The 238,669-nt window shown below is 34.1% G+C and overlaps 3 protein-coding genes across 4 annotated transcripts; 2 read left to right on the top strand and 1 right to left on the bottom strand.

Annotated features, from left to right (window-relative positions):
* Positions 1 to 46,880: 46,880 nt before the first annotated feature.
* LOC126972481 (low affinity immunoglobulin epsilon Fc receptor-like) lies at positions 46,881 to 160,577 on the bottom strand. Of its 2 annotated transcripts, XM_050819279.1 has the most exons (6): positions 160,319 to 160,577; positions 105,971 to 106,300; positions 90,970 to 91,029; positions 61,377 to 61,477; positions 51,609 to 51,717; positions 46,881 to 48,958 (listed from the first exon to the last, which is right to left on the bottom strand). In XM_050819279.1, the coding sequence occupies exons 1-6, from the start codon at positions 160,413 to 160,415 to the stop codon at positions 48,708 to 48,710; spliced, it is 948 nt and encodes a 315-aa protein (XP_050675236.1). In that variant the 5' UTR covers positions 160,416 to 160,577; the 3' UTR covers positions 46,881 to 48,707. The 2 variants fall into 2 exon arrangements, with proteins under 2 accessions (XP_050675236.1, XP_050675237.1); XM_050819280.1 differs by lacking the exon at positions 90,970 to 91,029 and having other exon boundaries at positions 160,319 to 160,572.
* LOC126972468 (uncharacterized) lies at positions 116,253 to 117,531 on the top strand. Its single transcript, XM_050819261.1, has one exon. The coding sequence runs from the start codon at positions 116,277 to 116,279 to the stop codon at positions 117,510 to 117,512; it is 1,236 nt and encodes a 411-aa protein (XP_050675218.1). The 5' UTR covers positions 116,253 to 116,276; the 3' UTR covers positions 117,513 to 117,531.
* A 33,254-nt stretch (positions 160,578 to 193,831) lies between the features above and the next one.
* LOC126972475 (regulation of nuclear pre-mRNA domain-containing protein 1B) lies at positions 193,832 to 205,289 on the top strand. The gene is made up of 6 exons (XM_050819271.1): positions 193,832 to 194,204; positions 194,386 to 194,622; positions 195,325 to 195,545; positions 197,586 to 197,694; positions 199,326 to 199,501; positions 202,248 to 205,289. Exons 1-6 carry the CDS (start codon positions 194,054 to 194,056, stop codon positions 202,392 to 202,394), a joined length of 1,041 nt encoding a protein of 346 aa, XP_050675228.1. The 5' UTR covers positions 193,832 to 194,053; the 3' UTR covers positions 202,395 to 205,289.
* Positions 205,290 to 238,669: the final 33,380 nt, after the last annotated feature.

The raw sequence follows: 238,669 nt of genomic DNA, 5'->3' as shown, positions 1-238,669 counted from the left end.
TCAAGTTCAAAGACGCTGGTCGTTTGTCGGATAGAACACAAGCGATGTTGCCTGTTCGCTTCTCGCGGTGACTTCAAACGTGTCGGACCGTCCTAAAGTAAAAGAACGCGGACGGGCTTAGGGTAGGGCGCAACCTATCGATAAATAGCTTCTTTTAAAGGAAATATACGCTTACTAAATTACTTAAACTTAAATACTTAGTGTATCTAATGAAATGAAATGAAAATGAATTTATTTAAATTATTATTTTTTTGTTTAAGTAGTAAACAGATAATAATTATAAACAAAGGAGAAATAAACAATAACGTTTTTTAATGTCTTACATGTTATGTAATACAAAGCAATCTAATTTTTAAAAACCGTATCAACTTACCCGTTGTTACTCAGGTTTTATTAAACGTACTAGCGTACAGGAAACCTGATGTTAATTAATCACCGCCGCCCTCATTCTCTTACAACACCTAAGGAATCACAGGAGCATTGCCGGGCTTTTAGATAGGTGTACAAGCTGATTTTAAAGATATCTATGTCAAGGAAGAAAGTTCTTTGAAAAAGGCACTGTAAAAAAACGCCTGACATCCTGATGGTGGAAATGATATCATAATTTGTGGCGAGTCGTGCGAAAGTGGAATTCGGCGGCAGGAATCAGGTCAAGCAGTTGTTCGGAAACTCCCAGCAACGCCAAATGATCTAGCCATTCACAGAGCACTGGATCCCCGACAATTCGAGCAGCTATGCGTTGCACGCGGGCATTAGGTTCTAGCTGATACTGGGGTGCGTCCGACCAGAGGTGACAACAATACAGGCAGTATCTGGTGTTCCTGCGCTTTTGGAGTGCGCTAGAATCTAGGTCAGCTTGAAGTATTACCGTGATCTATTAATGACCGCTAGCTTCATTGAAGCTAATTTGGCTTCCTTGACACCTTCCAGATGACCTGTAGACATGACCGGACGTGGTCTTCATAATCTACTCGCAGCCAGAGAGTACACCCTACCCTTGAAATTGCCGAAACGTTGACAGCAGATATCCTCCACAATAAACACACCTACCCATATTATTATTCTTTCATTATTCTTAAATAGCGAAATAAAGCTATGCCACTATGGTATAAGAGGATCTGCACTCGATCTTCTGATCTCATATTTAAATTATAGGATTCAGAGGGTCGAGGTGAATGGCAGGAGATCTCCTGGGACTCCTCTCGGTATGGGAGTACCACAAGGGTCTATTCTTGGACCCTTCCTCTTCCTAATTTATATAAATGATCTACCTAACCTCGTAGAAAAAAAACACAAGGTGGTATTGTTTGCGGATGACACTTCACTTATATTCAAAGTGAAACGAAGCCAAGTTTTGTATGATGAAGTAAACAATGCTCTATCTGACATCGTGTACTGGTTTAGCGCCAATAACTTATTGTTAAATAATCATAAAACCAAACATATTAAATTCACCGCGCCAAATGTCAAAAATGTAGATGCGAATATTTTATTAAATGGAGAGGTGGTAAAACCAGTGGAATCTGCTATATTTCTTGGCATTACTATTGATTCCAAATTGCAGTGGGGCCCCCATATTGAAGGATTGGCGAATAGGCTTAGTTCTGCAGCATATGCGGTTAAGAAAATCAGACGGTTAACTGACATAGATACGGCGAGATTAGTATACTTTAGTTATTTTCATAGTATTATGTCCTATGGTATATTGTTATGGGGCAGTGCGGCCGATATTAATACTATCTTTGTGCTGCAGAAGAGGGCTATGCGCGCGATTTATAACCTAGGTCCTAAAGAATCATTAGGAGAAAAATTTAATAAAAAGAAATAAACATTTTGACTGTTGCTTCTCAATACATTTTCGATAATGTTTTATATGTTCATAAGCACATTAAGGAATTTTCTAGAAACTGTGACATTCATAATGTTAACACGAGGAACAAACATAAACTTGTTATGCCTACTACTCGGTTGGGTCGAGTTAGTAAGTCTTTTGTTGGGCGATGTATATGCTTCTACAAAATGATCCCAGAAAATGTAAAAAACAAATGTGTTACGAAATTTAAAAGAATTGTTAAAAAACGTTTGTGTGGGAAAGGTTATTATAGCATAAACGATTTTCTTAATAACACCACGGACTGGGAATAAAGCGAACACCCTCAGGCTCTTTAATTATAAATGTTTATTGTACGATATTACATTGTAATCCATATTTTATATTAAAAAAAAAGCCCGCTGAGTTTCTTGCGCCCATTCTTCTCTGGTCTGAGGCAGTCTCTTTTGAATGAAGGGTAGATTTTGAATAAAAATATTTGAATTTGAAATCGTAAAAAATACTTGCTAGAAGTTCATTAAATTTATAATTTGTTAAAATTATAATAACGTTCGAATAACACAAAAATAGTTGTATCCTATCCTTGGGTAGGTATTTCGTAATGGATGCTAAATAAAGGTAAAAAAGTATCGATAAACTATAATTGTGAGGTGAGGTGACTATTAAAGACTTATTTTTTTCGTTATTTGAATGTTTCACTTCAGTCATCACTAATCAGTGACCAGTGTATTGCGAGTCTTCTGGGCAAATTGATTATGTGTTTGCCTTTCGAAGGAATCAAGCTGAAATGGACACTACTACTGTATGTGTATGTGTGTACATGTGTAAATTGTGTTTTTAAGTTTGTTAATCGTTATTGCTTTTACGGTAAATTTGACATTTAGTTTTTCTTTGACGTTTGCGCACACGGGTGAGTTATTTTGAATATAAAACAAAGTGCACAATATTGAATTTACAGTTCAGTTCAGTTATACCGAAATAAAAAAGTGTTCGTAAGAATGAACATAGAGAATTTTTATTTCGTCGCAAATAATCAAACAAATCAAAGGTGAAGCCGACGATCCAGAGGTCAATGAACGTCGTCTGTACAGTACTCCTGATTCTTATTATATTTATTTTGTTTGAAAAAATCCCTTTTTCAATTTAAAGTTTTAAATTAAATAATTAATTTTGCGATAGTTCTGTAGACTAGTATTACTTATATTTTTATTTATTTCATAGGTATACAGACCATACTGTATATTCTTATTATATTTTGGGTCTGCACGCTTCTGGTTTGATACAATTACGTTTCCAATTACGGATGAAAATGGAAATGCTATTTTGAAAAGGTCATTGGCAATTTTACTCTCTACATACATACAGCATACCTATCGCTTAAAGTTGAAATGATACTTATACCAGTGGGAGGTTCATTTGCACAGGAAGCCGGCTAGATTATGGGTACCACAACGGCGCCTACTTCTGCAGTGAAGCAGTAATGTGTAAACATTACTGTGTTTCAGTCTGAAGGGCGCCGTAGCTAGTGAAATTACTATTAGTGTAATGGTATTGTAATGTATTAATTACCATCAACTGAACGTCCTGCTCGTCTCGTCCCTTATTTTCATAAAAAAAAGTATATTCTCTGCTTATAAGTATTATATAAACGCTAAAATTTTTGTTTGGTCGCTGTTATATTTATGTAAAACTATAATAAGAAATATTATTTATGTATTATTTAACATTATACTTCGATTTTTTATTTTTGTTTGAAGTGATAACCCTCACTTCTGGGATTAATAACACAAATTAAATTTGAAAACAAAACTTATGAACTATGCGGGACTCGAACCCGCGACCTCTCGCGTTCCGTGCGAGCGTTCTTTCCACTGAGCCAACCGATCGAGTGACGTTTTCTTAATAAATCTTGTATGTCTTGTTCAACAAGATAATTATACCTAGTAAGTATCTATCCCAACTCTGTGTCAGTCTAGCGAAACTCTAAGAAAAAGCGGTTCACTCGATTGTATGAAAAGATTTTAGTTGTATCATTCACATTACGCTACGTAGCAACTCCTCCAGTTCGAACATTTGGTCGTTTATAATGAATTAAGTATACAATTAAAATTTGCATTAATAGATATTCATTATCGTTCAAATTTCACTTAACAAAGAGACTTTTGTACAATCGAATTAATCAAACCGGAGTGAGCTCGCAGACTTTCGCAGACTTTGAAAGACAAAGTATAGGCACACCGTACATTGTAAAACCTTTCCGTTTGTCAATAAAAAATAACGTTAGAGTTTTAAAGTAATAATAAAAAATCAAATTTAAGTTCTAATCAAGGTAACTAAAACTATTTGTTGCCACTACAGCAGTTTGGAGTTGATGGTAGGTAATACTTACTATGAAAATGAAAATATGTATTTATAAAGATAAATCCAGAAGTAAGAGTGTTCAAGCAAGGAACTCTTTAGGCTTAGATCATTTATGCGTCTAGAATCTAAATAGACGGTCATTGTCTATTGAGCTGTGAACACTTGCTTAAAAAATAGCGGAGAACACTTAGCCTCTATTTTCAGTAAGGTACGTAAACTAAAGTAATGAACCTGGCCTGTTCTTAAGGGTTGCCTAACAGCAAAAGGCTCTATCTAGACGTATTAATTATCTGAACCTTCAGGCTTGAATGAAAGCAAGCAAAATTCAATATCAATTAGTGATATACTGCAGAAAAATAATGATTATTATACGGGTTGGTATACAGGGTGTTACACGTTAAGTGTGGCCAGGTGATTAATGTGTAATTATTACAGATAAAAAATAAGTTGTATCGACAGTATTACGTTATCAATAAAGTGATATCAATAAATTTTCAAAATCAAACGAGAATTATCCCATATTTTAATATTAAACACTCCCATACATTTACTATGAGATTAGGAGAAAGGTCATTGTAATGTCACTTCGAACAGATGTTCGTTCATAATTTAAGCAGATGCTTAGTAGATACAAAGTTATTATTCAATTAAAAGATAGTTTTATTTCCTCGTTTCGGTTTTAATATCAGTACTAAGCTACGAAAACCTTTTAAAATAGGGAAACTAAAATCTCATTTTATTGATTAGGTAATATACAAACTTTCAATAGTTATTTGATTCTACTAACTATTACAGAATAGTTACAGAATGATCGTCTGGTCACACTTAACTATTACACCCTGTATTTATTTCGCTATATCTGTGTATTTTCCACGGAACCAGAAAGAGGCTTCAATGATGAGTTTCATAACGAGCGGAAGAGGACTCGAGGGCCGGAAAATACAAAGTTCAATTCCATATCCATTCCCCTCTAAATGAAATTCCATTTAATGAATTGCTTTTTACAGCTCTTTAATAAATATTATGTTCATATTTATAAGGCACACTGATTTTGTTCTTTTAAGTTTAACTTTTCTTTAAATTTTTATAAGGGTTGTCAACCATTCTCTGAATTAGATTATTGTACAACGGTGCTAATGTTAGTTATCTGTACGGATCCGCGCGTCAACGACATCTGAATGACAAGCTCGCACTCAATATTGTTCAACTAAATATAAAGTATTTCTACTACTATTATAACAGTTATTTATTATCTATTAACTGATGTTTTAAGTTGTCAACTCAACCAAACGTCAGAATTGTGCGGAATACGCATCCCAAAACAATCGACGTTCGATCTTATTACCTTACTTCGTCACAATCGGAATTGAACCGCCAATTTTGTTACAAGTATTCGTCTTGTAACAAAATTGGCGGTTCAAATATAAAACTTTTTGACATTAGGTCGATGCCATCCCATTCTCGTTTTGTTACGATAATAGGGCTACTGATTAATTTAGGCGTATTTTATAATTGACAGCTGACCCGACAGACGCTGTTCTGTCAATAGAAAAAATATATAATGTAAGAATTCTGGAATAATGTAGTCCAAGGCCATCGGAAATTTGTTATCTTATTTAATTAGTTAAAAATGAAATAAAAATGTATTTCTGAATGATCATACCTTCAACTACCGTTCTTTGTTTGTAGTAGGCAAGACGATGTGGGGGGTGGCGTGTCGTATAGCATCAAACAATTACATATATGGTGTAAAAGTGTACAATATCTAACTTATTAACATAAAATGTTATGTATCAATATAGTATTTCTATAAACCACTTTTACATAACCGCTTTATGATTACCAATTTTTTAAGTATTAAGATGGATATAGTACTTATGTCCTGAAACCTTCCGAGAACTATGCTCTCCAATGGTGAAAACAGTTAAAAAATCGGTGCGATTTAGAGTTTACCGCGAACAGGCAGACAGACGGACTGACGGGACGGCGGACTTTCTTTTATAATATTATGTAGTGATATCGATATGTAGTGATATATATATATACATTTAATAGGATAAGGATTAATACAGAGTTGTGAATAATATGGTTTGATTATTGTCGTCACTTCTATCAACTTTTAAAATCTAAGAAAGTAGTTATAGTAGCATAACTACAGTGGTTGGACATATGGTATCACGGACATATTTGTAGATTTTGATACGTTATATAATACTCCAGAACTTTTTTTTGTTCTATCAATGGTTTCTAATCGAAACTGAACCGCCAATTTTGTTACAAGAATACGAAATTTATCTTTTTCACATAAAGTCGCTTCGATCCCATTCTCACATATATAACAAATACACCACAACCTCTCATTGATAAAGCAACAACTGCAATATTATACTATTTATTACCTGAAAAATACAAAATAAGGCATTTGAGTTTTTAGTAGTCCCTAGTTCAACATCAACCTGCACCTTCAATGCAGATTATATTAAGAAGTGTGTGACGGCTGAAACCCAATAGACCAGGGTGAAGTCCATTTCTTACATAAACAGACTTTTGGCTCATTCCAGACGTGCGCATTTATATTACATATAAATTACCATCTCAGAGATTAATAATATATTTTAAAACGCAGCCACAATCAGCACGTAGGAACCGCACAAAAACGGCTCCATTTATTAAGTATAAGATCAAATAATGTCAAATATGTCGGGATTAAAAGCAACGTGTTTCAATATTTGTTTTGTAAAGAAACAAACGATTGTCAAGTGCCTTCCCGCAGTTGTACTTGTTGTAAAGAGCGCTGCGGCAGAAATAATTACACCCAGGTCATTTTAAATATTTACTTTAACTTTGAATATGATTGAAGGTTTTAAATTTACGAGTGTGACACTGTATTGTACAGGATGCTTCCTGAATGTATCTATACTATTATTATTAAGAGATAAAGTTTGTGAGTTGTAGGGGTTAATCTCAGGATCTACAGAACCGATTTTCAAAATTCTGTTACCAATAGAGAGCCACACTCTTTGTGAGTCTCGTAGACTATAATATATTAACGCAAGTCAGAGAAAAAACGTTCGAATGAAAACGGTTCTAGAATGCTGCTGATATATTACTGTTTGGTATATCCATATTAGTGAGCGTTCCACGTTCCATCATTACACTGTGGACGAAGGTGTATCAATGTGGATGAAGTTGCGGTTTACGTGGAAGAAAGTTCCTTTAAATACGATCTGTAGCCGGACACCAGACATCCACATGGTGGGGATGATATCAGATGGCGCGATATCAATTTTGAAGTAAAACTTATTTAGGCGCGACTCAGAATTTTTGTACTGAGCGTTACTTCCGTCAGATATAAAATCTATTGAAACACTTTTCTAACCGTTATATACCTCAATGGTTTTAAAATGGTTTAAAAATTATTTAAAGTAAATATCGGTCAGCACTCACCAACATGATTTATGGCGAAGCGTGACACGACTGACAGAAGGCCGTTGGGAAGATGTGGTATTCGTAGGTCCCCCACAAGAAGTACCGATGATCTGGTCAAGATCGCCGATAGGTTGGATGAGGGCAGCGTAGGGCCCATCGTCGTGGAGGTCTTTGGGGAGGCCTTTGTCCAGCAGTGGACGTCTTCTGGCTGACATGATGTCACGCGATTCCGAACACACCAGACTATCCAATCACACCCGTTACCTCAAGACTTAGATGAAATGCCTGTACTCCGGTACCCACACCCCACAAACATGAATCAGCAGATGTTATGCTTTTGTCATTATTTTATGTCAGTATTGTGTATGATAAAAATATAAAGTTTATTCTGCTATGTTTTGCTCTGTGAAAATGAGAAAGCCATCGGATCCAAAATTCCAGTGAAAATAAAGTCCTTTGAGATCACTACGACACAGCAGTATGTTAATATTTTGTAGGATACATTCATTGATATATGAAGATTAAGATGGAGCATTCTAGAGCTTTTTTCTTTGCGATTTATAACGTGAAATTCTTGTTAGGTTATATTATAGAATAGAACATTGTAATATATTTATAAGTATTTAATGTGATTTAATCGCATATTTCACACTGTTTGTTGCTCGACATTAATATTTATTTATTTGGGCTTACCAACTAGATAGTTATATAATTTAACATGTAAGTACGAATAAGATTACAATTATATATTTAACACGTATTTATATATACAAATGATTTAAGTTTTCCTTAGTGTTAATTCCGCCAATATTTGTCCTTAAAACAATTCCACACGTGTTTCGCCTCTACACGAGGCATCCTCAGGACGTGTTGTCTCGCCAAAATCTGGCACGAGACTGACATTAACACTAAGGAAAACTTAAATCATTTGTATAATTATGGATTTCCGCAAAGTAACACCTAATTCAATAAATTTTCGTATTTATATATATATATTAAAAACGAATGCTGTTATCAATTTAGGAAAATACAATTAATTAACTACTAATTACCTATTTATTATTATATATCTATTATTTATAAAAATAAAGACTGATTTTATAATCCATAGTATGATCTAAATTATTACATTCGAGAATTTACATTACATTTTCGACAATTATAACGAACGCCTCAGACCTGCGAAGAATGGGTGCAACAAACTCAGCGGGCTTTTTTTTTTCATCAAAAAATATGTTTACAAAGTAATATTGTACAATTAAACTTATTATTTAATAGCCTGAGGGCGGTCGCTCCATTCCCAATCTGTGGTATCTATAACAAAGTCATTTATGTTATAGTAACCTTTACCACATAATGTGGCACATAAAATGTTAGCAATACCTTCAATTAGTCAATTTAGGTTCTTGGTTAATTATTGAAAGATATTTAATAATTATATTAGTATTCTAAGAAGATATAAGACAGAAGCGCCCCCATTTAAGAGCCAACTTATATTTGATACGTTGAAGCTCCGTCTAAACATTTACCAAAGGTTCCTGTCACCACATACCCGGCACCTCGACCTAAAAACGACATCGGAAGTGTGCTCATGTGCATAATGTGCATGTACTAAATGTGACAATATGCTGACTAGTGAGGGATTAAAACAACCTCTTTACACGTTCCCTTTTACGTTCAGAGACTTTTTCCCGCATAACAGATAAATACATACCTTTATTAGTACATGTACGGTTTTGTATGATAATTAAATGATAAACTGATGGAATAAAATATGTATAATGAACTAAGAAGCAGATTAATGTTTGATATGTTTATAGTTTGATTGATACGCGGCGAATCACTTAAGTACGATACATCACGCGGAGCGCTGTTATGCAGCTACTGAATGTTACAAATATGTATTAGGGGTAAGTATGAAATTGCCGATTTGTACTGAAAAATTGATATTATTTTTTTTTATTTAACAAATTTATTTAATCATAATAACTACCATTATTATCTATACATTGCTGCCATCTAATAGGAAGGTCATTTATGCAAATATCGCAAAGATAGAACTGTGATGATCTAGATTCGACAAACTGTGTGCCAAAAGCAATTTGTACTGCCTCCTAAGAAGAAAACTTGTACAATTTTGCAAAGAACGGCTGTTCAGTTGAAATTACCGTACCATGTGGGGTCTCATACGAATGCACTTCATTGGCACAAGCTTAAACAGATTTTTAATTATTTTTATGAATTATAGTTTTTGACTTATGACCAAAATTAAAAAAAAAAAAACATTTTTTTTGTAATCTGTCTGCCTTATTGTATTCATTTTTTCAATCGCGTACTGACACATTGCGAGTTTGTCGTGTAACGCCATATTTGATTGCCATACATACAGAGGCCCGGGTTCGAATCCCGGTAGGTGCAAGCATTTATATGATGAATATGGATGTTTGTTTCCGAGGCATGTATGATTAAATGTATTTATGTATGTTTATATGAATTTATGTATGTTTAAGTAAGTATATTGTATTAAATATATCATTGTCTTGTAACCCATAACACAGGCTATAAATGCTTAACTTGGGGCAAGATAATTTGTGTAAAAAGTGTGTCAATATTATATTATATCAATATTATATTATACATGATACAGCTACCAAGTGAATAATTTGCATATTGTCATTTCGGTATGAAGCTCGTTATCTTTTAAAGCTTCTCTCAGTATCTTTTTCAGCCATTTGTAATTCTTCTTTCTACTTCTTTCCGTACACGTAGTTACAGGTGGTAGGGTAATTTTTTTATTACTTAATTTTCTTAAATTAATTTTCTCTTCTGTGAAATCTTAGTATTGCGTATCAAGTTTAATTTAAATAATAAATTAATAATTGGATGTAAAACTGAGTAGGTCTTTGGATAGTTTAAAATTGCAATTACCCTTGAGCAAATTCTTCTTACACTTTTCGCATAGTAAGACCGGCCATCCGTGGCTAGTTCGGCCACATATTATGAAGTATTTTTCTCATCTGTAGTCTGGCTAACAAACTAGTCTCATAGTAGGACATTAGGGACACAGTATATAAATATACAACACTCCATGCCACAATAGGCAGTATTGATTGTTTGCTATATGTTGTGTTTATTATCTGGCAAATAAGCATTCAGTATCCCGTTCCCGCTCACCTCTGTTGCATTTTCTGTCTATGAAAATTAGGGACGAGACGCTTAGGACGTTCAACTAATGGGGGGGGGGGGGGGTTCAACGTTCAAATAAACTAACTCAGGATTCTTGAAAACCCCAAATTTCTGAACGGCACTACAATTGCGCTCGTCAGATTGAGACATAAGATATTAAGTCTCATTTTTCCAGTAACTTTACTAGCTACGGCGCCCTTCACACCGAAACAGAGTAATACTTACACATTACTGCAAAGGAGCCTTCCACTGATAGACATAATTCATTTAAAAGAATATCAAAGTTTTAGAAGTGATATAGCTACCTATGGGGGCAAACCGCTTCGTTACATAACGCGATAATTCCGTCAGAAAAAAAATTAAGTTAAAGAATTTTTAACCGTTGAAATGAAATGAAATGAAATGATTTATTTGTATGAATCGTGGTAACATAGTTGTTAACAATTAATTGGTGTACAGCACAATTCGCCAATATATCGGCATACAAATATTTGATTGTCAATATTGGAATATCATATTTAATCTATACTTATACGTTCTTAATACACATTACATAGCTTTAATTCAATGAGATATTATAAAATAAACATTAGTTTGTAGGTACCTCTCAAAAATTACATTTGAATACTATTATTTTTGGCTAAAGAATTCTTTTAAACTATAAAAGCATTTATCTATTAGCCATAATTTTAATTTTTTATGCATTAATGTTTTAGGCATCTCTCTAATATTCTTTGGAAGGTGGTTAAATACCCTAATACACATAACATTTGCGTTATTTTGATGAAGCGCTGTTCTACAGTATGGCATCAGAAGGCGAGTTGGATCTCTTAATCCTAATATGGTATAGTCCTTTGCTGGTTTAAAAAGTTCACCATGTTTTTTAATGAACATACAAATTTCTAATATATATAGACCAGTAAGCGTTAACAGACGGTGCTTTTTGAATAATGGTCTACACGATTCTAGAGGACTGACATTGCATAAAGCTCTTATACATTTTTTTTGTGCCAGAAAAACATTTGAAATATTAGTGGAGTTTCCCCATAGTATTAACCCGTACCTTAAAACTGACGCAATATAACCGTGGTATGCAGTAAGTGCAGCATTAAAGGATACAGTTTGTCTGAGCCTTCTTAAAGCGAAAACGAACTTATTTATTTTGCCTGCCACTGTATCACATTGAGCTTTCCAGTTACAATTGCAATCTAATATAATGCCTAAAAATTTTATTGTGTTTCTTTCTTTAATCGTTAGGTCACTGTGTGTTATATTTAGAGATTTATGTATTGTTTTATAATTAGAAAATTGTATATATTTAGTTTTTGTCATATTAGCGAATAAATTATTCTCATTAAACCATGTCAATATAGTTTCTAAATTTTTATTAATAGTCATATTATAATTATTTATCGCTTTATGCTCGTCAGGAATAATTATGTATATGTCATCTGCAAATAATACACAGTTATAGTCAACCACATCGGGTAAATCATTCAAATAAATTAAAAACAGTAAGGGTCCCATAAGACTTCCTTGAGGAACTCCAAATTTACTAATTAAATAGGGTGGCTTGTATGTAGACATCTCCAGTTTCTCATTTATGTTATTTATTTCTACAATTTGTTGTCTATCGGCTAAATAACTTTCAATCCATTTTAGAGCAGGGCCTCTTATACCATATTTTTCACATTTATATATTAAGATATGATGATCAACAAAATCGAATGCTTTTGACATATAAAAAAAGGTATATATTACAGGTACTTTCTTGTTAATACATGTAGTTATTTCTTCTATTAAGTAATAAGCAGCCAAAGTAGTTGATTTGTTAGCTTGAAATCCAGTTTGTTCTTTTTTTATAATATTATGTTTATTTAGAAAATGCATTATTCTTACATACATTGCTTTTTCCATTATCTTTGAGAAAATAGATATAAGAGTAATTGGCCGATAATTATTGATATCGGTTTTAGTACCCTTTTTGAGTAAAGGCTTAATAACAGATAACTTTAAGCTTTCTGGAAAGACACCCTGTGAAAAGGATATATTAATTAAGTAAGTCAAAATATGAGAGATATTGTGCTTGCAGTGTTTGAGTATATGTGTAGATATGGAATCATAACCTGTTGCCTTTGTATTTTTAAGAGAATTTATTATCTTTATTACTTCGTTTTCGGAACATGGAGAGAGAAATATACTATTATTGATTGCATTTATTTTGTATTTATATTGATTATTCCAATTATGATTACAATTTTTAGTCAAATCAATAAAGGAATTATTAAATGTTTTTGCAATGTCTGATGGATTTGTTATATCAACGTCGTTATAATGAATTAGGTCAATACAATTTTTAGCTATCATATTATTATGACTACCTTTTTTCTTTATTATATCCCATGTAGCTTTAGTTTTATTTTTTGAGTTTTGTATATATTGATTATTTAGGTGTCTCTTAGAGCAGTCAATACAAGACCGTAATATTTTGCTATATTTTTTCAACTTTATCTTACTTTCATGAGACTTTGATTTGTAGTGATTAAATCTCAACTGTCTTTTCTTAATACAAGCTACCTTAATACCTTTTGATATCCATTTATTATTGCCAACATAATTGGACATTTTCTTATTATATATGGGAAAGCAAAGATCGTATAACAGGCAGAAAAAGTCATGAAAATTTTTGAAGGCTGTATTGGCATTTGACTCATTTAATACATCGATCCAATTTAGAGATTGTAAGTACATATTAAATTTATGTATATTCTCTTGACAATAATCCCTAATTATTTTTTTTAATGGCTTTTAAATGGTTTTAAAAAAATATTTCGAGCAATATGAAACTGTTTATTAAATCTTCAAGTGTATTGGTTTATTTATTACTTTTGTAATTAATATTATTTATATATAAGTTTTCAGAAATTTTCTTACAACTACAATAACAATATACATATAATTTAAGTAACTACCTAAGCTTTTGTCAAGTTAAATAATTTCAATATTAAATAGTTCAACTTAGATGAGTTTAAGTTATCACTTCTGTCGGGCGTCCCCAGATGTACACGTTTTTTTTTCAATCAAATTAAACCTCAATATTTTCCAAAATGGTTGTTAATGGCACGGACGAGTAAAAAAATAACGACTACGCGCCATGATATTAGCAAGTGAAGCACCTTTATGCTAGTGTGTGTGCGGTTACGGGGGATACTACTTACACAATTTTTTCTCCCTTAAATAATCATATATGGCCGCAAATACTTTTAAAGTATAGTTTTTACACTTTTTCACGCCACATGACGGCATTTTTTAAATTTTTTATTGCGACGAAAACTGATCTGTCACAGACCTTCACACCGAAACAGAGTAATACTTACACATTACTGCAAAGGAGCCTTCCACTGATAGACATAATTCATTTAAAAGAATATCAAAGTTTTAGAAGTGATATAGCTACCTATGGGGGCAAACCGCTTCGTTACATAACGCGATAATTCCGTCAGAAAAAAAATTAAGATAAAGAATTTGTAACCGTTGAAATGAAATGAAATGAAATGATTTATTTGTATGAATCGTGGTAACATAGTTGTTAACAATTAATTGGTGTACAGCACAATTCGCCAATATATCGGCATACAAATATTTGATTGTCAATATTGGAATATCATATTTAATTTATACTTATACGTTCTTAATACACATTACATAGCTTTAATTCAATGAGATATTATAAAATAAACATTAGTTTGTAGGTACCTCTCAAAAATTACATTTGAATACTATTATTTTTGGCTAAAGAATTCTTTTAAACTATAAAAGCATTTATCTATTAGCCATAATTTTAATTTTTTATGCATTAATGTTTTAGGCATCTCTCTAATATTCTTTGGAAGGTGGTTAAATACCCTAATACACATAACATTTGCGTTATTTTGATGAAGCGCTGTTCTACAGTATGGCATCAGAAGGCGAGTTGGATCTCTTAATCCTAATATGGAATAGTCCTTTGCTGGTTTAAAAAGTTCACCATGTTTTTTAATGAACATACAAATTTCTAATATATATAGACCAGTAAGCGTTAACAGACGGTGCTTTTTGAATAATGGTCTACACGATTCTAGAGGACTGACATTGCATAAAGCTCTTATACATTTTTTTTGTGCCAGAAAAACATTTGAAATATTAGTGGAGTTTCCCCATAGTATTAACCCGTACCTTAAAACTGACGCAATATAACCGTGGTATGCAGTAAGTGCAGCATTAAAGGATACAGTTTGTCTGAGCCTTCTTAAAGCGAAAACGAACTTATTTATTTTGCCTGCCACTGTATCACATTGAGCTTTCCAGTTACAATTGCAATCTAATATAATGCCTAAAAATTTTATTGTGTTTCTTTCTTTAATCGTTAGGTCACTGTGTGTTATATTTAGAGATTTATGTATTGTTTTATAATTAGAAAATTGTATATATTTAGTTTTTGTCATATTAGCGAATAAATTATTCTCATTAAACCATGTCAATATAGTTTCTAAATTTTTATTAATAGTCATATTATAATTATTTATCGCTTTATGCTCGTCAGGAATAATTATGTATATGTCATCTGCAAATAATACACAGTTATAGTCAACCACATCGGGTAAATCATTCAAATAAATTAAAAACAGTAAGGGTCCCATAAGACTTCCTTGAGGAACTCCAAATTTACTAATTAAATAGGGTGGCTTGTATGTAGACATCTCCAGTTTCTCATTTATGTTATTTATTTCTACAATTTGTTGTCTATCGGCTAAATAACTTTCAATCCATTTTAGAGCAGGGCCTCTTATACCATATTTTTCACATTTATATATTAAGATATGATGATCAACAAAATCGAATGCTTTTGACATATAAAAAAAGGTATATATTACAGGTACTTTCTTGTTAATACATGTAGTTATTTCTTCTATTAAGTAATAAGCAGCCAAAGTAGTTGATTTGTTAGCTTGAAATCCAGTTTGTTCTTTTTTTATAATATTATGTTTATTTAGAAAATGCATTATTCTTACATACATTGCTTTTTCCATTATCTTTGAGAAAATAGATATAAGAGTAATTGGCCGATAATTATTGATATCGGTTTTAGTACCCTTTTTGAGTAAAGGCTTAATAACAGATAACTTTAAGCTTTCTGGAAAGACACCCTGTGAAAAGGATATATTAATTAAGTAAGTCAAAATATGAGAGATATTGTGCTTGCAGTGTTTGAGTATATGTGTAGATATGGAATCATAACCTGTTGCCTTTGTATTTTTAAGAGAATTTATTATCTTTATTACTTCGTTTTCGGAACATGGAGAGAGAAATATACTATTATTGATTGCATTTATTTTGTATTTATATTGATTATTCCAATTATGATTACAATTTTTAGTCAAATCAATAAAGGAATTATTAAATGTTTTTGCAATGTCTGATGGATTTGTTATATCAACGTCGTTATAATGAATTAGGTCAATACAATTTTTAGCTATCATATTATTATGACTACCTTTTTTCTTTATTATATCCCATGTAGCTTTAGTTTTATTTTTTGAGTTTTGTATATATTGATTATTTAGGTGTCTCTTAGAGCAGTCAATACAAGACCGTAATATTTTGCTATATTTTTTTAACTTTATCTTACTTTCATGAGACTTTGATTTGTAGTGATTAAATCTCAACTGTCTTTTCTTAATACAAGCTACCTTAATACCTTTTGATATCCATTTATTATTGCCAACATAATTGGACATTTTCTTATTATATATGGGAAAGCAAAGATCGTATAACAGGCAGAAAAAGTCATGAAAATTTTTGAAGGCTGTATTGGCATTTGACTCATTCAATACATCGATCCAATTTAGAGATTGTAAGTACATATTAAATTTATGTATATTCTCTTGACAATAATCCCTAATTATTTTTTTTAATGGCTTTTAAATGGTTTTAAAAAAATATTTCGAGCAATATGAAACTGTTTATTAAATCTTCAAGTGTATTGGTTTATTTATTACTTTTGTAATTAATATTATTTATATATAAGTTTTCAGAAATTTTCTTACAACTACAATAACAATATACATATAATTTAAGTAACTACCTAAGCTTTTGTCAAGTTAAATAATTTCAATATTAAATAGTTCAACTTAGATGAGTTTAAGTTATCACTTCTGTCGGGCGTCCCCAGATGTACACGTTTTTTTTTCAATCAAATTAAACCTCAATATTTTCCAAAATGGTTGTTAATGGCACGGACGAGTAAAAAAATAACGACTACGCGCCATGATATTAGCAAGTGAAGCACCTTTATGCTAGTGTGTGTGCGGTTACGGGGGATACTACTTACACAATTTTTTCTCCCTTAAATAATCATATATGGCCGCAAATACTTTTAAAGTATAGTTTTTACACTTTTTCACGCCACATGACGGCATTTTTTAAATTTTTTATTGCGACGAAAACTGATCTGTCACAGACCTTCACACCGAAACAGAGTAATACTTACACATTACTGCAAAGGAGCCTTCCACTGATAGACATAATTCATTTAAAAGAATATCAAAGTTTTAGAAGTGATATAGCTACCTATGGGGGCAAACCGCTTCGTTACATAACGCGATAATTCCGTCAGAAAAAAAATTAAGATAAAGAATTTGTAACCGTTGAAATGAAATGAAATGAAATGATTTATTTGTATGAATCGTGGTAACATAGTTGTTAACAATTAATTGGTGTACAGCACAATTCGCCAATATATCGGCATACAAATATTTGATTGTCAATATTGGAATATCATATTTAATTTATACTTATACGTTCTTAATACACATTACATAGCTTTAATTCAATGAGATATTATAAAATAAACATTAGTTTGTAGGTACCTCTCAAAAATTACATTTGAATACTATTATTTTTGGCTAAAGAATTCTTTTAAACTATAAAAGCATTTATCTATTAGCCATAATTTTAATTTTTTATGCATTAATGTTTTAGGCATCTCTCTAATATTCTTTGGAAGGTGGTTAAATACCCTAATACACATAACATTTGCGTTATTTTGATGAAGCGCTGTTCTACAGTATGGCATCAGAAGGCGAGTTGGATCTCTTAATCCTAATATGGAATAGTCCTTTGCTGGTTTAAAAAGTTCACCATGTTTTTTAATGAACATACAAATTTCTAATATATATAGACCAGTAAGCGTTAACAGACGGTGCTTTTTGAATAATGGTCTACACGATTCTAGAGGACTGACATTGCATAAAGCTCTTATACATTTTTTTTGTGCCAGAAAAACATTTGAAATATTAGTGGAGTTTCCCCATAGTATTAACCCGTACCTTAAAACTGACGCAATATAACCGTGGTATGCAGTAAGTGCAGCATTAAAGGATACAGTTTGTCTGAGCCTTCTTAAAGCGAAAACGAACTTATTTATTTTGCCTGCCACTGTATCACATTGAGCTTTCCAGTTACAATTGCAATCTAATATAATGCCTAAAAATTTTATTGTGTTTCTTTCTTTAATCGTTAGGTCACTGTGTGTTATATTTAGAGATTTATGTATTGTTTTATAATTAGAAAATTGTATATATTTAGTTTTTGTCATATTAGCGAATAAATTATTCTCATTAAACCATGTCAATATAGTTTCTAAATTTTTATTAATAGTCATATTATAATTATTTATCGCTTTATGCTCGTCAGGAATAATTATGTATATGTCATCTGCAAATAATACACAGTTATAGTCAACCACATCGGGTAAATCATTCAAATAAATTAAAAACAGTAAGGGTCCCATAAGACTTCCTTGAGGAACTCCAAATTTACTAATTAAATAGGGTGGCTTGTATGTAGACATCTCCAGTTTCTCATTTATGTTATTTATTTCTACAATTTGTTGTCTATCGGCTAAATAACTTTCAATCCATTTTAGAGCAGGGCCTCTTATACCATATTTTTCACATTTATATATTAAGATATGATGATCAACAAAATCGAATGCTTTTGACATATAAAAAAAGGTATATATTACAGGTACTTTCTTGTTAATACATGTAGTTATTTCTTCTATTAAGTAATAAGCAGCCAAAGTAGTTGATTTGTTAGCTTGAAATCCAGTTTGTTCTTTTTTTATAATATTATGTTTATTTAGAAAATGCATTATTCTTACATACATTGCTTTTTCCATTATCTTTGAGAAAATAGATATAAGAGTAATTGGCCGATAATTATTGATATCGGTTTTAGTACCCTTTTTGAGTAAAGGCTTAATAACAGATAACTTTAAGCTTTCTGGAAAGACACCCTGTGAAAAGGATATATTAATTAAGTAAGTCAAAATATGAGAGATATTGTGCTTGCAGTGTTTGAGTATATGTGTAGATATGGAATCATAACCTGTTGCCTTTGTATTTTTAAGAGAATTTATTATCTTTATTACTTCGTTTTCGGAACATGGAGAGAGAAATATACTATTATTGATTGCATTTATTTTGTATTTATATTGATTATTCCAATTATGATTACAATTTTTAGTCAAATCAATAAAGGAATTATTAAATGTTTTTGCAATGTCTGATGGATTTGTTATATCAACGTCGTTATAATGAATTAGGTCAATACAATTTTTAGCTATCATATTATTATGACTACCTTTTTTCTTTATTATATCCCATGTAGCTTTAGTTTTATTTTTTGAGTTTTGTATATATTGATTATTTAGGTGTCTCTTAGAGCAGTCAATACAAGACCGTAATATTTTGCTATATTTTTTTAACTTTATCTTACTTTCATGAGACTTTGATTTGTAGTGATTAAATCTCAACTGTCTTTTCTTAATACAAGCTACCTTAATACCTTTTGATATCCATTTATTATTGCCAACATAATTGGACATTTTCTTATTATATATGGGAAAGCAAAGATCGTATAACAGGCAGAAAAAGTCATGAAAATTTTTGAAGGCTGTATTGGCATTTGACTCATTCAATACATCGATCCAATTTAGAGATTGTAAGTACATATTAAATTTATGTATATTCTCTTGACAATAATCCCTAATTATTTTTTTTAATGGCTTTTAAATGGTTTTAAAAAAATATTTCGAGCAATATGAAACTGTTTATTAAATCTTCAAGTGTATTGGTTTATTTATTACTTTTGTAATTAATATTATTTATATATAAGTTTTCAGAAATTTTCTTACAACTACAATAACAATATACATATAATTTAAGTAACTACCTAAGCTTTTGTCAAGTTAAATAATTTCAATATTAAATAGTTCAACTTAGATGAGTTTAAGTTATCACTTCTGTCGGGCGTCCCCAGATGTACACGTTTTTTTTTCAATCAAATTAAACCTCAATATTTTCCAAAATGGTTGTTAATGGCACGGACGAGTAAAAAAATAACGACTACGCGCCATGATATTAGCAAGTGAAGCACCTTTATGCTAGTGTGTGTGCGGTTACGGGGGATACTACTTACACAATTTTTTCTCCCTTAAATAATCATATATGGCCGCAAATACTTTTAAAGTATAGTTTTTACACTTTTTCACGCCACATGACGGCATTTTTTAAATTTTTTATTGCGACGAAAACTGATCTGTCACAGACCTTCACACCGAAACAGAGTAATACTTACACATTACTGCAAAGGAGCCTTCCACTGATAGACATAATTCATTTAAAAGAATATCAAAGTTTTAGAAGTGATATAGCTACCTATGGGGGCAAACCGCTTCGTTACATAACGCGATAATTCCGTCAGAAAAAAAATTAAGATAAAGAATTTGTAACCGTTGAAATGAAATGAAATGAAATGATTTATTTGTATGAATCGTGGTAACATAGTTGTTAACAATTAATTGGTGTACAGCACAATTCGCCAATATATCGGCATACAAATATTTGATTGTCAATATTGGAATATCATATTTAATTTATACTTATACGTTCTTAATACACATTACATAGCTTTAATTCAATGAGATATTATAAAATAAACATTAGTTTGTAGGTACCTCTCAAAAATTACATTTGAATACTATTATTTTTGGCTAAAGAATTCTTTTAAACTATAAAAGCATTTATCTATTAGCCATAATTTTAATTTTTTATGCATTAATGTTTTAGGCATCTCTCTAATATTCTTTGGAAGGTGGTTAAATACCCTAATACACATAACATTTGCGTTATTTTGATGAAGCGCTGTTCTACAGTATGGCATCAGAAGGCGAGTTGGATCTCTTAATCCTAATATGGAATAGTCCTTTGCTGGTTTAAAAAGTTCACCATGTTTTTTAATGAACATACAAATTTCTAATATATATAGACCAGTAAGCGTTAACAGACGGTGCTTTTTGAATAATGGTCTACACGATTCTAGAGGACTGACATTGCATAAAGCTCTTATACATTTTTTTTGTGCCAGAAAAACATTTGAAATATTAGTGGAGTTTCCCCATAGTATTAACCCGTACCTTAAAACTGACGCAATATAACCGTGGTATGCAGTAAGTGCAGCATTAAAGGATACAGTTTGTCTGAGCCTTCTTAAAGCGAAAACGAACTTATTTATTTTGCCTGCCACTGTATCACATTGAGCTTTCCAGTTACAATTGCAATCTAATATAATGCCTAAAAATTTTATTGTGTTTCTTTCTTTGATCGTTAGGTCACTGTGTGTTATATTTAGAGATTTATGTATTGTTTTATAATTAGAAAATTGTATATATTTAGTTTTTGTCATATTAGCGAATAAATTATTCTCATTAAACCATGTCAATATAGTTTCTAAATTTTTATTAATAGTCATATTATAATTATTTATCGCTTTATGCTCGTCAGGAATAATTATGTATATGTCATCTGCAAATAATACACAGTTATAGTCAACCACATCGGGTAAATCATTCAAATAAATTAAAAACAGTAAGGGTCCCATAAGACTTCCTTGAGGAACTCCAAATTTACTAATTAAATAGGGTGGCTTGTATGTAGACATCTCCAGTTTCTCATTTATGTTATTTATTTCTACAATTTGTTGTCTATCGGCTAAATAACTTTCAATCCATTTTAGAGCAGGGCCTCTTATACCATATTTTTCACATTTATATATTAAGATATGATGATCAACAAAATCGAATGCTTTTGACATATAAAAAAAGGTATATATTACAGGTACTTTCTTGTTAATACATGTAGTTATTTCTTCTATTAAGTAATAAGCAGCCAAAGTAGTTGATTTGTTAGCTTGAAATCCAGTTTGTTCTTTTTTTATAATATTATGTTTATTTAGAAAATGCATTATTCTTACATACATTGCTTTTTCCATTATCTTTGAGAAAATAGATATAAGAGTAATTGGCCGATAATTATTGATATCGGTTTTAGTACCCTTTTTGAGTAAAGGCTTAATAACAGATAACTTTAAGCTTTCTGGAAAGACACCCTGTGAAAAGGATATATTAATTAAGTAAGTCAAAATATGAGAGATATTGTGCTTGCAGTGTTTGAGTATATGTGTAGATATGGAATCATAACCTGTTGCCTTTGTATTTTTAAGAGAATTTATTATCTTTATTACTTCGTTTTCGGAACATGGAGAGAGAAATATACTATTATTGATTGCATTTATTTTGTATTTATATTGATTATTCCAATTATGATTACAATTTTTAGTCAAATCAATAAAGGAATTATTAAATGTTTTTGCAATGTCTGATGGATTTGTTATATCAACGTCGTTATAATGAATTAGGTCAATACAATTTTTAGCTATCATATTATTATGACTACCTTTTTTCTTTATTATATCCCATGTAGCTTTAGTTTTATTTTTTGAGTTTTGTATATATTGATTATTTAGGTGTCTCTTAGAGCAGTCAATACAAGACCGTAATATTTTGCTATATTTTTTTAACTTTATCTTACTTTCATGAGACTTTGATTTGTAGTGATTAAATCTCAACTGTCTTTTCTTAATACAAGCTACCTTAATACCTTTTGATATCCATTTATTATTGCCAACATAATTGGACATTTTCTTATTATATATGGGAAAGCAAAGATCGTATAACAGGCAGAAAAAGTCATGAAAATTTTTGAAGGCTGTATTGGCATTTGACTCATTCAATACATCGATCCAATTTAGAGATTGTAAGTACATATTAAATTTATGTATATTCTCTTGACAATAATCCCTAATTATTTTTTTTAATGGCTTTTAAATGGTTTTAAAAAAATATTTCGAGCAATATGAAACTGTTTATTAAATCTTCAAGTGTATTGGTTTATTTATTACTTTTGTAATTAATATTATTTATATATAAGTTTTCAGAAATTTTCTTACAACTACAATAACAATATACATATAATTTAAGTAACTACCTAAGCTTTTGTCAAGTTAAATAATTTCAATATTAAATAGTTCAACTTAGATGAGTTTAAGTTATCACTTCTGTCGGGCGTCCCCAGATGTACACGTTTTTTTTTCAATCAAATTAAACCTCAATATTTTCCAAAATGGTTGTTAATGGCACGGACGAGTAAAAAAATAACGACTACGCGCCATGATATTAGCAAGTGAAGCACCTTTATGCTAGTGTGTGTGCGGTTACGGGGGATACTACTTACACAATTTTTTCTCCCTTAAATAATCATATATGGCCGCAAATACTTTTAAAGTATAGTTTTTACACTTTTTCACGCCACATGACGGCATTTTTTAAATATTTTATTGCGACGAAAACTGATCTGTCACAGACCTTCACACCGAAACAGAGTAATACTTACACATTACTGCAAAGGAGCCTTCCACTGATAGACATAATTCATTTAAAAGAATATCAAAGTTTTAGAAGTGATATAGCTACCTATGGGGGCAAACCGCTTCGTTACATAACGCGATAATTCCGTCAGAAAAAAAATTAAGATAAAGAATTTGTAACCGTTGAAATGAAATGAAATGAAATGATTTATTTGTATGAATCGTGGTAACATAGTTGTTAACAATTAATTGGTGTACAGCACAATTCGCCAATATATCGGCATACAAATATTTGATTGTCAATATTGGAATATCATATTTAATTTATACTTATACGTTCTTAATACACATTACATAGCTTTAATTCAATGAGATATTATAAAATAAACATTAGTTTGTAGGTACCTCTCAAAAATTACATTTGAATACTATTATTTTTGGCTAAAGAATTCTTTTAAACTATAAAAGCATTTATCTATTAGCCATAATTTTAATTTTTTATGCATTAATGTTTTAGGCATCTCTCTAATATTCTTTGGAAGGTGGTTAAATACCCTAATACACATAACATTTGCGTTATTTTGATGAAGCGCTGTTCTACAGTATGGCATCAGAAGGCGAGTTGGATCTCTTAATCCTAATATGGTATAGTCCTTTGCTGGTTTAAAAAGTTCACCATGTTTTTTAATGAACATACAAATTTCTAATATATATAGACCAGTAAGCGTTAACAGACGGTGCTTTTTGAATAATGGTCTACACGATTCTAGAGGACTGACATTGCATAAAGCTCTTATACATTTTTTTTTGTGCCAGAAAAACATTTGAAATATTAGTGGAGTTTCCCCATAGTATTAACCCGTACCTTAAAACTGACGCAATATAACCGTGGTATACAGTAAGTGCAGCATTAAAGGATACAGTTTGTCTGAGCCTTCTTAAAGCGAAAACGAACTTATTTATTTTGCCTGCCCAGTGGCAGGAAAGCTCAATGTGATACAGTTATCACATTGAGCTTTTCAGTTACAATTGCAATCTAATATAATGCCTAAAAATTTTATTGTGTTTCTTTCTTTAATCGTTAGGTCACTGTGTATTATATTTAGAGATTTATGTATTGTTTTATAATTAGAAAATTGTATATATTTAGTTTTTGTCATATTAGCGAATAAATTATTCTCGTTAAACCATGTCAATATAGTTTCTAAATTTTTATTAATAGTCATATTATAATTATTTATCGCTTTATGCTCGTCAGGAATAATTATGTATATGTCATCTGCAAATAATACACAGTTATAGTCAACCACATCGGGTAAATCATTCAAATAAATTAAAAACAGTAAGGGTCCCATAAGACTTCCTTGAGGAACTCCAAATTTACTAATTAAATAGGGTGGCTTGTATGTAGACATCTCCAGTTTCTCATTTATGTTATTTATTTCTACAATTTGTTGTCTATCGGCTAAATAACTTTCAATCCATTTTAGAGCAGGGCCTCTTATACCATATTTTTCACATTTATATATTAAGATATGATGATCAACAAAATCGAATGCTTTTGACATATAAAAAAAGGTATATATTACAGGTACTTTCTTGTTAATACATGTAGTTATTTCTTCTATTAAGTAATAAGCAGCCAAAGTAGTTGATTTGTTAGCTTGAAATCCAGTTTGTTCTTTTTTTATAATATTATGTTTATTTAGAAAATGCATTATTCTTACATACATTGCTTTTTCCATTATCTTTGAGAAAATAGATATAAGAGTAATTGGCCGATAATTATTGATATCGGTTTTAGTACCCTTTTTGAGTAAAGGCTTAATAACAGATAACTTTAAGCTTTCTGGAAAGACACCCTGTGAAAAGGATATATTAATTATGTAAGTCAAAATATGAGAGATATTGTGCTTGCAGTGTTTGAGTATATGTGTAGATATGGAATCATAACCTGTTGCCTTTGTATTTTTAAGAGAATTTATTATCTTTATTACTTCGTTTTCGGAACATGGAGAGAGAAATATACTATTATTGATTGCATTTATTTTGTATTTATATTGATTATTCCAATTATGATTACAATTTTTAGTCAAATCAATAAAGGAATTATTAAATGTTTTTGCAATGTCTGATGGATTTGTTATATCAACGTCGTTATAATGAATTAGGTCAATACAATTTTTAGCTATCATATTATTATGACTACCTTTTTTCTTTATTATATCCCATGTAGCTTTAGTTTTATTTTTTGAGTTTTGTATATATTGATTATTTAGGTGTCTCTTAGAGCAGTCAATACAAGACCGTAATATTTTGCTATATTTTTTCAACTTTATCTTACTTTCATGAGACTTTGATTTGTAGTGATTAAATCTCAACTGTCTTTTCTTAATACAAGCTACCTTAATACCTTTTGATATCCATTTATTATTGCCAACATAATTGGACATTTTCTTATTATATATGGGAAAGCAAAGATCGTATAACAGGCAGAAAAAGTCATGAAAATTTTTGAAGGCTGTATTGGCATTTGACTCATTTAATACATCGATCCAATTTAGAGATTGTAAGTACATATTAAATTTATGTATATTCTCTTGACAATAATCCCTAATTATTTTTTTTAATGGCTTTTAAATGGTTTTAAAAAAATATTTCGAGCAATATGAAACTGTTTATTAAATCTTCAAGTGTATTGGTTTATTTATTACTTTTGTAATTAATATTATTTATATATAAGTTTTCAGAAATTTTCTTACAACTACAATAACAATATACATATAATTTAAGTAACTACCTAAGCTTTTGTCAAGTTAAATAATTTCAATATTAAATAGTTCAACTTAGATGAGTTTAAGTTATCACTTCTGTCGGGCGTCCCCAGATGTACACGTTTTTTTTTCAATCAAATTAAACCTCAATATTTTCCAAAATGGTTGTTAATGGCACGGACGAGTAAAAAAATAACGACTACGCGCCATGATATTAGCAAGTGAAGCACCTTTATGCTAGTGTGTGTGCGGTTACGGGGGATACTACTTACACAATTTTTTCTCCCTTAAATAATCATATATGGCCGCAAATACTTTTAAAGTATAGTTTTTACACTTTTTCACGCCACATGACGGCATTTTTTAAATTTTTTATTGCGACGAAAACTGATCTGTCACAGACCTTCACACCGAAACAGAGTAATACTTACACATTACTGCAAAGGAGCCTTCCACTGATAGACATAATTCATTTAAAAGAATATCAAAGTTTTAGAAGTGATATAGCTACCTATGGGGGCAAACCGCTTCGTTACATAACGCGATAATTCCGTCAGAAAAAAAATTAAGATAAAGAATTTTTAACCGTTGAAATGAAATGAAATGAAATGATTTATTTGTATGAATCGTGGTAACATAGTTGTTAACAATTAATTGGTGTACAGCACAATTCGCCAATATATCGGCATACAAATATTTGATTGTCAATATTGGAATATCATATTTAATTTATACTTATACGTTCTTAATACACATTACATAGCTTTAATTCAATGAGATATTATAAAATAAACATTAGTTTGTAGGTACCTCTCAAAAATTACATTTGAATACTATTATTTTTGGCTAAAGAATTCTTTTAAACTATAAAAGCATTTATCTATTAGCCATAATTTTAATTTTTTATGCATTAATGTTTTAGGCATCTCTCTAATATTCTTTGGAAGGTGGTTAAATACCCTAATACACATAACATTTGCGTTATTTTGATGAAGCGCTGTTCTACAGTATGGCATCAGAAGGCGAGTTGGATCTCTTAATCCTAATATGGAATAGTCCTTTGCTGGTTTAAAAAGTTCACCATGTTTTTTAATGAACATACAAATTTCTAATATATATAGACCAGTAAGCGTTAACAGACGGTGCTTTTTGAATAATGGTCTACACGATTCTAGAGGACTGACATTGCATAAAGCTCTTATACATTTTTTTTTGTGCCAGAAAAACATTTGAAATATTAGTGGAGTTTCCCCATAGTATTAACCCGTACCTTAAAACTGACGCAATATAAACGTGGTATACAGTAAGTGCAGCATTAAAGGATACAGTTTGTCTGAGCCTTCTTAAAGCGAAAACGAACTTATTTATTTTGCCTGCCACTGTATCACATTGAGCTTTTCAGTTACAATTGCAATCTAATATAATGCCTAAAAATTTTATTGTGTTTCTTTCTTTAATCGTTAGGTCACTGTGTATTATATTTAGAGATTTATGTATTGTTTTATAATTAGAAAATTGTATATATTTAGTTTTTGTCATATTAGCGAATAAATTATTCTGGTTAAACCATGTCAATATAGTTTCTAAATTTTTATTAATAGTCATATTATAATTATTTATCGCTTTATGCTCGTCAGGAATAATTATGTATATGTCATCTGCAAATAATACACAGTTATAGTCAACCACATCGGGTAAATCATTCAAATAAATTAAAAACAGTAAGGGTCCCATAAGACTTCCTTGAGGAACTCCAAATTTACTAATTAAATAGGGTGGCTTGTATGTAGACATCTCCAGTTTCTCATTTATGTTATTTATTTCTACAATTTGTTGTCTATCGGCTAAATAACTTTCAATCCATTTTAGAGCAGGGCCTCTTATACCATATTTTTCACATTTATATATTAAGATATGATGATCAACAAAATCGAATGCTTTTGACATATAAAAAAAGGTATATATTACAGGTACTTTCTTGTTAATACATGTAGTTATTTCTTCTATTAAGTAATAAGCAGCCAAAGTAGTTGATTTGTTAGCTTGAAATCCAGTTTGTTCTTTTTTTATAATATTATGTTTATTTAGAAAATGCATTATTCTTACATACATTGCTTTTTCCATTATCTTTGAGAAAATAGATATAAGAGTAATTGGCCGATAATTATTGATATCGGTTTTAGTACCCTTTTTGAGTAAAGGCTTAATAACAGATAACTTTAAGCTTTCTGGAAAGACACCCTGTGAAAAGGATATATTAATTAAGTAAGTCAAAATATGAGAGATATTGTGCTTGCAGTGTTTGAGTATATGTGTAGATATGGAATCATAACCTGTTGCCTTTGTATTTTTAAGAGAATTTATTATCTTTATTACTTCGTTTTCGGAACATGGAGAGAGAAATATACTATTATTGATTGCATTTATTTTGTATTTATATTGATTATTCCAATTATGATTACAATTTTTAGTCAAATCAATAAAGGAATTATTAAATGTTTTTGCAATGTCTGATGGATTTGTTATATCAACGTCGTTATAATGAATTAGGTCAATACAATTTTTAGCTATCATATTATTATGACTACCTTTTTTCTTTATTATATCCCATGTAGCTTTAGTTTTATTTTTTGAGTTTTGTATATATTGATTATTTAGGTGTCTCTTAGAGCAGTCAATACAAGACCGTAATATTTTGCTATATTTTTTTAACTTTATCTTACTTTCATGAGACTTTGATTTGTAGTGATTAAATCTCAACTGTCTTTTCTTAATACAAGCTACCTTAATACCTTTTGATATCCATTTATTATTGCCAACATAATTGGACATTTTCTTATTATATATGGGAAAGCAAAGATCGTATAACAGGCAGAAAAAGTCATGAAAATTTTTGAAGGCTGTATTGGCATTTGACTCATTCAATACATCGATCCAATTTAGAGATTGTAAGTACATATTAAATTTATGTATATTCTCTTGACAATAATCCCTAATTATTTTTTTTAATGGCTTTTAAATGGTTTTAAAAAAATATTTCGAGCAATATGAAACTGTTTATTAAATCTTCAAGTGTATTGGTTTATTTATTACTTTTGTAATTAATATTATTTATATATAAGTTTTCAGAAATTTTCTTACAACTACAATAACAATATACATATAATTTAAGTAACTACCTAAGCTTTTGTCAAGTTAAATAATTTCAATATTAAATAGTTCAACTTAGATGAGTTTAAGTTATCACTTCTGTCGGGCGTCCCCAGATGTACACGTTTTTTTTTCAATCAAATTAAACCTCAATATTTTCCAAAATGGTTGTTAATGGCACGGACGAGTAAAAAAATAACGACTACGCGCCATGATATTAGCAAGTGAAGCACCTTTATGCTAGTGTGTGTGCGGTTACGGGGGATACTACTTACACAATTTTTTCTCCCTTAAATAATCATATATGGCCGCAAATACTTTTAAAGTATAGTTTTTACACTTTTTCACGCCACATGACGGCATTTTTTAAATTTTTTATTGCGACGAAAACTGATCTGTCACAGACCTTCACACCGAAACAGAGTAATACTTACACATTACTGCAAAGGAGCCTTCCACTGATAGACATAATTCATTTAAAAGAATATCAAAGTTTTAGAAGTGATATAGCTACCTATGGGGGCAAACCGCTTCGTTACATAACGCGATAATTCCGTCAGAAAAAAAATTAAGATAAAGAATTTTTAACCGTTGAAATGAAATGAAATGAAATGATTTATTTGTATGAATCGTGGTAACATAGTTGTTAACAATTAATTGGTGTACAGCACAATTCGCCAATATATCGGCATACAAATATTTGATTGTCAATATTGGAATATCATATTTAATTTATACTTATACGTTCTTAATACACATTACATAGCTTTAATTCAATGAGATATTATAAAATAAACATTAGTTTGTAGGTACCTCTCAAAAATTACATTTGAATACTATTATTTTTGGCTAAAGAATTCTTTTAAACTATAAAAGCATTTATCTATTAGCCATAATTTTAATTTTTTATGCATTAATGTTTTAGGCATCTCTCTAATATTCTTTGGAAGGTGGTTAAATACCCTAATACACATAACATTTGCGTTATTTTGATGAAGCGCTGTTCTACAGTATGGCATCAGAAGGCGAGTTGGATCTCTTAATCCTAATATGGAATAGTCCTTTGCTGGTTTAAAAAGTTCACCATGTTTTTTAATGAACATACAAATTTCTAATATATATAGACCAGTAAGCGTTAACAGACGGTGCTTTTTGAATAATGGTCTACACGATTCTAGAGGACTGACATTGCATAAAGCTCTTATACATTTTTTTTTGTGCCAGAAAAACATTTGAAATATTAGTGGAGTTTCCCCATAGTATTAACCCGTACCTTAAAACTGACGCAATATAACCGTGGTATACAGTAAGTGCAGCATTAAAGGATACAGTTTGTCTGAGCCTTCTTAAAGCGAAAACGAACTTATTTATTTTGCCTGCCACTGTATCACATTGAGCTTTTCAGTTACAATTGCAATCTAATATAATGCCTAAAAATTTTATTGTGTTTCTTTCTTTAATCGTTAGGTCACTGTGTATTATATTTAGAGATTTATGTATTGTTTTATAATTAGAAAATTGTATATATTTAGTTTTTGTCATATTAGCGAATAAATTATTCTCATTAAACCATGTCAATATAGTTTCTAAATTTTTATTAATAGTCATATTATAATTATTTATCGCTTTATGCTCGTCAGGAATAATTATGTATATGTCATCTGCAAATAATACACAGTTATAGTCAACCACATCGGGTAAATCATTCAAATAAATTAAAAACAGTAAGGGTCCCATAAGACTTCCTTGAGGAACTCCAAATTTACTAATTAAATAGGGTGGCTTGTATGTAGACATCTCCAGTTTCTCATTTATGTTATTTATTTCTACAATTTGTTGTCTATCGGCTAAATAACTTTCAATCCATTTTAGAGCAGGGCCTCTTATACCATATTTTTCACATTTATATATTAAGATATGATGATCAACAAAATCGAATGCTTTTGACATATAAAAAAAGGTATATATTACAGGTACTTTCTTGTTAATACATGTAGTTATTTCTTCTATTAAGTAATAAGCAGCCAAAGTAGTTGATTTGTTAGCTTGAAATCCAGTTTGTTCTTTTTTTATAATATTATGTTTATTTAGAAAATGCATTATTCTTACATACATTGCTTTTTCCATTATCTTTGAGAAAATAGATATAAGAGTAATTGGCCGATAATTATTGATATCGGTTTTAGTACCCTTTTTGAGTAAAGGCTTAATAACAGATAACTTTAAGCTTTCTGGAAAGACACCCTGTGAAAAGGATATATTAATTAAGTAAGTCAAAATATGAGAGATATTGTGCTTGCAGTGTTTGAGTATATGTGTAGATATGGAATCATAACCTGTTGCCTTTGTATTTTTAAGAGAATTTATTATCTTTATTACTTCGTTTTCGGAACATGGAGAGAGAAATATACTATTATTGATTGCATTTATTTTGTATTTATATTGATTATTCCAATTATGATTACAATTTTTAGTCAAATCAATAAAGGAATTATTAAATGTTTTTGCAATGTCTGATGGATTTGTTATATCAACGTCGTTATAATGAATTAGGTCAATACAATTTTTAGCTATCATATTATTATGACTACCTTTTTTCTTTATTATATCCCATGTAGCTTTAGTTTTATTTTTTGAGTTTTGTATATATTGATTATTTAGGTGTCTCTTAGAGCAGTCAATACAAGACCGTAATATTTTGCTATATTTTTTTAACTTTATCTTACTTTCATGAGACTTTGATTTGTAGTGATTAAATCTCAACTGTCTTTTCTTAATACAAGCTACCTTAATACCTTTTGATATCCATTTATTATTGCCAACATAATTGGACATTTTCTTATTATATATGGGAAAGCAAAGATCGTATAACAGGCAGAAAAAGTCATGAAAATTTTTGAAGGCTGTATTGGCATTTGACTCATTCAATACATCGATCCAATTTAGAGATTGTAAGTACATATTAAATTTATGTATATTCTCTTGACAATAATCCCTAATTATTTTTTTTAATGGCTTTTAAATGGTTTTAAAAAAATATTTCGAGCAATATGAAACTGTTTATTAAATCTTCAAGTGTATTGGTTTATTTATTACTTTTGTAATTAATATTATTTATATATAAGTTTTCAGAAATTTTCTTACAACTACAATAACAATATACATATAATTTAAGTAACTACCTAAGCTTTTGTCAAGTTAAATAATTTCAATATTAAATAGTTCAACTTAGATGAGTTTAAGTTATCACTTCTGTCGGGCGTCCCCAGATGTACACGTTTTTTTTTCAATCAAATTAAACCTCAATATTTTCCAAAATGGTTGTTAATGGCACGGACGAGTAAAAAAATAACGACTACGCGCCATGATATTAGCAAGTGAAGCACCTTTATGCTAGTGTGTGTGCGGTTACGGGGGATACTACTTACACAATTTTTTCTCCCTTAAATAATCATATATGGCCGCAAATACTTTTAAAGTATAGTTTTTACACTTTTTCACGCCACATGACGGCATTTTTTAAATATTTTATTGCGACGAAAACTGATCTGTCACAGACCTTCACACCGAAACAGAGTAATACTTACACATTACTGCAAAGGAGCCTTCCACTGATAGACATAATTCATTTAAAAGAATATCAAAGTTTTAGAAGTGATATAGCTACCTATGGGGGCAAACCGCTTCGTTACATAACGCGATAATTCCGTCAGAAAAAAAATTAAGATAAAGAATTTGTAACCGTTGAAATGAAATGAAATGAAATGATTTATTTGTATGAATCGTGGTAACATAGTTGTTAACAATTAATTGGTGTACAGCACAATTCGCCAATATATCGGCATACAAATATTTGATTGTCAATATTGGAATATCATATTTAATTTATACTTATACGTTCTTAATACACATTACATAGCTTTAATTCAATGAGATATTATAAAATAAACATTAGTTTGTAGGTACCTCTCAAAAATTACATTTGAATACTATTATTTTTGGCTAAAGAATTCTTTTAAACTATAAAAGCATTTATCTATTAGCCATAATTTTAATTTTTTATGCATTAATGTTTTAGGCATCTCTCTAATATTCTTTGGAAGGTGGTTAAATACCCTAATACACATAACATTTGCGTTATTTTGATGAAGCGCTGTTCTACAGTATGGCATCAGAAGGCGAGTTGGATCTCTTAATCCTAATATGGAATAGTCCTTTGCTGGTTTAAAAAGTTCACCATGTTTTTTAATGAACATACAAATTTCTAATATATATAGACCAGTAAGCGTTAACAGACGGTGCTTTTTGAATAATGGTCTACACGATTCTAGAGGACTGACATTGCATAAAGCTCTTATACATTTTTTTTTGTGCCAGAAAAACATTTGAAATATTAGTGGAGTTTCCCCATAGTATTAACCCGTACCTTAAAACTGACGCAATATAACCGTGGTATACAGTAAGTGCAGCATTAAAGGATACAGTTTGTCTGAGCCTTCTTAAAGCGAAAACGAACTTATTTATTTTGCCTGCCACTGTATCACATTGAGCTTTTCAGTTACAATTGCAATCTAATATAATGCCTAAAAATTTTATTGTGTTTCTTTCTTTAATCGTTAGGTCACTGTGTATTATATTTAGAGATTTATGTATTGTTTTATAATTAGAAAATTGTATATATTTAGTTTTTGTCATATTAGCGAATAAATTATTCTCATTAAACCATGTCAATATAGTTTCTAAATTTTTATTAATAGTCATATTATAATTATTTATCGCTTTATGCTCGTCAGGAATAATTATGTATATGTCATCTGCAAATAATACACAGTTATAGTCAACCACATCGGGTAAATCATTCAAATAAATTAAAAACAGTAAGGGTCCCATAAGACTTCCTTGAGGAACTCCAAATTTACTAATTAAATAGGGTGGCTTGTATGTAGACATCTCCAGTTTCTCATTTATGTTATTTATTTCTACAATTTGTTGTCTATCGGCTAAATAACTTTCAATCCATTTTAGAGCAGGGCCTCTTATACCATATTTTTCACATTTATATATTAAGATATGATGATCAACAAAATCGAATGCTTTTGACATATAAAAAAAGGTATATATTACAGGTACTTTCTTGTTAATACATGTAGTTATTTCTTCTATTAAGTAATAAGCAGCCAAAGTAGTTGATTTGTTAGCTTGAAATCCAGTTTGTTCTTTTTTTATAATATTATGTTTATTTAGAAAATGCATTATTCTTACATACATTGCTTTTTCCATTATCTTTGAGAAAATAGATATAAGAGTAATTGGCCGATAATTATTGATATCGGTTTTAGTACCCTTTTTGAGTAAAGGCTTAATAACAGATAACTTTAAGCTTTCTGGAAAGACACCCTGTGAAAAGGATATATTAATTAAGTAAGTCAAAATATGAGAGATATTGTGCTTGCAGTGTTTGAGTATATGTGTAGATATGGAATCATAACCTGTTGCCTTTGTATTTTTAAGAGAATTTATTATCTTTATTACTTCGTTTTCGGAACATGGAGAGAGAAATATACTATTATTGATTGCATTTATTTTGTATTTATATTGATTATTCCAATTATGATTACAATTTTTAGTCAAATCAATAAAGGAATTATTAAATGTTTTTGCAATGTCTGATGGATTTGTTATATCAACGTCGTTATAATGAATTAGGTCAATACAATTTTTAGCTATCATATTATTATGACTACCTTTTTTCTTTATTATATCCCATGTAGCTTTAGTTTTATTTTTTGAGTTTTGTATATATTGATTATTTAGGTGTCTCTTAGAGCAGTCAATACAAGACCGTAATATTTTGCTATATTTTTTTAACTTTATCTTACTTTCATGAGACTTTGATTTGTAGTGATTAAATCTCAACTGTCTTTTCTTAATACAAGCTACCTTAATACCTTTTGATATCCATTTATTATTGCCAACATAATTGGACATTTTCTTATTATATATGGGAAAGCAAAGATCGTATAACAGGCAGAAAAAGTCATGAAAATTTTTGAAGGCTGTATTGGCATTTGACTCATTCAATACATCGATCCAATTTAGAGATTGTAAGTACATATTAAATTTATGTATATTCTCTTGACAATAATCCCTAATTATTTTTTTTAATGGCTTTTAAATGGTTTTAAAAAAATATTTCGAGCAATATGAAACTGTTTATTAAATCTTCAAGTGTATTGGTTTATTTATTACTTTTGTAATTAATATTATTTATATATAAGTTTTCAGAAATTTTCTTACAACTACAATAACAATATACATATAATTTAAGTAACTACCTAAGCTTTTGTCAAGTTAAATAATTTCAATATTAAATAGTTCAACTTAGATGAGTTTAAGTTATCACTTCTGTCGGGCGTCCCCAGATGTACACGTTTTTTTTTCAATCAAATTAAACCTCAATATTTTCCAAAATGGTTGTTAATGGCACGGACGAGTAAAAAAATAACGACTACGCGCCATGATATTAGCAAGTGAAGCACCTTTATGCTAGTGTGTGTGCGGTTACGGGGGATACTACTTACACAATTTTTTCTCCCTTAAATAATCATATATGGCCGCAAATACTTTTAAAGTATAGTTTTTACACTTTTTCACGCCACATGACGGCATTTTTTAAATATTTTATTGCGACGAAAACTGATCTGTCACAGACCTTCACACCGAAACAGAGTAATACTTACACATTACTGCAAAGGAGCCTTCCACTGATAGACATAATTCATTTAAAAGAATATCAAAGTTTTAGAAGTGATATAGCTACCTATGGGGGCAAACCGCTTCGTTACATAACGCGATAATTCCGTCAGAAAAAAAATTAAGATAAAGAATTTGTAACCGTTGAAATGAAATGGAATGAAATGATTTATTTGTATGAATCGTGGTAACATAGTTGTTAACAATTAATTGGTGTACAGCACAATTCGCCAATATATCGGCATACAAATATTTGATTGTCAATATTGGAATATCATATTTAATTTATACTTATACGTTCTTAATACACATTACAAAGCTTTAATTCAATGAGATATTATAAAATAAACATTAGTTTGTAGGTACCTCTCAAAAATTACATTTGAATACTATTATTTTTGGCTAAAGAATTCTTTTAAACTATAAAAGCATTTATCTATTAGCCATAATTTTAATTTTTTATGCATTAATGTTTTAGGCATCTCTCTAATATTCTTTGGAAGGTGGTTAAATACCCTAATACACATAACATTTGCGTTATTTTGATGAAGCGCTGTTCTACAGTATGGCATCAGAAGGCGAGTTGGATCTCTTAATCCTAATATGGAATAGTCCTTTGCTGGTTTAAAAAGTTCACCATGTTTTTTAATGAACATACAAATTTCTAATATATATAGACCAGTAAGCGTTAACAGACGGTGCTTTTTGAATAATGGTCTACACGATTCTAGAGGACTGACATTGCATAAAGCTCTTATACATTTTTTTTTGTGCCAGAAAAACATTTGAAATATTAGTGGAGTTTCCCCATAGTATTAACCCGTACCTTAAAACTGACGCAATATAACCGTGGTATACAGTAAGTGCAGCATTAAAGGATACAGTTTGTCTGAGCCTTCTTAAAGCGAAAACGAACTTATTTATTTTGCCTGCCACTGTATCACATTGAGCTTTTCAGTTACAATTGCAATCTAATATAATGCCTAAAAATTTTATTGTGTTTCTTTCTTTAATCGTTAGGTCACTGTGTATTATATTTAGAGATTTATGTATTGTTTTATAATTAGAAAATTGTATATATTTAGTTTTTGTCATATTAGCGAATAAATTATTCTCATTAAACCATGTCAATATAGTTTCTAAATTTTTATTAATAGTCATATTATAATTATTTATCGCTTTATGCTCGTCAGGAATAATTATGTATATGTCATCTGCAAATAATACACAGTTATAGTCAACCACATCGGGTAAATCATTCAAATAAATTAAAAACAGTAAGGGTCCCATAAGACTTCCTTGAGGAACTCCAAATTTACTAATTAAATAGGGTGGCTTGTATGTAGACATCTCCAGTTTCTCATTTATGTTATTTATTTCTACAATTTGTTGTCTATCGGCTAAATAACTTTCAATCCATTTTAGAGCAGGGCCTCTTATACCATATTTTTCACATTTATATATTAAGATATGATGATCAACAAAATCGAATGCTTTTGACATATAAAAAAAGGTATATATTACAGGTACTTTCTTGTTAATACATGTAGTTATTTCTTCTATTAAGTAATAAGCAGCCAAAGTAGTTGATTTGTTAGCTTGAAATCCAGTTTGTTCTTTTTTTATAATATTATGTTTATTTAGAAAATGCATTATTCTTACATACATTGCTTTTTCCATTATCTTTGAGAAAATAGATATAAGAGTAATTGGCCGATAATTATTGATATCGGTTTTAGTACCCTTTTTGAGTAAAGGCTTAATAACAGATAACTTTAAGCTTTCTGGAAAGACACCCTGTGAAAAGGATATATTAATTAAGTAAGTCAAAATATGAGAGATATTGTGCTTGCAGTGTTTGAGTATATGTGTAGATATGGAATCATAACCTGTTGCCTTTGTATTTTTAAGAGAATTTATTATCTTTATTACTTCGTTTTCGGAACATGGAGAGAGAAATATACTATTATTGATTGCATTTATTTTGTATTTATATTGATTATTCCAATTATGATTACAATTTTTAGTCAAATCAATAAAGGAATTATTAAATGTTTTTGCAATGTCTGATGGATTTGTTATATCAACGTCGTTATAATGAATTAGGTCAATACAATTTTTAGCTATCATATTATTATGACTACCTTTTTTCTTTATTATATCCCATGTAGCTTTAGTTTTATTTTTTGAGTTTTGTATATATTGATTATTTAGGTGTCTCTTAGAGCAGTCAATACAAGACCGTAATATTTTGCTATATTTTTTCAACTTTATCTTACTTTCATGAGACTTTGATTTGTAGTGATTAAATCTCAACTGTCTTTTCTTAATACAAGCTACCTTAATACCTTTTGATATCCATTTATTATTGCCAACATAATTGGACATTTTCTTATTATATATGGGAAAGCAAAGATCGTATAACAGGCAGAAAAAGTCATGAATATTTTTGAAGGCTGTATTGGCATTTGACTCATTTAATACATCGATCCAATTTAGAGATTGTAAGTACATATTAAATTTATGTATATTCTCTTGACAATAATCCCTAATTATTTTTTTTAATGGCTTTTAAATGGTTTTAAAAAAATATTTCGAGCAATATGAAACTGTTTATTAAATCTTCAAGTGTATTGGTTTATTTATTACTTTTGTAATTAATATTATTTATATATAAGTTTTCAGAAATTTTCTTACAACTACAATAACAATATACATATAATTTAAGTAACTACCTAAGCTTTTGTCAAGTTAAATAATTTCAATATTAAATAGTTCAACTTAGATGAGTTTAAGTTATCACTTCTGTCGGGCGTCCCCAGATGTACACGTTTTTTTTTCAATCAAATTAAACCTCAATATTTTCCAAAATGGTTGTTAATGGCACGGACGAGTAAAAAAATAACGACTACGCGCCATGATATTAGCAAGTGAAGCACCTTTATGCTAGTGTGTGTGCGGTTACGGGGGATACTACTTACACAATTTTTTCTCCCTTAAATAATCATATATGGCCGCAAATACTTTTAAAGTATAGTTTTTACACTTTTTCACGCCACATGACGGCATTTTTTAAATTTTTTATTGCGACGAAAACTGATCTGTCACAGACCTTCACACCGAAACAGAGTAATACTTACACATTACTGCAAAGGAGCCTTCCACTGATAGACATAATTCATTTAAAAGAATATCAAAGTTTTAGAAGTGATATAGCTACCTATGGGGGCAAACCGCTTCGTTACATAACGCGATAATTCCGTCAGAAAAAAAATTAAGATAAAGAATTTTTAACCGTTGAAATGAAATGAAATGAAATGATTTATTTGTATGAATCGTGGTAACATAGTTGTTAACAATTAATTGGTGTACAGCACAATTCGCCAATATATCGGCATACAAATATTTGATTGTCAATATTGGAATATCATATTTAATTTATACTTATACGTTCTTAATACACATTACATAGCTTTAATTCAATGAGATATTATAAAATAAACATTAGTTTGTAGGTACCTCTCAAAAATTACATTTGAATACTATTATTTTTGGCTAAAGAATTCTTTTAAACTATAAAAGCATTTATCTATTAGCCATAATTTTAATTTTTTATGCATTAATGTTTTAGGCATCTCTCTAATATTCTTTGGAAGGTGGTTAAATACCCTAATACACATAACATTTGCGTTATTTTGATGAAGCGCTGTTCTACAGTATGGCATCAGAAGGCGAGTTGGATCTCTTAATCCTAATATGGAATAGTCCTTTGCTGGTTTAAAAAGTTCACCATGTTTTTTAATGAACATACAAATTTCTAATATATATAGACCAGTAAGCGTTAACAGACGGTGCTTTTTGAATAATGGTCTACACGATTCTAGAGGACTGACATTGCATAAAGCTCTTATACATTTTTTTTGTGCCAGAAAAACATTTGAAATATTAGTGGAGTTTCCCCATAGTATTAACCCGTACCTTAAAACTGACGCAATATAACCGTGGTATGCAGTAAGTGCAGCATTAAAGGATACAGTTTGTCTGAGCCTTCTTAAAGCGAAAACGAACTTATTTATTTTGCCTGCCACTGTATCACATTGAGCTTTCCAGTTACAATTGCAATCTAATATAATGCCTAAAAATTTTATTGTGTTTCTTTCTTTAATCGTTAGGTCACTGTGTGTTATATTTAGAGATTTATGTATTGTTTTATAATTAGAAAATTGTATATATTTAGTTTTTGTCATATTAGCGAATAAATTATTCTCATTAAACCATGTCAATATAGTTTCTAAATTTTTATTAATAGTCATATTATAATTATTTATCGCTTTATGCTCGTCAGGAATAATTATGGATATGTCATCTGCAAATAATACACAGTTATAGTCAACCACATCGGGTAAATCATTCAAATAAATTAAAAACAGTAAGGGTCCCATAAGACTTCCTTGAGGAACTCCAAATTTACTAATTAAATAGGGTGGCTTGTATGTAGACATCTCCAGTTTCTCATTTATGTTATTTATTTCTACAATTTGTTGTCTATCGGCTAAATAACTTTCAATCCATTTTAGAGCAGGGCCTCTTATACCATATTTTTCACATTTATATATTAAGATATGATGATCAACAAAATCGAATGCTTTTGACATATAAAAAAAGGTATATATTACAGGTACTTTCTTGTTAATACATGTAGTTATTTCTTCTATTAAGTAATAAGCAGCCAAAGTAGTTGATTTGTTAGCTTGAAATCCAGTTTGTTCTTTTTTTATAATATTATGTTTATTTAGAAAATGCATTATTCTTACATACATTGCTTTTTCCATTATCTTTGAGAAAATAGATATAAGAGTAATTGGCCGATAATTATTGATATCGGTTTTAGTACCCTTTTTGAGTAAAGGCTTAATAACAGATAACTTTAAGCTTTCTGGAAAGACACCCTGTGAAAAGGATATATTAATTAAGTAAGTCAAAATATGAGAGATATTGTGCTTGCAGTGTTTGAGTATATGTGTAGATATGGAATCATAACCTGTTGCCTTTGTATTTTTAAGAGAATTTATTATCTTTATTACTTCGTTTTCGGAACATGGAGAGAGAAATATACTATTATTGATTGCATTTATTTTGTATTTATATTGATTATTCCAATTATGATTACAATTTTTAGTCAAATCAATAAAGGAATTATTAAATGTTTTTGCAATGTCTGATGGATTTGTTATATCAACGTCGTTATAATGAATTAGGTCAATACAATTTTTAGCTATCATATTATTATGACTACCTTTTTTCTTTATTATATCCCATGTAGCTTTAGTTTTATTTTTTGAGTTTTGTATATATTGATTATTTAGGTGTCTCTTAGAGCAGTCAATACAAGACCGTAATATTTTGCTATATTTTTTTAACTTTATCTTACTTTCATGAGACTTTGATTTGTAGTGATTAAATCTCAACTGTCTTTTCTTAATACAAGCTACCTTAATACCTTTTGATATCCATTTATTATTGCCAACATAATTGGACATTTTCTTATTATATATGGGAAAGCAAAGATCGTATAACAGGCAGAAAAAGTCATGAAAATTTTTGAAGGCTGTATTGGCATTTGACTCATTTAATACATCGATCCAATTTAGAGATTGTAAGTACATATTAAATTTATGTATATTCTCTTGACAATAATCCCTAATTATTTTTTTTAATGGCTTTTAAATGGTTTTAAAAAAATATTTCGAGCAATATGAAACTGTTTATTAAATCTTCAAGTGTATTGGTTTATTTATTACTTTTGTAATTAATATTATTTATATATAAGTTTTCAGAAATTTTCTTACAACTACAATAACAATATACATATAATTTAAGTAACTACCTAAGCTTTTGTCAAGTTAAATAATTTCAATATTAAATAGTTCAACTTAGATGAGTTTAAGTTATCACTTCTGTCGGGCGTCCCCAGATGTACACGTTTTTTTTTCAATCAAATTAAACCTCAATATTTTCCAAAATGGTTGTTAATGGCACGGACGAGTAAAAAAATAACGACTACGCGCCATGATATTAGCAAGTGAAGCACCTTTATGCTAGTGTGTGTGCGGTTACGGGGGATACTACTTACACAATTTTTTCTCCCTTAAATAATCATATATGGCCGCAAATACTTTTAAAGTATAGTTTTTACACTTTTTCACGCCACATGACGGTATTTTTTAAATATTTTATTGCGACGAAAACTGATTTGTCACAGACAATGGCAAATCTCATAATGTCGGCCGATCGGCTTGTATTAGTGTAAGTGTGTGCGAGGGGCTATGTATTTACTCATTTACCGGCTTTGTTTTGGTGCTTCACTGTTATGTAAGGTGACACGGAGTCCTTCTTTTTTTACTCGTCAGTAGTTAATGGTAAGATTTTTGACAAACGTAAGTGTCATTTCCTTGACCTTGTTAGGTTGGGTTAGGTAATACAAGGGCGTAGTATACTGTGTGATTTTTGTCGGTTGGCCAAAGAGGATGTTAATACTAAGTAAAAAGAGGCGGGACTGCCTCAGTAAAAATTTAAAATTTAGTTTAGTATGAAACGTGCAGTGATTTGAAGTAAGTTTGAAATAGAAATTATAATAATATTGCGACGAATAATTCGGCTAAGTTTGAAAGCGAACAGTTTACGACGGTATTAAAACAGAATCCAACAGAGATAGTCATATAATAACAGAATGAAAGGTTTGCTTGAGAGGGGTTCTCGTGAATAATGTCGGCTTAAGCAGCGGTCCTACTTCAAACCTTGTATTTGCCTGAAGGGTCGCAATGTCTAATGACGGGAACTAAGTCCTTGTTATTTGATACGCAATATATATATATATACGTGCCTTCCTTCAATTCAAGTTTTTAAAGTCGTTATTCTTTTGGCGCTTTAGGGATAAATTATCAGATATATACGATGCGCGCGCACACCGTCACGTAAATTCGACACCCTGACTACTTCAGCTTCGGTAGAACATGTGTTGGTTGCGGTGCGTGCGATATATGAATACTACATGTATATGAATATATAATATACGGTACTTACACCAAAATAACATTTTTTAAAAATTTTATCTGTCTGTCTGTTCCGGCTAATCTCTGAAATGGCTGGACCGATTTTGATGGAAATTTTACTGGCAGGTAGCTGATATAATAAGGAGTAACTTAGACTACGTTTATTTTAGAAAAAATATTTTTTAAAAATTGCCATTGTTTTGCCAATTAAATATAAAGTAATGAAAGAAACGGTCATATAACAACATTTGCCGGGTCAGCTAGTATCATATACAATTGCGCTTGCGGGAAAGCGAGGGAATATGCATGAAGTTAGTTAATTGGCTTGAACATCTTCTTTATTACAATATTGTTCATTCTACACACGTAAAATTTTGTTTTGTTATGTCAAAGAAGTATAATTTCTTGCGTGCGTATATACACACACGCTTTTTTAATTCAAATAGGCTTTGAATAGTATCTTTCGAATCCCCACACATTTTCTTTTTTTTACATGTTATAGGTAAATGAATAAGATCAATACTTTACACGTCGGTGGCTTCGTCAACATTAATTTATATAATGTTCATATTGCTATTAGCTGTTACTTTAATTGAAAGATCACTCCAGCAAGTCATTGTTTTTGTGATGGTTTTGAAGTTTGATGAGTTATATCCCTTCAGTGAACAGCCCCTTGGTTTAAATAGTACTCCCTCGTGGGGAGCATTCTCCTATACGGGTACAGACTCGAGCATTACGCAATATAATATATATCACATATATTTATGAGATTTATAGATAAATAAGTTAAAAAAATTAATTTCCACCTACATATTGACTCATCACGCTATCTCTGGAACCATATGGCGTAGAGACTTGAAATTTGGTAGAAATATTCCTTTTGCCCAGTAAAGGTTAGTTAAGAACGGATAAATGTACAAATTAACAGAAAATACCGCGGTCTGGGTTATCTATAAGTATAAAATACTCATGTCACGTTGGCCGTTTTTTTATGAAATTAAATATGTATATTCATTAGATCTGAGAAAAGATTAAACCCCAAATATTTCATACCAATTTTTTTTTTATGTTTAACACAATACAACGTTTGCCGCTCTAGCTTATAATAATAGTATATAATTTGGTTATAAAACCAGGAAAATATACAAAAACTAAACGAACTATAGTACGCTATAGGATAAGAACATAAAAAAAATTAATCAAAAGTCTGCGATAACCATGTTTAAAACAAACACAGCTAGAACTATTTGCTATAATTTTCTGCCAGGCGTCAAATTTATTAATTTATTATTAAACTAACTGTTCCCCGCAACGTCGTCTACGTGAGCGCAATAAAACAGCTATAATAATATATCTCCATCTATCGTACATGTAGCCTATATGTCGCCCGTCCTCTTGTTTATATTATAATATAAATGCAAAATAAGACTGATATATTCAATAGTTTTTGCGTTTTTCCCTGTCATACATGCAGACAATAATTCTATAAAGTAATCCATTGGATTCGGTATTGTTTGTAGAACACACAGCAAACATTTCTCTTATAAAATATTCAATGTAACTTATTTACTTTATATTATATGTAAAAGTTGTATCTCCATATCTGGTATACTATAAAGCTCAAAGTTTAGTGCAAATGTAATGTTTATTATCAGAACCTATTTAGAATACCTGTAACGTACACGAGCTGGCTTCAATCGGTATCACAGTAAGTATCTACTTCCGTCTAACTTAATGAGATTTCATAGATTTACGCCTACCTTCCTCATTCAGTATTGGCTTTTAATATGGCACTGTTTAAGTTATTTATTTATTTATTAGGTACTGCCTACTACATTACTTAGGCTTTTATATTAGAATTTTTACCGATTTTTGTATTGTTGTATCAATATAAAAATCATACAATATATTACACTAGACTAATACATATAGTTTTTTTTATGTTAGAGTAGGTCATACGAGCGTACTAGTGACCTGTTCTGTGAGTACTTGTGTTCTATGATTCATATGAATACTTACAAATTTTCTTTGTAAGTTGAAAAGACTTAAAGGAATCATTAAAGATGCCCAGAGATGGTTCTGTAACCGAGTGTTATTAATTATAATGTAGACACTTTAATATTACTATATTATATTATAATTATAACGAGGCTGATTTAAACTAGCTGTCACTCGCGACTTCTTCTGTGTTGATATAACATTACTAAGACCTGTTCTACATGATATTCAAATTCAAATATTTTTATTGGAACTACCTTATATCCTACCATTAGAAATAGTATGCCTCAGATCTGAGAAGAACGGGTGCAAGAAACTCACCGGGCTTTTATTAATAAATAGGTGTTTTATATATTACTATACCGAAAGGTAACGTTGCTAAATGCAGACGTTTGAATATTTGCGTCTTTCAGATATGGAGTAATGTGCTGCCTGGGAGGGATATTCCAACAGAATCGAGCGCATCCATATTGCATTCTTTGGATGCATATATATTACTTAGTATAACATTGATTATAATCCATACTGGTTATCCCGGAACAGGTGGGACACGGGCAAATGGGAATCACTTTGGTCTATGAGCTTTCAGATAAAAAGTTGGACGGTTGTTGAGTTATTGAGCTTATTTGAAATATGAAAAAGTGATACCCCGCGTCCGTTGCATGGTTATATTAACATAAAATTATTCAAAGATCGCATGTTTTTGCCTGGATTTGTTTGTGTGAGTGAACTCTAGATACCTATAATATGTTTTCTTTTTCCTTTGTTAAATCATGTTATATTAAATTTACAGTTCTTACTTTATTTCTTAATTGATTTGCATCAAATTTTTGTTCTAAGTTCGATAAATCAGTTCGTCATAAAATCAACAATGAAAAAAGATTGTTTATGCGTTCTTGATTTTGTGGATACACCGACATGCTCTATTTAGTTGGGCAAATAAAAATGTGCATTTTAAACTTTTTTTGTAAAACCAAGTAAAATCCGAGTTTGAGTAAACAATAGCGATCGAAGTTGGAACACAAAAATAATTCGCGCGTTTTCTTAAAATTTTTGAAATTCTTTTTTTTTTAAATTAGGCTCACTCACAATATCCTTTCCATTCAGCCTGTTACTTGTTTATTCAATGTCTATGATCGATTTCTTTGGTGATTAAAATAAAAATATCCACATTCCAAATTCAAATCACTTCTAATCCCTAAATCATACCAACATACATGTTCTTGGTACACCAACCATAGAGTTACCTTATATATCAGCTGTAAAGTAGATCCTGAAGATGGAAGAAGCCACAACCTGAGAGTTGAACAAGATATTTTAATCGACCCTTGTGTACTCGAACGCGAGAGGTCGTGGGTTCGAGTCCCGCATCGTTCATAAATTTTGGTTACAAATTTAATTTGTATTATTAATCCTAGAAGTGTGACAAACGTGTGACTTAAAAAATAACAAATCGTAATATTTATTATAATATTGCTTGAAAAATATTTTTCGGCAACAATACAATATATAATAGATTAGGATTGGAAAAAAACAAAATTAACAACTAATGAGTTTGTATTCGTTTGTAACTTACATCTATTTACAAATAAAATATGCTAAGTTGACTATGGACATTAGTCCTTCGACCAAAATGGTCTTTTACATCTAGTACAAAGTTTGAGAGTATTGAACCAGTAAATTGATATAAGGACACAGATAAGAATTTAGCAATAATAGTTTTAAAGATTCAGATTAGAAAGATAAAGCGTTGGTAGACAGTTCGTCATATGTGGAAGAAAGATAAGAAATGAAGAGAGATGAAAATAAAAACGGAAAAGCCGATCATTACAAGAAAATACTTAACTTATTTACAGATGAATTGCTTAATTTTGTGGAGAGTAAATAGATATAAAGATGGCATGAGAGAAAAGATAAAGAACAGGGATTTTTAGATTCTATTCAGAGCTCATCAAGATTTATGTTACAGAATGCTCTTTTAAGGTTTGGAAAAGTAGCATAATTTTGTTTTGATGAATGATACATTGGATACATGGGATTAAACCTACGAATGGCATTATAAAACAAATGTCTCAACTGTTTGAAAGTCGTTACTGAAGAGTAAAACAAACTGTTGAAAGAGAAATGTCGATCGAAAATGTATTTTAATTATCATTCGTTATTAAGGTGCTTTCTCCATTTACGGTATTTGCACTATGAGTGATGACTATTAAGTAGTTAGGTTTAGGTAAATTGACATAAAAAATTTAATAAATCTTGATTCAATACAGAAGAATACTTCCTACTAGATGTAGTAATTGGTAACATAACCGGCAGTAGTCTTAATAGCTAAGTTTTTTTGATTCCGTTTTTATTTTACATTTTTGTGTTCAATTAAAAATAATTTAATTACATCTAGCTGGTACAACATTCCTGTAATAATGTAGCGATTCTTCTCCCTTTGTACTGACCTCTTCATCATTTTTCTACATTTTGGGATGATTAAATTCTAGCATACTAACTACTGTTTATCACAACATGAATTTTGATTATATAATGACACGACAAGAAAATTGAATAGTATTAGTAAAGGACAATCGAAATAAAGGGTCAATAAATAGTTGAAATCAGGATTTTACCCCTTGCTGTTCCAAAATGAAAGGAGAAAACTAAATTGCTGTTTACTTAATCAAAGCAATATCAGAGGAATATCTTTTATTCAATTTTTCATTAATCGTTAAATGATACTGCATTTCATCCTTAGATTTTGAAACATTTTCTTAAACCTAATCCCTGTTTCTTTTTAATATGGTGTTCCATTCAAATACAGCATGACTGGTGAGACAAATTCAACACTCTTGAGAGCGTACGTACGTATATACGGCGATCATTTGAAAAAAAAATACTGATACACTACTTAGTAAACTTCACCAAAAGTTAAAATTTCGCAACGCATGGTCACCGCAAGGGCACACGGACCAGTCGGTGCTTGCCCTTAGCTAACGTAAGAGTAGAGCAATGCAGTGGTGTATCGATACTTCATTTATTTATAGGTAGATTTGTTAAAAAATAATTACTTAATTACATAATTAGTATGATAGGATCGAGTACCGAGTATTGTTAATTTCATTGTTTTTTGTCTCACCAGTCATACTGTTTAATATAGCAGTTGTTTTAAGCCTACATTTTAAAAAAGATGACAATATCTTTTCTTTGTTTAATTTTAAATTACCTAATGAATTACTTCTATATAAAATGCGCTGTAGTTGTAGTAATATAAATAAATATGGGGTATTGTTTGTACTTAAAAAATACATACAAAAAAATTAAAATATTTTGTACTGTAATTAAATTTATATTCATTCTTGTCGTGTCTCGTTTCTAGATTTAATCAGTTCGAACTTCGCAGATAAAGTAAGTTTCGAAAGAGCAAGGGGAGTCGTTCCACTTAAGACCTTTGTCGTCTCTGTTCCAGAGTTCCAAGCAGTTCTCCTCTTCTCCGTTCTCGTATCTGAAGTTGTTGGGTTCTCCGGCGTTCCAGTTCACGAAAGTGAGCGGCCTGCCGTTTGCCATCCAGAAGAAACTGCCCTCTTCAGCTAAGTCAGTGCCGGAAGTCCAAAAGTGCTCGCGACCAAAGCCTGTAATAGTATTTGGTATATAAAAAACTGATATATCGTTGTTATTTTAAAGTTATGTCAAAATATCACGGCCAAGGAGATATTATATCGTAAAGTAAAGATCTTTTATTGAAATATATATCTAGATTTAATAGATCTTTACTATATACTCTATAATCATACTGATATTGTTTAGAGGGTAAAATTTCGATAATTATTAATGCAAGAAGCAAGAAGTATTCATAATGTGCGGTGAGCACTCTTGAATTCAGCAAAGCCATCGGGTACCACGTAGGTGCGAAAGTTTGTCCGCCTCTTTGATAAACACGAGAATAAAGCTTAAAAAAGGAGTTAGAAATTTATTTCTTGGTTACATCAACTTATTTTTTTTTTATTAATTAATACTAAATGTCAATCAATATTAAATATAATATATTTTTGAGTTATTAACACACATAAGCTTGCTTTGTTTGTATTAATCTTCAATAAATACCTTGTAAACATTAACAAAATGACTGTACATTCACAGTCACTATAGAAGTATTTACCTACTGCTTATAATTAAATTTTTTTTTGTGCATTATGATTTTTGGCATACTATTTGAGATTTGAAAATATTGAGCTACTAATGTAATGTATTGTCCGAGATACGTACAATTACGTTAAGCAAGCTTTGTTAAACAACTTTTTATAGCAAACTGGAATCCAGTGTAGGTAACATTTATAACACAATAAAAACTTCAAATCTAAAATAATAAATAATGGAGTTGTGTTGATATTAATAATACAAATAACAGCTGAATATATGTGTGATTGTTATAACAGCATTCCTGAATGGAATTTATTCGTTTAACTGTTGGTATTAACAAAGTAACTACATTAATTTTATGTTATTCATAGCCTTTATATGGAAGAGGAATCACACGAGCCCTGCCGACCTTATAAAGATTCAAATAAACGTACCTACATCTGAATACCAAAATTACATTATGTGTTATTATTTAACGCGTTATTCCAATCTTACCTTTGTCGCTACAGAATTACATGACAGGGAGAAGTAATCTTATACTTGGGGTAACTTTACATTGTGTTTATTAATAAGACACACTCGGTGGTGAGAAACAACGGTCTACCTGTTCCGCCGCGGCCGCGTCTGTTTATTTATAACATTGGTATATACTTATAGGAATAAGCATAGACTTAGAAAATACTAGATACTTAAAATGAAATGAGTATGGACGACCTGACTGCCCCAACATGCGTAATCAATTTTGTTATTTCAATGTAAATATTGCGCGTTTATCAATAAAAAACCCCATTTATCGTATCGCCGCTCTTTGACAACACTTCCGTTAAAGCCTTGCCTAGTATCGGAATACTGGGTCTCGAAATCTCAAGCGATTGCCAATTCCGTGGTCATCCGGAGCAAAGCCAAATTGGATTCGAAGCTGGGCGTCAAAAGTAAAGCACGGCAATGCATCAAGCCAGCCCACATTCTAGAGCTCTACAAAATGCAGGTCCGGCCACACATGGAGAATTGCTGTCATCTCTGGTCTAGCGCATCCCAGTATCAGCTCGATCTATTTGACCGCGTGCTTTGCACGCTCATTGTCGGGTATCCAGTGCTCTGTGAACGGCTCTATCACTTGGCGTTCCGTAGACGTCGCTTCATTGTGTGTCTTCTACCACCATTATCACGGGGAGTGTTCCGAAGAGATGTTTCACCTGATTCATGCTGCCAAATCCTCCTTTGCACGACACGGAACAAATTATTATATCATCTCCATCTTCTGAATGTGTGGCGGTTCTCCACAGTGCGGTTTTCAAGGTACTTTCTTCCACGTCCTACAAAGCTCTGGAATGTGCAGTGAAAAAAGTGTTTCCCGGACGATACGATATGGGTGCCTTACAAAAAAGCACGTGCACCTTTCTTATTGGCCGGCAACGCTCCTGTGATTCCTGTGGTGTCGCAAGAGAATGTGGTTGGCGGTGCTTGCTTTTTACCAAAGTGGCACAAATAAATTTTATAGCACACAGCAGAAAGATCGATTTTTTATCCTGTTTTCCGGGAGGGAAGTGGCACTGTTTGGTCTTTTGAATTTGTTGACGTATTGGTATTGTCACGTGCAAAATCATATACGCAACACGGGAGGGAATTTCCTACGACGCAAATGGTGTACTTTACTCCTAGTTGCGTAATATACTATATTTTGTTCAATAATATTGGCACCTATTCTCATTGAAGAAGTTCTTCTGAAGTCTCGGGATTTTTTTATGAGAAAAACTGACGAGTCGAGGATGACATTCACCTGATGGTGATGATACGCCTCGCCCTAAATAAGTGTTGCTCCGGGTTCTTGAAAAACCCAAAATCTGATCAGCATCGCGACTGTGGTCGTTATTTAGAGACTAAAGATGCTTAGTCTCATTTGCCTAGTAATTTTACATCAATCAATCGAAACATAAAAATGGCCTTATAGGATACTTTACTAATATGCCTTTTCCGGCATCTTGTGGCAATAAGCCTACTGCTTGACGCGTGATGCATCAATCAGGAATGCAATGCATGCTGTAGATCACATTACTTAGTTCTTTCCTCATAAAATGCTTGTGTTATAAGTTCATAACATGTTATTTTATAGTACGAAAGGGTATTTTAACGACTACGTACCTGATTCTCTGACGTATTTTTCAAGCCTATCGTTTTCTTCCTGAGATGAAATCGAAGCGAGATGCATTCCGTGGAATCTGCAGTACTGCTGGGCTTTAAACCAGTTGGCCTGAAATTAAAGACATTTACTCACATTAAACTTTTTTAGCAAGAAAAATACGCCATGTGCTTCCCCGGGGCTTAAAAAAAAGGGAAGTCCCAGGCCAAAGGGTGTCGTAAGGGGCGACTTAGATCATTAGCAGTCTTCTGAAAAACTATGACTACATAAAATTAAAACTATCATTACATGGAAGCGTACCAAGAATACTGGCAGCATTTCCGCGTTGGAAAGCTAGGCTGATCCATTGATCAAATTGAACTTATTTGACGAAAAGTTTTCCTGTTAAGGTCTTTTTTTTCACGTTGAGCGGTATATAAATTACAATTACAATCAATTCGAAACAACGTTATCAAATAAACAATCAGTCGTTAAATAAAGACTGTTTCACTTTTATACGTAAGTCTAACATTAAAATTGCAGTGTGTATAATAATGAAACTTTCACTTGAAAGAAATGATTTGATATCGTCATTAAAAACCTGTTTTCTTCTAGTATCGTTGAAGCGACACTACAGTTCTTACGCAATATAATAATGAGAGGAAATTGTTTATAAGAATGTTTATTATATTTTTAACTATTTCACGTTATGACAACGTTGCGTTGTTAGAAACTGTAATAGGATTATAGAAATAACTGGGTCTATTTTATGATCTGTTTACAAGATATATCAAGTTTTGTCTTTATTATCGCCTTTAAATAATTCGTTACACTTTTAAGTGGAATAGAGCCGACTTTAGGCGAACAAGCGTAATACAGCCGAGCATGACGGATCAGTCTCATCCGTTCAGTTTGTGGGAGTTCAGTTAATGTTTTCAAGATGTTTTTCGAGAAGAATGCTTTGCCTATCGTGGCCATAACCCACGAACTTGACATCAGGCCGTCTATCGTCTGCTGTAAAATCTTGTATCCTCAAATTCTTCGGGCACCTTTCGCGATGTGGATAGGTGTCCAGTGAATCACTTGTGACGCTGGAAATGTTTTAACAAGCATTGCGCAGATCATTGTACGAATGCACCATGACAGCAGCGGTACGCTACGAGAGGTAATCTAGAAGAGAGACACAGCCCCGCAAGTAACAGATACGACCACTCTGTCAAGAGTAATAGGTATTAAAGAAGACCCTTTGAATTGAGACTACCAACAGACAATGATTTTTCTCTCAGTCAAATTGCTAGTATCTAGATTTAATATAATTTTCATCAGCGTTGAAAAAATAAAAAAAAATAACAAAAAAACAACCGACTTCAAAAACACTATTCCAACACAATAGATATAATATGCACTAAAAAGTATAAAAATAATTGCGTATTTTTATACAATCTAATTCTAGTCTACTCTCACCAAACTATCTTTGAAGTATATCCTTTCCAATAAAAAAAAAATCATCGAAATCGGTTGGCGCGATATTGAGTTATTTGTTAATTTATCATCCAATGTATGTATAGCAAATTTAAGACTTTTATGATTTTTCTCATAGAGGTCACTGTCAGATCTGGACCAAATTACAATGGGACTACACGGGAAGAACCAGCTTTCAAATAAAAAAAGAATTATCAAAATCGGTTCACCCAGTCGAAAGTTTTGCGGTAAAAAACATAAAAAAATAGCGAGCATAAAAAATTAAGAACATCCTCTTTTTTTTTTTGAAGTCGTTTAAAAACTTTGCTTAAATCGAAGTATTAAGATTTAAAGTTATATATACTTATACCACAGAGTAGGGATGGATAAGTAATTGCTAATTCTAATATTGTATGCTTTATAAAAGCGATATTCTCAAAATATTTTGTCTTTAGAAGTGTACGCAAATAAAAGATTCGGATTAAGATAACCCTCGTCAAGTAGCACCCTGTTCCCTGAAGGTCACGCCGCAGACGACAAGCACGTCGCTCAGGCAGCTCAACTTCAAGGTAAGGGTTCAATGACCTACACCCTCGCACATGTCACTGGTGGGGCTAGCTCACATATTTCATTTATTTAAAAAATTCCGCTGAGGTATACACTAATATAAACATAGTGCATAATTAATAATGGTAAGTGATGTCTCAGTTATGGACGAACATAGCATGATTTTTTTATTAAGCCACGAAAGAAAGTAAATTCTCTCGATCTATGAAGTTATATAAATATATTTTAAAACAAAAAACACAAAATATAGATTGAGTTAATCCCACCCTTTGGAAAAAATGTCAACTAGATCATCATAACGTTCCCTGGCAAATGTTCAAGGAAGAGTAATAACCTTAATTAGATCCTGCATAAATATGCTGGATCAAAGAAAAAAATTACATTCCTTTCATATGTCATATGCCCTGAGTTTGGAAAAGGAACACGTCTTTTTGCCAGTCCGGGTCATCAACGGGTTTGTCGAAGGCTTTCAAGTCAATAGCCACTGGAGACTATCATGTAGAAATGAATGGAAAAAGTTTACTGAATGTTTTACCTTAATGTTGTGGAGCCACCCTGAAGCAACTATTATAGTAATGGACAAAACCCTATACCACTTCATGCAAATAATTAAGCCAACTACGCAATCCCAAAAAGAAGCTGACAACGTCGCTTGGCATCAAAAAAACCTCGTAAACATATATATGTTAGCACGTCTTTTAATGGAAAACAAACCAACAAAGATCCAATACGTCATTGACGAAATAGCTTTAGAACATGGCCACAGAGTGATACTGTTACCGCCGTACCATTGTCGACACAATGCAATAGAGTTGGTGTGGGCGATGCTGCAAGACGCAATACAGTTTAACACAACAAAGTGAATAGAACAGGTAAATAAATAAAGGGAAATGTGAAAATAGAGAATAACGTCGAAAATAAACTTACAAGTGTATGTGATGATAGAAACGAGACAGTGAAAATAGCAATATTGGCGAAATTAGATTAAATATGGCCTTTTGTGGCACCTTATTTCAGTTTCTGTCTCGATGAATTTGTTTTTTACGCGCAAATAAAGTTAAATATTCATACCAATATTCAGTTCATTCAATTATATTTAAGAAGACATTTAAATATTTTTTCAGTTTATTAATTAATTATTTAAGCAGTTTAAGTAGAATTATTTAGGCAGTGTCCGGTTAACGTCAAGAGAGGACTGCCCAAATTGTTGTAGCGTTTTCTTGATCAGAAAGATAGTAGAATTTTACAGGATCTCGTCACGCAAAATGGCACAAAGTCATCGAATGAAATGGCACATATACTATAGTTAAACTAAAAAATGTAAATGTAAAAAATATCTTAAGATTCCATATTATAAATTGCGAGAAAAATTCCCGACGTAATATTATATTGAATTTGAAATGCTCCAGGGTATCGCGGTAACATTAAGGTCTGATTTGCGATCTGCTGTATATCTTCGTGTAGTGTTATATAAAGCAAGTAACGTGGATTTTGGTATCAATATCAATTTGTTTAATCATTTTTTATTTGAATGTGTCGTACTTCATTACAGATTGATAGTATAAATTTATTTATGTTAATTTAATATATGCTACAAATCTACACAATAGATACAGATATTGGCTGCAGAATTATTGTTTGTCTATTTATAGAAATTGATAGTTTTATTTATAATAGCTTAAGTTATACTATTATGTACTCTACAGACCTACATGATATATTATATACCAGTTTTAGCTGCAAAGTGACTTTGTCTCTTTATGCAGAGTGATAAATTGTATCTGTGATTATTATTATCTGAGTCCATAATATTATGTATGCTACACCTGAGTTAAATATAGCAGTATCAACTGCACAATCGAATTTCGAGAAACTGATCAATTTTGTCTATGGCCATATTATTATATATTATATTGGGAATGGAGCGACCGCCTTCAGGCCATTTAATAATAAATTTTATTGTATGATATTATATTGTTACGAAATTTTATTTAAGAAAAGAAGTCCGCTGTGTTTCATGCGCCCGTTCTTCTCAGGTCTGAGGCATACTTTTTTGTGTGGTTGGTAGTTTTAGACATTCAATGAGTGATTTTAAATCCTATTTTCAATAAAAATATATGAATTTTGTATATTACAGATCTACATTAAATATTACCAGTCTTAGCTTAGAATATTAATAATAATTAGTCTTAGCTAGCTTACAATGGACCTTTTTTTAGTATTATCCAGTCCATTTTATGTGTATTTAAATATGCAGGCATGTATCTTTATGCAGACCTCGTAATGAACTCGCGAACTTTTACTTAATAGCTAGATCACTTCCACCAGACAGTCAAAATATAACAAAATATTAGCAGAATAATGATATCACAGAAATAGACGGTGAAACGGTTGGAAATTGTTGGCTAGGACGAAATTTCCGGCAAAATTTGCGTCCCGCGCGCCATATTACTTCCGGTCCATCGCTGTTGGAACTGATTTCGTGGAAAACGACAAGCTTGCTGGAAACTTATTCAATATTTAATTATAGTGTAACTGTCACTATTTTTAAATGATCATTACAATTTTAAATTGAATATGCCTAGCAGAAAAATAAATAGTATGCCGTATCTAAAATAATAAAAGTTATAAAGGTATTATATATAAGTCTCATATTAGTTATAAGTCTCTATGATTTCATTTTTTTAAATGACAAAAATGGCTGTTTTACTATCTTAATTCAGTTTTATTAATTGACATTTTCTTCTCCTCTTAGGCTTATATCTAATAGTTAGGTTAAAATTGTGAATCGAACGAAATATTTTGACATTGTTTTTTCTCAATGATCATTTTAAAATAATGAAGTTAATTACATCCTATCCATAATTATTAATAATAATAATCTTCAGTTATTATGATAAGTTCTAGTGAATGTTTAAAGAAAATCACATAAGTGTTACCATACTGAACTCATACATGTTTGTATTTGCCTTAATATAAATGACTTTTAACAGAATTTATAGGTATTATAGTTTTAATTGTAGTTGCTGTTTTTGCAAGCTTTATAATGTGGTTGGAAGATGGTTATCATCCATCCTTAGTGGTGAAGGTTGAGAACGACAAAAATAACATGTACTTAAGAGCACCGACTCGTATTGTTCGTTGTTATCACAACGCCGATTACAATGCAGTTAATGATGAATTATCAAAAATTGACTGGGTTGAAGAGCTCTCATCAGAAGATATATATGTGCCGTAGGAAAATTTTATTTTATACTTAACCATATTATAGATCGAATTGTACCTACAAAACTAGTGCATGAAAATGATAAGTTTCCATCGTGGTACTGTAGATCTTTAATAAAGTTAATTAAGAAAAAACTGAAAGCTCATAAAAAATGAAAAATATACGGAAGATCTAGTGACTATGATAGGTTCCCGGAATTACGCCGTGAAACAAAAGAAGAGTTTAGAAGCAGAATGCTATGATTTATTTATTGATAAGGCTGAAAATAATATTTATAACAATTCTAAAAAATTGTGGGCATTTGTAAAATCTAAGCGAAGTAGTAATTGTATTCCAGACTGTATGTACTATGATGATGATACTGGATCAGACGGTCAAATGATAGCTAATATGTTTAACACATTCTTTAGCTCCGTTTTTACAGCCGATTCTAATACTAGATTTAGCCATGATAACTTACCAATAAGCTATACTCAAACTGTTGCGAGAACAATAGACATTATACGTGAAAAGGTAGACCCACGGCTTGACCCATACAAAGGAAGTGGTCCCGATCATTTACACCCAATTTTACTGAAGGTAAAGAAACCTTTAGGTATACTCTTTAGGAAATGTTTACATTCAGGTAGTTTACCATCAATATGGAAAATGTCTTTAATTGTCCCCATTTTTAAAAGTGGTGACAGACATAATATTAAAAACTATTGTGGGATTTCAAAGATATCGGTTATCCCAAAATTATTTGAAATAATAATCTATGACACTTTATTTCCTTTATTACGACCACTAATTATTCCACAGCAAAATGGATTTGTAATTAAATGCTCGGCGGAAACTAACCTTTCTAGATGAAGTATTGGATGCCTTAAACAATGGATTCCAGGTAGACACAATTTAAACCGACTATTCAAAGGCGTTCGATCAAATTTCGCATGCCCGACTATTATTTAAACTTGAGCGTGTCGGTATTCAAGCAGACCTTCTAAGATGGCTGGAGTCGTATCTCCGTAACAGAACACAAGCGGTAGCTGTTAAAGGATTTATTTCTAGTTTTGTTCCTGTTACATCTGGCGTTCCTCAGGGCTCTCACCTTGGCCCATTGTTATTTAACATATTTATTAAAGATGTTTTGCAATCTTTTCAAAATTCTAATATTTTACTTTATGCGGATGACACCGAAATATTTAAAATAATAAAAGAAAAACAGGACTGTGTTGAACTACAAAGCGATTTAATTGAGTTAGGAAACTATTGTTCCGCTAATGACTTATACCTCAATGTTGACAAATGCTGTACGATAACATTTTCGAGGAAAAAAATGCCAATTTTATTCAAATATAAAATAATGAACCTCTTAAAAGGGTGTCAGAAATAAAAGACCTTGGGGTAACGCTAGATTCGGCTCTCTTATTTGAAAATCATATAGTCAATATGACAGCAAAAGCTTATAAAATGATTGGTTTTATATTCAGACAGGGAAATGTCAGACCATATTTAGAATATGCTTCGACTGCTTGGAACCCACGTTATACAAAGATATAGCATCTTAGAAAATATAGAAAGTGTACAAAATAAATTTATTAAAAGATTAAATTATAAGTTTCAAAATTGTAATACTCTTCAATTTAATTACCTATATTTACAACAGCGTAGAGAATACAGAGATCTAGTTTTCCTTTTCAAAATATTACATGACTTAATTGATTCCAATCGTATTTTAAGTAACATTAAACTTAACTGTCCAAAACATTATACACGTTCTATAGATACATTCTTTATCCCTGTTCGTAGAACTAATTATACTAGCAATTGTTTTATTATAAGAGCATACAACACCAATAATAATAATTATAGTCACTTAGACATTTTTCATAGCACCAATCGAACTTTTACTAAAAAAATTAAAGAATATCTTAAACATCCTTAAAATATGTGCAACCGATAAATTTGATAAATTTTGTTTCATTTGTATTTTGTGTACTTTTTTCGCCTTATGTTTAATTGTATGTCAAATCGTTATATTTTGTATTATATTCACTCCTACTTTGTTTATATTTAATTGGAAACTTTATTGGCTTGTGTAATATAAATTATGTGTTACAATGTGTATATTAACTTAAGCTGTTTGTTTTCCAATAATGTAACTAAGTATATCTATAGAAGGATGGTTAGTGACCCTGACTACTAAGCTAAAGGTCCCGGGTTCGAATCTCGATAGATGCAATCATTTATATGATGAATTTGGATGCTTGTTTCCGAGTCATGAATGTTTATATATTGTATTTATGTATGTTTAAGTACCTAAATACCTTTGGGGCAAGTTAATTTGTGGAAAAGTGTGTCAATGTTAAATTATTATTATTTATTTCAAAAAGTGATATCACACTGAATAAACAACCTGTTCTATTATCACAAACACCATCATTTAAAGAACAAATATGACAGTTACAAGCCCAGTTATTGGTAAACAAAACAACACTACCTACACTTCATTCGAACTTGTACCGTTGACAAAAAAAAAACTGATTTCTCATGGTCATTCAGTAACAGAATCATAAAGTGAACATTCTGTGCGATACCTACACTTATATTATATGCTATACTAGAGTATTATTAGTGATAGTATTAGTATTTTTAGTACCTATAAGGAGCATATTGCAGACTGTAGCGACGTACAATAAATCATTTGTAATCCTGGCACGTAATAATATGTTTGCAGTTGGAAAAAATGAGCCTACGTCAAAAAAAATAAGCTCATCTAATGTTGTATAATGTGATTGGTTACAAAATGATACTTAAGTGACAATTTATCGATCTTTAAATAATTTACAATCAAATCATCTTTAAATAAAATACAATCATAACGAAGTAAGAACTGCTCATTGAAGATGTTTTTAATAGAATACTTCACAGCTAAATATCTAAGTGATCGGACAGCCTCGAACTAGATTATGATTATTTTATAGCATTAGCAATGACAGTAAAATATTGTATATATATAAGAAAATAGCAATTATGAATGATTAAAAATAGCATGGCTTACAATATAGGGTGACTATCAGAATAATCATTGTATGGGCAGAAATGCCCATACAATGATTAAAATACTAGGCATGAAAACTCTTATTTTCTAAGTAGACATTGCTTATGTGTGGTTTACTCTAAAGTGAAACGTTATCCGCATTTATTTTCAAGGGTGTCTGACATTCTGAAAACTTTAGAATAATCATTGTATTGACAGTGTTCTCAGCGATATAGTTGGTATAAAATATTATATAGTCTTTTAGTAAGCATTTCGCTTATCTTCAGATACAACTTTATAAAATATTTTTTTGTTAGGCTCTTAAATTTATTTTCCACATAACTTATGTGAATAAATAAAGAATAAAAGATGGTAAATGAAGCCGCCAAAAAGTTATACGATAATAATATTTTAATGTAGCAAACTATTAAAAAAAACGTAGTTTGGCAACAAAGTGAAACAATTCCGACAGTATAATATTTAATCTCGTTATATGCTGTCGGTACCGAGGAGATCGATGCTATAGGTGAAAGCTTGCCACTGGTAATCGATCAACCAGACCACCGCTGACGTCACTACAAGATGCGTACGCGCAGTTACCTAATAGATTAACAGTCCGTTGACACTTTATAATGTAACTCTGTTATGTTGTAAATTAATCTTTAAATATCAATAAAAATGAGAAACACCATCTCATAATTTAGAATATTGAGGTTAATGTTTTGTTTATTGTAGTTTTGGTAAAGATGAGAAGTACGTACGAAAAAAGTGCGGGTTATAGTTTCATAAATATACTTACAATCAATTTTTTTTTCATCGGAAAATAACAGAAACATAACGCTTTTCAAAAATCTTTAAAAGAATGGATTAGAAGTATGTATCGTATAAATTACCAGACAGTCTGATAAAGGTTGATCAGTTTTGATTTGTTAATGAGTGCCTTAGCTGTAAATGTGTGCCTTAGCTGTAAATGGTTTGCTCGGTCAATATTCAAAATATTAGGGAGCTTATTTCACGCGTCTTTGACTATTTTCGACTTGTGAATAAAAATCGCTTACAGAACAATGATTTGTTTTCCTTTTACGCAATTTGTTCGTGTACACACTAGTATATTGTAAGTTTATGGATATGACTTAACGAACGTTTCGTACTTCACCAGAACTGAAGACTGGCCGTCTTCTAGTCCCGATCTTAATCCGCAGGATTTTGATTTATGGTCGGTTTTAGAGAGTACGGCTTCGTACAGCAGTGAAGAAGTTTCCCATGGAAAAAGTTCGTGCTTCTATTTATAACTGGCGTCAAAGTTTTAAGGACTGTATTGCAGCCAATGGCGACCACTTCGAATAAGCTTTTTTATTTTATATTTATGTTTTAAACTAACACACTGTAAAAGTAATAAATTGTATTTGCAATAAAATATATTTTTTTGTTTCAGTATTTATGGGATGACTAGTTAAGTAAAGGGAGGTTATGAAAGACACGTGTCAAACACGTATGTTATAAGCTAGTTGTTACCTTAAAGAATATTCCGAGGTAGTATCGCTTCTCGCCACTCTTGAGCAGTGGCATAGTCCACCGAGTTACACCCAACTCATCGTCACCGCAGCTTGAGCAATCTGTGGGCAAATTCATAGTTATTAATATACTTATTATATGCTGTTTTATATCTTGGACATATAATCAAGTTAGTCAGGTCCTATTCCACGAAAGAGATCACTCATCAAATCCAAATCGCACGGACAACGTTCGTATAATGTTCCATCTCAAATACCACAGTGTCTCAAGTCAAAAGTTAATTGTCAGTGATGACATACGGAACGCAGACGTTGTCAGAGATCGAATCAGAAATGAGGAGACCTGTTGGAGAAACGAAGTCACCGACTTAGCCCAGATGACTGCGAAACTGAAGTGGAGGGGGCACAAAGCCCAAAAAACAGATAGCCGTAGAGGTATTAAATTCTTCGAGTGGCAACCACGTCAAGAAGATGCAGTGTTAGTAGTCTCCCCACAAGATGGACCGATGATCTGGTCAAGATAGCTGGAGGGCAGCGCAGGACCGGTCGTCGTAAAGATCTTTGGGGGAGACCTTTGTCCAGTAGTGGTCGTCTTTTGTGTTGTTTATTTTTGTTGCTCTTTTCTGACACCAAGCTGTAGTGTATTGGTGTGGTTTGAAGGTCGCCGTAGTGAATTACCTGGCAGTTGAAACTGAACATTAATTCATATTATCTTAAAGTCGTAAGTGCAGCTCAGAATTTTAGTACTTAATATAAAAATCATTATCATGTCAATTTTATGAACGCCTGGTCACCTTTTATCAAGTAACGTGCGAAAATTCGGCCACACATGGAGTACTGTTCTCACCTCTGGAGGGCGCTCCCCAGTAACAGCTTCTTCCATTTATCCGCATACAACGAAGATTGGCTTAAATTTTCTACCGCATATATCACGGGAAGTGCTCAGAGGATTTCAGGTTGATAACAACAGCCGAATGCCACCATCACAGGATGGTGAAGTCCGCCATTCTACCACCACGCCTCTTGCGAGGAATCTTGTCTACCTCAGCTTCTTTGTGGAATCAATTACCGACACGACTCAGGGACCTTCAAGCATAGAGCATACTGCAGCACCTTAAAGGCTGACTACGCATCTCTAGTCACCTGGTGATTTAGTTTTGGTGAAAAAAATAACTCTGTTTGTATCAATTTCTGATTAATTATTATTGACTCTTATCCTTATCTCCTTTAAAGAAGTCTTAGCCATAGCGAAACTTGATCGAGTAAATAAAGCGATGTACAAGTGATTCACCACCAGTAAATTAGTCTTGCATCACTTACGAATAGCGCGTTGTTAACCTTCGTGGAAAGCGTAGGAATATTAGAGAGTTTTTTTCCAAGGTAACTATGACGAATGGTATCCCACTTTTATGACAACCAAGTGATGCACCAACCAGGTCTACTTGACATGTGGTATATGCTTGACAATTAAAGCTCAAGATATAATTTTATGGAGAGGTGGTCTTCTACACTAGCTGAGAATTTGAAACATTGCTGAGGTCAGTTGCATTGTTGTGTTTCTCTTTATTTAGATGAAAGAGAATCACATCAAACAGGTCACCGGAACACTCCCCGTAATAAATGCGGTATAACACACACAAACAAGCGACATCTCTACATAACACGACATCGCTGTTTATAGAGAATAGAACCTTCTTTTACAAAGGAGGATGGCGAGAATGCCTATATTTTGAGACCCACTGAAAGAAGTGGCGTACATCATGGAAACTTGTATTAATCAATAATCTTAATCTATTGTTCAATCAATAATTTGTATCTTATGTCTTATTACTGTCTGCTAAAAGATAATGTAATACGTGGAAGGTTGGCCAGCAGCTAATAATTGAGGATTCACAATTCATTCTTTTTTAAGCAGGTATCGATTCTTTTAAAGGTACTTTTTGTATCAAAAAACGATAATTAATAATCTTATTGAATTTTATTGTGAATTACTTTACTGATTTGAGAAGGTATAGATAGTTTGATTGATACAAAAAATGACTGTCATATCAAAAAAATGTAGATGTCAATTGCGCACAACGTTCCGTTAGTACAAGATGACTTATTTTTTTTAATAAATTATAGTAATTTCTTTCTTTTGACTCCCATATCTTAGCGCCTCAATATTTTTTATATAATCATCGTCTAAAACTATTTTTATAATTAATATAAAGTTGTACTTGTACGATGCTTCCTTAATTTTTGAATTATGTGGGTCCATTCTCGCCATCCTCCTTTCTAAAACCGAATGATTAAACATTGATGAAACTATAATTTTGCAGCTGACTGTACCAAAATTTCTGTAAGAATTCAGAATTAATGATCGCATTGTATTATATATTATATCCTAAATGTTACATGAGTCATCAATGTCGACATTATTATAAGTTCCGTTTCGTCAACTATTTGCCAAGGTCGGAATTTCAATAAATATCATTCGATTAGTTTATTATGTTAAAGAAATGGAGAATCTTGACCTATTTGCCGCGGGCGCTAACAAAGCCTGCACTCTACGTTGTTTAACAAACTATTGTTATATCTTTCTCTTTGTAGTCTAAATATATTTTGTATTCGACTCCCACTCGCCTGAAACTCTGAGGAATTGAGGAACAACACTTGAATATAAATAATTTATAAATGAATGGAGTTATATTTCCTTTCCAGGTGATTTCAGGGCTGTATATATACAATATACTACATTGAGTTTTTATTTTTTTTCTAAATAGTTCATCACCAGCTGGAAAACGTCCACTTTTGGACAAAGGCCTCCCCCTAATAATTTCCACGACGATCGGGCCTGGAGCCCTATTACGAAAATCGAAATACGAAGTTTCGGTTAACGTCTCGTACATTTTTCAATTACGAAAGTGTTTCGGATCCGAAGATCGATGAAGTTCGCGATTAGACATTTTGTCTTTCGTTTACCTTATTCCCAAATTCATGTTGTCATTCATTATGTCTATGGTTCCGAAACGATATCCGTCCGCACGATTCGGATCCGAAGTACTTTCGTATTAGGATTTTCGTTTCGGACCGAAACTTCAAGTGTCGGTTTTGGTAATAGACCTCCTGCGCTGCCCTCATCCAACGTATTCCAGCGATCTTGACCAGAAATGAAAAAAATAATAATTCATTAAACATTTAATGAAATCGTTTTTGTCACAGCAGTTATTCGGCCTTACTTAAGTTATACCAGAGAACAAACCGAGAATATGAAAAATGTTAACTACATCGCTGTTAACACTGTCGATGCAATGTTATATTGAAGTTTTTCATATGTCAAGCACCCTTGCAAATAAACCCGGGAAACTTATACGTCCGAATATTGGTCCGAATAAACCAATTATTAGCAAAATGTATATTTGTATACATTTTGCATATTCTTGATATATTCTTAGGTATAACTTTATACCAGGATATTGGTAAGGCCGATTGAATATAAAAGTAATACATGGTTCAAAAAGGAATCAAGTCTTTTTATTGTAATTCAAATATATTTTTGTATAACTCAGGGTCTGTATTTTATGAACTGATATTTTTAATTGAACAGGTTCTCTTTCAGAAGGAGTGCCATAATAATGCCCGAACATTGAAAACTCTAAAAATGTGACATACATTTCTAAGAAAAAAAAAATATTAAAGAATAGCGATTAATGAATCGCACTAAAAATATTTAAAAAACTTAAGGCGTACCGAATTAGAAAATAATGTATGATATTATAAATTCTATATTAGCCCAACATCAGAATTTATTTAAAACACGGCATCTTATCAGTCAATAATTTACAACATTGCGAAGTTAAGCAAACATGCATTATAAAATTTAAAATATACATACATACATTCAGCATGACGTTTAACAAAAAAGTTCGCAGAAAAAACTCGAGTAATATTATTGCGTAAAAAACTAGTTTGAGATGGACCTGTAGCAACAAGAAATATATTTAACTACTTATAATAATACTACTGTGTAACAAACATAACACAAAATACATACATATATATTATTCTATATTGTATACTTAGCATCGAAACGCTAAAAACATGGATACCTTCCTTACCATCTGAATATTCAAATTCACATATTAGGAAAAAAAAAACGTTTAAAAAAACCGACTGAAAAAACTGAAAAATATCAAATAGCTAAAATTTTTATTTAATACACCTCTTATCATAACATACCTTTATCTTTAATATTAATAAAATTCTATTATTTATATGTTAGCACATATTGCGTGCCAAGTCCTAAACAAAATAAAACTTAATATTACGCGTGTCTTTCCGCGTGGGTTGTTTTGTACTAGACGAAGCTATCCCGATTAAAGTCACGCGTGGCGAGTGTAGGTACTTTTATTACATTTGGCTTGGCACCGACTACAAAGCTATCAATATGTAGCACATACAAATAATAGTATTTTATTAAAATTTAAGGTAAAGGTTTGCATAAGAGGTGTATTAAATACAATTTTTAGTTATGTTATACTTTTCAGTTTTTGAAGTCGGTTTCTTTAAACGTAGTTTATTTTTTATGTTTTAGTGCCAGTTCATAATAATATATAATCAACCTGAATGAAAACTCCAAAAAACAAGCCGTACACAGAAAACAATTATGTCATCCAATTAGGCGAAAATTTTCATATAAATGCTCATAAAATGAAAACTACTGGGCCAAACTATGTAAAATTTTTATTTCGCATGAAACAAAAAGAAGAATTACGTAAATCGGTTCATAAATCTTAATCGGTGTACATACATAAAAAAAAACCGATCGAATTGATAACCTCCTCCTCGAAGTCGGTTAATTATTCAAACTATGATTCCTTAAGTCACTTATTGTACATCAAAAAGTACCACCCATTCGAAAACAATTGTCTCAGGCTTGAGAAGAACGGGCGCAAGAAACTCAGCGGCATTTTATTTATGTTTAATGTCGTTACAATTAAATTTATTAATTAAATAATCTGATATCATTAATAAAGTCATTTATGTAAAATGTAGTCACATTTACAACATAAACGTCTTTTAACAATTCTTTTGAATTTCGTAACACATTAATTATTGTTTTGCACATTTACTGGGATCAAAGCTGGGAAAGTATATATTAGGTATATCGCCCAACAAAACATACTCCATAGCTGAATATCTAAGCGAACGGACAGCCTGGGACTAGATTATGATTGTTGTATAGCAATAACTTTTATAATAATTGTATTTTTTTTAAAAGAGCGCAAAAAAAGAAAGCTGGGAGAGTTTCTTGCGCCGTTTGTTCTCACTCAGAGCACCATTTGTTTCCGAAGCGGTGGTAGTGTTGGAACTGACATCAAAAATAATTCTAAAGGAATTTGAGAAAATAAATACGTTTTATGCCTCATATGTATAGCTCTTTAAGTTTTTCACATAATTATACTTTATCATCACCAATAGCCTTATTCTGCAGCACAAAGATGGTATATATATCGACTGCATTGCGCGATAATAATATCTTAGATATGTGACGTTCCTGTAACAGTGCAGTTTTCAATGAACTTTCTTTCACATACAACCAAACTATGGAATCAGCCTCCTTGTGCGGTGGCTCAAGGACGATACGACTTTTAAAGAAACCCTTAATTGAATCCTTCAAGGTCGGCAATGCTCCTGTGATTCTCGCGTTTATTATTATTCTCTCTTCTATCAAAACAATCAATAATTATTAATAAATAAATCATATCATAAATCTTACCTGACTTCCCACTGCATGTTGGCACATGACTCAAAGGCGACTGGTACGTCACCGTCTTCGTGTCAGCTATACAGCTCATCACCATGAGAGACATCAACAAATATCTTTGATACATTTTGTTTTATTTACACTCAACACTTATTTACTCGTATCTAATGAGACAACTGTGATTTAAACAAAGCTATACGTATCATAACATCAAAACATGGGGAATTCTTGTTCTTATTAAATTATCTGCTGCTGTGTAGTGTGACAATATGTTTATCTGTAGTCTATATGTTGTCTCGACTTCTTGTAAATATTCATACTAAATTTGAATTTAATCTATTCACATGTTTTTGTAGTTTTGGCCGGAGATACGTATGGAGAAACAAACAAAAATTCTATAAAGTCTCTATATTTTTTGATTCGGTATTGTATGGAGAACCCACGTCAAGTTTTCTTTAAAAAAATATTCAGTGTACAGTTTTTAGTCAGTTACGATTTTATCATAACAGGTGACCCGACACCCGACACACGTAGTTCTGATATATATATATAAATCCAGTGTCCTGATGTTTGTTTCCAGTGAACTCCTTAACCTTTAATGGGGATCACTTCATGGAGTGCAGCTTAGTCCAAATTGGGAGATAGGATAGTTTTTATTTAGATTTGTGAGCTTTAATATTTCAAATATCAAATTTTATTTCTGTATGAATAATTCTATGATATTTTGTGACGCACACTTTGACAGTTCTGTTGTGTACTAGAAATGATTATTGTAATTATTGAACTTCTACAAATTTCGTTACTAACAAAAAATATATTAAATATTGATATGACATGGTATAATATTAAATTCATTTGTTTATGTGAAGCAACGAGCACCGGTGACCAGACATTATAATATAACATTTACACAGTTTTACATAAATCAAATACCACTCATAAATCAATCTAATCTATAAAGTTACGCAGACATAAAAGTATGATTTAAAAAAAATTGAATGAATGAATTTTGGCATTTCGTAATGTTAAATAGACTTGTTACTCAAAATACCATGTAATGCAATTAACATTTATTTCAAGCGAACAATACGAAATTCCAATTTGCCATTTTAATGGAGAAACAAGTCTTTTATTGTTAAGTATTATCGGTCGGCACCATTAAAACTAATTAATTATCATCTCAACAAGTTTATTTATCCACTTAAGGGTATTTAAACACAAAAATTTATTATAAAATAAACTGGAGTTGTTCAATTTATAAAAAAAACTAGTTTAAAATAATTGTGAAATACATAATTTATTATAAAATTCCTCCCGCATCACGTTGACGTCTGACATTCCACAACGGAGCCTTGTGCGAGGAACTTCTTGCCTCGCACAGCCACGTTGTGTTATCAATTACCGGCTGCTGTTTTACCAAACAGATACGACTTAGGGACCTTCAAGATTAGAACATCCTCCCAACTTAAAAGCCGACAACACATCTCTTGACCCCTGGTGTTGTATGATCATGGGCGGTTGCCTCACCCCTTTCCATCATGTCAGTCTCAAATAAATAAAAAAACTAGCTGACCCGATAGACGTTCTTCTGTTCATAAAAAAAAATCTTGTGGGTGGAATTTCGTAAAATCCACACGGCGAAAGGAATATTCCTACCAAATTTCAAGTGTCTACGCCTTATGGTTCCAGAAATATCTTTTGCTTTTGTGAAAATCTTTTGCCACGCTTGGCGTTGGCTGCTTAGTAATTTGAATGTTAAACCACTAGCTAACACACACATTGACAAATAGTCAGGTCGTCTGTACGTTATATTATATATTGTAAGTCTGTGTGTCAAATGATCCACTTGGTAACAAATTCGGCGAAATGTAGATATGTATCGAAACAGAAAGAATATGTGTGACGCGACGAGTGAAAGGGAAGGAATACATTTCGTTTGCTGCTAAACGTGGACAAGGCCTTTACTGCGCACTGCCAACCAACGGTTACTGAGTGTGTGGACTGAGGATACCCGACCCGTGCCCGACACAATACAGTAATACAACACTACTTTAACTTTATATTAGAGTGACCGAATTGATGCACGCACACATACAAACGATTTTACCCGGCGGCTAAGCAATCTTGGGGAGACAAAACTATTGTGTAGCACGCCGTAAACCGACGAGACTAGTAACTATATAAGTTAAATTAGCTGCGCTGCGTCGTCAATCAAAAACAATGTACCAACCCTAGCGCTCCGAACGTACCATACGTATATAATAATTTCAAGGAGACCGCTATGTTACACTACTGTTCTTTTACTTATATTGTGCACCCGACGTGGCTCTACCCGTGACCTTTAATCATTTAAATGAAACAATCGTTAAGGAACTTTCAGATTTATAAATTGTAAAACATCATACCGTTGGACTGACGCTGTCGAGACCGACACCAGTGAGGTAAGGACAACTATCAAGATCATCAAATAAAACTCAAAAAACAGGTTTTCGTTCTCGGTCCTCCTTCTATTTTTTTATATTTTTGTTTATAAAAAATAAGGTAATTGATACGCCCTGCCCATTACAATGCAGCGCCGCTCAGGATTCTTGATAAACCCAAAAGTTCTATGCGAAACTACAACTGCGCTCGTCACCTTGAGACATAAGATGTTAAGTCTCATTTGCCAAGTAATTTCACTAGCTGCGGCGCCCTTCAGACCGAAAAATAATATAATATAATAAATAAAGCTTACACATTACTGCAGAAAAAGGCGCCATTATGTACCCATAATCTAGCCTGTGCAAAGGAGCCTCCCACTGGTAAATGCCTTAGTCGCCCTTGGGCATAGGACTTCCCTTTCTTTTTATGCTCCGGTGACGTACAGGGCCATTTTTTCAATGTTTGCAGGTTTGCGGCCTATAGGTATGATCAAGCACTTAGAGAAACAAAAATATCAAAAAAAGTAAAATTGAAAGTCACAGATAGAGATGATATTGATCTTAATAAAAAATCATTTTGATCTTGGGTTAGAAACCAAGGAATCGAAAACGTTTGTATGGAAAAATGGCCTCTATTGTTTGTTATCTATTAAAGTTATTATTCCTAAACACGTCTCGACACACATTTTTACAATTATTGTGCCTTCTACAAATACTTGAATCTTATTGAAATTTAACTATTATTTCAGTAAATTTATTGCGGAACTTAAATACTTCTGATTGAGAACACGAATAGTTTCCGTATTTCAGGTAGCTTATCGATGAACAAGATCAAAACCTCCAAACGAAGCCTTTTTAGGTAAGACCAGATTCTGTTTCATTTGTTAATAAAGAGAATACGTTTCATTGTAATTCTTTAATCTTGATTTTTTAATTTATCGAAAGGTTTTTAGATATATTATTAAACAGCTAGTGAAGACATTCTCGTACCCGCGTGTCTCCTGCCCGTGTATGCATGCCTGGTAAAGTGTATACAATGATAGTTAAAACTAACTGTATGAATTGACCTGAATTACTTTTGATCCCGAACACCTAGAGACCCAAACTCAACGAATTTATGCTTTTCTCATCGATACCTTTATTGAAATACTAGCTGACCCTGCAAACGTTGTTTTGCCATATAAAGTATAATTCGCGCGATAGTTTTATAAGTAATAAAATATTGCCTATATTATAGCCTGTACATCATTTTGTTCTATTGTCAATAGTTTTTGCAGCGCACGCAAAAATAGGTTTTCGATTTTACACCTTGTGTTACAAAATAGCAATTTTATTACGGATCCCTAATTTTGAAAAAAAAAAAAAATAGCCTATAGCCTTCCTCGATAAATGGACTACCCAACACTGAAAGAATCATTCAAATCGGACCAGTAGTACCAGAGATTAGCGCGTTCAAACAAACAAACAAACACTGCAGCTTTATAATATTAGTATAGATATATTTAGGATATATTTTTTTTGAAAATAAGGGACGAGACGATCAAGACGATCAGCTGATGGTAATTGATACGTCCTGCGCATAACGATGCAGTGCCACAGGATTCTTGAAAAAACTAAAAATTCTGAACGGCACAATTGCGCTCGTCACCTTGAGACATAAGATGTTGTTAAGTATCATTTGCCCAGTAATTTTACCAGCTACGATTGATAAGATGACTTTATAATATCTAGTAACAGAGAACCACAATTGTGTGAAACTCCATTATAATATATTTTTTGATTTAAGCTCTAACGGCCTTACAAATAAACTTGGTACAAAGGTATAACTGAGAACAATTAAGATTATGCAAAATGTTGAATATATCGGTGACAACACTGTTAAGCGACCTTCCAAATAAACGCGGGACACGTTATACGACTGAATAAACCTTTATATAAGAATAAACGTTTATTCTTAGGTATAACTTTATACCAAGTTAATGTAATGTAAGTATGTCTATCATGGTTTTTTTCATTATACAGAATTTTGTTACAATTGACAATCTGATCAAACAAAAAAAAAACTACGTTTAAAAAACCGAAGTCCAAAACTGAAAAGTATCTATCAAATAAAGAACAGTTAAATTTAATACACCTTTACCTTTATTTAAAATTACGTAAATCGGATGATTAATCTCAGAGTAATTGTATACATACATAAAAATAAAAAATACTGATCGAATTGATAACCTTCTCCTTTTTGAAGTCAGTTAAAAATACGATTTATTTGAAGTTGAATTGTGAGTTTTGAGTCTCAATTTAATTATTTTTAATTTTACTTAATATTCGAATTGAGTAGTAAATTAACACAAAACTATCTGATTATATTTCAAATATTGTCTGTCTACTTAATTATAAAGAAAAAACAGCAAACAATTTAATGATGCAGTGAAAAAGTATCATTAAATATTCCTTGCATCAAATTTTCAACGCTTATGTATGAAGAAGGCTTGTTATAGTCGTAATAATTACATAATAAGTTATAAGCGATGTTGACTTACTTAACACGTGTTTATTAAACTTGTATGAATGAAATTTTAGCTTATTTTATTATTACTTTTAAAGTATCAAGATTTCTTTTTGATAATGTTATTTGCTAATTATCTTATTACCTCCTAGTTTCGTCTCTCGCTTTTCTTCTGCCCGTGTATGCAAGCCTGGTCAACAAACTACATTTTCAATGTAATTGTATGGGAAATGTTTGAACCTGAATATATTTTGATCCCGACCACCTAGAAACCCAAACTCAACGATTTTAATAAAGCTTTTCTAATCAATACTTCCAACGATATGTTATGGGGATCTGTCTGTCTGTACCTGTTGTGTGTACTGAGGAATGCCAACGATCTCTTTAATATATAGATGATCACAACCACGAACTATTTCTAAATTGATGGCAATATGATTATTTTCGAATCATACTCGTAATATTAACCTCAGTTAAGTTTATTTACTTTCCAGCATGTTGGAATATGAAAATAGCAGCTCCATAATTACTTTTTATGATCTGTATGTTTTGTTCTAGTTTTAAAGTTAATTGGTAAAATCGATTTCGTTCAGGCGAAAATGATAAAAAGAGAAAAAAAATAATAGTAGGAGGAAACCAGTTGAACCAGGAAGAGAATATAACAAAAATGAAAGGAAAAATAAATTACGGGCGACCTGAGGCCGGGAAGAGGAAAAAGGAGGGGGGGTTGATTAAGTGTAAAAAACGGTTTATCTCGATTTACCGCAAAACTATGGAAATAAGTAAAATGATTAGTTGTAGGTAATAAAAAGATCTACAACTTTTATTTTACCATTTTTTCACATAACCTTAAAATTTATGTGAAAAATTCAAAAAACCAATTATAAATATCAACGCTTTTTTGTAATACAGTGTCATTTATTGACCAGCAAGCGATAAGCGATGATCAGGAAAAAGCCATTGGATATATTTTAATGAAGTTTTCACAATCTAAACGATAATTGTATAGTAGTCATTAAGGTTTCTTTTATATAAAAGGAAATATACATAGGAAAAGTGTCGGTCGGTGCTAATAGCTAGTTGGTTCTATACAAAATCATATAAGAGACACAAAATTACATTAAAAACAAAAGTGAAACAAGAACTGCTTGTATTACAGATAGATACATACATCAGATACAGTAACTTCATCACAGATCGTATTTCTACAAGTAAATTATATTAAGTTTGCAAAACATATGAAGCCGGTTTGAGGTATATTATTAATTCTGATGACATAGACACCTTGTGCCCAACTCTGCGGAATAATGGAGATGTAGCATAGCTTGAAGAAACTTTTTAAAAATATTTACAATTTTATAATGCATACTAATATTATAAAGAATCAAAGTTTATGAGGTTGTAGGGGGTAGTGGGGTAATAGGGTAATGGGGTAATGGGGTAGTGGGGTAATGGGGTAATCTCTTTACCTACTGAACCGATTTTGATACTTCTGTTACCAATAGAAAGCCACATTATTTGTGAGTGTCAAAGGCTATAACTATGCCCGAAAAAGATTTTGTTTGAATCATACAATATATAGCAAGTTTTGTTAAATGACGACCTACGAGGCATCCTCAAAAAATTTGACTCACCAAACTCTGCAACTTGTGTATAAGGTTGAGAAACATATGTTCTCCTGAAGGCAATCATCACCGGGACCCATACTCTTTTTACCAACACACTCCACAGGAATCACAAAAGCATTGCCAACACTAAGATCATTGATCACGTCTAGATAGGCTGTGGCAGCTGTGGAAATGTCGAAAAAAATGAGGTTGACAGATAGCCTCTATTTTGAGCAATGCACGCACACTAACATAAAGTGACATACAAATCGCGAGTTTAAGTCGTAGTCGTGCACTACGGTAATAAGCCTGGCCTGTTCGCATTGGTTGTCTAGCAGCAAGAGGCTCTATCAAGGCATTTAAATTATCTAGGTGCCGACATTATAAAACGTCTATTAAACATACATATTAATTGGACAACCTAAAATACATTAGTACCGGGCTAACATCGAACTGGGACACCGGACTGACTCAATGGTTCTAGCTTTTATATTAATAAACAAAACTTTCAAGAGAACCCTCACTACAAAACAAAAGAAACTGTTGATACGATTGTTACCTTTGCTGATAATCTCATCGAAATTGGTCCATCAGTTCTGGAGTCCAAATGAAACATTCACAAATCGATAGTTTCAAACAAGATTAATTGATTAAACGTTAAATTTAAGTTTGACTACATTTTTCTTGTTACCTTCGCGTTAAACCGTAGGCAATTAATTGGTTTTGTGGAAGCCATATTGTCAAATTCAGTCGTTAACAGACATAAATATTATGACAGGTCACACACAGCTGGTCGCCGGAAAGTCAAAGTTCAAACATAATTCATTTATTTTTTTAAATTACAGTTTTTTGAGATTTTATTAAATGACACTGACGATTTTATTAAATGTTTAAAATGTACAAAAGTGTATCACTATGGTTGCTTGGGTATTGACTCAAATATAAAAAATAGCAACTGGAATTGTCCAAATTGCGGTAAATTTAAATCTAAAGGGGGCAATCATGACGAAAAACCTATACGTTCAAATGCCTGCTGGTCCAGTTAAAATACACAAGAATCTAATGTTACGAAAGGATCACACAAAAGACAAGCTCTCGGTTCTCCAACTTCACCAAGTGTACCTTCCACCGCCATATTGGAAGAAGTACGAAACATCGTTAATGAAGTTTTTGAAAAAGAAATGTCAAACTTAATGGCTAATATAAACAAAACTATAACCTTGACTGTCAGCACTTGCTTAAAAAGTATTGATAGCAAAATTGAAGAGCTCCAACGTTCAGTATCATTTATTAGCAGCCAATATGATGATATAAAAAAGGAAATTGATAAATACTCTGATATATTTGAAAAACAAAGACGTGAAAATGAATCACTTCAAAGCACTGTTACAGATCTAACGAACAAAATTAACTTAATGGAACAGCAAGCCCGTTCTAACAATATTAAAATTCAATGTGTTCCTGAGTCAAAAAACGAAAATTTAATTTCTATCACAAAACAGCTATCAAAGACAGTGGGATACGATATAACTGAAAGTAATATTTCTCATTGTACTCGTATAGCTAAAATGAATCCGAAATCAACACGCCCACGGTCTATCATAGTCCAACTCAATAGTCCTTTGGTACGTGATCATCTCCTAGCTGCTGTGATAAAGTTCAATAAGGGACATACAACTGAAAAATTAAATGCTTCTCATCTGGGTATACAAGGGGCTAAATGTCCTGTATATGTTTGTGAACATTTATCAACTTCAAACAAGTTACTACACGGGGCTGCTCGACGCAAGGCTAAAGAATTGAACTACAAGTATGTTTGGGTGCGCAGCGGCAAAATATTTATGAGAAAAACCGATAACTCTGACTATAAAGTGATCACAAATATGAATTACCTTAACCAATTAACTTAATTAATATTGTACAAGTGCATGTAAATATGACAAAAGTTCTTCTAAATTCGATACTTTAAATATTTACTACCAAAATGTGAGAGGTCTGCGTACCAAAACTCACAACTTATATAGTAACATTTGTTGTAATAACTATGATATTATAATTCTTACCGAAACTTGGCTATGTACAGGCATTTATAATTCAGAAATATTTAATAATTATTATAATGTTTATAGGAGAGACAGGGATCAGTTTAATTCAATAAAAAAAGGAGGTGGGGGAGTTATAGTTGCCGTTTCCAATAAATTAAATTCTAAGCGAATGAAAAACTGGCAAAGTAGGTGTGAAGACTTGTGAGTTATATTAGAATTAAACAAAAGTGAAAAAATAGCTATTTGTGCTGCTTATATTCCTCCACCAGTAAGTAAAATAGTTCTGGACAATTTCCTAGATAATTATAATCATCTCTCCGAAAGTAATACGGTTTGTTCTCTTATTGTAGGAGACTTTAATTTAAGCTGTGTAGATTGGGACTTGGCTGACGACGTTTCTACTCAATATCACACATCTGGTATATCTAAAACCTTAATAGACTTTTGTCAAGTCAACAATTTTCACCAATATAATCGAATCAAAAATAGTCAAAATAAAATATTAGATCTTGTTTTGTTTAACAGTGAGACACCGAAGATTTCAGTGGATAGTGCAATTACAGAACTAAGCAAAATTGATCCACTTCATCCACCTCTGCTTATAAACGTTAGCTATACTAAACAAGTAGAAAAAAAGTTAGGCACGAATAAATCTATGGTTAAATATAATTATGCAAGAGCTAATTTCAAGGCAATCAACGAATACCTTAGTAATTTAAATTGGAACGGTAAGCTTTCAGCTTGTGACAGCACTGATGAGATGGTGGATGTCTTTTATGACCACATCCTAACATCAATGGATCTTTACATACCTAAAATCACAATTCATAATAGTAAAAAATTTCCTCCGTGGTTCAACAAAACTTTAATCAAAAGAGTAAAAGAAAAGAAATAGTAAGAAAAAGGTACAAAAAGTACAAAAATCCGATGGACGCGATAATATTATCAGTATTGGAGAAAAGATGTGAAAGACTATCAACACAATGCTATAACGCTTATATTGAATTTACTGAAGAAGCAATCGCTTCTAACTCAAAATTTTTTTGGACCTTCACAAAACGTAAAAAACAAAATGCTTCTAATTCATATCCTGCTGAAATGACAAAAGATAATACTTGTGTATTTGATGGTCAAGGTATTTGTAATCTATTTGCATCACACTTTTCATCCATATACGTTCAGCGGAATTACAATCCATATGAAAAAAATGAAATTCTAAATAACCTAAACAATATTAAATTCAATTGTCAGTGTCTATCGTCTATACAGTTTGATCGAGATGAGATAATTCAGAAACTTAAACATCTCGATCGTAATAAGGGTGCTGGACCTGATGAAATATCACCTGTGTACCTAATCAACCGTGCTGAGACACTTGCTCTACCACTACAAGTATTATTTAATAATTCATTAAAAACGGGAGTATTTCCTAAAAAGTGGAAAATTGCCAAGCTGGTACCAGTATACAAAAGTGGCGATAAAAAAAGTGTTACGAATTACAGACCAATTTCCATACTTTCTTTGCTTCGTAAGGTATTTGAGGCCTTAATTTATTTACGACTTTATGGCTACTTGAAAAATACGTTTAGTGTTTACCAGCATGGCTTTATAAATGGAAGGTCGACTTGCACAAACTTGGTAAATTTTTCAGAATTATTAATAGACGCGGTTGATAAGAGGAAAAGAGTAGATGTTATCTACACTGATCTAAGTAAAGCATTCGATCTAGTGCCAATTTCCATCTTACTCTTGAAGTTATCTGTATATGGCATTGCTGGATCAATTTTAAATTTGTTAAATTCATACCTTACTGACAGATGTTTTTACGTAGTGGCTAATGGATTTGAATCTGTAAAATACGAAATAACATCAAGAGTACCATAAGGGTCGCATTTAGGTCCTCTCCTATTTAACATATTTATCAACGACCTTCCAAACTGCTTTAAACACTGCACACCATTTATGTTTGCTGATGACCTAAAAATTCTTAGGATAATCAATGGTCCTGATGACGTTAGCGCATTGCAGTCAGACCTAAATAGTTTACTTAGATGGTCCGAGCTTAATGGTATGATACTGAATAAAAATAAATGCTTTCATATAACGTTTACAAAATGCAAAAATAATATTACAACTAAATACTATTTAGATAATATGCCTCTCAGTACAGAAGATACTATTAAGGATTTGGGTGTTATATTTGATAGCAAACTTACGTTTATACCGCACATAGACTCTATTGTAAGCAGAGCCTCTAAAATGCTGGGATTTGTAATTCGCAATGGCAAAGTTTTTAGGAACTGGCGCACGAAGATGATCCTATATAAAAGTCTCGTTGTGAGTATTTTGGAATACGGTAGTACCGTCTGGAGACCACACTACGCTTGCCATTGTCTCAGAATCGAAAGAATTCAGAAGCGTTTTCTTTATCACTTGGCTTTCTCAATTGGGAAATCTAGATCACTCGCAACATACTGTGAAAGATTTACATATTTTAATATACTAACTCTGAAACAACGTAGGGACATATTGGATTTACTTTTCTTATACAAAAGTATTAACAATATTTATGACAACTCCTTTCTGGTGTCTATGTTTAATATTAGAGTGCCTAGATGCCCACGTAAACCTGTGAACTTATTTGAAAAACCATCTCGCAGAACTATTTTGGGGATCAATTCACCTGTGTCGCGATTATGCAAAATTATAAACGATTATAAATGCTTGGACCCATTCAGTGATTCATTGCTAAGGTTTCGCAAAAATGTAAAAAAATGTATTGTAAATAAATAATTTATAAGTATTCTTGATTTGTTTAATACGTTTATCTTGACTTATTTAGTAGATTTTGTTAATTTCTTAATTTCATTACATTATAGAATGGTTGTCTTATAACTTATATTTATTTTATGTAACTATTTCACACAATATAATTTAGCATGCGGTATTCACCTTAAAAGGTAATGCATTTAGCAATAAGACCCTTGTAAATTAGCATAATAATAATAATTATAAATGTATTATTGTAATTACCACTGGTGAATCTAAATAAAAAAAAAAAAGATATTTTGATAAAAAGGTACCCTTATTGTATTCAAAAAGATATTCTCTCCTAACGACTTTATGTCTTCGAAAATTACATTGTACAAAAAAATTATTGATTTATTTCACCTTTCAATTAAAATAAACTCTAGCTAACTTCAATTTTGTATGTAATGTATGTTTCATCTAATATATATATATACTAGGTGACCCAGCAAACGTTGTATTGCCGATATTAAAATCGCGATACAAAGGTAACTGTTGATCGTAGATGGGTCAAAATTTGAAGTTGTATGTATTTTTAATGCTGACTCATGATCAAACAAATTTAAAAAAAAATGTAAAAAAAAATTAAAAGACCACCCTTAAATTTTAGGGGGATGAAAAATAGATGTTGTCCGGTTCTCAGACCTACCCAATATGCACTCAAAATTTCATGAGAATCGGTCAAGCCGTTTCGGAGGAGTTCAATGTTTAACAACATGACACGAGAATTTTATATATTAGATAATATACAAAGATACACCAAAAACTAATCTAATAATATTTCTTTTATTAATACCTAGTATTGTATACATAGTCAAAGTCAAAGTTGGAAATGCAAATGTGGTTTCACTTCACAATATTATAAACGTAACACAATCAATAATTACTGCTTCATTTAATTTAATCAACGTAAAGCCTACTAAAAGACCCTGCAATACACATTTAATGAAATGCTAAGATATAATGTAGTAAAAATAATCACAACAAAAAATAAAATTATTGGTGCCACTTACCACTTCGTTTGATAATATTCATTTATTGAGTAAAAAAAATATTTTTTAATTGTGTTAATAATTTAAATTTAAATCTATGTAACACTGTGTCCTCTCTTATTTCTTTTGGTAATTTATTAAATATTTCTACACACATAGCATGACAGTTTTTTGGTACAAAGAGGTTCTAATGTGTTCTTATCTATGTTCTCATAATATTATATTGTAAATGTATATATTTGAAAGTTTGTATTAATAAGTAGGCTATGTAGAATAATAAAATAATAACAAAAATGTGATATTTTTTTTGATACTCAATAAAATAATACAAAACGTGAACGAACAATTAACAGACGGGACTATCACGTACAGTTTGGACTGGAACATTATATTTATACGCTTTATACGTAATTGTATACACAAATTTAAAACATAACAACGCCCTAGCGCTCTACCAACTAAGACAACAATCCCCATGAGGCATGATCCGGTAATTCTGGTGTTTTTTTTGGACTTCATCTACAGGATCTAATTTACAGTTGATAACCTGTTCAACCCCAAATCAAAACAATTCTGGCATCAAATATACAAACAAACTCTGTATATTTGATCCCAGGAGTGAGGGATATAACTTAGTTGGACCCATTGCGGAATTGCACACAAACGTGGTCGCGGGCATAAACTAGTCATTGATAATGTGCCAAGACAGAAATCTTAACTCGACACTCAGTTAAGAATGGTTATACAAGTAATTGATTGTTCAATACATAAAGAGAAAAATAAGAAATAAGACAAGCTGGAATCGAACCAGTTCGATGCTTGACGAGCACAGCATGATACGTACAACATATTGTGTTTTAATGTTTGTTTTATTTTACAAAGGCGTGCTCTATTTATGGCAGTCGTGTGTTGTTGGTCCCAATGGAACTGGAAGATCAGCGCTGATTATGCTGAAGTGTGACCAATTTGTGACAAACACTCTAACGTATAATTATTTATGATTGTTCTGTCCCATTATGTGAATATTGTTTGTTACAAATTAAAATATTTCTATTTCTATGATGCCGTTTTAATCTGGCACTTTTATTTAATCATACTTATCGATCACTAATTTTGCAAAAGACAATTTGAAAAACTGGTCCTTAACGTAAAAAAATACTATTTAATAAAATAATAAATATAATTGTTTAGGAACAAATAAATTTCCAAATCAACACATCCAAAAAGTGTTTGAAAAAACGAATTTGGACGAAGAGCTTCGTTTTGGAAATTCCCAACTCGTCACATTTGTGCCGAGTATTTGTGACGAATTAGGAATGACCCGAAAATTATAACCATATTTTTAATTGACAATAAATAAAATATTAAGTAATCGTATGTAAAGAAGTTAAATACTTACAATCAGTTCTCAACGTTAACAATAATTAGAAAAAACTTTCACATAAAAACCGCACGTAACATCATAAAAGGTGCGAAATCTCTTGAATTTAATTAAAAGCGTAATAATTAGTGTCTGCCGCCGTCGTATCGTAACTGTCTCATTAATTATTTTAATAATATAATATTTAGCAAAACTCTGTTAGGCCTGTACTAAAATCAGGTAAATATTTGGTGGTAATATAACCTTTTACTTATAAAGTTCAGAAGAATATAATATCGTGTTTTTTATCAAAGAAAGTAATCCTGAAACAAACTGGTCGTTTTTGATATAATTAATAATTATTAACAACAGAAAATGATGACGTAACTCGATAATGAATTATTGAAAGTTGGTCCTGTCACTTTTATGTCAAGGTCACCGATACGGGAAGATGAGGAAGTAACCCGAATTCAAATGTTATAAACACACAAGATATACCGATGAGTACTTACGTATATAAAGCTAATATTTAAATCACAGTTATCTCAAAAAGTCGTAGTTATGTTACACTTTTGTTCCGCGCGCGCTCGTTGCTAGCGTTCGGCGCGAGAGTTGAGTTTGAACTAAGCAACGGAGAACAAGCACTTACAGAAATCAAATAAGCTTTATGTAACCTTCGGCAAGCCGCATTCTTTGCGGTCAAGCGTGTTGTTAAATGAAGATGTCGCAAACGTCAGCTAACCAAATGTTGCGTTTCTACTGACCTTTGCAAGGATTTAATGGACGCTGCAGCTGTTTAGATCGGTGCCTGGCCGTGAAACATTCGTATCATTTCAGTTTTGATGATTCAGAGATAAATATATGCAGGCTAGCTACTGCATTAGGTTTCTTGAGCGATTCATATGTAAAGACTTACAATAACACAATGGACAAACAAAGCGGTAATAGAGAACAACATCTCTAAAGGAGAAATAGCAAAATAGAAAAGGAAAGTGATTTTTATCGATTAATCGTTCACAGACTGAGAATCTTGGCATTAGTTCCTTAGTATTTTGTATATTAAATCGGTTGTTTTGATCTTAATAATTTAGATGCATATCACATGAAACAGCGTCACTTATTTTTAAAATCAATAAAAGGGAATCTATGCAGGAAATTGTTTGTACGTGTATTTTTCTAATTGTAAGAAAGGAAAGTGTTAGCACCTTACAAATTATAATTGAAATTATCAACTTACATCTAGTTCTTCTTTATGGAAGAAAAACTACATAACTTATTGATAATGTAAGTAAAAATAAAAGCTATTATCAATCAACATAAGACAAATATTAAAGTATTGTCAGTAAATTTACTGAAATACTGTTATAAGTGGTTGGGCTTCTATCGCAAAAAGTATTAATAAATACACAGGAGGTAGCTAATATTACAGGAATACAGACTAATAAAGTTGTTACAAAATAAAATTTGTAATTCTACTTTTTGCTCGACTCTATTTAACTGGCAAAGGAGGGCAAAGGTCTGCTTAAAATTGATAGATTTGATTGATTGAATTTTTCAAAAATGTAGATGTGAGTGTATTGGACAATGAGCGATCGTGAAACCAGTGGAATCTGCTTTATAAAAATGGGCCGCCATATTGAAGGATTGGCTAATTTATTAAATTAGACTTATGCAGAATACTTGGTTAGAAATATTAGGCAATTGACTGACATAGAAACGACAAGAGCGACTAGTTGACAGTAGTTATTATAATAGTATGCTATGGGGCAGTGCAGCCGATATTAATACCATGTTTGTGCTGCAGAATAGGGCTATTCGCGCTACTTATAACCTAGTAGCTCAATTAGAAAATATCCGAAAATGTGCTTTGTGGTACGAAACTCGAAAGAATTGTTATGCAACGTGTATTTGGTAAATGTTACTTTAACATAAATAGCTTTTCAATAAAGACACCACAGATTATGAATGGAGCGACCGCCTTCAGAGTACTAATAAGAAATAATTAGTTTGACGAAAATTCATTAAGAAAACAAGCCAGCGCAGTTTTACCGGAATACACAGTGTTGGTAGGCCCAGGGGGGCAGCTCAGGACCGATCGTTGTGGAGATATTTGGGGGAGGACTTTGTCCAGCAGTGGACTTCCGATTCTTGTTACGTTTTGAACAATATAGTCACAAATAAAACATATACATAAAAAAGCAGATCTTTACCTGCAGCGTACCACCTAATGAAAAACGAAGAATTAAATAATGTTATCGTAAAATTTAATGCCTCATATTACCGTCAGTTTTATAGTGCACTTAACATTAAAATAGGCTTACATTAAATGAATCCCCGTGACATCTTTAGTTCTTCCTGTATAAAGTTTTAAATTTACGAATTCTTCGGAGCAAGCAGCTTAACCTTATACTGTAATAAATAAATTAAATATGTTTTAAAGTGAAATGAAATCCTTACCTCATTGGATCACATAAAAGGAAATATTGAGACAAATTGTAAGACAATGGACATGAGCTTGAGTTATTGTACATTGTACATTCTTTGTGCTTCAGTTGTGACTCATTTTAAATATCATGGATTAAAAGTGCGTCTTTCGGTCTTCGGTACACTTCCCGTGATAATATTAGTCATATAAGATAGTCAGGCCTGTGGAAGAATAGGCGAAAGGGTTAATTTAAAACGCTAGAGGGAACATAAGAGATTTTTTGTTGTATGATGTATGGACTTATGAATTATAATACAATATTTAAAAAGCGTACAAAGGCAAACCGGATTGTCACACGAAGTGTTCCGTATGATCGTATCACATTTTATAACAATTTTGTAACTTTTAAATTTTAGTATTCGCGATATTGATTTTTATTGGTTATTGTTATTATATTTGTATATATTTGTATATAAAAGAGAAATACCACTGATTCACTCACTTACTAATCATGAAATCTTAGAAACTATAAATGCCACAAACTTGAAATTTGTGCCGTAGGTTCCTTCTAGGACCTAGGTGTTAGTTAAGAAATGGTTGTGAGAAATTACCCCCTAAGGGGATGTAAAGGGATTAGAATTTGTATGAAAGTCCCATGTTTATGAAGTTAGAGACAAGAATATCGGCATTTAGGTTATCAGCTTAATATAAAAATCGATAAAATTTATTTTGGAAAATTCCTCCATAAGGGTGGTACAATAGGAGATGGAAGTTTGCATTGGAAAGTTTTAGTATTGTATTCGTTACTGGAAATTTGGAAGGTAGGTTCTTTTTAATGGGTATAAGTGTCAGGCAAGAAACGTTTTTGAGCAAATCCCCCCTAAGGGGATGAAATGGGAGTCGGAAGAGTAGGTTATAAGAGAGTCCTATATTTTTGAAGTTTGAGACTTGAAGTTCAATATGTTATATCAATCAATAGGTTATCACTGCTTTAAATAATATAATGTGTGAATAATAAAATAAAATGTGTCACAGTCGTGGCACACTCGGTTGGAACGAAGTTTCTTTCGGCTATATATAATATGTATGTGTTTAAACTTTTATCATCGTGGAACTATAACATTGTTATTATTATGGCGGGTACTCACGATATATATTTTATTAATTTGATGCCGATATTTCGATATGATTTGCATGTATCGCGGTCGCGGCGGAACTGGCGGCGAGAAACATTTGACACATTAACACTTGACACTAATAGTACATCAATCTGTCCACTTGGCGTCTTATTCGTTTTTGTCGTTGATTCCCTAATTCACGACACACACTACTGACGACGTCCATACTTTCGGGTCTTTTTGTTTCATTTGTACTGCAGAGTGAGACCGGCAATAGAATAAGAAAAATTACAATATATAATATGTTTTTACATCACCCCGAAGTAAGTATATGTCAAGAGCAGGATAATTAATTATAAATTAACCAATAAACTCATAACTCGTCTTTATTGATTCAACAAATATTGATATGCTCAAAGTAAATGGCAAAAAAAAACTATTAACATCGAAGAGGTCGTTATGGTTGCTTCACATGTAATTAAGTAAATTATAATTAGAGTCTAGCTAATGTCATTTATACATATGTATTTGCTATGTAAGTATGTGTGTATTACATAACGATCTCTTTTGATGGGTACATAGGCACATTGTATTTAAATATACGACATAAGATACATAATAGCTTTAAGGGTAAATGTATACACTTTTATAATAAAGTCCCAGCCACTGTTTAGGCGTTATGTGTAAATAAATTTAAATTTTTTATTAAAAAATGGCTCAGTTGTAAGTCCTACTACTCCACAGCTGAATATCAAAAAAAAGTCTGGGACTAGATTATTATTATTTTATAGCAATAGCAATGACAGTACAATATTGTATATTATAATAAAAAGACCGCAAAATAGAATGCTGGGAGAGTTTCATGCGCCGCTTCTTCTCTCTCAGAGTGTTATTTGTTTCCGAAGTGGTGGTAGTGTGAGAAGTGACATCAAAAATAATTCTAAAGGAATCAATTTTGAGAAGATTAACGCCTTTATAGAGTTACTCCCTTATTCATAATGAAACGCTTACCAAAGATATTTATAAACCTAACTATTTAAGTTAATACCTGCTTAAGCGAATCGAATCGTCTGTGACAGCTGTGAAAACGACGAAAACAAGTGAATTTAGAACTAAGCTCTATTTTGAGTAATGCGCGCAAAAAGCGCGTAAACACAAAGTGACATACAAATCGCGAGTGTAATACGTAGCTTGTCACGCACACTAAAGTAATAAATCTGGCCTATTGTCATCGGTTGTCTAGCAGAAGGAGGCTCTATCTAGACTAAATCATCTAAGATCGTTTGGTAAACCTTCAATTACTACAAAGTCAACAAACAAAACAACATAAGAAAGCTAGTTATCACACAAACCTCACAAAAGTAACAATTCAGTAAATGCTCTCAAACAGGGCGACACAAAATTGATTGCCCTGAACAGACCTTGTCCTTTAACGTACATTAACTTTACTAGTGCTTGTCTAAAACCAGTTCGCGAAAAGCAAATACTCTGGTTCAAAATAATAAAGTTGATACTTGAAATAATGAAGTATTTTTGTCGTAAGTTCCCTTTTATAGACAGATTGCGGTAGTCGGTGTTAATTGACGTGAACAGTTAATTATTTATATAGATTACGATATTACAATCTTCTCTAAATTATAAGAATACATTCAAGTTCAATATGTTTGTGCCCGTAAAGCTGAGATAATCATAGATTGGTTTGAAATGTTGCATATTAGAATAGTTTTCTGAGTTTCTAGTTCTATCAGGAAGCATTGTAAGTTTAACTTAAATACATACATAATTAAACAAAAAAAACAGAAGGCCTACAGAAGTGATAACTTAAAACTAATATAAGTTGAACTATTTAATATTGAAATTGTTTAACTTGAGAAAAGCTTAGATTATTTTTTACGTTTATTAATATGATAATGTAAGGAAAGGTTATTTTATAATAAAATATTTTATTGATTATAAAATATATTTTATTCTAAGTTACAATTCTTGAATATGTCCATAAATTTTTTGTGTATGTACATTATTAGTATCATTATTTCATGCTATAAAAGTAATAATTGGTTAGAGTGAGAGAGGAGGAGCCTGCCTAACGCTGCCTTATGTGTGAAAGAAAGGGAAGTCAGACAGACTGGCGCCGTAACGCGTTACGTTACGAAACGGTTCACCAACACATAAGAAGTTAATATCGAATCAATAATTAAGTATTATAATAAGCATCAAAAAAATGTAGTAAAAATGACATGCTTCTCGGCCTAACCCAATATTATTGTTTATAACACAATACCGCGAAATATAAAAGCATACTTATTGTTAGTTGAACTACGTGGAAGTATTCAGAGCGTATATCGCTGTAATTACGTATGCAATACCTTTGTTCAGCTCTACATACTCCAAAGTACAGGGAAAAACAACTGTCAGATTGTAGTCACATTAAGTTAAATATATTTTAAATGAACTACAGTCAACTAGAATGTATAGAACAACTTTATATAATATGACAAAATATCATTACAACTGTTGCACGGCCTAATTTATATTAATGGTATCCGTAATATGAACTTCAAATGTCAGTTAAATATTAATTGTATTATATTTATATTTTATTAATTCATTAAATATGGCGGTACAATATCGGTCTTACAATAGCTTTAATTGTATCCTATTTAGCCATAAGCAATACAGTATTGCAAACTTGGTCTTTGTCAAAATATTATTTTTATACAAAAATGATATTTAAATAAGTTATTATAAATAATCAAAGGTCAAGACAAGAATAATCTAAACTGCAATGTCCAAGTCCTTTACTTTTTGTTGTACAATATTCTTGAACTGAATGAAATAAGTGTTGAAGTAGCCAACTGTGTAAGGATATTTTAAATATTGAAAAAATAAATCTCATTGAAAATCTTTTAATATGAGGCTAGTTCGTATGCAAGATGGATAACAACTACATTATAAAAGTGACCATGATTCTGAATATATTGGCTCTGAAAATTACCAGAATAAAAAACTGTAGAGCGGATTTATTTTTAAAATAAAATGCAATGCAATCCATTTTTTAATCATAACTATCTAATTATCTTTATTAATACCCCTTAAAAAAACAATAATATGTTTCTCCGCAACAGCTGACAATATTATAAACGTTATACAAGCGACATTGATCCATATTACGTACGAACTGTACATTACGTTATGATGCTGGCTAAAAAAGTTTAAATTAAACTTAAACAATTTCTTTCTGCTACTTTTCTTTTCCGCTACGTGGTCACAATTCGAGGACTTTACTGCCCCAACGGCCGTCTGTCCGTCGAGCTATGTTCCCTGCCCACTGCCATTTCAGGCTATGTCGGAGACTTTGATTCTCCTACGGTATGTAGAGATCCTAATTTAACCTTATACGTTAATATAGTTCAAGTATTTGTAAAAGTATTGTAGCACGTACTAGCAATTGAGTGCAATCAGATATGTGCAGAATGCGTGAAGTTACAGCTTGCAGCCTTGTAGCGAAGTAGCCAGTTCAAATGTCATCTAATCAAGTCCTGTTACTTGTCTATTACGTACGGTATGTTTAAAATGAACGTTACGAACATCCCAATGTTAGCCATACTTTTTGGATTACAATGTTTTCTAAACTCTGTTTTAGACTTTCATAATTAATTATAATAAAATTAATAAAAAGCCTTGTATTTCTTGCAAGTTACAATTAAGAGGACATTACATTTAAATTAAACAAATAAAATTTCAAAAAACTTAAGTTTACGAATTTTGTTTTAAATTTTACTTTTATGTTTTGTATATTGCTTCATTATTTTTTTTTTCATATAAAATTTATTAATTTTCAATTTTTAAATATATGTAAGTATAAGTGTAGGATTTCAATACTAGTATATTTCAATGTGTTAGTGAGCAAGAACCCAAGGCTTTCATGTAATAACTATATCGATACTAATATTATAAAGAGGTAGAGTTTGTGTTACAAAGTATCTGGTGTAGAACGCCTATAGGTGGATGACCAGCGCAAGACCAATCGTCGTGGCGATCTTTGGGGAAGGCTTTTATCCAGCAGTGGACATCTTCCGACTGATGATGGTGATGATAATTGTAAAAGAAAATTTAGATCACGAATAATTAATTATCATAAAAGATGTATAAACGAATAATATTAACGTTCATAACCACATCGTTACTTCCTTGATGCCTCCATTAAATATGTACATTTGATATTAATTATCGACTTGTCATTAATAGGTCAAAATTGGTGATTTATATTAATGATACCAGTTGCCATCTCCAAACAGGATGTGGCTCATAAAATGCATAAAACACCGATCTTATGTGACATTAAAAGTTGGGTAATAGTAATTAAGATTTGAAGATTCCTCGACATATACTTATCGCTCTTCAATGACACCTCAAACGTAACCTTTTTATTAATGTTAGCTTGATCTGTCTATATTACGAACCCTTACAATACCCTATCGTATACACGACCTGACAGTTCGATTATGCGTGACCATTTGTTTGCTAGTCCAATCTTTTATATATTATGATAATTTATACATCGATATAGAGACACTTGATGCAAGACAATCGATAAAAAAAGGGCCAGGTTTATTACTTTAGTGTGCGTGACAACGCGCTACGTCTTACACTCGCGATTTGTTTGTCACTTTGTGTTAGTGTGCGTGTATTGCTTAAAATAGGGGTCAGCAGTTAATCTCAATCATTTTCGACGATTTTACTGCTGTCAATCTCTATCCAGAGTATAAATGATCTAAGAGTGGGAGGCTCCTTTGCACAGGATGCCGGCTAGATTTTGGGTAGGTACCACAACGTCACCTATTTCTGCCGTGAAGTAGTAATGTGTAAGCATTACTGTTTTTCTGTCTGAAGGGCGCCGTAGCTAGTGAAATTACTGGGCAAATCAGACATAACATCTTATGTCTCAAGGTGACGAGCGCAGTTGTAGTGCCGCTCAGAATTTTTGGTTAATGGATAGGGCGTATCAATCACCGTCAGCTGAACGTCCTGCTCGTCTCGTCCCTTATTATTTACGACTTGTCTATCAAAATCTGTTACAGTAACTATATATTCGCTTTCCTCTTCTATCTCCGTTATAGATGTTCTTCTCTCTTGCACGTTTCGTTTGTCTATACGCTAGTGTATTGTAAGTTTATGCTTAGTACATAATTAAGACACGCGAAAGCGAGTAAAGCCAAGTTGAAGCTAACAGGACTGACGAGCAGCACCAAATGTAATATTACACCAACTATTTGGAGCCATATTTGACCATTTGATATATATGTTTGTATTTCAATATTGTATTTCACCAATCTATAATCAATTTTACAGAATACTATGATAACTACTACACTACTACGACTACATAAAATTAAAACTATCATTACGTGGAAGCGTACCAAGAATACTGGCAGCATTACCGCGTTGGATAGCTAGGCTGATCCGTTGACCGAGACAGCTGCCAGCGCTTGGGTTTCCAGTAGCATTATTCAGGCGCGAAGATAGTATTTTGAACATTCCCCGCGCCTAGTTTGTATTGTATTGTTGTATTATATATTCACACTTACAAGCTACATAATGTACTCCAAAAAACATGAACACACCTCAAATTACTCCTCAAATTAATCTATTGTTATCTTAACCTTCTCACGAGCTCAACTTTACATTAACGAACATATTATGGTAGATTCAGTAATTTAAAAGAAATATTTATGTTTACGATTTAAAAGCGCTTAATTTAAGCCTAATTATTGAATACTTATTTTTTATTTTGACTTTGTCTTTAACTATATGACTATAATGTCGCCATAAAGGCACCGTTGTTTTAATGCAAAACACAACAAAATCTAGGTTAGGTTCATAGAAATTTTGGTTAATACGTAGTAGGTACATAAGAGTACTATGTTATATACATTATATTTTCATGTTTAAATCATTAGACTTAACATTTTAATGTCATCTTAAGAATTAAACTTGATGATATAATTTGCTAAGATGCTATCAAATTTCCCGCGTTGGCAGTATGGGTTTATTTCTTGAAAGAAAAATGAAACCACTCACCAGAGATAAGTAAGTAAACAATATATTTCTATGTTTAATTTTTGTTTTATTTGAAATTACCAAGTTGTAGAATACATATCGAAAACGTTCGTGTCGTTATCTATTGCATTTCTCGCGCCACTCGTGTTTTTTGACATTCATTATACAACTGTTGCATAAAATACTATTAACAATAATTTTGAATTCCATAATGCATTTATTTTGAACATATTCTGGGATCATGTTGCGTTGTAAAGCATTATATAGAACGTCCCACAAAATACTTACTAACTCGACTTATCCGAGTAGTAGGTTTATGTTTGTTCCTGGTGTTAATATTCTGATTATGACAGTTTTTACATAATTCACATAAGTGCCTTTGTACATACATACATAACATTATCAACAATATATTGAGAGGGAACAGTTAAAATGTTAATTTGTTTATATTTTGTTGTAATTAATTCATTATTTTTGTTTAATATATAACAAATATTCGCTTACGATAATTATTATGATCCGAATCGGCGTCTATTGAATGGCTGGAATACTTTTTACTCCTACCTGAAACAATAAAAATAAACCTTGAATATAATTTATAGTGTCCAAACAATAAACAATAAAACAGATTAGCCTTATTCCACATAATATATTAAAATTAATTCTATCTTATACTTTATATTGAAATTATGTATTTATATAGAAGTCCGGTCTGAAGTAGCAGTGGGCAGGGCACATAGTTCGACGGACAGAATATGTATGGCATAGTTGGGGCAGAACAGTCCTCGTATGGCGACCACGTACCGGAAGACGCAGTGTTGGTAGGCCCCCCACAAGATGGACCGACAATCTGGTCAAGATCGCCGGAATACGTTGGATGAGGGCACAGTAGGACCTATCGTCGTGGAGATCTTTGGGGGAGGCCTTTATCCAGCAGTGGACGTCTTCCAGCTGATGATGATGATGATTGATGGTGACGGTCTACATAGGAATCAGGTTTCATTCATTATTATTCTATGGAAACTCAAAAACTGCATTTACATTGAAAAATCATAATATCGCTTAAGTAACACTAAAATCATAAAAACTTAAAAAAAAAAATTAATTAGATTTACCATGTTCTGGTACCAATCTTAAAGTCATTTCATTTATACCGTGTGCCAAACGTGCGCCATCAACAATACTTTAAACTACATAAATATTAATAATATTAATTTTATTAAAAATATAACTTTCTAAAAAATCAATAAATTAATTATATATCCTAAAATTTAATATGTGTATATATACATAAAGATATATATATATATATATACATATATATATATATATATATATATATATCATCATATTTTAAGTATCATCATATTAATGTTTATGATAGATTATAGTGAAATACCTAAACATGCAACAATAGCCTAGAAACTTTCTGACCTCAATTGACTTGAATATAAAAAAAAGGAAAAAGCAAGTAATCAAAAATTATAAAACATTCGTAACAGCGCCACCTTCAATCTCAATTGCAAAGTAAACAAAAAATCTATGATAATATATCATCGAGATAACTATATTGGCCACAACACAGGTAATATAACAGTAGCAAAACTTAACTGTCTGTTTGAAATTTATACACACCATACATACTATATTATTTATTTACACACCATAGATACTATATAGATCATGGAAAGACAGTGACGATGACGCGAGTTAAATGATTTTTGTTCACTCAAAAAATACACACATATACACAGCATACAAACAAAAGAAAAATAGTAAAGAGATAACAAACAACCATTTTGTTCATTTAAAAATATTTAACTGTAGCTACTTATATGTGTAATGTATAATTTGATAAAAATATTGCATGAAAATTAATTCGGATCTTCTTAAAACTGCAACAAAGGCTGCGATGAAAACTCTAAATTAGACCGCTTGGTTACAGCGAAAATTTAAAGGAATTAAAAATTCTGTTGAGAATTTCATAAACGTTCGGTACACGGCCGCTGAGTCTTAAAGTTTCTACAAAAATGGGTCACTATTAACTGGGATTATACTGTGAAGATAATTTTTATTGAAAACTGAAATGAGCTGCTTAGATAAGTAATACTTAACATGATTTATTATAACGACTAAATAAGCTTTTGATATGATAGAGTTAAGTTGAGCCAAATAAAGAATAGATTTAAACGAGTTTACCAAACTATACCGTTAAGACCTATATTTATTACGTGAGCCTGATCTCTGAAAATATATGAAACTTGTTACGTGTTCCTGCTTTTATTTTAATGTTTTAATAACATTATAATATGTTAATAACAAAAGGACTGATTCTTTTGTAGTCAGTTTATAGGCTACACAAGTGTAACAAATTCAAAACGACATCTTCGCATGTCCTGCTAGTAATAATTCCTTGGAGATATATTACTATTTGTTCCATAATTGAATGTTAAGAAGGACCATAATATATAATTTTTTTTATGTAATCATATTATCTTTATAATATTTTTTACTTAATTAATCTTTTTTAATTATTATGACGATCCTGGTCATATCTACCTAATAATATCCAAACATATCAAATGCCCTAAATAGTTGAAGCACTATTTCAGTCATGTTTGCTACACGCAATAACGGACCTTAAAGGCTGGCCACGCATCTCTTGACCCTGGTGTTGCGGATGTCCATGACGTAAGCCATTTGCTTAGTTTATTTAAAAAAAAATAACATCGGTCATCTATTCACTCTCACTCATTCCACAAGATATTTTTCCGAGTGATACAGAATTAGTAAATCAGCGTTAAGTCACATGTTACTGGTGTGTAATAAATGTAGGTGGCACCGCAAAAGAACAAAGCCTTCGATTTCCACATAATCTTTCCAATAAACTTAAATTATACTGAGCAGTTTAATAGAGGCGGCATTCTGTTGAAAATTTGTAAGTTATGAACGGTAATTCAACCTAAGTCAAAAGACATAATCATCCGTTTTTTCAAATTCAAATTTTTATTCAAAATAACATTTCAAATCACTTATTGAACATCAAAAATTAGCACCGCAGCATAGCACCTTGCAAGATGTGAAACTCCAATTGAAAGAAATCCCCTTCAAATAACCGTTATACATTCAAATGAACACTAACTCAAACTGTGCAAGCAAGACCGCAGGATAGGCAATACTGCTTCAACGAAACAAAGTCAAACGTCAAACGTACGGTTCGAGAATAATTATAGAGTTTTGAAATGATTCAGAAAAATATTATTAAAGAAGAAGTGAAGACAATATACTAACAAGTTTTTGTAATGGGTTTATATTTTTTTAATGAAAATAAGGGACGAGACGAGCAGGACGTTCAGCTGATGGTAATTGATACGCCCTACCCATTTCAATGCAGTGCCGCTCAGGATTCTTGAAAAACCCAAAAATTCTGAGAGGCACTACAAATGCGCTCGTTTCCTTGAGACATAAGATGTTGTCTCATTTGCCCACTAATTTCACTAGCTACGGCGCCCTTCAGACCGAAACACAGTAATGCTTACACATATGTCAATTAATATTTAATCATATTTCCCGTAAGTATAATTAATCATGATATTATTAATTTTTGTCACATAAATCTTAAATAGAGGTCATGTGCATGTTGAATTTAAATATTTAAATGTTTTTCAAGTAAATAAGTATGAAAGTGTGTTCTTGGACTTAGGATCTTAGGACTTATCAGATTAGGTCATGCAAAGAAGATGTTGAAAATAAAGGGAAGTCAGTAGTACCATAAAAAGGAGAGATGAAGGCAGGGAATTAATCAAATGGCTGACAAAAAAATCTGGAAAACAAGATAGCATTTGTCTTATTATTGTAAGTATTTTTTTTTCCACCAACAATCCCTGTATATTAAATTTCCTTAGATCATATGTACGCCTAGATAAACTGTGCCAGCTGTAAAATTATCTAAAAAAAATTTAAGTTGACAGTTAACCTCTATTTTGAATAATACACGCACACTAACACAAAGTGACATACAAATCACGAGTGTAAGACGTAGCTTGTCACGCACACTAAAGTAATAAACCTGGCATCTATCTAGTATCTACGTATAAATTATATAAGTAAATTTCATATAAATTGTAAAAGCTGATTTTGAGATATACAAAACAGATACAAATATAATATTATTTGTAAACAAATATTGCTCTAAAATATATTATATTTGATGATAATTATGTAGGATTTATATTTTGTATCAAATATGGCTCGATATAGTCATAATTAAGAATTAAACGCAAATTAACATGTAAAGATGGACACAAATAAAAAACAGTTTAATGCGCACTAAAAGTCAAAAGTCTCCTGCGAAAAATGTATTCGAGCCTTATAAGTTTATTGTTAGGTTGTTGATATGAGAAGTATGTCTTAATAATACAGTGACCTAGATTTAGCAAGACATCAGCGGTAATATTTTTTCCTTATAAACTTTATTACTGAAGAGTTTCCATAGAAGACAAATAGCTTTGTGATGCAATGTTTGCAAATAATTATGAATCTTTATAAAATAATCGAATGTGTGCTGGGACACATAGTGAAACTTCAACGGACAAAGCTTAGAAACAAATATTTCAAAGAAAAACATAAAAAAAACAATCAATAAAATGTTAATCAAAAATATTTCCAAAAAATATTATTTCAATAAGAAAACGAATGAATACTTGATTATAAAAATTTAAATATAATGTGGTAAAAAAACCTTGATCAGGGGTGTGGGCTCCGAGAGAAAGAGTATTTCTCTCGGTACCAGAGATTAAGCCTGGCGCCTTAGACCAGCCTAACTTCATACTAACTAATTGAGTTAGTATTTTACCCCACCTACACATGAACAGTTATAAGTTGTCCTTCTTATTATGTAGAATTTTGCGTATCAAGAGATATCAGAATATAGCCTGTATCCGCGAGCGGCTTGTTTTCGATTTCCACCAGATGAAGAGCTTCCACCACTTACCAATTTTGCCCCTATAATATAAAAAAATCTCCGAGCATATATACGCCTAGTTTTCCCAACACCTCCTTCACAACTTGTACCTTACTTGTACTTTAACTACATTAAGATGTAGTCTAAGTACAAGGAAGGAGATGTGGTTTATAACTCCAACTAATATTACAAATTAATTTATCAATAAGAACTACTAAAAACTCCAAATACATTATTAATTTGCCCGCTAGATAAATGGTAATTATGTCTCGTCTCACCTTTAATGATACATAAATTAACTATCGGCTATCAACATCAAAATTGTATTGCCGTTTAAATATTTGATACGGAACCTGATCATAGATCACCATAAATATATTTTGACTTTTAAATTGTGTTAAATCAGACTATAATATTGATTTAATACAGCAGCAGCATTATGTCAAGGACGTTTCATAATTGGTGTCTATCAAATGTGTTTTTTTCACGAATTTATTAATTCTATAAGTCGTATGTTTAGTTCTTAAGTAATTCATTGATGTTTTTAAATTCGCTGTTTCCATAATCTTATTTATGAGTTACTTATCGCGTAATTAGTTTTTTTATTATGAGGATATCACATTGTTGCCCTAATTCTAAATAAATCCACGGGTTACCACTGAGAAAGTGTCAAGTGGAGGTTTTCTCAAATTTAAAATGTAGTAATAACATTTCTACTGATTGCAAAAGTAAATTATTACACAAATAAATGAAATAACATTTTTATTTATTGATCACAGACATGTGGTGGTACATTCGTTCATGACCGATTTTTAAAATATTTTCACCAGTAGACTGGTGCCAAAGAGAAATACAGGTAAGGCTGACATTAAAAAACCTGCTAAAAATCCGGAAGAATAGAAAATAAGGCAAGCGGCCGCATCCAATGTTGAATCATCAAAGAGCCATGCAGCTGCGGTTGAAATAAAAAGATCTTGCAAAAGTACATCCAGAATAAAATAGGAGAGAAGCGATCGACATTCAATGTTGGACCACCAAAGAGCCAAACAGGTGAGGATAAAATCAAGAAAAATAGACTGATCATTCACTAAGGATTGTCTCAAGTCGATAAGGGCCATTATTTTCTACCTTCTAAAATTCTCCTGCAATACCAAAGTAATCATAAAAGCGTTTCCGGCCTTTTAAAAAGCTGTAAGTGCTTTTTTTTAAAGTACTCACGTCGTATCGTGGTGGAAACGCCGCACAAGAAAACTCATTCCATAGTTTGGTTGTACGTGGAAGAAAGTTCCATAAAAACCGCACTGAAGAGGAACGCCAGACATATAGATAGATGGTGAGTATTATATCATACAGTGTTTAAAATTTGTAAAAAACGCAGGTATTTGGAGGGTTACACTGAATTTTTTTCTTGAAATTTGCATTTTCTGCTTTGATAGAAACTTAGTAGCAATGTATATGTGCAAGATACCTATCAGAATTCTAAGAAAGATGCGTCAAAATGACATAACCACATACGAGCGTTTGTATGAAAAATATGACGGGTTGGCCCCTCTTAAGTCTAGCTAGTCTTTAGCAACTTGAAGAGTATTGACCTGTCAACGAGATGGAAACAGATGTAAATGGCAGCTGCAGAACTTGTTTTACAATTTACTCTTACCACGCACCGAACTTTTTGTGCAATTCCGAACTCTTAGACAGGGTTCTGCATATTTGTTTGAAGACGTTTTGCAACTCCAAGTTGACTTACAAAGATTGAGTGAGTAGTGTGACAAAAATAATTTCATTTTAAACACTACGAAATGTTTTTGTATAACTTATGCTCGTAAATGTGACACACTTAATTTTTAATAACATTAACAACGATATTAAACTAAATCGTGTCTTTAGTACCAAGGACCATGGTGTTATCCATGAAGACCAGACATTTGCCCTGTGCTGCCCCGTGGCGTAAAAAGAATAGGGTAGCCCCAGGTCCAAGGGTGTCGTAAGAGGTGACTACGGGCTTATTGAAAGTGGGAGAGTCACGCTGCCGTCTTATGACGTCAGCACAATCGGGCCAGACTCGTCCGGGTTACTTACCATACTCGCACAGAATACCGGCGTGAAGTAGCGGCCTAGTGCCGCTATGTTTCGCATAGGTTAGTGTCGAGGACCGGAGGCCATTCCCCCCCCCCAACAAAATATGAGAGCGGTATTGAAAGAGAAACTACCCCAGGAGGGTACCGGATCTTGTAGAGCCGGAGAATCCCTCCCCGAGCATTCGCGCTCGGGCTGCCCCTCGTACTATGGGGAGGGCACGGTACCGCGTATGTCACAGGACAAACGGGGCAGCAACACCACGGCACCCCGCTCCACGCTTAACGTGGACTTTTGTAACATCCGGGGAATTCACTTCAACTTAAACGCCGTCCACCACCACCTTGAGACGGCGCAGCCGGCCTTGTGTTTCCTTACGGAGACGCAGATATCTCGACCTAGCGATACGTCATATTAAACGTACCCCGCGTACAAAATTGAGCATAATTTCATGCCACATGCCGGGGTATGTGTGTACGTTAGGGAGGATATCTGCTGTCCCCGTCTCGGCAATTTTGAGGGTAGGGACCTGTCTACTCTCTGGCTCCGCGTAGATTTAGAGGACCGCGTCCGGATCTATGCGTGTGTCTACAGGTCTCATAGTGGTAACGCAGAAACGGATCACCTCATGGGCTGCGTTCAAGCGGCATTTGATGACGTTCTTGCTCAGATCCCCTCCGCTGAAATCGTCTAGTAGTCTTGGGTGATTTCAACGGGCACAATGCCGAATGGCTTGGATCACGTACTACAGACTACGCAGGGCGATCTGTGCATAAGTTTGCCAATGCAATATGTATGGTCAACGCCAATGCGTATGGTCTGTCCCAATTGGTCGAGTCGCCAACGCGGCTCCCGGATGTGGATAGCCACATGCCGTCCTTATTGTATCTTCTGCTAACTACACATCCCGATGGTTACCAGGTCTCTGTCGACGCCCCTCTCGGAACGTCCGACCATTGCCTGGTCAGGAGTATAGTGCCCATCCGACGCCAACGTCGCAGACCACCAGCGACCCGCCGCGTTTGGCACTACAAGTCAGCAGATTGGGATAGGATGCGTTCCTTTTTTGCATCCTACCCTTGGGGAAGGGTTTGTTTCCCTTCGGATGATCCTAGTGCCTGCGCCGTTGCAGTAGCCGATGTGATACTGCAGGGCATGGATATTTTTATACCAAGCTCTATAGTACCGATCGGTGGCAGATCACAGCCCTGGTTCGATGCGTCAGTTAAAGCAGCATCTGACTGCAAAAAACAGGCGTATTGGGTTGCGGCGCTGGGCTCAAAGGATCCGAACTGCAAAGTTCTGAAGAGGAAATATAACCGTGCCTCCAGATTTTTTAAGCGGCAAATCGCCCGTGCGAAATCGAAGCACGTCGTCAAAATTGGCGAGCAGCTTTCCAGCTACCCGACCGGGACACGCAAGTTCTGGTCGTTGTCGAAAGCTGCTTTTGGTAACTTCAACCAGCCGTCCGTGCCGCCGTTGCACATGAGGAATGACACCCTGGCCCATACGGCAAAAGAGAAAGCCGATCTCCTGTGCACTCTTTTTGCCTCCAACTCGACTCTTGACGACAACGGAAAAACACCGCCGACCATCCCGCGGTGTCAGAGCTCCATGCCTGAAGTACAGTTCCGACAGAAGACTGCCGCCGAATTTCACCTTCGCACGACACGCCACAAGTTAAGTTATCATCCCCACCATCTGGATGTGTGGCGGTCCTCCACAGTGCGGTTTTCAAGGAGCTTTCTTCCTCGCACTAGGAAGCTGTGGAATGAGCTTCCTTGTGCGGTGTTTCCGGGGCGATACGACATGGGTACCTTCAAGAAAAGCGCGTACACCTTCCTTAAAGGCCAGCAACGCTTCTGTGATTCCTATGGTGTTGCAAGAGAGTGTGGGCGGCGGTGATCACTTAACACCAGGTGACCCGTACGCTCGTTTGTCCTCCTATTCCATAAAAAAAAACCAAGACAGCAAATTGTTTTTCGAGGAGCATGTAACATCGATAGTAAGTAAGGCCTACAAAGCTTTAGGTTTCATATTTAGTGCCTCTCAATAATTTAAGAAAATGAAGACAGTAAAAATTCTTTAGTGTGCTTATGTCAGAAGCCATCTTGAATATGCCGCAGAAATATGGAATCCTCGTTTTAATGTATTTAAACGCAATCGAACGCATACAGAAAAAGTTTACCCGTTTTTTGATGCACAAATTTCACTTGCCTGAACTTGACTATCCGTATCGATGTAACAAATTCCATCTAATTCCTTTGTACCTACGCCCAAATCTCGCTGACATCAGCTTTTTACTGAAAATTACTCAAGAATTTGTCGACATCCCTCAATATTGTTATAATTAATTCACCTTAGAATCCCACTTCGCACGTCTATGCCGCCTCTGCTTCATATCCCTTACCACCAAACGCAGTATCGATCAAATAGCTTTTTATTTAGAACCTCCAATTTATGCAATATTTTGTATAATAGTTACAATATTCAAATATTATTTATTTACTAGTAACATAAAAAGTATTGAATGTGCACTTAAATATTATATGTTGGTGCTACATTAAACTTTATTTATAAACTTAATTGTAAAACTCTTAAGAATTTCGTTAGAAATATTTATTTTTCATATATTGTTGCTACTAATTGGCCTTATGTTTATTCACATATTTTAACTGTATTGTGTTTGTGGCTGTAAGCTTCCCTAATGAAATAAAATAAAAATAAAAATACTAGTTAAACTGGGCTGCGACCCAATATGCTTTAAATGCAACTGTGATCAACAAAATGTCTTAATTTGAATTAAGTATGTAGTTATATATATCATTACTTATGATTTCGAGTTTTCAAGGGCTCTTGATCAAAAAATCATGCTATTGAACAATCGTAACAATGTTACTCTAAGGTTTTACTTAAAGTTATCAATGCTCGAGACTTTTGGTATTTTAGTTCGTATATAAAACAGCAGGCGCCAAGTGCCTCGCTCATACGAACAGCGTAATTATCGTTAAATTTTCGTTTATGACTGTATTCTTATATATAAATTGAACATTTCCTTTGATATATATAAAAATGAATTGCCGTTCGTTAGTCTCGCTAAAACTCGAGAACGGCTGGACCGATTTGGCCAATTTAGGTCTTGAATTATTTGTGGAAGTCCAGGGAAGGTGAATAAATAGGAAAATGCTGCTAAATTAAATAAAAACAACAAATTTGTTTTTCCTTTGATGTGTCCATACATAATTTCTATGAGAGAATTTATTGACGCACAGTTTGACAGTTCTGCTGTGAAACAGTTTCATAACGACAGCAGGGTGCATATTTTACGAAGTAATTTTTGATGTTATGATATATTATTGACAAATTCATATAAAAACATTATTTTATTTATTATTTACAGAACAACGTCTGTCGGGTCAGCTAGTAAATAACAAAAATACACAATTATTTTCATACTTTTTAGTGCATATTATAATCTAGCGTTTTGGAATAGCGTTTTTGAAGTCAGTTGTTATTTTGTTAAAATTTTTTTGTAAATTTTTCTTTCTTTATTCTTCAATGTTGAATTTTCTATGTATAAGTTCTTTGGGTAGGTTTTCAGTATGTGTTATCTTGTAGGTATCTAAAAAAAAATCATACGTTTCTAAACCACAGCGCGAGTTGTCTCGTAATGGGCTACGCTGAAAACTAGCGCTGTAGCATTTGCTACAGCATACGCTGAGCGAGGTCCATTTTCGTATCATTCTTGATTATATATTTTCACAAATATTACTTTATTTTAAGCGATATTGTTTTTAATTTTAGATTATGTCTAATAAAACTTTGTAAATTAATTTGTGTGATGTGAAATAAAAATATGTCTATATGTATATTATATTTATGAAAGAGATAACAAACGAGTATACGGGTCATCTGCTGGTAAGTGATCACTGCGATACCTTGTAACACCAGAAATATAAATATAGATATAGTTATTTACCATAGGGAGAGACAATAACATAGCATGCGGTAGACGTCATGAAGTTACATCAATTCGTAAAGAAGCTTTGATATGGGGGAAAAAATAAGGGAACTCCCAGCCCATCTTTTAAATCATGTAACAACTTAGTCTACTTAATATAATATTACACAATTGTAGGTGGCCTGCACAGAACTAGGCAAGAACAGTGCATCATGATCATCAATATAATCAACTATACTAATTAATATATTTATTGAATATGTGCTCAGTGAGTCTTAGTATAACTGTCTGGTGTTTTGGTGTAAAAATGAATACCAAGACCACCAAATGACCAGAGGACTTACAAGAGCACTGTCAACGATATAATAATGTCAACGGCCGTTTTTGCTGATTTCCACAGGCAGTTGCCTCACAACTTTCCACCACGTGACGTCTTGCCCGTTTGCCTGCTCATAAGACGATATGTATTTATTGTAGTCTACTTTGCCTTTTTCTTTTTGCCTGCGACCTCCCAAGTAAGGCTTGATTGAAAAACACTGCAGTAAATAATAGTTACAAATAAAAGTAAGCTAAGTTATATGCAGTGAGTGTGTAGACATGAAATAAAGTATTTGAATTTAAAAAACCAGTATAAAATGAAATCTTGGTGATCAGTGGTGATCTCCCAAACGCTCACAAACATGCAACTTGATTGAAGCGACGCCACGTCTAAAACGTCATACAGTTAATTATGGAAGGTTAAAATATAAAAGGCAATACTTCAAGCCGACCCAGATTCTAGTGCTCTAGAAGGCGCAACACTCCCCTTAATGCCTCGCCTTGTATTGGTATAGGTACTGGGTCTCGAGTTCTCGAGCGATTGCCGATTCTGCGGTCATCTGAAGGCAAAGCCAAACTGGCTTCCAAGAAACTGAGGGTAATAAATAGAGCACGGCAATATCTACTTTAAGCCGGCCCTTATTCTAGCACTCTACAAGTTCAGCCATATAGATATTGCTTAAGAGATGAATCTCTGGTCTGTTGCATCCCATGACCTCGGTATTAGCTCGAGCCATTTGACTTACGATCCAGTACTCTATGAACTGGTAGATTGCATACACACATTGCATAGAGACATCGCTTTAATGCGTGTCTTCTACCGCATTTATCACGGGGGCTGTTCCGAAGAGTGTCCTCCCACCGCTTCAACCTTCGCACGTTCATAAAATTGGATATCATCCTCATCGTCCGATGGGTGGTGATCCTCCATAGTGCACGTATAAAACTCTCTGTTCATTACAAAGAAACTGTGAAATTAGTTTTTTTTTTTTTATGGAATAGGAGGACAAACGAGCGTACGGGTCACCTGGTGTTAAGTGATTACCGCCGCCCACATTCTCTTGCAACACCAGAGGAATCACAAGAGCGTTGCCGGCCTTTAAGTAAGGTGTACGCACTTTTTTTGAAGGTACCCATGTCGTATTGTCCCGGAAACACCGCACAAGGAAGCTCATTCCATAGCTTTGTAGTACGAGGGAGAAAGTTCCTTGAAAACCGCACTGTGGAGGACCGCAACACATCCAGATGGTGGGGATGAAATCCTAACTTGTGGCGTGTCGTGCGAAGGTGGAATTCGGCGGCAGGAATCCGGTTAAACAGCTCTTCGGAACACTCCCCGTGATAAATGCGGTAGAAGACACACAATGAAGCGACGTGTCTACGCAACGCCAAGAGATCCAGCCGTTCACAGAGTACTGAGTCCCCGACAATTCGAGCTGCTCTACGTTACACGCGGTCAAATGGATCGAGCAGATACTGGGGAGACCAGAGATGACAGCAATACTCCATGTGTGGCCGGACCTGCGCTTTGTAGAGCGCTAGAATGTGGGCCGGCTTGAAGTATTGCCGTGCTCTATTGATGACGCCCAGCTTCTTCGAAGCCAATTTGGCTTTGCCCTCTAGTTGGCCACGGAATTGGCAATCACTCGAGATTTCGAGACCCAGTATTCCGATACTAGGCGCGGCTTTAAGAAAAGTATTCTCGAAGAGCGGTGATACGACAAATGGGGTTTTTTTAGTGGTAAACGCGCAAACTTGAGTTATTTCGCAGTCTTTCCAGGACGAAACGAAAGTGATTTCTTCGTTCGCGGATACGCCTTCCTAGAAGGACATCAACATTCCTGTGATTCCTCTAGTATTGCAGAGGAATCTCTCTCTCGTCGTCTCTAGCTCTCGTCTAGTTTGTCGTACACCAGAACTATTTAGGTACAATCTGACTGAGACCAATATTTCCATAAATTAGACTGTTTATTTATTTTCAAACCATCATAGCTATGAGTTTGACCTAGTATTCTCGCAATGCCTATAAAACTTAAGTCTACATTACAATCTGTTGATCAAAAATGAAGTTACGACATTTTTCGTGAGGTAAAGATTACGCGATGAATGACATGGTATATAAATATTTTCTGTCAGTCAATATTTGTAGGATTTACGATCAACGATGCCGCAACTACGCTTAAGGTCATATAAACGTGCATCCGTACCTTTATGTAAATGTCCAGTACCGAATAGTTTTTAAATAGACAACTTAGAAAATTACTTATTAGTCCGACTGTAAAGGTTTTTTTTTTAGGCACGAGAAGTAATAATCAAGTAACATCAAATACTAAAGTCTGCGGTACATTGAAACTGCACAACAACCTTCTCGGTCAACCCGGAAAGGCCATTTATGAATGAAATAATGATAAATTTAACAAAAATGTTACTAATAAAGTTACTAGCCAAGTTGGAGTCAGACTCGAGCACGAAGGGTCCACACCATTATCTACAAAAACGGCAAAAAAAAAACATGTTTGTTGTATAGGAGCCCCCTTTAAATATTTATTTTATTTTAATTTAATTATTTATTTTTAAATTGAATATCGATTTAACTATTCTATGAATATTTTAAGCGTTTTTACCTATTGTCTTTATCAATATCGAGAAAAAAATCAATTTTGTTGTATATTTTATTTGTTGTTATAACGATCACAAAAATACATTCTTTATGTGAAGATTTCATCTGTTTAAATACCACGGTTCATGGGATACAGGCTGATGACAGACTCACTGACAGTTGGAAAAACAGCGGAGTTTTAGTAATACGTTCCGTTTTTATCCTTTTCGTACGGCATCCTAACAAACCACACAGAAAATACAGAGTAATAGAAACACCAAATAAAAATAACAAAAATACAAAAGAAAAATATGTATTTAATTTAAAGCTAGGTACTTTTTGGCAGTCGTTGATCATCAGAAGAAGCTGACTCAGTGTTATGCAGCATAGGTTAAATACCACAACACAACGCACATTTTCAGCAGTTTTGCAAAAGTTTTGATTTTTATAATCGTTCCATTCTTTTATAATCATTAAAGATGAAAGTTTTCTGTGCCTACTGTCTGTGTATACGAGTATATTACATGAATGTATTTACAACTAAGCTTCTCTTATTTGTATCGTAATTGAAAATTAATATCATGTTTATCTATTCATACTTTTCTACCTTGTATGATGTGAGTATCTGTACCACACCCAAAATTTTTAATTTTTCCCATACAAATAAGACATGCAAAAGTCATGCACCACTTATGGCATACGTTGTGTGTCGCGTCATTTGTTTCTTCCACTGAAAGATCAGCGCTGGTTACGATAGTCATCAGCATCGTGCTGGAGTGTGACCAACTTGTGGCAAACACTTTGTGTATGTAATTTATTTCCTTTTTTGGTTTGGTTATAATTATTCTATATAAATTGATAATACTATATTTGTTGCAAATAAATCTTTTTTCTTTTTTCTTTCTTACATACTGATCATCAAAAGTAGCGCAAATTTTTAGTATTATATGGTCACTGTAAGATGATGTTAGGTTAGCTAAATACGTAATAACTTAAGTCAGAAGGATCATTAAGTAGGGACTAAATACATTGACTGAACTGAGTTGCGAGACTTGGCTTTTTTTACAAGTTATGTTTTTGATGGCATATTTTGTTACTGCGTAACTCATTGCAGCCACGTCGGAGCAAAGCGTCTAGCAAATGGTATATTTCGTTTTGACACTTGAATGTAATTGTAAAATAACAAGTTCTCACTCGCAGTACAATCAAGAAATTATGTTACGTATGAATATGCACCCTATCCTTACTACTATTTAAAATGCTATTGTGCGTCATGTAGAGGATCTACTTTACAGTTGATAACCTGCTCAACTCCAATATTTGCATATTAGGAAATTGACTTGAGAAATCTTGTAAATCTAAACAATGTGTTATGAAGCGGTATAGGTTTTTTTTTGTATTTCATTTCTAACTTTTTCATTTATAGTATATTATAGTTATAAAAACGTTTTAACAGAAATAAAAACTAGCTAGAAACATCTTTCGCCCCTAAAACGTGTGCCTAATTTCATAAAAATCATTAAAACCAATTCTGATACGTAAATATTATAAAAAAATATAGGTGTGCCATAAGATTTTCAAAGAATACCTTCTGAATATAATATAGAATCTATCTGCTCGCTCTCCACACTTTGTAATCCATCATATTCCGAATATTCCTTTAAATCTTCAAACTTTGAGTCATCCGCGTCACTTTCTTCGTTAACATCTGTATCTTCTACAGTACTAGTTTCCTGTTGTTCTGGTTCTTCTTCATTCATGGACTGTCTGACAGTCCGCTCTTCTGGTTTTTTCATAGGGATTATGTCAAAAATTGACGGTGCTCTATAATTGTTGCTGGCAAGGCCAAGTTTCTTCTGGATAAATGCCTCCAAAATCTGCGTCGTGATTTTGTTCTGCCTCGCCAATTCTTGTACATCTGTGGAGAAAGGAGAGTGTCAGATAAAAATGACAACGCGAGGAACCGAACTAATCAGTGAAGAGAAGAATTTGAAAATAGAATACGACCGTCATTTTTATCTGGTTCCCCGTTCTCTTTGGGATGTTCCAGCCAAAAGAAGAAATGAGAGAAGAAAAAAAGGATGATGGCGAAATAAAATGAAATTTTATAAATTTGATGTAGAATATAATATTTATATGTTGGTGGTTACACCAAAGTTCGCAATGACTTTATAGATTATTTTAAATGTAGAAATTACCTGTATTAAGATATTAATGGCGTATATTTATATGATATTAATGATCACAAAAATAATGAGCAATGATACAATATGAACCGAGGAACTAAATCAGAAAGTATAGATAAAATTTATAATTTTTTAATAGAAATAGTTTATGAAAGTTTTGAGGCATGTGTAATTACTGAATTTTTAAACTGTAACGAAAATGAACATTTCTTATTTACAGTAACGTTAAGCGTGTCGAATCTCGAGCAACGTCGTTATAATTAATATTAAAATCCAGTAATTCAACGTGTTTTAATGATTTTAAGTAGTGCTTTAATTAAATATGTCATACTTTCGTTACTTAAAGAAGATTATAGTAAAAAAAATATTCTGTCAGTTGTGAGTTTAAGATTGTTTGATTGATTAGAATTTAAAAATGCCAAATTCAGTTTTACAATGAAATAGCAGTAAAAGAAACGCAGAAAGAGAAACTAAATATGTGCTAATAGCTGGAAACCAATTAAATGACTTCGAAAACAAAGAATTAACTGTGGCATAGCTTCTTAGTTTATTTATCAATTTCAATATAAATATTTCGCTAACGAGATGCGAAATGCGTTTTTTTGTTTGGAAAAAAATTAAAAATGTAGTGTTAAATATTATTTTTTGGTTCGCAATTTTTATAGATTAGTATTTAATTTGATAATAAATTTTAATAAATTCAGCGTTTTCGAAAACTATGTCTTCATAACGATGGATTTAATCATTCATATACGGACTACTACTACGTACTTGGATGCAAATTGTAATTAGTGTAACAGAAAGGAGATAAATTGTTCCAAGTAAGGTTAAGGTGTTACATTTGTATTGTGGTGTTTACAACAATGGAGATCTTATGTGTGATTGTTATATTTTGACTTCTTAGGGAAGTTGTACTCTTTAAATTGCTTTACAAGCTTTATTATATGGACGATCGCGGTGGTAGACCTTTATCTAAGTCACCTTGACAAGCTTAATGCTCAGTATGTTTAGGAGGATTTAATGTCTTGGAAAACCCGAACAAGTTTCAAAGAACAATCAGGGTCCCACCACTTTTTAATACTTTCATGAGAAAATAATGTACTTTATAATACTTTTGTTAAATGAACCCTTTTTTTAGGTTGCTTGGTGAACATTCTGGAACTTGGTATTACTTATTATATAGTATTAGTAATCATAATTATTTGCTGTCATACAGGCATTTGTATTTTATGGAAGACGAGGACAATGGAGAAGTTGGATCACCTTATTTTAAGCGACCATCGCCTACATTCTCCTGCCAAATAAGAAAAATCACAAGATCATTATCAGCCTTCTAGAAAGATGTATTTTTAACGTATGTTTTATTGTCAAGAAAACACCACGCAAGGAAGCTTATTCCACAATTTGCTGCTCGACTTGTCAAGATTCAGTACTTAACGAATAGCTCGATTTCTTGGCATTGCATATAAATGTTGCTTCATTGTTTGTCGTCGACTGCCTTTCTATTTATTTACGGAGTATGTGGATTGATGCATCTGCTGTATAACTATTTGACTTTTAAGTGTTTTTATTTCATCACTTTACATATTATATAGTAATTGAAATGATTTGTAAAACGATGAAGCTCTAAGTGTTGATTTTTTGTCGCAACGATCTTTACTTCATTTAGTTTGGTTTTTACAACGAACATGCTTTGCACCAATCAGTATAATATGCTCATCTATCACCAGAAAAAGTCAACTCTCTGACTCTCATATCCTGTTCAATTCTTCTTCAGCATCTCTTTCATAACTACATTGAAACGTACACGTCTCTTTCATTTGAATAAATATCATCCTAAAGGCGCCTTTATCCTTTCACATCACCAGTAAACGTGTCTCTCTGTTATGCTTTATTTGATATTTTTGTTTTTAAAGTCCTAGGTTTCTTCAAACATAAGTGTAAAAACAGGAACAATAGGCGTATAAATGTATCTATAGTTCAGTTTCCAAATTTCATCTAGATTGTTTAAATTTTTTGGACACGAAATTTAATATTTTTTTTTTACTATGCACATGTGAAAAAGAATTTAAGGCTTTAATTAAACATCGAACCAAAGTGAAAAGTGCGTGCTTGCTAGAACGTTTTTACACACTGGTGGGTGTTATAAAACCTGGTTTAATCACGAGTTAGTAAAGGTATTGGAAACCGTAGTAGTCTACCAGTGGGAGACTCCTTTGCACAGGATGCCGGCTAGATTATGGGTACCACAACGGTGCCTATTTCTGCCGTGAAGCAGTAATGTGTAAGCATTACTGTGTTTCAGTCTGAAGGGCGCCGTAGCTAGTGAAATTAGTGGGCAAATGAGACTTAACATCTTATGTCTCAAGGAGACGAGCGCATTTGTAGTGCCGCTCAGAATTTTTGGGGTTTTCAAGAATCCTGAGCGGCACTGCATTGTAATGGGCAGGGCGTATTAATTACCACCAGCTGAACATCCTGCTCGTTTCATCCCTTATTTTCATAAAAAAAAGTTCCAAAAGTTATGTCACTTCACTTTATATGACACTCGGGTTCGGGAAAAGATCAAAAATAAATAACATTATTTTTTCATAGCAAACAACAAACGTTTACATACATATAGGTTAACAACTATAAACATGTTCCCACGATGCGTTATTTGCTAATAAAAAATTAACTGAACGATATATCTGCCATCTGAAGCTGAGATACCAGTTAAGAATCCAATTAAATTGTCGTTGTTAACCAATTACTCTTTACTACAACGATCAGAGTTATTCCATAAATAAAGTAAACGAAGAATCGTGTTTTGTTATATCCATGATATTGCAAAAATTCGAAAAGGTAACATAAATTTTGTATAATGTTGCATTACGAGTAAGAATTATAGCATATTTGGAAACATTTTGGAAGATGATCCTGTTCGACAATAACACGAAAATGTATGTTGTAATCCTAACAGATGTCGTATTTAAATACGAAATGTATTTGCTGCATGATGTAATCTGATTCAAGTACATTATTATGGATATTGTAAGCATAGTTTTAAGATACATTGAGATGAACATTATGATCTAAAATCTCAATGTCAAAAATCATTTCTTTAACTTGCAACAATTTGTTTTATCATTCTTTTTTGTATTTTCTTCATTTTCTTAGTACTTTCTTTGTATTTATTAAATCTCATCATTATAATGAATGAATAAATTAATGAAGTATCTATTGCAAACATTGCAGCAAAATTCATCGCTCGTTTGTCCGCCGACATAGAAGTTATCACATTTTTTTGTCGTAAATTGTTCTTCTACATGTTGTTTCTACCTCTTGCCAACGTAGCGCTTGTTTCTCTCTATTTCTTTTTCTACATCTTGGATAGCACTCTACAATATCTTAAGTGCATATAAATTTAGTGTATAAAGATTTTCTCATGTTTTGTATATATTCTATTGTGGTGCAGATGGTTAAGGTGGTATTTATTAAGTATCACTTACTCGTGTTGTGTTAGCTAGAAAGATCTGATGCAGGTATTTCTTGACCCAATAAAAATAACAGTGAGCTGATAAAACTGCCAGATATACAGCACTTATTCTGTGAGAATATATTCGACAAAGAGAGCTGAACATTATTATGAAATTTTTTTTTGGTAAAAATGGAGTATTCACTCTGTTCATAACAGTACGGTGCGGGTTCTTGATTTAATAACATCTTAAGTCTCACAGCGACAAGAATATAGGCTTTTTCAAGAATTCTGAGCGGTGGGGCACTAAAGTCTTCCGGCTGTTGATGATGAGCGAAACTCCATTGTAATTCAGTTAGAAACAGAAATGACTCAGGCCTGTAAGTACACATGCAAGAAATATACAGTAGAACGTCTATAAGCCGATCAAAGAAGACGCCAAAAAATTCGACTTAATGTTTTCGTTATAGAATTTGAACTTGGTAGATTTTGAGTCAACATTATTTGAAATCATCCGTAAAATAAAAGATATGGCATTTAGAAAAACAGTATTTTTTTTTTTGCTTTAAATAATTCGGTTGTTAATTATCTATAGCATTATCAAACATATTCCAGATACAGAAGTAAAATTAAGTTTTTACAGTTGTGGAGGTAAAATATGTACCAAAATGTTTTGGAGGGACTTACTGATTATTTCGACTAATAGAGGGTGGAGATTTTGAGTAACGGAAGTTTTGATGTTTGAAGGGAAGGGAACATAACAATTTTTCGGGATTTGGTGGTTTAAAACTTATCGAGGTTCGACTTAACGACGTTCTACTGTAAATACTAAATACAGGCACCAGCAAGGCTTGAAAAGGGCAAGGCTACTGTCTTTGAAGCACAGAATCGCTCCTTATTGGTTGAAGTCCCGGGGGGTGTTATATGCAGAACACATTTGCAATTAGCTCCACGAAGCTTCGCTCACTACTCCAAATCTGTTCTGGGCTACTTTCAATTTTAAAATGAACTACAGTTCACAGTTATTATTGTATTTAATCATGCCGATCTACAAACATGACAAAAGCATTGTCTCAATGTAGGTCAAGTTTAAGATCAAGTGATCTTTTAATAATCGAATCGATTAATCTAACTCGATTACTAAACCGTTACCAATTCCATCGGTAACAATTAAAATGCGTTTATAAAGCTGCCGTGACTAATGCATTTAAGTTACATCATTGGTTATTTTCATTTATATTAAACTATACTATTATAAATTAATCAAAACTTTAAAGTTTTTAACTTATTTATTATCAATAATATATACACAAGTGTTTTTATAGGTAGCTCTAAATCACGACTATTTGTTTAGAACCTGATACTTTGTAAAAAATAATAATTAATATCCGTGAAATATCGTCTCATTATTTATTTAATATTATCAATATTTTGAATTTAAATAACCTCATCTAATTACATAGAAAAGATACAACTGGCAAGATCCCCAGTTCTTTATCAATTTTGTTAGATTTAGATTGTTTCTGATGACAGAGCGCAGATGTAGTACCGCTCGGAATTTTCGGGGTTTTTCAAGAATCCTGAGCGGCACTGCATTGTAATGGGCAGGGCGTATCAATTACCATCAGCTGAACGTCCAGCTCATCTCGTCCCTGATTTTCATAAGAAATTAATTGAAAAAAAACCAAAATTTTTAATGTAAAAAGAATGTAAAAACAGGTATTAATGGAATAAACTGGCGTTAGTCTTTCTTCAAAGTGGTAGTAAGATTTATAATTAACCGTATACCCCTATCTTTTACATTCAAAAGTATATGTTCTTGAAGTAAATCAACAATTGAATTTAGATTTGATTTGATGTTCGACAAGACAATACAACATAATATAAGTTATGTTAGTTACAATAGATATGTAACATTATATGTACAAAGAGTTACTCATAACACTTTAGGCCCACAGGCATTCAGTTTACTTATTGTCAATTTAATTGTCACCAATCTATTTACCTTGGCCTAAATTTTTACTATGAAGCCATCCTAATTCAAATCACCTTGCGGTCGATAGTAAAGTATGTATTTGAACCTCCGCAGTAACACATATCTATTAACTGTAACCTATTGCCATTTATTATTTTGCAATAATGTCATGCATTTATACTTCTACTTAAGAGAGATCGGGCAACACTAATGTTAATTGGAGTTTGTAATAATACGTCAGCAAAAACCGCATTGAAATCAGCTTAGCCGTTTCTAGTTGGTGCACTAAAAGACTGACAAATATTCAAATAGTTCTTTTTTATCCATTGTTTACGTAGATATTTTGAATCTGTAAGAGCTGAAATTTTATGATTTTATTTATTTTTATGACAAATTATTAATCTATCTAATTATATCCCTATGTAGACTAGTGCAGCCTTTGAAAATGATAAAAAGTGAAAAAAATAATAATAGTAGGATGAAACTTTTTGGAAAAGGAAGAGAATATAACAAAATGAAACGAAAAATAAATTACGGGCGATCTGAGGTCGGGAAGTGGATAAGTGTTGTTGTGTTGTTAATTCTATTCCATATTTTTGCTGCTACTAAATAACAGGTATGAATTCTCTATGAAATGCCTTTTGATGGGCATATATTTTCCGAACATTTACAATTATAATGTATATTTTTTTTACACCATCGCGAAAGGAAAGATTTCAACAAATAGAAAGCACACAAACTTTTTGAAAAAAGCTCATATTTTGACGGGTGAAGTTTCGATTGAAAATAAGGGTTCTCTTCCGATAATAATTGAGTCAAAATAAGGTGAAAAAATAAATATTTCAATTCATATAAATTACAGTGTATTTGGAACATAAAAAGGTTAAACTTGTTACAATACTTCGTGAAAAAAAAAACTTGGAGTTAAAAAGGACTTGTAGTTTTGCCGGAAATCGAGATAAACCGTTTTTTACCCTGAAACACCACCCCTTTTCCACTTCCCGACCTGAGATCGCCCGTAATTTATTTTTCCTTTCATTTTTGTTTTATTCTCGTCTTTTTTCAATGGGTTTTATCCTACTATTATTTTTTTGGTTTCAAAAATTATCGACACTGGTCTAATGACGATCCGGCGGTCTAATTCGGCTGCTGGTATCATCGTGAACAATCCCTGTGAGCATTCCCCGTCACTCCCTACGTAATATTATATCAATATGTGATAGAGTTGCGTAGAGAACCCATATACTAACTTCTTTGATTAACGCGAGTGTTAGCTCTTCTTTTTTTTTGGTGTGTGTAGTTTTGGGTTTTAATTAAGATATTATTGGATCTCAGGTGTTAGATAATTGTAGCCCGTCTTCTCTATTGAAATTTAGATATTTTAGAAATATGTACACATCTCTGCGCAACGCCAAAGAATCAAGCCAATCGGAATGGCATATCACTTCTCATCAGGTAAATGTTTTGCTCGGCTCTTCAGTTATCATAACAATGAGTCATCTCTATTGTCTATTCACTCGAATATCTACTCAATAACCGCAACATTTAAAGTTATTCAAACAATATCGAAATACAACAAAAATAAAACTTTGTATTAAAAATAGCCTCATACAGTAATATCCGGGTAAAAGCCCTCTGTCTAATAAGAAGGTACTAAGAGTGATATAGCCGCGTTAAATATGTCACCTCAGAGATGACTTATACACCATCAGCGAGCATTAGTAGTGATTTAGCATTAATCGGTACGGTGGATATCTAACTACGCAAATTCTTAACTAACTTGCAACTATAGAAATCAAAATATTATATTTGATCGGTGGGGTCTTTTTTACTAAACTGCTATTTGGATAAATATATTATATGGCGTCAAATTCCAATCATATCCATATATTTTAAATTAAAAAATAATTTAAATCACTTATTGAAAGTTTTGCCTTTTACCACCCCTTCGGAAATATAGGTCCGAGAAGAACTGGCGCAGGAAACTCAGTGAGCTTCTTTTTAACAAACTTTTATGATATTAAAATGAGCTAAATAAACAAAGATTTAAGTTATGTTGTCAGCCTTTGAGGCAGGAGTACGAGTTTACTTAAACGTCCTATCAAAAGTCGTATCGGTGCAGAAATCTTTTACCAGCAGGTGATTCCATAAGGTGAAAATGATAACTATATAGTTTTTAAGTAACGGATCAAAATACTAGGCCACATGACTATCACAGTAGATTAAAATGAGATCATTGTATTAATTGAAACTATATTGTCTTTTATACAAAACATTTAAAATCATCCAAAATGTTATAACTTCACTTTTGCATCTTGTTGTGATGTTTAAACTAGATATCCTTAACCTTTCGGTTATTTTTGGTGAGCATTATTCAGATTAAGAAAATACATTATAGCGCCAACGCATACATAAACATGAGTATATTTATGTATGTAGATATCAACAATTGCCTTGATTTATAGCTGTGGATGAAAACAGCCTTCACTATTAGAAAAATTCAACCTCCAACCCCTAAGAAAGTCGATCGGGATTCAAAGAAGTTCGTTCATTTCTGGGATAGTAATAATTGAATATCTCTATCATGCACTGATTGATACTGGCTATTTTTATACAGAACTAATAAAAATTGCATTACATTAATTTGAAAGAAACGGCCAAGCTGTTATCTGTCCTAAAATATTTGCATAAAATTATTCAACTTTTATAATATGTATATTATTCAATCGTAATCGTAGGCCTGTACAAGGCGTTGCAAACCGTTACCTGTGATCAATTGTTGTTGTATCATAGTTATGAAAACATCTTTGTTTGTCTAAAGACAGCAACACTAAAGATAGTGTTGCTGTCTTTAGACACTTGATAAGAATTGAATCAACTTCACGAATGCGAACCAACATCCATTGCCAGCTTATTCCATCACCGTTCTATGGGGCGTTTTTCGGTGGACTTTATTCAATCCATTAATAGGATGTTTTCGTATTTTTAGATTTGTATGAAGGATAATTGTTTCAGTGCGATACATAAGCGGCTTCTATACAACAACAGATTTAAAGATTTAGGAACGATTCACGGATTACTTTAAATCTGGATTCGAAATAATCTAAATCTTTGATTACAAATTGAATTATAAAAGCAGCCGGTATCACCCACTAAGCCTCATAATCAAAGATATTCAAATACATAATAAACTAAAAAACTAACTCTTAAAATCTACATTAATCAAATCTAAAAAAATTGACCTAATAACACATATTATTCCATAATCTACCAAACCGGAGATCCTGATTTATAGATCAACTTATTTGCTATGGTAATTTTGATGTAAACTTGAAATAGAGCAAGTTTAGTGGCATATCATAAAATAATCCATTAATAATGGATAGTGAATTATGGCTATCATCATTTTTATTAGATCTGACCTATATAGCAATGAAAAAATATCATTAGAATGAATAAGGTCACGATATGTCAGAATATCAAGATGGATCAGTTTTAAGGAATAATTTTCGTGATTTACATTTAATTAATTCACATGATACGATGATCAGATATGTAAAATTATATCACGAAAAGGTCAATGTTATACATTAAATGATGATTAATAGTAAATTTTTAAATCCCTAATTAAGTGAAATAGATGCAAATATTAATTAAAATGTAAATCATTAATTTAATATTACCTACTTTAAAGTTCGCGAAAAACACTAACACGAAGTAAGCTAATGTTCTCAGATCGGAAATTAATATTCATTAGAAGATATCAGGTTTAATAGATTTTTGTATTATGAACGTAGAAAGTTCAGTGCTCAGACCAGTTGTTCGGATTAACCAGCAACCGAATTAAACCAGCAGAATGTTTTGTAAGAAAGATCTTCTTTCGCACAGCCACTTTGTGGAATCAATTACCGGCTGCTGTTTTCCGATACTGCTTAAGATTAGAGTTTACTGCCACCACGCATCTCTTGCCTCATCACTCCCCATCACTTGAGCTTCTTGCCCGTTTACCCCTCATATAAGAAAACTTCATTGAGTGAATTTTGTGACATTTTTTTATGAAAAAAGAATAGTCAGTATGTATTTTAGTGATTTTTATGATATTCCAGAGGCAAATCGCTCTGCTTCACAATAAATATATACTCTGTTTTATTATGTAAATATTTTAACATGGGAACTTTTTCTACTTTACTTTTGTACACTTATAAAAATATAAGTGTCAAATTTTCAGTAATTATATTTGCGTAAAATGACATTTAAAATGAAGCTCTAACAAACAATGAATGAAATATCTAGTATTGGTAGCGATATTTCTGTAGACAGCCTGGAAGAGGACTTAAGAAAGAAATCGTCGATACAACACAAGAGATCCGAAGAAAATGTTGATACAATATTAGTACCTTTTTACGAAAAGGATGTACTTATCAAAGTACCGAAACATAGTAAAGATAAACATAATTCAAAAAATCACATCAAAAAGGAAGAATCGAAAAGCTTTCTAATTAACAAGGAGTTGAAGAAGTCTAAAAAGGCTAGTTACTTGGATATATTTCGTAAACAGTTTAGCAATACACATGAAGGTAAGAAAAAAAAGAAAGATGAAGCAGTTCGTTCTGTGTCGCCACAAGTAGGTGATACTGATAGAGGAAGTCTAAGTTTCGACGGAGAGGTTGTCGAAGAACCAGATTTTTATAATACTGAAGTGTATAATGAAATGTATTACGAGAAACTTATAAAACAAGATATGGATTATTACTTAGATAACTCGTCAGAGGAGTTACAGTATGCCGAAGATTTAAATTTGCAAACACTTGATGCTTCTGATAATAATCTTAAGAGTGTTTCCGAAATATCACAACCCCGACGACATGTTAGGAGAGCCACCACTCAAGCGGTACAAACAGTAAAACTAGGAGGCTTAGGGCCAGACATGGAAAATCTTCGACCAAGGTTAGAAAGAGCTAGAAGCCTGCAACGTTACTCTGAAAAAATTAGAATGGAAAATCGACTAAAAATATATAAGCAATCAGTTGAAGAAGAACGTCAACGGAAATCTGAACAGGAGCAAGCTCGTCAAAAACAGAATTCAGCGAGAAAGAAAGATAAGAAAGAGGATTGTCATGACTCGTATTTAATTAACAAATCTCAAAAGCAAAAGTCGACTCTCATTACAAGAATTTATAGCTCAAAGAAGCCGTCTGATAAATTGAAAAAAGAAAAAGATAACATTGTAACTAATGAAGAACAAAACGCACAAGCAGTAGATAAAACTATGTCACAAGAACAACCGAAAAATACTAGATGTATAGAGAAGGCAAGAGTAAGGTCATCTAAGCAGACTAAATGTATAAATACAGAACATGGTAATAGGAGTGTCACGCCATTGGAAATAAATTTCTCAGTCACAGTCGGTGAAGGATTTCGACCGTCCAGTGCATTACGAACACTGGAAGAAAAACATAAACAATACCAGGAACGAATTAGAACATTCACAACTAATTTTAAAAATTATTAAATTTTGTTTTTGTACTTAAGTTGCCTTTTATTTGTAAATTATACGTTGCCTTCATTAGTTAAAGATTGGGCTATATTTCAATTGGATTGAGATGTTTTGTGGAAACAATATAAACAAACTCTTTGAAAGGAGACCAGAAGGCCTACCATCAACTTTTAATTAGCGATTCAATTCCGATATATTTATGGAAGAATGAACGAAATAAATTTGTTTGTGGTTCGCGGTTTCAGAAAGAGATGACGCTGTACAGTCGTTGCATAAGTCCGTCTCTCTTACTCGAACCATTGCGTAGAAATTACAAATCATTAAGCCCTTTTTAGTACTTATTAATTAATATTGATACATATATATAATGTTTGCTTAGGTGTTTTCGTAAAAATAAACTAATTAAAACGAGTTATGAACGCACCTCCATTCATGTTTTCCATTCATTGACTTGACAGGAGCACAGAGTATATTTTTTAAAACGTTCTTGTAAAAAGGCTATAGCCAGGGGCTTTAATTTGTATTTTAATTTTCGGTAGTTATTTTCAGTATTTTGTTTTACAAATAAGTCCAACAAAGTATTCTCATCATTTTTATGACAATAAGGGATCTCACTCACACTTCCCGCTAAGAAACTAGCAACTTTTTTTGAATCGCTTTCTTTGACACATAAGCTATCCAGTTTAGGTTGAAATATTACCTCATGATACGAATGAATAAACGAACTACAACAGTTTGCGATTCAATTTCCGTCTTGATTTTGTGTCTACCTAAATTGGATAACTGTAATGACCTCGTGGTATGAAATAGTAAAGCAGTTCATTTTAGGTCGTCTATTGAATCGCAATAAGAGTTCATGGCCCGCAGACCGAGATTAAGGCTGATATACGTTAGTAGTAGTTTCAGAATCCTTTTAACTTGTCCTTGTAGTTGAACAATATTCCCACTCTGACAGTGGAATATTCAAATCAAATCAATCAAAATCACTTGAATTGTAGGTCACGAAAATGACATAGTTTATGAATGTCAAAAAATTATTGTTTCTTATTGAATTTACCGCCACTTCGTAAAAGAAACAGCAAGACACCCTTATAAATCAACATTTACATTTTCATAGTTTTACAAATCATTTCAATTACAATATATGTAAAGTGGTGTAGCAAAAATACTCAAAAGTCAAATAGTCAATGCCTACACGAGTAAGTCAAAAAAGGAAATGTAAATTAATACATAACAAAAGTTATTGAGTACAGTAGCTGCGTCATCCACATACACCGTAAATAAATAAATTTATATTGCGAGCATTTTATAAGCGATTATAAAAAAAATACAATAACTTTTAAGACTCTGAAGCAGATTTTATGGTAACAGATCTATGATTTATGGTATCATTCTGCCACCAGAAGTAGCGCCCATTCACGAGCATGACGCATGAGTCAGCCATCGCCTCCCACGACCATATTTTAGAGAAGGAGATGACCCGTGCCACGTCGCCGTTACAAGCACATACCACTACTATGTAGAGAATGTGTATTACATTCACTATCATATAAATTCATGCAGTCAATCTTGTTTAATTTATTCCAACTTCACCAAATATTCATACCAGGTATTTTTCATTTCTATTATGTTTTTTTGCTTGCACGGGCTTGGACTATCCACCAAAGTTCGTAGGAAATGGGTACAAGACGGGTTAACAATTGCCAAATAATATAACTGGGGCTTCAAACTCTTTATGAACTGAAAATAACAATACAATGGGTAATTTTTAAATAAAGTATGTATATATTTTTTACACGAGTACGCGGCAGAATTTTTTTCTACTTACTTGGACTTGGAATATTTTGGACATTTAACAATAGGTATCTATATAAATTATGGCCTATATCTTATTCTGGTATAATAATATGTCTGGTAACGAAACTTTGTGTTTATGTGACAGTGTAACAATCATTGATAAATATAAACTTTCGCGTTTATAGTATTAGTAAGGATTACAAAGTTAAAGTAATATTTTTTTCACCTTTGTTAAACATTAATGATAAAATGTTCATATATTTTTTTATTTACACTGCATCTATTGTACTCGAGAAACGGTTGAGTATTTTTGTTGCATCACTTTCCATAAATCATATAAATATTATGTACAATGCTGAAGCCGTAACTATTTATAAAAGTGGCAATAAGTTTCTTGCCACTTTTTTACATACATAAAACTAATTTTTGGTTTTCTTAAAATTATGTTATTTGGTGTAAGTAATGTTAATTTGGTTAACGTTTATGTTTTAACAAATTTTTTTGATTTTATATATTTTATACAACAAATGGTTGGAACAAATAAAAATTACAGCAACCATGCGACGTATTATATCGTATACTATAATATATTTTTTAGAACTGCTTAATATAAATTAAGAAGAATTAAGAGAAAAACGGTTACAATTGGAGTGAATTTTCGGTATTCAAAGTCATTTAAGACCTGAATTGCTAAGCATATTTGTTATATTAGGTACACTGATTATTAACGAGAAAGTAAAAGCTATAACTAACAAAAAATCGAAACCGGATCCGTTTTGCAGTATATGTAACACACACACATCAATCATACTATTTTTATTTGCTCAATATTTAAATTACTTTCGTTTGTTACTTTTTTTACATTCTTTCATCTTGTTGCTAGTGGCTTCATTATTCTTCTATTTATTATGACTATGATAATCAAGAATTTCTGAAGTTCCCTTTGGTCGACTGGTCTTTACCAGCTACTAAAGTAGCGGAGCTCGAACTAATTCCATTGATATGTGGCTACTGGCAATTTATTGAAGTGATAACTTCTTATGTGAGGGTAAACCACTTTGTAGCGTAACGCGTTACGCCACCAGCCTGTCTGACTTCCCTTTCTCTCTCGCATAAGGCAGCGGTAAGCAGGCTCCTCCTCTCTCTCTCTAACTAATTGTTACTTTTATAGCATTAAATAATGATACTTATTATGTACATTCACAAAATTCTAATGTACATATTCAAGAATTGTAACTAATAATAAAATATATTTTATGGTCAATAAAAGATTTTTTTCATGCATTATCATATTAATATACATATAATTTGAGTAATAACCTAAACTTCTCTCAAGTTAAGCAATGTCTATATTAAATTGCGAAAATTTAATTTTATTTGATATAAATAAAATTAAATATAAGTTTAAAATAACAAATGATAACCTACACCACTTAAATTGGTGACGACAGCTGGCTACTTTAGTGTTATGGCCGTTTACAATATGTAATGACATCAAAAAGAATACTAAAGGAATCAATTTTGAGAAAATAAATGCCTTTTATGCCAAACTACGTATCTCTAGTTACGGATACATTGCTCTCACCGTTTTATGACAAGATCTTATATATCCATAGTTATGTTCAATATAGTTATAGTCCAATGATTTATGTCGATAGGTTATTGAAATTAACGTAAGCGTAAAAGGATAGATTTGTTTACCGCTAGTAAGTTAAACTAAGGATAGATAGGTTATTGAAAACGGCCGTTAGTCAACCCACTACTTCCTCTGTAGTGATATTTAATAAACATGAGGCATGTTAGGTAAAATTGTAAAATAAATGACATACAAGCTTTTATTAGGGAAGGTATTAATACTAATGTACAAAAGAAATTAATGAAGTTATTCAAGAAGTGAGGACAACTCTTGCAATATTATACAATGTTCATGAAATGAAAACTACTGAGCCAAACTATACAAAATTAAATCTAAAACATCTATTCCGCATCGATCTAAAGAAGAATTTAAATCTGAACATAAATCTCGGCGTAATCGGTGTACATACATAAAAAAAATACCGATCGAATTGAGAACCTCCTCCTTTTTGAAGTCGGTTAAAATATAAAAACAATAACAATAAAGTAAACGCAACTTCGAATATAATAATTAGTAATGAAACTGGTAGGTGAACTTGCCGTAACACTTCTATGTGTTTAAATATTAATAATCGCGTTATAAATTCGTAAAAATGTCCATAAACCTACTACACAAATGAAAAAAAAAATCGAAATAGGTTTTTTTTTTATGGAATAGGAGGACAAACGAGCGTGTGTTAAACGAAACCTGGTGTTAAGTGATCACCGCCGCCCACACTCTCCTGCAACACCAGAGGAATCACAGGAGCGTTGCCGGCCTTTAAGGAAGGTGTACGCGTTTTTCTTGAAGGTACCCATGTCGTATCGTCCCGGAAACACCGCACAAGGAAGCTCATTCCACAGCTTCGTAGTGGGAGGAAGAAAGCTCCTTGAAAACCGCACTGTGGTGGACCGCCACACATCCAGATGGTGGGGATGATATCGTAACTTGTGGCGTGTCGTGCGAAGGTGAAATTCGGCGGCAGGAATCAGGTTGAACAGCTCTTCAGAACACTCCCCGTGATAAATGCGGTAGAAGACACACAATGAAGCGACGTCTCTACGCAACGCCAAGTGATCCAGCCGTTCACAGAGCGCTAGGTCCTCGACAATTCGAGCTGCTCTGCGTTGCACGCGGTCAAATGGATCGAGCTGATACTGGGGTGCGCCAGACCAGAGATGACAGCAATACTCCATGTGAGGCCGGACCTGCGCTTTGTAGAGCGCTAAAATGTGGGCCGGCTTGAAGTATTGCCGTGCTCTATTTATGACGCCCAGTTTCTTCGAAGCCAATTTGGCTTTGCCCTCCAGATGGCCACGGAATTGGCAATCGCTCGAGATTTCGAGACCCAGTATTCCGATACTAGGCGAGGCTTTAAGGGAAGTGTTCTCGAAGAGCGGTGATACGGCAAATGGGGTTTTTTTTAGTGGTAAACGCGCAAACTTGAGCCTTCTGGGGGTTAAATTGGACAAGGTTCAACTTACCCCATTCCGCGACCTTCTCGAGAGAGGACTCGATAGATAACACAAGTTTCTCCCGGCACTGCTCGACGTTTTCCCGAGAGAGACCTGCATGGCCCGTGTATAAGGCATCACCAGTGCTGTCGTCTGCATAGCAATGTTTGTTGGAGGTGTCCAACATATCATTGATATGCAGAAGAAACAGCGTGGGAGATAGCACACAGCCTTGGGGCACTTCAGCGCTCACGGGCTTGGGATTCGAGCAATAACCGTCGACAACGACCTGTATGCTGCGCCCAGTGAGGAAGCTGGAGGTCCACTTGCACAAGTTCTCGGGAAGCCCAAATGATGGAAGTTTTGAGAGGAGCGCCATGTGCCATACACGATCAAAGGCCTTCGCTATATCCAGGCTAACTGCCAGGCCTTCCCCCTTGCTTTCAATAGCCGCCGCCCATCTATGTGTTAGGTATACCAGAAGATCGCCAGTCGACCGACCATGGCGAAAGCCGTACTGCCGGTCGTTGATCAACTGGTGACCCTCAAGGTATACCAAGAGCTGGCGGTTAATTATGCTCTCTATGATTTTGGAGAGTAGGGAGGTAATAGCAATAGGCCTGTAGTTTGCTGGATCCGAACTGTCTCCTTTTTTTGGGATCGGATGGACAAGGGCTGACTTCCATGAATCAGGGACTACGCCTTTTGAATAAGAGTGCCGGAATAAACGCGTTAGCACCGGCGTCAACTCAGGGGCACACGTTCTAAGCACGATTGGAGAAATGCCATCCGGCCCGCTTGACTTCCTGACATCCAACGAAAACAGAGCTCGCCTAACAGTCTTCTGTCGGAACTGTACTTCAGGCATGGAGCTCTGACACCGCGGGATGGTCGGCGGTGTTTTTCCGTTGTCGTCAAGAGTCGAGTTGGAGGCAAAAAGAGTGCACAGGAGATCGGCTTTCTCTTTTGCCGTATGGGCCAGGGTGTCATTCCTCATGTGCAACGGCGGCATGGACGGCTGGTTGAAGTTACCAAGAGCAGCTTTTGACAACGACCAGAACTTGCGTGTTCCGGTCGGGTAACTGGAAAGCTGCTCGCCAATTTTGACGACGTGCTTCGATTTCGCACGGGCGATTTGCCGCTTAAAAAATCTGGAGGCACGGTTATATTTCCTCTTCAGAACTTTGCAGTTCGGATCCTTTGAGCCCAGCGCCGCAACCCAAGTTTGATACGCCTGTTTTTTGCATTCAGATGCTGCTTTAACTGACGCATCGAACCAGGGCTGTGATCTGCCACCGATCGGTACTACAGAGCTTGGTATAAAAATATCCATGCCCAGCAGTATCACATCGGTTTATAAATAACGGAGTTCTAATTGAACAAGCAAATCAATACAAACGATTTGATTCTTTTTTTTGAAGTCAGCTGGTTAAAATAAAGGCAAGAGGCGTGAAGCTATCCACGGGCCATCAATTTAAATAATCTCGAGAATCTGTAACACTTAATTTCACTTTCACTTTGTGTATCTCGTCGATCATTACAATATTTACAAGTCATCACTATACTGTAACGGACCTGCTTTAAGTCATAATTTCGTAGTTTTTAATTTCTTGCGCTAGTTTTTTATTTCCTACAATAGAAGTAGTGTAAGTCAGTCCTATTTAGATTACCTGTCTACTAGTGGAAGTATCGTCAAAATAAATTTGTACGTAATGAGGCAATGAAATAATAAATCAGTCTATGAATTATTCCTTTAAATATTACTTTAAGAATATTATAATACTATAAGTAATTACTCAGACTTTTATATTTTATAAACTGGAAGAGCATCCACCATAATATTGTATACTATAATTGAACGCAGAACTATGATTTTTATTTTCGAGGGGAGGAAAATACGTGCTTAGGCTGAACGCTTCATAAACATATTATGTCTGAATCAGATCTCAGTCGACTAGGGCCTTCGATTTCACTATTTCAATTAGGATTTCAGCAACACAAACTAAATGCAGTTATAACCTAAACGCGTTTAAATGTTGATCGCCGAATATTGAACGTTCAACATATTATTTGATAGCGTTCAAGAGCTGTCACTGTCGTTATCGTAATAGTAACATTAACATTTAACAATTTTGATTTTGTTCATACTTATTGAAGACAGTTTTGACAGATATTTGATACATTCTATTGTTTATGACATGCACACTCAAAAGATATTAAAGTAAAGGTAGAAATCATTCTGTGTTTAATCGACATCAAGACTGAACTGAAATTTGAACTCATTTGCGTAAAACTGAGTTTTATTGACCTCATTTTTATATTTACAAATAGGAGTTATAAATATGATAAATTTAGAATAAAAATTAAGTTTAATATTTATATTTACAGTTTCATATTATCAGTTCCATATGAAGTACCTGGCTATAAAAATTATAAAAAAATATAAAAGTGTTTGTTTATTTATGTGCTGATCGTACACATACACACACACAAATGCAAAAAAAAACGAAAATAATTTTCCTGAACGCGTGTATAAATGATGTTGTGTGTATCTGTTAATGAAAATTTATATTTTAGAGTGTCATGAGCGACCGTGGCTGCAATTAAAAAAAATGTATATTTTCACGAGTAAGTTAATTTAAACCTATTAGTAGACTCTTAGCAAAATAAATAAAATCTGGTAAGTATTACCTTAAACAGTCCTACAAAAAAGCGCACAATAACATATATCTATCTTTTATGTGTAAGTCATTATCGCCAATAATAGTGAAACATAAATAAAATAAAAAATTATTTCTAATGCACGTTTGGTAGTAACATATTGATACTTATATCAAAATAAATACTTTTATCGCTTCTGGTATTTGATGTAGATACACTTTGCATTTCACACTACATCATTTGGACAAATATTTTAATAGTTACGACGATGACCAACCGAGTGAGTCCAAATATAACAATAATCAAATTTTCATTATATAATTAGATTATTTAAAAATACGCAATTATTTTTATACTTTTTAGTGCATATTGTAGTATCTATTGTTTTGGAATAGTGCTTTGAAGTCGGTTGTTTTTTTTGTAAATATTATTTTTATTTTGAACTGAATCTGAAGTACACTAACTAATAATTTGTCTTAATATGTGTACATCTATAAAATTTTACAATGTAGCAAGGAACGTAAGCGCATTGCAATTTTATTACAGACAGTTAAAAATTCTGCCACAGATATCCCTTACCGTAAGTTGTTAAGGAGTTCCATTGATCATCACATTTGAAAACAAGATAACGACGTTACGGTAACTTAAATATCCAGATAGCATAAAAAAGGTTCAGCTAAGTATCGTTTATTTGATCCTTAGAATTGAAGAGTTCCGTTACTTAGTCAGGATTTTCAGAACCTAACCAAACTATGTTTGCAGTATATACTTAAAAGAATATTCTTTTCAATAAGAAAGGAATCATTGACATCGGTTCTCGCGATGTTGAGTTATTCGTAAATTTATCATCCACTTTGCTATACGTATGTATAACAAATTTAAAGACTTTTATGGTTTTCTCATGGATGCCATTGTCAGATCTGGACCAAATTACAATGGGACCAAAAAAGCATTATCAAAATCGGTTCACCCAGTCGAAAGTTTGGAGGTAACAAACATTAAAAAAAACATACCGACGAATTGAGAACCTCCTCCTTTTTTGAAGTCGGTTTAAAATTAATAGAATTTGTTTTTTTTTCTAACCAGATGAATAATTTACACATTGAATGTCTAAATTATTCAATTCCCTATTATACAATGACGACCAATTTATTACAAAATATTTTAGAATGGAGTTAGCTCGTCATAAGAAACTAAAAAAAAATTTTACAAAAAAACAACTTACTTCAAAAACACTATTCCAAAATAATAGATATAATGTGCACTAAAAAGTATAAAAATAATTACGTATTTTTATACAATCTAATTAATTAATCTAATTCTAGTTACGATTATTGTTATTTTTGGAATCGGTGTCCTTCCGCCGCGACCCGCTCTCGTCTCTCGCCTCCTCACGACTCAAGCACATCTCACCTATAACTATGTATGTAGTAACAAACCTATCTTGGATGACACCGACTCCAAACATTACAATAATCGTAACTAGAATAAGATTAATTAATTATGATAGCAAATTTAAGACTTTTATGGTTTTCTCATTGATGCCATTGTCAGATCTGTCCATACGGGAAGCACCAGCTTTCAAATAAAAAAGAATTATCAAAATCGGTTCACCCAGTCAAATGTTCTAAGGTAACAAATATAAAAAAAATAACATACCCACGAATTGAGAACTTCCTTCATTTTTGAAGTCGGTTTAAAAGCGATATTATATTAATAAAATGGTGTTTACTGTGCATGAATAATACGAAAAGAAATAAAAATATATCATATTTTAACTATTCCAAGGACTGTAATATTATAATAGGTAAGTAAATATATGATATTAATAGGGATTAAAGTATGAAATTGTCGTTTTATTGTAATAGGTACTTCGAATTGACATAGAACCTTCATGGTTTGAGATGTTTGAGTGGTGCTTTTTTCACATAGTACCTATGTAGTTCTTCTTTTAAAAAAAATTGTGCAACATTCGATTATCGACTTTCAGTTGTGTTTTTATTCAGCTTAGACAAGAAAGAGATTCTAGTGATTTTTGAATACGAGTTCCGACGTGGAACTAACACGGCAGAAACAATATCAATGTTGCGTTTGTTGATGGGACTGCTAATGAACGCAAAAGGTGATTTTGGTTTAAACGCTTTCATGGTGAAAACTTTGATTTGAAGAACAAACTACGTGGAATACGGCCGGTCTCGGCACAGGTTAAAAACAATGAATTGAAAGAGATGGTAGAAGCCAATCCGAGCCAAACTACCCGGGAATAAGCATCATGGCTTAACGTTGCGTTACGTAACAATAAAATCTAATGGCTGACCTCAGGTCAAACGCCGCAAGAGTGTTCTAAAGCATAGCTTACCAATAAAAAGGTAATGGCACGGACAAGTAAAAAATAAGGACTCCGTGTCACTTTACATAACAGTGTAGCACCAAAACAAACCGATTAACGTGTAAAATACATAGCCCCACGCACACACTTACAATACTACAGGCCGATAGAAGGTCATTATGAAAATTGTCATCGTCTGTGACAGATCAGTTTGCGTCTCAATCAAATATTTTAAAAATGCCGTCGTGCATGTATGATTATTTAAGGGAGAAAAAATTGTGTAACTAGTATCCCCCTTAACCGCATAGACACTAGCATAAAGGTACTTCACTTGCAAATATCAGGGCGCGGAGTCCTTCTTTTTTTACTCGTCCGTGGGTAATGGTAACTGTTTGGTGGTCTCAGCATGGTGCTATTCACTCTAACTTTCTCCGGTTTGATCAAGCAATAACGGCAGATGTATACTGTGTCGAACTCCGAACAATGATAGCAACTTCAACAGTTAGTAGCACGATCACGAAATTTTGTATGTAAGTTTACTTTTGATATCTAATCATGTTTTTATTACGAACTGTTGCTGCACTGATGATTGACACCTTACGAGAGAACTCCTTATTAGTTAGTAGCAAGGACGCGAAACATTGTATGTTAATTTCATTTTGTTTTAACAATAGCGATATTTGTGTTAATTCCGTCAACCTTCACAAAATAATCACTTCGAACAAGTGTTTCGCCTCTACACGAGGCATCTTCAGGAGCTGATACGAGCTAAAAAAAAGCTGGAACGAGACTTCTATTAATTTTGTTAATTTCGTTTGCCCAATATGATCTTCACCATGACCTGCAGTTGCAGATAGGACTGTCTCCTCACAGGGAACTGCTCAACACATGAACATGAAACTTTTAATATTTGTTTTAGCTTAGGTTAAAAAACCTTTTTTATGAAAGGAAAATCATCTAAGATAAAGGATTGTTCTTCGCTGCGCTCCAACTAGATACCGCACTACCTAAGAACAATAGCTTTCTTATTATGGCAACTAATAAATGCGTGTGTGCGTGGCATCTTGACACTCAATGGCGTCTTTCAAATTTTGTAACATACACGTACGTGTAATTTTACATTATAATTAATAAAATACAAAATACTTACTTATATATGTGATCCCAGTGTTATTCTTATTTCTTGTATTAATTTTATTACAACACCCGGTACTTTAGTTTCAATTATTAGCAAAGTTTAACAGAAGATGTAGCCAACGTCACATATTGTTCGAGACTGGCTCGAGTACGTCCACTTAGGCTTTGGATTAGTTGCCGCACTTTGCAACTACGTCTGCGGTACCTAGTTGGGGCAAGGCGGAGATCAATCCCGAATCTAAGGTTATATCATTAATAAGTGATTCTTATTTCTTGCTTTCTATTCGGTCTGTCTTTAAATATAAGAAATAAATATATGCCTCCCGGGGGAGTTAAATTAATTGGGGTGTCCTAGGCCCAAGGGTGTAAGGTAGGTAGTAGCAAGGTAGTAAGAGGCGTCTAAGGGATTTTAGGAGTGAGAGAAAGATTGAATCTTTAATATTCCATGCGAGTGTTTCCCGTTAGACTTCTTATTAAACTTTATTAAAAAAAATATGAGTAGGTAATTTATAAATTTATATTAAAAGATGTTTATTGTATTTAAAATCTTGCTATTTTTACCGGTTATTTAATACCGATGATCAAACCCAAATTATAACTAATAAAATAAAAAAATGTTTTATTTAATTTATCTTAACTTTTTGAGAAAACCCTACGAAGATATGATAAGAAAACGATAAGAAGCTTATCCTCTGTACGAAGTTACTCATGTGGCGAGAGCGCCAAACAAGCGATAGGGAGGCATGATCGGTCTAAGGAGTGATTTAATTTAACTAAAAAAATATTGTGAGTGCAAATAAATGTTAATTTATCGAAAAAAAAAATCATTTTCAATTAACTCCTTCTTTGTAATAAACAAAATAATGATAATTCAGTTATAATAATAGCTCAATTCATTTCATAAAGGTATACAATTTTTCATAAATATGACGTCATCATGTAAAATTATCGTCCTACATCGACTTTACAGACAACCAATTTTTTTTTTACTTTAATTATTATCACGACGTTAAGGTGTTTCTGATTTATTCCTCAAGTTTCGTGCGAGCTCAATACGTGTGTCCAGGTAGTGTACACATACTTGATGTGAATGTGTGGAATGTAGTCGACTCCTGCGCAACAATCGCTGGCTATCGGCTGGACATCCTGTGATTAATAACACAAGTGTTGCGAAGCCTTAGTCCGTTAGCCTCCTGATTCTTTTTGCTTGGTTTTTTCAAATAAGCAGGAATTATATTTTAATAAAAACAATACCTACACCTGAAAAAAGTTCTTTTAGTTAGTTGAAAATATTTATGTTGTTATGTAATCAAGGTTTTAAATGTTTGTTTCACTGACGCGGACGTTTTGTGTCAAACTGCCCGTTATATTATTTGGTGTTCGCGATGAACAAAAGAAAGATTGTTTGTTTCTTTCACCGCAAAAATACACAAACAAAAAATTTAATTGAAATAAAACCCTTTTTAAATTCAAATTCAAATATTTTTATTCAAAATAGGATTATATATTCACTTATTAAAAGTCAAAAATTACCACACATTCCAAAAGGTATGTCTCAGACCTAAGAAGAAAGGGCGCAACAAACTCAGCGGGTTTCTTTTATTTTTGAATAAAAACATGAGTACAATGTGAAATTTACAATAAGAAAGTCATTTATATTATATTAACCTTTAACACACAAACGTTTTTTAACAAAAGATTAAAACGCGTGTAATTTTAACTGTGTTTTAACATTAGATTTTGCGTAAAAGTTACATTTTTATTATTATTTTAGCTAACCCGACGTTTTGAAACTTTTCCAGATCTCGTTTTCAGAGGGACTTCAACTATAAATACTTGTAATAGTGTGTTATAATCTACGTGGGCACAATGCATCATGTATAAAATTCTAGGGGAATTTGATAAGCCTCATTTATAACTGGTAGTATTTTGAAGTGTTGTTTGTCTTGAGTAAGGCCAAAGAGTGATACATATGAATGTCAAACTTATACTATATAATACTTTTAATGTATTATCATAAACGTAGGGTCAGTAATTACTATGGTGATAAAACTATTTAAAAAACGCCCGTAGGTACTATTTACTAAGGATTTTGTCCGAGGATTTTAGAAACGAGATTTATAAAAATAAATTTAAAAACATATTTTGTAAAGTATTTGTTGCTCAAAACTACTTCTTGTAATATAGTGAGCATGTACAATCCCCCAGGCCCTCAGCAGAACGAAACGTGCGAGCGAGACGAACATATACAACGGAGATGCAGCAACATAGAAAAGGAAAGAGAATCTGATTCTGATTAACAATAATTATTGGTAAACAATCAAACACACTCGGAATTAGCTCCTTAGTATGATGAATATAACACACACGTTGTTAAATCAACTGTTCTACATTATCTAGCTGTCGGGTCGTCAATACGATAGTATATTCTAATGCTATGAGTTTAGCCGTCTAGACGGCTTTCAAGGACAATGTTCATTATTCATATTATATGTACCTACAATATTCTTATTAATAAATAATTAAAATATGAATTACGTAGAAGTTGATCTTAAAGAAGAAATAGCAAGAAATTTATTTCTCCTCTCAGAGTTTCACAAAATATTTATACAAACTATGAAGCTATGCAAAAAGATTATTAACTTAAGAGGGAGTATTAACGAGTTTACATTGTTTTAATGAGTTTGTTGTTATTCCTTTACTGTTTTATTAATATTGCATAATATTATGATTCATTATATTAGATTGTTTTACTTTATTTTAAGATTCATTGAGAGGAAAGAGATTGTTACGCTCCAAAAACAGTTGTATAACTAATTAAATATTTTACTTCGAGTTAAGTTGCGTAGGTATTCAATTCTGATGAAATTTACTGCACTTACGTCGACATGAACGGTCACGGAAAGTTTTATAAAAATACTGGATCAGGTCAACTGAGGAACAAAGCTGGTTAATCAACAATTAAAGTAAGGTCCGTGAGGTCCTTCCAGAAGGCGAAACAATATTCTGTGATCAAGTGCACTGTTAACATCATAGGCTTACAAATACTATCGTATACACAATCAAATCAAATCAAAATCAGTTTATTCACGTAGGTCACGGAAATGACACTTATGAATGTCAAAAAAAAGTCATCGATTTACAAATCATTTCAAATTACAATATAATATGTAAAATGTAAATTGATGCAACAGACACACTCAAACGTCAAATAGTCAATGTCTTACACGAGTAAGTCAAAAAAGTAAATGTAAATAAATACAAAAGTTATTGAGTACAGTAGCTGCATCATCCACATACACCATAAATAAATAAAGGTATTTTGTGAGTATTTTATAAGCGATTATAAATAAATAAATATGTATATATCCATACATATATATACACACAATAACTTTGAGAATTTTGAGAATTAAGAACTTTGAGAATTAAGAATCTGAAACCGAGTCTCCGGCAACAGGATCATCCTGCCACCACAAGCAGCGCCAGTTCACGAGCATGACGCATGAGCCAGCCATCGCCTCTCTCAACCATATTTTATCGAAGGGGACGACCCGTCCCATGTCGCCGCCACAAGCAGTGACATTTAAGCGAGCATGACGAATCCTGTTACGAGAACTCAGCAAACAACAATAAAATAATCCTAATCTACATATCATGCAATACTCACCAAATACCTCTACTTACAATTTGACAATTCTGCTTAAACTTGTAATTAATATTATATTTTTACTAACAGTAATCAAAAGCTCAATCCTTTAGGGTAATCAAATCAAAATCATCTTATTCAGGCAGGTCAAGGAAATGACTTTTCTTTTTATATTCACCTCCTTTGAGGGTTGAGCTTTATAAGAAGAAGTGGCAAGAAACTCTTTATGTAAAGTGATGCAGCAATAATACTCAAACTACAAATACTCAAAAAAAATGTAAATTAATACGTAAAAACAAGAGCTATTGAGTACAGTCACGGCCAACTACTACTGTATCAACAATAATACCAGGCCATGGTACAGTAGATGCATCAATCCACACACACCGTAAATAAATAAAGGTATCTAGCGACCATTTTATTAGCAATTATAAAAAATATAATTTTTAATTTTAAAACCATGAGGTAGAGTTTCCGGCTACAGGATCATCCTGCCACCGCAAGCAACGCCCGTTCACGAGCATGACGCATGGGCCAGCCATCGCCTCCCTCGACCATAGTTTAGGGAAGGGAAAGACTCGTCCCACGTCGCTGCCACAAGCAGTGACATTTAAGCGAGCATGATGAAAACTGTCACAGGAACTCAACCAAATAACAAAAAACAAGAATGTTCATTTAAAATATATTTAACAACACTCACTAAACACCTCTACTTATAATTTGACCATTTTGCTTTTAGTATAAATTATTCATTTTTCAAAAATTATTCATAATTATAAATACTATTATATTTAATTAAGGGTAACTAAAGCTCAAATCTTTTAGAGCAATTCATACCCATGCTTTCTTATCATCTAAATAATCTTTTAAATTGTAATATGATTTTTCCATATGTTTATGTTTAATATAGGCTTTGAACTTGTTGAGGGACATTTCCATTATGTTCTCAGGAAGCTTATTATAAAATATAACACAGTTACCGATGAATGACTTGTCGAGTTTACTAAGCCTAGAAGTGGGCATTAACAGTTTATTTTTGTTTCTAGTATTAATATTATGTGTTTCATATACCTTTTGAAATTTATTGCCATTTTTATGAACATACACAAAATTTTCATATATACAGGATGGCCCACCCAAACCGGTCAGTATGGGGATTATAAAATATATAAGAGATAGAAGAATATCTTCTAAGGAACCACGACATCGATTTTATAGAAAACAAAAACGGCATTCATAGTTTTTCAAAAAAAATCATACACGACTCGGGAATCGAACCCGGTCATTTTGGAAAAGAATACATTTTTGTTTTAATACCATATTGATAGTGTAGGTTGTAAGAAGTGATTGTTGCTATAAAACCTTGTGTCTAAAATTAAAAGAAATTGCTTCTTAAAATGGTCTTTTAATTATTTTAGTAAATGTTCAAAATGGCAACCATTTTCTTTAATGCAATAGTCAACTCGTTTAAGTAACGATTGTGTTATGGCGTTTTGTACTTTGAAGTTGTGAATTTGGGTTAAAATAGTCTCTATGGATATTTTTAGATCTTCAGTGGTCTCGTAGCTAGTTTTGTAGACTTCATCTTTAACGTAACCCCACAAGAAATAATCTAGTAGGGTTAAATCGAGTGACCTTGCGGGCCATTTGATAGGTCCGGTTGTTCCAATCCATTTTTGTTGGAAATGATTATTTAAAAAATTTATGCGATCCGACTATTGTGTGCGGGTGCTCCATCCTGTTGAAAATACAATCGTTCTCTTTCTTCTACCGAATTTTCTCTCGTGACATCTAAAACATCTTCTAATATTTCGATGTATTTGAATCTGTCCTAACGTCCATCATAGATATTTACTGATATAGACATGAGGCGTTCATTTTTTAAAATTGAAATTCGGCAATCTTAGAAGTTCACATTCCATTTTCAAATAACAGCAAAATAAAATCTTTTTACTGGTATACCCAGACAACATGACGATTAGTTATTGCCTACATTTTTTAACAAGTAAAACCGACAACTTACATGAAACAATATCTAATAAAGAAATTTCTATTAATTTTAGACACAAGGTTTCATAGCAAAAATCACTCCTTAAAACCTACTGTATCAATATGGCTATAAAACAAAAATGTATGTTTTTTTCCAAAATGACCGGGTTCGATTCCCGAGTCGTGTATGATTTTTTTTTGAAAATCTATGAATGCAGTTTTTCTTTTCTCTAAAATCGATATCGTGGTTCCTTAGAATATATTCTTCTATCTCTTATATATTTTAAAATCCCCATACTGTTTAAAATCTTTAAATTTAGATCTAAGCTACTCTCTTGTTTCCATACCATAAATTGCCCGAACAGCTCTTTTCTGCAGCACGAAAATAGAATCAATATCAGCAGCATTACCCCATAATAATATACCAAATGACATAATGCTGTGAAAGTAACTAAAATAAAACAATCTTGCAGTTTCAATGTCTGTTAAGGAATGAATCTTAAAACAGAACTTAGTCTACTTGATAAATTTTCTATATTATTATATATAGAAATAATCAATATTTACAGCTAAATAAAGGGATGCAATCATATTACTCAAGCGTCAACACATACTTAAAAATTTTTTTTTCGAGAAGTTGACGTTTTTACAATCAGCATATTGTCACAGCCATGATAATATGAAAAAGGTGTGTATGTAATAAACAAGTGTCTCGTGACTCATAAGAGTTCTATTTGGGACGCATTTTGAAAGTAACGTCTGATTACACAGAGTTTGACATAAAATTAGAGAAAAAACAAGAGAATATTGTTGTCGGAAGCAGTACGTTGTGAGCCAGATTGAATTAGCTTATTGTAGTTCGTTATGATATTAAACGATTCATATTAATTTTTTTTAAACAATATTGAAACCGTATGGTGTGAGGTAACGACATGGTAATCTCTTTAACCCCAATGACAAATAAAAGAGATAGCAAGTGACGGAAACAGTTCAAAGTAATTTACGTAAGCCCTATATAATTAACTAGCTGACCCGGCAAACGTTGTTATGCCATATAAAGTATAATTCACGCGATAGTTTTATAAGTAATAAAATATTGCCTATATTATAGCCTGTACATCATTTTGTACTATTGTCAATAGTTTTTGTACAAAATAGCAATTTTATTACGGATCCCTAATTTTGAAAAATAAAAAACATAGCCTATAGCCTTCCTCGATAAATGGACTACCCAACACTGAAAGAATCATTCAAATCGGACCAGTAGTACCAGAGATTAGCGCGTTCAAACAAACAAACAAACAAACAAACAAACACTGCAGCTTTATAATATTAGTATAGATTATTCTTGTGATAAATAAAATATTTTTTAAAGGATTGAAACGCGTGTAATTGTATTTGTGTTTTATCATTAGTTCTTGCGTAATTTTTTTTTATTATTTTAGGGAATCCGACGTTTCGTGACCCATTTAGAGCACATTTTCAGGGTGACGCACACGCGGTTTAATCATTTATAAGTGTTTTATTTAATTGTGTAACACTTGCGTTAATCAAGGAAAATACTATGGCTTGTAATAATCTTATAAAATTAGTAAATTTATCTTCATATTAATCGTATTCATTTATTTGCTATTGAATAGGGTGGTACAAATAGAAAAATTCAGCACAAATCTACGAAACTGAAAGTTAATTTCAGAATTAGCGATGGTTAACAGCGAAATGGTAGAAAACGTGTGGCGAAGGACGTTGTTCATTTTACGTATTTCGAAAAGATAAACAATTTATAAAAAGAAACATATTAATCAAAAAAAGACATCTGAATTTTTAGAGGCAGGTCCTTAAAATAAGTGGAGTTATCTTCTCAATCCGTCACTAGTTCCAATTAAAATCCCTGATTAATAATTCCGAATATTATAACCAATTAAGGTTCGTTTAGTCCGGAAACTACATTTAGCCTCTGTTTTTGTCGGCAGTGCATTTATTTGCGTGCTTGTAATACATATTTTGGACAACGGCCATTTTATGTGCCTGCAGTATACCGTAAATTGCGATTTAATTAACCATAATCTCCATAAAGTCAAGTGAAAGGACGTAATCCGGAACGTGATCCAGTTCATAGTCTTATGTAACATTGGACACAACAGAACTCTGTTAACATTCTTCCGTACAACATTGCGTAGAGTCCTTATGGTGTACGGAATGCATTGTGACTATATACTCTATTGAGTTAAAGTTAATAAAACAAAAAGGTATTTTTCGGATGATCAATATATTATTTACTTCAATGACGTTCTATACATATAGACAAATCAAGTAGTATAAAAGCATAAGCATATATTCTTGGTCAATAAGCAGCAAAGTAAAACATTTATTCAGTTCAGGAAATGTTCATTGGTACAGTGACAGTTGATACACGACTAAGGAGAAGTGTGCTTACATTGTATTTAAGCACACTTTTGCCATTCCTTTATCAGACTACGAATGATTTCTTATATGCGTCGTTGATTAACTTTTATAATATATATTAGGTCACATGTCAGGAAACCACTAACATAGTTCCGCTTATAATTAATAAGACGTTCCAGCTTTAGACACACTCGCAGCTGTAGCTGTTGTTACACACTCAATTTCGTTCAAGAATGCTCGGTCACTGAATGGATAAAATATGAAGTGCAACTCTTGTATATTAAGTAAGGATTCATTTGGAATGATGCTGAACCATGTAGTAAATAACAAACAACCAATAAGAAAGAATAACAACTAAATAGGTTGTTTATATAACGGCTACTTATGCCATACTCGACCTTGTTGCGCGAAGTATAAGGTCGAGTTTCCTCATCCCTTACGATGGTAGCTATCAACGTGGATTTAGTCACAATTAGAATAACCCACATTAATAATTTTCCACTCAAATTTAACGCGGGCAATGCCGGGGCGGCAGTGACGTATCGTTAGTAAAATCTTGTATGCTGTGTTCAACTCTCACTCGACCGTTTGTTAAAAGCGCTCGGACGAAACCCGAGAGGTCGCGGGATCGAGTCCCGCATCGTTCATAAATTTTGGTTACAAATTTAATTTGTATGTTTAATCCCAGTAGTGAGGGATATGACTTTAAAATAACAAATAGTTTATTAAGCTGGCGCAATTGACAAATCAAAATTGGTCATAATCGGTCTATCAATTTGTCTTGCGTATTCTTAGTTCACGGTTTGTACCTTTTTGTGTTCGAGCACTTGGTTTGTGGGGCCTAGATGCTGGAGATCTCCAAAGAGCCCAAGAGAAACCCAAACGCGGACAATTACTTCGATCAGGGGAACAGCCTGATTATCAATTAGAAGTGTTGTTTATTTGTAAGTGTTCAAATGAAATGAATTAGTTACAATAGAACATTATGAATCGGAATTATTAATGAAACATTACTATAACTTTCACCATGTTTTAAATAAATTGAAGCTGGTAACATAACCATTCGAGTTGTGTTTAGTTCAGGTTCTATTGTTTGGGATGTGTTGTGGGCGATAAAGTACAATAACATAACTATAATTACTATTAATCTTAAACTATTCATCATTTAAAGCATGTAGCGTACTTTTCATCGCACATGATCGTAACAATATCTTAAAACAATTCCTTGCGGCTTAATCCAAGACACACGTATAAGATCCCATTCTATTATTTTGATTAAATATTAATCTTTAAAAAAATATTTGATAAAATGGTGGAAAATGATTGTATCTTACAAAATAACTCATATCTGAATTCAATAAAAGAAAATTTGGATATTTTTACAACATTAGGATTAAGTTAACCGGTTTACTATAAATATTTCTTAAAAATGACTGAATTAACCATAATATGTAGTTTAGTTATTAACAATATTAATGACAATTTGAAACGTATTCTTGTTGCGAATCTAGGGTTATCACAGGGATGATCCTAACTAACACTAAGTATTTTATGGCTTAAATTTGTAAATATCGCATAGTATTTTCTACAATCATTGTAATTTAATGATTTAATTTTATAAATTTATTCAACACAAATTATATTACGAAAGTACAAAAAACTAAACTGTATTTTTTTTGTTATTATCAGTATTTCGATTAAGTTAAACGGCTTTACTTCCACCAGTGCGCTCTTTTACATATTACTCGTATTTCATAAAAAAATTGTGTTTGTGTATGAATATGTAATAAATTACAATTAGGTTTCTCTGTTTCCTAAGCATTCACTCAGCCAAGCATTACCTAATTGTTATCTTATAGTAGGAAACAGTATCTTACAAAACTATTATAATGAAAGTTTCACCATTCCATCACGCTATGTAAACTATGAGTACTAATATAATAGTACTTATTTGGTTTTGTAATGTATTCTGGGAGGTAGGATTGTCTGATAAGTAAGTTCAGAATGTTTAACTAACAACAAATGTTAAAGTGGTTTAAAATCACATTTGGTACGAAATTTGAAACTAGTTACACCTATATTTTTACGAGTGCATCTAAGCTACTTTACATCAATAAGTTAAATTTATTCTTGTAACATAAATTCGATTGTGATGACGTTACGTTCCGATTTAGGGATATCGTATGATGTGTATTCCAGTAACAAGATCGAACGTCATCTGTTGGGAGATGCGTATTCTGCTTACAATATTATAGTTTTACAAATTATTTAAGTTTTCTTTAGTGTTGATTCCGCGAATATAATAATATTGGCGGATATTATAATAATAATATTGGCGGAATTAACACTAAAGAAAACTTAAATAATTTGTATAATTATGGATTTCCGCAAAGTAACGCCTAATTCAATAAAAATATTATAGTGTCAATATTCTAAGGTAATTGGCAAAATTATGAAGTTCGGTTGAGAGCATAGATAACCCATTGAATATTAGTAGAATACGTAAACATACATCTCTACTCTGTCGTAGTAGAATATTTTACAATTGGTATGTTCGCGTGATCTCTTCAACGTTCTAGAGAAATGATATAAGAATACAGCGTGTAATGGGTCAGTTACTTTAATAATCAATTTTTTTTAAATGCATGTATGTATGTATGTTTGTATGCCTATTGTGTTAGTTGGTGTTTATATTAAAATATAATAGGACGAAAGTAACAAGGAACGATAGTTGAAGGGTATGATCATTAAGAAATACATTTTTGTTTTATTTTTAACTAATTAAATAAGATTAAGAGTAGGTAGTTTAAACAACTTTATTCCCGAATAGGTACCTGCTTACATCATATTTCTTTCTATTGAAAGAACAATTTCTGTTGAGTCAGCTAGTTTACTATTATATAATAAACTGTCATGTCAAATAACTGAGTTATTTGTATTGTGAATATTAAGGTATGTCTATGTTTTAAAAAATTATAGGTTCCGGATAAGTAATCACCAACAAACAATACTAAAACCTTCTCCAAAACATGCTTCTTCTCATCGTATAAGGATTATTCCGATCGGTTCAGTAGTTTCCGCAGTATAACCGAAGGAAAAAAACAGCTCTCCATTTATTATTATAAATTATAAAGAGCTATATTTCGTGAAGTTTTAGCGGTATTCTAATGGATCTCTCGAAACGAATTCTGTTACTTATTTATTTATTTATTGGTAATCAACAGCGTTACAGTAAACGTTCATAAATAATAATCTTAAGGCCATTATACATTACTCATATTGAAAATATTATTTTACAATAGTTTTACAACAAGCTGTATTACAGAACATCTGCCTCTTGTGTTTCTTTTCTGCGTGTATGTTTGTGTGTGGGTGTGAAAGCGTATGTGTGTGGATATTAATATGCATATATTTTAAACAATTGAGTAAGGCACTGCTTTAGACTTGTGTAATTTAATAATTTCACGATTCAATTTATCCTTTTATCCATCATAGTAAGTATTGCAACTTTTTTGAATCCTACAAATAATCGAATTCTTATACCCATTACCAATAGAAAACCACATTATTTATGAGTGTCACAGGCTATATTATATTGTTGTTTTAACGATGAGAGATATTATAATGAATGTGATATATTATTATATCATTACAAGGCTTGTCTAAATCGAAATCAACACAAGGTTGGCTGCAGTCTGCTCATCATTTATAACTGTTATTAAACTGTCTTAAACGTATTATAATAAATCCTTATTATATTTTTGTATGTTATTTTGAAATATGCCTTTACGCAATCTGAATCAAATTGAATTATGTTACACGAGACTTATTTCTTTATATGTGCGAAAGGAAAGGCTGGTCTATGCGTCAACACGTGAACGAGTGCTGCTTGTGGTGTCAGATCGACCTGGTATAGTTAATCAATCATTATATTTAATATTTTTATGAAATATTTGATATTAAAAACGCTTTTGACTTTGAACACAGCTTATATATTGGATGCAGCACCTTACAAACTAATTTATTTAAAAAAATTAGCCATAAGTAGGTACATTTTTATTAATTTAGATTATATAGATAGATAATTTATTATATTTCACAATTTACGTCAACTGTTTGACTGCTAGCTTTTAAGTGAATATTTTTTTTACTATTTTCCTCGCAAATTTTATTTTACTAAAACCATTCATGTACAAGGAACTTCCAAACAGAAAATTAACCAAATTGCTTAACAACTTTTATTTTTATTTATAAATCTATATATGTATATAAAAATGAATTGCTGTTCGTTAGTCTCGCTAAAACTCGAGAACGCCTGGACCGATTTGGCCAATTTAGGTCTTGCATTATTTGTGGAAGTCCAGGGAAAGTTTAAAAGGTGAATAAATAGGAAAATGCTGCTAAATTAAATAAAAACAACAAATTTGTTTTTCCTTTGATGTGACCATACATAATTTCTATGAGAGAATTTATTGACGCACAGTTTGACAGTTCTGCTGTGAAACAGTTTCATTACGACAGCAGGGTGCATATTTTACGAAGTAATTTTTGATGTTATATTATTGACAAATTCATATAAAAACATTATTTTATTTATTATATACAGAACAACGTCTGTCGGGTCAGCTAGTATATAATATATAATATGTTCTATCTTATAATACTCATTCTATTCGTGTCAACGGGATGATTGAATTGGCCACCGAAATCAACACGAATTAAAATTTCAATATTTTAATATTAAATTATAGAATTAATTAACAAACCCGTTAAAACAGATTGTTATGCATTAAATGTAGAAACATTTTTAACTTCATCGTAAACTTACGAAATTCAACTTTTAAAATATCACTATTTGGTCTGAATAACTGTATGACTGCTAAGAATCCAACACGCAATAATGATATAAATTATAAACCCACAACATGGTGATTGCATTTTTATACATTTTTTACATAATGTAAGGAAATGTTTATATACAAATATAAATATAAATTATGTACTGTATGAACTACCTACCTACTGTATGTTAATTTTTATTATACAAAAGATCAAGAAAAAAACGAAAGAGCAGTATAACACTACCGGTACCTATCCAGTAGAGGGCAAAAGAAGAAGAACTATACGAAATGGAAAGACGAGCACGGCTTATAATGAGGACGAAGCAGGGGAATCCATTGCCATAGCAGTGGGGTGATATATAATGAAAAAAGTAATAATATGACATAGTAACATAATTAGTTAGTAATGATTTTATATTTTAATAATAATATAAAACTTAATGATCAATTTAATAAATGTAGAAGAAGATTCATAGGTTAATAAGTTAGCTAGAGTTAACAGCTCCTTCATAGGTCTGGGTCTCTAGGACTCACTCAAGCACAAGTTCAATAAATATATTAAAGCTTTTTTGACAAAGAAGGCTTCCTAAAGTATAGTAGATTCTACAGAAGATCATGATGCGTGTCAAGATGGGCCGGGAGTTTCTTATCAGTTCTTCTCCCCGTGTCAAAGCTCCTTTACGAACTGATGGAGCTTCATGATGTTGACCGCATGTTGTTGCAATAACTCCCTATGGTAAATAAATATTATTCTATTCTATTATATTCCTTCAGGACTCTACATTGCTGCCTCGCTACCATTCAATATCCAATCCAAAGCTCATGAACAAACAAGATTTAAAGTGAAAAAGAAAATATGTATATCCATTTTCATCCAGACACAAACTTTTATAAGTTGGGAGTTTAATTCTGAAAATAAAAGCGGTTTGACATCAAACTTATCAGTTGGGAAACATAACGGAATCTAATTCAAACAAAATAAACAATTATTTTGAAAGAATAGCTCAGAACTCAGAGCTAACAGACGCAATATCTTCAAATGTCAGTTATAACGATTCCTAATTATAACGAAGATGTGAGTTAGCCTTGAGATCATCGTGAGAAAGGTTACACTTAGTAAACCAATCACAGTAGGCACAGTCGGTAAGACTATTTCGAATCTCGAAATCTGAATAGAATATATTCTGTAATGTGGACTACACTAGCAGCGCCACACTTTCTGGTGCGGAAATTATATGAACTACTGTCTGTGATCAACTAACTATTCTAACATTTGTATAGAGAATGCGGAATTGTAGACTCGACTGTTTAATTTAGAGATATATGTGTTCTCTTGAGTGCCAACTAATGATACCTCTTTATCACGTATTATAATATCTTTGTTAATATATTGCATACTATATGAATAACAGATATAACTAATAATAGTGTGACGACTCACTGACATGTATCAGGAAACCTTGTACAGTTTTATAACTATTGAATATATATTAATACTTAATGTAATTGTTTTTTTAGTTAAAACATCTATATCTACACTACTATATAAATATGTAGACTTTGTCTGTATGTCCTGTTTAAGTCAAGGATGGCTTGACCGATCTTGAAGAAACAGTCAAATATTTGTGGTTAAGCAAAATAATGATAAACCTTCTTCGAGATAAATCAAACTTTGTTGTACTGGCTAAATACCTTAGATCATTTATACGTCTAGAGAGAGACGACACTATGGCAGCTGTGAAAACGTCGTAAAAAATTCAGCTTAGAACTAACCTCTATTTTGAGCAATTCACGCACACACCACAGTGTCATACAAATCGCGGGTGTAACACGTAGCTTGTCACCTAGACTCTATCTAGACGTATAAATTATCTAAGTCTGTCGTCTGTCGATCGTTTACTCGAAAACATGGCAACCAAGGTTTTATTTAAATTTCGAACTGGCTTGCAAATTGGGAGCTGTTTAGTGAAAAAAAAAAAACAAATGAACACTTCAATTCGGGATTTTTTTTTTATTTTGTTGTTCCTCATTGATTTTGGAAAGTAATTGTATTTGACAAAAAGAGTTCAACTGAAAACAATGAGTGTGGTGATTATTTTAACGCCAGCTGACAAACTATGAGAGTAAATTTTAAGATGCGTGCGCATCACTGTAACACAAAAGTAACAGAGTGAAGTTGGTTCCTAAAATTTGCTGAAGTTTGCGCCATTCCTTATTTTTTTTTTTTGTTTTTTCGTCCATTATTAGGACAGGCAAAGGGTTCAAGCCCGTACAGCCGTATTCGTTACTTAACAATTAATAGTCAAAGCCATCGTTGTAAGATTTTTACAATATTCTTCTTTCTACAAACGTAGAATAGCACGAGGAATAAATAATTTTTAGGATTTTTGCTTTGTTAGGCCAAAGAAGTATTTAAGCAAGTAACTTCTTCCGTGCATACATAAGTACACACACACTTTTTTGAGGTTTTTGTTATGTTTTCATGACTAATCTAATTCAATATTAGTTCAACCAATCATTAAATTTTGCACACTCCTTATCAACGTGTAATATAATCATTAGGTGACATCATATAATCATGAGTTTACCAATGGCAGTTCAATAAAATGTTATATTTTAATATATTAAGTGTTCATTTCGCTGTGTTTTGTTAGTTGGCCTCCAGGACTAACACCCGCCTTAGAAATTGCGTTGAGTTAGGTAAGGAAAGTGAAAACTTAAGGATATTTACAATACCAATAATCAAGACGTGCTTTCCCGGCCCTTGGAATGAGAGAATGCTAAGTGACCTACACTCCGGTTGTATCAAATGCATTCGGCAGAAGATTTCAAAAAGTTAATGAACGAAAAAAAACACATTTATAATAAATGTAACCCCCACTATATTATAAATATCAAAGACTCGTAGAAATATAAAATTGTGTTAATTATACCGCAATCGAGGCTGAAATGAAAACGTTGAAGTTATGCAAAAGTGTGAGGTTTCATAAAAAAAAATCTGTTACCTGTATAATCTGTTCCTACATTAGTAAAAAAAATGTTGATGTTTGATTTTTTTAACAAATTGTTATTTTTTCACTTCTGGGATTTATAATGATACAAATTAAATGTATAACCAAAATGTCTGAACGATGCGGGACTCGATCCCGCACCTCTCGGGCTCCGTCCAAGCGCTCTAACCATCTGAGTCAACTGTTCCAAGTTTGATTTTTTGATAAAAATATCTTCGGCGTTTAAATTTTTTAATTCTGTGGGTCTATTGTGCTAGAGTGCACGTCCTTAGAATCCACTTCCGCGGAGGTGTCGAAGGTGGGACTATTTACTAACGGAGTAAGTTTTCATCTTTACTGCTTGAGACGGTATTTAAACTGGCCTCGTCTATTTATTTGCATCGCTAACACAATAATCACTAACTAATTACATTAAATATTATTCTAAACAAATCTAAATCTAAGTGTTATTATACTTACAGACCACGACTACATGCAAATATTACATACCTACATACTACGCATAAATTTTAAATTTTGTTGTCATTATCATAGAAAGTCAAGTGTAACTTAAAAACTTTCTGTAAACGTACCGTTAATAGAAGTTAAGTTAGACTTGATAAAATTCATTTGATGAACAACCAAAATTTCATTCATTAATTTCATTAATTCTGATATAAGTCCTACCTACTAAACAACTTTCTTCAACCAAATTATTTTAACTATGTTAATATGATCTCGTAAACATATTATTACATTGAATGACAAGTATCTCCTCATGCAAGGCACGTACATATAATTATCTTACAAGATCTATCTAGACCGCACCAAACATAGATTTAATTAAATGCAAAAATGCGAACGACAATTTTTAAGAACCACACCTTGCATCGGTTCTTATAGATCTACTAATAATTTACAATATGCCCCCAATTTTATGTTAGATTAATAATACCATATTATTATTTAATATAATATTATATCGATTAAAAAATATTAGTTCAATATTAGTTTTCACAATAATTTATCTGACTGACGATGTGATTTTAATGTAAGTACTCATAAAGTAAGAATCAATAAAGATATTTTTATTTTTTATATTTTATTAGTTTTCAATATCAGCTAATCAACAATTTAAGATTATTTTGACAGTTTACAGATTGACACATCTGTACAAATTTAGTGTCATCTGTCACACTGCATTTGAATCTAATTTCCAAATCCATACATTAAATAAAACGATTGTCTACCACTATTTATAACATATAGGTAGGTACTTCCCGATTTAAAAATATCAAAACACAATCTCACACTTGGGTTGAAAATAAAAGACTGACAAAACGTTACACAGATCGGCATTTCAATGACAAACAGAATATTATATAACAGAATCAGGATAACATCGATTTCGAATCGTCCGTCATAATAATATTATGTTTGCCATTAAATATTAATTAACCGTTAATAAAATGTTATTTTGATGGTTATTAAAAACTATTATATTTGTCCAAAAAAAAGGAGTCACATTTTCTACAGCAGTTGTGTTCGAAGAACGGATCTCGTTCTTACGTAACCTTCAGGACATTTGCATATCCTGTTTGTCACACTGTTATCGAGTTGGGACCGATTACTGTAGTCCCCACGCCGCGCCGATGTATGGCCCGGCCTAAGATGATCTATCTCTTTGAGGAGGGCTTTTGTCCTCTATCCTCGAGCAGACAGAGGACACAGCCCACGAACTCCAGAGGGTGCGAGGTGTGTGCATCGAAGCTAAATCCCGGAACCCGCAAACCGAGACACGAGTCGATCGAACACCCGTACTGACCGCTTTGAGCACAAACAACCCTCTAATGGAGGTAGAATTAGAGCGGCTCTACCACCACCGCCGCCTTACTGTGTAGAAACGGACTCCCAACTACTAAGGGTTGGAGACAGTATATATGTTACGTGGTTAATAAACATTGTTAGCGTGATCTAGAATTGTATAGAATATATTGTGGTTATCGCTCTCTACAAAAGCAGTGATAGAAGTTAATATATTTAATACACTTTTATTTCATTTTAGGATGATATTAATTATCAAAAAAATGTCAATATAATTGTATTTAAAGCCACGAAGTGGATTGCTTCAGAAAACTTATGATAGAGCCATCTAGTTGTTGTCCGTGTAATCTATGAATGACAATATTTTTGTGTTCCGTATTCATTTAGTTAAATTGCAGTTGCGGTTTTCAAGGAACTTTCTTCCACGTACATCCAAGCTGTGAAGTGACATGACATAAGTACCTTAATAAAAACCGCGTAAACCTTTCTATAAGGCCGGCAACGCTCCTGTGTTTCCTCTAGTATTGCAAGAGAATGTGATCACCGCCGGGGTGATCACTTAACATCAAGTGACCTGTAGGCTCGTCCGTCCTTTTCTTACATAAAAAAACTTCTTTACTTTTAAGCCGTTTAATTATACAAATATGTGGAAACAAGAGAAGAAAAATTTATGAGTAAATAGCAAAAATATTTAGTACCTATATTATAACATAATATTATTTTGAATTAAGAAAATACGTTATATAATTAAATATTATTCGAAAAAATGCTGCTAATTTAAGATAAGAAGGAAGTTATTGCCTCAATGGGTTCTTTAAATATCGAATATTTGAAAATAATAAATACTTCGTAATGTCGTCGTCATGAATCATTAATATTGTAAGTAGGCTTTTTTTTTTAATTTCGCAACAATAACAATATATGTAACATCGTACAATAAAATTTATAATTAAATACCCTGAGGGCGTAGATTTCCTTACCAGTCTGTGGTATCATTAAGAAAATGATTTATGTTATAGTAACCTGTACCACACAAACGTTTTTAACAATTCTTTTGACAATCATTTGGAGTGGAGAAAATAAATGACTTATTATTAGTACTGCTAGATAACTCACAATTATTATAGCTAAGGTTACTTATATTTGTGTTTTTCGTAAAAAAGACAATACATTTTTCGTCAAATTCTATACCATGGTCAGATTACCACGTATAACTAAATTTACCACAGTAACGGTAAGTTTAACGTTTAGAAAAAAAAATTATTGAAGTAGGCGTTACTTTTCGGAAATCCATAATTATTCAAATGATTTGAGTTTTCTTTAGTGGAAAGTCAGTCTAGTGCCAGATTTTGGCGACTCAACATGTCCTGAGGATGCCTCGTGTAGAGGAGAAACACGTGTCTAATTGTTTAAAGACAAATATTGGCGCAATTAACACTAAAGAAAACTCAAATATTTTGAATATCTTTAGGATTTAACAGACGGGCATGACGAGTTGATGGTTTTTTATGTTTCATCACCTCTTAATCAATTTATATATATTCGATTTTATATTCTTCGCAGAAGTGAAGAAATTGTTGATTTATGTTTGTCATTAACCTTTAGATCACAGCACTGCTCGTCTGTTAAGATTAAAGCAGTGACCTTACATTATTTACCGATTTAGCACGAAAGTATAGAATTGCATTCAAACATATTTTTTTGTAACTAGAGCCAGTCAGATGTAAGTTAGCGTGTGGCAAATAAACGCATGATGGATTTGGCCTATGGACTAGCATTCCGTGCCAATAAATAAATTTAAAAAAAAGTTTAACAATAATTCATTCAATGATATTAATATTTAAACAATTAAATATAATAAGAAAAACAAAAATTGCTAGCTGAAGTTTCTAGTCTTCTTTTTTAATTATTGTACACATAAACTACAATACTTCAACGAAAATATAATACGCCAGGATGCTAGAAGCACCGTCATTTTTTAAACAAAGACGAGATAAATATAAGTTAAGCTAAGACACTTTTTCGCGGAAATTACAAAGTATCAATCATTTTTATAGTATCAATAAAGTTTCGGCAACAGTAGTCACAACGATAAAATCATTATAGAGATGATCACGTCCACGAGTGAACTGGACGCGTCACTGAACCACAAGTACACAGAGCTACATCACTAAATTATTGTCTGTTCTACTTAGTATCAATATTTTTGTAGAACATGGTATCTGTTTACTTCAGAAGCAGTTCGGCAATCGGGAGTGCTTTTTCTTACTTCAACCTACTTCAGAAATGTCACCTGCTTATTAAATTAGTATTTTGAAGATAAAAGCTCGGTACATTTATAGACTAATTCCATTCCATGTAGGGATAAAGTGAAGGGGTTCTCATCTTACAAAATATATAATTTAATTTTAAAAAATAGACAAGAATTCACCTCGTAAAAAAGACCAATTTTTAAATCAAATCAAGGATAAATAAATATTTCGCTAAAATTGAAACCTGTTCAAGAATTTGAGCTGGGTAACTTAAGTAGTAAAATAAAAACTAAATCTTTTTAATAAACAAATCCTAAAAGTTAAAAGGTCACACACATTAACGGACAAAAAGTATAAGAGCACCTAGCTATACAATTTATAAGGACTATAACAATTAAATTGGGTTTTAATGGGTGTGTGGGTACCATGATTTGAAATGTCACAGATATTAGTGTTCACAAAAACCTCATAACTAACCTTTATTTATAAGATGGCACCGGTTAATATTCAACTCATAATATTAGAGCTAGAATCTATAGTCGATAAGCGAGTGAGCAAAAAAGATCTTATACTGAATATCATAATATTATATTGGATTTTAAATGACATAATGAACTTTGGCAGCAGCAAACAGAGAAAGGCTAACAGACAAGCGTTGGGGAGAGAAGTTACTATACTATATACAAACGGATAGACAAATAGACCTTGATAGGAAAGGAAAGCGAATGTATTCTTACTGCACTTACAGATTTGAACAACACATACAAGATTTATCAACGAGACGATTAAAAATAAGAAATTGTTATGTTTAACAATTTCTAAGCCTAATCAATAGAGAAGAGAATCTTAAATGGCGACGTGTACTTTTAATTTCAACAAAACAGTTAGCAAAAAAATAATAATGACTATAGTCTGCAAATCCACTCTTGGATTGAAGTATAGATTAGGTACCTTACAAATTAATTATAAACTAATTATAAAGTTATACCTGAGAATAAACCAAAAATATGCAATTTGTTGACTATATCACTGACAACACTGTCAATACAATGATAATTCTGAAGTTGTGAGTTAAGTTAAGTTGTTCAGAGTGAGTTTTACGATGCACACACACCGTCACGCAAACTCGACACCCTGAAGTTAGCTGGTCAACTAGACCATTCGTATCATACTTCAGACTAAATTATGCGATGTAAATAATTCTTTTTTTATATTAAACAAATACTTTATTTTATTTTTAGAATTATTCAATATTATTTTATTATGTAAAGTATGGAAGCTGTTCACTAACTTTAAAAGAATTATAGATTTCATTTTAAAATAATATATACATTTCCGTTAATAGCGACATCTGTAGTGTGGTATAATTTTTTTTTGCTGAAGTGAAGAATATTTAAATAATGTAGGTTTTCGATAGATGGCTCTTGTTCTGAAGTACAATAATGTAAAAAAAAACCCTACCTATAATAATTGTCAAGTATTTTGAATGCCATTAGATAAATTAATGCTATCTATAATGTCAGTATATAAATAATTAACGTATATAAATAATTTAATGATATTTAAAATAAGCGTTATTTTAACTAAATTGTGAGGTATAATATTATTTTGATTACCTTCTTTACGTAAAACAGTTGTCTTGTTACGCCAAAGAAGTATTAAGTATCTTCTTCCGTGCGAACACTAGGTATTACACACACACTTTATTCAAATGAATCAATATTAATATAGAATAAATAGTATGAAATTGCCGTTTTATTGTAATACGTAGGGACTTCGAATTGACATAGAACCTTCATGGTTTGAGATTTTTGAGTGAAACTTTTTTCACATTGTAACTACCTATGTAGTACTTCTATTAAAAAATGTGCAATTATTGACTTTCAGTAGTTGTTATTTTTATCCAGCTTAGACAAGAAAGATACTTCGAAAATTAGAATGATTTTTGAATACGAGTTCCGACGCGGAGCTAACGCAACAGAAACAGCTCGCAATATCAATGTTGCGTTTGGAGAGGGGACTGCCGCAACTGCCGAATGAACGCAATATGCGATTTTGGTTTTAACGCTCTCGTGATGGAAACTTTGATATAAACAACGAACCACGTGAAAGACACGGGTTAATAACAATGAATTGAAATATATGGTAGAAGACGATCCGAGCCAAACTACCCAGGAATTAGCGGCATGGTTAAACGTTACCTTACCAACAATATTGACTCATTTGTGTCAAATCAATAAAATAAAAAAATGTGAAAAATGGGTGCTCATGATTTGACTGATCTGCAGAAAGAAACGCGTGTTGAAACTTGTATTGCCTTGTTAAATCGATACAGATATGAAGGAATATTGGATCGAATTGTGACATGCGATGAAAAGTGGATTCTATACGATAACCTAAGCGAAAACTGCAATGGCTGATCTGCAGAAATGGCTGATCGGTCAGAAGCCGCAATAGTGTCCTAAAGCAAAGCTTACCTATAAAAAGGTAATGGTAACTGTTTTGTGGTCTCACCATGCTGCTATTCACTACAGCTTTCTCCGATCTGGTCAAGCAATAACGGCAGATGTCTACTGTGCCGAACTCCGAACAATGATAGCACAACTATCAGTGAAACAGCCCCGACTCACGAGTCCTCACTATTATTGCTCCATGATAACGCGTGATCTCACGAGACACCGTTTTAACTCTACTGCAATTAGAAACCATTCGTCACCCTCCGCCAGACCTTGCTCCAACGGACTACCATTTTTTTCGTGATTTGGACAATATTCTACGTGATAAATACGTGGTTTCTTTTCGGGAGGCAGTACAAAATGCTTTCACACGGTTTGTCGAATCTAGATAAAATGGTAATAATTTTGATTAAATACATATTATCTTAAACTTAATAAAATAAAAACAAATTTTTTCAGTATAAATCGGCAATTTCATACCTCAACCCCTAATATTAGTACAATGGAATTATTTCAGTCAGTCTTCAGTCTACCTAGGTAATAAAAAACTGTTTCAAAATTGTGCACATGGTAGTCTTAAAAAAAAATAACAAAATACAACCGTTTCAAAAACATTATTTCAAAACAATATATATGATACTCGTATGTACTAAGAAGTATAAAAATAATTTGCGTATGTTTATACAATCTAATTAATTAAAAGTTATTTTTGGAATCGGTGTCCTTCCGCCGCGACCCGCTCTTGCCTCTCGCCTCCTCACGACTCAAGCACATCTCACCTATAACTATGTATGTAGTAACAAACCTATCTTGGATGACACCAACTCCAATAATTACAATAATCGTAACTTGAATAAGATTAATTGAAGAGTTCCGTTTCTTTGTCATGGATTCCGTAATCAGAACCTAACCAAACTATTCTACCAAATCTATCTTTGAATTATATCCTTTCCAATAAAAAAAGAATCATCGAAATCGGTTGGCGCAATATTGAGTTATTCGTAAATTTATCATCCACTTTGCTATACGTATGTATAGCAAATTTTAGACTTTTATGGTTTTCTCATGGATGCCATTGTCAGATCTGGACCAAAATACAATGAGACCACACGGCAAGCACCAGCTTTCAAATAAAAAAAGAATTATCAAAATCGGTTCATGCGAAAGTTTTGAGGTAACAAACATAAAAAAAATACCGACGAATTGAGAACCTCCTCCTCTTTTGAAGTCGGTTAAAAAAAACGCTAAAACAAATGCAAATGAATTAAACAGGTATAATAGGTAGGGACATTGTTTGGAGACACACCTATAGATTAACACAAAGAATAATGAAAATAATCCGATGGTAAGTAGTAATCGAACTATTATTTTAAAAATCCTCTATAGTTCTCAATTTTAAATTAAATAGCATTGAATGATTAAAACTTATAAATAAACCAACGTGGTCGTTACAAAAGAAAAACTAGAAACAATGTGGTTTTGCAATTTTAGAGAAGACCCTGTATGTTCACATAAGGCAGGAAACTTTCATAAATATACTGGAACATGGAAAGCATAAAAATTCCTGGACCAGTTCTCCAAATTTAGAATGTGAGGTTTTTACGTCTTAAGACTAGCTTTTTCTTTGCATAACTTGTTTTTTGCGTATTAATTACAATATAATTAATAGTATAGTTTTTACAGAAATGAAGACTTAGAAGGGCTTAAATAATTTTTGAAGAATTTCATCAAATAAATGTATTTGTTTCATTTTTAAAATTAAGAAGGTACCACAATGATGATGATTGATGACAAACCCAATCATAATATAATATATGTCCACATTTTGAATAAAGTTAATGGTATGAAAGTGCTTCATAGGCACAAATTTAAACAGATTTTTCTTTGATGTAATAAAATCATAGTCTTAAATTTATGACAAACAATGAAAAATAGAAAACTTTTTCACCTTTAGATAATTTATTGAATTAGCTGTTATATTGCGGAAACCCATAATTACCCAAATTTTTGAGTTATCATGAGTTGTTTCCGCTACTATATTTCGACTTCAATCAATTCGCCACGTGTTTAGCGAAGCATCCTCAGGAGATATTCACTCGCAAAATTCTGTCACAAGACAGTTTGAGATAAATTTTTTGGCACGAGGCCAGAATTTGGCGAGTCAAAAAATTCGGTACCTAATAATATGCACCTCGGTGGGCGAGACCGACTCGCACTTGGCCGGTTTATAATAATAGTTGTAGCTACTCTTTCTGCTCTATGTGATATCCATAAAATATCTGTGAAACTTCAGCATTTAAATAAACAAAACGATACAAATGTATTTAAATATTAATATTAACATAGTATTAATGTTTGACAAACATTTAAAATATTCTTAGTTTTTTTTGCCTGAGGTATCGTTTTCACCAGTCGATGAATAAATTAAATCCTAATATTGCAATCACAATAATAGTTATATTTATTGAATCACAATATCTGTCAAGGCCCGACGTTTTTTGTCCCAGTCTTTTGAATATTAATCGATCAATTTATCTTCGCTTTTTACATTTTTTATAAAAGGTGGCAAAAAAGAAATACTGCTTGGTTGGCACTGTAAAATATAAATAGATGAAATATTTTATTTTGTTTTCAATTATTACAGTCAAACAAAAATATCACCATCCTGTGTAGCAGATCGCGGAATGCCTGATACTTCATTTGTTTGCAGATTATGGATTTTTTTTATTCTTACATAAAATTCTTAATTAGTTTATAATATTATAAAAAGCATTCACGTTAATCTGTTTATTAATTTATTTGGTATTACGTCTACCAGCAGTTATTATAAAAAAGCAACATAAGTGTACTTATCTATTGCTAATTATTATAGGTCAACACCATATGCATTGGTACTAACTGTACCTAGGTAAGATTTAATGTATTACTTATACATTACTTAATTATTATTGTGTATCTATACATTTAATAATGAATGTAAGTAATATAATTAAAGTTACCAACACAAAATTAAATACAGCTTCGATGATAAGTGATCAAAAAATAACAATTAGACATAAAGTTAAGGTTAAAAAACATATATTGAAATATTTACAAAAACGAAAATATTATAGTTATGATACATAATATACAGATTTAGCTTAATATTTGTCACCAAAACTGGAATTTACTTTATTATATTTATTTTAAGCAATCTCATGTTCTTCCTAAATCTGGACAAGGAACCGTGATGAATGTTAACAAACGAGCATATATTGTTTAACATAATACTATGTTATTGTAAATATATTTATATGTTATAATATATACTAGCTGAGCTGACAACTAATTTCCCGTGCCCTCATCTTTTTTTTTTTTTTTATGGAATAGGAGGACAAACGAGCGTACGGGTCACCTGGTGTTAAGTGATCACCGCCGCCCACACTCTCCTGCAACACCAGAGGAATCACAAGAGCGTTGCCGGCCTTTAAGGAAGGTCTACGCGCTATTCTAGAAGGTACCCATGTCGTATCGTCCCGGAAACATCGCACAAGGAAGCTCATTCCACAGCTTCGTGGTACGAGGAAGAAAGCTCCTTGAAAACCGCACTGTGGAGGACCGCCACACATCCAGATGGTGGGGATGATATCGTAACTTTTGGCGTGACGTGCGAAGGTGAAATTCGGCGGCAGGAATCAGGTTGAACAGCTCTTCGGAACACTCCCCGTGATAAATGCGGTAGAAGACACACAATGAAGCGACGTCTCTACGCAACGCCAAGTGATCCAGCCGTTCACAGAGTACTGGGTCCCCGACAATTCGAGCTGCTCTGCGTTGCACGCGGTCGAATGGATCGAGCTGATACTGGGGCGCGCCAGACCAGAGATGACAGCAATACTCCATGTGAGGCCGGACTTGCGCTTTGTAGAGCGCTAGAATGTGGGCCGGCTTGAAGTATTGCCGTGCTCTATTTATGACGCCCAGTTTCTTTGAAGCCAGTTTGGCTTTGCCCTCCAGATGGCCACGGAATTGGCAATTGCTCGAGATTTCGAGACCCAGTATTCCAATACTAGGCGAGGCTTTAAGGGAAGTGTTCTCGAAGAGCGGTGATACAGCAAATGGGGTTTTTTTAGTGGTAAACGCGCAAACTTGAGTTTTCTGGGGGTTAAATTGGACAAGGTTCAACTCATTCCGCGACCTTCTCGAGAGAGGACTCGATAGAAGACACAAGTTTCTCCCGGCACTGGTCGACGTTTTCCCGAGAGAGACCTGCATGGCCCGTGTATACGGCATCACCAGTGCTGTCGTCTGCATAGCAATGCATGTTGGCGGTGTCCAACATATCATTGATATGCAGAAGAAACAGCGTGGGAGATAGCACACAGCCTTGGGGCACTCAGCGTTCACGGGCTTGGGATTCGAGCAATAACCGTCGATAACGACCTGTATGCTGCGTCCAGTGAGGAAGCTGGAGGTCCACTTGCATAAGCTCTCGGGAAGCCCAAAAGTTAGAAGTTTTGCGAGGAGCGCCTTGTGCCATACACGATCAAAGGCCTTCGCTATATCCAGACCAACTGCAAGGCCTTCCCCCTTGCTTTCAATAGCCGCCGCCCATCTATGTGTTAGGTATACCAGAAGATCGCCAGTCGACCGACCATGGCGAAAGCCGTACTGCCGGTCGTTGATCAACTGGTGACCCTCAAGGTATACCAAGAGCTGGCGGTTAATTATGCTCTCCATGATTTTGGAGAGTAGGGAGGTAATAGCAATAGGCCTGTAGTTTGCCGGATCCGAACTGTCTCCTTTTTTTGGGATCGGATGGACAAGGGCTGACTTCCATGAATCAGGGACTACGCCTTTTGAATAAGAGTGCCGGAATAAACGCGTTAGCACCGGCGTCAACTCAGGGGCACACGTTCTAAGCACGGTTGGAGAAATGCCATCCGGCCCGCTCGACTTCCTGACGTCCAACGAAAACAGAGCTCGCCTAACAGTTTTCTGTCGGAACTGTACTTCAGGCATGGAGCTCTGACACCGCGGGATGGTCGGCGGTGTTTTTCCGTTGTCGTCAAGAGTCGAGTTGGAGGCAAACAGAGTGCACAGGAGATCGGCTTTCTCTTTTGCCGTATGAGCCAGGGTGTCATTCCTCATGTGCAACGGCGGCATGGACGGCTGGTTGAAGTTACTAAGAGCAGCTTTCGACAACGAACAGGACTCGCGTGTTCCGGTCGGGTAACTGGAAAGCTGCTCTCCAATTTTGACGACGTGCTTCGATTTCGCACGGGCGATTTGCCGCTTAAAAAATCTGGAGGCACGGTTATATTTCCTCTTCAGAACTTTGCAGTTCGGATCCTTTGAGCCCAGCGCCGCAACCCAAGTTCAATACGCCTGTTTTTTGCAGTCAGATGCTGCTTTAATGCAAAATTATGCACAGATCGCCCTGCGTAGTCTGTGGTACGTGATCCAAGCCATTCGGCATTGTGCCCGTTGAAATCACCCAAGACTACGATTTCAGCGGAGGGGATCTGAGCAAGCACGTCATCAAATACCGCTTGAACGCAGCCCATGAGGTGATCCGTTTCTGCGTTACCACTATGGGACCTGTAGACACACGCATAGATGCGGACGTGGTCCTCTAAATCTACGCGGAGCCAGAGAGTAGACAGGCCCCTACCCTAAAAATTGCCGAGACGGTGACAGCAGATATCCTCCCTAACGTACACACATACCCCGGCATGAGGCACGAAATTATGCTCAATTTTGCACCCGGGGTACGTTAAATATGACGTATCGCTAGGTCGAGATATCTGCGTCTCCGTAAGGAAACACAAGGCCGGCTGCGCCGTCTCAAGGTGGTGGTGGACGGCGTTTAAGTTGGAGTGAATTCCCCGGATGTTACAAAAGTCCACATTAAGCGTGGAGCGGGGTGCCGTGGTGTTGCTGCCCTGTTTGTCCTGTGACATACGCGGTACTGTGCGCGGTACGCGGTAATGCTCGGGGAGGGATTCTCCGGCTCTACAAGAGCCGGTACCCTCCTGGGGTAATTTCTCTTTAAATACCGCTCTCATATTTTGTTGGGGAGGCGGGGGGGGGGGGGGGAAGGACGGGGGGAATGGCCTCCGGTCCTCGACACTAACCTATGCGAAACATAGCGGCACTAGGCCGCTACTTCACGCCGGTATTCTGTGCGAGTGTGGTAAGTAACCCGGACGAGTCTGGCCCGATTGTGCTGACGTCATAAGACAGCAGCGTGACTCTCCCACTTTCAAAAAGCCCTTAGTCGCCTCTTACGACACCCTTGGACCTGGGACTACTCTATTCTTGTTACGCCCCGGGGCAGCACAGGGCATCTCAGTTGCTTTACTGAATTGTTGTTATTGCGAATATAAAAATATTTCTAAGACAAAAAAATATAGATTCCGGATAAGTAATCACCAACATATCGTTACCTACTTAATGTTATTAGTAGTGGTAGTCAGAAATGTAACAAACACAGGTATTAAACGTTTTTCGATACAACTTAGCCAAGAGCGAAATACAAACATTAATGTATTAATTTACATTATTTTATTTCATCATCATTGACGTATATATAATAAACAACTCGACTCACAATCACGATCAAAAATTGTCTGAAGCAAAGCTCTGCCTAATGTATGTGTATATTAGGCAGAGTTTTGTTTCAAACAGATAACAAAGTGTTCAGTGACAAACTGTCCAAATAACAGCTAATCCAAACTAAAAAAAAGGATGGAGTGTCGTATTTCAGGTAAGTGCCACTTTAAATTAACAAAAGTATGTCACTAAGTTGACTCATTTTGCTAAATAAATAAATTTCAGTTGTTAGAACAAAATGTTCGTGCCTCGTGTTCGTGTCCGTCTAGCGCGCGACGTAGTGTTACTACTTCTAATGAGCGTATACAATAGACTGTGAACATTACTGCGACGAATTAATATGTTAATTCGAATGAATGTTTAAATGTTACGAATATACAACGCCGCACGAAGATTTTTTCAGACCTTTTAACAGGCGATTTGTAGTCTAGTTGCTTGTATATAAGCAATCCACTATAATTAGGTATGTTTTAGATTGGTTGCAACCAAAGTTTCGTTATGGACTTATAACCAAACTTTTGGAGGAGGTAATTATTGAGAACGTTACAATAAATTTAAGTTTTTTATTCAAGATTTTAGTCTCATCCACGACAGTGCGACAGAAATATTGTTTTGATTATTTTAAATGTGATTACTGATGATAATAACCTGGAGCTATAAGACTACAGGATATCCTTTCATTACATAACTTCAATGATAATACTTAATTTATGACGAGAAACTCAATAATACCTACTGCTAATGTCAATATGTAAACAGTAATAAGCTTGTTCGTAAGAGAAATCGCAGTCAGTTCTATCACCAAAAGTAAAAGTTTTATACCGGAGTCGGCTGCCGAAAACTGAGACACATAATGACGGCCAATCGTTATATAATATTGAAATACAACGATAAACGTTATTCATGGCTTGAGCGTATTTAAATTGCAACGAGATTTTTATCTTTTATTCAACTATAGTAAGTTTATCTTAGCTTACAATAGGCCGGTTCTGTGTGTCAATAGCGAAACTGATTGTTAACTAACCATCAAATCGACACTAATCAAGCTTTTTTTTTTATTATAGGAGTCAAACCGGAAGAAGGGGAGGAGAGACATCGCGCCAGGTGTCAAGTCTGCCTTGTTTGAAGGACGGGATAAGGACCGTAGAGCAGGAGGCATCTTAATTCGTAAACATTGATCACGTGTGTTGTATCTGTCATAGCCGTGTAATAAAAGAGATACAGTACACTTGTCGGATTATGTATTCTTGAATTAGGATTCCATATATATATGTAGATATACTTATATAGGCCACATATGCTTGAAGTTTATTATCCAAACTCAAATCGTATGATATTGTTTAATTATTGTGGGAGTCATTTGAGTGTAAGGCTATGTTGTCCTATTTTACGCTGTACGCGAGGTCTCGTTACGCCGTACGCTGCGTCACAATGCTTACTATATAAATGTACTGTTGTGGTCTTTTTCACACGTCGACGCTGGCGTGTTGACGCCGTACGCGGCATCCGAACACCGTGCGCCGCCTCTAGTCATTACGAACCATTGCAGCGTGAAGGTCGTCGCTCGCGTCACACAAAATGATGAGAGGTTTGATAAAGGAAAAGGCGAGTTGTTGATTGAATCAGTAAAATGTTATAATGTGATAAGAATCATAAAAACAATATTTATAAGCATCAATGTTGGAAAAAAATTATTGTTGCAGCCACTGAGCCACCTGCGTCACGCCAGACGTATTGACCGCCGACGCTGTGCGTTGCGTCCAGACGTTTGAAGCCACGGAATTGAACGTTGACGCTAACGCCAGACGCCGCGTACGGCATAAAAGTTTTATCTTTTGTTTACGTCAACGAGGTTGAGGGATAACTAGATGGTAGTAGATAGGTAAGTGAGCAACACAATTTCAAACAATTTAATTTCAGAAACAGTTCTTTTCAGAAATAAGATGTAATTAATATAATATGATACATTAATTATATAGAGATACAAAGAGAACTTAAAATAAAGAGTTCTTTTTTTGCGATGTACTTTTTATTCAAATCTCTTCCATAATAATCATAAAAGTTTAACCACTTGATTTGCTTTCGTAAATAAATAATTTGTTAAGTAACATAATATATTATATACCAACCGTATATATCGTTCCTATATTGTTATTGTTACAATACCTGGAACAAGACGCAAAAAAGAGCGGGAAGATATTTGTATATATCTGTCAAACAGAATTTGTTTTGAGATGTCTTAAGAAAAAAATAACATCAAGAATTATTTCATAAAATATGCTCCGTCTTAGCTGTTGTTATAATGAAATTGTTAATAAATTCTCTCATGGAAAATATTATGTCCATACAAAATAAATATTGGAAATAAAAATAACTATGGGTCCCAAATCAAAATAAAATCTATCCTATCTCTCAGGTTGGACTAAACTGCACTCCATGAAGTTAATATTGGGACATCAGGACACTGGATTTATATACATAATAATATTATAATTACGTAATATGTAATAGTAACTTTATTCTTCACACAAACTTAACATGACATATGTGTGATATTTTTATATACTAATATCAAATCCGTTAAGTAAGACACTAAGTGAAGTGAGTTGTATACGTCGCCTATAACTTAATCCAATAAGCAAACGCGGTGAAATAGGCACCACATAAGTATAATCCTATTTAAACTATTGACTTAGAAAATATTATGTAAATCTTTTACTTGTCGCGTTACAGACAAAGCATTTTAAAACAAATAAAAAAGAAGAAAGTTTTTTTTTGAGTGAAAAATATGAATAACTATTCAGTCACAAAAAAAAATATTACTTACCAACATCACGAAGATTATTCGACGATTTTTGTGCACTGGCAAGTAAAACAAGGGAAATGAGCGTAACACTAGGAACGTGAGTAAGGAAGAACTTCATTTTAAATAAAATCACTACGAATATTAAGGCACGCGAAAATAATACAATTAATTTTGAAATTTGATTTAAATACGATTCATTTTCGCGTGGAGGGCTCGAGTTGCGAAGCGTGCGTCGCGGACTTCGGAAAGAGCGGCTACTGAGAATATAGAGTTGGAAACGTGCGCCGACGCAGTGCGGAGAGAGAGTGCGGGAGTGACCAGTGACCAGTGACCAGTGGCCCCGGGCCCGCACTCCGCAGTAGCATCGGGTGGCTGGTTATTACTTATATGACTTTGAACTTATACCATGAATAGATACTACTACTATCAATGTATCAGCTAATTATATATTATAAATACAAATGACGCTGTTGCTCCTACTCCCATATCGTAACTTTTGATAAAATTTTCCTACTGACTTGACTGTGATTCGCTGCCTATCGCAATTTGTGACAGAATCAAATGATAATAATTATTATAATATTAGAGTACACTATCGCATTAGGGCTCCCCTGGACGGACAGTGTACATTGTGGTATAACAAATAAATAAATAAATCTTTATCACGTGAATCAAGTAGGTACACGTTGTCAGGGAAGTAAATTATATAAAGCACATTTATCCAGAAATTTAGAAGAAGAAGAGCTAGAGAGTGTGATATAAAGCCACGGGTGCAGCTAGTTAAATATGATTCCTAACCATGACTAACAATAATATTCCCCCCCCCCCCCCCCATTCTCTTTCGGCTCGACTTATCCCGCTACACGGGGTGGGCTTTTCCAGATTCGCGGACCAGGTGGTCTGAGGTCTTGCTCACTTTATGATAGCCATAGAAAGGCACTTCCTCACGACATTACCAGTGGGAGACACCTTTCCACAGGATGCCGGCTAGTTTATGGGTACCACAACGGCGCCTATTTCTGCCGTGAAGCAGTAATGTGTGAGCATTATTGTGTTTCGGTCTGAAGGGTGCCATAGTTAGTGAAATTATTAGGCAAATGAGACTCAACATCTTAAGCCTCAAGGTGACGAGCGCAGGCAGGGTGCATCAATTACCATCAGCTGAACGTCCTGCTCGTGGCGTCCCTTATTATCATAAAAGAAAAAAAAGAACATGATCCTCGGTTCTAAGCATAGCATGACCGTACCATGTCCGTCTGGACTCGCTCAGTTTGACCGTTATCTTTGCAACTTTGAAAATGCCCTGATGTACTTATTGCGGTCCTTGTCTGTGAGTGTGACTCCTCCTGCCCACCGAAGTAACGCGTGTCTGTTGTGTGAAGCTTTAGTTCATGAGTCTTTTTTGATGTACCACGTGCAGCCAAACTAAGGAATAACTTGCGCGCTTTTCAGATCGATGCAATATTGGTACTTTAAAAAGGCCTACCGGAAGATCTGCAACGCTCTTGTGTTGCAAGGGCGGCAGTGGTTACTTATCAGTTCCCACAAGGAGCCCAACACGTACACCTGTTTGAACTACTACTATAGAAAAAGGGCAAGGTGGCTCGGTTCCTTTGTTGACGGGAAGCCAGGTGCTGTCGCCCTAGATACTGTGTTCTCCGATAAATAAGTCAAAGCCAAACAAACTTTATTCAAATAGGCTTAAACTAAGCGATAAGTAATTAATTCTTATTTCAGAATCTACCATAATATGTTCGCAAAAAAATAGAACTCAACGGCCACTCTTTTCAATCAAATAGAGTATTTTACAATACTCTATTTTATATAGTACACCTTACAAACAACAGTTTGTAAGGTGTTAAATACATGAATTATGTTCAAAGTTAAAAGCATTTTAAACATCAATTATTTCATGAAAAATAATGAAGAATAGTAAACTGTATAAATATAAATTACATATTGAATGCATCAACCTTTAGAGCTTGAATTCATTGTTTGTGTAAAAATTCTTCGTGAACAATATGATCGTGATTACTAAACAATATGTTATGTTTTTTTTAAAGTGATAACCCTCACTTCTAGGATTAATACACAAATAAAATTTGAAAAACAAAATATTATGAACGATGCGGGATTCGAACCCATGACCTCCGGCGTTCCGTTCGAGTTCCGCCTCGTTATAAAATTCTGTTTGCTTTGTTCAACTCTCAGGTTGTGGCTTCGAATCCCGCATCGTTCATAAAATTTTGTTTTTCAAATTTTATTTGTGTATCGTGATTACTGTCATAATGAGGTATCAAACAAATACCACCACAAGCAGTACCCATTTACGAGTTGGCGCATGGACCAGCTATCGTTCGCATCATGTCCGTTGGAAGGATTAGCTCGCAGGTCATTATTAGATTAGCGGGAGCGGTCACAAATGTAATAAGAATATATATTATTATAGTATTGTGTTGTGTTCGGGTTGATACCAGCAGCCGTTTTCCACCCAGACCTTACCTTATAATGCAAAATTGTCAGGGACTCAGTGCTCTGTGAACTGCTAGATCACTTGGCGTTGCGTAGAGACGTCGCTTCATTGTGTGTCTTCTACCGCATTTATCACGGGGAGTGGTCCGAAGAGCTGTTTCACCTAATTCCTGCCTCCCATTTCCACCTACCACCACAGTGCGGTTTTCAAGGAACCTTGCGTGTGCGGTGTTTCCAGGACGATACGCCCTTAAACTAAGTAAGTACGCGTGAATACCTACACCTTTCTAAAAAGTCAGCAATGTTCCTGTGATTCCTCTGGTGTTGCATGAGAATATCGGCGGCGGTGATCACTTAACACCAGGTGACCCGTAAGGAATAATCTGGATTGTGATATGAGTTTGCTTCACAAGACACAGTAGTAGGACATTCTGCAGCGGTGCTTGGTTGATTCGCGGTGGAAACAGTTACTGGATGTTGCTTACGCTAGAACAGTACCCGGCAACAAATTTATATTTCATGAAAAGTCAGATGTCTTCAGATCGCTACTTTCTGATAGTAATAAATTTTTGATGTTTTCTGCCAGTTTTCTTTTCAGTGATATGTATGAGGTAGTTAAGAGCTTTCAGTAGTGTTTTAATGTATACATAGGGTACTTATAATATAACTCAGTTATTTTTATCAATTATTTTCAAGTTGTCAAATAAGTATATACCTACCAAATGTTGTCTTGTCATAATATAAATTAAGTACCCAACGAAGGCTCATTGTATGAATTGAAAGTTAAAGTATAAGCTTACACATCTCATTATTGTAATTTCTATAAATAATATTCTTAATTAATTTCTAAAGTATTGTTGTATCGTATCGTGTAATTAATGTATCATATAGTATCAGTGTTTGTGTAAGTTCTTTATAATTTATATTTTATGTACTCCTTCTTAAAATGGCGTATTATACAAAGTGAAAAAGTGTTGGTGTTTTTCTGACAAAGGTACTGTACCCAAACTATTATACTCACACCCAATACGCCAAATTATGTAAATTTCATATTATGTAAAAAAATATTTATTTATTTTACTTTAAAAAGTGCGGTCGTAGACCAGTTACACTAATTGAAGATATACATATAAATTAAACTAATATAGTATATTATTTTCACAGACAGCCAAAAAATACATAATAAAATCCACCTATCTTTGAATAAATCGCAGTTAGGATTGGTAACAAGTAATCTAATATGGAGAGGATGCGCGGTTTTGGTGACTTAGGTACTTCGCGCAACAGTGACGGACAAAGGAATAACAAATAGTTTATGATTTCTGTTTCGGAAGTAGTAGTCTGATGTAACCGTACCAGATCGTTGTGGAGATCAGGTAACGTACGTGTAAAAATTTCCAGGCTGTCACTATTTTATTCCAGCGAGTTGTATTCCAGACAACCGAGAAGAAAAACGTTGGGATGAAAAAAAAGGATAGTTGTTGTAGCTTCTTTTATACAAGTATCTAAGGAAGGTTTTTTGCACTTTCTCTAGGAGTAGCGAGTAGCTTGCTCCATGCAGGTTCCAGACGCAAGCGACGGATTCCATTTTATTGCGGACCAGAGCAATAAAGCAATTTCAGAGCAAGCTTACTACGTATAACGTGACAATTTCTTATAACAAATAACAATCGTCAATTTGATTCCTTTGCCAATACAGAGATGTGATCATGGAAACACGTCCAAATCTTTGATATTGGATTCAGTTATCAGAGAATCATTTAATTTATAATTATAATTGATCGGGTGCTTCCTCCTTCCTAAGGTCATAGACATAGATTTGCATTTGGACAAATTGCATTCCATCTTGTTTCTCCGGTTCCATGAGTAGACGGAATGAATATCACGCTGAAGTGCCAGACAGGCAGCTTCGGAATTTATTTACGGATAGAGCTGGAGATCATATGCGTACAGATGACACCTGGCATTAGTAAGGACAGAAAGTAGGTCATTGATCATTAGTACGAATAATAAGGGCCCTAGGTTCGCACCCTGACTCACGCCTGACCGAGTGTGGCCCGTCTGTGACCCGTAAAGTCCGTTGAATAATGCTGTATACTGCGGTTAGGCGTAATAATATGGGGGAAAAACCTAAGGCTCTTAGTTCTCTAGTAATATCTCATTGACAACCCTGTCAAATGCTTTCTGGAAATCGAAATAGAAAACATCTACTTGACTCCCGCGGTCAAGACATTTGGATATAAAGTCAGCAACAGTTAGTAGGTTAGTATAGACTGATCTTTTAGTTTTGAAACCATTTTGTACATTACACAATTGGTGTTCACTTGTTTATAAATTTTCATATGAAGTATATTTCCGAAAACCTTTGCCGAAGACGAAGGGATGGCGATAGAACGATACTCCTCGAACAAGAAGTTATTCTGGTTTTTGGGAATAGTTGTGAGACTTGAGAGCTTCCATTGCTTCGGGTAACAACTGAAACTGACAGAAAGATTTAATATAAGTATGTAACATTCGATACTTACAGGAACCATAATAGAGCCCCGTCAGGGCGTACGGAGTTGCCATTTTTATGTTTTTTTATTCCGAAACTAACATCCTCACGAGTTCACCTAGGTATGCTAACGAGGTTATTAATTTGATTCAGATATATTGAACTGATATGCTCAGCATCTAACTTAGAAATGTTAGGCTGGAAAATACTAAAGAAATGCGTGAAAAACGCGTTCACTGCTTTAACACCGTAAAAAGTTTCGCCTTTGTAGGATACGTTGGACTCAAACCCACCTTTTCATCTCAATTTTGTAATGTATTGCTAAAATTTTTAAGGTTCAGGCTTTATTTAATCTTCAATGCCTTTTACATGTACAATGTGGGCTAAGAAAATAAGATGCTTTAGCTCAGCTCTTAGTTTGCTGAAGTCATTATATACCTCGTTGCATCTGGTAAGTTTTTATTTGGCATGAAGTTTCAATTTGTGTTGTATATCCCTTATTATATCTTGTGTAAGCCAGACGGGATAACGTCGAGTTCTAATACTACTGCGAAGCTCCCTGGGAACACATGTGTCTAACAAATTGTAAATTTTGTTGTAGAAAATTGTGAGTCACTCGAAAGGTACAAATCATTAAATGATGTTTTTGATAATAAGCTGAGCAGCAATAAGGAATCGCGTTTAATAAATTCCATTCTCTATTAACATTGATGTTGATCAGTGCAATCTGAACAACGAGCTGTTACGTAAGAGTCGGGCTGTAGTAAGCCTTCTGTGGCTGTTACTAGTGTGTCGTGATTGTTCATACAATCCTGGACCAATACTATATCTGATATACCATCATGCAGATTTATGACACTATTAATTTCAGTTTAACTACAAAAAGATAATAAATAACAATAATAGCTAGTTACAGATAAAAACGCACTATTAAAATTTGACTGTAATGAATGTCATTGACTGAATTATTTGCAGTATTGCGAATATATAGGAATTTCCAAGTCAAAAAATATTGGAATTACGGATAAGTCACCGAGTAAATTACCATAGATTATACTTAAACTATTCTCCGAAACACGCTGAATCTTATGGTATAAGTATTATTCCGATCGGTCTAGTAGTTTTCACAGTATAACGAGAGAAAAAAACGATTCTCCATTTATTAGTATAGATCTATATTGGTAATTTAATTGGTGTAGGTGTTAGTTTAGTTTAAATTTATTATTGCCAGCGACCTCGTTCAAGTAAATTGGGGTGCATTTGTATGAATAAAAATTTTATTGTGTAAATGCAAACAAAATGAATTTTCTCCGTACTGCTTTTATTTCCTCAAATACAGCCTAAATTTTGCTCCAGTCCACTGAAGGCATTCATGAAAGTTTCATTTCAATCTGCCCAGGAGTTCAGAACAGACAGCCTTATGGATACTTTTTTAAATTTTTATTTTTGTGTTCAGCTAACTCCCTTTATTACCAATGTAAGGCACGTCTCTACATTTATATAATAATGTACTTTAAAGACAGATTGTTTTTTCCACATAAATAAATATAATAATAACGAATAACGAGCGCCCTCATCCTTCACCTCATTTGTAAAATGTTGATTGGAAAGTCCGCGAGTAGACGGAGAGTAAATAAAGGTCATTTCTCAAAATAATAATGTTATGTTAAATGAAAATAATTTATGTAAATACAGTTAACATACACACGACTTACTGAAATAGAAATATGTTTATTTACTTTATGTAGTAACAATAACATAAGGCAACAACACTTGGTAACCGTCATGAAGCTACATCAGTTCATACAGGGTTTTGACATGGGGAGAAGAACTTTGAGACATTTTTGAAGCAGGCCATAATTTGTACTATATAATTCTTAACTACCAAGTTACCAGTATTGTTCGTCATCAAAATATTCATCAGCCATTTTTATTTATTTATAGCCAATTCTCTAGTCGAGTTTAACCAAGCGCGTATAGCCCGGCAACGCACCTGTACATCCTCTGGTGTTGCAAGAGAACGTGGGCGGCAGTGATCACTTAACACCAGGTGACCCGTACGCTCGTTTGTCCTCCTTTTCCATGAAAAAAATACCAATGTAACTAGACCATCAGCTCAAACCAAAATACAACAAAAGAAGAATATTTCAATCATTTTTCAATATACTCGTTTACAAGAAATACTCCCATTTAGGTTTATGGGCAAAAACTTAATGTAGGCTATTCTACAATCCATAGCCAAAGAAAAACTTTGAAAAGTACATTTTCACACATTTTTCGCAACTATTTAACGTATGTACGTGAAGTGGTACCGAGACGGGCCAGCTGCTTGTCGGCATCATTGCTCGCTCAAGTCCCGTCGAGTACCGAGCTCGAGGCAGCAAGATGCGCCATTGTCATTTCATACCCAATTGTTCCTGCGATCAAAGTATTTTGAAGATTGAAATGAAATTTGGTCAAAATTTACTGCTGTCTCGCGTTTGAGCTTTTTTGATCAAGGCGGGCGCGTACACTATCAAAATGTTGCGTCAAGCTGACGTGGTAACCAGAAAACAATATTCTTGGCTCAAACATAAATCTATTATAAAATTAATAATCAAATCCTACTTAAAGAAGCACGTAAATGCTTGATTTAAGCAGCAAAAATTGTAATCAGAAAACACGCTTTGCCCAAGAATAATTATAAGTAAGCACGTAAATGATTAACTTAAGCATCAAGCAAACATTGTGATCAGAAAACATAGCCGACTCTAGATGATTGCCGTTTTTTTACGAGAATAAGGGACGAGACGAGCAGGACGTTCAGCTGTACGGTAATTGATACGCCCTGCCCACTACAATGCAGTGCCGTTTAGGATTCTTGAAAAACGCAGAAGTTCTGAGCGCCACTTCATTTGCTCTCGTCACTTTGAGACATAAGATGTTAGTTCTCTTTTGCCCAGTAATTTCATTAACTACGGCGCCCTTCAGACACACAATATTGCTTCCATATTACTGCTTCACGACAGAAAAAGGCGCCAATGTGGTACCCATAATCTAGCCGGCATCCTGTGCAAAGGATCCTCCCACTGGTAGGCCCTTTTTCCATGTATGCACTCATTTTGTACGAAATAAACGGGCATCCATGTTGTTACATCAAGGATGGCACTCTCCGGAAACGTGTATAAAGTATTTACTCAAAAATACTTGAAATACATTCATTATTTTGGCAACCTTATTTGAGCAAAGTTAACCTTTCCGAGTTGCTCAAATAGGCGCCAGCGAAGTTGTATGGAATGTGATTGCTGGTGAGGTTAACCACCAAAAATGTCCTGCGGAAGTCCAGTTTGGTTTGAAAAAGAGTCAAGTGTTGATTCATTACTTATCTGTACAGGTAAATAATAGGCAGCCCAAGTTTGATTAATTTATTGAAAAAAATCAGGTGTGGTTGTTTGGGGCACACGGTCGCTGGTCACTGTTCAAGTAATTTATTTTAATTTATATCTACTGCCTTATTAGTAATAATTAATATATATCTTTATCCATAATATTATATTATAGGTTATTCCATTGATGTTGAATAAAGATTATATAATTCGTAATTTTTAACCTCTGAACTTGTATGTTTTGATTTCAAAATATTAAATAAATGCGAAAAGACGATGATATAAGTATTACTTTACTCTTTAACCTCTGCCATAATGCACCATAGAGTATAGACAATGTTATATATAATATTGGACGTTGCTCATCACTCATACTACATGACGTGTGACACTTTAACATACAATTTTTCAAAATAACAAAGTTACATTGTTGTGAAAAATCGTAACTGTTGTAAATATTACGACTTTTCTCCAATTTAAAGCGCCTGTAGGTTTTTATGTGCAATCATACTCGCAAACGTTTTGCTCTTTGTATAATTCGTGTCTACAGTTAGTAACGCTTGCGTCCAGTCGGCTGAATTGACAAGTTATTTGAGTTTTAAAGTGATCACTTCTTATGGGAGTGTAAACCGCTTCGTAACGTAACGCGATACTTTAATCAGAAAAGAAACTTCAATTGTTTTAAGAAAATTGTTTCAAATTGCTCATTTTTTTAAATTTCCAATTGAATCTGTTTATTTATTACTTGTATTAAATAATAAATAAAACTCGTGAACGGGTGTTAAAAAAATTATGTATTTGTTGGATGCGACTACTAATTATGACAGTAATCACGACCATCATATTAACGAAGCATCCTTAAATTATATACACAAACAATGAATTCAAGCTCTAAAGGTTGATGCATCCAATATATGATAATTTATATTTATACAGTTTATTCTTTATTGCTTTTTATTAAATATTTTGGTATTTAAAACGCTTTTAAATAACACAATTCATGTATTGGAGACAGCACCTTACAAACTAATTAATTTGTTTTGCTTAATACAGCCATTGTAAAATACTCTATTGATTGAAATATAATATAATTTCAGAACGGTGGATGGCGAGAAAGAACCCACATAATTTAAAAATTAAGGAAGCATCGTACATGTACAAATTTTTATATAATTATAAACATAAGTTTATACGATGTTTGTAAGATGTTAATACAAAAATTGTTGAGGTGCTAAGATATTTATTTTATTTATTTTTAAGCAAACTTTACAGCATTTCTATTCTACAGATTAATACTATAAACTATATACATGTATTGCCTTTAACAAAGTTTGGCCGATTAAATTATAGTCAAAGTCAAAGTCAAAAAATCTTTATTCACTGTAAAACTTTATAAGTTATTTAGTGCAAGTCATGATGAAGTACAAAAGTTGCAATAGCATTCGAATGAGTATAACAATATTCATTAACAAAATTTAGAACATTAATTCCAACGATCTTTATCATTCAAATAATCTTTCACATTATAATAGGCCTTAGATGTTAATTTATTTTTTACGATACATTTAAGTTTTTTAATAGGTAACATTTTAATTTCATTTGAGAGTTTATTATAAAATATAACACAATCCACTTTAAAAGATTTAGCAATTTTACGGAGCCTACTAGATGGAATTGCGAGTTTATGTTTGTTTCGAGTATTGACACTGTGTACATCACTATTCTTTTTAAATTGGCTAATATTTTTATGGGCGTATAGGAGGTTCTCGTATATGTACTGGCAGTGTACTGTCATAATATTTATTTCACTAAACTTTTCTCTCAATGAATCCCTTGAACGCATTTTATAGACTGCTCGAATTGCTCTTTTCTGCAGCACAAATATGTTTTCAATATCTGCAGCCCTACCCCACAATATAATTCCGTAAGACATGACACTATGAAAGTAGCTGAAATATACAAGTCTAGCCGTTTCAACATCTGTCAGCTGCCTAATTTTTTTTTTATCACAAATTCTGCAGAGCTAAGTCGATTACATAAGTTTTTTATGTGAGCACCCCATTGTAGTTTAAAGTCTAATGTAATGCCTAGGAATGTTGTCGTTCTACTACATCAAGTTTGTCATTATAAATTTTTATAGGTGTTCGTTGGTGCTTTATATTTGGAAGTGTATACCTTACACATTTTGTTTTCCTTTCGTTTAAAAGTAAGTTATTAACATTAAACCAATTTACTACTTCAGCAATGTCGTTGTCAACCTGACAGAAAGTTTTTTGCTGGCGTTTTATTTTAAATAACAAAGATGTATCGTCAGCAAGCAGTATAATATCATGTTTATTTTGAATAAGGTATGGTAAATCATTGACGTAAACCAGGAACAAAAAAGGACCCAAGATTGAGCCCCCCGGTACACCCATCGATATGATAGAGCCAGTTGATCTTTTTCCATTAATGTCTACTCCTATTACACAAGTATGATTTTATTAAATCTAGTGAAACATCCCTAACTCCATAGTGGTGAAATTTTTGAAGTAAGGTTTCATGATGGACGCAGTCGAATGCCTTGGATAAATCACAAAACACTCCTAACGCATCACATGAATCCTCCCAAGCATCCAAAATATTTCTTTTTAACTCGATACTAGCATCTGTGGTTGAAAGACCTTGAGTAAAACCATATTGTTTATTATTGTAAAAATGGTTAATTAATTGCGTTAACATAATTTTTTTGAAAATCTTGCTAAAGGTTGGTAGTGATATGGGTCTAAAATTGGTGGGGTCAGCTTTATCTCCCGACTTAAATAGAGGAGTGATCTTGCTCTGTTTCATTTGGTTTGGAAATATACCGCAATCTACACACTTATTGAAAATAAAAGCTAAGTCTTCGGCTACAATTTCTATTACAGATTTCACTACGTTAACAGAGATTCCCCAGAGATCTATAGTTTTCTTAACACTAATTAGTCTAAACGTTTTAATAATCTCTATGCGATCAACATGCTTAAATTTAAAGTTTGTATTACATAAAGATACGTTTTTCTGTAGCAGTTTCATTGCAGATATAGGTGAGTAATTTAGATATTTTGTCGTAGAGACCGGTATATCAGTAAAAAACTTTTCAAATGTATCTGCAATTTCAGAATCTGTTTGTATGTTTCTGTTACCAATCTTTAATTTGAATTCATTATTTCTCTTATTAGTTTTACCGATCTCCTCATTTATAATTTTCCAATTTTAATGAAAGAAATAGCGCTGGCAAATAAATGGTAATCATATAAAATAAAGAAGAATAAGTCCTGAATAATGTGTGCTTTTGATTCATGATTATTAAATAGATATTTGTATAGTGTGTATGACTAGGTGAAAGTGTTATGAGTTGTGAGTAGTGTATAATGTTCAGTCTAATGGGCATCGTTCTAAGCTTGGGACATGTGCTCGATCACTGAGTATATAAATTTATTACGGCTGATGAAAAAATATCAATATTTTTACATTTTTTTCGTATAAATTTACTAGCCTGTGCAAAACAAAATGTCTGCCATAATTAGTACGCGGTTGGCCAACGTCCAAAAGGCGTCTACTCCGTGTATGTGCTGTACTGGCCCATACTCCGATCCGTCCGGTCAGAAGCGAACAATCTATTGCAGAGTTAGCCACATCGAATAATAATTTCATGTCTGCTACTTTCCGTCTATCTTCAAGGGTAAGAAGACCAAAATATCTCGGTCAGTCTGTCCTCGTATTCGTCCTTTCTTCGAAGAACATAATTTAGGCGACGTGTAAAGGACCGCTGATTAGACTCTTATTGAGATATGTAAGTAACATACGATGGGGACCAGATCGGTGAGGCGTACTCCATAATGCTACGAACATAAGCAAAATAAAAAAAATTATGGGAGGCAATTTTTTCATTTCTATGTAAAAATCTAAGCATTCTATAAGCTTTTTGTGTTATATAATCATAGTGACAAGTGTACAAAAGCTTACTATCCATCATTACTCCAAGATCACGGACGTGCTCAACTCTGGAAATAGTGGTACCATTAAGATAGTTCTGACAGATAAAGTTGCGTTTTCGGGTATAAGTGATAGTATGGCATTTGTTGACATTTAAGCCAGTCGAATGATTCTACAGTAATCTGAGAGTCTATGAAGGTCTTATTGAAGTTTGTCGCAATCAGCCAAACTATTAATGGGAAAAAAATTTTTGATCATCGGCGAACATTCAAATTTTGGAGTAGATGAAGCAAGTCTCAACATCATACAGATAAATATTGAAAAGAAGGGGCCCCAAGTGAGATCCCTGTGGTATGGTGGTAGAGGGTGTGCGATCAAAATTTGATTTAATGATTCCAATCCTAACTGCTTGTAATCTGTCCTTTAGATAAGAGATCAACCATCTCAGGAGGTCACCATGTACACCTACACCCATTAATTTCGATATTAAGATACCATGATCAATACGGTCAAAACATTTCGAACAATCGGTATACACAACGTCAACCTGAGAGCCCCCATCCATGTGTTTACTTACGCAGTCTGTGAATGCAGCGAGGTTGGTGACGGTTGGTCTCTTCCGCATAAAGCCGTGTTGAGAGGATGGAATATAAGCTGCAACAGCTGGATACAGCTGGTCATGGACAATGGACTCAAAAAATTTTGCAAAAACTGACAATATTGATGTAGGTTTATAATTTTCAGCTTTTTGTCGTGAGCCACTCTTGTGAATAGGAATAATATGAGCTTCTTTCCATTTATCGGGAAAGACGCCTGTATTAACGGATTGCCTAAAAATTATAGCAAGAGGTATTGCAAGCACATGCACATGATTTTACAAATAAAGGAGGAATACCGTCACTTCCAGCCCCTTTGTTAATATTTAAATTACACATATATTTAAGAACTATATTTTTATAAATTTCTATGGAGCCAATTATGAGATATGGGAGTCAAAAGATATAAATTATTATAATTTATTAAAAAATAGGTCATCTTGTGCTATCGGAACGTTTTGCGGTATTGGTTATTGACATCTACATTTTTTTGACATCACAAGTTATTTTTATATAGATATTGCGACACCATCAAACTATCTATACCTACTCAAATCAATAATTCATAATCAATAATAATTGTGAATTACAATTAGATTCAATAAGATTATTAACGTTTTTGATACTAAAAGCAGAAGGTAAGTATCTTTAAAAGATTCGATACCTGCTAGAAAAAAGAATGAATTGTGAATCCTCAATTATTAGCAGCTGGTCAACCTTCCACATATTATAATATATTATCTTTAAGCAGACAATAATTAGACATAAGATACAAATTGATTGAACAATAGGTATTGATTAATAATTTTAGGTTATATTTTACTTTAAGGTATATCTTCTTTCTCCCACTTTTTTAGACTTTCTTACGATTTGCTTTTTTCTTAGTTTTGTTACGTTTTCAAATTCTTAATAAGTTTCCATGATGTACGCAACTTTTTTCAGTGGGTCCCAAAATACATGCATTCTCGCCATCCTCCGTTTCTGACGTTGACGACATTTGCTAATATTTTTTTGTTTTCTTCTTCCATTAGGACAGACAAAGGGTTCAATTGAGCCCATACAGCCGTATTCATTAATATTCAAGATCTACTTAATTTTTAACGGCCGTCTTTGCAAGATTTATAGATGATATACAATATAAGAATTACGTTGTTGATTATAGCTACCATAAGCCAATTGTTTCTTTTACAGCATTAAATAATGATACTAATAATGTATATACACATTTTTATATAGAAAAGGAGGACAAACAAGCGTACCGGTGTTAAGTGATCACCACCGCCCTCATTCTCTTGCAACACCACAGGAATCACAGGAGTGTTGCCCGCCTTTAAAGAAGGTGTACGCGCTTTTTTGTAGGTACCCATGTCGTATCGTTCAGGAAATACCGCACAAGGAAGCTCATTCAACAGCTTTGTAATACGTGGAAGAAAGCTCCTTGTAAACTGCACTGTGGAGGACAGCCACACATCCAGATGGTGGGGATGATATCCTAACTTGTGGTGTGTCGTGCGAAGGTGGATTTAGCGGCAGGAATCAGGTGACACAGTTCTTCGGAATACTTCCCATGATAAATGCGGTAGTAGACACACAATGTAGCGACATCTCTATGCAACGCCAAGTGATCCAGCCGTTCACATAGCACTGGGTCCTAGACAATTGCTTTGCGTTGCACGCGTACAAATGAATCGAGCTCATACTGGGGTGTGCCAGACCAGAGATGACAACAATACTCCATAATATGTGGCTCCGGCCTGAGCTTTGTAGAGCGCTAGAATATGGGCCAGCTTGAAGTATTGCCGTGCCCTACTTATGACGACCAGCTTCTTCGAAGCCAATTTGGCGTTGCTCTCTATATTCCCGAGAGAAACCTGCATGACTCGTGTATACGGCATCACCAGTGCTTTCGTCTGCATAGCAATGTATGTTGGACGTGTCCAACATATCATTGATACGCAGAAGAAAGTGTAGGAGATGCACACATCCTTGGGGCACTCCAGCGTTCACGGGCTTCGGATTCGAGCAATACCCGTCGTCGATGATCTGTATGCTGCGCCCAGTGAGGAGGCTGGAGGTCCACTTGCATAAAATCTTTTTCTTTGCTTTCGATAGCCGCCGTCCATCTTTGTGTTAGGTGTACCAGAACATCGCCTACCGACCAACCTTGGCGAAAGCCGTACTGTCCGTCGTTGACCAACTGGTGGGGTATACCAAGAGCTGGCGGTTAATTATGCTATCCATCATTTTGGAAAGCAGGGAGGTAATAGCTATAGGTCTGGACTCTACTTTAGGCATAGAGCTCTGACACCGAGGCATGGTCGGCGGTGTTTTTCCGCTGTCGTGAAGAGTCGAGATGGAGGCAAAAAGAGCGCACAGAAGATCGGCTTTCTCTTTTGCCGTATGGGCCAAGGTGGCATCCCTCATGTGCAGCAGTGTCAGAGACGGCTGGTTGAAGTTCTCTCAGAAGACTCAACCAATTGGGACAGACCATACGCCAATGCAAAATTGTATATATTATAAAACTACCGTAACATCGTTATGGTCAAGTAATTGTCGTAGTTGAATATGTTGATGATCAATGGAACTCCTTAACGACTTACAGTAAGGGTGTGATCTGTGGCAAAATTTCTAACTGTCTGTAATAAAATTGCAATGTGCTTACGATCATTGATGCATTGCAAAATTAAGTAATTAAGTATTTTTAGTAGTATTTAAAAAAGCAACCGACTTCAAAAACACTTCCTAAACAATAGATATAATATGCACTAAAAAGTATAAAAATAATAACATATTTTTATACAATCGAATTAATAAATCTAATTCTAGTAACGATTATTGTTATTTTTGGAGTCGGTTGTTTTTTTTGTTATTTATTTTATTTTTAGATTTTTAGATTTTTAGTGAATCTGAACAACACTTACTAATAATTTGGCTAAATTTGTGTATTCCTACAAAATTTTGCAATTTTTTTAATTTAAATTTTAGGCCTAGTGAACAATTATTAGCAATATTGCATTTTGTGTAATGTGAACGGCTTACAATACGTAAACAATTACATAGTAGTGCTATTTAAACGTTATCACGGAAGTATCGTTACCTATTGATAATAATTAATACTTATTTACATCGCAAATATGTAAAAGCTAATATTTTTCAGCTTTCCCGTACACGAGATATTGAAAGATAATTGGCGCCCGTTGGTAGCAAGAGAGAGATAAAAAATTTACAACTCAAATAAGCATATTTATATTTCACCACTATAGGATTTAAGTGTTTTAGATTTGTTCTTAATTTAAAATTTGACAAATGCTGTCATACAAATATATGTTGATGTCCGCTGACATACCAAACAGATACCATGGAAAAGATATCTAAGTCTAAAAGACAAATTTTATTTAATTCAAGGAACTTAACATTTAAATTGCCAGTTTAACTAATTAATTTAAGTAAATAAAAATATTATATCGTCAGTTTACTGCAAAAACTCATTATCTGAAAAATACAGAACTATGAATTAGGCCACTTTTAGTTTTGAAATGAAATGAAATGAAAATGAATTTATTTTGGAAGAAAAACTGACACATTCACACAAAAAAGTTAATGAGAACAAAATATATGCTTAATCTAATACTTAACTTACTTAACTTAATACAAAAGAAACAAAAGCAAAACTTGATGTGGCAGTGGTCTTCCAAAACTGGAGTCCACTCAGTTATAGTTGTCTCCATACACTATGAGCACAACACTGGTTTTCAGTGACCCCATTGTGTGAAGTTTGGAGCTGAACTGACATATTTTTAAAAGTAAAATATAATTAATTGTGGCACTAAAATAATTATTATGAAAAAAAAAAAATATGATTAACAAAAAAATGTTACTAAAAATAAGTAATGACAATACCAAAAATAATAAAAAACGTATGTATGTAAATATTTAAGGAAGAAAAAATAATAATAAATACGAGAAGCTATTTTATATAATACATACAATGAAATTTAAACAGTGTTCACCAAGGCAGGAGATGTAGGGAGGTATTGATCATTAATAAGTATTTTTTGTATTTTTTTCTAAAATTCGAGACTGTATATAAACCCCGTAGCGGCGGTGGTAAATTATTCCAGCACTTGGTGGCATTGTACTTGAAACTTCTCCTGAAAGCCGCAGTGTGATACTTGGGAGGACAAAGCTTAGCCTTTACAATGTCCCTTGTTATAAAATTCAACACCCTGCCCTCATTTGCCCATAACAGTTTCGAATAGAGATATGCTGGCGTTTTTGTCTTTATAATTCCAAAAATCATACAAGCGAAGTGTAGCCGCACTTCGCTTGTATGATTTTGCGACTTTCCATGTTCAGAATATTGGCTTCTCTAAGATACGGACTCACATGAGATCTGTGTGGAGTATTCCAACAAAACCGGGCGCAGGCATTTTGCACTCGCGTTATAGTACTTTTGGTGCGGGCTCGTAGTCTAGGACCATACGTAGTGTCATTATAATTAAATTTTGAGAGTACCAAAGCATCACACAACCTGACGCGTAGACTTGTATTTAAATAGTTCCTAATGCGATAGAGTACTTTTAAACGATAAAAACAGTTCGCAACAGTAGAGTTTATATGTTTCTCAAATGTAAGATTCTCTTCAAATATTAATCCTAGATTACGAACCTCATGAACTCGCTCAATAACTTTATTATTAATAACTATTTTAGGATTGTAACGTTCAATTTTTTCAACGACTTTAGGGTTTCCCAGTATCATAAATTTGGTCTTAGATGGATTAAGCACCAGTGAATTATTTACCGACCAAGTATAGATTTGGCTGACATCTGAATTAATATTTTTTTCTGCTTCTGACATCTCGTTTGGCTTGAAAGTTATGTAAAGTTGAATATCATCTGCATATATTTGATATTTACAATGTTAAATGTTTTTAACTACATCGGCACTATACAAGATAAATAATAGCGGTCCCTGAGGTACTCCGCGCTCAAGAGCATTACAATCAGAGAATGACCTACTTCCATCTTCCTGTGTAATGACTACAGTTTGGGTTCGATTACTTAGGTAACTGTGGAACCATTTTATTGCTTTCGGACTCAATCCATAGTACCTTAGTTTTGAGAGCAGCACTCGACTCGAATTTATGGTATCAAATGCGCGCGAGTAATCAACTAGAAATAAAATCGTACCCTTTCCCATCATCTTGTGCAGTAAGAATATTGTCCACTACGTCCATTAACGCTGTAGTTGTCCCTCGGTGTTTTCTAAACCCTGACTGGTAATCCGGTAATATGCCATTATACTCCAAAAAGCTCATTAGCTGCTTATGCACAATATTTTCAATTACTTTTGATAAACAAGGAAGTATGCTGATAGGACGAAGTTCTTTAAAGTCTTTAGGATTGTCGTTTTTTAGTATGAGACGCACTAGGGCATGACGCCATAAGTCTGGAAACTTACTTGACGACAAGGATGTATTTATGATATGAGTAAGTACAGTAAGAGTTTTTTCTGTAGTCAGCTTAAGCATATCCAATGAAATATCATCAATTCCCACGGCTTGCGATTTCAACTCATTCAAAGTCTGAAATACCGTATGTTCATTTACTAGTTTAAAATCGAAAATAGAGTCACTATGGCGATGGAACTCATAAAATGGCAGAGTAGACAGAGAGAGGAATCTCAGCACTGCCTGGAATGTTAAGGAAGCTATTAATTATTTCATTAGGATGCAAGGTGAGATGGTAATATGTATTCTTTTTTCGTAGTGATTTAAGTATTCTGTTTAATATGCTTCCACAATACTTGAGGTTTATTTATATTGGAGTATATGTACGTATCAAATTATGCCTGTTTCTCTCTTTGTATTGCGAACTTAACATAGTTTTTTATTTCTTTATAAAATTGCTTATGAGTTTCAAGCTTACTTTTGCGTGCCCTTACTTGGGCTTCATCACGACACTGCATCATCTTCCTAATATTGTATGTAATCCAAGGGTATGTATTACATTTGATTTTAACATATTTCTTTGGTGCATAAAAATCGAATAAAGATAATAATATCGATGTTAATGAGACTACAATTTCATCAACATTTTCTAATATTAATAATTTCTCCCACTGGATGTTACTTAAAGATTGCTTAAAATCATTCACGTTAATGTCTTTTATAGCTCGACAACGACCTGTTTTGGAACAGGTTGGTCTTTATTTATATTTAAAACACATGATATACCTAAACGCATGGCTACTCAGACTCTCAACATGATCCACTGTAACAGATGATACGGGAACATGTGTGCATATTAAATCTATAAGTGTTTCTCTTTGAGAAGTGAAATGCGTTGCCTCTGTCACATGTTGTTTTAATTTAAAGGTGTTTAAAAACGTTTCAAGTTTTTTGTAATTAATATGATTCGAATCAAAAAAGTTAATATTAAAATCCCCAAGTAAGAAAATGTTTTCACACCAGACAAACACGCCCATTGACTCAGAAAGAGCATCAAAAAATGTATTGACATCCATCCAAGGAGGACGATACGCGGTGCAAACGACCAAAACTCTGCCACGGATAAAAAGCTTAAGCCACATCTGTTCAACGTTTGGTGTAATTGGATGTGATAAGATACGTACAGATAGGCCTTGTCTCGTGTAGAATCCAACGCCACCGCCTCGAGAGCGCACGCTGGTTGGGCGCGGAACATGTCGTAGTTTGTATCCAGGGACAGCGGGTGCGCGACCCTCCTGGCCCTGGCGCAGCCACGTTTCGTTTATAGCCATCAAATCAACAGTATGACGTTGCATTGCCGCTACAAATTCGTCATGTCTGGTTCCAAGTGAGCTGGGATTTAGCAGACCAATTTTAAGTTTTTTTTTATAATTGAACATAGTGATATTTTGAAACTATATATATGTGACCAAGTGAAATAACGTTTATATGAGTAAGAGAATAAAATAAATCAAAATTTGTTAATATAATATGTAAATAATTTTTCCTTTTATATAACCATACTTGATTTAAAATATTTATACGTACATATAATAAAATAGCATCACAACCGCTTTTAACATTTAAAGTTAATAAAACTTGTCCACAATAGTACTGCAAAACCATGCCACATAGAATCTCTATATAATAATAACACATTAAAGCTGGAATAAACATAACTAAAATATAGTACATAAAGTTCCAGACTATATTATAATTATTGCCGTTATCATTCAGACTCAGCGTCATTAGAAAAGAGAGAAGTGCATTAAAATAATAATAATTTGCTGTGATTAATGTTTTTGTAGCTCTCAAAATTCCAATATAATGTGATCGATAACTGTTTACTATAGCGAAAACAATATACTTAATTAAAATTATGTAATAAAAATAAATTACTTTTAAAAAGTACTAAACTCACTCTTTGCCAAAAACCTTACTGATGTCCTGTTCAGAACGAATAACATGAACAGAGGATTTCTGATCTCGCCGAGCACATATTATCCCACCCCGGGTCCCCACAAAGCGCCAATTTCTCTGTCGTGCAAGTTTCTCTCTCGCCAGGTAAAACAATTTACGATTTACGCGAGTCAGGTGCTCATTTACATAAAAACGGCGCGGTTCTCCCCCTAAGCCCATTCCCATGGTGTCCACTCCACGTCGGACGCGCGCCGCGTGCAGGAACTCATCGCGCAGGTATCGGCGTGTGAGTCGCACCACAACGGCGCGCAGCAATTGGGTTCCTTCGGAGCCGGCTCTCCTGGATTCCACAGCATTGATGCGTGCACCGAGCCTATATGCATTCACTATATCACGTTCCTCGAGACTAAACCCTATCTTTTGAGCGAGTGTAATGACAACGTGTAACAGTTTCTCCCCATTATTTTCCTGGAGACCTGAGATTTCGACATCGTTTAGCAACTTAGGCCTTTGGTCGAGGTTTGAATTAAGTATTTCTTGAAATAGAAGTCTATTTTAAGAAATACGTACTATTTGAATAGAAATAATATTTTTTTTTGTGGAAATCTTTTTGAGGGCAGATGGGCATGAGGATAACTTGAAGGAAAGTGATCACTGCCATGGAAATCTGCACCACCGGAGGGCTTGCAGATGCGTTACTGGCTTTTCAGGATAAGGTGTGGTAAGGGAAGCAGAGTGGACCTACGTCTCTCTGGGGGAGGAAAAGGGGTAGACCTACGGGACTGTGGTGGAGGTAAAGGGAGTAGACATCCGGGACGCTCACTCGCCAATCGAAACGCGACAACATAGCTGCCACTTGACGCCGTTTTTTCGCATGGAGATTTATCTACAAATCATCCAAGCTCGCTCGAAACAATGGAGATACGTTTCTACGCACCGCCCCCGGTTGTTCACAGAGCCGTGGGTCCCCGTCAATTCAAGCAGCCCTGTGTTGCACGGGTTGTCAATTGGTTCGAGCTGATACTGATTGAAGGGAACTGTCACGATTTTTTCCATCAAAATTAGAAAATATAATTTTTTACCTATTTTATTGGTATTATATCAAAATTATATCAAAAACTACTATTATTATGATAAGGAACACCCATGAAAGTATACCAAAATTGAAAAATGCATAAATTTAAACATAGACAAAAAGGAAAAAAATATGTGACCAGTGAACCAGTGATATAGTTTATGTTAACAAGGAGAAATACAAAGCACGCACGCCCACCACCGCAGCTCGTTTCACCAAATGACTCCGCGTCGTCTGAGGAGGTGTACGGCACCCCCCCGGAGAACGATGCGTCGAGTAGTGATGACGAGCTGCTGCCTCCAGCGCAACGCCGAGCACCTGCGCCGCGCCCAGGGAGGCCACCGCTGCCGCGCCTGGGGTCAGTGGGACGCCCTGTCCTGCATCCGGCTCCCGCCGTCGGTGGTGCAGTGCGCCACATGAGATGGACGAATATTATCAACGAAAATGTCATGCGAGCGTACTATGGGGCGAGAGAAAGGGAAACAAACCTCACTGCGTATCGTTCCCGAATGCTTTCTCTGTTTCAGATCCTTGAACCAGGAATGACCGTTACGACACAACGACTGTCTGATCAAGTGCGGTTTATTAAACGCAACAACGTGTTCGATGATGCTACGCTTGATCGACTACGCTCTGAGGTGATAGTTTCTACACCTAGCACTAATCAATCTCAACCATCAAACGATCAAGCGAACTCATAAATTAATCTGATGTCACCTACAGATTGTAGTTCTGTCGTGGTCGTCTGTTCGTCGAGACTGTAACTGTAAGTATCCATGATAATGAACAATTGAGGAGAGCTTTGGAAGATTCGATTCTCGAGTTCAGACAAATACCAGTTTTTGGGAAACCGCGACTTCCCCATTTTCCTACGCATGATCGTAACATATCGTTTATTGTGGCCCTGGATCGTATACTTGATACCTATTTACAATCTAGCCAAGACCTTGCTGATACACATTCGATACTTTACTGTGCAGCCATTGCAGCATGCCGCGTCGCTCATGTCAGGTTTCCGGATTCTGATAGGGGGGCACGGGTCGCTGGTGAAACGCCTCATTGGCAAAAAAGGATAGAACAACGTATCAATGCTGCTAGAACCAAGATAGGCAAACTAATCTGTTTTAGATCGGGTAATACCCGCCAAAGAGTCATGCGTTTTGTGACACAGGCCTTTGCTGGAACAAATATAAAACCTAAAGATACCTGTACCTGTGTAAAAAAAAGGACCTGTGTCACGCAACGAATTGACAATCTAAAGCAGAAGGTTTCCGCGTGGGCGAAACGGATCCGCCGCTATAAAAAACGCGCAGACAGATATCATCAGAATCGCACCTTCCAAAGTGACTAAAGGTATATAGAAGTTGGGAAGACAACGCACCCGGTGGTACTGATGTTCACCTGCCAAATATGGATGAGTTTTTGGAAAAATATTTGGTCGGTGCCCATCACCCACACTGACAATGAATGGATGAATACCGTTGAGCACTCGTGTGAACAGTTGCAACCTATGGCGCCTGTTGTTATTAGTCCTCTTGATGTCACAAACGCAATTAGTTTAACCCACAACTGGAAAAGCCCAGGGCCAGATGAATTACATGATTTTTGGTTGAAATGGTTGCGGTCTTCACACGTGTGCTTAGCTAAACAATATCAGGAAGCCATTAAATCGGAATCCCCTTTCTTTTATGAATACCGGTATCACCTTTCTGCTCCATAAATCGGGTAGTGCCATGGAACCTAGAAACTTTCGACCAATAACATGCTTACCCACAATCTATAAGCTCCTTACATCTATATTAACATCAAAATTAAATAAACATTTTTGTGAAAATTAAATTTTAGACCCTGCTCAAAATTGATGTAAGGTTGGGTCCCGCGGTACAATGGAGCTCCTCCTCATGGCTGTTAACCAACAGGTTCGTCGAAATAAGAAGAACCTCTCTGCCGCGTGGATTGATTATAAGAAGGCCTATGACTCGGGGCCTCGACGGTCGGTACGTGCGCGTCGTTGAGACGAGTACTGAAACTGTACAAAGTAGATAATGTTCTGTCTGCCTTCCTTGGCTCATCTATAAGGCAGTAGACCACAGCTCTATGTCTCCATGATGCGGCGGGGAATCTTAAAATTTCGGAACCTATAAAGATTGAGCGGGGTATCTATCAGGGTGATAGTCTAAGTCCTTTGTGGTTTAGCCTAGCTCTGAATCCCTTAGGTGTTCTACTAAGAAATACTAGGTTGGGGTTTCAGTTTCGTAAGCGAGGAGAAACAATTTCTTACCTGTTATATATGGACGATCTAAAGTTTTATGCACGGAATAAACAAGACTTGATGTCATTATTGAATGTCACGCAAACATTTAGTCATGACATCGGAATGGAATTCGGTGTGGATAAATCTGCTAACACACATGTACTCAGAGGCAGGGTTGTAAATAGCGGACATATACAACTCTCAGAGTCATTATTTCTCAAATCACTTAGTGCGACTGAAACCTACAAGTACCTTGGTATATCAGAATGCCTCTGATTTTAAGATAGGGACATCAAACAGCTGGTGACGGTACGTTTCTTCAACCGACTAACTAAAGTTTTAAAAAGTCTCCTATCTGGTAGAAACAAGGTACGTGCTTTCAGCAGCTGGGTAATGCCCCTATTAATATACTCTTTCGGCATTCTAATGAGACCTGGCTACGATTTGGTGACCTCTTTGGGGAAACTGAAGGTTCTGCCTGTGCAATTGCTGATGAAGTTATCAAAATGAATAACTACCGAAACTACATCATGAAGGATGGCACAGTAGACATATGTCGGGCGTGCCATCATCCTGGTGAGTCTATCAGACATATTATTTCCGGTTGTTCTCATCTTACCAATGGAGAGTATTTGCACAGACACAACCAAGTAGGCAGGATTATCCATCAGCAACTAGCTCTTCGATACAATCTTGTGCATTTTGAAGTCCCGTATTATAAGTATACCCCGGAGCCAGTTCTGGAAAACAGCCGTGCCAAGCTCTACTGGGACCGATCTATCATCGCGGACAGAACTATCATTGCTAATAAGCCTGATATTGTGTTGGTAGATTGGTTAGAGCGTCGGGCATTTATTGTTGATATCACCGCTCCGTGTGATGATAACCTTGTGAAAGCTGAAATAGACAAATTGTCGAAGTACCTAGACTTAGCACGCGAGGTTACTGACATGTGGGATGTTGATTCAACAATAATTGTCCTAATAGTCGTTTCCGTTAACGGTCTTATAGCAAAGAGCCTCGACCATCATCTCAAGAGGCTCTCACTTAATAACTGGATAAAGGGTCAGTTACAGAAAGCAGCTGTTTTGGGAACGGCACGCATCGTGCGGAAGTTCCTCAGTCTGTCGCCCTAACCACCAGTGAAATTGTCGTGAACCAACGCCGGCGGGACTCTTTTTTTATATTTATATTTGTAATATTGTTTTTTATAAATATGTTATATATATAAATGTAGAAAACGAGATGAAATTGTAATAAAGAGAATAATAATAATAAATCATTTTAATTCAGGCTACTATGTCACATTTTCGCGGCGAAATGAGGCGCGGGTTCGGTAACTTCGGGCGGTCGGCAACGTCCGCGATACATGCGGAACACGACCCCCTTCGGCCACAGCTTCTCGTTCAGGAAGGTCGATATATGCTGTGTCGGGACACGAACAACAAAAGAGTTAAAATCTACTGCGTGACGCGTCACCAACTTATCGACCCCCAACCGAAACCTTGTCTTCTCCACCAAGTACACCTAGTAATGTACAGTTACCTAGATAGTAACTTTTGCACATGAGAAATGAAACCCTGGCCCATACGGTAAAAGAGAAAGCTGATCTCATTTGCGCTCTTTTTGCCTCCAACTCGACTCTTGACAACAACGGAAAAACACCGCGGACCATCCCGCGGTGTCAGAGCTCTATGCCTGAAGTACAGTTCAGACAGAAAACTGTTAGGCGAGCTCTGTTTTCGTTGGACATCAGGAAGTCGAGCGGGCTGGATGGCATTTCTCCAATCGTGCTTAGAACGTATGCCCCTGAGTTGACGCCGGTGCTAACGCGTTTATTCCGGCACTCTTATTCCAAAGGCGTAGTCCCTGACTCATGGAAGTCAGCCCTTGTCCGTCCGATCCAAAAAAAAAGGAGACAGTTCGGATCCGGCAAACTACAGGCCTATTGCTATTACCTCCCTGCTCTCCAAAATCATGGAGAGCTTAATCAACCACCGACAGTACGGCTTTTGCCATGGTCGGTTGGCAGGAGGTATACCTAACACCTATGTGCCCATCTATATGGGCGGCGGCTATTGAAAGCAAGGGGGAAGGCCTGGCAGTTAGCCTGGATATAGCGAAGGCCTTTGATCGTGTATGGCACATAGCGCTCCTCTCAAAACTTCCATCATTTGGGCTTCCCGAGAACTTGTGCAAGTGGACCTCCAGCTTCCTCACTGGGCGCAGCATACAGGTCGTTGTCGACGGATATTGCTCGAACCCGAAGCCCGTGAATGCTGTAGTGCCCCAAGGCTGTGTGCTATCTCCTACGCTGTTTCTTCTGCATATCAATGATATGATGGACACCTCCAACATACATTGCTATGCATGCTCGAATTGTCGGGGACCCAGTGCTCTGCGAACGGCTGGATCACTTGGCGTTGCGTAGAGACGTCGCTTCATTGTGTGGCTTCTACCGCATTTATTACGGGGAGTGTTCCGAAGAACTGTTTAACCTGATTCCTGCCGCCGAATTCCACCTTCGCCCGACACGCCACAACTTAGGATATCATCCCCACCATCTGGATGTGTGGCGGTCCTCCCGTACGCTCGTTTGTCCTCCTATTCCATAAAAAAAAATATATAATCTACTTATCATACACCAATTATATTGAATTTACTTTGTAGTCTGTATATATTCGAAATATTTTATATCGTTAATTAATAATTAATATTAAATTAATAGTACTTGAAGATAGTTTATTATAATATTATTTTAGCTGATGTTAACAAGTATTGAGTACTAAACAATAAATGCGCGAAGAATATAAGCATAGAAATATCAACTGCGCGGTGAGGGATCGCGGTAGACTTAAATCGCCATCTCACTCGCACTCATCCATATGCATACTGCTTCGCAATCTCTTACAGCTACCCTACATGCTTGTCTGGCAAGGGGTTGGAACTATCAAAAGTGTCTGGCTAATGAGGAAACATCATCTACTTATTACCCAAGTATTCAGCTTATATACTATGACGTAAGTAAAATTATAATTTCACGAACATTAAGGGTGTCTGGCAAGGTGTTCCCACGATGTTAAGTGTCTGGCAATGAATAACATGATTTTAATAATATTCTGAAGATAATTACATGAAGAGAGTAAACTTCTTAGTGTCCGTCAGCAATATATTTATGGAATAATTTCAAGATTTCATGTAAAAAGTAATATAAATTCTAATGATAATAACAGAATAAACACATTTCGTACCTCAATCACTAAAACAGGCTTTGCTCAGTCACAATATGAATTTAATTCGGCATACGTTTACAACTACTTCAGTAAATATAATAAAAAAAGAGTAAAATAAATAAATTCTCGTTAACAAAATCTTTAAAATCATGGCTAGTAGTATTAAAATACGAAGATACAGAAAATGTTCTTAAAATTAAAACTTAATATTCAATTACTAACATTTATTTAATCTTGTGTACAGTTTGACATACTAACAAAGACTTAAAAAAAACACACACACACACACGCACACACACATACCTCTTTTTAGTGAGTTTGCTAATTATGTTTTATTAAACATAATTAGCAAAACCTTCCGAAAGGCTATACATAATAATGTAAAGGACCTAGCCTCTGCAACACAGGGTATCCTATCGCAGAGGGTAGGACACAAAAACATTTTGTACCACATATTATTAGTTGAATAAATGATTATTTTTATTATTTGAGTGATTGCATTATATTGTATATAAATAAGCACTTGAGCATTGAATTTAATTTATTAATTGTAGTAGCTGACCCAGCAAACGTTGTATTGCCATATAATGTAATAAAAAAATTGTGGTTTTAAAAATAGATGCAACCGATCCTCAGACCTACCAAAAATATCCTAGTACAATTATTGTATTCGATTGTCATCTTGCAACACTATAGCGGATTTGTGGATAGAACAGAATACCTAATATAAAAATCGCGATACAAAAATAGTTATAGATCGTAGAAGGGCGAAAATTTGAAGTTGTGTGTATTTTTCAATACGGAATCATAAAAATATTAAAAAATGTCAAAACATAAAAAAATAAAATTTTGTGGTGGGTCACCCATATGATGTAGGGACATGAAGAATAGATGTTGGCCGATTCTCAGACCTACCCAATATGCACACAAAATTTCATACAAATCGGTTCAGCGATTTTGGAGGAGTTTGGTAACAAACACCGGGACACGAGAATTTTATACATTTGATAAACTTATTTGTGTCTGACAACCTATGTATGTACTGGACGACATTTTCAAGAAGTTTGATTGGGAAGAGCGTGGCATCAATATAGAGGGCAAGAGACTGAGTATCCTACGATTTGCGGATGACATATTACTGTTTGCGGACAATCCGGACGACCTTCAACTTATGATACAGGATCTCGATCAAGAGTCTGAGCAGTGTGGTTTAGAAATGAACCTCGACAAAACCATGATCATGACCAACATCCTAAATAGTAACGCAAGCACCAGCGTACATGGTACTTTCATCGAAAAAGTGGAAAAGTATGGGTATTTTGGTCAAGAGGTCGTAATGGAAAAGGACAGACACAGAAAGGGGGACGCTCGACTACGGATGTAGGTGTTGAACTCATCAGGAATATTTTTGAGGCATGGGAGGAATCACAGAATGCACTTGGTATCTTCTGTGCTTTATCTAAGGCTTTTGATTGTGTTCAACATTCAACGCTGGTCAGGAAGCTATACCATAGTAAGAATAAGAGGATCTGCACTCGATCTTCTGATCTCATATTTAAATAATAGGATTCAGAGGGTCGAGGTGAATGGCAGGAGATCTCCTGGGACTCCTCTCGGTATGGGGGTACCACAAGGGTTTATTCTTGGACCCTTCCTCTTCTTAATTTATATAAATGATCTACCTAACCTTGTAGAAAAAAAACACAAGGTGGTATTGTTTGCGGATGACACTTCACTTATATTCAAAGTGAAACGAAGCCAAGTTTTATATGACGAAGTAAACAATGCTCTATCTGATATCGTGTACTGGTTTAGCGCCAATTACTTATTGTTAAATAATCATAAAACCAAATTTATTAAATTCACCGCGCCAAATGTCAAAAATGTAGATGAGAATATTTTATTAAATGGAGAGGTGGTAAAACCAGTGGAATCTGCTATATTGATTCCAAATTGGGGCCCCCATAATGAAGTATTGGCGAATAGGCTTAGTTCTGCAGCATATGCGGTTAAGAAAATTAGACGGTTAACTGACATAGATACAGCGAGATTAGTATACTTTAGTTATTTTCATAGTATTATGTCCTATGGTATATTGTTATGGGGCAGTGCGGCCGATATTAATACTATCTTTGTGCTGCAGAAGAGGGCTATTCGCGCTATTTATAACCTAGGTCCTAAAGAATCATTAAGAGAAAAATTTAAAGAAATAAACATTTTGACTGTTGCTTCTCAATACATTTTTGATAATGTTTTGTATGTTCATAAGCACATTGAGGAATTTTCTAGAAACTGTGACATTCATAATGTTAACACGAGGAACAAACATAAACTTGTTATGCCTACTACCCGGTTGGGTCGCGTTAGTAAGTCTTTTGTTGGGCGATGTATATGCTTCTACAATATGATCCCAGAAAATGTACAAAACAAATGTGTTACGAAATTTAAAAGAATTGTTAAAAACGTTTGTGTGGGAAAGGTTATTATAGCATAAAGATTTTCTTAATGACACCACGGACTGGGAATAAAGCAAACACCCTCAGGCTCTTTAATTATAAATGTTTATTGTACGATATTACATTGTACTCCATATTTTATATTAAAAAAAAGCCCGCTGAGTTTCTTGCTCTCAGGTCTGAGGCAGTCTCTTTTGAACGGGTGGTAGATTTTGACGTTCTATAAGTGATTTTAAATCCTATTTTGAATAAAAATATTTGAATTTGACAATCAGGCTAGCAAAAGTGACAGGCGCAGTCTGGTGTGGGCAGCTTACTCCAACCTCAAGTTCGCGATCAACATGAAAATTAGTGTCAAACAAAAAGCTCGCAATCAAGACCAGTGCACCTTGCCCGTGCTTAAGTATGGCGCTGAGACTTGGGTTTTTACTAAGGAGATCCTTCACAAACTTCAGGTGGCTCAAAGGGCAATTGAGAGAAAGCTGGTAGGAGTTACACTGAGAGACCGTAAAAGACACGAATGGGTCAGAGAGCAAAGGAAAGTGAGCGATGTAACGAAACGTGTTGCGAAATTGAAATGGGAGTGGACTGGCTATGTCGCCCGCAAGCATGGCTCGTGGTGCAAGGCAGTAATAGAATGGAGACCACGTGGTGAGAAACGCCCGAGAGAAGATATCAAAAGACTGGCGGGAACAAAGTGGTTGGAAACTGCTCACGACCGGAAAATATGGCATAAGCTGATGGAGCCTACACCTTAGAGGTTGAGAACGGCTAAAGAAGAAGAAGTGTCCGATAACATTAACATAGAATTGCGTATAAGCATTTCAGCATTAAATTGCGAAAAGAGTTTGTGCATTAAATTGTGATAAGTGTTTGTGCATTAAATTGCGAAAAGTGTTTGTGCATTAAATTACGAAAAGTGTCATTTCAGCATTAAATTGCGAAAAGGTTTTGAGCATTCAATTGCGAAAATTGTTTGTGCTATAAATTGGGAAAAGTGTCATTTCAGCATTAAATTGCGAAAAGAGTTTGTGCATAAAATTGCGAGCATTGAATTGCGAAAAGTGTTTGTGCATTCAAATGCGAAAAGTGTTTGTGCATTAAATTTCGTAAATGGATTTGAGCATTAAATTGCGAGTTATATTAATTAGATAGGAGAGATGCAAACGGGGCCTATATATATTTATATTGAGGCGGCAGGTTTGTTGCATCACCGAGGACAGCAATTACAAGAAATCTTTTATAGGTAATATTGGAACGAACGATAGGCAAACGTCCTTGGGCTTTGAGTCTGTATCGGTGGCGCAGTTGGTGCTGAAACATGATTAACTAGAAGGCGTTCAATGAATATTTCTGATTTAATGGATCCAACTGTGAGTCACTGGCTGGTCACGCTACTTTGGCGTCGGTGCCACTTTGGCACCTGCATTAGTTGCTTCGCCATGTGCAGCATCTACGAAGAGGCATGCCGCATCGCATGGTATAGAGCGTGCTCCTTCGAGTGACTGTCGCTGGTGGCTGACGGTAATGTTAGCCGACACCAGTGTCTTGCGTTGGCGGAGGGGCACAGTTTTATGGTGCTGCAGTGTGGCAACTGCTCGTGTTGCATCAGTATATCACACAATACAAAGTGCTAAAGCGCGCATTGCTTCACATATTCTAATGGTTTATCGAGACAACGTTTAGCAACTTTTTAATTTTGTTAAGATAGAGGAGCATAATGCTCTTTTACGAATAACGTAAAGGGCACGCCCAGGCGCCGTGTGTGTTTATTTATTATTGCAGAAGAATGACTGAAAGACGATCCGTCTCGGGTAAGGGTGCGGTTGCGCCCAAAGCACTGCTGCAGGGCGACATCGGCTCTTCGTCGTGTGGCACGCTCTAAGCGATGGTGCGGCATGGTCTTTAGCATCGTGTGGTCGTTAGGGTGCCTGCGGTGAGTTTATGTAGTACTTCTGTGGACGTCTTGTTTCTGTCACACATTTATGAAGACCCTCGTCGTACGCTAACGTTATGCCTACGCCATGTGGTTGATTTGAAAGAAGTAGGTATACCATATATTGTTTCAATATAGTTTCTATCAAATATAGACCAATATACGTTATAGGTCATGTAATCAATAACCAGTAAAGATTCTATATCTTAAGAGAGGTCTTCTCCCGATTAGGCGTTCTATGTGGTATGAATGATGATGTACCGAATTAAGCATCAATTTACACATTATATACAATTCGCTCTGCTCTGTGTGTTGAGTTGGTGTCTTTTATGAGGCGATGCACAAGCATGTGCAGCAGGATCCCAAAATATGTTGGATCGGGTGGTTATATAAATTATACACACTTCTCGATATTTCTGTATTCTGGGCAGAGTTTCATCTATTTAATTTAAGAACCAGTAATAAATACATAAAACTTAGCGCTCTCGCTTACATAGAGTCGACAGCCAAATGTTAAGGTTGACCTAGTTGGTCAACTATCACCATCATCTTACATGAATCACATTGGAGTTAATTTAACTAAAGATCTGAATATTATGCGCAAAATTATGGTTAGGTACATTAATATTCTTAATGTTTCTATATTCTACTTCTCACGATTTTCGTATCCAATGTGTTTATGTCTACATAGTTCATTTTGAAATGTTCTATCTATTATAAGTAAGGATATATTATAAAATTAAGATTTTCCATTGTTAAGCTCAACTGAATACATGTACCTACTTACTTGTATTTTAATAAAAAGGAAGGGATGTAGTGTACTGACATCTAGTCTTAACAGAGTATGTGTTAACTATCACTGTCACTGTCACGACATCGACAGTGACATTAACCGTGTGACGTTGAGTGCTATATAAGGAATGCACATACAGCGGAAGCATAGATAATACACTATTTATTAGAGATAGATGTGCAACTAATGTTTTTATTTTGTAAAATCAGTGTACCCAGGCTAAGAGATGGCGCTGCGTTATTTTTACGCTCTTAGCGTACCGTCGCTAGATGGCGTTAATTATGTTTATAGTTTTTACTATTGTTGTAGACCGTATTGAATGCATATTGATGTTTGTTTTGTGTGGGTGGAAATTCTTATTCGTTTATTAAGTTTAGCAGTTACCTTTATATAAGGAGAGGCATTCAATGATTTCAACACGATAGTCAAGTCTTGTTTTAATAAGTAAGTTAAGTGAGTTCTTTTGCTATCACTAGCTCCATCTGTCTGTTTGTATGTTAAATTATTGCCATAATGCCGTGGTGAAGTTGCAGCGTACCTAATAGAATAGGTGGCAGCACTTTCAATGCAAATTTTTTTCATGTGCCTATGTAGGGAAATTGCACCCCCCTGAGCGGAAGGGCAGTTCTAATCGGCTATTGGTTGCATGCTCACAGAATACCTTTATTGATTTATGGTGTATGTGGATGATGCAGCTACTGTACTCAATAACTTTTGTATTAATTTACATTTACTTTTTTGACTTACTCGTGTAAGACATTGACTATTTGAAGTTTGAGTTTGTTTGTTGCATCATTTTACATATTATATTGTAATTGAAATGATCTGTATATCTTGACATAAAAGAGTGGCAATGAGTTTCTTTACGAAATAGCGGTAGATTCAATAAGAAAAATATTTTATTTTTTTTGACATTCATAAGTGTAATTTCCGTGACCTACGTGAATAAACTGATTTAGATTTGATTTGATTTATAAAACGTCATTGCTTAGAACACTTATCAAAAGTCAACAACGTCAGTCTGAAAACTACTAATGAATTTGTATTCAGTTTGATCGTTGGAAACCCCCTTTGCACATCAGTGAGAAAATATCGTCAAAGAAATCTTAGTAAAATATAACTATTATGAAATTCGACTTGTGACAACCCTAGACCCAGGAAAATTGTGTCACTCAAGTTTCATTTGTGCCATATTTCGGCTTTGATTTTGTATGAGGTGCATTGTCTATATGTATAGAACGTCATTGGCCGTACTGAAAAATTCTCATTTCCGGCACTTTGCTTTTCTTCCACTGAGGGTATATTTTTATTTTCGCGTACTAGCAAAGAATATGTAATAGAACAAGAAGCACTAGGTATTTTATCTCGATCTCGTTTTCTGTAATCGATTTATAGATATAATAATAATTATTAGTAAAGTAGGTACTCTGTGGCATCGAGGTCTGTCGTTGCTCGTTGAAAACCTCCGCTAGGGCAGGATCTCGTTAGAGTAATAGTGTTCTGTGGGCAGGAGTACGAGTATGAAATGTTCTGTGTTTAAAACAGTTAGATCTGTGAAAACGTTCTTAAATTTTAAGTTTCAAAAATATTAGTGATTTTTGTTGGTGTTTTATATCTTCTAAAATAACTTAAAGAACTAGTATTGTTATTATATAAAGTTACTCATTCAACTTGAGTTGTGTGTGACGTTATTTCATACAGAAATATAGAAGCAATGGCTGGTTTTACTGAGAACGCATTGGTTCGAAAACTGCAAGATTTGAATCCAAGCCAACAAAGTATTCAAACATTATCTCTATGGCTTATACATCACAGGAAACACCATGCTGCAGTGGTAAAAACATGGTTTAAAGAGTTATTGAAAAGTAAGTCAAAAAAGTCACATATTACAAATATTGTTGAAAAGGTTAGGTACTGTTGTGGTTTTTAGATAATGTTATGTGGGTTAATACAACTATAATAAGAAATCATTATTGAAAGAATGTGTTAGTTTAGTTCAAAACTTAAGAGTACATAATAAGAACATAATTTTATCACAAATTTCAGCAAAAGACAGTAAACAGCTCACTTTTATGTACCTGGCAAATGATGTCATACAAAACAGCAAGAAAAAAGGCCCGGAATATGGACAGGAATTTGGCGAAGTATTGGTAGAGGCTTTCAAACATATGGAAAAAACTGGTATTAATGCCAAAACTAAAAGTTCCCTTCACAGAATATTGGGCATTTGGGAGCAGAGAGGTGTATATGATGCTAAAAAAATACAAGAGTTTAAAGTTGCTGGTATGTAATATTTTAAAATTCGGAAATGAAGCACTTAATTTAGTTCTTATCCTCTCAGCAAGTTTCATACCATTCTACTGTGCCACGAAGAGATGTTCAATACATTATTTTTCGATAGTTTTAAGTATATTCTTTCACTTTCGGCTTTTGAAGTCACTGCAAGATATGGCAAGGACCAAGAAGCAAATAGACTGCAACATCACAGTAAATATGTCCGATGAACAACTATTTGAACTTGAAGCGGGCGGGATGGCAACATCACTTTTTGATGTTCAAAGATTCAAGTTTATTTATTCAGTGACGCAATTTTACAGTGTGTTCACATTTGCTCAAAAGTAAATTCTACATTTTGATCTAATTAGTGCACTGATTTCATTATATTTTTGTGTATTGTCAGCAAATGTGATTACAATTATGTAGCTCCATTAAATTCATATATACAAAATCCGTGCTGTGTATATTTTGTTTGTAAATTTGTATTCTCAAAATGGTGGTTTTACTAGCCTAATGTATAATCATTGTGTATTTCATTATTAAAAAAAGGAAAGTAATGACCATGTCATTATTTTTATACTGTGAAATATTTAAGTTAATTATTATTGCCACTATAGATTCTCTCCAGCTCAAGATATAAAAAAGAGTTACAAACTCTACTATAAAAAAATATTAACATATTTCACAACAAAATTTTTATAACTACAGTTGATCCTAATGATGCAATACCTCTTAAGGCGAACAAGAGGAAATCTGTTGACATAGAGCAAAAAGACTTTGAGAAGAAACCAAAGATAGAAATTGAGAAAAAAGAGAAGCGTAGGTACAGTGAAACAAAAGTAGAAGTGGATGGAAAGATAGAGACACATATTACACTTAGCCCTAAAACGCCACCTGGCGACCCCCCGGAACCAGAGGAGCTAATTAAGGTATTTATAGAAAAAAATATTACAATGACCAGCAGACTACCTAGATTGACTATGGATTGTGTACCACTTATTTTTTTATGAGAAAATTGATGAGATTAGCAAGAGAATCACCTCATCTAAGTATACACCCTACTCTTTAATTGTAAGACTATCGAGTCTTTAGTACTTGTCACTTTGAATAACATAACATTTAGTGTCAGTAGCTCAGTAACTTCATTACCTACAGCATTGTTCAAACTGAAACAAATCTTATCTGCAGAAGAAGGCTATGTACCCACTCAGCTGGCATCTTGTACAAAGAAGCCTTCCATGGGTGTTGAGACTACTTTTGCAGTTTAAATATAATTATGCAATTCAAACATATAAGATATACATACCATCTGTAAAATAACAAAAAAGTCAATTAAATGGAAAAAATTTATGTTACAATTTATCTGCAAAATTTACCACAGTAAAAAATTATAAAATAATATTTAAAAAGAAAACATTAAGCAATTATATTTTTTTAGTGTTATATTAATTTATAAATGATGTACTTATTCACAAAAAATTAGGATAATGGTTGAACCTAAAGGCCATCCCTGCAACTTCCCGCTACTTCCAAACATTTTAAAACTTTATTTATGATTTTCACGCGGTTGACGACATTCGACGCAGTTGTTTCGCCTCATAAACATTCTTTAAGTTTCAATTGATGCAACTCGGAATTTTGAAGTAATTTCGATAAAACACTTCGGTTTTCTTTTGTCAACAATAACTCACGAACGAATCAACCGACTGGCTTTGCTCCAAGCTGACGGGGTTTTTTGTTAAGAGCTATTTAGTTTTGGGAATTGATAGGTAATGATATCTAAAAGTTATACCAAAACAACATATGAAAATATTTTCGTAGTTTTTTAGAGATTTCTTAAAATCAACCGGTCCAAATCGTATTAAAAATCACAGTTTGGTGAAGCTCTTTCAAATAGCACCAAAGCTCGATGAAATCGGTCAAGCCATTCTAGTTATTAGAGGTTTACATGCATCCATACATACACACACACATGCACATACAGAGTACAGACACCACTGCGGGAATAGTCAGGGAAGCTTCCTAGGTCCTTAAAACATTGAGATCTGATGAAAACTTAATTGATTTAGTAATTATGTATTTTACCTGGTAGCTGGAGCTTATAGCATAGTGTGCATGTAACACCTGCCGCTGTGCACTAATGAATAGATAAATAAATAAGTATTTTAGAATAACTCATCAATAATAAGTCAACAAGATATTTGTTTAAACATAACATATCATGAGTTGGCCATGTGCCAGCAACATTGCCATATCTATCAATAAATCAATCTATCAATTGAGCTACATTTCATTTTTGTTGATGTCTTTTCCATGCTATAATAGATAATGTAATTTTATAATTACTACACTTTTTATAATTAATTACTTACAATCAGGTAACCTAAAAATTAAACGTAAAAGTGTATATTTTTATTTTGTTTTACTTTATGTAATTTTTATAATATCACAAGTAGTTTGGGAGGTTTCAATGAAAAACCCCTTGTCTAAACCCATGATGTTGTAACAAAATTATGTAAGGTGGAATTATATAGGTCTCCAATAAGTCCGCTATGGCATAATATATGTCTATCTCTTAAAGATCACATTCTTTATCCATTTTAATACTTTAAAAAATTGTCAGTTATAAAGTGGTAATGTAACAGTTGTTTACACAAACGCATTATTAATCCATATCATTTTCGTATCACATAATATAATAAAATTAAACAGAAATATCTTTTTGTTTCAATTTTAATTCATTTACTTTGATTACACATTTCCAAAGCCACCAAACAGTCACATCATTTTTATTCAAATGACAGAACTGCGTCTGTCGGGTAAAAAGTTATAAATATTTAAAAGAGCAATGTTTGACTTTGGCAGTTTTTTTTACATAATGTGCTGTCAGTAGGTTGGTTGTTGTTGATAATATTATAATTAATTTTGTAAAAAAAATTGTTTGAATTTTACATTGACTTTACTTCTAGGCATTGCTGGAATTGGAATCAAGTGCATCAAGTGATGAGGCAGTGAGAGAAAAAATTGCCTCCCTTCCTCCTGAAGTGTCTGAAGTGCAATTATTGTCTAAGTTAGAAGGTAAATTATGTGGCATCCATCAAATTGGTTCATTTGTTCTTATCAAACTACATGTAACAATTACAATAAACATTTGTTGCGTCAAATTGTTTTATTTTATGAACTGAACTTGTTAACTGGATCTGTAATTAACCCACTATTCTGGAGCTGTAGTAACCAACTAAATTCAGTGTATCTTTCAGTAATCCAAAGTAATGTTGGTTATTATTTGTTGGTTAATTTGTTACTAACCTCTGAAGATAAACTGCTTTTAATTTATTCACTTTCTACAGATCCAATCTATACTATATAGTAAAAGGCTTGTATATTCAAACAGCATGCTAAAATATCTTCATTATTTCCTTGTTTTTCATTTTTCTATGCACTGCAATTATCTTTTTTAATTGGGAAAAGATTATTTCTTAATATCTGGCCACCAAATCACTATTGTTGAGGTTCAGTTATTAGGTACATCCTTTTCAAATTCTTTACTAAGTTAAAATGCTTTTTATCTTTTTTCCTATAAGTTTCATGTGAAGTTTTCATGCCTTTTTGGTAACACTACTTCAGTAAATCATTGAATGGCGGAATTTCAATTTTTATCTAATACCTAAACATAAAAAGATATAATTATTTTTTTGGTAGTTTTCAATGAATTTTAAGAAGTGGACCGCATTTGAGGAGAGCAATGGGGTGGGTGAGCTATTTACATCAACCTCGTACGATTTCCACAAACAGTGGATTTTACTCCGTCTACAAAGCTAAAAACTTTTAAGAAGTCACCCAGTGTAGGGTTCTGGAAACAATATCTGATGAACACTACAAATTAACTTTATACATATAAAATATATTCCAGTATATTCAATACTTTCACTGACAATATATTTATATCTGCAAAAACTTTGTGTAGTTGGTTTCTCAAAATCAGATATCTAGAACTATCTAATTAAAACTGGTAAGATATTACTTTATTTACTAACCCGGCTTTCCTCACGTCGCGTCGATAAAACGTTAGTAAAGCAGTATTAGTAAATAATGTTATAATGCATCACAAAAGTTTTTTACATTTGTAAACTTAATTCTAATTAATTATTATTATTATTAAGTGGTAGTTGTGTATCACTGCAATATTTACTAATGAATAGTATTGACATTCCTGACTTTAAATGGTCATACAATAATAGAAGACTGTGTTAGTAAATCATATTAATAATTATTACAAATTTTGGAATGTTAATTTCACAAACACACTAAGATAATATTGAAGGACTGCGTATTAAAATTATGTCTTTTGTTAATTGAGAGCAAGCGTCTACAGGTCCGTATGTCCGCCATCGCGATTAGCATGTTATCGTGCATCGGCGCGGACGGGTGACATACTCAAGTTTACTACCGTCACCGTATGGATGATATATATGAAGAATAAAATTCTATTAAAAATAAGTATTAATTTACTGCTTATTAAACTTGACTATGCAACGCATGGTCACCGCGCTGACTCACGGATCACACGCTAAAATTAGATATATTTTATGATCGCCAAATCGCAGTCCTCGAGTATCTTGCAGTGATATACTTCAACCAAGTCGAATACCTACTGCATTCTCAGTTACTGGTTACATGTGGTAAATAAGTAATGTGATATTTCATAGATAAAGAATCTGCGGAAAACTTAAGCTCCGTAGTGAATTCCGCGGTAGAACTCCTCGCTACCTACAACCAGCGGCTGTCGGACGAGCTGGAGAAGAGGAAGAAGGTGGCGGCGATGCTGAGGGACTTCGCACAAGCACAGCGGGACTTGGCCAAGCACGCTGAAGCGAGACTGGAGGTAGATGACGATATATACTGACACTCACACACGTACACTAACCATGGAATGCAAACTGCCTTCCGTAGTTAGTGCACGTGTCTTGTTGCCTGCAGGACAGGCTGTGCCTAGCGCAGAAGTTAATATTTTTAATAATAATATATACTCATTTATTTATAAACAATAATTCTGCATATAAATAAATGCCTAAGGGATTTTTTTTCAATCTACTGTGATGTGTAAATAATAATCATTTAGGTATTAAAAACTAATAATATATGGTACAGTATGTTTTGTGCCCTACTCTCTGCAGTAGGATACCCCGAGGTGCAGAGGCTAGGTCCTTCCAAAAGCTTATACATTATTATACATAATTATTAGCAAACTCACTAAAAAGAGGTATGTGTGTGTGTTTTTTATTAAGTCTATGTTATTCAAATTCAAATATTTTTATTCAAAATGGTATTCAAAATCACTTATTGAACGTCATAGAGAAGAATGGGCGCAAGAAACTCAGTGGGCTTTTTTTTGTATAAGAATATGGATATGTGATATCGTACAATAAACATTTATAATTAAAGAGCCTGAGGGTGTTCGCTTTATTTCCAGTCCGTGGTGTCATTAAGAAAATTGTTTATGGTATAGTAACCTTTCCCACACAAACGTTTTTTAACAATTCTTTTAAATTTCGTAACGTTTGTTTTGTACATTTTCTGAGATCATATTGTAGAAGCATATATATCGCCCAATAAAAGACTTACTAACTCGACCCAACCGAGTAGTAGGCATAACAAGTTTATGTTTGTCCCTCGTGTTAACATTATGAATGTCACAGTTTCTAGAAAATTCCTCAATGTGCTTATGAACATACAGAATATTATCAAAAATGTATTGAGAAGCAACAGTCTAAATCTTTATTTCTTTAAATTTTTCTCTTAATGATTCTTTAGGACCTAAGTTATAAAAAGCGCGAATAGCCCTCTTCTGCAACACAAAGATGGTATTAATATAGGCCGCCCCATAACAATATACCATAGGACATAATACTATGAAAATAACTAAAGTATACTAATCGCGCCGTATCTATGTCAGTTAACCGTCTAATTTTCTTAACATATGCTGCAGAACTAAGCCTATTCGCCAATCCTTCAATATGGGGGCCCCATTGCAATTTAGTATTTCAAACTGTGCACAAGATAAAATAAGTGTTAGTAATTAATGTTTTAATATTAAGAACGTTTTCAAAATACATGATATAATGTTTCAATTGTTATTATTATTCATATGTAATAGCTAGTTGTGCCCGCGATTCTGTATAATGTAGGAACAACATAACTGAAGAACTAGGACAGTTCCTCAAAACAGTTTTAACTAATATAGATAGTATAACCGTTACAATACTCAATTGAACAACAAAAATTTATTGCTCTTGTTAGTAGCTATGTTAAACGAGATTTGCTTTTCTTGATCAAATGTGTCCCATGTCCTTTTCTGTGTCCCGGACAGTTTTAATAATGCCATGATAGGGCCGAGCAGTCTAGGAGTGAGAGCGTAACAAACAAACAAACTTACATTCAGATTTATAATATTTTAAATCAAATCAAAACTTATATAAAATTAGTATTACAATTAAAAGGATAATTTAAATGATGATTTAGATGATAAAGCTTTGGTATGAATTGTTCTAAAGGATTTGAGCTTTAATTACTCTTAAAATATAATAATGAATAAATTTATTATTAATTATACTATAAGCAAAATGGAAAATTGTAAGTAGAGGTGTTTAATGAGTATTCTTAATATATTGTAGATGAGCATTATTTTTTGTTATTTGGTAAAGTTTTGACAAATTTCACCATACTCGCATAAATGTCACTGCTTGTGGCGGCGACGTGAGCCCGTCTCACTAGTTCCTTTCCCTAAAATATGATTGAGGGAGGCGATGGCTGGCCCATGCGTCATGCTCGTGAGCGGGCGCTACTTGTGGTGGCAAGATGATCCTGTTACCGAAAGCTCTACTTCAGATTCTTAAAAGTTGTTATATTTTTTTTATAATCGCTTATAAAATGCTCACAACATACCTTTAGGTGTGTGTGGATGATGCAGCTACTGTACTGCATTATTTTTGATTTGTTTTCATTTACATTTACTGTTTTGATTTACTCGAATAAGGCGTTAACTATATTTTGACGTTTGAGTATGTTTGTTGCATCCCATTACATATTATATTGTAATTGAAATGATTTGTAAAACGATGAAAATGTAAATGTTGATTTAAAAGAGTGGCAATGACTTGCCACTAATAATTCTCATTAGCTCAACCCTTCACGAAGTGGCGGTAAATTCAATAAGTAAATAAATTTTTTGACATTCATAAGTGTCATTTCCGAGACCTACATGAATTAAGTGATTTTGATTTGATTTATTATATTAGTTAGGATTTAAAATGTTTATAATTTAGATCAAATATACGTCTATATATAGACTGTGACAGTTGTGAAAACACAGTTATCATCTATTTTTGTGCAATGCAATAACATAAAGTGACATACAGTTCGCGAGTTTGACACGTAGTAACACATGTCACGCACACTAAAGTATACAACCTGGCCTGTTTTCATCGGTTGTCTAACAGCAAGAGACTATCTAGATACATAAATTATGTAAGGACAAATCGTGAATAAGTCTATTATAATGATTCAAAAATATAATTTACTTAAATCAAAATATTTATTCTCAATAACTAATAATATATTCTTCGTTTCAGGAATACAATATTAAATTACAAAAGATGTATGCAGTGAAAGCTGAGGTGAAGTCACACATCGAGAGCCTCCCAGATGTTTCCAGACTCCCGGACGTCACTGGAGGACTAGCGCCTTTGCCCTCGGCCGGGGACTTATTCAGCATCTGAAATATTACATCAATAGCTTGCCCGTAGTATGAAATGGACGGTGTTATGCATAAGACTGATTATTTCGATTACCTGTATTGAATGCCTTAGTCGATGTATGAGTGTATAATCGGAAGGTTATCGGGTAATTGTTTTGGATAAACAAGTTGTTCCAAATCAGTTTCGTATTGTTGTTTAGGCTGATCTCACGAAGTGAAAATAAAACAGTCTCTATAACAACAAACAAAAGTAGTTCCTACATATTATCTAAGACATTATTTTTACAAACAATATTGTTTTACATACGTTATAATTGCTCCCGTTTTATAAGTAAAGAGTGGCAGTGAATAAGGAACTATTTGTTTTTCACTTGTTAAAGTTGAATAGAATACCTTCACACAACACGTAGCGTCAGTAAAATTTTATAACTAATACCGATTAGTTAATCTGCTTTTCTTAATAAGATACGATCATGAATAGCTCTTTTAAAAACTTATGTTTGTAAACTAAACTAACAATTATACGACGATTAACATTAGTGATCTGGTTTTCGTCAGTATAAATATAATTATACAAGAATTATTTTGGAATCACCATTACTAAATATTTAAGTGAGACATCCTTTTGTTTAGAACCTATTAACGTTTGGAAAAATACATAAGAGGTATACTGTTTTTTTTTGTGTTTGTTGATAAGATATGTATAATAAAAATGTTGTTATTATTGACCTTCGCGTATTTTTTCTGTTCCTTCTCTCCTGGCCAAATTTTTAATTAAAATATTAAAAAAAAATACGGATGTCACTCTTATGCTTAACGCCGTTTATATTAATGACAATTTTGCATTTTATTGAATTTGGGCTTATAATATCTTATATTATAATTTCTCAACGCCTTTAAAGTGAAAATACGGCAAGCTTTAACATAATTGTTATATCTACATATGTAGTACAAAGCAATAGCATAGCATTAACGTAAATGCGCCTTTATCTACATTGTATTAATATAATATAGCTATACACATATAGTACTAGTTGTACATATATAACTTCATGTACCTAATATTGGTATTTAGACAAGTAAAATGCATTAAATCATCCGTCGGAATAATGTATGCTATTCTGTACATTATTTACCACATTCATTTAACGAAATGTTATTTTCAAGATGTCGAATGGCGTTTCTTTTACGAGTAAAGAGTTAGTTTGCAATAATTGCAAGAACAACAATATCCTATAATTATTATAGGATATTGTTTTTTATTTAATTTCTATACTTTTTTAAAGTAAATAGTTCAATTGTATATTTACTATTTTTCAATCATACATTAAAATTAATATTCATGAATGCTGAGGGCTTGTGTTGTAGATATGCGCACGAATAGATTTAACCCAAACACCAGTTCAACTTGCCCACTAGAGGGCAACGACCAGGTGTGGTCATGAAGGTGAGCGGCGTGTGCAGTTTTACCGATTCATTACATTGCATGTCGGTACTGCAACGTGTGTAATCTACGTGAAATGAGTAGCACGCGTTTGGTATTCTAGTGAAGCATATTTATTAAATTAATTAGTACTTTTTTACTTTAAATGCGTGCACTCTGCTTAAATGTCTGTGCGTTAACTTCTTACAGCAACTCCTTCATACTCATGAAATTAATATTCGGCAATAGCTGTATTATATTCGGCCACCATATAATTTATCAATATACCTGTATGACAGTTTCCTTTAACAGCTACAATTAGTTTTTTTTTAAATGGTTTTGTTGTTAAAAATTGTTCTGTCTGCATGTTAATAGTACATTTTGTTATTGATATGTAATCTGAAGTTAAAGTTTGTGAACAATCTAATTTGAATCCTAGAATGTTACACCGAAAGTTCATTTTCCACAAATGTGTCCATATTGTTGGTGGTTCGTTATTTTGGCGATTTGTTTGTAGCGATATATTTGGTGCCTTGAATGTAGCTATGTTTATGACGTTTATGGTGTCCTGATATATTTGACTACTTTGGATGACGGTATCTATTTGGTCACTTATGGTGAATCAATGTGTATTGTGAGGACGGGTGTTGCCGACTCTACATGGACTAGTATTTGATTACCAAAAAAGCGTGTGGTTTATAAAGAGATCGTAAATAGGTAGTTATTTTTTGTACTAGAAAATAACAGAATTATAACATAGGTATTAGACTTTTCGACAATCCTGCCTATAGTAATACTTAAAAACAACATAAAAATTCTACCTACTGGGAGCGAGGCTGGAGTAGCATATGGCCTAGTAATGTATTAATAAAATTGTGAATTTTACGAAAGCCCACAATAGTCACTAATATTTGTGTGGTAACAGATAGTGGTAAACCTTTGTAGTGAGTCAAGGCATACGTATCAATACTGAGTAGTACCTAAAGTTTATCACGTTCACAATGTAGACGTTGCTTTATATCGGATTTGGTACGGTCCAGAGGGCGCCTAATGGCCGGTAATAATAAATTTGTGCGATGCACAATGCAACATACGGTTCGGTGGGACCGAATTGGACCACGTATCTAGGCTATTGCACATTACAATTTTTCGTATACGATGGGAAATCATTTTACCTCGTAGTAGGATTGTATTACACGCGATTGTATTTAAAGTAAAACTGTACCAAAAATTAAGTGATGGCTACGGTTTTGAAAGCATTGATATTATGTTTGATTATTTAAATTGTGTGTTTCGGCGATATATGACAACCTTTAGGTTCACCTATTTAAGTAAAAGATTGACGAGCGCAGTGTTATGTAATTGGAGTATTATTGCAATACTAACTATATATAGAAGCGCTTTATATCAGGTGTTTGTAATTTATTCCCATGAAAAAGATTTGTCCTGGGTTGCTGCTATTGTTAAATAAAGTTTGTTAAGATATATAATATACATAGTGTTTTATTTTATAACTCACAGATGAACTTACACCACTACTAATACCAAATGAACAAAAATTAACTTTTGGAAAGAAAGCATTTCTTTCCAAAAGTTAATTTTTGAACGCAAGAATGAGGTTTGATTTTTCTTGTTGTAATTATTGTACGCACTGGCTACCAACATAAATAATCCTTTTAAAAAACAAAGATTTACGATATTTCTTTTTTCTAATTTCATTTGTTACTTATGTAACTATTGCGTCTGTAGTGTTTTTGTGTACTGCGGAAATTTTCATATTTTTGAATTTGAGTGTTCACCTGCTGAGCTGTTTTGGTGCCGGCCACTTTTTTTTTGTTTTTATTATGAAAAATAGAATTACAATTTATTATTATATAACAGGCCAAAAACCACAGAGGTTTGTCCGGCATGTTAGAAGAAATACTATTATCGATTACAATTACAATAAATATTAATATTAACTTATAAATACACAATTTAATAATATAGGTACAATACAAACGAAAAAATTAATGTAGGTACAACAACAACAGCACTTATTGTAGCACGGGTGAGTCGCATGGCCTGTCACCGCAATGTATTGAATTTTTGAGTGACCGTCTGTTTAGATATATTAATAAGTAAACAATACTCAACTTTATAACGAATAGTTAAGTACTCAATTGCGGATAGCACATCACGCTGCGCACTAATCATGGCTTCGACAACGAAAGGCAACTCAAGACATAAAGTTATGACCAATATACAGGTTGTTTAAAAATAATAACTTTAATTTAGTTTTTATCTTTTTTGTATTTATCTTGTTTCTTATTTCAGGATTGATTGTATTAAGTAGGCGGGGTACTAAGTATGCTGTAGTTCTCTCACCGTATACATTTCTGGCTTTCACCGTTTTATAAAATTTATTTGTTTGATTGCGTGTAATGGTTTCATGATTATATTTTTGTAGAATGTTCTCATTGAACATTTGTTCTTTTAATATATTGTAGTAAAATTTAGATTGTACTGGTAGAACCTTACAGTGTTTCAATAAATTGAACTCATCATTTTGGTTAGTTTCTTTTATGTTTTTTGAAACAATTTGTTTTAAAATTCTGTTTTGCAACTTTTCAATCTCATTTAAATACGTTTTGTAAGTTCTACCGTACGAACTAATACCATAACTTACTATTGTATCGGCCAATGTGTTATAAAGCAACAGTAAAATTTTATAAGGTAGTTTACTTTTAATTATTTTAATGTTTGCGAGGAAAGCTCTAAGCTTATCACAAACTGAATTTATTTGAGGGTGCCAGTTAAATTTATGGTCTATAATTAATCCAAGATATGTGTGCGTTTTAACCGAGTCAATTGTAGGACAGCTGCAAATACTAGGGTCCAAGTTATGGTGAAAGCAAATGTGACTATGCGCTTTTACTATTTGGGTAGTATCAATTGTTGATTTTATGTACGGGGATCGAATGTGTATTAGTTTGGTTTTTTTAGCGTTTAGGACAAGTCCGTTGTCATGGCACCATTTATTGATTAAATTGAAGTCGCTTTGAAGTTTATCGAGAGCGTATTTGACATTCTTTTCACCTATTCAACAGACATGTGTCATCTGCATATTGGTATGAGGTGCAATATTTTAGAACACTCGTCATGTCTAATGACATGTTAATACATAAGCAATGAAATGAAGCGGACCGAGCACTGATCCCTGAGCTGTGCCTTCAGTGACGGGAATCACCTTGCTAGAAGCATTTCCCACCTATACATAATATGACCTATTTTTGAGGTAATTTCCACACCATTGAAGTAGATGACCTCTTATACCGGAGTCTTCTAATTTGTTTATTAAGCAACCATGATCTAAGGTATCAAAAGCCCTGGAGAAATCTATAAATAGTGCTAGCACATGCTTCCTATTATCCAGGTATTGGTTAAGAGTATCCAAAAATCTAATAGAAGGGATGTTGTGCTGTTTTTTGGCTGAAAACCATATTGACTCTTGCATATTATTTTATGTTTAGAATAAAATGACTGCATGAAGGCTCTTATGTATTTCTCCACTAACTTATCGATGGCTGATAGAATAGAAATGGGTCGATAATTACTTACTTCATCTTGTTTACCATTTTTATATATGGGGCGAATAAAACTTAGCTTTAATTCGTCAGGGTAATTTGCTGTTACACCACAAAAAGTGCAGATAAAGAAAAACCGGAACAGAATATTTAGCGAAAAAACAGACAATCTAATTAAAAAAAGAACAGAAATAAATACAAAAAATAAAAATAAAGAACTTAAAGAAGAATTGAGAAAAATTTACAAAGAAACTAAAAAATCGATAAAAAAAGATTACAGTATTCATAGGAAAAATATTATCACAAAAAATTTAGAAAAGCAGAGAAGCGTAAAAAGATCTTTCAAAGAATTGTGCACTCATAAAACATGGATCCCCAAAATTGAAAATAAATGAACCATAGCAAATACTAGAAAATATATAATGGATCAAGCATCAAATTTTTATAAAGAATTATATCGTAAAACAGAGGAAGAGGAACTGAGGTCTGAAATAACAAAACATACAAATAATAAATTTACACAGACAAATGATATTATAATACAAGAAACAGAAGTATATGACAATATTAAAAACCTAAAAACAAATAAAAGCCCAGGCCCGGACAACATAAGTAATGAGATACTAAAAATTTATGCACCCATTCTTGTTCCTCATCTGACAAAGCTATTTAATATGATTATTGATACAGAAGTAGTACTGCAACAATGGAATGCATCAGATATCATATTATTATATAAAAAAGGCGATCCTAACAATATAGAGAACTACAGGCCTATTAATTTACTGGCAAACTTATATAAATTATTTTCCTCAATAATCTTGAAAAGGATAACACAACAAATTGATAACGAACAACCTGTAGAACAAGCTGGCTTTCGCTCAGGTTTCAGTACAATGGATCATATTCATACCTTAGAACAAGTTTTCGAAAAATATAAAGAGTATAATAGACCACTTTAAGCAGCTTTCGTTGATTATAACAAAGCATTCGATAGTATTAGTCATGATTCAATTTGGAAAGCACTTAAATCCCTTAATGTACCTCAAAAATATCAGAACATAATAAAACATATGTACTCTAATAGTACCAGTAATGTTAAATTGGAAACAAGAGGAGAGTCAATAAAAATCGAACGCGGAGTAAAACAAGGAGACCCTCTGTCCCCAAAAATTTTCATTTTGGTACTGGATTATGTATTTCGACAAATTGAATGGGTAAACAATGGCATAATAGTTAATGGCTGTTTCTAAAGTCATCTAAGGTTCGCTGATGACATCGTAGTACTGGCAGAAACTCCAAAAGACCTAGAAAATATGATCAATTCACTAGACAAAGAAAGTTTAAAAATTGGATTAAAAATGAATTTCAATAAAACCAAAGTGATGACCAACAATTTTCAAATACCCATCACCACTAGCGGCAATGAAATTGAATACGTTGAAAAATATATATATTTAGGCAAACAAATATCATTTGATAAAAATTCCAACGAAGAAGAAGTCGAAAGAAGAAGGAATTTAACCTGGAAAAAATTTTGGTCTTTGAAAGAAATTCTAAAGGGAGATTTCAATCTAAAGCTGAAGAAAACTGTAGTTGACACATGCTTATTACCTTGTCTTCTATATGGATGTCAAACATGTCACGAACGACACAGAGAGCAATAGAAAGAAGTATATTGAAAATAAGAAAAATTCAAAAGATGAGAAATGTTCTAATTAGACAAAGAACAAAAATAAAAGATGCACTGACCCACGCATTGAAACTAAAATGGCAATGGGCCGGTCATATATCACGACTCACAGACAACAGATGGACGATAAATACAACGAAATGGAAAGGGCCGGTGGGCATTACAAAAGTTGGAAGACCGTGTAAGAGGTGGGCTGATGATGTGATTGAATACGCTGGAAAAGACTGGCTAATATTGGGCAAAGACCGAATAGTGTGGAAAAAAATGGAGGAGGCCTTCACCCAAAGAGGGGCCCATACTACTAATTAAACATTTATTATTAAGAAATAGAAAAAAAAATACTTACATAAAACTATTCTCTTTTTAAATTCTTATAATATTAGTCTTAAGTTAAGTTTACTAACAATAATTATAAGTTTGTTTTAATTTTTAAATTTAGCTTAACTTAATTATGTAATTTAGTATGGGAATGAAAGGCTTTTTTATTTTTATTTTATTTTTATTTTATAATTTGCTGTTAGAATTCTGCAATTAATAAGATGTGAGATTGTACTTGATATTTTGCTAGAAATAGATTTCAAATCTTTAATTTTTATACTGTCAGTACCGGGAGCTTTTGAGTTATTCAAGTTACTGATAATTTTCTCTACTGATTCTTTCACAGCTTTTGTGAAGTTTAAGCTCACATTAGACATATTGTTAGTTTTATGTTCTAATAATTTGACGTCACAGGTTGGGAGTATAGATTTTACTGCGTCCTTAAGTTCGCATGCAAAGCGATTTGCAATATCCGAGTGTGATTCTTTTGCTGTATTAAATGCATTAGATATAACATCATCAATACTATGCGAAATTCTACCACAAACAGAATTTAATATTCAACAAGCACTAGTTGGTAATATTGCAACTAGACCCATCAAGAAAAACAAAATAAAACAATTAAACCCATCTAAACCCAGATCAAACAGTGTCTCAGAAGGAGTTCTAAAACCAAGCATTATAAGCTACTTAATAAACAATAACGTCAACACACCACATAACCAAACCAACGACAATACATCCAAAAACTTAAATTCATAGTAACCAACTCCCCCCTCCCTCAACGATGCAACATTCATTCAATTTCAACTAAGCAACGAAAACCACCTTCCAATCCAGCTGGTAACCGTGGAAGAACAAGACCAAAACCCTCTAAAGAAGACATCTCACACTTCTTCAAAAACAGGAAATGCATCACAAATCCAAGAAATACTTAACTCAACAAAAAAGAAGAAAGATCAGCTCTACATAGTAACTTACAACTCCAGAACTCATTAGAGTTAAATACGACATAATTGGACTGTGTAAAATAAGACGTACGGGCATCCGGATAGAAGAATATAATCATTTCATATTATGCCACACGGGACACACACCTGGCAAACATGGAGTCGGTTTCATAATAAATAAAACCCGCGAGAACTGGATTGAAAATAAATGATAGAGTAGCATTATTGAACTTAAACATACAAGGATCGCCCATGTCAATTATTCAAATATACGCACCGACTGAAACTGCGTGTGAAGAAGAGATTAACAACTTCTACTCAAATGTCAATAGTGCGCTAGACCAAGCTTACAATAATTATATAGTAATGGGCGATTCTAACGCGAAAATAGGTCAACCAAGAAAAGATGAACATCTTGAAACCAAACGGGTATGGTCAAAGAAAACAAAGAGGTCAAACGCTAATTGATTTCGCCCTCGAACTCAAACTTGCCATCTTAAATACTTTCATAAAAAGATGGACCTGGCGATCACCGCGTAACAAATACAAAAATGAAATAGATTACGTACTGTCAAATCAACCAAACATCTTCCAAAACATAGAAATTTTAAATCTGATCTACCCGTCAGACCACAGAGCAATCAGAGCAACAATGTCTATCACAAAGCATAAGAAAAAACGCACAGCGTATAAATGCAAAAACATCAGTACAGGCTTTCTATAACACATTAATCAGGGCCCTAACACAGATCTTACAGGACGCTCGAACCTCCAACGAAATATCAAAAAGGTAACCATAAAGTTCTAAAAGAACGTACACTGGAACTTCTCAAGAGAAGACAAGAGTTACAACGTGCTAAGAAAAACCCTCAAAAATAGAATCACTCTTAATAAAGCAAATTGAAAAAATCGACATTCTCCTTCAACAGATAGGTACCCTTATGGGACTATTGACCACAGTAATCACTAAATTAGTTACAAAATGATTGGGCTAAGACTGGCAATATGGAACATCAACGGTCTTTCTCCGAATATACATGAGCTTGAAACCTTACTTACAACTAACAAACTTGACGTAGCGCTCATATCTGAAACTCATGCCACCTCGCGCAGTTCAATCTCAATTAAAGGTTACTCCGTGTACAGTACTCCTCATCCAGACGGCAGTGCTCATGCGGGATCGGCTGTGGTTATAAAGTCCAATCTAAAGCACTCACCACTGGAATCTTACTCCACAGATTTCCTCCAAGGCACCTCGATTCGACTTATTAGGAGGACCGTGCCGGTCCTATAATTCTCTCTGCCGTCTATTGTCCACCGAAACATCGAATTTCCGAAGAAATGTACCTTCACTACTTCCAGACTCTCGGTCAACGCTTTATCGCTGGCGGCGATTGGAATGCGAAACATGTGTATTGGGGCTCTCGCTGCACAGTAACCAGAGGTCGGGTGCTCAAGACCTGCGTCGACAGAATGAAGTTACAGACATGGTCGTCAGGCCATCCTACGTACTGGCCAGCAAAAGGTTGCCTGATCTTCTAGATTTCTACATTTCAAAAGGCGTCAGTCACCTGTACACAAGCGTAGACTCTAGTCTCGATGGATCGTCTGACCACAACCCAGTCATCCTAAACCAAAGCGCAGGGGTGATTAATGAGAAAAAACAGGAGAAACTATGTAATCATAAAACAGACTGGGATGGCTTCCGCATGCACTTAGAAGAGAAAACCAATTTACGCACTCCGTGGAAGTCTTCGAATGATGTGGATGAGGCGTGTTTGTACATTACTAACCTGATTCAAACGGCTGCCTGGCTAAATACACCCAGCTTATCTGAATCATATAAATATCGTATTACGCCAATGGAAATTAGATTAAAGCTCCAGGAAAAACGTCGCCTTAGGGAAAAATTGGCATCAGTCACATCTCGCAGCCGACAAGACGAGATTTAATCGCGCCTCAAGGGAGCTGAAGAAAATGCTGAAGGAGTCGTCTAACCTCAGATTAAAAACCACATTAGAACTGATGTCACCCACTGGACAGAACGATTACTCTCTGTGGAAAGCGTCTAGAAGCGTCAATAAGCCACAGAAACACTGCCCCCCTATAAGATCTCCTAACTGTGCATGGGCGAAAACAGATAGTGAAAAAGCTGAAGCCTTTGCTTCTTACCTAGCAGAAGTATTTCGACCTAACGATGCCATCGCTGAAAACGACGAAAGCGAACAGAACGAGATACTAAGTCAGGATCTTCAAATGACGCTTCCCCTAAGACCGACATCCCCCAGAGAAGTTGTGCGTACGATTAAGTCCCTGCATTCTAAAAAGGCCCCAGGCTACGACCTGATCACGCCGAAGCTACTCAAAGAACTGCCAAAGAAAACAATCACATTCCTAGCCTGCCTGTTCAATGCAATTTTAAGAACGCAACACTTCCCCGCACCTTAGAAGGTGTCTCAGATTGTTATGGTTCACAAGCCCGGCAAACCCGCTCAAGACCGCCCCATCAGCCTAACCCCTGTGCTGTCGAAACTCTGGGAGAGAATATTTCTTATTCGCTTGAAATCCCAAATAGATGAATGCAACATCATTCCATTGCATCAATTTGGATTTAGAAAAGCGCACTCCACGATAGAACAAGTTCACCGAGTTCACGACGTAATACGACAGTGTTTTGAAAACAAACAATATTGTTCGGCAGCCTTCTTGGACGTACAGCAAGCCTTTGACCGCGTCTGGCATAAGGGCCTACTTTGCAAAGTGAAACAAATGTTAAGCCACTCTTTCTTCAACATTTTAGCCTCGTACCTAGCCGAAAGAATATTCCAGGTTAAGCATGGTGAAGCCAGATCAGGTTTTTACAACATTGACGTTGGTGTACCGCAGGGTTCAGTGATTGGCCCTACTCTTTATAACATATATACTAGTGACCTGCCCACATCAGATAATGTGACTGTCGCTACTTATGCGGATGACATCGCCTACCTTTCCTCCCAGGAATCAGCTGTGTCAGCCAGTTACCAGCTGCAGCAGGTTCTTAATCACACATTCCAGTGGTTAGCAAAATGGCGCATTAAAGCCAGCGCCCAAAAATCCCATCATATCACCTTCAGCTTGAGAAGAGGAATCTGCCCTCCAGTACAACTAGGCAATGATGTCTTGCCACACTGTTATTGTATTAAGTACCTAGGGTTCCACTTGGACCGCCGTCTCACTTGGAAGTCCCATATAATACATAAACGAAATGAAGTCAACCTTAAGTTCAAGAATATGTACTGGCTAATGGGACGGAATTCAATTCTCTCCATTGAAAACAAATTAATTCTATACAATGCAGTCGTCAACCCTATTTGGACCTATGGCATTCAACTATGGGGAACTGCCAGTGACTGTATCTTGCGGACAGTAGTAAATGCTCGGTTTGCTCGCAACGACGAGATACATAAATATCTGGACATGCCCACTATAAAGAAGGAAATAAAAAAACATTCCAGACGCTACGCCGAACGCCTAGCCACTCACCCAAAGCCGAGTCCTCTCAAGCCATGAGAAGACTAAAACGAAAGCAAGTCTCATTAGAATAAGGGCTGGTTGAGGCGATGGCCTCCAAAACCCAAATCGTTTAACCAAAGTCTACGGAACTGATTATAGTCGTTACCGACTGATGGCAGTTAATAAAAAAAAAAGTTATGCAGATGACATGGTGCTGTTAAGTCCATCAATTAGTGCACTTCGAAGGCTTCTGGCAATTTGTGAGTCTTATGCAAAGAGGCACGGTCTATTATACAATGTGAAGAAGAGTTTGTGTTTCGGGCGACCTCACAAAAATCAGCTCATGTTCCGCTAGTGACACTGGAGGAGTGGAACTAAAAGAGTGTCGCAATTCAAATACCTTGGCCATATTGTTACCGAGGATTTGAAGGACGATCTAGACATAGAGAGGGAAAGGAGAGCCATTGCGGTCCGACGTAATATGTTGGCTCGCAGGTTCGCGCGATGTACATTAAACGTTAAAGTCACACTTTTTAACACACGCTATATACGTGTACAGCTTATAGTCATGGGCGACTTCAATGGCCAAATTGGAGCAAGACGCCCAGGAGGAAACGCAATACTAGGACAATTTTCATATAGTAACAAAGCCAGAAGCAGAAATGGGGAAAAAATTACAAACTTCGCGCTAGAAAACAAATTAATTATCTTAAATACTATGTTAAAGAAGAACCGAAAGAGCATGTGGACCTGGATCTCGCCGGATGGTAAAACAAAAAATGAAATTGATTTTATTATGACCAACAGAAACAGCTACTTCACAAACTTTACCGTCATTAAAAGATTTGACTGCAACACCAACCATAGGCAACTTAGACTAGACCGAGACAAGACTCAGGAAACATCAAACTCGATGAACAGCAATTAGAGCAAATAACAACAGCCCTAAGAGCTGAACTTAGAGACTTCAAAGAGAACACTAAGGAACTAGAAACCCAAGATAAATACAAGTATATAGAGAATATTATCAAAACCCAAACTAAACTCATAGCAGATAGGAAAATTGTAGCAAAAGAAAAACTATCAACAGCCACTATAAAACTCCTAGAAGAAAGAAATCACCTTACTAACGAAAGAAGTACTCAAAACAGAAGACAGAAATTAGCCAAAATCAGTAAAGATATCAAGAAAAGTATCAGAAAGGATAGAAAACAACGAAGGATGCGAATGATCGAACATTACAAACGGAAAACCGGTGGAACTAAAAAAGCACTCAAAGAATTGACCGGCACGAAGAACTGGGTCGTGAAAATGAAAGACAACCGAGAAAAATTCGATTATCACAGAATTGACATATGAAAAATAGCTACGTCATACTACAAAAATCTTTATCCAAACAACACTACGCTAGCTGAAATCAGTCTAGTGGAAACCTCGTACACCCCCAGTATTCTCCAAGCTGAAGTCAGTAAGGCTATCGATAGTCAAAAGAGTGAGAAAGCACCCGGGCCTGATGGCATAAGCAATGAAATCTTAAGAAATAGCAAAGAGATACTGCTACCTGTCCTCACAGATATATTCAGTGATATCATGAATACTGAAACCATCCCCCAGCAATGGACCGAGTCTCTCATCATCCTATTGTATAAGAAAGGCGATAAATATGACAGGAAATTATCGCCCTATAAGTTTATGTCCAATGTATATAAGATTTTTGGTAAGATCATCTTAAAACGGATTGAAATAACCCTAGACGAAAACTTACCTATAGAAATCAAATTCTGGAGAAATACAACGACTACCAACTCACATACTACATCGCATTCATTGATTATAGTAAAGCATTTGATTCTCTACATCATGACAAAATATGGGAGGCGTTACTAGAACAAGGAATTGAGTACAAGTACATTAGATTAATAAGAAATATATTATATAGATGCAGCAGAGCAAGAATCCAACTAGAAAGGAAAAGTACTCCTTCCAGAGTAGAAAAAGGCGTAAGGCAGCGAGACCCTCTATCTCCGAAATTATTCTCCGCAGTACTAGAATCAATCTTCCGAAGACTCAATTACATAAAATTCAAAAAGACATTAAAGACATCTCGGAATTAAAATAGACGGTCAACTGCTATTGAACTTAAGATTTGCTGATGACATAGTGTTATTGGCAAAAACAGCAAAACTTAACTTGACCAGAATGATAAAAGAACTTGCGAAAGTAAGTGAGAGAGTAGGGCTGGCAATGAATCAAACATACTATATATCTAGGAAACACTGAAATCAACTATACAGACGAGTACGTATATCTAGGGCAACTCATAAGTAAAAAAGACCCTATGCAGAAGGAAGTGGACAGAAGAATTACAAATGGCTGAAAGACATACTGGAGTCTAAGAGAGGCTATGAAAGATAAAGAGCTCCATATAAACCTAAAAATGTAATGTAATGTAATAAGCAAAATGGCGATGGGGTGGTCACCTGGTAAGAGGACACGACAAATGGAGCAAAAGGGTGACATGGTGGTACCCAAGAGAAGGCAAAAGGAAAAGAGGCCGACCACAGAAAAGGTGGGACGATGACTTAAAACAAGTGGCAGGAGTAACATGGAACAGAGTGGCTCAAGAAAGTAAGGAATGGAAGGAGTTGGAGGAGGCCTTTGCCGACTGGCAAACAGATCTAGGAAAGATAGCCAAGCAACAAATACTAGTTTAAATTTATTCATATCTATTAAGTTTAAGATTTAAATGCTAGTCCTTTACATAAGTTTAAAAATTCATTGCACTAAGAGATCTGAATAAAAGGCTATATTATTATTGTTCTCTTTATTACAATTTCGTCTTATTTTCTACATTTATACATATAACATATTTATAAAGAACAATATTACAAATATAAATATAAAAAATAGAGTCCCGCCGGCGTTGGTTCACGACGATTCCGCCGGTGGTTAGAGCGACAGACTGAGGAACTTCCGCACGATGCGTGCCGTTCCCAAAACAGCTGCTTTCTGTAACTGACCCTTAATCCAGTTATTAAGTGAGAGCCTCTTGAGATGATGGTCCAGGCTCTTTGCTATAAGACCGTTAACGGAAACGACTATTGGGACAATTATTGTTGAATCAACATCCCACATGTCAGTAACCTCGCGTGCTAAGTCTAGGTACTTCGACAATTTGTCTATTTCAGCTTTCAAAAGGTTATCATGGAACGGTGATATCAACAATAAATGCCCGACGCTCTAACCGATCTACCAACACAATATCAGGCTTATTAGCAATGATAGTTCTGTCCGTGATGATAGATCGGTCCCAGTAGAGCTTGGCACGGCTGTTTTCCAGAACTGGCTCCGGGGTATACTTATAATACGGGACTTCAAAATGCACAAGATTGTATCGAAGAGCTAGTTGCTGATGGATAATCCTGCCTACTTGGTTGTGTCTGTGCAAATACTCTCCATTGGCAAGATGAGAACACTGTCTACTGTGCCATCTTTCATGATGTATTTCCGGTAGTTATTCGTCTTGATAACTTCATCAGCAATTGCACAAGCAAATCCTTCAGTTTCCCCAAAGAGTTCACCAAATCGTAGCCAGGTCACAGACGACATCGTGTCTACATCAGGTCCGTAGAGAGCCCGGTAAAACCGTCCATGAAGCTCTTTTCCCCTCCATACATTCAAGCGATCTGGAGTACTGAGTATCACTGGTTTTCGCCAATTCTCTTTGGATAAAAAGAGTGGAGTAAGTCCATTGTCTACTGCCACAATTTCTCGATGCATTGCCCATTCTTTACGTAGGAAATATTCCCTGAGATTATACAGCTCACGATTATGCAGGTTTTTGGCACTTAGAAACCCGCGGCCGCCACATTTCCGTGGGATGTATAATCTCATCAAAGATGAGCGTGGATGGTGCATTCGGTATGTCGTCAGTAGTTTACGGACCTTTCTATCTAGGGCGTCTAGCTCGGTCTGAGTCCACTTTAGTATGCCAATAGTGTATATTAATAGGGGCATTAACCAGCTGTTAAAAGCACGTACTTTGTTTCGACCAGACAGGAGACTTTTTAAAACTTTAGTAAGTCGGTTAAAGAAACATACCGTCACCAGCTGTTTAATGTCCCTATCTAAAAATCCGAGACATTCTGATATACCAAGGTATTTGTAGGTTTCAGTCGCACTAAGTGATTTGAGAAATAATGACTCTGAGAGTTGTATATGTCCGCTATTTACAACCCTGCCTCTGAGTACATGTGTGGTAGCACATTTATCCACACCGAATTCCATTCCGATGTCATGACTAAATGTTTGCGTGACATTCAATAATGACATCAAGTCTTGTTTATTCCGTGCATATAACTTTAGATCATCCATATATAAGGAGGTGAGAAATTGTTTCTCCTCGCTTACGAAACTGAAACCCTAATCTAGTATTCCTCAGTAGAACACCTAATGGATTCAGAGCTAGACAAAACCACATAGGACTTAGACTATCACCCTGATAGATACCTGGCTCAATCCTTATAGGTTCCGAAATGTTAAGATTCCCCGCCGCATCATGGAGACATAGAGCTGTGGTCCACTGCCTCATACATTAGCCAAGAAAGGTACATAGACCATTATCAACTTTGTACAGTTCAAGTACTCGTCTCAACCACGTATGAGGCACCGAATCATAGGCCTTCTTATAAGAAGATTATAAGCAATCCAAGCGGCAGAGGGGTTCTTCTTATTTCGACTAACCTGTTGGTTAACAGCCATGTCAATGAGGAGGAGCTCCTTTGTACCACGAGGCCCAACCTTACATCCATTTTGAGCAGGGTCTAAAATTTTATTTTCACCAAAATGTTTATTTAATTTTGATGTCAATATGGATGTAAGGAGCTTATAGATTGTGGGTAAGCATGTTATTGGTCGAAAGTTTTTAGGTTTCATGGTACTACCCGATTTATGGAGCAGAAAGGTGATACCTGTAGTCATAAAAGAAGGGAGTAGGAATTTCAACCAAACATTTTGTAACCCATCTGGCCCTGGGCTTTTCCAGTTGTGGGTTAAACTAATTGCGTTTGTGACATCAAGTGGGCTAATAACAACATGTGGTTCTGGGGAGATTATCACTCCAGTGGCAGAGCTCATTGCCACCACACGCGTCGCAGATTGCGGATAGCGAACGGCCTTCAGATATGGAGGTTAGCTGCGAATAATAAGCAGTCCGCGACTGCTTATTGGTTGGTGTGCGCTGGGTGTACCCCAACAAATGGCGCGCAATCTCGTAAGCGGTAGATGACAGTGGCGAGTTGGAGCCGCCCCTTTAATATAAGCACCACTGCTCGGGGAGATGGGCCTCGTCAGCTATGGTAGGCAGCTCGTCTAGGAGAAGGAAAACTCTGATTTTAAACCACAACGGGCCTGATCGGCCAACCGGTCAGAAGAGGTGACAGCGGCCTAGGAGTTTAAATAACTCCTGAAATGCCTGATGCAGAAGGCAACGGGAAACCACTGCATTATTTTCCCATGAAAGTCGTCATGTCAGTACAAGTACCGAATAATAAGTGGCCATGCGACCCGCTTAGCAACCGGCGCCGTGCTGCGTCCGGGGCAGTCGGTGGGAAATGGGCTACCGCCCATGTGGACGTAGGAAACCAGGCAACACATGGAAAATGGACTACTGGAAACTCAGTAAAGATGTGCCACACCCAAACGATAGGTACTTGGAACGTGCGCGGATTACTCCAACCTGGAAAGCTTGACATTCTTGAAAGAGAAATTACTCGCTGCAAACTCAGTATCTGTGGTCTGAGTGAAACCCACTGGAAAGGAAATGGCCATTTCACAACGGACACCCATGTCGTTTATTTTTCCGGTAACCACACGCACAGCAGGAATGGAGTCGCTGTTGTCCTGCCAAAAGACCGAAAAGACTGTGTAGTGGGATATGAACCCATTTGTGACAGAATCCTAACCATAAAGCTTCACCTGTGAACTTAAACATAATACAGGCATATGCTCCTACTAGCACTGCGAGTGAAGAAGATCTGGAGAACTTTTATGCAAAGCTGGAATCGGCTACCTCTAAGATACCCAAAAGAGAACTTCTGCTTATACTGGAAGACTTTAACTCAAAGATAGGTATGAATGCCCATCAACTAAGCGTTTGTGCCGGAAAGTATGGACTGGATCAGCGCAATGAGAGAGGAGAACGCCTGATGCAATTCGCGGCAGAAAACGACCTGATTATAGCGAACAGTAAAAACCTCCCTAGGAGACTGTATACTTGGACTTCACCAGACGGGAATTATCGCAATCTAATAGATTACATCTTAATCAGGTCACGATGGAAAACCTCAATCAGGAACGCCCACACGCTTCCTGGAGCCGACTGTGGATCTGACCACCAACTTTTGATCTCCAAAATAAAGCTGAAACTAAGAGCAGCTCGAAAAACATCCAATCAAAGGCGATTAACAGTAGACAATGTTTCAAAATTTTCAGCTGTATTAGAGCAAAACTGGAGTCAATGGACGGAGTTGAATCCCCATACAGAGAGCTCAGACATACTTTGGGGATCAGGCGAAAGCTCTCATATCCAAAGCTGTCAAGGAATCAAAAACACCTGCGGGGATACGTAAACGACAGCACTGGATGAGTGACAGTACTTTAACCCTTGTTGAGGAAAGAAGGTTGATGAAGGCTTCAGGAGCTAACGTAAGGGACCTTAACGCAAACTCAGCACGTATTCAGGAGGCATGCAGGAGAGATAAGAACACTCATCATCAAAAAATATGTACCGAAGTAGAAGCTCATGCTGATAAGCACGAATCCAGAGACCTCCACCACAAGATCAAGTCCATCACGAAAACCCTCTCTTCCAAAACGTGGGCTATAGAGAATGCCCGGGGAGAAACGGTAACAGAACTGGACGTTATTTCCGAGACCTGGAGGGCCTACTGACAGTCTCTGTTTAGTGATCCGCAGTTGCATTCTTTTCCTTCAACTGAGCCTAATACCGATGAACTGGAGCCTGACATACTGGAAGATGAAGTAAGAGCAGCCATTAAACATCTCAAAAATGGCAAGGCAATAGGAAGAGATTCTATCCCTATAGAGACAATCAAGGCGTCAGGAGAGTATGGTGTACAAATCTTCCACGCGCTGTGCAACAACATATGGAGGACTACTACTCTACACAAGAAAGGCTCCACCAAATCCTGCAGCAACTACCGCCTGATTGCTCTGATACCCGATGCTAGCAAAATCCTTCTTCACATCTTGAATGAGCGTCTGAAATCCTATTTATTTAGAGAAATATCGCCAGAGCAGGCTGGGTTCGTAAAAGGAAAGGGTACACGGGAGCAGATACTGTCCATCCGCCAGATAATCGAAAAATCCCGAGAATTCAATAAACCTACATATATCTGTTTTGTTGATTTCTCCAAGGCGTTTGACTCTGTCAAGTGGCCGAAACTCTGGAATACTCTCCTAGAAATGGGTACCCCAAAACATCTGGTATCACTTCTTAGGCACCTTTACGAAGATGGTACGGCCTCAGTACGAACCGATGAGGTTCTATCCAACAGTTTCCACCCCAGTGCAGGAGTCCGACAAGGTTGTATAATTTCTCCATTACTGTTTAACATCTACACAGAACTGATTATGAGAATTGCTTTGGATGGTTGGACAGACGGTATCACTATTGGAGGACAAAACATATCGAACTTACGCTACACGGATGATACCACCCTCTTCGCAAGTAGCATCCCTCATATGGAAGAGCTACTACACAGGCTGGAAAACGTTAGTCTTGATTTTGGCCTCAGAATTAATCGCAGCAAGACCAAAGTGATGATTGTCGACCGTGCTAAGAACAACTCGCCAGAGGTTAAGAAAGTAGCAAATTGCGAGGTAGTGCCTACTTACATATACCTGGGGGCACTGATTTCAAATAATGGCGGCTGCATAGACGAAATCAAACGACGCATGGCAATCTCCAGATCGGCTATGGATAAATTGAGGAAAATATGGAAGGATCGCAATATCGCTAAAACCACAAAAATACGACCCCATATTCCTCCACGCTGCTGAGACATGGACCCTACGAGAAAGTGAGAAGAAAAAGATCAATGCTCTTGAGAGCACCACGCTGGAGAAGAATGCTCGGTATATCGTGGACCGAATTCCGAACCAATGAGTCCATTCTTCGGGAGCTCGGCATCGAACAGAGACTGTCCACTACCGTACAAGCTCGCATTCTCACTTTCTTCGGGCATGTATCGCGACGTGGAAGCGACTCCATAGAACGCTTAATAGTGCAGGGTAAAGTCGAGGGCACTAGACCAAGAGGCAGGTCCCCGATGAGGTGGACGGACCAAGTGAGGCAAGCTGTCGACGGTACTCTGCATGAATGCACGAGAAGAGCGGCAGTTCGCGACGAGCAGCGTCGCATTGTGAAACAGGCCACTAACCCCGACGTGACGACCACGACCACTCTGACAAGAGTGTAACGCCGAAGAAGAAGAATAACAACAGGCGCCATAAGTTGCATCTGTTCACACGAGCGCTCAACGGTATTCATCCATTCATTGTCAGTGTGAGTAATCGGCACCATCCAAATATTTTTCCAAAAAGAGTACATCTCATCCATATGCGTTGGCTTCCCAACTTCTATATACCTTTCTTTGGTCACTTGGGAAGGTGCGATTCGATGATATCTGTCTGCGCGTTTTTTATAGCGGCGGATCCGGTTCGCCCATGCAGAAACCTTCTGCTTTAGATAGTCAATTCGTTCCGTGACACAGGTACTATATTCTTTAGTTTTTATATTTGTTCCAGCAAAGGCTTGTGTCACAAAACGCATGACTCTTGGGCGGGTATTACCCGATCTAAAACAGATTAGTTTACCTATCTTGGTTCTAGCAGCATTGATACGCTGTTCAATCCTGTTTTGCCAATGAGTTTTTCCAGTTTCACCAGCTACCCATGTCCCTCTATCAGAATCCGGGAACCTGATATGAGCAACTCGGCATGCTGCGATGGCTGCACATTAAAGGATCGAATGTGTATCAGCAAGGTCTTGGCTAGATTGTAAATAAGTGTCAAGTATACGATCCAGAGCCACAACTAACGATATGTTACGGTTATGCGTAGGAAAACGGGGAAGTCGCGGTTTCCCAAAAGCTGGTATTTGTCTGAACTCGAGAATCGAATCTTTCAAAGCCCTCCTCAATAGCTCATTATCATGGATACTTACAGTTACAGTCTCGACGACCAGACGACCACGACAGAACTACAATCTGTAGGTGACATCAGATTAATTTATGAGTTCGTTTGATCGTTTGATGGATGAGATTGATTAGTGCTAGGTGTAGAGACTGTCACCTCAGAGCGTAGTCGATCAAGCGTAGCATCATCCAACACGTTGTTGCGTTTAATAAACCGCACTTGATCAGACAGTCGTTGTGTCGTAACGGTCATTCCTGGTTCAAGGATCTGAAACAGAGAAAGCATTCGGGAACGATACGCAGTGAGGTTTGTTTCCCTTTCTGTCGCCCCATAGTACGCTCGCTTATTATTATTATTATTATTATTATTATTATTATTATTATTATTATTATTATTATTATTATTATTATTATTATTATTATTATTATTATTATTATTATTATTATTATTATTATTATTATTATTATTATTTTTTTTTTTTATAATTTTTCTCAGCCTTTCGCTGGTTTGCCTGCATTTACGGGTCGAAACCAAGTAAATGCAGCGTGTGGTGTGTTAAATTTATGTGTAGGGTGAAATGTCGTGTTCGTCAATTTGTAAGAACTTTCTAACGATTCGGCATGTATTTAAGATGGCGACTTTTTGTAAGGTTATGTAAAGGGTTTCCTTTAGTTCTAGTAGTTTAAGACTATGTAACAGATGGTTTGGGATAACACCTGTGGTGGAAAGGACTATTGGAATTACGTATACTTTTTTTTGGTTCCAGATTCTAGCCACTTCATCCTTCAGTTCAGTATATTTGTTGATTTTTTCAGAAATTGTTTTTTGTAAGTTATGAGTGTTTGGAACAGCAATGTCTATCAGGTAGGTTATTTCATTTAATTTATCTTTGAGCGTTATATCTGGTCTATTGTAGTGAATGGTTCTGTCTGTAAGTATCGCGCGATCAAAATAAAGTTTATATGTATCATTTTCTAAAACTGTTTGTGGTTTATATTTGTAATAAGGTGTGTTTGTGTTTTGTATGAGTTTGTGTTTGAGTGCTAACTTTTGGTGAATGATATTGACTACTTGGTTATGTCTATGCGTGTAATCTGTTTGTGTGAGTGTTGTACATCCTCCGGTAATATGTTGGATGGTTTCTGGTTGAACGTGGCATTTGCGGCATTTATCGTTTGATACTGAGGGGTCTTTGATTATGAATTTTCTGTAGTTTTTGGTGTTGACAACTTGGTCCTGTATCGCTATTATAAATCCTTCGGTCTCTGGGAATAGGTTTCCTATTTTAAGCCATTTGTTTGAGGCGGCGGTGTTTATGTGGGATTGTTCTAGGTCGTGAGGATGGCGGCCATGTAACACTTTTCGCTTCCAGCTGTCAAGTTTTTGTATTTGGGGATCGTTTCTTCGAGTGTTTTGAGAGCTTATGTCTTCGTGTAAATTAAGTGGAGTAAAGTTAATATCATTTTTAACAATGGCTTTATGAATTTCGCTGGTCTGTGATTTTAAGTGGAAAAAATCTTTTAAATGACCGACTTGTTTTTGACAGAGATGATTCAAATCAATGAGGCCCCTTCCTCCATATTCTCTTTTGATAGTAAGTCTTTCTATTGCAGATTTTGGGTGTAGATTATTGTGCTTAGTTAGTGTGGTGCGAATCGTCCGCTCTATTTGTTCTATGTCTGTTTTTGTCCATTTTATGATACCAAATGAGTATGTTAGAATTGGGATAGCATATGTATTTAGGGACTTAATAAGGTGTTTGCTTGTTAATTGAGTTTTACAAAGAGCATTAATTCGTTTTTTAAATTCTATTGTTAAAGTGTTTTTGATTTCTGTGTGATCTAATCCTCTAAGTTGTTTATATCCTAAGTATTTATATAGTTCGGTTTGTTCCATGGCTCTAATTATATCGATATCATTAACTGCATAATCGCCCGGCCGTATCTTGCCTCGTTTTATGTGAAGTGTTCTACATTTATCCAAACCAAATTCCATATTAATATCTTTGCTAAATTGTGCTGTAGTATCTATTAATTTTTTCATTTCCATTTCTGTTTTTCCATATAACTTAATATCATCCATATATATGAGATGAGAGACTATTGTTTCTTGTATATCGTGTTTGAGGCGATATCCTGCACGACAATCACGCAGCAAATGTGACAGGGGGTTTAAGGCGAGGCAAAACCACAGAGGACTCAAGGAATCGCCTTGATAGATACCCTTTCTAATGGCTATTTCTCTAGTTGTGATGGTGTTTTGATTTGTATTCAAATAAAGTGTGGTTTTCCATCTAGACATAATATCGTGTAAAAAGTTTATTATTTTTGGGTTTATTTTATATATTTGTAATATTTTAATCAACCAAGAATGTGGGATACTATCGAAAGCTTTCTTATAGTCTATATATGTGCAATGTAGGTTTCTATTTTTTGAAGTCGCATGTTTGTGAATAGTAGAATCAATTATTAACTGTTCCTTACATCCCATGTGGCCTCGCCTGCATCCTTTTTGTTCTTCCGCTATTATATTATAATGTTCAACATGTTTATTGATTTTTGTTGTTATGGCTGATGTTAATATTTTATATATAGTTGGTAGGCATGTGATTGGTCTATATTGTGAAGGGAGTGGAGATATCTGTAATTTTGGAAGCATATAGGTTATTCCAGTAGCAATGAAATCTGGAATTTTCTGTTTACCAATAATGATATCTGTAATATTTTTGGCCATGATTATATGTAAAGAAAATAATTTTTTATACCAAAAGTTATGAATTTTGTCTATCCCTGGTGATTTCCAGTTATGCAATCTGACTGTAATGTTATTTATGTCTGTCTCAGTTATTTCTGTGAAATCCATTTCTTCAATTGCATTCCATTTATTTTCTTCTTCTATAATCCAATCAGCTTTATCATTGTGATGTACTTGTTGTTCCCAGATGCCTGACCAAAACGTTTCCAGTTGTTCTTGTGTGGGCACATTAGGATTGTTTACTGTATCTGTTTTTAGTTTGTGTAAGTTTCTGTAGAAATTCTTTTCGTTAGTGCTAAACATTGTGTTATCATTTTTCCTTTCCTGTGCCTTTTTGTATCTTTTAAGTCTATGAACTTTGAGTGCTAATTTTTGTTTTAAAGTGTCTAAAAATTCTTCCGGTTTAATGTTGCTATTTTCATGTTTAGTGTGTGTGTTTTTTGTTTTAAATATTGCTTTAACATGCTTAATGATTTTACGGGATCTATTGTTATTGATGTACTGGGTGAGTCGCCCACAGTCTGCTCTGAGTTTTTCTATATCCTTTTCTAACCTTATTTGCCATGGTGGTTTATAACAGTCTTTGGGCCTTGTGCTTCTAATATATTCTGTGACCTTATAGTTAAGTTCTTCAGAGATAACTAAGGCTACGCAATACACTATCGTATGTATGTCAGTTAGTTTTGTGTCGTCGGAAATAAATCGGGACAGGATATCGCTATTAAACATATTGACTAGTTGAAATAGGTGAGAATTGTATCTAAGTTTAGGCAATTTTGGACGGACTAGTGGGTCCATTCCTGAATATTGTGTTAGTGCTGTTTTGAATTTATAACAAATTTCTTCTATTTCAGTGTTCGTACCTGGGTTATGGTCTAATACCGTATCAATGTCGTTTTCCATCATTATAGTAACAAATTCAGTCTGTGTAGGCATATTATGTGATGTCTGAGTGATATATGAGAATGTTTGTAATGATTGAATATTATATGTGAATGTATTTAATGATTGATTGTGCTGTGTGTTTGGTATTGTTTGAGTGGAAGAACATGGAATTACATCGTTTGTTGGTTCACTAATGTTAATATGGAATTGATTTTCATTTTCTATTTCTAGTTGTGACTTTATTTCTTCTTTAATTTGATTTAAAGTTTCCTGATTTAAGAGTTTGTTTTTTACTATTACTCTTCTTTGATCCGCAATTCTTTGTTCTGTAACGTTTAAGTCCGGATATTTTTGTAAGAAGAGTTCATGCAACTGTTTTCTGTAGGTGGTTAGGTCGGTCTCTAATTTCGTGATGTAGTAATAGGTGCGCATAATGAATAGGTTCATTTCTTTACTCCATTTCATGCGCACTCTCGGTTTACCGGCTTTGGTGAACGCGAGTAAAAAGGCATTTGCCTCCCGCGCAGCATCCAAGGTCGGTGTGGGTGAATATCTGCTTGAAAGGGGTGAGGAGGGAATGGATGGTGTATATGAGATGGTACATGGACTATAAGGTTCCGTTGGAGTAGTCCTGTCAGTCAGTCTGTCATTTTCGGCTGTAGTATTTTCGGATGATCCGGTGGGAGCCCGCCTGTTCAGCTCCTCACCGCTGACGGTTCGCATGCTGAGACCCAGCGCCAGCTCCAGGTGTGCCCCGGCGATCGCCCCCGGGAAGCGGTCCAATTTTACGTTTTTTCATCGAGCGTGTCTCCATATTGAATGGGTTGTTGGGACCGTTGGTCGGAAAGGTGTGTCTAGGTGTTGGTGACTTTGTAAAGTATTTGTGCCTTCTACCTTAACGAGATAGGGTTTGGTCAAGAAGTTAATGACAATTTGTTCAAGCTTTCCTTAAGCCCCCCCACCACGGCAAGGTGGTCCCCTGGGGGGGTTATTATTATTATTATTATTATTATTATTATTATTATTATTATTATTATTATTATTATTATTATTATTATTATTATTATTATTATTATTATTATTATTATTATTATTATTATTATTATTATTATTATTATTATTATTATTATTATTATTATTATTATTATTATTATTATTATTATTATTATTATTATTATTATTATTATTATTATTATTATTATTATTATTATTATTATTATTATTATTATTATTATTATTATTATTATTATTATTATTATTATTATTATTATTATTATTATTATTATTATTATTATTATTATTATTATTATTATTATTATTATTATTATTATTATTATTATTATTATTATTATTATTATTATTATTATTATTATTATTATTATTATTATTATTATTATTATTATTATTATTATTATTATTATTATTATTATTATTATTATTATTATTATTATTATTATTATTATTATTATTATTATTATTATTATTATTATTATTATTATTATTATTATTATTATTATTATTATTATTATTATTATTATTATTATTATTATTATTATTATTATTATTATTATTATTATTATTATTATTATTATTATTATTATTTGTACGGTGGTTTGGTTCCGTACAGAGTAAAACACAAGTTAGGCTCAAATGGTATATTGAAACCTTAACTTATGCTATATGGTAAAATGGTAAAATGTTGGTATGGTAATGAGCACGCGAATCGATCGGCGGCTTGTCGCGAACTGGTTACAATATTACTTAGGAAATAACGCGAGGCGACGTAAACGCTGATACGCGAAACGTGATGTACAGTCGACATGCTGTTGACCGTACATGCTGCCACCGCGAGAGAAGAAAGAGTGGTGGTGAAGATGGTACAAAAAAGAAATGGTTATGGTTAGCGAGTGACGTGAGACAAGGTGATAAACAAATTTGCATTATCTAATGGTAACCTTAATGTCTCTAGCCACAGTAATCACTAAAATTATGCCTATGCACTACAGGAGAAGTGGATTGGTCTTTCACTTCATCACTACACTTATCACTATTTTTACTAGCACTAGATTGCCCGTGGTTAACTACACTTACACACTGGTCACTAACACTATACACAAACGCTGCGTTCGTCAGACCCCGCGGCTCAGGGCGCGGCGGGTGCGACGCGGCTGGCCCTGCGCCAGCGGCTGCCGGCGCGCTGGAGTCCTGGCGTCGGCTGCGGCGCGGGCACCACCGCCGCACGGCGTACGCGGCGGCCCCGGCCACCAGCACACCCGCCACCACGTATATCGCGACGTAGTGGTGAACGTCGTGATAAGATATACCACCCTTTAGACCACTCTCTGAATTCATTTGTTTTATTTTTGCGCCTATATCATCTAGCTCCTGATCGTAACCACCCATCACTGATGCTGGCTCCGAAATCAGCGACACGAACGTCTTATTCTGGTTAAAGATGTGGTTGATGGGGTGAATGTCTATAGCTGGTATATCCGTCTGTATGGTTAATGTATTGTTCTGAAGCCTCCGAGCATAAATGGTAATGTCTTGTCCTTTCAGAACACAATCTGGACCCAACCTAATAATGCCGCTATTATTAAGATGATTGGAAAACATTTGCTCTCCACAGATGATACGTACTGGATACGAGTCGCAGCAAAAGAAAAAGTATGTATTGACCTCGCTTAGCTGAGACCACCAATCTAGACATTTGGCAGTTTTGGTTCTGCACTGCTTCGTCTCCTGGTCTTTGGAGCACATGACGTCATCATGACTCATATGAGAAATTGGTTTTTCCAAAGGACAAAGTTGTGTCTCAGTATCTAAATGAAGACAATTATTTAATTCTAAGTGTGATATGGTCATAAATGAGTCTCTTCGTAAGTTGATCGCAATGTAATCCGAAACTGGAACTAGGGTGACCATGGTTTTGCCGTTCCATCTTGGTACAGGATAAATTTTATATACTTGGTAATGGTCTCTACTCACTAATGGTATTCTAATTTCAAAAATAAAATAGTCATTTAGCATTTTCGCTCTGACCTTGAGTAAATGGTACATTTTGGTTAATTCTGTATGCGTGTTCTCTATTGGTAAACTTAAATCGTTGGACAATCTTCCGGAAATAATATTTAATTCTTCTAGAAGCTGGTCGGGTTTCAAAAGATGTATGTTGAACTTCCCAAAGTACACCTCCGAAACAGTATCTAAAAGAACATCCTGCACATTCTTCAAATTCGACTCCAAGCTGTTAGCTGCCATAGCGCATAATAAAAATTCATTATTGTTTTCCACGTCTTTCAATTGACTCTTGACATCATTGGTAGCGTTCTTTAACTGGTTAAGGTAATGAGTAAATATTTTATATTGTTTGTCAATTGAGCCTTGCATCCTCTTCAATACATTATATTCTGCTTCTATTACGGAAGTCTGGTTTTTCCATAGAGCAGCAAGATGGTTTTGGTTTTCCCTAATTAAATCGATGTCCTGAATATACTGCTTAGCGAATTGGTCATCGAGTACACCGAACAGCGCGTGTGCAACATTACCCACAGCGTTGATAAGGCCGCGCCTGCGCCGCGCGTGCCCGCGTGGGAACTGCTGCGTCGACAGAATGTTATTGTAATGCGATAACTCTGTATAACTGTGTTGTAATTGTATTAAAATAGATTCACAATGGTTTCTGACTGACGATTCCTTGCAAATATATTCCATATGATCAATATATTTGGATAACAATTTACTGCCTTGCCAATATGGTTTTAAATCGTAGTATACAACTAGTTTCCATTCGTCCTGAACTAGTCGCATGGTTGATATTTTATCTAAATATAAACTTTGACTGTCGTTGAAGTTTATAGCGTTGTATGCACACGTGGCTGGTGAAAATAAAAAGGTAAACAACATAAGTGCCATGGTAAATAAATTAACAATTCCTCTTCTAGCTCGTCGCTTTGGTTTTGGTAAATCGTCGTTCGACTGGTGTTTCGGCTGGTTATGGTCAGTGGTTTCATGAATTTGGTTACTGTCTTCGTCGTTGGAGTGGTTAATAGGTAAAAGAGATAGTTTGACTACTGGTCGCTTCATAATGCCATTTTTGGTTTTAACAGAGACTACTCGAACTAGCCCATCTTGCCCCGGATGTAGCTGCACGATTCGACCGAGAGCCCATTTACCCGGTGGCAGGTTAGCATCGTGTATAATTACAATGCCGCCAACATTTAAATTTGGTTGTGAACGTCGCCACTTGGACCTAGCGTTCAACTGTGTGAGGTACTCCGCTCTCCATCTCTTCCACACATCTTGGTAAATCTTCTGCACTAACTGCCATCTGGTTCGTAAGTCGTGTTCTGACTCAACAATGGTCAATGTTGGTCCACTGGACAGAAAATGAGAAGGGGTCAAACAATCTAAGTCTTCGACGTCTTCACTCAGCGGGCACAGAGGTCTGGAGTTAAGGCATCCTTCTAGCTGAGCTAGAAGAGTAGAGAACTCCTCGTAGGTGAGTTTTTGTTCTCCTATTACTCGCTTCAGGTGGTATTTCAAGCTCTTCACTGCAGCCTCCCAGAGACCGCCTGCGCTTGGCCAAGATGGTGCGTTGAAGTGCCATTCTATCGACATTTCAGCTATTTCTGCATAAAACTGGGCATTCAATATGGTTTTCAAGTTAACAATCTCCTCTTGCAAAACTCTATTTGCTTTTATAAAGTTCGTCCCGTTGTCACTGTAAATGTGACCGGGCGATCCTCTCCTGGCCGCAAGTCTTCTGAGGGCTGCCAAAAATGCTGAGGCGGTGAGATCAGAGACCAACTCCAAATGTACAGCCTTGGTCGCCATACACACGAAGACGGCGACATATCCTTTGGTACATCTCACTGATCTACCCTTCGCAGACTTGACGTCAACAAAACCAGTAAAATCAACCCCCAAATGGTAAAAGGGGCGGGTCCTGTTGATTCTTGCAGGTGGTAAGTCTCCCATCAACTGGTCGTGTTTCAGGGGGTCGTGCCTTCTACATAGCACACATCTCCGTAGCCTCTTCTTTACAGCATTGTTTCCTCCCAGGATCCAATATTCTTGACGCAGCCAAGCAAGGGTTAACCGGGGACCCCCATGAAAGGTCATCTTATGCGCGTGGTCAATAATCATGTCAGTAAGCAAATGGTTATGTGGTAAAATACACGGATGTTTCATACTATCTTCTATTTTGGCGTTGGTCAATCGCCCCCCAACCCTCAAGAGCCCCTGGTTATCAATAAATGGTTTCAATTTTAATAATTTACTCTTAGGGTTAGGTTGGTTATGGTTTTTAATATATTGTATATCTTCTAAAAATTCTACTTGTTGTATATGCCTTATAATTAAGTTTTTAGCTTTTCTTATTTCTAATATAGTTAAGTAGTTTGTTTTATTAGTATTAAATGACTTAGGTGTAAAACGTAACACCCACGCAAGCACTCTTGAAGCTCGCGTAAAATCGCTGTATCTGCTAATTATACTATCTATAACCTTGTTTTGATATTTAATTGTGTTTACATTTATATTTAATAATGGTTTTTTAAGCTCTTCGCAGGTTGTATATAATTTATTGGTTAATTTGGACTCTTCAAACGATCTTAGCCAGTGGGGACCTATCCACCACATGGAATGGTTAATCAGCTGTTCTGTGGTAATGCCTCTACTTGCGCAGTCAGCTGGGTTGTCCTTTGTTGACACATAATGCCAGCTACTCGATGGTATAATGTCAATGACCTGCTTCACCCTATTCGCGACGAATGGTTTCCATTTACATGGGTCGCCGTTGAGCCAGCCTAACACAGCTGTCGAATCAGACCAACCGTAGATTTTGATGTTGTAATCTGATAGGCATTTACAGGTGATCTTCATGACCTTGGTAAGTAGAACCGCTGCACATAACTCTAATCTAGGTAACGATACATTTTTCTTTACAGGTACGAGACGAGACTTCGAAGCTACTAATACTACAGAAGACTGGTTGCTGGTAATATTGTTGACTCTGCAGTATACAACACAAGCGTAGGCATTTTGTGATGAATCACAAAACCCATGTAATTCAATGGTGTCGTTCTTAGAAGACTGCAACCACCTTGGTATGGTAATATGGCTAATTTTCGTGATGTCAGCCTCTATGGTTTTCCATTTTGTGTTGATGTCAGCTGGTAATTCGTCGTCCCACAGAAGATTTAAGAGCCATACTTCCTGGAAGAGTAGTTTCAACTTGGTGGTAACTGGTGAAAGCCATCCAAGCGGATCAAATATCTTCGATATATTCGAGAGTAAACTTCTTTTGGTGAGTTTACTGACTGGTTCGGAATTCAATTGAAAAGTGAAATAATCTTCGTCGGGATGCCACTTAAGTCCTAATGCCTTGGTTGATTCCTGGTATTTAAAAACATATGCTTGGTCTTCGCATGGTAACTGGTTATCTGGTAGTACATCTGGTTGATTTGACGACCACTTCCTTAGATTGAATCCACCTAACTTAAGGAGATTTATGAGGTCGGAAATCAGCCTCCTTGCAGACTGGAGGTCATGATGTCCATGGAGGAGGTCATCCATGTAGAGCCTGGTAGCCAGAACTTCTGCTGCTTCTGGGTAACGGTGACCTTCATCCTTAGCCAGACGTTTCAATGTCATCATGGCTAGGAATGGTGCGGCCTTGGTGCCGTATGTGACAGTGGTAAGTTGGTATTCTTCTAATGGTTGCTTTTCAGAGTCCCTCCACACGATCTTCTGGAGCGGCTGGTCATCATCATGGACATCTATAAATCTGAACATCTTCTCTATATCGGCTGTGAAGGCTATTTGTACTGCCTCCACTTTAATATGAGAGTAAACAAATCCTCTTGTAAATTTGGTCCAGAGTACATAAGGTCATTCAACGAAAGTCCAGTCGAAGTTTTCGCTGAGGCATTAAAAACAACTCGCGTGGCAGTCGTCGTGGAATCCGTTCTGATTACACAATGGTGAGGTAAATAGCACTGAAGTATCGGATTACTATTACATTTCTTCATATGGTTTAAATTAATATATTCATGGATAAATTGTTTGTAGTTCTGTTCGATAATTTTATTTTTACAAAATCTGCGTTCTAATTGCCGAAATTGGGCTATCGGCTTTGGTTTTAGACTCACCCAATTTTTCGGTAATCTCTGGTTTTAATGGTAACCGTACAACATAACGTCCGTCTGGTTTGCGCGTAGTATGCTGTTGATAATGATGAAGGCAATGGTTATCTTCATCCGTAATATTTACAGAGTTGTCTGAGATATCTTCAATCTCCCAGAACCGCTGTATATCCTGCAAGTCGACCATGACGACGTTGCAATATGTTTGGTTTGGTTTTATGGTACCACTAAGAATCCAACCGAGCTTGGTATTTTGCGCGATTGGTAGTGATGTGCCATTACGAATTAAACCTGGTAAAATAATTAATTCGTAAACTTCAACGCTTAAATTAAATCTATTGGTCTACTTTTATAAAACTCTGGATCTGCGAGTGGTAACTTTTGTAAATACGGCCAAGCTGGTTTTTCTAATGTTTCGTGTGGTAAATTCCCGACGACATGCTTCATCACATAGGCTTCCGTTTTAAATGTGAAATTATTATGAAGAGATGACACTGAAAGCTGTGCGACTCCCTTACTATTGTTGGCTTTTGCGCCTACTCCGACCACCACACAGTGGCGCTTAATCCTGGGTAGGCCTAAAAGTTGAGCGGCATTCTCTGTAATGAGAGATGACTCCGCGCACGGGTCTATGAGGGCTCGCATGGTATGGTGACAGCCATCCATAGACATAATATTAACTTTAGCTGTTGCTAATAATTTGGGCATGGTTTCTTGTGGGGCATTGGTAACGCATATATTGGATCTTCTAGGAGAATTTTCGATCTCGGTATTTCTAGAAGTAGATGGTGCAAAAGTGACAAGAGCATTATGCAGAAGAGTATTATGCTGCTGGTTACAAAAACGGCAAGTTTTTTCCGAAGAACATTCCTTGTCATAATGGTTAATTAAACAGTTTTTACATAATTTGTTGGATTCAATGACCTTAAGTCGATTCAGCGGTGCGGATTCTAGAAATTGTTTGCATTTAAACAATTCATGGCAACACGTTTTACAGAGTATGCATTTCCGTTGTGGCGCAATATGTACTGGTTTCGTATTGACGTGGTTTATTACAGCTGGTCTTGGTTTAAAATTTCTGTTCATAAAATTATGTAAATGGTTATTGGTATGCTTTTCAGCCCATGGTTTTTGGTATTGGTTTTGGTGTACCTGGGATGAATTTGATTTGTTGAAGTCCTGCTTACGACGAGAGCTTTCTAACGAAGTAAATTTAATTTCTAAAAATTTCAAAAAATCTAACAAAGTAGGCAATTCTTTTGGATTCTTAAGCGACACAATGTAATCATTATGGGTTTCAGTATCTAACTTTTGGCACAAAATATAGACGATCAATGGGTCCCAGTTGGAAATGTCGATGCCCATTGCTTTTATAGAGTTAAGACACTCGTTGGTGGTGTCATGTAACCTTTTGATGACCGCTGCAGATTGATGTTGAATCGTAGGCATGGTTAGTAACAATTGTATGTGAGAATTAAATATTAACCTAGTATTATGGTAACGTTGGTTTAATATGTCCCAGCATACTTCGTAGTTTTCAGAATTGATGCGTAAATGGTGAACTAATTTTTCAGCCTCGCCACGGAGCTTACTTTTCAAGAATTGCATTTTCTGCGCATTTGGTAAAGATTTATTATGGTGAATTGTTTCGGAGAATAAATCTTTAAAACATATCCAATCTTGGTAGTTTCCGCTGAAGGTGGGAATGTCCATTTGTGGGGTTGAACGTTCCCTGTAAGATGACGACCACATCTGTCTGTTCACTGCCTTCTTCATGGTGTTGTATTTCTTCTCCATCTCAGCGAATGCTGTCTCATACTCTTCGTTGTCGAGCAGCCCTTCGCTGTCGATGTCCCAGTGAAGAGAATCGATGACCGACCATCTTGATTGGATAGTTCGTAAAATATCTTCGAACTCCCAGCGGTCGGAGCAGCTTTCAAGGTCGACAGCCTCTATGGTACGGGATAGCGCCTTGAAGTTGCTCTTCTGCTTTCGCAGCATTTCTTCGACCCTACTGGAGTTGCCCTGGTTCGATAGCTTTGGTGCAGGGAAGCTAAAAGAGGGACCCTCCTGAGCGGGAGAGAAAATATCGCGCCTATCTGAGCCCTGCGATAATGGTGTAGCAGGTCTCAGTAATGGTTTGCTGGGATCGCTGGTTACGTAATTAGAAATCATATTCCTAACTTCCTGGTAAAAATCTTTCGTCCGCTGGTAATGGTTTTCCGCGAAGTAGCGATGGTTAGGGTCTTCAAACTCAGCACAAAGCCTAGTATGGTTGGTCTGGAATTCACTCCAGTACGAGTCTAAAGCGTTGAGACGTTTTTCAATATAGGCGGGTGTCTTTCGTTCTGGCCCGTCCTTCTTGAAATTAACACACTGCGTGTTAATCGCGGACATAATCTGGTTTTGGGTGGTTAATAGAGCCTCCATGGTTACGGGTCAAAAGAGAGTGGTAAAGAGTGGTGAGTGATAAAAAGGAAAGATCTTACTTGAAGACTGGTACGTGGTGACCTGGTGTGTCCTCAGCAGTCTCCCCGTTGGTAGTCGCTGGTAGTATCGCCGATCTGGTGAACTGGTTACACTCCACACACAAGCACTTTGGTCAACACTAATTTGGTTCACTACACACGCGACGAATTTTGGTTAAAATGGTTAACTAATGGTACTGGTTAATAGAACGATGGATCACAATGTTTTTGTGTCCTCGAAATGGTTAAAAAAATTCTGGTCACTGGTTAACAAAAGGCCGAAGGACCACAATGTCCTTGGAATGGTTAAAAAAAATTCTGGTCACTGGTTAACAAAAGGCCGAAGGACCACAATGTCCTTGGAATGGTTAAAAAAAAAAAATTTGTCACTGGTTAACAAAAGGCCGAAGGACCACAATGTCCTTGGAATGGTTAAAAAAAAAAAATTTGTCACTGGTTAACAAAAGGCCGAAGGACCACAATGTCCTTGGAATGGTTAAAAAAAAAATTTGTCACTGGTTAACAAAAGGCCGAAGGACCACAATGTACGGTGGTTTGGTTCCGTACAGAGTAAAACACAAGTTAGGCTCAAATGGTATATTGAAACCTTAACTTATGCTATATGGTAAAATGGTAAAATGTTGGTATGGTAATGAGCACGCGAATCGATCGGCGGCTTGTCGCGAACTGGTTACAATATTACTTAGGAAATAACGCGAGGCGACGTAAACGCTGATACGCGAAACGTGATGTACAGTCGACATGCTGTTGACCGTACATGATTATTATTATTATTATTATTATTATTATTATTATTATTATTATTATTATTATTATTATTATTATTATTATTATTATTATTATTATTATTATTATTATTATTATTATTATTATTATTATTATTATTATTATTATTATTATTATTATTATTATTATTATTATTATTATTATTATTATTATTATTATTATTATTATTATTATTATTATTATTATTATTATTATTATTATTATTATTATTATTATTATTATTATTATTATTATTATTATTATTATTATTATTATTATTATTATTATTATTATTATTATTATTATTATTATTATTATTATTATTATTATTATTATTATTATTACTATTATTATTATTATTATTATTATTATTATTATTATTATTATTATTATTATTATTATTATTATTATTATTATTGTTGTTATTATTGTTGTTATTATTGTTGTTATTATTATTATTATTATTATTATTATTATTATTATTATTATTATTATTATTATTATTATTATTATTATTATTATTATTATTATTATTATTATTATTATTATTATTATTATGAATTATTATATATACTATACTATTAAAACGCTTAATTTAGAGAGTATAGTGGTAGACTACATAGAGTCACTTAGTAGTCACGCATTTATAACGTGTACATTAAATATACCAAAAAATAAAATACAACCTAAACATATTGTGTGCAGACCTATTAAAGACATTAATTCAGTTAATTTCATTGATTCGCATAATAATATTATCCGGAAAAATTTATTATTAATAATATGTTCGATTTTTACGCGCCAAAAAAAAAGAATACATATTAAAGAAACCCAATATCCATGGATTACTTATAACATTACCTAAATTAATAATGAAACGTCGTGATGATGCACAAAAATTAGCAAAACAAACAAAACTTCAGTCACATATACAATTCTATAAATAATTAAAACGGTATGTTCCTCAGGCTTCGCACGTACATAAACTCTAATATTAATAATCCAAAAAAATGTGGAAACGCATAAAACATAATATTCGCTAATAATCAAAAGAACACAACCCATAACCGCCCCATTTAAATGATCCAAATAAAATTAATTCTCACTTTTTGAATATCCTTGGAACTAATCTATTAACATTATCAACTCTTACGTATTTTGAGTTTCACCGTTCAGGTAACTCAACTTTTGACTTTATGGCTGTACACGAAAATGCTACTCTTATCGCTATAAAAGAGCTCAAATCGAACGCTATTGGTAGGTATTGATGACATTTCTCTAGACATGCTGCACCTCACGCTATCACAGACTTTAACCATACTAACACATATTGGCGGCATGCCTTGATTTGTCCTCTGCCAAAAAATGACCTACCACGCAATTTTTCCGACCTAAGACCAATTAGTATACTTCCCTGTCCTTCAAAAATTATAGAAATAATTGTGCATAAGCAATTGATGAGTTACTTAGAAACTCAAAATATACTACCGGATCACCAATCCGGTGTCAGAAGACAGCGAAGCACAACTACGGCCCTCATTGACGTACTAGATAATATTTTGGCAGCGCAAGAGGAAAAAAAGTAAAAATTTTAA

Source organism: Leptidea sinapis, chromosome 26 (genome assembly GCF_905404315.1).
Source record: "Leptidea sinapis chromosome 26, ilLepSina1.1, whole genome shotgun sequence".
NCBI lineage: Eukaryota > Metazoa > Arthropoda > Insecta > Lepidoptera > Pieridae > Leptidea > Leptidea sinapis.
This window is presented reverse-complemented; position numbering and strand designations above follow the sequence as displayed.

Bases quoted from the DNA above. Each gene is read 5' to 3' on its own strand.
- LOC126972475 (XM_050819271.1), top strand. From the start codon at position 194,054: ATGGCTGGTTTTACTGAGAACGCATTGGTTCGAAAACTGCAAGATTTG. The intron at 194,623-195,324 runs GTATGTAATATT...TTATAACTACAG, and splicing joins ACAAGAGTTTAAAGTTGCTG to TTGATCCTAATGATGCAATA. The intron at 197,695-199,325 runs GTAAATTATGTG...GATATTTCATAG, and splicing joins ATTATTGTCTAAGTTAGAAG to ATAAAGAATCTGCGGAAAAC.
- LOC126972481 (XM_050819279.1), bottom strand. From the start codon at position 160,415: ATGAAGTTCTTCCTTACTCACGTTCCTAGTGTTACGCTCATTTCCCTT. The intron at 106,301-160,318 runs GTAAGTAATATT...CTTTCTCCACAG, and splicing joins GAATAATCTTCGTGATGTTG to ATGTACAAGAATTGGCGAGG. The intron at 91,030-105,970 runs GTATTCTTTGAA...TTATTGTTTCAG, and splicing joins TTCTATATTATATTCAGAAG to GTAGGAGTAAAAAGTATTCC.
- LOC126972468 (XM_050819261.1), top strand. From the start codon at position 116,277: ATGAATGAAATATCTAGTATTGGTAGCGATATTTCTGTAGACAGCCTG.